The sequence below is a fragment of the Geotrypetes seraphini genome, chromosome 13, assembly GCF_902459505.1.
Source record: "Geotrypetes seraphini chromosome 13, aGeoSer1.1, whole genome shotgun sequence".
In the NCBI taxonomy this organism is placed as follows: domain Eukaryota; kingdom Metazoa; phylum Chordata; class Amphibia; order Gymnophiona; family Dermophiidae; genus Geotrypetes; species Geotrypetes seraphini.
Window position 1 is genome coordinate 64,734,320 of NC_047096.1, and position 255,656 is coordinate 64,989,975.

Sequence of the window (255,656 nt, forward strand, 5' to 3'; positions counted from 1 at the left end):
AGCTGGAGTTCGTTGGAGCTGTTGGACGAAGTTCGTAGAAGGTTTGGAAGGAGCAATCGCAAACTGTTGGATGGTGCTGCTGTAAAAGCATATAACACACGAATGAGTTTTTGTGCATATATAATTTTATAGTTATTTTTAATAGTTGTTTTATACGGGATTGTAACCTCGATACTGACATTTCAGGGCAGAAGAGTCGGCAAGGATAGTGAGCAATCGGCAGTCGCTCTTTTTTGGATCGGCAAACCCGATCGGTATTTCTTTTGGTTTGTGATTCGATCGCTGCCTACTTTTGCATGGCATTTTATTACTAATCCCCTCATTAGCATGCTCAAATCGGAGATTGGGTGAGTGCTTGGAGAAACACATCGGACGGCAATTTTGTAAATGGAGTCGGGGATCACGAACGATCGCAAAACCAGTCAAACCGGTTTAGCGATGACCGGTACAGGATCGGTAAGTTTAGTGAATCTGGCCCTAAGTACAGATAAGCACTGATGAAAACACCAAACACTAGTTTAAATTTGAAATAAAAGATAGGAGCAGCCCTAAGATTATGGTCTCTCCCACACTTCTTGTTGCTACTCAAATGCAGATTATTATATCTTGTCTTTCATTTGGTACACTCCATCATGCTATATTGAAAGTGTATGAAGTTCTTGTAAACCGTGTCGAGCTCCATTCTCATGGAGATGATGCGGTATATAAACTTAAGGTTTAGATTAGATTAGATTAGAATGCAGCGTGAAGTTTGATATCAAGCTTTTATCTCACTTGAGTCCCTAAGGCAGTTTCAACGAACAAACCCCACAGCATTGGAACTTTGTAGGGTGGAGCGTTTTGAGTCAAGCCCTTTAGCTATTTTGTGCAAACCCAATAAGTATTCTTTCAATATATTTTGAAACAGCAGCACTGGAAGAATAAAGTTTGAAGCACTAAAGTTTTGGTGTTTTACGGGTATCACTTTCATTTCTGTGCACTAAATACAGAGCATGGTTTACTTGATTTTGGTCGGATGGAACTTATCCAATAATAGACAAGATGCAGTGTACACCTGAGTTGCAGCAATACCAACAAAAAATGTATTTGTGGATGAGATCAAAATCAGAGGGCTGCTCCTATCTTTCATTTCACGTTTTTACTAGTGCTTATCTGTATTTTAGTCTTACGTTAATTTTGATCCTTGTACCCTGGTTTATTTAATTTGAGTAAATTTTTCACCAGTGGTGTTTTAAGTTTGAGGCATTTATAAAACAGGCACAGCATATGATGAACATCTCTGGGCTTCTGATCATCCCAATGTGTCTGTCCCAGAAGGAATTTAGGGCTCCTTTTTTACTAAACAGCCAGAGAGGTTTCTGCCGCGGCCTGATGGGGTAAAATGCTTTGACGCTCTTAGGAATTCTGCCAGCCTGCGGTAGAAACCTCTGCCACCATTTAGTAAAACCCAGCATTAGTAAAGGAACAATCTAGGCAAACAAAATGCAGGAGATCTATTCTTTAAAATGAAAGAAGAAATCACATTTGTAAAGAAAACATTGGTTTTATTAACATTTCTCATAACGTCTCTATTAAGGCAAGTGTTTCCCAGTTAAAAAAGAAACTCATGTGACTAAAATGAGTAGGCAGAAGATTATGACTCTAAAGGCTGGAAAGTGAAAAAGGAACCTTCTAGAGCTAAAATGTCTGGTCCAGTCTACAAGGATTTGTTCCTCTTAAATTTACCATCTGAAAATGTCCTCCAAATCAACAAGAAGCACGAATGTAACATTTGATTATACCTTGTGTCTTTTGTTCTGCACTAAAGAGAAAGGGAAAGGTATTTTATTCAGGACTAAATCTTATTCCGTATAAGCAAGCAAGATTAGTTTCTACCGTCCTCTAACACTGAATTTCATTTGGCTTCTTTCCAATTTGCTAATAACCTGGTGTCTCTGATCTGGATTGTCCCAAATTAAATTTAATTGAATGTGTGATTTTTTTCTCAGTTAGCTCTGTGTTCTCTACAATGTTCAGTGGAAACCACCAAATTAAGAACTAGCTAACTTAGAAAAATCCTTTTTTCTACAGAATTCAGAGCTTAAAAACAAACTAATGTAAATATTGCTTGTTCTGTTGCAACAGAATCCAAGAGATACCCAGGATGTAGACAGGCCACTGCCCACTCTGTGCTACAGACTGCTGTCTTCTTCCCAGATACTTCCTTGTGACAGCTAGCCTTCCTTTCATTCACAGAGAGGGAAAAACAATTTGCTTGACCATGGACAGAAAACAAAAGAACTTTAATGTAAAAAAAAGAGCCCAACTTTTCTTGTGATTTGAAAGCAGTTATATTAGTGGATCTTTTGTGGATCAGATGGTTTTTCCATTATACCACAGTGCTGATGGTAGAGGATTCCTCTGACTTCCTCTGCTTGCTGGGCAGGGATTTGAGGTACTCAAGATGCCGCCGAGCATCTTCTTGGTTCTGGCGGACATAATAGACCAGATAGGATATCACCATGGTGAACCAGCCAAACATGGTAACCAACATAGCTATGTCTGTTGTCTTTTTGTAAACATTGCAGAAGTCCACGTCCTTCACTGCCTGGAGGAAAGGCTTGCCCTCGTGCTCCTCCTGAATAGACTTGTCACACAAGATGCTACTGGATGATCCTGGGTCCAGCTCCACCAGCCGGATCATCTCCTGAAGCATGCAGTCACAGAGCCAAGGGTTGCTGGACAGATTGGTCTTGGCCTTCAGGTTGATGAAGACATCTTTGTTGACTGACACTAGTTTATTTGAAGATAAATCTAGGAAATTCAAGTGTTCTGACAGGCCCCGGAAAGCACCAGTTTCCAGCCTACTGATTGCATTATGGGAAAGGTCCAGGTCCATCAAGACAGGCAAGTTTTGGAAGGCATCATTGGGGATGTAGGTGATCTGATTATAGTCTAGGTACAGCTTGTGTGTGTTATTAGGGATGTCTTTGGGAACTTCTGTCAGCTGAGCATTGCTGCACCTGAAGGTCCTGTAACCATCCTCTTCTGCTTGGTAGCAGCCCTTTGGAAAAGTGGTGGCTGAGTGAAAGCAGAATGTCATCAGAACAAAGCTTTGGAGGAGTAGCCACATGGCAAATGAGTGGCGGAGGAACCAGTCCAGGAGTGGCATGATGGGAAATCTGCATAATCATGTGGTCTTCAGGGATTCCTCTCTCCTTTATGCAATGTCTGAGTTGGATCCCAGGTTCATAGTCACTCTAGAATGAAAGGAAACTTCTATAAGAGAACAAGTACAGCACGGGCAGAAACAATGCAAACTTCAAACACATAAATAATGCCTATGCCAGAGCAGGTACAATATAGACAATAGCAGAGTACTGGAAGCTTCTTTCTCACACATACACATCCAGGAAAAAGAACTGGGCTAAATGCTGTAATGTATTCCCTCTGAGCAACCATGACTAGTAAAGCTTCATTATATTCTCGGGCCCAAAGGTATAGCTCTTTTTTCCACTCAATGATTCTCACTCACATCACAGCTTTTTAATTACATTTTCTTTTGCTGTTTTTCTTTTGAAAAATGAACTGGATCAAATGATCATTTTTCCATAGCTAGATCAAATAAGTTGAGAGATTTAGGCCTCTTTTAGGCAGACACACCGTGGTATTAAGATTAATGAGTTAATTAATCAGCTCTATTAACTGCAGTTAAAGCTGTGCTGCAGAGACTGAGGAAAAGGTAGGGGTGGAAATTAAAAACTTTCCTCTCTCTCTCACTCTTCTTTCTCTCATACACAATGGATTTTTACGGCTTGATTTTTTATAACAGAATGCCTATAGGGGAAGTTCAAAAAGACATTTGTGTTAAATCTGTTTTAGAAAGGCAATGTAGACCATATGTGTCTGTGGTGGTGTGCGGAGAGGACTTTCAGGGGATTCAGTAAATCCCTAGCTCTACAGCCCTGCATTTTAATTTTTTGTTTACTTTTTCTTGATGCAGTTTGATTTGTTGAGTAGGCAGCCTGCTCAACCAGTGAAACTGCATCAAACAATAAGTACCCCCCCTAAAAAAAAAAAAAAAGCAGGGCTCTTGGGATGGGGATTCTCCAAACCCCCTGATGGTCCTAACAGTACTGATCTGAATTTGATTGGCTGAGCAACATCTTCCTGTTGCCTGCTTGACCAATTAAATTCAGAGCAGGGCCCTCAGGGTCTTTAGGGGTGGGGTGAATCCCCTGAAGGCCCTGACCACACACCACTGTCTATCTGCCTTTATAAAATGGACTTCCAGATCCAGCCCCAGTATTGCACATGCTAGGAAAGTGGAAATGTATACCATGCATTCTACACATATAGGACTGCATCATGTGAATGGTGCCCAAATTTGGGCACTGAAAAAATGCACACTGAGTACTATTCTATAAATGGGCAGCATTTATAGAAGAAGAAGAAGAATAACTTTATTTTGTATACCGCAATACCAGAAGCAGTTCAGAGCGGTTTACATAGGAAGAGACTGTGCACAGACAGCGATGTTACAGAGAATATTGTCAATTACATTGGTAGAGTAGTCAGAAATGCAATAAGTATGTCAGAGATACAACAAGGCAGGGAGGAATCAGAGAAATTTGTCAAAGAGATAGGTTTTGATTGATTTCCTGAAGGCTTGGTAGGAGGGTATGTTAGAAATGAGGGTGGTTAGACATTTATTCCACCTGCCAGCTTGGAATGATAGTGTTCTATCAAGGAATCTCTTGTAGATACAGCCCTTCAAGGAGGGGAAGGCAAACAGGTAGGTGTTACGTGTGCGGGAGGGGCCTGGAAATACGAAATGGTGTGACAGGTAGATCGGGGATGAACCTGTTATGGTTTTGAAGCAAAGGCAGGCAAATTTGAAGATGACCCTTGCCTCTATTGGTAACTAGTGAAGTTTTCTGTAGAACGGGCTTATATGGTCCGACTTTTTGAGACCATAAATGAGGCAGACAGCAGTATTCTGTATGATTCTCAGGCGTTTGATGGTTTTCTTAAGGGATCCCAAGTATATGATATTACAGTAGTCTAAGGTGCTTAAGATTAGTGACTGAACCAACATTTGAAAGGAGAGAAAGTCAAAATAGTGTTTGATGGTACGGAGTTTCCAGAGGGTGAAGAAGCATAAGAACATAAGAACTGCCATCTCCGGATCAGACCCATGGTCCATCGAGTCCGGCGATCCGCACACTCGGAGGCCCAGTCAGGTATACACCTGATGTAGTTTTAGTCACCCATATCCCTCTATGCCTCTCGTAAGGAGATGTGCATCCAATTTGCCTTTGAATCCTAGCACAGTGGATTCCTTAATAACCTCCTTTGGGAGAGCATTCCAGGCGTCTACCACTCGCTGCGTGAAGCAGAACTTCCTGACATTTGTCCTGGACTTGTCCCCCCTTAGCTTCAAACCATGTCCTCTTGTCCGTGTCACGTTGGACAATGTAAATAATTTATTTTCCTGCTCTGTTTTATCGATGCCTTTCAGTATTTTGAAAGTCTCGATCATGTCCCCTCGCAGCCTCCTCTTCTCAAGGGAGAACAGTCCCAGTTTCTTGAGTCGTTCCTCATATTCCAAGTTCTCCATACCTCTTATTAGCTTCATTGCTCGTCTCTGCACCCTCTCCAGCAGTTTTATATCCTTCTTTAGGTTGGGAGACCAATGTTGGACACAGTATTCCAAGTGTGGTCTGACCATTGCTCTACACAGCGGCATTATGACTTTCTTCGATCTACTCGTGATTCCTTTCTTTATCATGCCTAACATTCTGTTTGCTTTCTTTGCCGCTGCCGCGCATTGTGCCGATGGCTTCAGGGTCCTATCTATCAGTACACCCAGGTCCTTTTCTTGTTCGCTCTTACCCAGAGTTGCACTTGACATTCTATACTCGTGTTCCTTATTCTTACTACTTAAATGCATTACTTTGCATTTCTCCATTTTTTAATCTGGGCAGTGGTATTTTCTTCAAACGTCAGGCATTAGTCCAGGGTGACTCCTAGGATTCTGATGGTGGAATTGATTGGGTAAGTTAGCCCATTTAATTTCAGAGAGATATTCGTTAGCTTGTGGTTGGGACTTGCCAGGAAAAGCTTAGTTTTTTTCTGGGTTTAATTTTAGTTTGAATTGAGTGGTCCATTGTTCTACCTTGGTGAGAACAGAAGAAGTGAGTTGCTCAGTTTCTTGAGTCAGTGAGGTTATGGGGATGATGATTGTAATGTCATCTGCATAAATGTATGATTTCAGTTTTAAATCGGATAGCATATGACCCAATGATGCCATGTAGACGTTGAACAGAGAGGGAGAGAGAGGGGAGCCCTGTGGGACTCCACAGGAGTTGCTCCAGGATTGGGAAAAGGTTCCATTGCTGTGAACTTGGTAGGTGTGGTTTTTTAAGAAGCCTGTAAACCAGGTTAGCACCTGTGCCGAGATGCCAATAGAATCAAGGCATCTGATCAGAATGTCATGGTCGACAAGGTCGAAGGCACTGCTTAGGTCAAATTGAAGTACCAGTGCGCTTTTTCCCAGAGAAAACAAATGGTAGAAAACAACGCTAAGACAGTTTCCGTGCTGTAATTTGTGTGAAATCCTGACTGAGAGTCATGTAGAATGTTAAACTTCTCTAGGTGTTTCATAAGGTCAAGATTAACTAGACCTTCCATTAGTTTAAGGAAGAGAGGAATGTTGGCAATGGGTCTATAGTTGGAAGTTGAAGAGGCTGGTTCTTTGGGATTTTTGATGATAGGAGTCACAAGAATATGGCCGAGTTCCAACAGGAACAGCACATAGATTTGCACCAACTGAAACCTGCTGTAAATCCTTGCATGTAAATTAGGCATGGATCCCCCCAAATTTATAATACTGCAGGCAACTTACGTGAACACCCCTGACCCACCTATGCTCCCTCCATGGCCACCCCTCCTTTTCAGTTACACGCTAAAGGATTTGCACGTGCATCTTTATAGAATAACACTTAGCAGGATGCGCAAGCAAATCCATATTGTTGCCAATAATGCCAAAAAACTGATTGTTAGCATCCAATTATTGATGCTAATTAGCTCCTTAATTAAATTGTGCACACAACTTTTAGTGCCATATATAGAATCCAGGAGATGACACACTTAAATTATACATCACAATTCTGCCTCTGCTCTGTCCTAATTACACCCCGGAGAATGCCAACACACAGATCGCATAACAGAAGATGCACACTTCCTGTGCCAGCACTTCTTTTTATATGCTTGAGCTTTTTCTTTTTTATTGAGTTCAAAAAAATGTGAGCATAACAACCTGAGACAAAGTTTATAGAACCATAGAGAAATGCATCTATCTGTGTTAGCACTTTTTCTGAGCTTATGCAGTCATTCAATTTTATAAAAGTCTTTTACTGTTTGTAAAGGTTTTACAAGCTGAAAAAGGTTTAATAAAATTGCACATTTTTCCCAAGAATATTTAGCTCAAACTTTGGGTGCACATTATACAGAGGAACAAACTTGAGATGTTGTAATGCAAAGGTGATCACACGGGAAGACCGCAGAGGAGCTAATTGACTGCTATGGTGGTGCAATTAATTTAAAAGTTGTTGATGTACCTATATTTTTTGTTAATTTACATTTTATAATATGTACATAATATAAAATCAGATGTATCTCTATGTGTGTGTATGTATATATCAGGGGTAGGGAACTCCGGTCCTCGAGAGCTGTATTCCAGTCGGGTTTTCAGGATTCCCCCAATGAATATGCATGAGATCTATTTGCATGCACTGCTTTCAATGCATATTCATTGGGGAAATCCTGAAAATCCGACTGGAATACGACTCTCGAGGACCGGAGTTCCCTACCCCTGCAGCAATAACTCTGAAATGCATGGACAGATTTCAACCAAACTTACTATCTGGGAAAAAATACTGTGGGGGTGGGAAGGGGGTGAAGTAAAAATTATCAAAAATGACAGATATTAGTGTCTAACCCAGGGGTGGGCAACTCCAGTCCTTGAGGGCCGGAAACCAATTGGGTTTTCAGGATTTCCCCAATGAATATGCATGAGATCTATTTGCATGCACTGCTTTCAATATTCATTGGGGAAATCCTGAAAACCTGACTGGATTCCAGCCCTCGAGGACCAGAGTTGCCCACCCCTGGCCTAACCCATAGTTTTTGGGCTCGCTGAAATGAATATTGACACTCCCGATGATGTTTAAGTCCAAGTTCAGCCCCATAGAGAGGGGCATTGTTGTGGAAAGGGGATGACATGTAAAAATAATCAAAAACGACAGATATTAGTGTATGATCCATAGTTTTCGGGTTCCCTGAGATTAATACTGACACTCCCAATGATGTTTAAGTCCAAGTTCAGCCCCATATAGAGGGCCATTCTTGCTGCTAAAAATGAAGACGTCCACGGAATAAACAATCAAATACTTCCTGTTTTACTAGGCATAATCACTGAATACAAGTCTATCGATACTGGAACTGAAAGGGACTATAGCTGAACTGCTTCAACTAATAGCCAATTTGTCAATCAAATCGGGAAGGATTCCAGAAGACTGGAAGGTGGCGAATGTTACGCCGATCTTCAAAAAAAGTTTGAAGGGAGATCCAGGAAACTACAGACCGGTGAATCTGACTTCGGTACCGGGAAAGATGGTAGAGGCGCTGATAAAGGACCGCATCATTGATCACCTTGACGGACACAATCTGATGAGGACCAGTCAGCATGGCTTCAGCAAAGGACGATCTTGCCTGACGAACTTGCTGCACTTCTTCGAGGGGGTACACAGGCAGATTGACAAGGGTGACCCGGTCGACATTGTATATCTGGATTTTCAGAAGGCGTTTGACAAGGTTCCGCATGAACGACTACTTCAGTACATTTACCACAGCAGCATTGCTACTGTGGCTTTGTAAAAGACCCTCTTAGTTAGCATTGCTTCCAATCTCGTATTACACACAAGTAATTAGAGTTTTATATTTGGGTTAAACTTAAAAATCTGGATGTCTTTTATACATGAGTGTGAATTATATTCAAGATTTTATGGTAACCCCCTTACTGGTATAATTGAAGTCTCCTACAGCAGAATTCACACTCTGTTGCCTTTAATCACTGCTGAAACTGTCCTATAATTGGTACCTTCACCGGACATTGAAAGAACAAATCACAAGTGACTTCGAATAAGATCATTTGTAACCAAAAGGAAAAAAAAAAATCACAGCAGCAGCTTTTCCCTTAAGTCCTGCTCCTGCAAATTGTATTCTTGTAGCTTTGGGAATTAGTACAAATGAAGGAGCCAGGCAATTTAACATGTTGACACTAATGTAAAATCTATGACCCAATGCTTCTTTCTCTGAGAAAGAGTTAGGTGAGGGCAGAGAGGGGCAGCCAGCCTGGCAGCACATCCGAATAAACTCTTTGAGCTTTGGAGAGCCTTAAACTCAAGTTAAAAGAGGAAATACAGCCACACAGCGGCAAAACATTCTGGTAATTAGGCACATTGAATCCAAATTTGAAAGTCCATGTCTAGGCATATTTTTAAACTCAATAATACTAAACCTTCACAATGTAGCACTGCAACCAGACCAGTAGATTCAGAAAAGGGAAAACAAAGGGGTGAGGAGAGGGGATATGTAAGCACCGCAGAAGAAGGTGAAAGCAAGAACTGTGTTATTGGATAGGACATAATCAAATTCTGAGCTAAAAATAACAATTTTCCAGATTAATACAATAAGACATCTGTTTTTTTTCAGAAATGTATTGCTCCTGTTCTGATACGTTATTTTGATGGTATTCTTCATGCATTTTGGGGGAGGGGGTTAAATCTTGAATTGTAATCTGCCTTTAAACATTTTCTGGCTGAGCAGAATAAAAATAATACAATTAAATCAAATTATTATGAGAACGGAATTGTGGCTGCTGTGTTAGACCACTTTAAGATGTGGAAATAAGGGTTAACAAGCAAGCTGTATGTGAGTATTTGAACTGGACCAACAATATATTTGTGGCAAGCTTTTTGAGTTATCCTTCCTCTTTAGATAAAGCTTATCACAGACACAAAGGTATTACAGCAGGTTTATTGACTCTTATTATAACAGATTATTATAGCCAGCTTTCCATCACTTATGCAACAAGAAGAAAAATTATACTCCTGATTGGAAAATTAGAATGTCACAGATTGATGCAATGTTTGTGACTGCCCTTATGCACATCTTGAAAAATTGGAAGTCCTCTTCATTACTAAACTATACCTTCTGGTGGAATTCTTTGAGCATGTATCATAAATTTGAATCATATGCTTATGAAAAGAAAAATATAATTCGACTTTCCAAAAATTTGATACAATGTAAATCACCCTGGAAATTCCTGGACTCATATGTTCAATCTATTTCATAGACACTCCTCTCTTCTTCTTCTTCCTCTTCCTCTTCTTTTTCTTTACCCCCATGTTCTGACTTTTTTTTTTTTTTTTTTTCTTCCTTCAATTTCTCTTTCCTCTTATCTTTTCTTTTACTATTTTTTCATGAACAGTCCTAGTACTTTAGATCTTTTAAAACAATTCAATTCTACATTGCATAATGTAACTGAATATTTGTTATACTAAATGTTTTGTTTTATATTTTGATACCATGTACTTGAACTGTTTCTTATATTTTTTCAAAAAATCAATAAAAAAAATATTGAAAAAAAAAAAATGAAAAAAAAAATAAAGTGCCATGAGCCATTTGAAAAAAAAAAAAAAAAAAAAGAATGTCACAGAGTGAAAACAAGCATTGCCCAGATTTATCTTTAATGTACTTGTAATACTGTAGGAAGGTTTGTTTTATTGAGCATGTTCTGCACATAAATAATAATAATAATAATTGAATAATAATGAATGAAGTTATTGAGAACAATTAAAAATAACAGAATAAATAAAGTCATCTTCTGTGATCTGGCAGCAGTACCCTGACAGACCTGAGAATTCTGAAGGGGGTGGGGGCTAGTGTTCCTTCTCTCTATCTGAACCCAGTACTCAGTGTTCAAGAAACAGGCTATCTTTTAAAAAAAGAAGCCCCCTAATTAATAGGCAGAATTGGCGGCTGAAGGGGATTTTTCCTTCTGATAGTACTAGATCACCTAGACCTGGACTGGCTGCTGGTTGAGATAATCACAATAAACACCCCAGCCTCAGTTTTCCCTGCTGGTCACAGAGGAGCACTAGCCTTCCTCTCCTGCAGAGGGCGCAAGGTGTGACAGCAGAACATAAAACGTTTCATGTTACAAATGAGAGTTCCCCACCATACACAAACACACTCTATCAAGCTGTATAATGGTGAGAGGGATTCCCTGCTCCCCCTCCTCCCAAGGGAAACTTCCAATCCCACTCCCACACAGTCAAAGCTGTTGCAGGCATACCTCCTCCCCTGGCGTACGAACAGTTTCTCTTCGGTTCTAGATTTTGCTTGAGATAAATCAAATCAAGCTGGACATATTCTGAACATCTTTTTCACTCTCAAAGCTTGCTTAACCAATCCTACATTAGCTGAGATCATTTTCATTCACCTTTTCTGATTTTAGATGCAAATTTTCTTTAAGGCAATCGCCCTTATTTTCTGTCTAAGTCCTGTTATTCAATTTTAAACCTACATATTCCCTTATACACCGTGCTATTAAGATATCGTAATATGCATTGTGTGCCATTGTCTATTGCCCTACATCAGGGGTATCAAAGTCCCTCCTCCGGGGCCGCAATCCAGTCAGGTTTTCAGGATTTCCCCAATGAATATGCATGAGATCTATTTGCATGTACTGCTTTCATTGTATGCTAATAGATCTCATGCATATTCATTGGGGAAATCCCGAAAACCCGACTGGATTACGACCCCCGAGGAGGGACTTTGACACCCCTGCCCTACATCCACATTATTCTTGCAATATACCACCTTGGGCAAATTTCTTCAAAACAGTGGTAAATGAATCCTAATAAATAAAGCAAGTCCAGGCTTTTACAGTTGAAATGCCAAGCCCAACAGCCACATCCCTTGGAGATTGTACTTTCTGGACAGATTGATGACTTTCTGGTTCTAATACATGGGGGTTTATTATTATTATTATTTAATAGTGCATTTATAAGGGAGAAAATCTAAATTTTTTCTATTTTATTTGCATCTCAAACACTACAAGTCTTTACAGCATGAAAAGTGAAACCCAGCTCCGGTGACTCACAAAAGTATTCCTTTCTTTGTATGTCTTGTTATCTTCACACTTGTATTGACTCACCTGTCTATCACCTGCATCTTTCTGCTTGCCCTTGGTCTATGGTCCGGAGCTCCATCACCTGGCGACGGATCGCAAAAGGAGGGAGCGGCCAAGATTTATTCAAAAGCAACAGGCAGCATCTCTTCCCCTCGTTTCTTTGCCCGCTCGGATGGCCTGCCCAGTTCCGGACGATCTCTCTCCAACTTCTGTCATCGTCTTCTTAAGGGATAGCTCGGGTGTCTGTGCTCTGCTGGGTCCCAGAGGTAGAAGATCGGTGCTTCCCCTCCAGCTGGGGTTTTCTCTCTCGTAGTTCGGAGCCCGGATCCCATTCAGCTTTGCAGGCAGCAGGTGGGGATGCAGTTCTCTCTCTCTCTCTCATTGAGTGGCTCTCTGTGTTTTCCTCTTCGACAAGGATCCTCCTCCTTTGGGGGCTGAAACTCCGCCCTGGAAAGAGGAAAGGGAGGGTGATTGGAGGATCGCGGTTTCCACGCAACGCTAGCGAAAAGGCGCAGCAGCAAAGAACGAATCGATTTTGGGTCCATCGAAGCCATAACTCGCTTATGGTTAGCTTCGATTTTTCTGCCTGCTTTCTGGTTGACAGGGGATCCTGTGTGCAGGGCTGCGCCACCATATAACCCCAAGTATTTTTGGAGTGTTTAACATTTGAATAATATTTAAAGAGGCAACCCTTGTCCCCAGCCATGTGCTATCTTCTCTTCCACTTTCTTTACTGGATGCTAGGAAGAAGACTAATGATTTGCTGCCTGTATAGGGGAAATAAGTTATTTAAAACAGAACTAAGAGGTTAATGTGTAATAAATCTGACTTGATACTCTCTAAGGACTAATGGAACTGGTAGATACCAGGGTGTCATCAGAATTCAAGAAAATAAACGATAAACACAAGATCACTGAGGAAGGAGAAGGGATGGCAGAGCTAAGACGACAGTTAGAGTGGACATTTTGGATGAATCATATGGACTTTATCATATGGACCACATCCCATTTCTCCCTCTGTGTGTTTCTAATAAGTAAAGTTGTTTATGGAAAAGCAAACCTCTGTGCATCAAGAAAAATGGGCTCTTGCCCTGGAAAACTCATACCTCGATAAAACGATTATTATTTAAGGTGCCACCATTTTCTTTGTTGCTTTTTTTTTTTTATTAACTTGCATTTTCACATGCATTTTCTTATTAACTTTTCTTCCTATATGGTTATAAGAACCAGTTCACCACATAGGTGAACATCTATTGCGTTCATGAATTCAGTAAGATAATAGCTGGAGTAAGAAGCACAGACATAACCAAAGGAAACCAAGATAATTGCTACTGCTCTTTCTCCTTCAATCTAGTTGCCCTGGCACCTGTTTGTAGTGCGCTATAGTTCAGTGCCAGCCCATCTCTCTGTCCCATCGCTAGCTGAGGACTTGTCTTATCTTCTCACCGCAAGTTCTGCAGGCGCCCTCATTAGCTTGTAAAGAATCCTCTAAGGACAAGGTGTTTTTTGTGTGTGGTTTTTTTTTCCCTGAACTCGCTGCAATCCTAAATAATTCATTATGTGGGAAGTAAGCATGAGAAGCAAGTAGATATTATTTTGCAGCTAACTCTTGTTGTTCTATTCTTGCAGAAAAGGCACTGTGTAAAAGCACTTTTATTAAGCCTTTTATGGTCAATCTAATCTAATCTTCATTTTATATACCAAATCTACTCCCTAAAGAGCTTGACTCGGTTTACGGTTCGTTAAAAAATGAAACATACACGTAAAAACTATGGGCTAAAAACAGAAATTGGTTAGATTAAATGGATGGAAAAAGTTAGAAAAAAGTATGTTGAATTGCTTAAAATTACTATACGACAGCTAAAATCAAATTAACTATTGTGAAAACAACCAGGTTTTTAAACATTTTCAAAATTGAAATAATTGGTCTACCAGTCTTAGAGAATCTGGAAGTCCATTCCAAATTCTCACCAATTGTGCCCATACATAACTAGGGGATTGATCTACAGTGGCTGGTGGTCTTCAGAGACTGCTGGGCTCTTTTAGTCAAGTTGAGACTTTAGGTAAAAGCCCCTGGTCCGGGTTTCTTTTCCACTCACTCTGTTAATATAGAGCTTTGAAAATGAACCCCACAGTGCTTTCTATTTCTCGAGATGCAGGATCAGGAAGGAAAATAAACAGAAGAAAACACTGTTGAAGAGTCAAGAGCAAAACAGCTTTGGCTCACTCAATGGGGTTTCAATTTTCAGGCTGCAGGTGCGTCTGTATATTTATTCCTAAGCTGCAGCCACGTTCCTGTTGTAAACAAGGATGTCCTTGATCAAGTTTTCTGTTCAGCTCTTGTTGAGTCATAGTAGATATACTACAATGACATTTACTCCTACCACTATATTCCTATTACTTTAAGGTAGATATGTTACAGGAGTATGCGATTTTTCTGTGTCAAGAATGTCTCTGCATTTCTTTAGCTCCTCTACTGTGTGTATTTTAGCATAACAATCAACAATCATTGGGCCTCAAGTAGTAAAGGTTTTTTTTTTCCATGTGGAATTTATGAAACACTGTTTAGTACATCAATTCCATTGTTGTTTCATGGCAAAAACAATTTATCTAGGAAATTAAACTAAACTAAACTAAACCTTAGGTTTGTATACCGCATGATCTCCATATTCGTAGAGCTCGGCACGGTTTTCAGGCGATGGGATAGAAAGGAACTACAATGAAAGGTTGATTCCATATCAGATGCTATATTTTGCAAAACTCCCCCACTGGCTTTCAGTGGAGGCGCATGTTTTGTTTAAGCTGGGTTGTCTTTGTTACAAAGTTGTGTATGGTATTGCTCCAAACTATATGACCGATAGATTTCTCATAGCATTCCATAGAGAATCACATGCATTGTTTAATTTTTCATCTGCTCAAGGTTGTAAGAGCAAGAAATCCTTGGAACATACACTAGCATTTCAGGCTGCTTTCTATGACAGGGAATTTAGGCCACTGTTGTGTAGTGCTTGCTTTTACAAGCATTTTAGAACTCAATTGAAAACTCATCTCTTTTCAAAATATTTTGCGAACTAATTTAAATCATCCTTAGGTTATGTTATTTTTAATCATTTGTTCACCGCATTGAACTTACGGTTATGCAGTTTATAAGTGTTATGTTATGTTATGTTATGTTATGTTACTGGGTTCTTGCTGCTTCTTGATGGATGTGCATACAGTATTTGCAAGCCTGAAATGTCGGATTGGATTTTCAGCACCATGGACAGTAACTTCCCAAACCGCAACTGGCCAGGGCCTTTTAAGAGGATTATTGGGTCCTTTACCCCATAATCTTCTCTGGGGTTTGCAGCCAATCTCTTGCATTCCCCTCCCCAAAGTTAATTGAAATTGAGCAGCACTGTCTCTACTTTCCTGGATCCGTTCAAGATGGAAATTAATTTTAAGTTTCCTCTTTATTCTGTTCCCTCATATGGCAGAAGTTAATAAAGAACTAGAAAACTATCTTACTCAGCTCTCAGCCTCCAGTGAATTATAGAGTGAAGGTTTTAAATTCCAAGCAATAGCTCCTAAGGACCCAAAAAGATGGTAAGATAAAGCTCCCAATCTTTCAACTGACAAGCTGAGAAGGAAAATAACTTTTGCCCCTCATATTCCTCCTAGGTATGATGATAAGATGCACAGCTCTGTATGTCAGAATTGAATTTTCATAACAGGGAAAGCTAAAGAATACATTAGTGTCTCTGTCCCAATGTCTGGGTTGAGAACCCCTGCTCTGGACACCTTTTGAGTACAATTAAGCATCTCAGACACCATCCAACCCACAGAGTTAAATAATAAAAGATCCCACTCTTATCTTGGCCATCCATCTCTACTTTCTCTTCTTCCTCATCTTACACTCTGGTTTGGGGATGACAGATATATATATATATATGTGTGTGTGTGTATGTATATATATATATATATATATATATATATATATATATATATATATATATAAGGGATTGAAACTTGTATACTCAAGTTTCAAGTTTAATAATTGTTTTGATTAATCGCTTAATCGTATTTCAAAGTGATGAACAAATTAAAATTACAATTTCTGGGAGGTAATACAAAACAGAACAGTACATATTAACTAACAATATTAAAAAAATTAGGATTACAAACTAAAAACACAAGGAAAGGGGGGAGATGAAATACAAATCATTATAGGAAAGTAGAACAAAAAAGGAAAAATACAAAATGAATAACAGAAAAACAGTGTAATATAGTACAATAAAATATTCTGAGCTGCAGTAAGTTTCGCTAATTATCAAAGGCGTCTTTAAAGAGAAATGTTTTTAAGTTACTTTTGAATTTCTCAAGATTCTGCTCTTCCCTTAAATAAATTGGAAGGGCGTTCCATAACTGAGGTGCCATAACAGAAAAAATAAATTGTCGTCTTGTATTGATGACCTTAAGGGATGGAATAATTAGTAGATTCTGTTCGTTAGATCTCAGGGTTCTGATAGGAGAATATGGTATCAATAATTTGTAAATAAACGCTGGGGTTTTATTAAGAAGGGTTTTGAAGGTGAGTATACATAGCTTATATGTTATCCGGTGGGAGACTGGGAGCCAGTGCGCGTCTTTTAAAAGGGGTGTTACGTGATCAAATTTCTTAGTTTTGGTTATAAGTTTGATGGAAGCATTTTGAATGATCTGTAATCGTTTTATTTCACTTAAAGAGATTCCTTTAAAAAGGGCGTTACAATAGTCAATCCTGGAGATCACCAACGAATGAATTAGGATATTAAGTGATTTAGAACATAAAAATTTTGAGATTGATCGGATTTGTCTTAATCTGTAAAAGGTTGTTTTAATAATGTTACTAATGTGATCATGAAAATTCAGTTTGTGATCGAAGATCACCCCTAAAATTTTTGTATTAGTAACTAATTGTAGGGGAACATTTTTTTATAGAAATGGGAGCAATAAGGGGGGAGTTGTCTTTCCAGGGAAAAAGCATCACATTAGTTTTTTTTATATTGAGTGCTAATCTATTTAAGTCTAGCCAATGATAGATTTGATTGAGTTTCTCGTTGATCGCTATGATATCAGATGTTTTATTAGCGTCTAATGGATGTAGAAGCTGGATGTCGTCAGCGTAGGCAAAGACCTGGATACCCACTGATTGGCATAAAATCTTTTTATAGTTATACAATTACACTCAAAGTAGTTTACATACAGTTACTTCAAGCATTTTCCCTATTGTTCCCAGTGGGCTCACTATCTAATGTACTTGGGGCAGTGAACCCTTGCCCAGGGTCACAGGGAGCAGCATTGGGTTTGAACCCACAACCTCAGGGTGCTGAGGCTGCAGCTTTAACCACCACACTCTTCATATATTATGAAGATGTGCACACATATAATTAAACGCTGGAATTCATAGTGGTAAAAGTAGTTAGCAAGATTTAGAACAGGTTTGGACAATTTACTATAAGAAAAGTGCAAAAGCCATTATAAAGATAGACTTGGAAAATCCATTACATTACATTGTACTTATTAACCGCGTTACCAAGAAGTTCTACGTGGTTTACAAAAGATTATTAATGATAAACATGATCCATGAAATAGAATGAATTAAATAGTCAAATATTTAGTGAAAAGATAGGTTTTCAGATGTTTTCTGAAATGTTTATAAGAATCAGCTGTGAGCATCAATGAGCGAAATTCTTTTTCGTGAGAGGCTGCCTGAGATGCTAAAGAGTGATTAAGGAATTTGTTACTTTTACAATACTTTACAGAAGGAAAATCGAACAAGGCATGAGTTTTTCTACTATATTTATATGTAGCTATGGAGAAACTATCAACCAGATAGATAGGAGCTAAGCCGTATAGAACTTTATAGCAGAAACAGCCCAGCTTAAACAGTACCCGGGCCTCCACCGGCAGCCAATGGAGTTCACAATAAAACAACGTAACATGATCGTATTTCTTCAATCCATAGATCAATCTGACTGCCATGTTTTGAATTAAGAGTAATCTCGACAGTTCTTTCAGTGCTGACTTCTGGGATAAGCAGCATAAAATCTGTTTTACTCTTTTGGGATCTTGTCAGGTACTTGTGACCTGGATCAGCCACTGTGGGAAACAGGATTCTGGGTTGATGGACCTTCAGTCTGTCGCATTATGATGATGCTTATGTTCCAGCCTAAGGCAACACGCATAAAATACTGTTTTATATTCAAACGTGCTTAATGAAGGTATCTGTTTCAAATTGTTTTGTGAAGCTATTTGAGTTTCACCAGACTTCCACTGCGCTTCAGTGCTACGGTTCATCTTTAATTATAGCATCATGAAACACCATGCTAAAGATTCAGTCATGTCTGTGCCATTTTAGCATGATTTAGAGACTGCCTCAGGTATCTGCTTTCCCCTAGATACATGTGCACACACTGTATAGTATTTAATAAGAGATGCATGCATACACACATACCTTATCTTCATCAACAACTTTATTTGATATACCAGTAGAATCAGTAAAAAAAAAAAAAAAGTAAGTGGTTTACAGACAGACATTAAGGTCCCTTTTCATCATGTTGCGTTATGTTTTTTATATCACCAGCCTCTGAGTATTGGAGCTTTTACCACAGCAGCCAGCGATTAAAAAACCCTAATGTGGCTTGATAAAAAGGGGCCTAAACTAGGAAAGCACTCAAGGTAGCCTAGATTACCATCAATAGAAAGCCAATTTAAAACCTGTAATGGAAGAGGAACATGCAAGAGGAAAGTGTAGGAAGTATAAAACCACAAGAGCAAGTTTAGGGTCAAGGACCTGCCAGCAGAAATCCCACGTAGGCCCTGGTCTACAGGAAATGCCCTTGACACACAAACCCCATACAATCCACATGGTGTCTTGAAAAAAAAAAAGGGGACCCCTTATTTTGCAATTGTTTTAAAACATCTAGTATGACCTTTGGAAATACATTAGTTCAACCTTTATTAGGAAACTCTCTTAGCATACATTTTGTACCGTATGTCTTATTTTGTCACCAAAATTTTATCACAACTTTATCTTCTTCGCTAAACGCCATTTTGTTAGAATGGATCTATATGATCACTTTCTGAATGATGTCATTTTGAAAACAAGGAACATCCAGTTTTTACAGCAAACACCTGTTAATAATAGCAATATATATATATTTTTTTAAATAATACCTTTGTTTTGGGGTTATTTGGAAAAAGTATTGGGGGCCCTGTTTTTTACAGACAGTCATAATAATTCACCAGATTTTCTGCAATTTCTGGAGTTGTCTTTCAATTTTCTTCCTTCTCAAACTTAATTTTTGTCTTTCATCAGTCTTATCCTGGGGGCCTGATGTCACTGAATCTATACAGGCAACTGAGAAGATTCAACATTTCTTTGTCTGCGCCTAGAAGAAAGATGGAACAGCATGAGCAGGAAGTGTTAATACTCCAGAGAATAAAAAAAGGAATGAACAAGGTGGTAAGAAAATGGGCGACTCTAGGCCAGGGGTGGGCAACAACCCAGTCAAGGTTTCCACGATTTCCACAATGAATAGGCACGAGATCGATTTGCATACAATGGAAGCAGCACGTGCAAATCAATCTCGTGCCTATTCACTGTGGGAATCTGGAAAACCTTTGAGGACCGTGGTCGCCCACCCCTGCTGTAAGCTGATTTTTATGGACCACCCCTTTCCCTCTTTTCCTTTTGGCCGACTCATTAAAGCATGAGCAGGTGGAAGTTGGGTGTTATATGTTTCAGCACCACAGCAGTGGAAAGGTTTTAGAAACTAAAAAATAATAGAAACTGGAAAAAAAAACAGCAATGGAATTAAAACTCTTCTCTTAGAAAATGTAGAATATCAGCTTATGTTCGGTCTCTCTAGAATAAGACAAAATGTTGGCAACAGACCTAAGAAAAGAAATCAGAAATGCAGAGGGTCTGAAGGGCAGAGGCTGAGCACTATAAAGACAACAGGAGGGAACAACAATATCCAAGAATAATGGGAGGAGAGGGGCTAGAGGGCCATTTTTAATGCTGATGGGGAGGGGAATTGTGTACTGAGCCAGTGCTGATGACAGAGAAGGGACTTTGTACATGTAGCCCACCAGTGTGGTAGAATTGGAAGGTGGGGTCTTATTGTGAGGGGTATATCTGTGAGTGGTGGAGAGGTAACAGGAGCATGCCTTAATCTCAGATAGACTTGGTTTTAAAATAGTGAAAACCAATGTATTTTCTTCCAAACCAGGAGTGAGGTAGTAAGGGAACAGACAGCTAGTCTTAAGAAGAATTCAATTAGCATACAAACAAATGGACAGAATAGATTAGTAGGAAAATAAAAAAAACAGGATTGGATTGGGTGCTCCTGAATCCTTGGCATCAGATTGATACCACTGAGTAAGTGCAGCATGCTTTGAATTTGGGAGTTTGGCGACTTGAACAATAAGTCATATAAACGCAGATGTTTCCTGTGGATCTGGGTGATTGACTTCCCTCTATTCACTGGAACTTGGCTTTCCCAGTCACTGTGGAGCTCCCTCCTTGGTACTGAGGTGGGAAGGGCCCAGCAACTGGTTGGTGTAAAAGGCCAGCCTTGTTTGCTGAAGGGTTCTCAGCTGTACAACACATCCATTGTTTCTTAGCAACCCAGGAAAAGTACTCTCTAGAGGGGCTGCAGGGAGGGAAGGAAGGGGCTCCTGGATAACACAGCCAGTCTTACTTCATTTGCTACTGAAACCCTAAGTGTGAACTTCATCTGGGCATCTTAGAAATATGCAGGCAGCCAATTGGAGTGGGAGGGTGAAGGCCACAACAGCATATCTGCACATGGCAGATAAACCAATGCTTAAGAAGCTGGAATGACTTCACCAGCATTCTGTCCTGACATTAAGAAATGAGTCTGCCATCATGTTTCTATGAGTCTCACCTCTGAAAAGCTAGTCAAGCAATGTTTAAAATTAGTCCAATAAGAATGGATCGCTCCATTTTTTGAGGGGGAGGGGTGGTATGTGTTAACTTAATTTCTGCTCATCACTTAAGTCAAACTTTTAATTAATTAAACAAAGGCTTATTGTGAACTATGTGAAGAGAACTTAATTTCTGCACCATAGGCAGGGCCAGCATTAGGGGAGGGGCACACAGGGCAGCTGCCCTGGGCCCCACAGCTTCAGCTTCTGTCACCGTCTGCCAAGTGGAAACAGGAAATTGCATCAGAGGAGGCAGACTGCAGCAGAGGAACAGTGCTATGGAGACCGCAGGCAGCACTGGAGAATTGCTGCCGTACCGGTGACCCCTTGACATTTTGAAAGGTGAGGGGGAGCTGGGCTTCAGGCTGGGGTGGGGAGAAAGGAAGGACATCCTAGCCCATGGGGGAGAGATGCTGGATAGGAGGGCAATTGGGAAGTGGAAGGGAGAGATGGTGGACCCAGAGGTGGTGGGGAGAGAGAGATATTGGATGGAAGGGCATTTGGTAGGTGGGGAAATCGGGGGAGGGGGCAGGGGAAGAGGAATTGGAGGGGCCCTCTCCTTAATTTCTGATCTGGGTCCCAGCATGTCTAACACCGACCTTGACCACACAGGTACTGACAAGTTTCAAGTTTATTGCATTTGGTATACCGCCTAAATAAATCCTAAGCGGTTTACAGAGTTGTCTTATAGAGAATAGCAGAAAGAGAGGCAAGGAATAAAGAATGAGGGAGAAAGAGACTAGAAAAGCCAAACCAGGCAACCCTGTACTATACATAAAGAAACAGAAAACTCAGGAGAAGATAGACTGACAAAAAGAAGGTTTTCTGCGAGGACATGAGCTGATAATCTGTTTATCATCTCTGCAGGCTGGGAGCTCCACTGACAGCTTTCTGCCTCATTGCCTTCCACAGGCTTCCTTAATTGGTTTTCAGGGAGTCCCTTTCTTGTCAGCTGCAGCACTGGAGTGTCCTCTTAGTATCTCTTTCTGTAGACGGCAGGCTGGTGTCTTCCCAAAGGGCAGATTTAAAAGTGTAGGACAAACAGAAGAGTTCTGATCTTTCACCTCATCCTCCATTTGGTATGAGATGAATTCCCATATATTCTTGTGTCCCCCTGTGTTCTTTGGCTTCCCTATTAACAGGAATCTCCCTCTACAGCCTCTCGCTTTGATAGTTTGATTTAAGGTGATATATAAAGTGTGCCCCAGTTACCTTCCAGTGCATCCTGCTTAAAGACAGATTCCAAGAAGCAGATTACCTTGGAAAGGGAATTGAAAACCTAGTACAGGACCAAACTGCCCTGCTGACCTGGAGACCTGCCGGTAGAAATAAAATGATCTGGGATGTGCTGAGGTCAATGCCTATTTTCATAAAAACAGTCACCATATACACATGGTTGCTGAGAGTGTCAGGAGATGAGACATGGGGGAGGGGGAGAAGTGAAGAACAGTTCAAATGGGCATTATTACATTCTGTCTTTCTTTTGGTGTGTTTGCTTGCTTGAGTCTGTGCAAGGCTAAGGGTTGCCAGGGGCTCAGTCTGTTGCTAGGTGCCTGTTCCAGCGTCTGTCACTGACTGGGGACCTGGGGACATTTGGCCTCTTTTATCTCTGGTGACATTCTCCACGGCAGGCAGATCACAAAAGCCAGGCCACAAGGGCAAATTCCAGTTACAATGTGTTTCCATCACAGTGGGCAAACAAGTCATGGGAGGCTGTGGGAGCTAACGTCCCTCAGTGCGAGAGGACAAGGGGCTGAACAAGATTTATTCTACTCCCACATATTATATCAGAGACCAACGGACATACCCTCACCATAAACACTCATGCTCACCATACGCACTCACACAAGGATACCCAAAGAAAATGACACATATGCTTCAGTCACAAAAAGGGGTTGCATTAGGGGGGAGAGTGTGGCACAGTGGTCAAAGCTACAGCCTCAGCACCCTGAGGTTGTGGGTTCAAATCCACACTGTTCCCTGTGACCCTGGGAAGGTCACTTAATCCCCCCCATTGCCCCAGGTGCATTAGATAGATTGTGAGCCCAGTGGGACAGACAGGAAAAAATGCTTGCGTACCTGAATAAATTCATGTAACAAAAAAATGAAACCCGTAGGACAATGTAGTTGCCAATTTTGTCCAATATACAATTCAATCAATAGTTGGCTAACTATTTTAATCCCTCGGGGAGAGTGTTTGACCTTGGAGAATTGATAATCTATCATAAATGCTTTTCATAAATGGACATCAGTATGAGCTCTCGGAATATAAACGGGGGATTATGAGCTCGGGCAGTAACTCATAGGTGACCAGCACCAGACATAAGTCTAAATGAGAACTGCCCCATACATCATTTGTGCATACATCATAAGTGCAAACAATCCAATTCAAATCTTATGTAAATCAAGATCAATCACACTGGGGGGGGGGGGGGGGAAGAGAAAAAGTAAAAAATGAAACAATGAAAAATGGAAAAATAAACAAGTATAAGAATGTAATGAATAAACTCTCAAGAATCCACAATATCAAAATCACTAATAATTTAAGTTTATATTCCGAGAGCTCATACTCATGTCCATTTATTAAAAGCATTTATGATAGATTACCATTTCTCCAAGGTCAAACACTCTTCCCGAGGGATTAAAATAGTTAGCCAACTATTGATTAAATGTATGCAAGCCATTCTGGGTTCCTCTGGGAGAACAGTATAGAAAATTAAATGAATAAATCAGCACAAGTTTAAAACTTAGGAGCAGTAGATTCATTTCACACACTTGCCCAATATTGGATCAGAAATGACTGAGCAACTCATATAGGAAACTTTCAGGGAATTTTCTCAGCAGATGTAACATCTATAGGGGAACCAACTGAAATACACAGTCCTACAATCGCAGAGAGATGGACACAAAGTGGTTGATATTCAGAACAATCTTTGTGGGCAGAAGAGGCTCTTGCCAGCTTAAATTATGCCAGTGGGCCAGCTGCATTATTCAACAGCACTTAAGCAGGCAGTGCCACTGTATATTAGCTCTGAATGGCCATTTTTGAAGTAGGCTGGAGAAGGGGAGAGTCAGGGAGGAACCAGGAGAGTCAGGGAGGAACCATTTTTGAAGTAACATAGAAACATAGAAACATAGAAACATAGAAATAGACGGCAGATAAGGGCCACGGCCCATCCAGTCTGCCCACCGCAATGACCCTTCCCCACCTAACTCAGTGAATAGATCCCACGTATCTATCCCATTTGGCCTTAAAATCAGGCACGCTGCTGGCCTCAGTGACCTGAAGTGGAAGATTATTCCAGCGGTCAACCACTCTCTCAGTGAAAAAGAATTTCCTGGTGTCACTGTGCAGTTTCCCTCCCCTGATTTTCCACGGGTGCCCCCTGGTTGCCGTGGGACCCATGAGAAGGAAGATATCTTCTTCCACTTCGATGCGACCCGTGAGATACTTGAACGTCTCGATCATGTCTCCCCTCTCTCTGCGTTCCTCGAGTGAGTAGAGCTGTAACTTATCCAGCCTTTCCTCGTAAGGGAGATCCTTGAGACCCGCGATCATCCGGGTTGCCATTCTCTGCACCGACTCTAGTCTCAGCACATCTTTTCGGTAATGCGGCCTCCAAAATTGCACACAGTACTCCAGGTGTGGTCTCACCATGGATCTATACAATGGCATAATGACTTCAGGCTTACGGCTGACGAAACTCCTGCGTATGCAACCTATGATTTGCCTTGCTTTGGAGGAAGCTTGCTCCACTTGATTGGCAGCCTTCATGTCCTCACTGACGATCACCCCTAGGTCACGCTCTGCATTAGTTCTTGTTAGGATCTCGCCATTTAGGGTGTAAGTCTTGCATGGATTATGGCTGCCCAGGTGCATGACTTTGCATTTTTTGGCATTGAAGCTGAGTAGGCAGAGTCAGGGAGGAACCAGGAGCTCTGTGAGTGCTGGCAACATTCAGCATCAAAGCATGAATAGCTAAGCGACCAAATAGGACTATATAAAAAGCAGTCCTAACTTTGGTTGTTTAGTCATGTGGGTATTGACACTGAATATTGACCAGCTCTTCTGGGTACTGCTCTGAAGTGTGCAAATCCCCTTTCCTTCCCTCCCTCCCTCCTTCTCCTCCTGATCCCACCTTCCTCCCTCCTACCCCCTTAAACATCACAAAAGCCCTCTTTTCAATAGTATTTCCGTCTCACTCTCCCACCCTCTTGGAATATCACAAAAGCTTCTTCCCCCCCCCCCCCCAAGGATAGTGTTCTTTTGCCCAATCCATGGTGGTCTGGCTGTGAAACAGGCAGGAGTGATGCCTGTCACAGCTGCCTCTTAAATATGGCTGCCACAACTTCTAGTGGCAGCCTTGTGGCACAACCAAAGCACTATAAGGCTGTTGCTATAGACTGTGGCAGTCATTTTGAAGGAGCAGCCATGATGTGAAGAAGTGAGCAGGCATCACTCCTGCCAGTTCACCTGCTAGATCACCAGGGATTGGAGAGATCTCAAGGGAGGCTTTCATGATGTTCAGGGATGGAAAAGAGGGAGGAAGGGGGATCAGATGTTTGGGGGATTGGGGTGGGGATTGAAAGGGCCTTTCAAAATGCTCAGAGGAGAGTGAAGGAGAGGGGAATCTGAATCTTAGGGGTGGGGAGGTGTCAGGACCTAGCCATATATTCCTGTACAGGTCTCAGCCAATATTTAATTGAGACCACTTAAGTGTCTTATGTGGGTCCTGGCTGAATATCATCTGGGACCCAATAAGTTCCAGTGGCCACTGCAGTTTCAATTACCCCTGTATATTCAATGCTAGTGCCTGGACATGGTTCAATATTGAATATCTGGGACTCATTCTGCTTGTGGTGGTCAAAATTTTTTTTTTAAACCCCAAAACACTGACTACTGTGAGCTGAGTATTGACTGGAAAATTACACAGGTCAAAAAAATCATAAGAATATAAATGTTGCCATACTGGGACAGACCGAAGGTCCGTCAAACCCAGTGTTCTGTTTCCAACAGTGGCCAATCCAGGTCACAAGTACCTGGCAAGTAAAACAGATTTTATGCTGCTTATCCTAGAAATAAGCAGGTGATTTTTCCAAGTCCATCTCAATAACAGCTTATGGACTTTTCTTTTAGGAAATTATCCAAATTATCTAGAAATAAAACCCACTCGTCTAAAAAGTCCAGATATGAATGCTGTCTTCCTCCTCCATGCATGTACGCACATACAAATTCATACAGACCCACAGAAACACATACATCACACCAATGTTTTGCAAACTTAGGTGCCATCTACACATGTAAAAAATGAATTTACATCTTTAAATGATCATATAAAATTTGATTTTTAGAAAAGCTGCTATTTATACATAGGTATAAGTCTCAGCACAGATAGATTTTTTTAAGAAAGTGTGTTCTGGCATTGTTTGGATAGTCCTTCAAAATTATTCTGTTTTAGAACAATAACATATGTAATGTGTACAAGGCAAGATTAATCCTTTAGTTGGCCCCAGGCAAAGACTCGCATTGTCCCCCCCCCACTCCCCCACACACACACTTTGAGATATGTTTATATTTAAATTTCTTATGTTTATTAAATACAGTATAGAGAATGACACGGGAACAAATTTTTCCCTGTCCCCATGGGAACTCATTTTCCCGTCCCCATGAGTTATTTTTCTGTCCCTGCCCCATTCCTGCAAGCTCTGTCCTCATCTGCACAAGCCTCAAACACTTTAGAATTATAAGTGTTAGAGGCTTGTGCGGTTAAGGCAGAGCTGACAGGGACAGGGACATCATCAAAACTCGTGGGGACGGGATGGGAAAATTGAGTTCCTGAGGGGACGGGAACAAATTTGTCCCTGTGTCATTCTCTAATACAGTATACCATCTTGGCCAGACTTATGGTAGATATCCTGCAAACAGAATGGTTGGATAGACTGGAGAGAGCTTGGAACAATGCCAGGTGGACTTTATAGTCTATGACCCAGAAATATCAAAGAAGAGACAAGTTAATTTAATCATGAATTTTTAATGGAGATAACTAATGGGCAGACTGGATGGACCATTCAGGTATTTATCTGCCATCATTTACTATGTTATTATGTTTCAACATGAGACAATTGAGATGGTTAACAAATCAAATAAAAGAAACTACACCAATAATAGGAAAATAAAATGGAGGAGGGCCCATGCAGTCAACTGCTAACAAACTGTCTACCCTATTGCCTGACTCAGAGAGCAAGAGTGAAGAGGTGAATCTTAAGATAAATTCTTTTTTTTTTTTTTTTTTAATCTTTATTGATTTTTAAACTTTGACAATGCAATACAAATATCTGAATATAAATATTTCATAAAATGCATTATTAAACATACAATTTATACTTAGAGCAATCATTTTCTCCCCCCTCTTACCAAATTGCTACAATAAGAGAAATTATGTAATTATAATATTATAATTAAGTATTTTAATAAACAAAATATCTTTTCCTCCCCCCTCCCTCCCCTGGATGTGTAAGGAATTCTACCAACCTAAAAAAAAAAAAAAAAAAATGAATGGAAAAATTTAAAAAATTGTTACAGCTTGCAGATCCTTTGTTACCAGGCAGAGAAATTCTAAATTTAGGGTAGAATTGCTCAACAGAGACTAGGGAAGAAAATTTCATAAGAAAGGTGTGATATAGAAGACTGAATGTTGTGTAAATTTAAGATCAGGGGAAGAGAAAGAGTGTTCAGGGGTTGAACACAAGGAACAGGAGGGAGCGTAAAAGAGAGGAGCTATAAAAAGGGGTCCCTAAATGTAGCATCCTATGAGATAGAATCTTGGCCTGGATTGTATATATAATGGGAAGCAAGTGATGTTGGGTCAAATGTGGAGTAACATGGTTGTAATTGTGTGAATGGCAAAGAAACCTGGTTGAAATATTGCGGGAGAATGTGGTGAAATCAGTTAGCTTAGCAGGGTTTTTTAAAAGTTTGGATAATTTCCTAAAAGGGAAGTCCATAGGCCATTATTGAGATGGTTTGGAGAAATCCACTGCTTATTCCTAGGATAAACAGCATAAAATCTGTTTTACTACTTGAGATCTAGCTAGGTACTTGGGACCTGGGTTGGCCACTGTTGGAAAGGATACTAGGCTTAATGGACCTTTGGTCTGTCGTAGTATGGCAATTCTTATGTTCTTATGTGAGCCAAGTATAGGACAATCAAGCCTTTGTGACATCACTGAAATTGGCTCTTAGGTATTGGTGGAATGAGGCATTATGACATCACAATCTCAGCTCTGGAATGTTGCTACTCTTTGGGTTTCTGCCAGGTACTTGGGACCTGGGTTGGCCAATGTTGGAAACAGGATCATCAGTCTGTCTTAATGGATCATCAGTCTGTCCCAGTATGGCAATTCATATGAGAAATTATGACCGACCAACATAGAGAGGCAATAAGAGAGTAAAGAAGGGTTGCAAGCACAATATTGTCCAGGTAACTAGAAATTAATATAATGTAAGAAAGCTGGATTTGACTATTGATAAAATCTTAAGGTCAAAGGATAGTTGGGAATCCAGAATAACTCCAAGATACCTGAATGAGTTGACTGCACAATGTAGGCAAAATATGGATAGAGAGGCTGACCATAAGGCCAAAGGATTTAATAGGAGAAAATGTAAAGTTAACCATGAATCAACAGAGTTCAAGTAGACTTGGAGGTCAGAGGTCAGGACTGTATATGGTTCTCCCTTCTGCCTGTGATTCTGACTGCAGAGGAAAAGCAGCAGAGGAGGAAGCATAAGGTAAGATGTGCTGCTCACCAATGCTCTTACCAAAAGGAAGAGGACAATGCTCAGATGATAGGGAGAATAGCTAGATTTCGGAAGGCAGTTGAGGTTCCTGTCTCTTCTTCCCCCTCCCCAAGCTCTTTCTGCCAGCAGCTAACTTAGTAGGACAACAATCTACCTTAGGAATTCTGGGAGTGGCCCTTATCAACATTTGGGCCTTTGTGCAAATGCCTAATTTGTCTATGCCTTAATCCTGCCCTTAATGTACACCTGTAAACATTTTCTTGTCAGCATTTATACCTGCTTCAAGTCACATATATCCCCTGGTTAACTTCTCACCAGTGGTTGATGGGGAAATTGTGTTTTCTTCTAAGGCATTCACAACTACCTCTATTTGCAAAATATTTCAGTTTCAGAGGTTGACTTGCTAATCTGTAGGTTTATAAACCCCCAAAAAGTATACCAAGGTCACCCAACAATTACTTCCAAACTTATATACCACTTAACCCAAAGTGATCAGAACCATACAGTAGAGTGAACCACAACCGGGGCCACGCCCCTAAATGTGGCATCCTTGGTCAATCACAGCACTCAAAGGCAATTGGTTATAAGTTGTAATTTTTCTGTTTTCTTAAATCACAGTCCCAATATTTATACTGATAGTATGGTGAACAAATGCTTTTGTTAGTACCTGTACTTATAAAACCCACCATTTAGACTTGTAAATAGTGACAATTAACTACTACTAATCATTTCTATACCACTACTGGATATATGCTGAACTGTACACATTAAATACAGGTATTTTTCCTGTCACTAGTGGGTTCGCAATCCATCTGTAGGTAGCAAAACCAGCGGTGAAAGTTCAAATGAGGGGCAAAATTTTGCTGAAAGTTTCCCATGGCACTGGCTGCAGAAGTAGCAGAGAGAGGGGAGGGATACCTCTTACTGCCTAAAAGTTAGGTAAGAAAGATTGTGACAGCTAATTAACATCACTTACTGTGAAATAATTTGCTGACTGCTCTAATCAAGAATTTTTTTCCGTGCAACCAGAGGAGTGTCTCCTGCTGTCAGGTTGAAGGGGTGATTCTGTGGCTATTAGCAAGAGACTTCATCTCAGCAATGGGAGAAGTTTCTCCAGCTGCTGGAAAATAAAGCTTTTATTAGAGAGTAGTGGAGGGAGCTAGTACAAAGTATTTTAAAATCAATTATACCTCTGTGTCCATCACTACAGCGTGGGGGTCTCTGGCCTGAGTGGGCTCCTCCCCCACACTTTGCAGAGGCTGTTTGGGTGAAATTTACACCACTGGTATAAATCCCAGAGTAATGACACTCTTTTTTTTATTGGGGGGCGGGGGGTTCTTATTGAAATTTCAGATATTTTTACAAGAATTATCTTGCTCGGGTAATGAAGAAAGAAACAATTATAAGGAAAAAAAATATTAAACCTTAAAATTCCCCCCTCCCCCTCTTTTACGAAGCCGCATTAGGCTTTTTTATTGCCGGCCGGGGTGATAGTCTATGAGCGTCGAAGCTAATACCGCCGCCACGGCTGGCGATAAAAAGCCTAATGTGGCTTTGTATAAAGGGGGGGGCCTAAAGAAAAGGGTATAAGCCTCATATATCTTCATTAGACCACAATAAAGGGGGGTAGGCCTGGAAAAAGTGAAGAGAACCACTTACTATAGAAAAAAATTAGGAGTAATTGCCATTCTTATTTTTATTTTATGTGTCCTTTTATAAAATGACTTTCCATGTGTGTGGTGCCAGATAAATGTGCTTTTTGGTGGTATTATACTATTTGTAAGAAGGCTCTGTTTGTTTTCTTTTCTAGAATTCCCATACAAAGGGATTCGCTTACCGATAACTTATGCTCTGGAAATATCCTGTCCTTGAACCCCTGGGCACATAATGAAAGTTATGCCCCATTCCTGGGCAGATCCTTTCTCCTGGGCATGGCTCTTCTGCCGACATCTGCTATTTATAAACCTCAGTTCCCTCTGAAAAACAGTTACTGTGAGTCCAGCAGCTAAATATAAGCAGTGGATAACCTTGGGTGTGGCCTGATCTCTCCAGGGGGTGAGCGTGGGGGACAGGAAGTAAAGCAGTATCCTACTTCCTAATTGAAATCTCAACAGAACCCCTGAGCACAGAGAGGCGTCCAACAATCCAAAATCAGTCAAAAGCTTACTTTATTTTAATATACGTGTGTATATATTTTTAATCACTCTCAAAACTGAGCCAAGATGTGTAAAACAGATCATATAAATATCATTTATCAAAGTAAGCAGTAGACCTCAAACACTCAAACATCCATGATATAAGGGTTTCTTTACTGGGGTAATAAACATCATCATCGGTTCACATTCACTCACTGTGACTGTTTATTAGAGTATATTTAAATCCTTTTTTTTTTTAAATTGGTATTTAGTGACATAAAAAGATTGTACAAGCAAGAGCAAAAGTGGAAATGTCCAATCAGAATGGTGCACAAAAAGTGTCTTTCAACTCATCTGATAAATCCAAATGTCTTTATTCATCCAAAATAGCTCATTCATCCAAAGTAACTCAATGACTCGACATGATCATGTTTCGGCCACCAGGCCTGCATCAGGAGTCTATAAATTATATACATAAATAATAATTATTAAATAAACATAATCATGTATAAAAACAAAAACAACAAATGTTAAAAATATGAATGATATTATGTTATGTCAGGGGTTAGTATTATTCTAAAGCAGTGTATCTCAAACTGTGTGCCGAGGCTCCTGAGATTTCAAGTGTGCTGCGGCACACTGAGGAAGAAGAGAGGCGCCTGCCAGCTGACTTCCCTACGCGGTACAGCACCAGTGCTGCCCAATTTGCCAAAGGCCTGCATGTTTCCCCCCTTCTCTCTAGCGTCCTTCAGCTTCTCCCCTGGCCTCCCGGTCTCACCTTTAAAGCTAATTACAGCCGCCTGCAGAGGATCGCTGGTAGGAAAAATGATTTTATTTCCAATATAGTGATTGAAATGTGTCAGTTCTGAGAATTTATATCTGCTGTGTATATTGTGTGTATATGAAAAATTTCATTACAATTAGTAAAGGGGATGGGATCTGGGGCGGAGCTTGAGTGGGCCTAGGGAGGTCTGTGATTGGGGTACTCAGTTGATATTTGTTAGACTTAGGGGTTACTTAGCTTGAAGTAGTTGAGAAACACTGCTGTAGGCAATCAGCTGGCGCCAGTGCCCTCTTCCCTGTTGGCACCCCCTACTAGCGTCTCAGGGCCCATCTGGAGGGCCTCTGCACATGCGCGGATGTCGCGTGATGATGTCATGCATATCCGTGATGTTATCATGGCGACGTCCGCGCATTTCTGGGTGCCTCAAGCCGTGGCCACTACCTTTAGTGTGCCCCGGCTCGAGAAAGTTTGAGAGACACTGCTCTAAAGTCTCCTCCATTATTTCATTGCAGCTTCAAAGTGTCAATCAACCTTTAATGAAGCTGCAATGAAATAATGCAGGAGATTTTTCGCTACTCCTTGTGACCCTGGGCAAGTCACTTAATTCCACCCAGGTATATTAAGTAGATTGTGAGCCCACCAGGACAGACAGGGAAAATGCTTGAGTACCTGAATAAATTCATGTAAACCATTCTGAGCTCCCTGGGGAGAACAGTATAGAAAATTGAACTAATAAATAAATTTTAATTTTGAGGGTGATTGAGTTTTGCTGAGCAAGATTTTTGTTCCAATGTTCTGGGATTTATATATTTTTTAATTACAGGTCCATCGTAGAGTGATACAGCCATAGACAATTTGGGGTTGATTCAGACTGTGGGAGTTAGCCGGGATGACTCCTGTGGTCAGTGCTGAGCCCAGATATTCAATGCCGGGCCCATTTCCGGTGACCGGCATTAAATATCAGTAACTCTTAAGCAACCAGAAAGTACAGTTATCGGCATCCACCATCCCCATGGATGCCGGATAGCTGAGAGTCTACTTTATGAGGGCTATCCTGAAAACCTGACTGGACAGGGTTGGGGACCACTGATGTAGCTCCTCCAGCGCACTCTCCCCCATTTCTGTCTTTTTTAAACTATGCTTTTCACGGAGGCCATAAAATCATCTTCTGCACACTTTTCTGCATCTGCGCAGCAAAGTTAATGTTCTCATGACTATTGATTTGAATGTGCTGTGTGCTGATGTCTAACATAAGGCTCTTTTGCATCTGTGCTCCCACAAAACTGTTTCACTAAAGCTGCCCTCACCCTGCATTAGCTCTGCGCAAAGCCAAGTCCACTTTCCTGTATTGGCCCCCTTATGCCTCTGTGAATGAATAGTGTGGCAACAAATGATTTCTGCTATGATATGGTAACTGGATTAACTCCAGCTCAGCAGAGAGGGCAGGGATCTGCTCATCAAAAGCTCATGTGGTATCTCTAGTCTGACTGTTTGAATATGTTAATAGGACCGAGAATACTGAGCACCAACAGAGACTGAGAAAACCCACAAATAACAGAATATGGGAGAATGAGTGGGAAGTCTGAGACAGAGCTCTGCAGACTACTCCCCTCTCAATGTCACCCTCTGCCGTTCTACAATGTTGGATAAAATCAGAGCAATGATTCCACCTTATCAGTTCCCCCTCTAATTCCCTACATAAGCACTTGTTCTGACTTCCCCTTTGTCTGTCATATAATAGAGTGTAAGCTCTTCCGAGCAGGGACCATCTCTTACATGTACAATGCGTAGCGCTATATGCACCTGGCAGCGCTATATAAATAATAAATTGTTGTTGTAAATGCTAAATCCTCCCAGTAATGGTATACGATTAATGGTGCTGAAAGCTGATTTTTCTGCACCTTTTTTTTTGCATAAACTGCAGGTTTCTGAGACTGGGCTTTCCTAGGCAAATGCCACAGTCTCAGGATCTAACATCCATGTTTTGTCAGCACATAACTGTGTGATTGCTGAAAGACCTTTCAGAGAAGGTCTTCCCCCCCCCCCCATCCCCCCACACACGCCATCCCAACTTCTCATTCAAATGGGAAAAGCACAGAGGAAAGTAATCCCTGATGTTCTGGGTTAAAAATAGCACAGTGTGGAGTGGGGGGGGGGGGGGGGGAGATGCAGAACTGAGCAGGGCTGCTAACTTTAGCAATTCATTGACCCTGCCTGCTGGTAACAGCGACCTCCAGGGAGGAGGGGGAATGATGAAGTATTACAGCCTTGGCAGTCCATTATTCCAATGCAATCACCAGACCACAAAAGGATGATGAGGTTGATGCAGTGGAGGAGGGGAGGAATATTGAATAGACCAAAACACTGAAATCATTTATGCACAAGGGGAATTGCTATGGATGCCTTATGTAATCAAATTCTTGCAGCTCTGGAAGAAAGAGGAGGGGAGGAGGAGAGATTCTATATCATCAGATTTAAGCAGAAACACTGATGAGGAGAAAGCCCTAGCCTAGATATTCTGAGTTATTCTCCTAAAAGGCATGCAGAATAATGGGTGGTGGGCACTGCAGAATCAGAGAGCGATACAGGGATGAAATGCTATGAAAGCCACTCTCCCAAAGAGTTTATAAGATCCCAGAAGTGATAAGATATACAATGAAAGCAGTGGGGAATGTTGTACTATGGCAAAAGGGAGATGGGTTATACACAGAAGGAAAGAAAAGGAAGTTAGAGGACAGGAGTCAAACAGTTCCTTATGCATGCTGGGTGTTCCTTATGTTGAAGGCATGGTACTCGCATGCTTTCCTGACACATGTGTATTGTCCATATTCTGTAAACCAGCCCTAGGAGGTGAGACTCCAGAACTGTATTGGAAACACTTTCTCTGCATACTTAAAATCTCTGAGCAATTGGGAAAACCTATTTTTAGAGCCATGTGAAAAGAAGTGTGAGAGGAATTTTAATATTTATAGAGTTTAAAATAGCTCCAACATTAGAGCTGTCAGATCAAAAAAGAGTCACAGATTTTAATGTCAGGTCTAGTCTGAGTCAGACGGCCGTAGTCGCTCTTTGGGTTCGACCAAGTGGATAATTGGGCACATTTTGTGGTCCAACTATATGAGCGTTCCATAAACATGATGCTTTCCTAACTAACAGAACCTACTTATTGATACATATGTGTGCATCTGCATATCTATGTGTGGATCACAAAGAAAACATGTCTATTGGTAACCTCTCAGACCCCTGAAACATCTTGAGAATTTGGTGTCGGCAGAGCAGCAAAAAGAAAAGAAAGAGAGATAGGAGAGGAGGAAACTCATAATCCTTTTTCAAAATAACAAGTCATCTTCAAATGAAAGTAGTATTACATGACTTTGGGTACAATATTTTCTATGTATCTGATACATCATCATAATAGATCATGTGTCACATGGCCCTGAAGACATTAGCCTGGAGTTTTCATTTCTTTAAGAGAGTTACAACTAATCTGATCTAAAAACCCAGAGTCAGAGAATCATGCTGACTGTACTGTAGACATAATCAGGAGACAAGCGAGTTTCTAACACGTTAAACTTTCAGAAAAACTGTTTTGATGTTGGTGTCTGTCCATCTGTCAGTTTACAGGCACTGTCCAGATCATGGTGCTGAAAAGCAGAGAAGGGTGCTTTAATGCCAACCCCTTCCCAAAGGCTTATTGGTTATTTTTGAGAAAAAAATCAGTGGCTACTTTACAAATCAGCTTTTTGCAGGATGGTACGGTCCTTTTAAGGCTCCTTTATTATGAGCTACTCTTTTTATGCATTATTTACTTTCCCACAATGAGGTAAAGAACAACAAAGATAAATTATATTTTATTAGTGCCAGAGCAAAAATGGATACTGTAAAACTTATCGTCACAGAATCCAGTGAATGCATGATTTAAATGAGCTTAAATGAGCTTTCGTTCTTTTGTGGCACATCTTGTTCTTTGTTTTTGAAGCCTGAGGAATATATCTATTAACCCTCCCCCCTTTTACAAAACAGTAGTGCAGTTTTTAGTGCCAGCCACGGCGGTAACGGCGGTAACAGCTCCAACGCTCATAGGAATTCTATGAGTGTCAGAGCTGTTACTGCTGTGGCCAGCGCTAAAAACCGTGCTATGGTTTTGTAAAAGTGTGGGAGGGGGGAATGCATTAGACACAATAGATGATGGCACATAAAGCTCAATTGATCCTATCCATTCTGTCTGTCCACCAGGGCTAGCATTAGGGAGGGCAAACAGGGCAATTGTTCTGGGCAGAATGTCATAATGCCTCATTCCACCAATAAGAGCCAACCTCATCAATGATGTCACAATGGATTGATTGTCCTATATTGGCTCACTTTTATAATAATAATAATAATAACAGTTTATATACCGCAGGACCATGAAGTTCTATGTGGTTTACAATGATTAGAAAGATGCTACAAATTGAGTGGAACTTACATAGTTGGAGATTAGTGGCTAACAATTTAAGAGATCAGTTGTTATGGGAGATTGTGATGGGAGAGATTGTGCAGATCAGCTACCTAGGTACTTCAAGAACAGGTATGTTTTTAAGTGTTTCTTAAATTCACCATAGTTATTTGCGTGCGTAATTAGTTTTTCCAGGTCTTTCCCCTATAATGTTGCTTGATAAGAGAGAAGATGTTGATGGTGTCTTTTAAATTTACATCCTCTAACCGGTGGGGAGATGAACTTTAGAGAATGACACGGTGACAAGATTCATCACTGTTCCCGTCCCCGCGGATAACCGCGGGAAACCATCTTCATGTCATTCTTTAAGGAGAGAGGGAAGAATCAGAGTATAATTGGGCACAACCACTGACCTACAAGCTTTGCTTTGAAGAATGCTGGTGTAGAAGGACCGAGGTTGAAATAGACACTAGAAAATGACATGGGATTATTTCCCCCGGTTATCCGCGGGGATGGGAACGGTGATGAATTTTGTCACCGTGTCATTCTCTAATGAACTTCAGGTGTGCGCTTCTCTTATGTACAAGGGAGTGCTGAATGGTTCTCAGACCAACCAACCAACTTTCTAAATTCTGGGCGATGAAAAGAGTGATATCTTATTTAAGTGCCAACCTGCAGAAACAAAATTCTGTGTTTTGATATTGTTTCAGATCTTTGACTGAACCTTATCCACATCATTCTCTTCTTGGTTGGCCTGAGAACTTTTCAGCACCCCCCCCCCTACTACTACTACTACTACTACTACTACTACTAATATATGCAACTTAAATTGCTCCATGCTCAGCTCTAAATCCTCCCCCACCTTGGAAATCCTCTCTCTAAAGCTTCAATCAGAACTGCTATCCGATTCCCTCACTATTACTCTGACATACATCCCACCCAGAAAATGGTCAGCAGCCAAAGAAGAATTTCAGGAGTTCCTGTTAACCAATTCACTTTCGGGCCCTTACAACCTCTTATGCGGCGACCTCAACCTACATTTAGAGAATCCAGATCTACCGGAATCCATCGAATGCTGGTCCTTTCTAACCTCCCTAAGCTTCCCTCACTCCCCTCCAATATCAACCCACACAAAAGGCCACCAACTGGACATTGTATCCCTGTCTAAATCTCATTCAACAAACCCTACGATCCGATGGACATCAGCAACCTGGTCAGACTCACTTTGGTCTGACCACAAAATATGCAACTTCGAGTTGGAATGGCAAGAGACATCAACCACAACGAAAGCTAAACACAAACCCACACTATTTAAAACAAGCAGAGGCAAACTCAACCCCGTAGAATTCTGGTCTCACTATGACATTACCCACAATCACGATGAGGACCCTAACCTCTTCATGAACTCTTGGATCTCCACCAGCACCCAAATCCTAAACGTAATGGCCCCAATGAAGAAAAGAAGGTTCAGACCTAGAAACCTATCGGGCTGGTTTGACCCAGAGCTCCTTGGGATAAAGAGAGAACTTAGAAGATTAGAAAGGAAGTGGATAAAGTTAGGAACTCCAGAATCCAGAGACGCCTGGCGCCAAAAGCTAGCTAACTACAAAAACACCATCTCTAAAAAGAAAAAAACCTTCTACGCCAACATTATAGGCAACACCTCCTTAAACAGCAACAAACTATTCAAACTAGTCAAAGACCTGTTCGACACCTATCCCTACACAAACCTAGCAGAAGACTCCATGATCACAGCAGACGCCCTGGCCACTTTTTTCAACTCAAAAATATCTAATTCAAGACTCGCCCTTACAAGCTCACAAGACTCCCACTGGAACTACACCATCCTCCAGGACCATGACCCTTCCTCCAAAGCCGACATGAGCTGGCCCTACTTCAAGGAAACTGACTGGCAAACGTTTACCAAGTACTACAACAAATATGCAAAATCTTACTGCAAACTAGACCCCTGCCCCCCAAACGTGATGAAATCTGCCCCCATTATCTTCAAAACCAAACTTCTAAACTGGATTAATCTACAATTATCCGCTGGGAAATTCCCAGAAGACCTGGGCCAAATTATTATTACCCCTATAAAAAAGAACAAAAAAGAAGCAGCCAACAACATCTCCAACTACAGACCTGTTGCAAACATCCCTCTGGCTGTCAAATTAATGGAAGGCCTGGTAAATACTAACCTAAACAACTACCTAGACAAATTCAACTTACTTCATACCAACCAATCTGGTTTCAGACCCGGCTTCAGCACCGAAACTGTAATGGCCTCCCTCCTAAACTCTCTACACTCCCTCCTGAGTCAAGGCTCCAATGCTTTGATCCTCCAACTGGATCTAAGTAGTGCCTTTGACCTAGTTGACCACCCCATCATGCTGAACTGTCTGGAATCAATAGGCATCTCAGGAAACACCCTTACCTGGTTCCGGGGATTCCTTGAATTCAGATCCTATCAAGTACTCAAAGAAGATAAACTCTCCTTCAGCTGGAACAACAACTGTGGACTTCCCCAAGGCTCCCCGCTATCACCGACCCTCTTCAACATCTACCTCATCTCACTGGGTCACCTACTACATAGCTTAAACATCACCGTCGTTCTCCCACTATCCGATATCTCGCCAAATTTCATCATTCACCTAGCCAATATCCTAAACCAAATAGAACTTTGGATGAAGGCCTTCAAACACAAACTGAACACAGAAAAAACCAAATTTTTCCTAGCCTCTCCCAACGAGCAGATTAAAGACAACATGATCCACGTGAACGGCAAAAATTACGAAATTGCCCAATCTATTAAAATACTAGGGATTACCCTTGACAGACATCTAACACTAGAAAAACACACTGATCTAATGTTCAAAAAATGCATCTCTACTCTTTGGAAACTTCGCACTATCAAAAAATTCTTCGACGAGTCATCCTTTCGTCTACTAGTACAAGCCTCCATCCTGAGTACTCTGGACTACTGCAACATCATATTTTTGGGAGCTTACAAAAAGTCACTCCACAAGCTAAGACTAATCCAGAACACAGCAGTCCGCCTCATCTTCGGGCTAAAAAAATGGGAACATATCTCCCCATATCTCCAAATTCTTCATTGGCTGCCAGTAGAATCCAGAATACTTTTCAATTTCGCCTGCATCAGTTTCAAAGCGATCTTCGGAATGCTTCCAACTTACCTAGCTTCCCAAATCCTCACCAACTGCCCACAAAAGATCTCCCGCAGAGCTAACCTCTTTACTTACCCATCCTTGAAATCATGTCACTACAAGAAGTACCTAGACAGAATGCTTTCATTCCAAGCAGCCAAACTGAACACATGGCTAGCAAAACCAATACTCGAGGCCACATCATACACTGACTTCAGAAAGTCTCTGAAGACCCGTCTCTTCAACACCACCTAAGTTTCTCCCCCTCATCCAGCTATATTCCCTCCGAATGCCCACCCCTACCCTTCCTTCCCCCTCCAACACTTATGGCTGGGTTCCTCTCTTACTCACATTGTATATTTCCTCCCGTAAATCAGCGTTTAACTCTTGTATCCTGTTCAAATTGTAATATCCTGTATCTTACTATAAACATCCTGTACTGGTCCACTCTGTAATTTACTTTATTTTATGGTAAACCTCCCCGGTACCTGCTCACTTTGTATTAACCTGTATCGTATTGTAAACTTCTGTTCCTGTTCACTTTGTAATATCCTGTTCACTTTGTATTATCCTGTATCGCACTGTATCCATCTCCTGTTCCTGCTCATTTTGTAATATCCTCTTCTCACTGTAAACTTCCCCCATTATCTCATGCACATTGTAATTTCCCTGTATATTATTCATTGTAATTCCAACTTATTATGCACACTCTTCCACAAAGCTTATGTTTCTCAAATCCCTGGTTCCAATACCTAGCTTATTTCTTATTCCAAACATATGTATCTTGTTGTAAACATATGTCTCCTTCTGTAAACACTGCACCCTCTCCCGGCACGACCCTCTTTGTAAACCGCTTCAAACTTATAGTATAGCGGTATATAAGAAATAAAATTATTATGATTATTATTATTATTACATGCATTTTATACCATGTCTGTGGGGATGCAGGACTTGAGGGACTCCCAAACTAAGTGCAACCAACTCTATTCAGACATGGATGGACAGACAGACAGAAAGTACAAATCTATAAGTTACTTTCCCACTGATGCTGCCTACAATGGGCAATAAGAGAAAGATGGTAACCACAATAGGGCACAAGGAAGATTCAAAAATATACTGAAATAGGTTGAAATCCCCCAAATAACATGAATAGTAAATGAAACTGTTATCTATTTAAAATGTTTAATGGGCATTCAATATAGGCTCAAAGTGGTGTACATTTTTTAAAAATTGCTAGAAGTACAATTACATCATGCATGTTCAGAACCTATTACTACGCCATGGGGGAGGGGGGTGCTACAGAAGGAGAGGCGCCAACTGCCTACAGGATGTGCCTCTCACCACAAGAGGCACGTCCTGTAAGCAGTCAGCCAGCGCCAGTGCCTCTCCTCCTTGCCGGCATCTCGCGGCACACCCAGATAGGTAGTCAAATACAGCACAAGGTAACTTCACATGGACTTAGCTGTGCAGGAAATGTGAATCTCCTCATACACCCACCATTGGGTAGGCCAGCTATGCTATAAACTTTATAAAACACATTATTATATTTTCTTATAAAGCACATATTTTAACTGAACTCTGACATCCTCAGCCTTTCCATTCACAAAAATAGAAGGAAGAAAAGTTCCCATTTCCTGCTGTCTCATGTCCCCAGCCTATACAATATTTTTTTTCTGCAGACCCTTCAAAAGTCTGACCAAATCCTCGTTTCACTTGCATTATAAAGTACTGAGGATGCCATCTCTCCCCAATCCCAGGTCCTAAAGTCTAAGACAGTAGTGCAAACTAATGCTGCCAGATTCAGGAAAAAAAATTTCGATTCAATTCAGCCTATTGAATTGGTTTTTCAATTCGATTTTCCTGCCCAGTTGGGTGATTTTTTTCAAAACTCCTGGTGGGTTTTATAGCTTTTTCACCCCCTTTGGCTTCTCCTAACCACACTGGCGCTGTGGTGTAAATAAAATAAAGAAACAAAAAGGACTTTTCCTCTCTCTGTTAAATCCTAGCTCACGTTTGCAGTCCAACACCAGCTCTGGCAGGATACACATTTCAAATCTGACATATTATAATCACAAAACAGAAAATAAAATTAATTTTTCTACCTTTTGTTGTCTGGTTATATTTCAAATCTTGTTGGTCCAAGGCTCTGGTTTTCTTCTGATAACTTGCTTGCCAGGGTCTCCTTCTTTCTTCTTTCTGCGTGCTAACCATCCATCTGCCAACTCTGTCCTCCCTTTCCATTTCCCTCCCCTCCCCAGGAAGTCTGGTATCTTTCCTTTTTTTCATCTCCCTCCACAGATCCACCTTTTCTTAACTACCCTTTCATCCGGCATCTCTTCCTCCTTCCCCACCACCCCAGAGTCCACCATCTCTCCCTTTCTTTTCCCAATTACCCTCCTATCCAGTATCTCTATCCCTCCTCCACACCCTCCTTTGTGTCCAATTTCTCTCCCTTTCTGTTCCTTCCCTCCCTAAATCCCATGGTCCATCATCTCTCTTCCTTTCCTCTATTTTCAGATGCATTATTTCTTCCTCCCCCCCCCAAAGTTTGGCATATGCACGTCTCTTTGAACACCCCCTTCCCTCCGTGTACTTCTAAACCAGGGTCCCCCCCAAAGGCCTGTCCCCCCTTAAAGGTCTGCCTGTCCCCCCTTGAAGGCCTGCACCCCCCCTTGAAGGCCTGTCCCCCCCTTGAAGGCCTGCACCCCCTTGAAGGTCTGCACCCCCCCCGAAGTCCTGCACCCCCCCGAAGGCCTGTCCCCCACTTGTAGACCTGTCCCCCCTTGAAGGCCTGCCTGCCCCTCCTTGAAGGCCTGTCCCTCCCCCTTGAAGGTCTGCACCCCCCCCCGAAGGCCTGTCCCCCCCCTTGAAGGCCTGTCCCCCCTTGAAGGCCTGCCTGCCTGTCACCCCCCTCCCCCTTGAAAGCCTACCTGCCTGCCCACCCGCCCCACCCTGAAGGACCGCTCGGCCTCCCCGCACCACCTATGAAGCAGCACTACCTATGCTCCCAGCCTTGCCGTTCAGTCCCCCCCACCCCCCCCGAAGGACCGCTCGCCCCACTGACCTTCCTGCACCACCTATGAAGCAGCCGCAGCAGGATCGCGACGTCAGCTATCCCTGCGCTGCTTAGGCGCTGCTTCCTGCGCCGCGGTCCCGCCCCTCCTCTGACGTCAGAGGAGGGGCGGGACCGCGGCGCAGGAAGCAGCGCCCAAGCAGCTCAGGGATCGCTGACGTCGCGAACCTGCTGCGGGCTGCTTCACAGGTGGTGCAGGAAGGTCAGTGGGGCGAGCGATCCTTCGGGGGTGGGAGGGGGGACTGAACGGCAAGGCCGGGAGAACCCCCTCAGGGCTGGCACCCGGGGCAGACCGCCCCCCCCCCCCCCCCCCCCCTTGGTACGCCACTGCAAGGCCGTCAAAAAGAGCTTAAGGGGCTGATTTTATATGGGATGCCTAACTTAATTGGCAAAATGCTCTTAACAGTCTCAATAATCAATTTTTAAAAAGTTTGAGCGATAGGTGCCTATCCAATTCTATAAAAGACAGGCACTTATCGCAATGCGCTTAATGGCACCCAACACCTAGATGGACATTTCTATGGGCGGAGCGTGATTATGGTGCCCGCTAAGCGCCATTCTCCAAAAACTTAGGTGCCTGAAATGTAGGCTTTGCCAATCCTGGCCTACATTTTGGGCGCCTAAGTTTTTACATAGGTGCCACTAGCCGCGATTGACACACGACCGGCACTTTTTTAATAGGTGCTGGCTGATTTGGGCGCCATTTATAGAATCAGCCCCTTAATTTATAGACTTTAGATATGTTGGTTGGGGATGATAGAGAGGACAGCACCGTGTGCCACTAACAATACCTAATAGTCAGATTATTGGTGGAGTCTCGGTAAAGGGACCAAAAAAAAAATCAGCATTCATATAGTAAGAGATCATTTAGAGCAGTTGGGATTATTCTATCTTCCATCTGCTTCTCTTCTGGACTGGGAGGTCACATCATACTGTGGTTTATTTATTTTCTTCATGGTCGGTTCTTCCATCAATCTACTGGTTCATCTCAGTGCCCTCAACATACACGATTGTGTATGTGCCACAGGGGTCCATTCTAGAATCCTTGGTCTTTAAATCTTTCTCTCCCCACTAGCCAAATTGGAATCTGTTTGAAACCTGCTTCCTTTTCCCCATTACAGCTTAAGCGAAAGGTAGAAGGCTGTATCTTGCTCCCCTCAACTTAATACCTTTTTAAAGAAAATTACCAGTATACCGCACATAGACTGGGGTGTTACTAAAAGATTACCTAGGCAGTGTGTCTTTAGAGCCTCTTCAACATGATGAACTTTCTCGTCTGATCTATGTAAGGAGATCTTCAAAGCTCTTAAGTCCTGGATAGAAACTCTAGCCTGCTGCTGGATTTGGTTTCTCTGGGAGATGCTATGAGTTTGGTTCGTGTTGTGGTTGTGCCCTCTGCTGTCCACTCTTATGGGTTTAGAAATTCAACATGTTTTTATCAGAAAGGAAAAACTACACCGCTCTTTCTTTTTCTGTGCAGTGGGCAAAGATGAATTAGCAGCTGCTGTTAGGTAATATATGGCTTAACATTTTAAAAGGGTTCAGACTCTTCTGGATGATTATTGTTGATTGCACACCATTTGATCTATTTTTTAGCTTGTACTCCCAATCCGTCGCCTGTTGTACTTTTGTTTGGGAGGGGGAATTAAGATGTTATGGGGTGATTTCTGTACCAATCTGATGTATTATTTAAAAGCTTAATAAAGATATTTCTGATAAAAAAAGAAGAAAGCGTGAAGAGAGTGACCTTTTTGAAAGAGCATCCATCACTATGAATATCAGCTAATGCAGGCAACATTGTACTGTCTGTGTTCAAAACTCACTTGGTTACATTAAAAAAAGATATCGTGAGCAGCAGCAGACTGACCACAAGCAAAGCCATATCAGTAAGTGCAGACCTTTTAGTCCAAAAGCGTGTAAACATAACAAAACTCATTTTAGGTTTACTGGAAGACTAGAAAAGGGTGGATGTGGTCCCTCTACACAAAAATGGAAGTAAGGAAGACGTAGGGAATTACAGGCTGGTAAGTATGACTTCTGTGGTAAGCAAATTAATGGAAACGTTTTTAAAACAGAGAATGGTGAAGTTTCTGGAATCCGGTGGATTACAGGACCACAGGCAAAATGGATTCCTAGAGGTAGGTCTTGTCAGACAAATCTGATCAATTTCTTTGACTGGATGACCAGAGAATTGGATATAGGGAGTGTATTTAGATTTTAGCAAAGCCTTTGAGTGTTCCTCACAGATGTCTAATAAATAAACTGAGTGCCCTCAGGATGAGCCCCAAAGTGATGGGCTGAGTCAGAAACTGGTTGAGTGGAAGACGACAGAGGGTAGTGGTCAATGGAGATCGCTCTGAGGAAAGGGATGTTACCAGGGGTGTGCCTCAAAGTTCTTGATATAGCTTTCAATCCTTAACACACTCCTCTGCCCTACAACCCAGCCCGCTGATTCACCGTTCCTCTTAACTGTAGCCATGACATCCTGTTTGTCTGTCTTGCCTGTCTGGATTGTAAGCTCTTGCAAAGCAGGGACTGTTTTCTTACTCTTTGTGACTCTGTGCAGCGCTATGTGCATCTGGTAGCGCTATAGAAATATTTAATAGAAGTAGTAACCTGTTCTTTTTAAAAAAAATAAATTTTATTAATATCTAATAAAGCCCTAAGCCCTAAGCGTGCATGCGCACTCCCACCTGCGTGCTCCCATTTTCCGTGCGCTGTAGGGCACCACAGGTAGGAGTGCGCATGCGTGAGAATCCCCCAAGGTGGATGTCGGCCGCAGCTGTCGGCGGTTGAAGGCCCCGGAGGCTGTCGGCGGCTGCAGGCCACCGAGGCAGATGGCAGAGGGAAGGACAACAAGGGGCATGTTGGAACACAGAAGGGAGGAGGGTTGAATTTGGACAGGAAGGGAGGAAGAAGGGGTGCGTTGGCACAGGAAGGGAATGGAGAGACAGGACCTTGGTTTGTTAAGTATGAGTCTGACATAAGTCAAATGATCTTAACCCGGGGACTGCCTGTATTTGCGCTTAGATTCAAAAAGCAAGGAGGAATTTTTGTGATTCTTTAGGAAGGTGCATGATGTGCCTTACTTGGCTGTCGCTCTCACAGTGAATGGTGAGTTAGAATGCTTATGATCTCACAAGGAATGGATGACCTAAGAGGATGACAAGGAGCAGAAGCAAACACATTATGATTTAGTCTGTAAGTATAATTTTTAGGCTTGCTCCTCTCGCTCAATGAGGAACAAGTTAAAGGTTATAGAAGAACCATGCAATAGAATTTGTATCACGTTTTATGAATGTTCTCAACCGTACAGTCATTGAGCATTTTGCTCCTGAGAACACATTTCCAGATCTCTACCATGCTGACACCATTTTAGAATTAGAAAGATCAAACAGTGTAGACCATTTCCATATGTTGATAGTAAAAGAAAAAAATACAAGTTGACTTTTTATAATATTTAAGCAGGCAGTCAGCATCAGAGAAGACTAAAGCTTTTGGAGGTTTTTTTTTCCAGAGATTGCCTTTGAAATCAGTCAGGTAGGCTTTGTAGTGGGAGAGACAATTCTATTAGCTAAGCAAAAATAAAAGAAACACTATATAATAGTTTTCCTAAATCTAAATATTGTAACTTTTTATGATTTTCATGATTCTGAAAAATAAGTAATTTTTTAATAAAGTGTTCTGATCTCTTCATATTATGGCATAATTGTTGTGGCACATACCTTGAAGTAACATTTTTCTGAAGAAGTGATTGCACGCAAGTGTTTGGGATGCTGACAATTTTCTGTACTGTGTTTTACTGATTGAACAATCAAAATAGCAGGTTGTCTGTTTTAAGTGTACTGTTACCTGTTCTTTTTAACATTTTTATAAGTGATATTGCTGAAGGGCTGTCAGGTAAGATTTGCCTCTTTGTGGATGACACCAAAATCTGAAATAGACACCCCGGATGGTGTGAATAACATGAAGAAAGACCTAGCAAAGCATGAAGAATGGTCTGAAATTTGGCAGCTAAAATTTAATGCTAAGAAATGCAAGGTCATGCATTTGGGCTGCAAAAACACAAAGGAACGGTACAGTTTAGGGGGTAAGAACTTATGTGCACGACAGAAGAGCAGGACTTGGGTGTGATTGTTTGTGATGATCTTAAGGTGGGCAAACTGGTTGAAAAGGTGACGGCGAAAGCTGGAAGGATGCTAGGTTGCATGGGGAGAGGTATGGCCAGAAGGAAAAAGGAGGTATTGATGCCCCTGTATAAGACTCTGGTGAGACCTCATTTAGAATATTGTGTACAATTCTGGAGACCACACCTTCAAAAAGATATAAAAAGGATGGAGTCAGTCCAGAGGAAGACTGCTAAAATGGAGCATGGTCTTCGTCATAAGGTGTATGGGGACAGACTTAAAGATCTCACTATGTATACTTTGGAGGAAAGGCAGGAGAGTGGAGATATGATAGAGACATTTAAATATCTATGTGCCATAAATGCACGAGTCGAGCCTCTTTCATTTAAAAGGAAGCTCTGGAATGAGAGGGCATAGGATGAAGTTAAGAGGTGACAGGCTCAGGAGTAATCTAAGGAAACGCTTTTTTTACAGAAAGGGTGGTAGATGCATGGAAGTGTCTCCCAGAAGAGGTGGTGGAGACACAGATTGAGACTATGTCCGAATTCAAGAAAGCATGGGATAGGCACTGCGGATGAGTAAACTGGATGGGCCATTTGGCCTTTATCAAACATCAGGTTTCCTCAGCAGGCTCTTGCTCCTCTGCAGACTGCACCAAAACCTCATTTTCCTCTGTGTCCAATGCCTCTTAGGAAAGCCCTCCTGGGACAGAATCATGGAAACTCCTGCATTTTTCAAAGAAAAGGCCTTATCATTGCCAAAGTAAACTTGGGGAAAGCCATCTGAAGCTGCTTTATGACATCTAGCCATTGCAGCTCCTTGGGCATACAGGCTCCTTAGGCTGCTCCAGCTAAATTTGAGCCCACTGCCATCTCTATCACTCCTGTCATGGACTGGTGTGGGTTTGACCACCAAAACTCTGCACCTTGACTGCATTCTATGGAATAGCCACCCAGCACTTGCTCCTTTTATTCCCTGGTGCCTATATGAACAGCATCAGGACTTCTCATGGCTCTTCCTCAGCTCACACACACCTCTTCTCCCTAGGCTAGAGCCAACCATGCAAAGACTGACAGGCTGTCAGACTCCACAGTAAGGAGCTCCCCTTACACAGCTATTTCTTTTTCTTTGGTCTGTTGCCAGCTGCCCCAAAGTGCGCCCTAAATGTTTTCCCCTCATAACCCAAGGAAGAAAACTGACACACCCAGCACGCATCATCTTTCACACTGGCTCCTCTGTGCAAGCAAGAATATTAGATGGGAAGCACTTGGCTGACTGGGTGTAACACCCCTAATGCAGAGTTGAGGCACCGAGCCCCTGCTCTCAAACAACTCTTATTCCTCTTTATTTCTTAGTTTTAAAGCTGCTCTGGTACTGCACTAAGGGCTCAGGGCTCAGCTTCAAGTTTCAAGTTTATTAGGATTTTATATACCGCCTATCAAGGTTATCTAAGCGGTTTTTACAATCAGGTACTCAAGCATTTTCCCTCTCTGTCCCGGTGGGCTCACAATCTATCTAATGTACCTGGGGCTATGGAGGATTAAGTGACTTGCCCAGGGTCACAAGGAGCAGCACGGGGTTTGAACCCACAACCCCAGGGTGCTGAGGCCGTAGATCCAACCACTGCGCCACACACTCCTCCACACTTCCTACCTGCCCCCCCCCCCCCCGAACTATCAAGCCTACCTGGACTAGTCAAGACTGAGTAAGTTTAGCCATGGCTACTAGCTACTGGTGACTGAGAAATACTAATTAGCTCTGGTCTGCACAGAAGTTATTGGATCAAAAGTCAATAGTTCTCAGTCTTCATCTGTGGGTAGGAATACAGCAAAGACTTCCTATGCACCACATCCTAAGTTTAATAATGTATGGCTACACATAACTAGTTTCTCAAAAGTTCAAATAGCTGCATTAACGTTAGTTGAGAAGTACTTTCGACTGCAAAGGCCTAAAAAAGTTTGGGAACTCCAGATTCTGCTTTCCTAGCTGCGAGGGCTGTCCCGATTTTCCTTATGGAATATTGTTCTCTCCCCTCCTCCCCTCCACGTGGGACACTGCACTGTTCACAGATGAGCTCTTTAACTCTAGAATCTTTATTGCAGAGATTCAAGGTTTCAAGGTTTATTCAATATTTGATTAATCGCCTATCGTAACTACTAAGCGATTTACATTTACAGAAAATACATAATAAAAAATTAACAATAATATAATAAACTATTAAAATCAATTTAAAACAAACTAGACAAATTTGGACAGGAAACATTGGGAAAGAGGGGGAAGAAATTCAATTTATAATAGGAAAGGAGGGATAAGTAAGGGTAAATACACAGAATGGATGGGAAAACAAAATAAATATATAGCTGACTGAAGTAAAAGGAAGTTATACAGAGTAATTAGCAATTCAATTAAGGATTAAAAGCGTCTATAAAAAGAAAACTCTTAAGTTGGCTTTTGAATTTGTCGAGGTTTTTCTCCTCCCTTAAATAAAGTGGGAGAGAATTCCATGTTTGTGGTGCTGTGACTGAGAAAATATACTGTCTTCTGGTATTTATGATTTTGAGAGAGGGAACAACTAATAAAAGATAGATGAATCCTTCATTTCTGCCATCAAATCTATGAGGGGGAAGAGCAGGGATTAGGAAAGGTCCCAGTGGCTCTAATCCTGGAGAAAAGTAGCATCCAGCAGGATGTGATCGGGATTGTTGGCGTTCTCCAAAGACGCCATCATACATCGCCACCTTCCATCAGCCCCGCTATCACCTATCAATCACCTCCTGTGTGCCGTCAATGCAGCACTCCTTCCCGTCAACGTCTTTAGGTAATTCTCATGCGGGGCTAAGGTACGGAGTCTAGTCTTAGAGGCTTTTTTTTACCCAGGGCACCTTCAGAACGGCGGCACCGCTCCAAACTACAGTTCCCGGCAGGCTGCTGGCGGGCGCGGAATTAAGCCGTCACGGCGCCAGTGCGCTGGCGAAGTTGCTGCGCTGTCAGCTGAGAGAACGAAAACAAATCGGGGGAGGGGGGGGCAGAGAGAGAGGGGACGGGGAAACCCAGGGCTAATACTGGAGACCGGGACGGTCAGAGCGTGCAGCTGCTTCCCTCCCCCCTCTGCCGGTAAGTAGAGATCAGCCAGACAGGCGTCCAGTGCACATGTATGCACACACACACACACACATGGCATGGCATGGTATGGCGTATGTTGGCACTTGGAAAGACAAAGTAAGAATCGACCAGCCAAAGATCGCTTTTATGCTGCTTTTACGCTTATTACCACAATCACCAAAGCAGCCCGTCTAATGTTTGCAAATACATCTTTCATTCATTTTAAGAAGATTAGTCAGAAATGCCACCACCAGCCATATTTTACGTGTGAATAGCTGTCATTGTCGGCTTATAATCATCATCCGATCTGCCTTTTTTCATTTATAATAAATATTAGTAATTTTTAATAATTTTTAAATCATATTTTTAAGGTTTTAATAAAAAAAAATGCTTGTGCTGTTAGTTACAATTACTTCATGAATAAGGAAAAGAATCACTTAGCTTAAAGCCGTTGGCTTTGGGCTTGCACTTTTAGTGAATTTCTCTTCTTAGTGCTGGGAAGGGACTGGCCAACACGTTTCACCCTTAGGCTTTATCAAGATCAGCCCCCTCTTCAAATCACTGCAGACCATCCCGACTCATAAAACTTTGGAATCAAAGATATGGCTGGTGGTGGCGTTTCTGACTAATCTGCTTAAAATGAATGAAAGAGGTATTTGCAAACATTAGAAGGGCAGCTTTGGTAATTGTGGCACTTGAAAACATGCATCCATGTCCAGATGGACGCACACACAGTGACCAATCACCTCTTGTGGACTGGTGCCCTGTGTGCACAGCCTCCGGTTATTTCTGAGATTGTTGTCCCTGGCAGAATCAGGATTTGGCGTTTGCTACCGAAGTGGGACTATAGTGAGAGAGGACCGTGCAGTCCTACTACTACTTTCCCACTTATATCATCCACACGCACGGGTGCAAAGACTGCAACAGATCTGTACATGTCGACATAGGTGTTACATTGGCTCGTAGGTTGGAGCTCTGTCTGGCCTGAAACCCCACAACCAGCATCTTCACAATGAATAAGTGTGAAATTAATTTGCATATAGTGGGTATACAATGTATGGAAATATTTCAAACGTATTCATTGTGGATATCCTAAACACTCAGCTTGTCGTGGGATCTCTAGGATATGTTTGAGAAAGCCTGGGCTATTTACTTGCAGTTTTCTAACTAACTCATAGCTGAGACAAAGTACTATATAGTACTATATAGACATCAGAGGACCTGTTGCATATTGCTTCTAGTGTCTGTATTCTGAGATTCCAGATGGTATAGGGTGGAGTTTGTGAACTGAAGCAAAGAGGCACAACACAGCCCTGCCTGCTGCCCCAAAATATATTCAGTTGTATTCACTTGTAAATACATTTACAAGCGTGCACTATATTTATACAAGTATTTACAAGTGAATACAACACTTGTAAATACTTTATAAATACAGTACATGCTTATAGATGTATTCACAAAGGGAAGTGGTGATGAGGTTGCTGGGAGCACTCCCTGGTACATCCCAGTGAAGATATTTTTTTCTCCAGAGGAAGGGAAGCAGCTGAATTCCATAACAGAAGTCTGCAAGCATTTTAATTGGATTACTATGGGAAGTTTTAGGTATCAGGTGTAAGTCATAATGATAACCTAGTCTAGATCACAAATAAATGCAGTCTGTGAAGAGACCACACATAAGAATATGAATCATGAAGGAGAAATTGCAGAGCTGCCAAGTTACCATTTCAGGAGCGAGACATTTTGGCCAGTCTTGGTTTTAAACTTACATCTCAAAGCAGAACAGTATTTGTAGTCCATGATTTTATCCTATGAAATCAGTACTGCAGATCCCATAATGCACCAAGTTGAAGTTGATAGACATCCAGGCCTGGCCAAAAAAAGCCTCACTTCTGGAATGGGTAACTTGGCAGTCTGAAATTGAGGGGTTTCCTGGAGTCATAATAGACATTTCATTCCTGAAATGAGATGATTATCTCTGAATGAGTCTCCATTTTCCTATTACTCCGTCTAAATAGACTGTATGAATGCCAATAATTCTAATTTCCCCATTGCATCCCTTAAGAAAACCAAGATTACATGCCCCAGCATGTTCTGGGTAAACCCAGGACTGGATCAATTCTATCCTGCAAATCTGGATCTAGTTGGTAGCCTTAGAGTGAGTGTGTGTATATGTGCCTGTCCTGTGGTAAGGCAACTTGTGAGTTTGCATGAGGGAGCATGTCCTGTGCTTTGGTGGGGTAGTGTGTGTGTGTGTGAGAGAGAAGCTGTACTCTTCTTTTGGTGTATCTGATCCATGTTTTCATGTCTGAAATACGTACTAGAGGATCTGCTGTGTCTTCCCTTCATGTAGCATAAGTAGAGCAGTCTTGCTGATAGTCTTGCAAGATAGTGCTAACTATCTTGTTTGAATAGCTTCTGCTCCCTGTACTTTGATCTGTGGGTTCTGCATTTCAGCACATTTTAGCATTCATATCTCTGCATGCAAGATAACTTGAGCTAGCACTGAAAAGGTACGAGCTAAATCAAAATAAAGTTATATTGGGTAGCTATTTGCACCATGTCCCTGTTCCCTCTGCCCTTTCCTGGTTTTGCTGGAAATATATTTGTCCCAAACGCTATCTGTCCAACCAATTAAATATCTTTTTTTTTTTTTTTTTTGAGCCTGGTCTATAATTTTGGCACTGCGTAAAGAAAGTCCAAATGGTATTGCCTGGGACTGTAAGGATGGGAGGTCCTGGACAGGAACAGTGGGGTCTGGGAGTTGGAGAGCAGAGAGCATGCTGTGATAACACATACTTTGAATTGTTGGAGTTTTGGATGGAGTATGGGGGAATGGGAGGGGTTTAAACTTTGGACCTTGGCCTCGGTTGATTGGTTGAAACCAAATGGCACCCACTGGAACAGAGGGCACAAGCTTAATTGCCAAGCCAACCGGATGCATTTAGCAGAAGTCTGACTGCAGCATTTGGAATGGGAGACCGCATATGTGTGTGTGAGATACACTGTCAAAGTTATGTGTGTGGTGAGGGAGGAGGATCTCAAAGGATCTAACAGGAGGGAGGAGGATCTAACAGGAGGTGCTGCAATGTAGAAATGAAGTGCAGGAGCTGAGTTGTGTATGGGTGTCGGTACTAGAATAGCAGGGGTGCTGCAGTGCAGAAACGAACTACAGTAGCAGAGATGTGTGGGTGTAAGTACTGGAGTAGTAGGAGGTGCTGCAGGGCAGGAGCGAGGTGTAGATGTCCGTGGAATAGCAGGGGTGCATCAGAGCTGTGCGTACAGTGTCTCAGTGCTTAAATAGCAGTGGTGAGGTATGTTAATGGGCTTCTTTTGGTCTGGGCCAGGATCAGTACCAAGGGCTGAGGATGGTCTTGTTTTAGTGCTCTAGCTGTGACAAAAAACTGATACAGTGTTTTGTGAGGAGGGGGGGGGAATGTTAATGTTCTGTCATTAGACATTTTGGGGGAAGCAGTGTGTGAATCATGGTCAAAATGGGAGGGTGAAACTACCGTACTATTTAACCCTGTATTTGGCATTGCTGCTCAGAAGAAACGTGGTTTTTTTTTTACGGCTGTTATGGGAGATCTGCAGTTCTCCAAATGCCTGTTTACTTGGCACTGTTGCTCTCGTTCAGCATCAAGTTACATAAAGCAGCCATTTCACCATCTGCCAATTAAAGGGTTAAACCTGCACACTGTGGGTTCTGTGATCTGGTGTGATGATATGCCCTTGATATGTAATTAAGCAAGATCTCTGCTGACTCGGAGAGGAGGGCTCTTTCTGGGTAGTCTAAATAACTGGGCAATAGTGCATCAAACTGTTTTCTGAAGGGGGGAGGGAGGGGGATAGGAAGAGAAGAAGTACAGGGTTTAGAATGGCGTAACACTGCTGGCAGGCAGCCGGCAGCCTGAGAGTCAGCTGCATCTCTCTCTGCCACAAAAGCATGCTTTCCTTCCTGTGTGTCTCTACTTCTACAAGTGGAAACAGCTGTCTGGGACTCCAAAGAATCTTGGCAGAGATTCTTATAGGAAAAGGGAAGTAACACTACAGTATTTCTGAATGAGCAGAGGAGGACTGCCAAAGAAGGTGCCCTTCCTGCAGATTCATGATTAGCCTATTGGTTACAGCAGAAAACAGGAAACTAGGATTCAAATCCAGTTCCTCACACTGCACTCCATGTGACCAAGGATGCCCTTTTTAGGGTTGTCCCCCCCAAAAAAAAAGTTGCAAAAACTATGCAAATTGAAGTTTTCCCCATGAATTGGATTGTGCTTGATCAGAAAATAATTTTTTAAAAAAATGTAAAGCCCATCCTGGGGTCCCTCAAAGCCACTGATTACTTAAAGCGCAGTTTTTCTTAAAATTTGCTATTATTTTTGCTTACTGGAACAAACTTCTTGGTATTATAGCTATAACTTTTATGTTTTCACACTCTCATAGAAACATAGAAAGATGACGGCAGAAAAGGGCCAAGGCCCATCAAGTCTGCCCACTCTATAGACCCTCCCCTTAATATTAGCCAATGTTCTACCCTGATCCACTTAGGGATCCCACATGGGCGTCCCATTTATTCTTAAAATCTGGCACGCTGCTGGCCTCGATTACCTGTACTGGAAGCTTGTTCCATTGATCAATCACTCGCTCCGTGAAGAAATACTTCCTGGTGTCGCCGTGAAATTTTCCGCCCTTGAGTTTGAGCGGGTGCCCCCTTGTGGTTGAGGGGCCTCTGAGAAGGAAAATGTTATCTTCCACTTCTATACGTCCGGTGATGTATTTAAATGTCTCAATCATGTCTCCCCTCTCCCTGCGTTCCTCGAGAGTGTAGAGCTGCAAACTGTTTAGTCTTGCTTCGTACGAGAGACCTTTAAGCCCTGAGACCATTCTGGTGGCCATCCTTTGGACCGACTCGACCCTCTGCATGTCCTTGCGATAATGTGGATTCCAGAATTGCACGCAGTATTCCAGATGAGGTCTCACCATGGTCCTGTATAATGGCATTATGACTGCAGGCTTTCTGCTGACGAAACTTCTACGGATGCAACCCAGCATCTGTCTTGCCCTTGATGAAGCCTTCTCCACCTGATTGGCAGATTTCATGTCTGCGCTGATGATTACTCCTAAATCTCGTTCTGCTGAAGTCCTGGTCAAGGTCTCCCCGTTCAAGGTATAAGTTCTGCACGGGTTTCTGCTACCCAGGTGCATGACCTTACACTTTCCAGCATTGAAGCCCAGCTGCCAGGTTGAGGACCAGCTTTCCAATGTACGTAGGTCCTGCGCCATACTATCTTGTAGCTTGCCCTCGCTTACCATATTACATAGTTTGGCGTCGTCGGCGAATAATGTTACTTTACCATGAAGCCCTTGAGTCAGATCTCCTATGAATATGTTGAAGAGGAGTGGACCCAAGACCGAGCCCTGCGGCACCCCGCTGGTCACTTCCGATGTCTCAGAGAAAGTACCGTTAACCATCACCCTTTGAAGTCTGCCACTCAGCCAATCATTGACCCATGCCGTCAGAGTCTCTCCTAACCCCCTCTCAACAATGATACATTGATAAAAAGACATTCTAGGGTTATTTCCCCATACCTGTGTGCTGCTGCAGAAGGAATCCACTCCAGATTTTTCACTCTGTCTCTGTTGTACTTCACTGGGCTCTCTAGCTCCACCGTCAGTTCTTTATTTCTGCACACGTGCCTGCAGGAGCGTTTGTTCTGCTTTCCCTGTTATTAAGAAAGTGTATTTGCCTGCCTTTCAAAGTTAGACAAGTTCCTGCTGAACCAGAATGTACGCAGGTAAGGCTAGTCTCAGTTAGGACACTGGTCTTTGACCTAAGGGCTGCCGTGTAAGCAGACTACTGGGCATGATGGACCACTGGTCTGACCCAGCAGCAGCAATTCTTATGTTCTTAGGTTCCAGGACATAGAATCACTTGTTGAAGAAACTGGACATGTGCAGAGTTCTTCTGCGTTATCAGGAGGTCACCAATGAGTTTTGTCTCTTTGACCATTTGTTTGTGCTGACTCATTCAGTTAAGTGGGGTGCTCCTGCTTCCAAGGGCACGATTTTCTAATGGATCTGTAGGGCCCTATCGTCAACCTATATTCTTTTAGGGAAACAGTCTCCTGTGTCTGTCAAGGTGCATTTTACCAGGAGTGTGGCTTCTTCATGGGCTGAAACTAGATCTGTCTCTCCTGAGGAGATTTGCAGAGCAGCAACGTGGTCTTCTCGTCACACATTTGCCGTGTTCTACCCAGTGGACATGGCGGCAAGGCAGGACTCCATCTTCGGGTCCTTGGTCTTAAGCGTTGGCGCAGCAAGCCCACCCTAGCTTTTTTGGGTGGCTTCCTAGCTTTTTAGAATGTCTCACTTAGTGCACTGGAAAAAGAGATTATGTACTTACCCTGGTAAGCTCTTTTCCAGTAGATAGGTAAGACATTCTAGATTCTCGCCCTGTCTTTACTTCGGCTGCTTACAGTTTTCAGTCTGTTTATGTTTCTCCAAGATGATTCTTGGATGCCTGTCAGCCCTTGGTGGCTGGGAAGAATTTGTATATATATTTGGGGAAGGGGAAAGTGATTGGAACTTGTATACCATCTCTTTGTAGTTTTACAACCACACTCAAAGCAGTTTACATACAGGTCCTTCAAGAATTTCTCTATCTGTCCCGGTGAATTCACAGTCTATCTAATGTACCTGGGGCAGTGGAGGATTAAGTGACTTGCCCAGGGTCACAGGGAGTAGTGCGGGGTTTGAACCCACATCCTCAGGGTGCTGAGGCTGTAATTCTAGCCACTACACTACACTCTCAATTTATTGGGGAGTAGTTTATGAGCTCCTTTGAAGCCAGTATAGGTGTTACTTTTGAGCAGAACAATTTGTTTAAGCCTATTGCTAGAGGTGCCTCTACTTCACGTGTGTTGTGTGGCTCTACGTGCTTGGGTACTAACTGAAGGTGGAGTTAGAGAGCCCAGAGAAGTACAGCAGAGGAAGAGTGAAAAATCCAGAGTGGATTCCTTCTGCAGCAGACATGGCTATGGGAAAATAACCCTACTGTCTAGAACAGGGATCTCAAAGTCCCTCCTTGAGAGCTGCAATCCAGTCGGGTTTTCAGGATTCCCCCAATGAGATCTATGTGCATGCACTGCTTTCAATGCATATTCATTGGGGAAATCCTGAAAACCCGACTGGATTGCGGCCCTCAAGGAGGGACTTTGAGATCTCTGGTCTAGAATGTCTCACCTATCTCTGGAAAAGAGCTTACCAGGGTAAGTCCATAATCTCTTTTTTTATGTCAAGTTTGTTTTATTGAAAAATAACAATAAATCAGTACAGAAATAATGATACAGCATCTCTAATATACTTATTATATCAACTGGGGTCGGATTCCTTAGAACCCCACTGATACAGTGTTACAACCAGTGTTACTACAGCAGGTTTGTAATCTATCCCTAAAAACAGGCGTGATCCCGGAGGATTGGAAGATAGCTAATGTTACGCCTATCTTTAAAAAAGGATCGAGAGGTGACCCAGGGAACTATAGACCGGTAAGTCTGACTTCGGTTCCGGGGAAGATGGTGGAAGCGCTGATAAAAGACAGCATCGATAAGCATCTAGGAAAGAATAAACTGGTGAGAACAAGCCAACATGGCTTCTGTAAGGGAAGATTGTGCCTAACGAACTTATTGCACTTCTTCGAAGGAATTAACAAATAAATGGACAAAGGGGACCCCATTGACATCATATACTTGGATTTTCAAAAAGCCTTTGACAAGGTACCCCATGAACGACTACTACGGAAACTGAAGAACCATGGGGTGGAAGGAGACATACATAGATGGATCAAAAATTGGTTGGCGGGAAGAAAGCAGAGGGTAGAAGTGAAGGGCCACTACTATTCAGACTGGAGAAGTGGTAAGAGTGGAGTTCCACAGGGATCGGTGCTCAGGCTGCTGCTGTTCAATGTATTTATAAATGATCTAGAAACAGGGACAAAGTGTGAAGTTATAAAAATTGCAGATGACACCAAACTATTTAGTGGAGTTAGGACTAAAGAGGACTGCGAAGATTTACAAAGGGACCTGAACAAACTGGGAGAGTGGGCGAATAAATGGCAGATGAACTTTAACGTGGAGAAATGTAAAGTCTTGCATGTAGGAAACAGAAACCCGATGTACAGCTATACGATGGGAGGGCTGGTAATGGGTGAAAGTAGCCTAGAGAGGGACTTAGGGGTACTGGTGGACAAAATAATGAAGCCATTGGCACAATGCACAGCAGCCTCTAAGAAGGCGAATAATCAAGAAGGCTAGGTATAATCAAGAAAGGTATTACAACCAGAACGAAGGAAGTTATCCTGCCGTTGTATCGGGCGATGGTGCGCCCGCATCTGGAGTACTGCATCCAATATTGGTCGCCGTACCTTAAGAAAGATATGGCAATACTCAAGAGGGTACAGAAAAGAGCGACGAGATTGATAAAAGGTATGGAAAACCTTTCATATGCTGAAAGACTAGAGAAACTGGGGCTCTTTTCCCTAGAGAAACGGAGGCTTAGAGGGGACATGATAGAGACTTACAAGATCATGAAGAGCATAGAGAAAGTGGAGAGGGACAGATTCTTCAAACTTTCGAATACTACAAAAACGAGAGGGCATTTGGAAAAGTTAAGAGGGGACAGATTCAGAACCAATGCTAGGAAGTTCTACTTCACCCAAAGGGTGGTGGACACCTGGAACGCGCTTTCAGAGGGTGTGATAGGTCAGAGTACGATATTGGGGTTCAAGAAGGAATTAGATGATTTCCTGAAAGAAAAGGGGATAGAGGGGTATAGATAGAGGATTACTATACAGGTCCTTGACCTGATGGGCCACCACGTGAGCGGACTGCTGGGCGTGAGGGACCTTTGGTCTGACCCAGCAGAGGCACTGCTTATGTTCTTATGTTCATAAAACAATAGGTAAACATTCTCCTGTCATCAAGTAATGATAAAAAGACTTTATGCAAAAAATCTAGCAGTATTTTATTAAATTGACCTTTAATATTGGTGACGCATCAAAACTGTGGAGGACAATGGTGCACCGACAATCCTGACATTTGCATGCAAGACAAATGCATGCCGCCGCTTCTGCCGCTTTGAGGCATGCCCTTTTGTGCTCTAAGGGGGGAGAGAACCCTTCACTACACTTAGAAGTCCTCGTGCTCCCGTTGGGGTGTGTGTGGGGGTAACCCCCCCCCTCACACACACTACACTGAAAACTCCCGAAGACTGAGAACGGGAAGGAGAACGGGAGTTTTCAGTGTACTGGGGGGGTTCCCCCCTCAACGGGTGTGCGAGGATTTCCCCCCCCCCCAACGCCTCCCCTCAGAGTGTAAAACAGAAGCCCTCAAAGCAGCAGAAGCGATGGCACGCATTTCTCCTGCACTCAAATGTGGGCGTGGGATTGTTGGAGCGCCGTTGTCCTCTGCGCTTTTGACATACCTTAATATCTGCACTTTATTGTGGAAAATAACAGAAATTTAACTTACACTTCGCTAATAGCTAAACACGTCCACTTTGGTGTAGTCATATACCAATGATGTTACAATCACTCAAGCATTCAACGTCTTCTTGAGATAGGATAAAGCCTGTGATGCTGTTCAACTCCTTGTAGGCTTCATGCTACACTCATGGAAAAACTTCAGTTCACACAGTTTTTTCCAACTTTAGGTTTTTCTGGACAACCTTAGAAAAACCTTCAGCTGCACAATACCCCCATTCCCCCACCTTAGGGCAACTCATGGCCTTTTGCCCCTGTAGTCTCACTGCTCCTTCTGTACCTTACCTCCCATCATTGCTTTTTCCTCTCTCTACTCTCCCTCCCAGGTGACAGCATCTCTGCTTCCCCACCCTTCCATAAGGTGTCCAACCTTTCATCTGTTCTCTCCCCCATCACACATACACGTCCAGCATCTTCCTCCTACTGGACTTACTGTTATCACCACTCCCTTATCTTTATCCCAGCCAGAAGATACATCAGGTAACACAAAGCTGTTACCTCCTTCCCCCTTACAGGAAATGTACATCAGAGGGGATGGTAGTTCCTGAGCACAGGCTTCCAGTTGCAATAACCAAATATAGTTACATAATAAAGAAGACCTGTATGGTCCACCCAGTCTGTCCCTACACTCCTATGTGTCCTGTTTAAGATGTAAGGTTATTTAATTTTGCTTTGATTCCTTGCTCTTTCTATATATAGATCTTCTTTGTTTATCCCATGCATTTTTTTTTTATTTGGCCACTGGTTTTATCTCTACCACTTCCTCTATCCTCTCTGTGAAAGGAAAGAAGTGTACGATACATATTTTCAAAATCAAGAATGTTCTGTATTGCTGGGGTACATCTATGGAATAATTTACCTGGACATCTAAGATTGTATACGAATTGTACTAACTTTTGAAGCTTTTAAAAGATACAACTCTTTGTTGATGCCTATTTGTAATAAGGCTAATTTCATTCTAATTGCCTTGACATATTGTCACCATATAAGATGAGATATCAGAGAATGCTGGTCTTTTATGTTAATATGTTTTATAGTAAATTTTTTATGTGTGTCTGCTGCTGGGAACCGCTTAGATATTAAGCGGTCTATAAATGTTTTAAATAAATAAATAAGTCTACCACCTGCAACCTCAATTCATGACCTCCAGTTCTATGGCTTCCTCATCTCTGAATGTCTGTATCAAATTTCTCTGTCCCTCCTTTTCTATGGGATATATTCAGGCCTTCAAGTCTCTTCTCATACATCTTATAGTGCAGACTTCATGCAATTTTTGTCACCTTCCCCTGTACCACTTCAAGTCTTTTTACGTCTTTAAGAAGATATGGCCTCCAAATCTTGGCAAATAGACTAAAATCTGACTAAATGTTGAGTTCGGATTCAGCACCAAAACTGACCTGAAATCTGGGTTCTGGTTTTGGCTGAAAACGCTTGTGCATTTTCAGCAGAGCCTAAAACCATGACCCCCACCACCGCTTCAAGTCTGTTCCCTCAAGCTGGCCCCCCACTCCCCACCTATAGGTCCCCCCCCAGGCCTACCTTCTTAAAGCCCTGGTAGTCAAGTGACCTCTCTCCCTGTGCACACACTGACTCTCGCCCTATACATACTTCAGGCTCCAAGGGTCAAATTCTATAAATAGCGTCCTGATTATAGGCAGCGGTAGGCATCCTACTGCTGTCTAACTAGCCAATAGGGATGCATGTTTTTTGAAAAACACACCCCAAGGACGGTCACATACATTGTAGGCATTCTCTCGAGCCTAGGGAGGCGTGTAGGGCTGCCTAAGCTCACCCAAGGCTAGGCATGGGCGTGGTTCAGCCGGAAGTGGCCCTAGGCATCTCCCTAGGGCCCTGATAGGCGCCTGAAATGTAGGCCAGCAAAATGGTGATCTACCTTTCAAATAGACACAGCTGCTGAGCCTATCGTGGCAAGGGATACTCCTTACTGCGATCATTTTAGTGGCCGCAGCAGGGAACCTGTCCCCCCCTCCCCCCCGCAAAGACGACCAGCAGCAGGGATGCCCAGTCCCTCATGCCGGAACCCCCGAAGCCGACCCCCCTTTCCCTGAATGTCCATAGCAGAAATGCCCAATTCCTCTTGCCGCCACCCCCAAGACATTCCCTCTTGCTGGAACCCCCTCCCCCCCTAAGATCATCGGCAGGAGGGATGCCCACTCCCTCCTGCTGGAAACCCCCTGCAGGCATGCTCCCATCTAAACCCCCCCCAGCCCACATGGACCCCGCCAGTACCTTTTTTTCTTTGACTGGCCGGAGGGATGCTTACTCCGGCCAGTCAGCAGGCCCACCTCCACAGATTGGTGGGCCTTCCCCTTCCTCATACATTGTGGGATGCACTGGGAGTGGCCTAAGATTCCGATTGGTCAGATCTCTTAGGCCACCCTCTCATGGGAGTGGCCTGAGATTTGGCCAATCGGAGTCTTAGGTCACTCCCAATGCATCCCAGAATGCACTGGGAGAGAGGCCTAAGATTCCGGTTCACCCAGGTGCTTAAGGCCCCTCCTATGGGAGGGGCTTTAAGTGCCTGGGCCATTTAGGACTTTAGTCTTCTTCCTGGTGCATCCCACAATGCACCGGTAAGGGGAAGGCCTGCCATTCTGTGGAGGCGGGCCTGCCAGCCGGAGGGAGTAATCATCCCTTCAGCTGGCCAACAAAAAAAGGTACTGGTGGGCTTGGAGGGAAGGGCTGGAGGGGCATGCCTGCAGGGAGGGTTCTGGCAGGAGGGAGTGGGCATCCCTCCTGTTGGGGGATGTCTCGGGGGAGGGGAGGTTTCCAGCAGGAGTGACTCGGCCTCCCTCCTGCCAGGGGATGTCTCGGGGGGAGTGGCTGGTAGAATTGGGGCATTCCTCCTGTTGCAGACATTTGGGGGTAGGGGGCAGCTTTGGTGGTTCCTGTAGGAGGGACTGGGCATCCCTCCTGCCGGGAGATGTCTCGGGGGGGGGGTTGGGGGGCGGAATAGACAGGTTCCCTGCCGCAGCCGCTAAACTGATCATGGCAGGGAGATTCCCTTGCCGCAATCAGCTCAGCGACAACACATTTCTTTCACTGGCGCCTGTGACATGGATGCCGATTAAAGAATCATGGTGGTTAGGCGGGCTTAGGCAATTCTATATAGGACGTCTGTGTGCAATTCTCAAAAGCCGCTTAGGTGACTTCTGAGACTGGGTGTCCTATACAGAATCCAGCCCAAAGTGTCTGCTAATCCAGAGCAATTGAACTAGACACATCCCATTGTACCCTATTGCCTTAATCTTCTGTTCCTTGTTAATTTGTTATGTGTCTTGGGGAGGACTGGATATAAATCAAATTAAATAAATACAGTAAATGGATTTTATTTTTCAATAGACTGCGGGGCTAGTTGTCTTTTGTTTTTGATGGGTTGTTTTGTGTTTAAAATGGACAACAGACCTTGAACTCTTGTTTTTAAGGTAGATAACGTACCCATGTATTTTTAGTTCTGATTTTAATTCTGTGCATTTAGCGATAAAGGAGGGATTTTTTTATTGCATATGGTTGTTTATGACAGTTTTTTTATATGATTTGTTATCATTTATGTGGAAAGACATGTTTCTTGGCTGATGTAGTATTTGTTTTTCTTTGCAGGTTTGTTTGTTTTTTTACAGTGCTTTATGATTGTCAGATAACTTTCTCTCCCTTTTACAAAACCGTAGCATGGTTTTTAGCGCCGGCCATGGCTGCGGAACTCATGAGAACTGACGGCAGCCATTCAGAACGCAGCATAGGCTCAGGCAGGAGCGCGGAAAGCTTGCTCCTGCCAGTCGATACACCGCTAGACCACCAGTCTTATAAGGGGCATTTTAAAAAGTATGACAGGGGGGTCATTTTAAAAAGACCACGACTTGGTGGTGTTTTAAAAAGATACAGGGGGATTAAAAAGGTACTGGAGGAGGGTTTTTTAAAAAGGTACTGGAGGGGGTGTTTTAAAAAGATAGGGGGATTTAAAAAGGTACTGGGGATGTTTTAAAAAGATATGGTGGGATTAAAAAAGTTACAGGGGGTGTTTTAAAAAGATAGGGGGATTAAAAAAGGTACTGGGGTGTTTTAAAAAGGTATGGTGGGATTAAAAAAGTTACAGGGGGTATTTTAAAAAGATAGGGGGATTAAAAAAGGTACTGGGGTGTTTTAAAAAGGTACGGTGGGATTAAAAAAGTTACAGGGGGGGATTGAAAAAGGTACTGGGGAGGTGGGTGTTTTAAAAAGGTACGGGGGGATTTAAAAAGGTACTGAGGGTGTACAAAATTGTTAGTCGGCTGGAACGGATCGCTTCTGTCCCGGCCCACCACTAGACCACCAGATGGGGTACAGGGCAGATTGGTGGGACAGGGTACAGAGCCTGGCAAGGAGTGAGGGGGGCTGGGTGCAGAGCCTGGTATATTTTGTTAAATATATTAGTACACCGTTTGGCTCAGAATATTTTTTTTCTTGTTTTCCTCCTCTAAATCTAGGGTGCGTCTTATGGTCAGGTGCGTCTTATGGAGCGAAAAATATGATACTTCATGTTTTGGTAGGAAAGGCCTGATTTGTTCCAGACCAAAATGCGAAACTTAATTGTTACAGTCATCCCCAGTCAAAATGACAAAGCGGTTTATGATTCTGGAAGCTCCTTTCTGTGTGGTTTAACACAAAGTGGATTGTCTTTGCTTAGCTTTTAAAATTTGCTAGGTAGAATGTGTGGAAGTGGCCATCAGTGGCCCACTGGCCCAGCATTGTGCTGAGCCTGGAGAGGAGGAGTAGCCCAACAGAGCAGGAGGCTGAGAACCAGGGAAGCCAGGGTTCAAATCCCACTGCAGCAGCTTGTGATCTTGGGCAAGTCACTTAATCCTCCATTGCTTCAGGTGCAGACTTAGACTATGATCCCTCAAGGGACAGGAAAATACCCAGTGTACCTGAATGTAATTCATCTTAGAAACATAGAAAGATGACGGCAGAAAAGGGCCACAGCCCACCAAGTCTGCCCATTCTACTGACCCACCCCCTTACTAGGCCTCTGTAGGGATCCCACGTAGATGTCCCATTTATTCTTAAAGTCAAGCACGCTAGTGGCCTTGGTCACCTGCTCCGGAAGCTTGTTCCAGCGACCCACCACTCTTTCCGTGAAAAAGTACTTCCTGGCATCACCCTTAAATTTCCCTCCTCTGAGTTTGAGCGGATGCCCTCTAGTGGCCGAAGGTCCCCTGAGTAGGAAGATGTCATCTTCCACCTCGACACGACCTGTGATGTACTTAAACGTCTCTATCATGTCCCCTCTCTCCCTGCGTTCCTCCAGAGTGTAGAGCTGCAATTTGTTTAGTCTCTCTTCGTACGAGAGACTCTTGAGCCCCAAGATATTTCTAGTGGCCATCCGCTGAACCGACTCGACTCTAAGCACATCTTTGCGGTAATGTGGCCTCCAGAACTGCCCACAGTACTCCAGATGAGGTCTCACCATGGTTCTGTACAGTGGCATTATGACCTCAGGTTTCCTGCTGACGAAGCTTCTATTGATACATCCCATCATTTGTCTTGCCTTGGATGATGCTTTTTCTACCTGATTTGCAGCCTTCATGTCTGCACTGATGATCACTCCCAAGTCTCGTGAGCTACTACTGAAAAAGACACAAGCTATATCCAGAATCCCTAACCTGTCACCCAGAAGATCTGGACTGCAGTTTGCTTTGGAGCCAACTGGGGCTCTCTTAATTCCAGGAAGTGCCGAATACTGATCTGGGGACTATGGGGCAAAGAGCAACTCTGAAAGTAGCTCTGCAAGAACTTTATCTGTTCTCTAGATGAGAGGATGATGCTTTGGGGAATGGAATGAGAGTCTCTATGAGCCTTCTAATGGTACCACCACCGACAGACAGTCCTGGAGGGAGAACATCAAGTTCTATAATACTGAATTAAAAAAATCAAGAAAGAACTACTATGGCAATAAAATCTCCAGATCCAACAACCAAAGTAATACACTGTTCAACATTTGGCGTTCCATATCCTCCAAACATGATTCCGCCACACCCCTCTCCTCTCCATCTGCTGATGAACTAGCAAAATTCTTCAATGAGAAAGTCACCACCTTACGATGCTCCTTCCCTCCAACACCCTCTTATAACTCCCTTGTGCTCGCCACCCCCAACCCCAATCTAACCGATGCCAACCATATCCCAGCCGACAGATCCTGGACCACCTTCGATCTCGTCTCCGATTCCCAGGTCTCCAAACTCTGCCTCAAGTTAAAATCCTGCAACTGCACCTTGGATCCTTTCCCCTCCTACTTATACGAAAATATTCCCACACAAGCCATCTCATCTCTCACCAAACTTATAAATTCTGCTTTACTCTCAGGCCTATTTTCTGCAGAAATGGGAGTCATTGCCTTATCCCCTCTTTTGAAAAAAGCCGATCTAAAACCCTCCACACCGTCCAGCTATCGCCCAATAGCTAACATCCCTCTCCTGACCAAGATGCTGGAGTCCATCATAGCCACCCAACTCTCATCCTATCTTGAAAGATTCTCCATTCTTCTACCCTACCAACATGGCTTCAGACCCAACTTTAGCACTGAATCCCTTTTAGCCTCTTTAATTTCAAAAGTCCAACATCTTCACTCTTGCAACAAGTTCGCTGTCCTTCTTCAATTTGATCTTTCCGCAGCCTTCGACATTGTCCATCATGACATACTTATCCTTCAACTTTCTGAAATTGGCATAAACTCCACAGTCTTAGATTGGTTCTCAAAATTCCTACGTTCTCGCTCCTACTTCGTTAACATGAACGGTATCTCATCCTCCCCTTGGAAATCGATTTGCGGGGTTCCTCAGGGTTCACCCCTATCCCCGATTCTTTTCAACGTTTATATGTCCTCTCTGAAACTCCTCAAACTTTCCCCCTTTGAGACACTCTACACCTACGCCGACGACATTCTTGTCCTCCTCGAGACCGACTCCAACCTCACCAACCTCGCTGATAACATCTCTTCTTGTATAACGAACCTCCAATCCTGGGCTCTCACCGTTCAAATGAAACTCAATGAGACCAAAACAAAACTCCTTTGGCTAGGCCCAAAATTAGATCAGCTGCCCACCCTCATCCCACTATCCTCAGGCACCAACCTGCCGCTTGAACACTCAAGCAAAGTTCTGGGAATCATCTTGGACTCTACACTGTCCTTCAACGATCACCTCAACTCCTTAGTAAAAAAATGCTTTTTCAACCTTCACATGCTAAGAAAAGTCAGATCCTGCTTCCACCAACAACACTTCGCTATCCTCGTTCAATCCATTATTCTTTCTAGACTGGATTACTGCAACTCCATCTACCTAAGCCTAACAAAGAAAAGCCTTCTCAGACTCCAGCGGATTCAGAATACCGCGGCTAAATTAATTTTCGCAAAAAGCAAATTTGACCACGTCTCCCCGCTTCTATCTAAGCTTCACTGGCTCCCAGTTTTCCTCAGGGCCCACTACAAATGCGCCTGCCTAACCTTCAAGTCATTACACGGTATCCTTCCTCCCCTGTTTCCACTATCCTGGCTCTCCGCAAATCCCAACTCCACCAGATCCTCTCAGAAATTCATACTATCACTCCCCTCTTTAAAAGGCATTTCCCATACAGGTAAACTTGGAACATCCCTCCTCTTCAAGATCACCGAGCTATGGAACAGCTTATCCGCCCCTCTCCGGAGCGCGACCTCCCTCCAACACTTCAGAAAACAGTTGAAAACTTGGCTTTTCTCCAAAATGTAACCACTCCCTCCCTCTCCCCTACACCTAACCTCTTCTCTCTCCCCTTAATGCCAAGCTCTTCTTCTTTCCCATTGTAACTCCTTTCTTTTGTAACTCCTGTAAACCGTGTCGAGCTCTACTTCTGTGGAGATGATGCGGTATACAAACTTAAGGTTTAGTTTAGTTTAGTTTAGTTTACATGCAAATTTCCATTTGTGGACCTGAAGTTGCACTCCCATACAGAGCTCCAGGGCACTTGCAACAATAATAATAATAATAATTTATTTGTATGCCGCCATACTGGAGAGGTTCTAAGTGGCTCAAGGAGCTTTGGTTGAAGACTGTTTCAGCTTTCAGGGTTGTTAATTTGTTGGGGTTTTCTGATGTGTTTTAGGTGACGTGCTGAGTGGGTACTCATTAGAATCCCTGCAAATGGAGTGGGCTGGACCTCTCCCATCACTGAAACAGCCGAGGTCTTTTCTGATGCTGGACTTTGCTTCTCTTTGCTCTCACAGGCTGCACAGACACGTTGACCCAGAATGAATGTGGGCACAGCTCACAGCGAGGTGAACCCCAACACTCGTGTGATGAACAGCCGAGGTATCTGGTTGTCCTATGTTTTGGCTATTGGCCTCCTGCACGTGGTCCTCCTCAGTATCCCCTTCTTTAGTGTTCCCATCGTTTGGACCCTCACCAACATTATTCACAACATGGTAAGGAGATTTAGCCATTGTGTATTGTGTGTGTGTGTGTGAGTGTGCTGGAGAGGTAGGCCAGCTACAAGCAGCCTTCAGGGTTATCTGTGCTCTCCATGCTTCTATTACCTTACACAGCTCTAAGGCTTTAGAAGGAGACTTTGTCCATTTTTATCTTTAAAAAGATTACTGGCAGAGCTACTGCAGTTAGTGCCAGAATAGAGGAATATTGGTCTTGGGTGAATGTTGTAACTGAGTATTGGACAAGTGAAATGTCCCTGAGAGAGTAATCACTTGACCCAGAAGCAAAGGAAACATTAACCAGCCCTCACTGATAACAAGAACTGGGGCGGGGAGGGGAGGAGAGGGGGGATACATGCAAATAGAGACAGACCAATACACACACAGACATACACACCCACCCAAGTACTTGCTCAGACAGAGGCTGTATTACATATTCTGATTTTAGATGCCTTGATGCTCTACAGTTCCAGTGATCACCATTTGGCAGAACAACTCCATTTAGTAAAAAGCTTTTCAGATGATATCAGGTTGACTTTTGGCATGGATAAATGTGTTAAGACAACTTTCCTAGGAGAGAAATTAAATAAAACTGAAAACATCTCTCTGACCGATGATTGTGAAATAAAGAAACTTGATCAGGAAAGGGGTATATAAATATCTAGGAGTCATGAAAGATCAACAAGCCAGGATAAAGTACTGAGAGAAAAGACCAGTAAAGAGTATTATAGGAGATTAAAACTGATACTAGAGAGTACTCTAACATTTTTTTAAAAAACCCATACAAGCCAACAATCAGCTTGTGATTCCTATACTTTTCGTATAGCTTTGGAATTGTGGACTGGCCTCTTACATACCTTGAAAAATTGGATGTATGAACAAGAAACCTTCTCTTCATTCAAGAGGTAGTTTATAAGAATCAAAATATGCCAAGGCTGTCCATTTCTAAAGCTGGAGGAGCGGACCGCACAGAAATAGATTAACTCCTAAGCGCCACTGAGTCAATTGTCAATCATCCACTAGCCACCATTTATAGAATTGTACTTAGACACCAATAAGCATTGAAACCTTAGAGAATTACACGGCGACAGAATTTGTCACTGTGCCCACCCCATGGTTAACCGTGAGAAACCAACACCATGTCATTATTGAAGGAGAGAGGGAAGAATCTAGAGTATGAATGAGCACTGAAGAATGCTGCTGTAGAACTGAGGTTGAGATAGACACTAAGGGCCGTATTCTGTAAAGGACGCCTGGTCTCAGAAGCCACCTAAGCAGCTTTTGAGAATCGTACCCGGGCGTCCTCACGGACAGATGCCTAAGCCCGCCTAACCACCATGATTCTCTAACCGGCATCCATGTCACAAGTGCCGTTTGGAGAAACGCATTGCCGCTGAGCTGATTGCGGCAAGGGAATCTCCCTGCCATGATCAGTTTAGCAGCCACGGCAGGAAATCCATCCACCCCCAAGACATCCCCTGGAAGGAGGGATGCCCAGTCTTTCAGCCGGAACCTCCGAAGCTGCCCCCCACACTCCCGAATGTCCACGGCAGAAGGAGTGCCCAATTCCTCCTGCCACCCCCTCCCCCCACCTCCCCGAGATATCCCCCAGCAGGAGAGATGCCCAGTCCGTCCTGTTGGAAACCCATCTACCCTCTCCTAAGATCATTGGCAGGAGGGATGCCCACTCCAGAGCATCCCAAAATGCACTGAGAGAGACGCCTAAGTTTCCAGTTGGCCCAGGTGCCTAAGGCTCCTCTAATGGAAGGGGACTTAAGTGCCTGGGCCAATCAGGGCCTTAGGCCCCTCCTTGGAGCATCCCACGGTGCAACGGGAAGATGAAGGCCCACCATTCTGTGGAGGCGGGCCTGCCGGCCGGAGGGAATAAGCATCCCTCTTGCTGGCCAACAAAAAATAGGTACTGATGGGGTCCAGGTAGGATGGGGCGGCATGCCCTCAGGGGGAGTTCCAGCAGGAGGGAGTGGGCACCACTCCTGCTACTGATCTTAGCGGGAGGAGGAATTGGGTGTACCTCTTGTCAGGCGATGTCTTGGGGTGGCGGGGTATCTGTCAGCAGGCACTAGGCATCTCTCCTGCTGGGGGATGTCTCGGGGGATGGGGGGTTTTTGGTACGAGGGACTGGGCATCCCTTCTTCTGGGAGATATCTCGGGGGGAGTGGCAACAGGAAGAATTGGGCACTGCTTATATGAATATTTGAGGGTGGGTGGACGTCTTTGGGTGTTCCACCAGGAGAGACTGGACATCCCTGCCGGTCATCTTCGCTGGGAGGATGGGTTCCCTGCTGTGGCCACTAAACTGATTGCAGCAGGGAGATTCCTTTACTGAAGTTGGTTCAGTGGCCGCGTCTATTTGAAATGTAGATCAGCATTTTGCTGGCCTACATTTCAGACACCTATCGCGGCCGTAGGGGGATGGCTAGTGCCATCTAAGCTTGCCTAAGTCCACTTCCAGGTGAAACATGCCCACACCTAGCCTTGGGCAAGCTCTGGCAGCCCTAAGCGCCTCCCTAGGCTCATGAAAATGCCTACAATCTAGGTCAGTGTTCTTCAACCTTTTGACACCTATGGACCGGCAGAAATAAAATAATTATTTTGTGGACCAGCACTGGTCTGCGGACCGGCAGTTGAAGAACACTAGGCTAAGTCATGGGCCATACTCCGCCCATCTCCACCCAATCTCCGCCCCAGATCCACCCCATAAAAGTACTAATTGTAACACCATTTTTTTCCATTCATTTTTCATATATACACACACAATATAATCATATTAACAACACATAATGGTTAACCACAAAATTAAACTACACAAAGCACACTGTATGCTTCTCAATATTCATTCCTACCAGAACACAGATAACTCCATGCAAATAAGGGACCAAAAACTAAAAGTACTAATATATACAAACAAACCCTAAGATGCAAGACTCTGTATGCAGTACAACCCCAGAGGAAAAGAAACAAATGCATTTCTTCCTGAACAGACAGCAGATGTAAATCAATCACTAGATTAAAAGAATCATTCTCCCTAACATTGTTGTCTCCCTCCCTCCATACCTGCCCCCTGGTGTTATCTTTGGGCCGGCTCTCTCTTCCTCAGTGCTACAGTGCACAGAGCCATGGGCAGCGGCTCCTCGCACGTCCCGCGCCTCATCTGGAAACCTTCCCTCTGACGCTGCGACGTCAGAGAGAAGGCTTCCAGTTCAGGCGCAGGATGCGCGTAGGGAGCTGGCCTGAAGATAACGCCTCATCGATCGCACCGTGGACTGGCGGCTGAAGAGCATTATCTGGGGTCCGATGCACATGCCAGCCCTATGGACCGGCTGGAAATTTCTGCGGACCGGCACCTGTCCACAGACCGGTAGTTGAAGAACACTGATCTAGGTGACTCTCCTCGGGGTGTTTTTTTTTTTAAAAACATGTGTCCCAATTGGATGGCTAGACAACAATAGGATGCCATTTATAGAATTTGCCCCTAAAGAATGACATGGGATGGTTTCCCATGATTTTCTACGGGGATAAAGCCGAATTCTGTCCCCTTGTCATTCTCTGCCTTAGGCACACAAGGTTTTCTTGGCCTGAATGCGCCTAAATCAAACCATACCCCAAATCCACCTTGAATCTGCCGTTAACCATGCCTACTTGCTGGCAAGTGCCTCAGAATAGACACCTATCTCGAAGTGGTAGTCGCTTACCAGCTAATTAATTTTTTTAATGTTTTTTGTTTTTTTAATGGTGTTTTCAGTTATCAGTGCCGATTAAGCCATTTAAGAAAATTAAGTTAGATGCTTAGTTCAGCTAGGCATCCCAATCTAGGCACCTAACTTTAGGCATCTGGGCCATAGAGCTACCATCATAGGTCTCCAGATCCAAATGCACAAGAAATCAAAATCTACAGTAGTTCCATCATTGAACTTATCAGGTATTCCGATGAGCAGAAGGAATGAGTGAGAATCCACCTGCAAAAGCAAAAATAGAACCAACAGAATTTCCAAAGCAGGAGAAAAAGTTCTTTAAAGATGATCAGAAAATAAGGAAAAACATATGACAAATGCACAAATATAATGGAAAATATAAAGTATTGCTCCAATATGTGGATCAAGCCCAGACACAGGAATAGTTAAGAAGAGGAAAGTTGAAACCTAAGAATGAGAGATTGATAGTTGCAATCCAAGACAGTGGATTATGGTCAAGATGGTTCACAGCGAGTTGATATAGCTGACATTTTTAGATTCTGTAAGAAAAAGCTGGAAATAGTTACTCATCTTGTAGCTGCCTACACAGTGTTGATGGCAGAAAAGTTTTATATAGAAAGGCAAGTCTCATTCATCGGAAACTGTAAGCATTATAACATCAGTGGACAAATAAATGACAGATGAGCTTCAATGTAGAGAAATGTAAAGTTATGCACATAGGGAAAGGGAACCCGATGTACAACTACACAATGGGGGGGATGGTACTGGGGGAAGGCAACCTAGAAAAGGACTTGGGGGTTTTGGTAGATAGAACAATGAAACCGGCGGCACAATGCGCAGCGGCCTCAAAAAAGGCAAACAGAATGTTGGGCATTATCAAAAAAGGTATCACTACCAGAACCAAGGAAGTTATCCTCCCGCTGTATAGGGCGATGGTGCGACCGCATCTGGAGTACTGTGTTCAGTACTGGTCGCCGTACCTTAAGAAGAATATGGTGATTCTCGAGAGGGTCCAGAGGAGAGCGACAAAAATGATAAAGGGCATGGAAAACCTCTCATATGCTGAGAGGCTGGAGAAGCTGGGGCTCTTTTCCCTGGAAAAGCGGAGACTTAGAGGGAATATGATAGAAACTCATAAGATCATGAAGGGTATAGAGAAGGTAGAGAGGGACAGATTCTTCAGACTAGCAGGGGCAACAAAAACTAGAGGGCACTCAAAAAAATTGAAGGGAGATAGGTTCAGAACAAATGCTAGGAAGTTCTTCTTCACGCAGAGGGTGGTGAACACCTGGAATACGCTTCCAGAGGAGGTGGTAGAGCAGAGTACGACTTTGGGGTTCAAAAGGGGATTGGACGAGTTCATGAAGGAAAAGGGGATCCAGGGGTACAATTAGAGGGTTACTATACAGTACAGAAGGCTGTAAAGTAATAGAGTAGTAGAGTAATAGATCACTACAGGTCATTGACCTGGGGGGCCACCGCGGGAGCGGACTGCTGGGCGTGATGGACCTATGGTCTGACTCGGCAGAGGCAATGCTTATGTGCTTAAGTGTACCAGAAAAACATTAGGATCATGACTGTATGAGAATTGCGGAAAAGAAAGAGGCTATGATCTGGGACATCCCCATTCCAACAGATAAAAAAATTGGATGCAAGAAAACCAGACATAGGGCTAGATTCACTAAGCAAACCGATTGTGTACTGATCGGTTTGCGACCCGATTTTCCTCTGACCCGATTCACTAACCTCTGTGCCGATCCGATTCCGATCCGTTCATGCAAATGAGGGGAAACGGCATGAAGGACGCAATTCACTAACAAAATTCAGGCACACCGATTGGGCTGGCCGATCCAAAAACAAGCGACTGCTGAGGACCAGTTACTCGTGCAAAAACCCTGCTCTCTGCCCCGATTCTCCTTCCTTCATGCTGCCCTGCTCAGCCCTGACTCTGCCTTCATGCCCCAACTCTGCCTTCATGCCACCTTCATACCCCGACTCTGCCTTCATGCCCTGATTCGGACTCTGCCTTCTCCTTCCTTTATGCCACCCTGCTCAGCCCCGATTCTCCTACCTTCATGCCACCCCTGTACTCTCCTGTTCTGCCTCCCTTCCCGCCACCCCTATACTCTCTTGTTCTGCCTCCCTTCCCTGCAGCGTGAGCCCGTGGTTTTAACCCATGGGTTTAAACCACGGGCTCGCACTGTAGGGAAGGGCGGCAGAGAGCAGGAGAGTTGGGGCCAGTAAAAAAACAAACAAACCAGACAGCAAACACATGCGCAGACCATCTACGGGCAAAGTAGATGGTCTGCGCATGCGTCGGGATCACTACCTAGCAATCTGTGTCGTCGGATGGGGGCGTGCCTCCAATCACCCCCATTTGCATGGAAATGGTTTGTGAATTGGTCGGCCTGCCTCCAATCGCTCACGGATCGGACACGAATCTTCAGGTTAGTGAATCTAGGCCATAGTGATTAGTGCTATTCTGGTGGTGGTCTCTTTTACCATAGAGGTATCAGTCCTTAGAGATTACACTGTGAATCATGTGGAGAGAGGAAAGATTCTCAAGTACCAAGAAATGTAGTCTGAGATCAAGAAAATGTGGCAGAAGAATGTAGAAATATTTCCCATCATTTTGGGTGCCATAGTCTTGATTTCCAAACACACCTGGATAGGTTGCCTATACATGTTACATCTTACAAACTCCAGAGGAAAGCTCTCTTTTGGAACAATGCAAATTCTTTGTTGAGCGTTAGCATTAAATCTAAGAAACTGAGATCATTCTCTACATCCCTGCCACGGTATAAGCAAAATTAACCCATTTGGAGAAATCAGTATAGTAAATAACCATAACATAAATTGCCCCCTCCCTTCCCTCACACACACATACACAACATGAGATAGTAATGACAGCATGCACAGTACAAATCACAAACTAAATGCGGTCTTTGCTCCATATCTGACCTTCCAAGTCCAATGGCAGTTCAGAGTAACCATCCACGCCTCTTCATTATACTCTTATACATGCATTTCAGGCTGTGTGTTGCAGTTGGTGCAGGCACAGGGAAAGCAACTAGCCCAGAGCGCAGTATCCAAGAAGAGCAGAGATAAAAAAGCCAATAGGGCCTATTGGGTGAATGGAGAAGGACTCTGCTTCCAACATGTCCTGTGAAATTGCTGTTATTATCTTCCTTCCATCAGTCACCTTTTCTCCTGATCTGCTGCTGAGAGACTGCAGTCAGGGAGTGTCTGAGGTGAGAGTGTCAAAGAGAGAAAGTTTAAGGAAAGAAAGAGAGAGACCACAGTCATGGAACATAAGAACATAAGTGCTTCTGCTGGGTCAGACCAGAGGTCCATACTGCCCAGCAGCCCCGCTCATGCGGCGGCCCACCAGATCTAAGACTTGTATAGTAACCCTCTATCTATACCCTCCTATCCCCTTTTCCTTCAGAAAATTGTCCAATCCCTTCTTGAACTCCAATACTGTACCTTGTCCTATCACGCTCTCTGGAAGTGCATTCCAAGTGTCCACCTCCCGTTGGGTGAAAAAGAACTTCCTAGTGTTGGTTCTAAATCTGTCCTCTTTTAGTTTTGCCGAATGCCCTCTCGTTCTTTCAGATTTCGAAAGTTTGAAGAATCTGTCCCTCTCCACTCTCTCTATGCCCTTCATGATCTTGTAAGTTTTTATCATATCCCCTCTTAAGTCTCCGCTTTTCCAGGGAAAAGAGCCCCAGTTTCTCCAGTCTTTCAGCGTATGAAAGGTTTTCCATACCCTTTATCAAACGTGTCGCTCTCTTCTGGACCCTCTCGAGTATCACCATATCCTTCTTTAGGTACGGCGACCAATATTGGACGCAGTACTCCAGATGCGGGTGCACCACTGCCCGATACAACAGCAGGATAACTTCTTTTGTTCTGGTTGTAATACCCTTCTTGATTATACCTAGCATTCTATTTGCTTTCTTAGCGGCCGCTGCGCACTATACCGACGGCTTCATTGTCTTGTTGATTATTACCCCCAAGTCCCTTTCCTGGGTACTCTCACTCAGTAACAGCCCTCCCATCGTGTAGTTGTATCTCGGGTTTCTGTTTCCTACGTGCAAGACTTTGCATTTCTCTACATTGAACTTCATCTGCCATCTCGTTGCCCATTCCTCCAGTCTGTTTAGGTCCCTTTGTAAATCTTCGCATTCCTCTATAGTCCTAGCCCCACTAAATAGTTTGGTGTCGTCTGCAAATTTTATTACTTCGCACTTCGTCCCTGTTTCTAGATCATTTATAAATACATTGAATAGCAGCGGTCCAAACACCGACCCCTGCAGAACACCACTCGTGACCCTCCTCCAGTCCGAGTAGTAGCCCTTCACTCCTACCCTCTGCTTCCTACCCGCCAGCCAGTTTCTGATCCATCTGTGTATGTCTCCTTCCACCCCATGGTTCTTCAGTTTCCGAAGTAGGCGTCCATGGGGTACCTTGTCAAAGGCTTTTTGGAAGTCTAAGTATACAATGTCTATGGGGTCCCCTTTGTCCATCCGTTTGTTAATTCCTTCGAAGAAGTGCAATAAGTTCGTTAGGCACAATCTTCCCTTGCAGAAGCCATGTTGGCTTGTTTTCATAAGTTTATTCCTTTCTAGATGCTTCTCGATGCTATCTTTAATCAGCGCTTCCGCCATTTCCCCGGAACCAAGATCAGACTTACCGGTCTGTAGTTCCCCGGGTCACCTCTTGATCCCTTTTTAAAGATAGGTGTAACGTTGGCTATCTTCCAATCCTCCAGGATTATGCCTGTTTTCAGGGATAGATTACAAACTTGCTGTAGTAGTTCTGCTATTTCCTCCTTAAGCTCTTTCAGTACCCTGGGGTGGATTCCGTCCGGGCCCGGTGATTTATCAGTTTTTAGTTTTTCTAACTGCCTTTGTACGTCTTCAAGATTTACTTCCGTGGATGCTAATTTTTCTGCTTGTTCTCCTTTGAAGATTTGTTCAGGTTCCGGTATGTTGGATGTGGCCTCATTTGTAAACACTGACGAAAAGAACGTGTTTAGTCTTTCTGCCACTTCTTTCTCCTCCTTCACCACACCCTTCCTATCTCTGTCATCCAACGGTCCCACCGGCCTGCTGCTTCCCTTTAACGTATCTGAAGAACGGTTTGAAATTTCGTGCTTCCCTGGCTAGCTTCTCATATTCTCTTTTTGAGAGTGGAGTGGGAGTATCAGAGACTGCAGTCAGAGAAAAAGTGTCTAGAGCACGAGAGAATGTCTGTGGTGGGGCTGCAGTTAGGGATTAAGTGTTCTGGTAGCTGCAGTGTGTGTTGCTCTGGAGAGAAGGGGCAAATGAGAAGAAGTGAAGGATGAGGTGCTGGGGTGTAGTGGGATAAAGGGGATTAGGAATGAGGGGGATAGTTCTGAAGAGGGTGAGAATTTCTGGGGGTTGCAAGTGAGGGGTGAGAGGAGTTGCTGTAGGGGATGGGATGATTTGCTTTTGAAGGAAGATGTCAGTTGAGGATATTTTTTCTTTTTGCTCCAGAGAGTGTCAGCATACCCGGAACTATTTCCAATGCCAGCCCCTCCTTTTAGACTGGCTGATGAGGGAAACATAAGGTTTCAAGGTTCATTAAAAATTTGTTATACCACTTAATCTGAAATTCAAAGCGGTGTACAATAAAATTCATTGTCAGCATACAATGACATAAAAACAATTGATTAGAAACAGAACATAGGGACTTAGAGGAGGGAAACCAGAGAAGGACTGAGAACAGATGACAAGAAGAGAGAGAAGATGGTAGAAAACATAGGAGGCTGGGCTGAGAGGAGAAGACTGAGCTGCCAGAGATGTACAAATGGATAACCGAGAAATGAGAAGAAAAAGTTTTAAAAAAAAAACTTAAAGGAGAGAATGCGGAGATAGATAAGGCAGAGGACAAGCAGATGCAGAGGAGAGGAATCAAACTGCAGATACATAGGTTGTTTTACTTTGGGGAAGATTCTCTGCCTCTTATTGGGGAACAGGTCTGAGGCAAGGGATGCCACAGGTTGGAACAATTGGTGATTACCCTACCTATCATTTTTGGCCCATTCTGCTGTCAGTAGGGTTTTTTCTGAGGCCAGATGGGACACTACGAGTGTTAGTGAAGGGCTGACAAGCATACATTAGGCAAAAAATGGCTTTAGTAATCTCAGTGGCAGGGGTGCTACTATGGAATAATCTGACAGGGTCACTTAGAATGCTCTCTGATATTCAGAGATTTAAAAAGGTGTTAAAAACGACTTTATTTATAGAGGCCTTTTCTTGAAAGCTGCTCACTTTAATAATACTGTTGGAGAGTTATTTTTAATATTCGTTGTATTGGTTTTAAAAACTGTGTATGTATCTTGTGAATCGCTTAGGTTTAAGCGGGGTATACGTTTTTAAATAAATAAATACATCTGCAGGGCTAGGCATGGGGTGGTGAAAAATTTCTCCTTTAAAAATTGTTCTTCTTCGGCAGCTCTCCTATATGCTTGAGTAGGTTTTTGAGTGAAGTACTGAGTCTTGTGTCCTTTCCCTACTCCGTGACTTGGCAGCCGCACAGGTTATGGCTCTTCCTGTCTTTTTCCCCCTAGGGTATGTACATCTTTCTGCACACTGTGAAAGGAACACCTTTCGAAACACCGGACCAAGGCAAGGCTCGTCTGCTAACGCACTGGGAACAAATGGACTATGGCGTCCAGTTCACAGCGTCACGCAAATTCCTGACCATCACGCCCATTATATTGTGAGTGTGTCTTCAGAGAGTCCGTGTCTAGTCGCACATGTGCACAAACACATTCAAACCCATTTTAGATAAAATATAAAAATAGGAATTGATAATATGTCTAGGGTAGGGTGAGCCTTTTCTGAAATTTGTGTAGAAACGTTATATTTGATGAGCTCATCCGTAAAATATCAACATGGTGAAACAGTGGAGGCAATACGGTGACTTACACGTGTAAGTGCTGTTATCTAGATGTATATGTCTGCCATTTTAAAAACCTATACATGTAAACGCTCCTAATTAATTCAGAGGATACAACTTTGAGGGGTTAAGGAGAAGACCTCCCTTAATCTCTCCTGTAAAGGATTGCCCAAAAACAATCATCTGTAGCCAAGTTTATTTCAAGTATCAAGTATCTGAGCAGTTCACAAGGGTTCACAATCTAGTTTGATACTCTTAAGTATAGTATTTCCCCTTTCTGTCCTGGTGGGCTCACAATCTAACTGTTTCCTGTGTATGCCTGGGCCCAGCCATAAATGCCAGCATTTACATGCATTCTCTTCTGAACTGGAACCAAACTCTGCAAGACCATTCCCCCATCTGAACCTTGACCCCTTGCTACCTCTGCACATGTTACAGATTTACATGTGTATATCTCAGCTTTGTAACACTAGGCTTTCTACTGATGTTTTTCTGCTTCTTAAGGCAGTACATATGGTAAGAGCAGACTCTAGCTTAAGATCCCAGTACTGAGACCCCCACATACAGTTCTACGAAAGCATCTCACTCTCGCCATGCAGTACCCTCTGCCATTTCAGTACCCTCATACACAGCTCGCCAATGTACCTCATTCCTGCCCTGCAGCATCCTGCCATCTCAAAACCTTCACACACAACTCTGCCAACGAATCTCACTCCTGCATTGCACCCCCCATACCATTCCAGTACTGAGACCCTCGTAAACAGCATTTCCAGTGCACCTCATTCCTACACTACATCAATTCATGCCATTCCAGCACTGAGATCTTCACACATAGCTCTGCCAGTACACCTCACTCCTGCCCTGCAGCACTACCCACTAGTGCTGCCCGATTCACGATTCGAATCGGTTCATCGATTCTCTTCAGGTGAAATGATTCGAATCGATTTAAAACAAAACAAAAAAATCAGCCTCCCGATTCGGTAACTGACCCTCCTCCCTCGCCCCCTAAAGCAGGAGCGGCAGCGCTGACTCTTGCTGGCTAGCCACTGCCGCACCTGCTGTAGAGGGCAAGGGGGGAGAAGTACAGGCCTTCAGGGGGGACAGACCTTCAGGGGAGCGGGGGCCCTGGTGTAGAAGTACAGGAAGGGAGGGAAGGGGGGTTCAAAGAGACATGCATATGCCAGACATTGGGGGGAAGAAATAATATGTCTAAAAACAGAGGAAAGGAAGAGTGATGGTGGACAATGGGATTTAGGGAGGGAAGGAACAGAAAGGGAGAGAAGTTGGACACAAGGGATGGTGTGGAGGGGGGGATAGAGATACTGGATAGGAGGTGGAAAAGATAGGGAGAGATGGTGGACCCTGGGGTGGTGGGGAAGGAGGGAGAGATGCTGGATGAAAGGGTAGTTGAGAAAAGGTGGATCTGTGGATAGAGACGAAAAAAGGAAAGATGTCAGACCTCCGGGGGAGGGAAGGGAAACGGAAGGGGAGGACAGAGATAGAAGATGGATGGTTAGCACAGAGAAAGAAGAAAGGAGACCCTGGCAAACAAGTTATCAGAAGACAACCAGAGCCTGGGACCAACAAAATTAAAAAAAATAATTTTATTTTCTGTTTTGTGATTATAATATGTCAGATTTGAATGTGTATCCTGCCAGAGCTGGTGTTAGACCGTAAACGTGAGCTAGGATTTAACAGAGAGAGGAAAACTCTTTTTTGTTTATTTTGTTTACACCACAGCGCCAGTGTGGTTAGAAGGCAAAGGGGGTGAAGAGGCTATAAAAGGGGTGAAGAAGCTATAAAATAAACCCACCAGGATGTTTGAAAAAAAAAAAAACAAACACCCAGTTGGATAGGAAAATTGAATCGAAAAATCGATTCAATAGGCTGAATCAAATCAAAAAATTTTTTTTCCTGAATCGGCTAGCACTACTCCCCAACATTCCAGTATTGAGACCTTCACACACATTTCTGTCAGTGCATCTTATTCCTGTCTTTCTTATGTACCAGATGTGCCTCTCATATAAGCAGAGGCTATAACTTTATTATATCAAGTATATAGCACTTAAATCTTTGTACATGTTCCACATTCTGCTGTCAAAAAAATACAATTCAAAATGCATTAACATAGAGGTTTGTTTCACTGATTTACACAACATATCCTGCACTTTCAATGAAAGAACAATTATAGAAACATTGAAATAGTAATTAAGAATAAGAAACCAAAAAGGTGCTGACTTTGCACAGTGGGATGATGCCTTTTTTTGCCCATCTTTCTTTACAGAATAGTTCAAGATCTTTCAGGTTTAGAGATCTTTTGTGGATTACAAAAGATGGATTTTCCCTTGGATTTAGGTCTGGAATTTGACTGGGTCACTTTCTTCTTGCTGAGCCACTCCTGCTTTGTGCTTAGAATTGTTGTCCTGTTAAAAGGTGAATTTTATCTCAAGTCTCCAGATGCATGACAATCTGGAACCGAATTTCCCCCAGGATCTGCACCTGTGTTTCTCAACCTTTTTAAGCCAAGTAACCCCTAAGCCTAACAAATACCAACCGAGTACCCCCACCCAAACTCCGCCCCTGACTCCACCCCCATAATAATAGTACTAATTGTAATGCAATGTCTTCCATCCATTTTTCATATACACACAATATAATCCTATTAATACATAATGGTAACTACAAAATTATAAAAACACAAAGCACACTGTAAGCAGAGAAAATGTTAATCATTTATATTGGGATTTTTCAAAGATGTCAAGGCAGATGACTTTAAAATATGCAATGTCACCTCAGTAACAACTATAGAAAAATAGACAAATATGGTGCAAAAAGACAGCAGATATAATTCTCAAAACTGATACATTTTGATCACTAAATTGAAAATAAAATCATTTTTCCTACCTTTGTTGACTGGTGATTTCATGAGTCTCTGGTTGCACTTCCTTCTGATTGGCCTGGAACCTTCTCTCTGACGTCAGAATTGACATTGGGGAAAAGCTTGTGGGCTGGCGGCGTGCAATCACTGCATGTGCCTGGCCCTTCCTTGCCCGGAATTGCAGCGGCGGTGGGGGATGATTAGCTGTAACGTGGCAGGGGGTGGGGGTGGTGGTAGATGTAGCATATTGTGTGGCAGGGAGAGATCCTGGGCGGCGGCGGCGGCCAGCCCGCGTACCCCAGCTACAGGTTGAGAAACACTGCTTTACACCATCCATCTTTCCCTTAATTTTCCCAAGCCTCACTGTTACTGCAAAGCATCCCACCACTATGTAGGGTAGAGAGTTGCGCAAGGACAGACATCAAACCCGTCCCCGCTGGAATCCAATCAGTCCCCGCAAGTAATCTCTTCCATCCCCGCCCATCCCCATATACTTTAGAAGTAGTTATTTCATGTAATTATGCTACTGAATTAGAGGCTCAAATAAACAAAGACACTTTATTAATTTGGAAATATTAAATGGGAAGAATACATACTTTTTAAAGCTTTGGAACTCCTGAGTGCACTGTCTTTCAGCTGCTTTGATGAAACAAACTATACTTTTTATTGGATAGAGATCACACAAATAAATGCTGACACTATAATCTAGAGGTGGGAACTCTAGATCACCTTTTATTTCAATGCCATTTAATATTAATTTTTTGGAAATCCATATAGAGCAAGATAAATCTTATTCTTGAAGTTCCCATTCCATTAACATACAGAATAATTATGTTTGGAACTTCTACAATGAATAAGAACCCTCTTAAAAAACATAAGGACAAACTCATTTTGATAATGACAGGTGTGGCTCTACAAATGATAACTAGAAATTGGAAGCAATGCGATAGGTTAAATTTTCCATTCTGGTGGGAAACGCTATGTACGTACTATAGATATGAAAAAATTCTTGCAGAACATAAGGGCGCTACCCGGAAATTTAAAGAACTCAGGGGTCCATTAGATGATTTTGTAACACAAGTTCAAAGTAACTGAAGTTGTCATAAATTAATCTATTGTACCAGATCTGTTATTACAAGTTATACTTCCAGTAAAGGGAGGGAGGGTGGACGGGAGGGATTATAAGATAGAAGGTTTATTCTAATCAATATTTGTTATATATATGTGCTTCTATGAGATTAGTTTATTGTGTTTGGTTGCACTTTCTATATGTATGTTTTTCAAATCAATAAAAATAGAATTTAAAAAAAAAAAGGATTTCTGCCAGATCCTCTAATGTAAATATAAAATATAAATACTCCAGCTGATGAGGACTCTCAAGCAGCAGCAGCATCCCTAAGCCACAGATGCAGGCACCTCAGTGGCTCAAGGATGCTGCCAGCAACTGCTATGCTTGGTAGAAGGGAGTTCCAGCCACCTCTGGAGGAGGTCCTCAGCTGGCAATGCTTGGGATCCCCACCAGCTACAGCAAATACTTAAACACTGGAGAAATAAAACCAGAAAAGCATTTCCTTTCCTCTTGAACCCAATACAAAGACATCTGCTATATACATTGCCCAAAGCTAATGCATTTTAGTCAATAAATTCTCTTTTTATACCTTTGTTGTCTGATTGAACACCCTCAGCTGTATAACATCAAATTGAACATCTAGAATTTAGTAGCGTGATTTAAATAATATAACTAAAGGAGTGCAAAATGAAAGCCCTTGGTTTCAAGATAGTTTCAAGAATCGAGAGCAGGTCTTTCTTTCTAGTCTAGTTTATATATTTTAGGTACTTATTTTGTACCTGGGGCGATGGAATGTTAAGTGACTTGCCCAGAGTCACAAGGACAGGCTGGGGTTTGAATCTGCAACCTAAGAGTGCTGAGGCGGCAGCAGCTCTAACCACTGGGCTACCACCTCCACTTCAAACAGGCAGTGTTTTCCCCCCTCTGAGCCAGAAACCTCTGTGGTTCTTTGAAAATAATCTTAGGCCTTGTAGTGACCTTCCTCAGTAGTTTCTCCTTAATCTAAACTGTTTCCACTTTAAAATGCTGAACAGGACAGTGCCCTACAGGATTTTCAAACACATTGAAATGTTCTTATAACCTTCCCCAATCTGTGCCTTTGAATAACTTTATCCCAGTAGCTCCCTATTTGGAATGTTTAGACTTTTGCTTCAAATTTACTTCATGCAACAGAAACAGTTTGATTCTTTATCCAGGAGTAATCAGATCAGCTCAACTAGGAGCTAATTAGGATTTGCCACGGAAAAGTGTATGAAGATTCATACAGTCAAGATTACTTGGCTTCTTCTGAAATACCTTTTGAATATTTCTATAATTGTTCTTTCACACTGAAAATGTAGGGGATAATCATCCTGTGGCAGACGGCGTTTTGTTAATTGCTGGCTGCTGACGGTTGAATTGTACCTTATCTGGTTACTGAGTGCGCTTATTGCATTACAGCCCAACATATAGGGTATCTTATGCCAATAACACACACAGAAATAGGTATTTTCATAAAAATATTATTTATTAAATTTATATCAAATTAAACTTTGAGATTAAAATGCCAATTAATTATGCGGTCCTTTTAGTAAGGCGCGCTAATCGACTTAGCGTGTGATAACAATTAGCATGCACTAAATGCTAATGCGTCCATAGAATATAATGGGCGGAATAGCATTTAGCATGCGCTAATTGTTAGCATGCGCTAAATTGATTAGCGCGCCTTAGTAAAAGGGGGGGGGGGTATATGCATTACATGCATTTCCATAAACATAATATTTTTGTGTGGGGGAGACTTATCACACGTGAGACAAAATTGTCTGCATGTGGAGAAAAATTCTCCACTGAATCAGGGCAATGTTGTTGCTTATATACTAGTACAATGACTGGTGCCACATCACTTCAGTCTTCCAATGCTCACCTACACATTCTCTTAAAAGGCAGGACTATTTTAGACAAAGAAATTCCTTAGGTTCTGAACAGAATAAAGTTTTACAAAATATAAAACTTTAATATATATTTCTGTTACAACAATTTCTAAAACATTCTAAATATGTATTTAGGATTACATAAAATAATATCATAAGAACATAAGAAGTTGCCTCCGCTGAGGCAGACCAGAGGTCCATCTCGCCCAGCGGTCCGCTCGCGCGGTGGCCCATTGCCTGAGCAATGGTCCCTGACTAGCTCTATAGCCTATCTCTACTCCTATTCTTGTAACTTATCTCTACTCCTATCCCTACAACCCATATCTACACCTATCTATACCCCTCAATCCCTTTGTCCTCTAGGAACCTATCCAAACCTTCTTTGAAGCCCTGTACAGTGCTCCTGTCTACCACAGCCTCTGGAAGCACATTCCATGTATCCACCACCCTCTGGGTGAAAAAGAACTTCCTAGCGTTTGTTCTAAACCTGTCCCCTTTCAGTTTCTCCGAGTGCCCCCTTGTACTTGTGGTTCCCCTTAGTTTGAAAAATCTGTCCCTGTATACTTTCTCTATGCCTTTCAGGATCTTGAAGGTTTCTATCATGTCTCCCCTAAGTCTCCGCTTCTCCAGGGAGAAAAGTCCTAACTGTTTCAATCTGTCAGTATATGAGAGATTTTCCATACCCTTTATCAGCTTTGTTGCTCTTCTCTGGACTCCCTCAAGTACTGCCATGTCCTTCTTGAGGTACAGCGACCAGTACTGGACACAGTATTCCAGATGCGGCCGCACCATTGCACGATACAGTGGCAAGATGACTTCCTTCAACCTGGTCGTGATACCCTTTTTAATGATACCCAACATTTTGATAATATATATATTCTTAAAAGAACTTCTTAGCTTAGTATAATAAAGCTGACAATTTACCAAAGGCCAGGAAATATGCATTATTGTAGATAGACAATAGTTTTACCTTTAGACAAAGATATGCAAACTATTTTGCCTTTACCATTCTGCCTATTGTTTACTAAAGAAGTATAAAACATATTCTAAACAGAAATACTATTAAAGAAAGAAAGAAGGTTGGTTGTAGGTGTAAACTAGAAATCAAAGTTCTCTGCATCATGGAAAAACTGACAGTTGGTCACAATCGCAAAATTAAATAATTTCTTCCTCAATACCTTTGCTTTAAGATCACAAGTTTTTTCTCTACTAAAACCAGTTTGTGAACAGAAAATATTCTTAAATTAGGAAACCTTATATTTTAAATTTAGGGCTCCTTTTATCAAGCCGCGCTAGCGGGGTTGGCGCGTCGGATATTTCATCACGCGCTAACCCCCGCGGCCGGCTAAAAAATTAATGCCTGCTCAATGCAGGCGTTAGTGGCTAGTGCGGCAGCCACGGTATTACGCGCGTTAAACCCCTACTGCAGCTTGATAAAAGGACCCCTTAGTTTTTAAGTCATTTTACCTAACCTAGGCAGGGTCAAATAGTTCACCTATCTCCCATCCTGGGCTTCCCATCTAGTCAAAAACTGAAAATCTCCATAGCAACCTTCCCTGGACTTTCTAAAGGTTAGCTAAAGTCAAACTCCACATGTTTTCATTTGGATTTTCTTAAGTCATCCTCATAAAATATACGTTTTTAGTTAAATATCACACATACGGTCATACAGTTGGTCATCTTTCATTCTTTGGGATCCCAAATTTCACTCATACATTCATGTTTCCCATATTCAATAATTATTAAAGCACTTATAGGATATTTAATATACAGACTTCTTCCCGCTCAGGAATGTGAAATCATATATCTTCCTTATAAGACCAAAAGCCAGAGGCTCCTGTTACCAATCTCCTGAGTTTACTAGTTTAAACAAAAAACACAGAAAAAAGCCAGGCTTCATGTGGGAAAGTATCCTTTAGCTAAAGCCTGAAAACCAAAAGAGAGGGCAGGAACTCAGGATTTTCACCTCATTTTCTATAAACGTCAGTGCACTTAATCTTTCCCTAAGTCCTGCTAAACCAGCAAGTTACATATTATATATATTTATTATTTTCTTCTTCCCTCTTTCTATAAAATTTCCTGGCCTTCTGCTATTTGTGTTGTCCCCGTTAGGCAGCTCCACATCAGTACTAGCAGCTATCTAACAGTGGTAACATAGATAGATACCCAGTGAAACTAAGACAGCCTTTTTTGCTGTCCTAAACTAACCAGGACACGTCCATTGAATATTGAGCGTCCCCAGGTAGTCCCGGACCCCTCCCTGTCACTAACTGAATAGTGCTGCATTGGTCTGCCCAGATTTCAGCAGGAATTATCTAACTGTGCTGGCTGAAAATCCAAGTATGACCCAGTCAGTACCACTTAACCAAGTAGGTTAAGAACTTTTAAATATGTTCTTATATACTGCTTTCAAAACTGGAAGCTATTGAAGCTGCTATAGTAGGTATCTCCTATCCCTGGAGGGCTTTTAATCTAAATCTGTACCTGAGGCAACATAGGGTTGAGAGACTTGCCTAAGATCCCAAGAAGCAGGAGTGGGATTTGAACTGGGCTTCCTGGTTCTAACCGGTACACCTAGCTGCTCTAACCATTAAGTTACTTCTCTGCTCTGCCCAATATCACATTGGGCCCATAGAGAATATTGTGTAGACCAGTGAAACACATTTTTTTTACTGTAATGCATTTTGAATTGTGTTTTTTAGACAGCAGAATATATTGAAAATATATAAGGCTATGAAGACATTTACAAGGCTTTGTATGTAGCTGCTCTAGATTTAAGAATCATGCTCTCTCTCTTTCTTTCTCTCCTTCAGATATTTCCTGACCAGTTTCTACACAAAGTATGACTGCATCCACTTTATCATCAACACGGTTTCCCTCATGAGTGTGCTTATCCCCAAACTGCCACAGCTGCACGGAGTACGCATCTTTGGCATCAACAAATATTAAGAGCGGGTGTCGCCCCCTTCCCCCCATCCCAAGTGTGGGAAGGCCTATGACGAGCAGACCATCTGTTTTCTGATGGGAGATTTGAATGCTTACCTCAGTGCTGCCTCATTGCCTGTGCGTAGAATACGTGGTACCCTAGTGCAGACGAGGGTGTAGTCTGCACAGGGTCAAAATAGAGCAGGTTTAGATATCTTAGCTTGTTTCAGACATAGGGAGCTGTCTGTAGGATGCCAGGCTTCAAGCAGGAAAAGGAGGAGAGGGCGGGACAAGGACCACGTAAGCACTTCAACTTTTGGAGTCCTAAAGAGTTTCTCAGGGGCTAGAAAGGAATATTTTGCTAGGTTCTCCTGGCAGTTTGATGTTGGTCACTTTAATTCAGAAATTTTTCAGGAGGGAGGAGGTTGTGCTTCTGGCCAGCAATGATCAGGTCCCCGGCACGTCTCTTTTCACTTTTTTGCACTTTACCCAGGGGTTTGCAGATGAACAGTGGTAAAAACTCTTTCAGATCCCTGCCTCGTGACTACCATTGGCCTAGAATGATAAAATCAAGAAAGCGGGTCGAATCAAGAGGAAATTGACAGAAAAGAAAAAAAGATAACTAGAGCAGAGTGAGCAGAGGTTTTTCTTAACCTATACAAGTGTCTAACTCTTCCTGCCTACAGCTGGCTGGATTTCTGAGACTTACTATGGTAAGGGGTCTGCCACTTTTTCTTTTCATCTCTGCCTTTGTATAATTACTGGTGATGACTTTGATTTCTTCTTCTGATGCCTTTTAATACATTTTTGATGTTGATTTTCTCATAGCAGGGGAGCGCATTAGCAATCTTGTTTGTTTTTCAAAGTATCTGGGAGAAATAAGCTGCATGCGGGGGGGGGGGGGGAGGGGGGGGCTGAATCAGGGCTGTACAAGTGAGAGCAGGATTGTATGTGGTTGGGCAGCCATAGGAGGCTCCATCCTATGAAGTGTCAGTACCGGTATAAGACCTTGGAATACTGAATATTGAATTAGTTAAAATGTACTACTTACTACATAAGAGTCTCAACAAGCACCTTAGGTGTAAAGATGAGGGAAAGTGCATCAAGGAGTGACTTTTTTGCACAGGAAAAGCTCTGCCTATGGCTTGCCTTGCTGTAGAACAGTGGAGCAATGCAGGAATGCAGCACACCTGTTCCCTGCTTTACAAACTGCATTCTTTGAGTTTCAGCAATATACTGTACTTTCAAATAGGGTTAAAAAAATTGTTTTGTAATAGAAGTGCAATCGGTACAAACCTGTTGCCCTAAAGGGCCTTCTATCTTTTTACGTTTTAGAGGTCCTGTCTTGTTAAGGTTGTGATCCTTGTTTAATGCTCTCCTTCCCTAATCAAGTTATCAGTTGTACTTTGAAATATGTATAGAGCGCTCCCAGTCTGGCTTGCTGATGACATGCATTCTGAGCAGGAACAAACGAACCAAAACTGCAGATATGTACAACGATGTAAGCGAATTTTATTGTGACAAGCAAACTATATATTAAAACCTTTTTACCAAACGGGGGACCCAAATCGCGATTTTTACTATTTGCAGAGACTCTCGGCGTGACACATCATCTGTTTGGTTTTATATTATCTTTTTCAATATTTGTTGTGACATATGTTTTTTCCTTTATCTACCATGGACCCCTGATGAAGGTTGTCCGAAACACGGACCGTGTTGGGTCCCCCGTTTGGTAAAAAGGTTTTAATATATAGTTTGCTTGTCACAATAAAATTCGCCTACATCGTTGTACATATCTGCAGTTTTGGTTCGTTTGTTCCTGGCTGGTTTTTTTTTTACTGCAGACAAGGTTGGACCTCCCTTCTTTTGGTTCTGTTGCTCTATGCATTCTGAGCAGCCAGGGAAGCAGGAGGAACCCTCCCAAGCTGTGTTCTCATAGTATGCTGCAGAGAGGAATTAGTGGGAGTAGTTCTTTCTTTCCAGTCTAGGGCTCTACTCCTGGTGCCTGTCCCTGGGCTGTCAACCATCTCGGGGAACAGACAGTCTATGGAAAGTCCTGCCTTCATCATTAAAATGTCCCAAACTAGGGGAATGCAATTTGCTGAAATCTTGAAAATGATGCAGTATCCCGTTATGAGCAGTCTTGGGCTTGTTACAGACTTGATGTGGTGTTTATTCTCTTTGAATTTGGGAGAGTTATGACAACAGAACTGTTCTCTTCTTTGCCTTTTGGGAGCTGCTAAGCAAATTGGGCACCGAAGCTAGTTACAAAACTTTGCACACCAGAGATGGTTGCATGTGTAAGAACATAAGAACATAAGCAGTGCCTCTGCCGGGTCAGACCACAGGTCCATCCTGCCCAGCAGTCCGCTCCCGCGGCGGCCCAAACAGGTCAAGACCTGTCTGAATCATCAGAAGGGGCTCCCTTGCCACCTTGGTTTCCCATTTAAGTCCTGCCTTCCTATCGAAGTCCTAGCCCTCCGGTCTTGCACATGCATGACCTGGTTGGTTAGTACTCATTTCCTGGGTAACTTCCTATACTTGTGTTACATCCCAGCTCCTCCCTCAGTATCCCACGATCCCTTTATCCCTCAGGAATCCATCCAATCCCTTTTTGAATCCTTGTACCGTACTCTGCCTGATCACTTCTTCCGGTAGCACATTCCACGTGTCCACGACCCTTTGTGTGAAAAAAAACTTCCTTGCATTTGTTTTGAACCTGTCTAGCTGTGATATATCACATTGTAAAATGCCTGAGGGTCCTGGTGGATACCGTGTGACTGCATTGCACCAGAAAGCTAGCGAGAGAAAGAATAGTCAAGAGAACTGAGCCAGGACAGAATATCCAGGTAATCAGAGGTTAACAGCTGCAAAATGCCAGACATTAGAAATAACTGACAGATTCTGCCCAGTACAGGAATTATTTTTCTGTTCATTGCCAGCACTTGAATGTCCACAGCCATGGGAAAATTTAGGGGGAAGGGTGAGGAGGCCATCACTGGGAATCCTTACAGTCTGACCTCCTGAAGCCTAACAGATGTGAAGGGTTAACAGAGAGGAGGAGCCCATTCTTGCAGCATTTCAGCCAATGTCTCCAAATGGGTTTGATTTACACACATGCCATGACAGGACAAATCTCACTGGTAAACCAGAATATGTGGGCTATGATCTCAGTCTCTCAGATTCACTTTGTACATTGTGCCAAAGAAAGCTTTGTCCAGAGCTTTGTATAGTGTAATATGGATTCCTGCTATTACATAGCTGTATCCTGCAGAGAATTGGAAATTGGAGGGAGGGGGTGGGGGGTGTCCCAGAGAGAATGAGGAGGGTTGTGGTGGGCCCCAGACTTTAGTCAGGGTTCAATTTCAACTTTGTTTGAAACATGAGATGTACCTACTTGTCAGGGAGCTTTCAAGCACCAGGACCTTAGGTCTAGTTCATTTTTCTTCACTGAAAATCAAATGATGTTACTCTTAACCCGCACTCTGTTTTTGCTTTGTTGTTATTATTTTGGTTATTATTTGATTGGTTGAACCATACCATGAGATATTCATTAGAACAGTGCTTCTCCTATCCAGTCAGGATTTTAGGACTACCATAGTGAATTTGCATGAGAGAGATTTGCATGCAATAGGTATCCAGTATATGCAGATTTATGTTGTGTATATTCGTCGTGTTAATCCTGAAAATCTACCTGCCTAGGTGTGTCTCCAGAAGAGAGTTGAGAAGCACTGCATTATTTTAGAAGGTTGCTATTATGAACCAAGGTAGTAGGGGACTAGTTGAGCAAGGCAGCAGGAGCAGGTATTTTGCAGTTGAAACTGGCCTGAAGATGTCTCGGTATTTGAAATCCAGAGGCAAAAGTTTAGGAAAAACAAATGTCAACAAGTGGGAAGAATGGCCACCTATATCAGAGGTCTATGAGAAATTCAGTTCCTAGGAAATCTCTAACTGCAATCTGCATAGTCAACATCAGGTGGCGCTATTATTCTTCAGCTTTTCTTTTGCCTGAACGCTGTCGTGCCAGGCAAAGTGAGGGGAAGAGCTTTGCTTTCCAAATGCTGAAAAGTGAAGATGCCTTTTTTGTAACCCAATATATAGCCCCCCCTGCCCTCTGTGATCTGATTGCTGCTTCACCTGCACTTGGCATCAGCCTTACTTACATAGTAAGTGATGGCAGATAAAAACCTGAACGGTCCATCCAGTCTGTCCACTAGTTACTTTTAAGTCACCATAGAGGGTATCAGTAGATGCCCTAGTTCAGAGCTTCCAAACCACATGTTAGGACCCCAAATGGGCTCTCCAAAAGTACATAATTATTCTGCACCTCTGGGTGGGGGGGGGTCACACAATTTTATTTGGCTGCAATCATGGGGCCAAAGGCACAAAAAGATTGGTTTGTGTTGGGCAGTGGTTAACTTGTGAAGGGCAGGTTAATATTAGTAGGTATACTTTTTAAATGTTGTTTTTCCTGGTGATGCCAAGTGATTTTTCTTAACGTTTTTATTTCTAGTATGTAATGTTTTTACACATCTAAGATTCCACCCTCCAACTAATGCATAAATCTTCCATACAGGGTCTTTAGGTCATCACAGACTGCTATGATCTTGAGCTTCTTTTCTCCTTTGGGAGAAAATCTCTTTCTCAATACACTTCCCTCTCAGTATTCGCTTTGAGTGGGGATTAATACAGAAAAACCGCAAATAACTTGTTCATTGTGAATATGGTGAAACCGCGAATATCATGGTGGGAGACCTGGCCTGTTCCTGAAGGAGAGGCAAAACACGGTGAAGAAAGTGCTGGGAATCATTGATTTTCTCTGTAAACACTTGGAATCAGAGATTTCTCTATGCAAGCTGACGTAATTGGGGGGGGGGGGGGGGGGAGGAGCCAGCAAGCTAAAAACCATGAATAATCGAAATAATCGATTTCTGAAACTACGAATACAGAGGGAGAAGTGTAAATGCAGAGGGACCCGCTGCCAATACTTCGTGCAGAGGTTCTCCCCAGCTACACACTGCAGTTGGTGAAAGACACACTTTAATAATATTCATAATATAATAATAATAATTTAAGAAGGGGTTCCATAAAGCACCTCTCTGAATAAATCCTGTTAGTGGAGCTATTGATGCCCAAATTGGGATAAAAGGTTGTAATTGAAGGGCTTTACAAATGGTGACCCACTTTTGCTAAGCTGCAGTAGAACGTTTAAGCGCTCTGGCCGTGGTAGAAACCTCTATTGTAGCTTAGCAAAGAGGGGGGGAGGTGTGCAACATGCAATATCATTTATTTCTTTGCAGCGTGATATTATTTTGGTAGACAATAGAATTATTGTTTAGCTAATAAATATAATAGTTCTATGTTTAAATGACCCTGTGTGCACACAACAGCTTTTAGGGAGCTGAAGTCAGTTTGTTAGGTTCTATTCTTGCTTTGTAAATGGGAGTTATTTTTCCCTCCTGCGTAGCATTTGTCTTTTTGTGTATGTATATATGAAATTAAAAAGGTTTTTCCTCTAGTGATATGAAAAAGTGTGACTTGTATTTTTATTGTGCCTTTGTACAGTATTGAAAGAGAAATTAATAAAAGATGGATATTAATGTAACCCCGTCCTTTGCTTGTTTACTTTTTTCATGGGATTTCTGGAAGGGAAAGAGACATAAACGTGTTTATCCAAGGACAAGCAGGCAAGATATTCTCACGTGTGGGTGATATCAATCTGCAGAATCACAGCACAGACCTTTAAAAGTGCGCTGCCACTTTGTATCATCAGTACACCCTTGCTAGCCTTGCGTCAGCTCCCCCTACATCTTCCCACGTCTCGTGGGACCTTGTTTCTTTCATTCTGCTGGTGGTGGTGGCTGCAATCCTTCACATCCACAGAGTTCAGGTCACACCCTTCCTGGACGACTGGCTGTCACACCTCACCAAGCAATGCAAGCAACAGTTCATCTGTTGGAGTTTCTAGGGTTTGAGATCAACTACCAGAAATCTTATCTGGAATCCACTCAAGTCCTGGAATTAATTGAAGCCCCTGTAGATTAAAAGCGCGCCAGACTTTGGCACGCCAAAAATCCCGCGCATGTTGTATGCATGCCACTGCTCCCACCGCTTTTAAGCTGTGCTGTTAGCGCTGTGAGGGGGAGTGGGGGGGGGGTGAAGTCCTCCGCTCCCATTGGGGGAGTGTGGGGGGATCCCCCCACTACACTGAAAAACTCCCGATCACCGATAACTGAAAGGAAAGCGGAAGTTTTCAGTATACTTGGGGGATTTCCTCCCCAGCGGGAGCGTGAGAACTTGCACATATACTGGAGGGGTTCACACACACACACAGCGCTACTGGTAAGGCTTTAAAGCTGCGGGAGCGGCAGCACACATATGTCATGCGTGCAATTGTCAGGGCACCTTTGTCAGAGTGCTTTTGTCCTGCGCTCAATTGTTAAGGAACCGCTTAGACACAACCCCAACTCGGGCATTCCTACCCCAACAGAGACTCAATATCCTGATCTGGCTCTGCCAGGAGACCTTTTCTCGCCACTGCATCACAGCACATCAGAGGCTGCAGATTCTTGGCCACATGGCCTCCACAATCTATATGGGACCGTTTGCCTTCCTGCATCTCAGGGAGCTTTCCACGCAATGGTCTTCAACGACAGGGCAGCTCAACAACAGCTCAGAGTGACCTCAGCCCTCCGGACATCACTTCACTGGTGGTTGTCACCTGTCAACCTCTTCAGGGGCCTCTTGTTCTAACTGCCACCACACCAGAAGATCTTGACGACCGATGCCTCCACACTCAGCTGGGGAGCCCACCTCGATAATCTCCACACCCAAGGTATATGGAGCCATTCCAAGAGGACCCTCCACATCAACCTCCTCAAGCTGCTAATGATCTGCAAGTCTCTTTACGCTTTCCAGGACCACCTTCTCAATCAGGTTGTACCCGTTTGTACAGATAACCAAGTAGCTATCTGCTATGTGAACAACACCAGATCCTGCCGGCTCTGCCAGGAAGTGATCCAAAGCTGGTCTGGGACAATCCCCCCACCACATTTTTCTTAAGGCAGCTTACATAGCGGGAATGCAGAATCTCCTTCCGACCGATTTAGCAGACTGCTGCAACTGCACAAATGATCACTGAACCCCACCACTGTGCACCAGTTGTTTTTGAAGTGGAGAATCCCAGAAGTGGATCTCTTTGCTTCCCCCTCCAATCACAAACTCCTGCTCTTTGCTCCAGACTCTACACACCTAATCATCTGGAGTCTGATGCCTTTCTCCTCAATTGGAGCTAACACTTCCTGTATGCCTAAGGTGACCATACGTCCCGTTTTGAACGGGACAGTCCCGTTTTCGGATCCCCTGTCCCACTGTCCCCACACACAGCTTCGGGACACCAAAATGTCCCGTTTTCAGGGACAGCGTCCCGAAGCGGTGCGCGGGAACAACAGGACAGGCGATCGCTTCCTGTCCCTCCCCTGCCACACCAAAAAAAAAAAGCCTCCCTCCAGGCCCGATTTAAACTTCCCCCGATCCACCGCTGCTGCTCCTCTGTTTACCTCCCTGCCACTACTTGCACTCGGAAGCCTTCTTCCCGACGTCACCTAAGGTGGTTTCATCTTTTCATAATAATCAACCAATCATTCTTCCTACATTTTTTTGCAAATGATGAGGCAACTCCTCATGAATCGGACTGTGGTAAAGTTCTTCAAGCTTACCTTTACAGAACATTGTCGCAAAGTCATCCTTCCCAACTGTTCTTATCGTATAGTCCTTCAACTTTGGGTAAATCAATTTCCAAGACTCTGTCCAATTGGTTTGCAGATTGCAGATCATATTGTTATAGGAATCAGCCATTACATCCTAGGGCAACTGCTCATAAACTTAGAGCAAAATCTGTCACTGTTGCCTATTTAAGAAATGTACCATTACAAGATATATGTAGAGCGGCGACTTGGAGTGATTAATGCACATTTGTTATGCATTACTGTTTAGACCAACCATTCAATCAGGACTATGTGTCTGTTGTGATTACAAAAGATCAAATTTAACGTATTATGTACAATATGTTTATTTATTTATTTACTGTTTTGAAATAAATGGCTGTTATTGAATTCAGCTAGCCTCCTCCTCCATTGTATTTGGTTTCAATCCAACCCTCAGCTTGGGAATCTCCACATGTGGATGTTATCCTGCTTGTTCATGGAGAAAGCAAATGTTGCACACCTGTAACAGCTGTTCTCCTGTGGACAGCAGGATACAACAGCCACACAATGCAATGTAATGTAATGTAATTTATTGCTTATATACCGCTACATCCGTTAGGTTCTAAGCGGTTTACAGAAAATATACATTAAGATTAGAAATAGGAAAGGTACTTGAAAAATTCCCTTACTGTCCCGAAGGCTCACAATCTAACTAAAGTACCTGGAGGGTAATAGAGAAGTGAAAAGTAGAGTTAGAGGAAAAAATAAAAATAAAATAAACATTTTAACAAGACAGCATTGATCTAAATACTTTGGAAGGTAGAAGAGAGGAGAGAAAGGAATAGAAGCAGAAGGGGGAGCCGTTGAACAGTAGAATTCTGCAGCATCCACTATCTCCTCCTCTCCCTATTGGCTAAGGCTCTTAACATTTGCATATCTTCTTCCCATTGGCTAAGGCTCTTTGCCTGCATTGTGATGTCATAGAGCTTTATGGTTATAGAAACCTAGAAACATGATGGCAGATGAAGGCCAAATGGTCCATGTAATGTAATGTAATGTAATGTAATTTATTTCTTATATACCGCTACATCCGTTAGGTTCTAAGCGGTTTACAGAAAATATACATTAAGATTAGAAATAAGAAAGGTACTTGAAAAATTCCCTCCCTCCCATCCTTACCCTTGTTGAATTTATTAGTATTTATTTCAGTTTAAGCTATAGTATTTAACTGAAGATGCAGTGAGTGTTCTGTTGCTAATAACTGCCTGTGGGTAGGGAACTAGTGCATGAGCTCAGAACTTTAAAGTTCATTCTGAGCTCTTTGACAAGGGTCGCTAGGCAACGTCAGCTGTGACGTCACCCACATGTGTGGCTGTTGTATCCTGCTGTCCAAGGAGAATATCTGTTACAGGTGTGCAACATTTGCTTTCTCCAGCCTGCTGCTTGGGCTGGCTTTCCCTCTGACATCACTTCCTGGCTCCATGACCCTGAAGTGATTTCTGCAGGAGCCAGGCTAGAGCAGTTGCTTGCACTGGCAAAGATTTTAAAGAGGTACAGGGATGGGGAAGGGAGGGTGCAAGTGTGGCATGGGAGGGCGAGCGAAGAGGTGCCCCCCCCCAAGATGGTTCCCTCCCCCCCTTACTATGCCACTGACTGAACATAGTCTTTTTATGCACATTACAAAGAGAAAATGCCCTTCATCGATGCCAACATTTCAAACAGATTCCTCCCTGGTCACAAGTGAAAGAGTTTATTTTGCTCAGTATCGGGAGTGCTGGTTTCTACGCCTTATTATATAATTGCAGCAAAAGAACAGACACCATTCCATTTAATAGAAAAGCGGCTTGGGGGAAGGAAAACCTTCCACCCAGTGTGCCTAGTCGGTTTACGGCTGAGCTGTGACATCTGGACACATTTTCCCCAACGTCCTGGAAGCGAAGCTGCAAGATTTTGGAAGGACTGCAAGCAAACCCAGAACCTGTCACAAAGAGAAAGAGCTGCCACCACCTTGTTGAAATGGGGTTATAAACGAGGAAAGTCAAGCGGCACAAGAACAGTTTTGCTCTGGGATCCTCCTTACTGCAGTTGCTGAGTTTGAACAGCAGGTGGCAGCGAAGAGCTCTCCTTCACTGGGGCGAGGCAAGAGAAAGTGAAAGTCTGCAAGTGGACGTGCAAAGCAAATCAGACCCGCAGGGCTTTCTGCTCTCCTGGCTTTCTATAGATCGGGTAATAAAACACTTTTCCGTTACCTCCTCTTCTGTGCTCAGCCGAGTTTGCCGCTGTGCTGTTTGCCAGGAAACTCCTCTGAGCTGGGATGTTCCGGCATTGCACAATCTGGGAGCTTTTGTAGCTAGGCTTGCTTTGCTTCTTTGAAGTACTGTAGTTTGAGGGTTTGAATGTCGGGGTCAAGAGGTTGGCTGTGGTGACTACTGCACTTTAGGGGATGGGAGTGACATAGTAAATAGGTTTAAGGAATCGTGGAACTTCAGAAGTGACACTCATAGGACCAGGTTAGATAGTGAGTGGACTTCCACCATTTCTTTTCATTAGTTCTGTTTGTGGTGTTATATCCACTTATTTTTTTGCTTTCAAAGTGCAGTAAAGTGCATTAAAAAATATTGCAGTTTCCACAGTAGTATATAAATACTTAAAACTTTATATCAGTAACTTAGCTTTTAGTCACATCAGGGAGGGAAGATGATACAGCCTAGCGCCCTCTGAAATCACTTCTGGGTTACGGAGCCAGGAAGTGATGTCGGAGGGAAAGCCAGCGCAAGCAGCAGGCTGGAGAAGCTGCTCGCGCTGGCGGAGATGTAAAGACTCTACCCACTATTTTAAGTTCTTGTAAACCGTGTCGAGCTCCATTCTCAAGGAGATGATGCGGTATATAAACTTAAGGTTTAGATTAGATTAGATTAGATTCATTCCTCTTTCTTTGAACTCCTCTAACCCCAATTCCGCCAGATCCACCCAAAAACCGAAACTTTCCTTTCCCTCTCTAAAAGGCGTTTCCCTTGTAGGAAAACTAGGTTCTTCCCTCCCCTTCAGAATCACTCAGCTCCGGAACAACCTTACCTCCCCTCTTAGGAATCTGAGCTCCCTCCAACTCTTCCGTAAACATCTGAAAACCTAGTTATTCTCAAAAATGTAACTCCTCCTCCCTGGTTAATCAAGTCCTAAATTTTCTCTTCATTTTTCCTCTTCCCTATATTGGAGTTCCTTTCTACCCTAACTCTTGTTAACCATGTCGAGCTTTACGAATGTAGAGATGATGTGGTATACAAACCTAAGGTTTAGATTAGATTAGATTAGATTACTGGGGTGGGAAGGCCAAACATGATCGTGTCGACGGTATCATCTTCCCTCCCCGACGCGACTAAAAGCGCAGTTATTGATATAAAGTTTTAAGTATTTATATACTACTGTGGAAACTGTGCAATATTTTTTAATGCACTTTGAAAAGCAAAAAATAAGTGAAAAAGACCACCACAAATGGAACTAATGAAAGGAAATGGTGGAAGTCCACTCACTACCTACCTAAGTTCCAAGATTCCATAAACCTATTTACTATTCATTAGAATTTTACTGTATAAGCTGAAGTAAATACTATTTGGGTCTTTTAGCTTATCTTGGAAATATTTTGAAATAACTGTGCCTTTAAAGCTCTGCCTAAATTTAGGGGTTCATAGACAACCCCGCGAAAGACATAGGCGCGCGCCGACAACTGAGCGCAAGACGGAGGTGCGCGCCGAAGAAAATTACAGTTTTTAGGGGATCCGACGGGGGGTTTTGTTGGGGAGCCCCCCCAGTTTACTTAGTAGAGATCGCGCCGGCGTTGTGGAGGGTTTGGGGGGTTGTAACCCTCCACATTTTACTGTAATCTTAACTTTTTCCCTAAAAACAGGGAAAAAGTGAAGTTTTCAGAAAAATGTGGGGGGTTACAACACCCCACAACGCCCCCACAACGCGGCGCGATCTCTACTAAGTAAAGTGTGGGGGGGTTCCCCCCCACGCCCCCCCGTCGGAGCCGTGAAAACTGTAATTTCTGCGGTGCGCGCCTCCGCACTGCACTCAATTGTCTGCGCGCGCCTTTGTCCCGGCGCGCTTTTGACCTGACACCAAATTTAGGTGCCATTTCTAGAATTTCCCCCTAAGGGCCGGATTCTCTTTAGGGCGCCAATGTCGGCGGCCACCTAAAAAAGTGGCCACCGATCACATGTAAGTCATGTGATGATGCCCTCTAGAGAATCGCGCCTCTGCGAAAGATAGGCACCGGAAATGTAGGCCACTTCCAGCATTAGCCACGCCCATAGTGGCGTTAAGTGGCTTAAAGTGCCTACATAGGTGTGATTCCAGCATGTATTATGTAGACAGCTTTAACCTTGTTTTTTTTGCCACTTTAAATGGTTTTTGTTAATTAACTTAGGCCCTAATTGACTTGCCCAAGATCACAGGAGGCTGCAGTGGGATTTGAACCCTGGTTTCTCTGCCTTTCAGCTTGCTGTTCTATTAGGCTATTCTTCCAGCATGATGCAGCAAGAAAATGATTCAGATGCACTTGTAAAAAGCACTCTGTCATCTGTGTTATAAAGCGTGGACATCTCTTCACCAGGGTTCTTTGCTCTACCTCTTTTTTTCTGTGCTGGTTAAGAAATTCCTTTTCCAGCTCAGGCTCTTACATTAACTTCAGTCTCACATTTTCCTCACTTCATCCCAAGGTGCTAAGAGAATGGGCTCCGCATTTAGTACAATGGCCAAATCGGTCATCAGCGAATTGAATCCAAATGGAGACCTGATTCCTGTTTCTAGCGTGACTCATTCTGATCGGTTGAAACCCCTCTGCCTGCTGTGGAGGAGAAGGTTGACTTTGCCTCTTGCATGGAGAAAACACAAGTACCGGAATACTGGCTTTAAATTGACTGATGTGATGGAGGCTGAAAATCCTGGGGATGAGATCGGTAATGTAGCACCTTTTCTACCTCCCTGATCTTAAGTGAGCTTTGGGTGAGGGGGTACGATTAGAGCTGTTGATAATGGAGTAGATGCACTTGTGTTTACTTATTTTCTAGGCTGGTACTAAGAAATCAGGATCAAGTCACCTTCTGGTAGATTTTGTCTGTTTGTGAGTTATGGGGCATAAAGCATTTGGGGACAGAGTTAAATATCTCAATATATGTACTGTGGAAGAAAGATGGAACATATGGTAGAGATATTTAAATCAAAAAATTCAGAAGTTATATATATTACTCGCCAGAGGTGGGCTAAACACTCCCGATAAGCATTTCACATAAAAGGGTGAAGAAAAACCCTCAAAATTCAAATTAACAGCAGTCCACAATCAAAACTTGATAAACATTCAATACTGCTTCATTTCTTATCATAGGCAAAAAACTCCACCACCACTGAAATGAATTTATCAAAGGGTGAAAAAACCCATCACTGTGCACAGGAAAAGAAAAAAACAAAACAGTTTACTTAGCTTTGGAAACATGGTCGAGAACACTCCATAGATGAAAACGCCTGGCCAGAGAAAATATTGGTGGTGCTTTCACAAACCATGTCCTCTTTTAAATTCCAACAAGTCCTTGTTTCGCCTCACACGAGGCTGCGTCAGGGAATATAATGCAGCTCAAAACTCTGTTCTCATTCCGTGCACTTCGGCACTAGAATGGCCGTTGCTTAACCGTCGGAGATATTTAAATGCCCAAATGCACAGGAGGAGAGTTTCTTTAAAATGAAAGGAATCTCTGGAATGAGGGAGCAAAGGATGGAGGTGAAAGGGGACAGACTCAGAAGAACCTAAGGCAGTGTATTGCAAACTGTGTGCCTCGAGATTTCAGGTGTGCCGCGGTACACTGAGGAAGAAGAGAGATGCCGGCGCCAGCTGACTGTCTACAGGATGTGCCTCTCGCAAAGAGAAGCATGTCCTGTAAACCATTTCCCGACGCCGGCATCTCTTCTCATTACTGGCCCTTCTCTCCAGCGCAGGTCCTTCTCTTGGCGCAAGGCCCGTGTGAAGGGCCTTTGCGCATGCGCTGACGTTGGCGCACTGACATCACGCATGGGCGTGATGTCATCAAGCCGACGACAGTGCACATCCGGGTGTCTCGAGCTGGGGACACTAGGTTTAGTGTGCTCTGGCTCGAAAAAATTTGCAAGAGACTAACCTAAGGAAATACTTCTTCATGGCAAGGGTGAATCTATGTGATGGCCTCCCGGTGGAGGTGGTGATGAAAAGTATATTTGAGTTCAGGAAAGCTTGGCTTAAATATGGAGGATGTTGGAGGGAGAGTAGATGGCATGGATTGGCAGATGTAATAGGCACATCGTTGCCTGAAAGCAAAAGTATTATATGCTTGGTACAAAACAGACAATGAGTAGTAAAGTTAATATACTTATTATAAATCACCTACTGTATATTTTATTTATTCAATTTTCTATACCGTTCTCCCAGGAGAGCTCAGAATGGTTTACATGACTATATTCAGGTACTCAAGCATTTTTTCCTTTCTGTCCTGGTGGGCTCACAATCTATCTAATGTACCTGGGGCAATGGAGGGATTAAGTGACTTGCCCAGGGTCACAAGGAGCAGCGTGGGTTTGAACCCACAACCCCAGGGTCCTGAGGCTGTAGCTTTAACCACTACGCCTTTATTTATTTATTACCGTTATATCCTGCATCATCTAATTAATCCAAGTGGGTTGGAGTACAACATCCATAAATTAAAATCCACTGCAAAACACATTATAATGAAAACAATAAAAACATCAAATTAACATTCAAGATCAATCATTAAAAAGTTTATCAAAAAAGATGCCTTATAAAATTCTCTCAGGCTACTGATAAAATTTATCAGCATCACTCAAAAGCCTGGCAAAATAAACCTTTAATGTTTCCTGAAAGAGAGTAAGGAAGGCAGCTGCCGTCATCCTAAAGGAAGATTGTACCACGTAGTTAAACATATGTGAAACGAGGGATCATCCAGTAGGCATTTCCCTTGAGACCTCAATGCTCTGGATGGACAATCATGTGAAACGAGGGGTCATCCAGTAGGCATTTCCCTTGAGACCTCAATGCTCTGGATGGACAATCATGTGAAACGAGGGGTCATCCAGTAGGCATTTCCCTTGAGACCTCAATGCTCTGGATGGACAATCATGTGAAACGAGGGGTCATCCAGTAGGCATTTCCCTTGAGACCTCAATGCTCTGGATGGACAATCATGTGAAATGAGGGGCTATCCAATAGGCATTTCCCTTGAGACCTCAATGCTCTGGATGGACAATCATGTGAAACGAGAGGTCATCCATTAGGCATTTCCCTTGAGACCTCAATGCTCTGGATGGACAATCATGTGAAACGAGAGGTCATCCAGTAGGCATTTCCCTTGAGACCTCAATGCTCTGGATGGACAATCATGTGAAACGAGGGGTCATCCAGTAGGCATTTCCCTTGAGACCTCAATGCTCTGGATGGACAATCATGTGAAACGAGGGGTCATCCATTAGGCATTTCCCTTGAGACCTCAATGCTCTGGATGGACAATCATGTGAAACGAGGGGTCATCCAGTAGGCATTTCCCTTGAGACCTCAATGCTCTGGATGGACAATCATGTGAAACGAGGGGTCATCCAGTAGGCATTTCCCTTGAGACCTCAATGCTCTGGATGGACAATCATGTGAAACGAGGGGTCATCCATTAGGCATTTCCCTTGAGACCTCAATGCTCTGGATGGACAATCATGTGAAATGAGGGGTCATCCATTAGGCATTTCCCTTGAGACCTCAATGCTCTGGATGGACAATCATGTGAAACGAGGGGTCATCCAGTAGGCATTTCCCTTGAGACCTCAATGCTCTGGATGGACAATCATGTGAAACGAGGGGTCATCCAGTAGGCATTTCCCTTGAGACCTCAATGCTCTGGATGGACAATCATGTGAAACGAGGGGTCATCCATTAGGCATTTCCCTTGAGACCTCAATGCTCTGGATGGACAATCATGTGAAACGAGGGGTCATCCAGTAGGCATTTCCCTTGAGACCTCAATGCTCTGGATGGACAATCGTGAAACGAGGGGGTCATCCAGTAGGCATTTCCCTTGAGACCTCAATGCTCTGGATGGACAATCATGTGAAACGAGGGGTCATCCAGTAGGCATTTCCCTTGAGACCTCAATGCTCTGGATGGACAATCATGTGAAACGAGGGGTCATCCAGTAGGCATTTCCCTTGAGACCTCAATGCTCTGGATGGACAATCGTGAAACGAGGGGGTCATCCAGTAGGCATTTCCCTTGAGACCTCAATGCTCTGGATGGACAATCATGTGAAACGAGGGGTCATCCAGTAGGCATTTCCCTTGAGACCTCAATGCTCTGGATGGACAATCATGTGAAACGAGGAGTCATCCAGTAGGCATTTCCCTTGAGACCTCAATGCTCTGGATGGACAATCATGTGAAACGAGGGGTCATCCAGTAGGCATTTCCCTTGAGACCTCAATGCTCTGGATGGACAATCATGTGAAACGAGGAGTCATCCAGTAGGCATTTCCCTTGAGACCTCAATGCTCTGGATGGACAATCATGTGAAACGAGGGGTCATCCATTAGGCATTTCCCTTGAGACCTCAATGCTCTGGATGGACAATCATGTGAAACGAGGAGTCATCCAGTAGGCATTTCCCTTGAGACCTCAATGCTCTGGATGGACAATCATGTGAAACGAGGAGTCATCCAGTAGGCATTTCCCTTGAGACCTCAATGCTCTGGATGGACAATCATGTGAAACGAGGAGTCATCCAGTAGGCATTTCCCTTGAGACCTCAATGCTCTGGATGGACAATCATGTGAAACGAGGGGTCATCCATTAGGCATTTCCCTTGAGACCTCAATGCTCTGGATGGACAATCATGTGAAACGAGGAGTCATCCAGTAGGCATTTCCCTTGAGACCTCAATGCTCTGGATGGACAATCATGTGAAACGAGGAGTCATCCAGTAGGCATTTCCCTTGAGACCTCAATGCTCTGGATGGACAATCATGTGAAACGAGGGGTCATCCAGTAGGCATTTCCCTTGAGACCTCAATGCTCTGGATGGACAATCATGTGAAACGAGGAGTCATCCAGTAGGCATTTCCCTTGAGACCTCAATGCTCTGGATGGACAATCATGTGAAACGAGGGGTCATCCATTAGGCATTTCCCTTGAGACCTCAATGCTCTGGATGGACAATCATGTGAAACGAGGAGTCATCCAGTAGGCATTTCCCTTGAGACCTCAATGCTCTGGATGGACAATCATGTGAAACGAGGGGTCATCCAGTAGGCATTTCCCTTGAGACCTCAATGCTCTGGATGGACAATCATGTGAAACGAGGAGTCATCCAGTAGGCATTTCCCTTGAGACCTCAATGCTCTGGATGGACAATCATGTGAAACGAGGGGTCATCCAGTAGGCATTTCCCTTGAGACCTCAATGCTCTGGATGGACAATCATGTGAAACGAGAGGTCATCCATTAGGCATTTCCCTTGAGACCTCAATGCTCTGGATGGACAATCATGTGAAACGAGAGGTCATCCAGTAGGCATTTCCCTTGAGACCTCAATGCTCTGGATGGACAATCATGTGAAACGAGGGGTCATCCAGTAGGCATTTCCCTTGAGACCTCAATGCTCTGGATGGACAATCATGTGAAACGAGAGGTCATCCAGTAGGCATTTCCCTTGAGACCTCAATGCTCTGGATGGACAATCATGTGAAATGAGGGGCTATCCAATAGGCATTTCCCTTGAGACCTCAATGCTCTGGATGGCAATCCACCTTTAGGCAAGTAGAATTGCTCAAATTTGAATTATTACATAGAGTTATATTTTTGCTGAGTTACCTAATTTAAGGTTCCTTTTACTAAAGCGCTCTAGCCGTTTTAGCGCGTGCTAAACATTAACACATCCATTATATTCTACGAACACGTTAGCATTTTTTAGCACGCGCTAAAACAGCTAGCGCGCCTTAGTAAAAGGACCCCTTATTTTCTAAGTGCATAAATTAAAAAAAAAGGTTGATTTATTATATAGAGCTTTAAAAACTAATTGTAATATCTTAAATTGAATTTGCCAAATAATCAGTAACCAGTGAAGTTTTAAAAGGTGAGGGATGATATAATCTTTCTTAGATATGTAAGCTAGAGCAGTGGTTCCCAACCCTGTCCTGGAGGAACACCAGGCCAATCGGGTTTTCAGGCTAGCCCTAATGAATATGCATGAAGCAAATTTGCATGCCTATCACTTCCATCATATGCAAATCTCTCTCATGCATATTCATTAGGGCTAGCCTGAAAACCCGATTGGCCTGGTGTTCCTCCAGGACAGGGTTGGGAATCACTGAGCTAGAATATTGAGTGTTCATTTGGATAATACACCATCAATGAAATATCAAGTTAATTTGGTTAGTAGAAAATCTTTCTGTCTTTTGAGGAAACTAGGAACTGTTTGCAGATATTTTGAGGAATCTACTTTTACTGTTGCACAATCAATTATACTGTCTCAGCTTGATTATTGCAACATAAATTATGTAGGTTGCACTAAGGGATTACGAAAAAGATTGCAAACAGTACAAAGGACTGCAATCGGATTTTATCACTTTCTAAAAATAATCATATAACAACATATATTATGAAGTTGAATTGGTTACCAGTGCAAGCTAGAGTATATTTAAACTTTGTATTTTGATTTATAAGATCATATATGATCTGAACCCTCGGTATTTAATGAATTTAATTACTTTATTAACAGGCAGATCAGGTCACAAGCCTCATAGATAATGTTACCTTTTGTTTTCCATCTCTAAAATCAACTAAGTTGTTTAATCAATGGAATACTTCCTTTGATCGTCCTCTTTTTTTGAGATCAGAATTCAATTTCATGACATTTAGGAAGCTTTTAAAAACATATCTTTTCAGGAAGTTTATTATTCTAAAATAACGGCGGTATTTTTTGATTTTAGCAGAATTAATAAGTTTAGATGATGTCATAAATGTTTAACTGGAATTGTTCCAGTAGTTCATATTTTTATTGTAATCCACTTTGAACTCTTTTGGGTATAGGCCAGGGGTGTCAAAGTCCCTCCTCGAGGGCCGCAATCCCGTCGGGATTTCAGGATTTCCTCAGTGAATATGCATGAGATCTATTAGCATACAATGAAAGCAGTGCATGCAAATAGATCTCGTGCATATTCATTGGGGAAATCCTGACAACCCGACTGGATTGCGGCCCTCGAGGAGGAACTTTGACACCCCTGGCATAGGCGGACTGTAAATTAGAATGTAATGTAATCTTCCCTCAGTTATGCAAGCAGCAAAGTTTTGAACCACTTGCAAGGCTTGGAAAGATGTCGGGGGCAAACTAAGAAAGAAAGCATTACAGTAATCTATGTGTGATATTAAGGCTAAAATTCAGAAGACTTACAGCAGTGTGCTGAAATATATGTCTAACTCATTTAAGGCAAAAATTGTACATACAAATTTTTGCTTTCAGGGAGCAATATGCTCTTTTCTATGATCCCAACAGGGCTGGATTTAGGCTCCTTTTACCAAGTTTCCAAGTTTATTAATAAATTTGATAAATCGCTTATTTGAATTACTAAGCGATGTACATAGTCAAAATATAATATAGTAAAAAGAAACAAAGAATTTAACAATACAATTTCATATAAAACAGACATGAATCGGGAGGGAAGGAATAAAAATTACAATTTTCAGTTTATGGTGGAAAGTGGAAAAAAACAATACGAAGGTGCGCTAGCGTTTTTAGTGCACGCACCGGATTAGCGTAAGCTATAGCGTGCCCTAGCCAAAAAACTACCACCTGCTCAAGAGGAGGCGGTAACGGCTAGTGCGCACGGCCCTTTAGCAAGCGCTATTCCGCGCATTAAGCCCCTAACGCGCCTTCGTAAAAGGAGCCCTTAGATTTGGTAAGGCCCTAAGCTATATAATAATAATAATAACTTTATTCTTGTATACCGCCATACCCAGGGAGTTCTAGGCAGTTCACATCAATTAAACAAAGTTTAATAAGAAATTACAATAAACTAGAATTACAAGTAATGTAGATATTCAGGTGAGCATGAGGAGGGGAGTTTTCACAACAGATAAACAAAATTTAACAAGAACTTACAATTGATCATAATTACAAGCAATGAGGTGGTTAAGGTGAACATGAGAGGGGGGGATTGTACAGGTCATTGGAGGTAGTGAGATGGGGGAATCAAAAAAGGGGGGGGACCGGGAGAGTTGGGTCGTTTGAGGGAGGGGTGAGAGAAGTGGAAGAGAGGGGATTAGGGATTTTGAGGAATAAGTGAGTTTTGAGTATTTTTCGGAAATCCAGGTAGGAGTGAGCAGAATTTGGGCTAGCCAAGGGTTCTGTTTGGCTGCCTGGAAGGCGAAGGTTTTGTCGAAGAACCTTTTGAGGTGACATAGTTTTAGGGAGGGGAAGGTGAAAAGATTGATCCTGCGGGAGTTCTTGCTAATAAATTACACCATATTGTATATCTTAGAAACAAGTAAATTGAATTTTTAAAATAATTTTAGCATACATTGATATATATAATGCTGACAAAATTCTTAATTTGGATCACTTTTATTAGTATAAGTAATAATGAACTTGTTTGCAAAATCAGAAAACTAATAAGCCTGAAGCAAAAAAATTATGCTTAAAATATTATCTAAATTTTTTGTGTATGAAGCCATTTTAAAAGTACTGATGAAAGTAATTCCACCTCTCAAACATTTAAGTTTGATAAAAAGCCACATAAAATTTTCAGAGACCCCCCCCAAAAAAAATTCTGAACTTTTGTGAGACTCCTGTAGACTGTGAGGCCCTAAACTGTAGCTTATAGGTAAATCTGGCACTGGGGCCCAATATTCAAAGGGTTTTCACCAGGCAGAAAAGGCTCCTACCTAATGAAACCCCACTGAGCTGAACTCTGTGCCCATCGCAGCAGAGCATTCAGCGCACTGGCTGGTGCTAAAATAAATATTGCCTGTGATCACCCAATTGCTGTCCAGTTAGTACCAGGGCAGTTGGGGGTGGAGCTTGTGTGGATCCAGCACTTAGCTGGTTAGTTGTGGTATTTAGTTTGCTAATTGGCTAAGTAAGGGAATAAAGTTAGGACAGTCACTGATAAAGACCGCATCATTGATCACCTTGATGGACACGGGCTGATGAGGACCAGTCAGCATGGTTTTAGCAAAGGCAGATCGTGTTTGACAAACTTGCTGCACTTCTTTGAGAGAGTAAGCAGACAGATAGACAAGGGCGACCCGGTTGACACTGTATATCTGGATTTTCAGAAGGCGTTGACAAGGTTCCGCATAAACGACTACTTCAGAAAATTGCAAGCCATGGAATCGATGGTGAAATACTCACATGGATTAAAAACTGGCTGGATCATAGGAAACAGAGAGTGGGGGGATGGACAATACTCGGACTGGAAAAGTGTCACCAGTGGGGTGCCGCAGGGCTCGGTGTTTGGACCTGTGCTCTTCAACATCTTTATAAATGATCTGCACATTGGTACGACGAGTGAGGTGATTAAATTTGCAGACAATACAAAGTTATTCAGAGTAGGGAAGATGCAGGGGGAATGCGAAGATCTGCAACGCAACATAATCAAGCTCGAGGAAGGGGCATCAACATGGCAGATGAGGTTCAACGTGGATAAGTGTAAAGTGATGCATGTAGGTAACAAAAATCTCATGCACGAATACAGGATGTCCAGGGTGGTACTTGGAGAGACCTCCCAGGAAAGAAACTTGGGAGTTCTGATCGACAAGTTGATGAAGCTGTTTGCGCAATGTGCAGCGGCAGCGAAAATGGCAAACAGAATGCTAGGAGTGATAAAGAAGGAGATCACGAACAGATTGGAGAGGGTTATCATACTACTGTACCGGGCCATGGTGCGCCCTCACCTGGAGTACTTCATCCAGCACTGGTCACCGTAAATGAAGAAGGACACGGTACTACTTGAAAGGGTCCAGAGAAGAGCGACTAAGATGGTTAAGGGGCTGGAAGAGTTGCCGTAGAGCGAAAGATTAGAGAAACTGGGCCTCTTCTCCCTCAAACAGAGGAGATTGAGAGGAGACATGATCAAAACATTCAAGGTACTGAAGGGAATAGACTTAGTAGATAAGGACAGGTTGTTCACCCTCTCCAAGGTAGGGAGAATGAGAGGGCACTCTCTAAAATTGAAAGGGGATAGATTCCATACGAACATAAGGAAGTTCTTCTTCACCCAGAGAGTGGTAGAGAACTGTGCTTGTCAGAATGGTGAGATAGGAATAGCACTATAACTAATACTTATTCCTGATAAAGAACTAACAGGTAAACCACATGCCATAGGTCCTAACTCATACTTGGAACTTAGCAATGGGGGACGCCGAGGAAGGATGAGTTAAAGGTGCTGAATCTGCAGGGGGAGGGAAGGTGTGAGGAGGGAGAAAGCAAGAGAGGAGTGCTACATTACATCTGCAGGGGGAGGGAAGGTGTGAGGAGGGAGAAAGCAAGAGAGGAGTGCTACATTACATTAACAGAAAGCAAAAGCAGCTGTGTGTGCCCCAGCTCTGCGCCACACCAGTTGAGAACTGCTGCTCTATGGGAAAGTAACAAGGAAGGTTCCAGAAGATAACAAAACTTAACCGTTCAGGACTCTGCTTTGAGCCACTGAAGTAAAGGCACTGGGCACTGGTCTAACTATCAGCTGGAGCCCAATTAATTTCAGGTGACTGCACATACCTGGATATTCACTCCAGGCGCCCAGATGTTGTTGCCCAGCATTCCTACAGTTGCAAGTGGTTTAAAAATCATTGACTGCTGCAGGCTGACTATTAAAATTTCCTGTTGTGTTCACCTTATAAATCCAGTACTGAATTGGTAAATTGAGAGGGTGATTCTGAAAGTTTCCTTACCACCTGTAAAGAACAGTGTTTCCCAAGTCAGTCCTGGAATACCCCCTTGCCAGTCAGGTTTTTAGGATATCTGCAATGAATATGCAAGAAAGAGATTTGCATACAGTAGAGATTGATTTGTATGAACTATCTCATGCATATTCAATGTGGGTATCTTGAAAACCTGACTGGCAAGGGAATACTCCAGAACTGACTTGGGAAACTCCAGCAAGGTTTTGTGGACATCGCACTTTACACTTCCCATCCTGACTGAGTTCTGGGGTTATCCTATCTCCTGTGTTCGTAACTCTGATCTGTGTCTCTCTCCTATGCAGAAATCCTGCATTCAGAACCATACAAAATCACAGACACAGTTGATGGGATGGTGGCTGCCAGTGTGGCTGTTCCAGGCCAGCCCATAGATATAGAGATTAAAGGTTCTGCTGAGATCTCAAGAAGTAGATCCATGGTTGTGAATAAGAACTATGTGACCCAGACTACCCTGGAATCACTTAAGGACAAAAGGTGAGACTCAGAAGTATTGAAGCCTAGCCTGCACCACAAGGGGACCAGAGATTACAGGGATGATCTGAACCCTGCTGGGACCTGTATAATTCAGGGGTTAGCACCAACTATACAATATTACCCCACCGAGCAGAGTACACAAACTGGGAACATTAAATCTCACATAAAAAAACACCATGAACATGAAAAACAGGTGACAGCTAGAAATCCAAAGCCTAAACCCCCAGGGAACTACCTGGAAACTACTAGCTCATAAACCAGGAAATCATAACCTGTGCTTATGACTTAGGGCCAGGCTCTGTATCCCTGTGCTCATCTCCTGAGCCCTGCAGTCCTAAAAATGAAAAATATTGTGTCCCTGTGCTCATCCATCCATATATTCCCTCAGCTCTCCAATCCTAGATGTGAAAGGTCTTGTATTCCTATGTCCATCCCTCTATCCCCTCCACTACTGGAAATGAAAAGTTTTCTCTTTCCCTGTGCCCATCCCGCTATACCCTTCAGTGGTAGAGGTGACAGGCTCTATATCCCCCCTGAGCCCTCCACTTTTGGAGGTGAAAGATCCTGTGTCCCTCTGCCCAGCCCTCCATACCTGCCAGTCCCAGGGGTGGCATGCTCAAAAAGAAATAAAAACCCTTCTTTTCTTTTTTTTATTATTTAATATTTATTGAATTTTTCAATATAATCAAGCATAAAACTTGTACAGAAAGGAAATTCAGCATGAAATTAATACAATTGAAAACATATATAAAGAAATATCAAATATAAGCATAAATTTCTACTCAAGTCCTCAATAAGATCCAAGAGGGGAAATAGGCGAATCAAAGTAATTATATATAAACCAAGTAATAACTAGTTGAATGAGATTAAAGCACCCTTCTTAAACTAAGCACTTTCTTTCTCCAGAGATGCAGTTGAAAGAAAGGTTGTCAGTTGAGATGGCTAAAACCCTTCTTTTCATAAAACCAAACTAACACTGGCATCATCTGCAACTACTACATATGAACTTCTAATATCATGACAACTCAGATGGAATCCTTAACAACTCAAAGAAATGTACAAACTACTCCCTAAACACTTCTAATATCCGGATAAACCATTTGTAATCCACCTTGAACCGCAAGGTAATGGCAGAATAGACATCCCTAATGTAATGTAATTCCTGTGCCCTCTTAATTCTAGAAGTGGTAGGCTCCATATCCCTGCATCCATTCTGAGCTATCCTATGCCATCCTGAATCTCTATGGTCACCAGCTTCTATCTCTGCAAGTCTTTACTATTGATTTTATGTTTTTGTTAATTCTCATTTATTAGAAGAATTAATATGAGTCATACATTGATAAAAGAGCTGAAGGAGAGTGAACAGAATGTGTATGTGATTACGGAGACAATTGAAGCAGAACAGGAGGGCACCATCAACATTTCCGGCTCCTTAGAGGGAAGTCTCAGCTGCTTCTTCTCTAAAGTGGGAATAAAGGTTTGTCCATCACCATCACTGTAAAAAACGATCTGGACCTGGAGTTGCTCCATTACATTCAGACAGTGTGTAATTAAACTCTGGAATTCATTGCCGGAGAATGTGATGAAATCAGTTAGCTTAGCAGGGTTTAAAAAGGTTTGGATAATTCCTAAAAAAGACGACCATAGGCCATTATTGAGATGGCTTGGGGAAATCCTCTGCTTATTCTTAGGATAAGCAGCACAAAATCTGTTTTACTACTTGGGGGTCTAGCTAGGTACTTGGGACCTGGGTTGGCCACTGTTGGAAACAGGATTCTAGGCTTGATGGATCTTTGGTCTATCCCAGTACGTCATTTCTTATGTTCTTAAATGTTATACTGCCCACTAACTTCTAACTTTGTTAGTTCTACTCAATTTGTAGCATTTTTAATCATTGTAAACCGCATAGAACTTCACAGTCCTGCGGTATATAAACTGTTATTATTATTATTATATTTGAAAAAAAGTTAATTGTTTTTTCATATCACATTCTGGGCTTCCTTAACTTCTTTTTTACAATATAGATACGTGTGTATTTCAGAGTAAAGAAGATAAGAAAAAGAGCATAAGTATCCCTAAAGGAAGCGTCTTGGGGTTTGGAGTGCTACTTCTGAAGATTCAGAATGGGAAATGGGGTAAGAGGATGACCAGGCAACGCCAGCTGAGGGTGTTAGGAGTTGTCTTACTCTTGCAAGCCTGGAACATTTTAATGGAAAAGCAGGGAAGAGATAACTGTGACTGTAGATGTGGGGAGGGTCCACCCAACACTTGCATGAGACAGATGTTTCAGGAGCAGGCAAAGGCAGGGCCAGGGTTATGCTAAGTTTGTTGACTTTTTTTGTGCTCACACATTTTCTTTATACCTTTCTAGCTGTTTCCTATGTACCAAAGGCAAAAGAAAAAACATTTCAACCTGACGGTAAGTACAGCATATAATATTTAGTCTTTTTTTTTTTTTCCTTTGGTTTTCATAGTGCAGCAAACTGTCCTGTATCTGAAGCAACTCTTCCATTTTTGGGGTGAAAAACTGACCAATTTTTTTTTTTCTTTTCTGCATTGCAAGTACATTAATGGGTTCTTGTGAATGTCTATGGGGGGCCATAAGACACCTTCCTCATTCCTCTATGCTCTGACATCTACAAAATCATTTGATCCCCACTGAGCACCCAGTTTTTTTCCCTACAATGGACTAGATACACTTTGCCAATTCTCTGGCCGATTCCCCAACAGCGATCGACACACTATCAAGTTTGCATGCAAACGATTTGCATAGAGGTGGCCAATCAGGGACTTTCTTAGGCTCCTTCCTAAGGAAGTCACTGATTGGCTCAGATGCCTCAAGCGCAGTGTCGTAGTCGGAGGGAGCAGGAGTAGGAGGTGTTCTCTGTACCTCCTGCTCCCAACTATTAACAGGTACAGGCAGGGAGGCCTGGAGGTGGCAGGAGGGAGTGGGCATCCCTTCTGCCTTTTTTTGGTGGGGGGGAAGGGAGTGGCTTCATGACAGGAGGGAGTAGATATCCCTTCTGCCTTTTTTTCGGGATGCATGTGTAATACATGCAAAATATCTGTGCCATTAAAAAAAACAAAAAAACCAAAAACAGGCAAACTTGTAGGTAACACACAGGTCTAGAGCAATCAGTTTTTAGGATCATTAAACCCGATGCTAAATTGCCAAGCGATGTTAGTGCATCAGTCAATTGGCTATTTTGCATGGGGTTTTACTAATTTGGCATGGATCTGATCAGAAAACACGCGGTGGGCAGTTTTGTGCATCAGGGAAATCCGATCCAATCGATCGCTAAACTGGTTTAGCAATGATTGGGACATGATCGGTAAGTTTTGTGCATTCCCCAGAATTACTGTTAGAATTTTGTTCCCGAAAGACTTGACAAGGTGAGAGACTGATAATTTCCCTATGAATGTTTTTCAGATGCAAAAATGCCTGGAACCTCCCAAGAGGGTAAGTAATAACACATGGCAGGGAGAATTAGTAACCCACCTAAAGAGGGAATCGGCATTGTAGAACAAGAAATTAGGCACCAGCAGTGAGGGCTGAGACTGAAAGGCAGGGAATGACATCTAATGATTAGTGCGATCTATCCTGGCCTTAATTATTATAGAGAAAAGATCTTTTCTTCTGAGTGGAGCAGTATATGAACTATAGTCAGCAGTTGCCACACTCCCTTTCAACATTCAGACTAAAAAAATGATTTAATGTATTCCTTTTCAGTCTTCGTTTTTAATCATCTTCTTCAAACCACAATAAGGAGACACACAGCAAGAAAAAAAAAAAAAAAAACCCCCAGGGAGGCAGACATACACAGAAAAAAACCCCACCCATATAGCAGCCAAAGATACAAACAACAAAACAAACACAGACAGAGAGACCACAAGTAAGAAATACAGACATCAGCCAAAGATATAGACAGAAAGTGACAGTCAAAAAACCACACAGAAGACCAGGGGTCTAAAGAGACAGATTTAAAGAAAAAACAAGTAGAGAGAGACAACAAACAGGTAAAAAAAGACACACATAGAAGGACAGGGGGCTACAGAGACAGATTCAAAGAGACAGACACCAAAACAAAGACATATATTCTATTCTAGCACCCGTTAATATAACGGGCTTAAAAACTAGTAAATAAATATTTAAATTGACTTCAGCAGCTACACTCAAACATCATATTTCATGTAAAGCTAGAGCAATACAGTAGCCAGCCTCCTCACTGGTCACAATATTTATATTTTCACAATTGATCCTATTTTATAAACTTTGAAGCCTAGATTAACTTATCTTAACGATATAGTAATTGGGGCTCCGACGTGAATTCAGCGTTTTGCCAAGAAGCTGTTTCAAGGAGCATCCCCTATAGTGATAAAACACATAATAAATAAATCATGCAAATTTATTTTAAATAATCACAATACTATACTAAAACCTGCTTAAACTATTAGTTAAACTAGTAAAAACTTCTCACCGTTTAAGCCATCACACCACTTTCTCCGCTCTGGTCTAAATATGGCGTCATCGTCTTTATTCCTGCTTTTAAACATACTCACTAAGAAATTAACCAATCACCAAGCTGCTACACAAACCACACCTACTTTCATACTAACGTCATCCACTCAAGTTCGGCATTCAACCCACACGGGTTAACGGAGTTTAATTCATAAATCCATTTTTGTTCTCTGTAATTAAGAAATGCCTTTCTTTTAAACTGAGTTGCCTTAGCAACATCCGGAAAAACCAGAACATTGTCCCCACAGAACTTCTTATTTTTATTTTGAAAATAAGTTTTTAAAATCAGTGTTTTGTCAGACTCATTAGAACATTTTACCAATAATGTAACTCTAGTCAAAATAATATCTTGTGAGTCTTCCAAGAAGCCAGTAAGATCAAATTCTGTGGGGACAAGTTCTTCTAATCTAAGAAGAAGGGGAAAGCCGACCAAGCGTCGATGATTCAGAAGATACCGAGGGGAAAAGAGGCTGGGAAGAAAAAATGGACAAATTACAGGAGTCGACTAACCCAGAAGAGGAGGTTAGAAGGATTGTAACAAAAGAGAAGAAACTAAAGACCGAAGCACTGGGAAAGGAAATGAAGACAAGAAAATACCAAGATCTAAGTTGCATATATACTAAGAAACAAAATGGGGGAATTAGAAGCCATGGCCAATGCAGAGGACATAGACATCATTGGAGTCTCTGAAACGTGATGGAATGAAGAAAACAAATGGGATACAGCACTGCCGGGGTACAAGCTCTATCGCCAGGACAGGTCAGGACAGAAAGGAGGTGGAATAGCCCTAAACATAAAAGAAAGCATACAATCCACAAAAATGGACACAGCAGAGACGGCCAACAAGCTGGAATCGCTATGGGTTAAAATAAAGATGGGCCTATACTATCGTCCACCCGGGCAAACTGGAGATATCGATGAAGAAATGGAAGCCGAGATGAAGCGAGAATGCAAAAGCGGTAACACGGTTATTATGGGAGACTTCAACTACCCCAGGATAGACTGGAGTCTTGGAAGCTCAAAATGCACTAGGGAGACAGAATTCCTGGAGTCTATACAAGATTGTTTCATGGAGCAGCTTGTTAGAGAACCAACGAGAGGAAATGCCACTCTGGATCTAATCCTAAATGGGTTAAGGGGACCTGCAAAGGAAGTAGAGGTAGTGGGACCGTTGGGAAACAGCGATCATAACATGATCAAGTTCAAGTTCTTATGTTCTTATGACTGCAGAGAAGGGGACCCAGGCCCATATGCCACCCTAACTAGTACACTTCTAGTGGAAAGTGTGAGCCCACCAAAAACTCAATGTACTGCCAGATAGGTAATACCTGCAGGTACAAGGGCTATTGGGGTGGTAGACAGGAAGGTACAGTATATTTGGGGGAATTTTGGAGGGCTTGCCATATAATGTACAGAGGTTATGGTAAGATGTGCACATGGTACCCCACTGCTCTGCTGGCATGTCTGTGTGTCCGGTCCATTAAAAATGCTGGTCCCTCCTACATACGAATGGCTTGATTTTGATATTTTTAATTTGGATGGGGTTTAAAAAAAAAAAAGGCAAAAAATAATATTAATAATTAGACATATAACTGGACAAAATGTCTAACTGGGCCATTTTTGAAAAAAAAGATAGACTTCTTGTGGGTTCAAAAATGGACATTTCTTCCCGATATTTGGACATCTTGCAGGGAACGTCCAAAGTCGGACTTAGACATTCTATTGAAAATGGCCCTCCACACCTTTTTGGCTTTGAAGTCTTTAGGAGCTACTTTAAAAAAAAAAAAAAAATTTCCATGTAATGTATTTATTGACCTTTCAAAGTAAAGATTAAGGGGGTCTTTTACTAAAGATTAGTGTAAGTTATCTGCAGCAGGACCCATAGGAATAAAATGGATCCCATGGCAGATAACTTGTACTAACCTTTAGTAAAAGATCCCCTTTGTTTTTTACGATAAACTACAAATAATAATTTCTTAAAGCTCATGAGAAATGATTATTTAAAGTAGTAATTACAATAATTCCGTGCTATTAGTGGTTAGATTAATGTATCCTATTTTTATCTTATTATTTCTTATTGATAATTTGTGGCATCTTCCTTCCGCGAAATTACTGATTTTTATTTATGACTTTATTATATAGTTACTGTTGATTTTTCTTTTCCTTGCATTTCTCTTTGTAGATATGTAATGTCACGAAAATGCAAATTTTTAAAAAAATGGAAAATTGGCCATTTCACTGCTGCAGTAAAAATGGCCTTAGTGCATGGGAAAAACCCATGTAAGGCCATGCTAAGGCCTCTTTATCAAAGCTTAGTAAAAGGACTCCACAATGCTCTCTGCTGGCATGTTCTGTAAATGAAGAAAAGAGCAGGAGGAAGAGTATGGCTCGAAACATTTTTTATTATTAAAATCTAAAAGGAGTGTGGTCCCGGGTATATCTGTATCCAGACATCAAGATCAAATTTTACACAACACCCAACATGTTTCGGTGACACAGCACCTGCATTGGGCAAGAGTGAAATAACTGAATATGAGTCCGATACTTATACACTTCTCCCTCCGTATTCGCTGTGATAGGGGATTAACAGAACCGCAAATACAGAAAAACCGTTAATAACTTTTTCACATGTTATTCGCTGTTTTCTATTAAAAACCATCGTGAATATGGTGAAACCGCGAACAACATGGTGGGAGACCTAGCCTGTCCCTGAAGGAGAGGCAAAACACGAGGAAGAAAGTGCTGGGAATCAGCGATTTTCTCTGTAAACGCTTGGAATCAACGATTTCTCTATGCAAGCTGATGTAATTTGGGGGGGGGAGGAGCCATTAAGCTAAAACTGTGAATAATCGAAACCGCAATTGCTGAAACCGCAAGTACGGAGGGAGAAGTGTATACCCACCTTTCAAAATGTACTACTTCACGTAAGAATACAAAGAGCCTTGTACAACACAGTAAACCAGCAGAATCAGCTTCTCAAAGTATAGATGCAGATACACCCGGGACCACTCTCCTTTTGGATTTTTAAAAATAAAAATGATTTTGAGCCATATTCTTCCTTTTTATTCTTTTGCATTTGATCTGCAGTTTGGATTATTGCCTCTTTTGTAGTTCAACAAAAGGCAGATGAAGATATCTGATGACCAACACCCGATGTGATCACATTTTGTCTTCAGGCTGCGTCAGGGGTGGAAACTGCAGGGGACAAATATACACAACCTCTGTTAGCACTTCCAATCTTCAAAGCAAAGCAATTTGTCTTCACTCGAGCAAACAGCACTTCCTGTTCTAAGAGCAAGTAGTGTGGTTACCCCTGATGCAGCCTGAGGACAAAATATGGCATTGTCGGGTGATTGTCATTAATAAATCAGACTTCTTCATCTTGGACTGTTCTGCCTTTTGATTTTTTGCTGTATATGTTGTGGTAGTTCCTTGCCTCTATTTTGTGTGTTCTCCTTTCCATTTGGTAATTTCTGTATATGATACATGTATTAGATTTATAATAAGCAGAAGCAAAAGGAAAATCCAACGAGTCTGCAGTAATCAAGTGAAGCGGAAAGCAAAAAATGACTTCAAATTAAAATGTGCAAGTCACAGGAATTTATTTAAAAATCAATAAAATATAATCCAAAAACTGGCTCTCATATGCATAGGGACCAGACCCAACACGGTCCGTGTTTCGGAGAAACACTCCTTCCTCGGGGGTCCTATTGAAAGATAAGCAGGGAATGAGATTTGTCTACAGAGTGTGTACCACCTATGCATGGTGAGCTAACGGTGGAAAATGACCAATAGGGTGGGATGGTGAGAAATACTGTGAGTGATAAATGGATCCCAAAGTAATGAAGAGATAGAGAAATCTGAATTGGTGTGTGGAAAAATAACTATAAAAGTGAATACTGATTATATGCCAAATTTGTTTAAGTGTGTGGGATAGAAAATTAATGTGAAGTGAAAGTTGTTTAAAAGGAAACAAAACTAAAACAGAAGATTAATAGTAAGGGCAGTGAAATGAAAATGTTTACAAAAAGATAAAACTAGATCAGAGGGTAGATGATAGGATTGTGGACATACCAAGTGGTTAAAGCTACAGCCTCAGCACCCTGGAGTTGTGGGTTCAAACCCACGCTGCTCCTTGTGACCCTGGGCAAGTCACTTAATTCCCCATTGCCCCAGGTACATTAGATAGATTGTGAGCCCACCAGGACAGGAAGGGAAAAATGCTTGAGTACCTGAATAATCTCATGTAAACTGTTCTGAGCTCTCCTGGAAGAATGGTATAGAAAATTGAATAAATAAATAAATATTTGAGAACCTTGTAGCTTTCAATGGTATTGAATCCTTAAAATATGTTAAAGGAGTTAAAGTTAATTTTTATCTAGTCATTATGTTTTTAATTAACTTTAACTCCTTTAATGTATTTTAAGGATTCAATACATTGCTAGCTACAAGGTTCTCAAATAGTGCGGCATAGGACTACTTGGTATGTGCACGATCCTACTATCTACCCTCTGATCTAGGAGGAAAGAGTTTAAGGGGCTGAGAATGCAGTAACATCATTGAAGGATGAGATTGGGACTTACAAAGACGTAACAGTGCTGACGGACAGGATGTCAGATGTTACATGATTCTTGTGTTTTTCAGATTTCTCACTTGTGAAGGCAGAAATTCAGAAGCAAAGCTCTGATTTGGATTTGCTCTCTCCAGTAGAAGCAGAGGACTTCTTAAAGGCCTTCATCTTCCTTATGAAAGATCCTAAAACTTTAACAAAGGTGGAAGCCAGGGTATGTTCATCTTTTCTATTAATGAAATTAATAAGATGAGGTGAGGGAGATTGGTTTAGAGGATGGCTAAGAAATGAACAAAGTTTAATTTGTGCTGGAATGGGATGGAATGTTGTACCGGCACTTCTTGTGGTTCTGGAAGTAATGCCACTGCCTCCACTGTTCTCACACCTGCTGACTTCCCCCCTGCGGTGCAGCTTCTCTCCTTCCTGACCCCTCTCCATCCGGCAATCCAGCATATCTCCTTGTCTCTTAATCCCTCCCCTCCCCCCTTCCCTGGACAACCTTTAAAAAGTTGTCTTCTCTTCTAGAGGTCAGTGGCACTGAGTAGTGATTCACACATTCTGTTTTCACCAAACCCAGAGCCTATGTGGAAGCAGGAAGTTGGGTCAGAGAGAAGGTTCTGGGGTTGGCATGTGTGTGAATTGCTATTCATTGCCATTGACTTCTAGGGGCTCCTTTTACAAAACCGCACTAGCGATTTTATCGCATGCATCGGATTAGTGTGCGGTAGCTCGAAATCTACTACATGCTCAAAAGGAGGGGGTAACGGCTAGCGCAGTTGGCAATTTAGTGCACGCTAAGGCCCTAGCGCGGCTTTGTAAAAGGAGCCCTAGATGAGAAGACAACTTGTAAAAAGGTACGGCGGGGGTGGGGGATGTTGGATTGCCGGCTCGGGAGAATACAGGAAGGAGAGATGCTGGTCCATTGGGGGTAGGGGAGAGAAGGAGAAATGTTGGATCATTGATTGGGAGGTGGTCTAGAAATGGGAATAACAAGTGAAGTAATTAAATTTGCTGATAACACAAAGTTGTTAAATCACATGAGGATTTTGAAAAATTGCAGAAAGATCTTGCAGAACTGGGAGACTGAGCATCAAAATGGCAGATAAGGCTAGTCTCAGGGCACTAGTCTTTGACCTATGGGCCGCCGCGTGAACGGACTGCTGGGCACAATGGACCATTGGTCTGACCCAGCAGCGGCAATTCTTATGTTCTTAATGTGAGCAAGTGCAATGTGATGCATGTGGGGAAAGGATCCTGTATAGCTATGTGAAGCAAGGTTCCATATTAGGAGTCACCACCCAGGAATTCTGGAGGCCACATTACCAAAAAGATGTGCTGAAGGTTGAGTCGGTTCAACGAATGGCCACCAGGATGGTCTCGGGACTCAAAGAGGAAAGGCTGAATAAGTTGCAGCTATACTCGCTCGAGGAACGTAGAGAGAGAGGAGACATGATAGAGACGTTTAAATATATCACGGGCCGTATTGAGGTGGAGGATGCTATCTTCTTTCTTAAGGGTCCCTCGGCCACAAGGGGGCATCCGCTGAAAATCAGAGGTGGGAAATTTCATGGCAACACCAGGAAGTTCTTCTTCACCGAAAGAGTGGTCGATCGTTGGAATGAACTTCCACTTCAGGTGATTCAGGCCAGCAGCGTGAAGGATTTTAAAAGGAAATGGGATACACATGTGGGATCTCTAGGGGGTAAAAATGGAAATGGGATACACATGTGGTATCTCTAGGGGGGTAAATTCAAGGGGGTGGGGTCATTAGAGTTGGCAGACTTGATGGGCTATATCCCTTTTCTGCCGTCATCTTCTATGTTTCTATGAAGAGGATCTAGGTGTATGAACATTTTGTAAAAAACGAACTTCTGATAACCAGCCAACATGGTTTCTGCAGGGGGAGATCGTGCCTGACTAACTTATTGCACTTCTTCGAGGGAATTAACAAACAGATGGACAGAGGAGACCCCATAGACATCATATACCTAGATTTCCAGAAAGCCTTTGACAAGGTGCCTCATGAACGTCTACTCCGGAAACTGAAGAACCATGGGGTGGACGGAGACATGCATAGATGGATCAGAAACTGGTTAGGGGGTAGGAAACAGAGGGTAGGGGTGAAGGGCCACTACTCAGACTGGAGAAAGGTCACGAGTGGTGTTCCGCAGGGCTCGGTGCTTGGGCCGCTGCTTTTTAACATATTCATAAATGATCTAGAAACAGGGACGAAGTGTGAGATAATAAAATTTGCGGATGACACCAAACTATTTAGTGGAGCTCGGACAAAGGAGGACTGCGAAGAATTGCAAAGGGACTTGGACAAACTAGGGGAATGGGCGACGAGATGGCAGATGAAGTTCAACGTTGAGAAGTATTGCATGTGGGAATCAGGTACAATTACATGATGGGAGTGATGTTATTGAATGAGAGTACCCAAGAAAGGGACTTGGGGGTAATGGTGGACATGACAATGAAGCCGATGGCACAGTGCGCAGCGGCCGCTAAGAGAGCGAATAGAGTGCTAGGTATAATCAAGAAGGGTATTACAACCAGAACGAAAGAAGTTATCCTGCCGCTGTATCGGGCGATGGTGCGTCCGCATCTTGAGTACTGCGTCCAATACTGGTCGCCGTACCTTAAGAAGGATATGGCGTTACTCGAGAGAGTTCATAGGAGAGTGACACGTCTGATTAAAGGGATGGAAAACCTTTCATACGCTGAGAGATTGGAGAAACTGGGTCTCTTTTCCCTGGAGAAGCGGAGACTTAGAGGGGTTATGATAGAGACTTACAAGATCATGAAGGGCATAGAGAGAATAGAGAGGGACAGATTCTTCGAACTTTCAAATAATAAAAGAACAAGAGGGCATTCAGAGAAGTTGAAAGGGGACAGATTCAAAACGAATGCTAGGAAGTTCTTCTTTACCCAACGTGTGGTGGACACCTGGAATGCGCTTCCAGAGGATGTAATAAGGCAGAGTATGGTACCAGGGTTTAAGCAAGGATTGGACAATTTCCTGCTGAAAAAGGGGATAGAAGGGTATAGATAGAGGATTACTGCACAGGTCCTGGACCAGTTGGGCCGCCGCGTGAGCTTGCTGCTGGGCACGATGGACCCCCAGGCCTGACCCAGCGGAGGCATTGCTTATGTTCTTATGTCCTTGACCTCTGCTTCAAGAAAAGTGAGGTCTGAACTGTTACATAGAAACATAGAAAATGATGGCAGAAAAGGGCCATAGCCCATCAAGTCTGCCCACTCTAATGACCCACCCCCTCGACTTTACCCCCCTAGAGATCCCACATGCGTATCCCATTTACTTTTACAATCTGGCACGCTGCTGGCCACAATCGCCTGCAGTGAAAGTTCGTTCCAATGATCAACCACCCTTTCAGTGAAGAAATACTTCCTGGTGTCGCCATGAAATTTCCCTCCTCTGATTTTTAGCAGATGCCCTCTTGTGGCCGAGGGTCCTTTAAGAAAGGACCCTCGATACGGCCTGTGATATATTTAAATGTCTCAATCATGTCTCCTCTCTCTCTACGTTCCTCAAGTGAGTACAGCTGCAATTTATTCAGCCTTTCCTCATACGGGAGATCCCTAAGCCCCGAGACCATCTTGGTGGCCATTCTTTGAACTGTTGAATGTTTTAGAAATATTGAACAAGCAAAAACCCAAAAAAAACAAAAAAAAGACCCCAAAATCTCCACAGAGAAGACAATCCAGAAGAAACCAAAAGAAACTCTGTGGAATGACATTTTCAAATAAAGTCCATTTAGGAACATCGTCATTCCACAGAGTTTTTTTTGGTTTCTTTTAGAAATATTGAAAGCAACGCTTGCTGGTTTTTGTTTTCATACAAGATGTGAATGCTGTTATGAAGATGCTCTTTAGGAATAAACAATCTCTTTTCTGTGAAAAAAAAAAAGTTTGGATATATCCAGATGTGACTAGACAAATACAGGAATAGAGGAAATTATTTCTGGCTTTAAGGAAGGACATTCTAGCATCAGGAGCTACCTTTCTCTTGGCATATCCTTGTATGTGTTTAGTGAAATATCTAGGTGTGAAATATACATTTTTTTTTCTTTCTGACCAACTAAAGGCCTTTATTGATTTAAAAAAGATTGTCGTCTGCGGAACCTTGTGAAATCTCTTTTATCAAGCTGCGTTAGGGTTTTTTTTTTATCGCTTGCCACTGCGGTAAAGCTCCAGCGCTCAAAGGAATTCTATGAGCGTCGAGCTTTTACCACTGTGGCCAGCGATAAAAAAAAAAATCCCTAATGCGGCTTGATAAATGGGGGCCTTAATTGTTGGTGGATGATAAATGAGGGATTGGGGTTTATTTACGCAAGTGCTATGCCTTTATAATTGTTTCCTTTGTGATTTTCCCTTTATTTTTCTTTCCCCTCTTCCTCTTGTTTATGGTGGTCTAAGGAAGATTAGATGTAGTTTCCTATTTTTTGAAATGTTTTCCACACATATTTTGTTAATATTTTGTCTGTTTTTCTTGTACAGGTAGGCAAATTGTTAATGATTCTTATGATTGTAAAAAAAACAAAAAAAACCAATACGCAAAATATCTGGTTAGTGATAGCTAAGGAAGCAAAGAGAAAGTTAAGGCATTATCAGGAAAGATGAGAATGTTATGATGGCTTTGCATCGCTTTTTGTATTAGAGTGGAGGAATAGCCCACTGGACAGTGCAGGGATCTGCGAACCAGGTTCTGTTCTAACTGCAGCTCTTTGTGTTCTGGGCAAATCCCTCCATTGCCCCAGGTGCAAAGAAAATACCTGTATATAATATGTAAATCACTTTCTGGAAACGTCAATCGCTCCTCCTAAACTTACTTGCTCCACTTCATCACTGACGCTGAAACCGTGGATTGAAGACAAAGTTTTATTTTATTTTTCTTTCCAGCTTATGATTTATCTTTAATCTTATCTATTGTTTTGCCTTTTGTCTTTGTTTTGTTCTATTTCTATCATTTAAATTTCTCCAGAATTCTACTGTTCAACGGCTCCCCCTTCTGCTTCTATTCCTTTCTCTCCTCTCTTCTACCTTCCAAAGTATTTAGATCAATGCTGTCTTGTTAAAATGTTTATTTTTCCTCTATCTCTACTTTTCACTTCTCTATTACCCTCCAGGTACTTTAGTTAGATTGTGAGCCTTCGGGACAGTAAGGGAATTTTTCAAGTACCTTTCTTATTTCTAATCTTAATGTATATTTTCTGTAAACCGCTTAGAACCTAACGGATGTAGCGGTATATAAGAAATAAATTACATTACATTACATTACATTACATGGACCATTTGGCCTTCATCTGCCATCATGTTTCTAGGTTTCTATAACCATAAAGCTCTATGACATCACAATGCAGGCAAAGAGCCTTAGCCAATGGGAAGAAGATATGCAAATGTTAAGAGCCTTAGCCAATAGGGAGAGGAGGAGATAGTGGATGCTGCAGAATTCTACTGTTCAATGGCTCCCCCTTCTGCTTCTATTCCTTTCTCTCCTCTCTTCTACCTTCCAAAGTATTTAGATCAATGCTGTCTTGTTAAAATGTTTATTTTATTTTTATTTTTCCTCTAACTCTATTTTTCACTTCTCTATTACCCTCCAGGTACTTTAGTTAGATTGTGAGCCTTCGGGACAGTAAGGGAATTTTTCAAGTACCTTTCTTATTTCTAATCTTAATGTATATTTTCTGTAAACCGCTTAGAACCTAACGGATGTAGCGGTATATAAGAAATAAATTACATTACATTACATTACATGGACCATTTGGCCTTCATCTGCCATCATGTTTCTAGGTTTCTATAACCATAAAGCTCTATGACATCACAATGCAGGCAAAGAGCCTTAGCCAATGGGAAGAAGATATGCAAATGTTAAGAGCCTTAGCCAATAGGGAGAGGAGGAGATAGTGGATGCTGCAGAATTCTACTGTTCAACGGCTCCCCCTTCTGCTTCTATTCCTTTCTCTCCTCTCTTCTACCTTCCAAAGTATTTAGATCAATGCTGTCTTGTTAAAATGTTTATTTTATTTTTATTTTTCCTCTAACTCTACTTTTCACTTCTCTATTACCCTCCAGGTACTTTAGTTAGATTGTGAGCCTTCGGGACAGTAAGGGAATTTTTCAAGTACCTTTCTTATTTCTAATCTTAATGTATATTTTCTGTAAACCGCTTAGAACCTAACGGATGTAGCGGTATATAAGAAATAAATTACATTACATTACATTACTTTGATTGTAACCACAAAAAGGCATATCAAATCCTATCCCCTTACCCTCCATGGAATTTAAATCATCTCAGAAAAGACAGAGCGGAATTAGAAAAGGTAGCAAGAAGGGCATGTTCTTACGTGAGAATTTAGAGTAGGTGTGTTCAAGGGTGGAGTGTGGGAGGAGTCACGATTTACACTTTTATCATTAGAAATACTCCCAAGCCAGTGTACAGTGTCTTCAGTCTAATGCTATATCTGTAGGATTTTATAAAGACACCCAGGCGCCTATAGGACCAAAGCTAGATGCGGGTGTTATAAATTCCCCTCCACCAGCCCAGCATTTTGCAGCTGATGAGTTGTGATGTCGGTTGAGGTTGCGTGGGAGTGAGCTGCTCTTTGCTCATTTGTGGGGCTCTAGTGAAGAGCCCTCATCCATCTCCTCACTGGGAGAATGCTAGGTAGGTGCAGGCCCAGGGAGGTCATTGAGATTCAGCTTCTGTAAGGATGACCCTGCCTTCTCCGAGTAAATTGGTCAAGCATGCCCTTATCCATGTTCCAGGCAGCCCTTTATAATTAGACTGACTTAGAAGCAGCACAGTGTTTCGATACCTTTAAGCTATTTTTTCCCCTCTTGTTCCTTGTAGCTGGAAAAATCTCTTTATGGCAGTGCCGGTGAGAGCAGTGCACTCCTGGAGCCCTCCATCTCAAAGCTGCTGGACTATTTGGGCATCTTGAGCACACCGATGAAAACTTGCAAAGGGCTAATCCACACAGTTCTCCTCTTCCTGGATGCTTTGAATGGTAAGGATGGGTTCTGGGAGTTCTGAGCAGGTAAAAACACCACAGCATCTAGATCTAGTGGCATAGTAAGGGAGGGGGGGGGGGTGGTCTTCCTAAGGGCATGATGGCACCCCTTCTCCTCTCCTTGCTGTGCGCGTGCCCCTTGCCTTCCCCCGTATCTTTTTTTTACATCCCTGGTGCAAGGTTGCTGCCCGCGTTGTCATTGGCGCTCTCTCTGATGTCACTTCCAGGCCCTGCACCTAGGAGGTGGCATCAAAGGGTGAACCAACACCAATATGGGCAGCATGCTGCTCAAACCGGAGAAGTTAAAAAGGTACGGGGAAAGAGAAGGAGGGGGGCGGGAAAGAGGGCAGGGGTAGGGCGCTGCTCCCCCGTACTATGCCACTGTCTAGATCCCCACAGGTCCAGGTTCTAGTGCTTGACATTTCCTTGGAGCTACTGCACTGGCATTTAATTTAAGAAAAAAGACTATGGGGCCACTTTATTAAGTTATGTTAAGCAGCTAAAATGGCATTTAGTGCACAGTAGCACTGACCCACACTACTGTCTCCTGTACTAAAAATGGCAGTAGGTATGATAAAAATACACAGGTGTGAGTGGGATCTGGGTGTGATACAGGTGGGCAGAAGTGTAGCCACTAAGACAGGTCATTCACTAGCTTTCAGGATTGTCGATAGCACAGCAGAGCTCACTGGTTACCTCAAGAGGAGACTGTAAGTGCATCTATACAGGAGGAGTGTGTGGTGCAGTGGTTGACGCTACAGCCTCAGCACCCTGGGGTTGTGGGTTCAAACCCCATGCTGCTCCTTGTGACCCTGGGCAAGTCACTTAATCCTCCATAGTCCCAGGTACGTTAGATAGATTGTGAGCCCACCGGGACAGATAGGGAAAATGTTTGAGTACCTGATCGTAAAACCGCTTAGATAACCTTGATAGGCGGTATATAAAATCCTAATGAAACTTGAAAAATTTGCTACCGGCAGTTCAGTAATGCAACATATCCCCTGCCCCCAAATCTGACTCCCAAACCACCCTGACCCCTCTGACACAAGCACTAGCCCCTCTCCAACAAACACCACTGACCTCCCCAAAGCAAATCGCATGAACCCTCCCCTCAGGCACTTCAACCCCCCTAAAAGCAAGTCACTCAAACCTTCCAGTGCAGTCATCCAATATGCACCAGTGAATGCGCTGTCTGCCGACCAACAAGCCCTACCCCCATGCCCTTTCCTCCTCCAGAACACGAATGTCCATCACACATGTTTTCAAACAGGAAATCCTGACATTTTTCATGTTGTAAAATACATGTGAGATGTCTGTTTTGAGCATTATGAGCTAGACTTCTTTATTCTGACTTGGAAGGAAGTCCTTTCAAAAATGCCCCTACATCTCAACAAAACATATAATAGATCTCAAAAAGGTCAGGAGAAAAGCAAACAAAATGATAAGAGGGCATGGAACAGTTTCCCTATGAAGAAAAGCTAAACAGGTTGCAAAAGAAACAGTTGAGAAGGAGATATGACAGAAGTCTCAATATCATGAGTGCGGTGGAAAAGGTGAACAGGGAAAGGTTATTTTACACTGAGACTAAAGGGGCACTCCATGAAGCTAACAGGAAGCGGAATTAAGTTGGAGACAATGGGGCTCATAATCAAAACAGAAAAACATCTAAAATCCGGCCTAAATCGGCACTTGGACGATCAGTAACAAAAAACATCCAAGTGTCATAACGGGGTTTTAGACGTACAGTGGAACCTCGGTTTGCGAGTAACCCGGTTTGCGAGTGTTTTGCAAGACGAGCAAAACACTCAGCAAACTTTTGTCTCGCAAAACAAGTGTTGACTCGCTACACGAGCTCTCACTATGGTGGCCCAGGGGTGGGTACCTGCCTATGGGTGCTGCAGCCCTAGCAGCGTGGTGGCTTCCTTTCCTCGGGGTCCCCGTGCGGCTCTCCTCCCTCTTCGGCCAATCCTCCCGGCTTCCGATTCAAGCCGGCCAGACGCATGCGCAGGACCTCTGAACTCCCCCGTCAAGCCGGCGCCGCTCCAACTATGTACAAGCATGCAGGACGTCCTGCGTGCTTGTACGTGGTGCGCGTGTTGTTGGAACAGCGCCGGCTTGACGGGGGAGTTCAGAGGTCCTGCGCATGTGTCTGGAGGATGACGAAGAGGGAGGAGAGTCGCGTGGGGATCCCGGGGAAAGGAAACCACCACGCTGCAAGGGCTGCAGCACCCACAGGCAGGTACCTACCCCCTGGGCCACCATAGTAAACCTTGGTTGTGGAACAAATTGTTTCAGTTGACATTGTGGCCTATGGGGACATGTGCTTTGATATACGAGTACTTTGGATTACGAGCATGCTTCTGGAATGAATTATGCTCGTAAACCAAGGTACCACTGTATTTAAAAATGACTTAGGCCTTCACAGTGCTGCTGAACGACCAGAACTAAAAGGGGTGTTTTAGGAGAAGTGGTGAAGGCGGGATTTGGGCGGGCCGTGGGCCATCCTTGACTTAGTTGTGCTGCATGTATATTGTATAACCGAAGGTTTTACAACACTGCCTAGACAGAACTTGGATGTTGTGACTTAGGCCATCTAAAACCAGGTCTAAGTCCACAAAAAATATCCAAAGTGGCCAGATAAGCACTGCAGACACAAAGTACAGACCCCCACACACAGCCCCAGTGATCATTGACTCCCACCCCCATAAAAAAACATAATAACAACTTTACATATGTGCCTCCAGAACATCAGCACCTGGCAGCCTGGCATAGGAAAGCCTAGTAGAGCTGTACAGAGGTGGCTTAAGTGGTCTTGGGGGTGGGTTAGTGAACCATGAAGAGGAGGTCCCAGGCCCATAAGCCACTTAATCACTGCATTCATGGAGAGACATGTGCACCCCCAAAAAAAAACCCCTCAAACCCTTTTATACTCCATATAAGTGGCTCCTGCAGCCATAAGGGCTATTGGGGTGGTAAATAGGTGGGTCTAGTAGATTCTAGAGGTGTTTTCGGGGGCTCATCATGACCTATAAGGGAGCTGTTGTGAGATGTTTATGTGGCACCCTTTTTGTGAAGTTCACAGCAGTGCCCTGTAAGGTGCCCCACTAATCTGTTGCCATGTCTGGGTGTCCAGTCCCTTACTTTTCTGGCCCCTCCCACGTCCAAAAGGCCTTTTTCTAGGTGTTTTTGAGTTGGATGAATTTTTAGACGAGAAGAGGGTATAAAGATGGACGACTTAGCGGTCTGGACAATCAGACGTCTGGACGTACACTTGGATGATTTTCAAAAAAAAAATATGCTGGATGTATTTTTTGAAAATAGACCTTTTCTCATGTCCGACATTGGACGACTTGTGAGTTAGGCCAAAACGGACTTAGACGTTTCTTTTGATTATGCCCCTCAATATTTCTTGAGACCATAAACAATCCAGCAGTAGGATTTGTTGCTGGAGGAATTGGTAAAAGCAGTTGGTTTAGCCGAGTATAAAAAAGATTTGGACTGTTTGCTGGAGGAAAGGTCCTTAATTAGCCAGGCAGGTGTTAGGGAAGCCACTGCTGTTCCCTGGAAGAGAGAACAAGGAATGGGTCTCTGGAACCTACTGGTGCTTTCTGGGAGCCTGAACTTGGTGGATCCTCAGTCTTAACCAGCAAAACACTATTTTTTATTTTTATTTTTTTTTTGCAACTGGGGGGGGGGGATGAAGAAGGGAGAGACAGATGAACTAATAATGATTCAGAGAGTCTGTTTGACTTTTCCAGAGCTGGATGAGGATGGGATATCTATGCTGGTGGAGTCTGCGGAGAAGCAGAATACAGAGCAGCATCTGACCCAGGTGAGTTGTATACTTAGGCACAAGGCAGCTTAGGTTATCCCTGGGGTTTGACACTTAGTCCACAGAATACTAGAGCTGCAAATGGAGGGACAGTGGTGTACTGTTTACTGATGGGTGGAGATGGGAAAGGTTCCTGTCCTACAGTTACCTCTCAGACATGTTGGGAAGTATATGATCGAGTGACTTGTAGGATAATGTTTACTCACCACACTCTATGTAGATGGCACTGTGCTGCTGAAGGCATTTGCTTTCTGGGTTTGACATTTACCAGCTGCAGTTTTTCGGTAGAAAGGTCACGTTCAGAAGAGGTTCATTATGTGGTCTGTGTATTCAGAAGTCAGCTCCCTCCATTTCAAACTCCCCTTTATAATATGAAAGAGGTTGCATACTCTCGGCTCCCACTGCTCTTTCAGTGAATGATTAGTGCATGTGGAAAGTCTAAGGCAGCTATAAAGGGGGGGGGGGCAGAGAGGGAGAAAGTTCTAGAAAAACTACAGTTTACAAGTTGCAGCCTTGATCGAAGCCCTTGGCCTGACTGCTTGCTCTTATTTTATGAAGGTGGAGACACTGTTAGCAGAGAATTTCATTTCCAGCCAAGTCCATGATGCCGCCCAGATAAGCCCTAAAGGGGATGGATCTAGGCAGATTCTTGAAGCACACGGAAGAGTGCCTGAATCCTGGAACCTGGTGGTACAGACCTGTGCTGTGGCTCTCTATGCTGCATTATACGTGTTACACAGACTGAGCTCTTTTCACTAGGCCAAAGAAGTAGCAACTTCTTGTTCCTGCCTAGCAAGTTACAAATGTTTTTATCCAAGCTTGAATTTAAACAGGTGGTGCAAGCTACTATCTTTGCGGGCTTAGACTACTGTAACATCGTGCTGTCTCTGTACCCTGCAGATTGTTCAGAATTCAATTGTTCATCTATTGTATGGGATTTGTAGACATATAACATAAACGCCCAAGTTTATACATAAAAACAATCACTTAAATGGTTTCAGATCAAGTTCCATGTTCAACCCACTAGGAGTCACTGTATGGAAGTTATGTATATACTTCCCCCTCCCCATTCGTGGTTTCGGCAATCGCGATTTCACATATTTGCGATTTTTTTGGGGAGGGGGAAAAAAGAAAAAAAAAAACATCGTTAAGTCTTCCCCCCGGCATCCCGGCCTTACCTGGTGGTCTAGCGGGCTTTCGGGGCAGGAGCGATCTTCCTACGCTCCTGCCCCGTGCAGATCGCCATTAGGAAATAGCTATAGGGAGTTCCTGTCGTAGTCTCGAGTTATTTTCTAATGGCGATCTGCACGGGGCAGGAGCGTAGGAAGATCGCTCCAGCCCCGATAGCCTGCTAGACCACCAGGTAAGGCCGGGAAGGCAGGAGGGAGACGGGGGAGGGTCAGAGCCGGATATTCACGGTTTTTCGCTATTCGCGGTCCGGCTCTGCCCCTATCCCCCGCGAATCCGGAGGGAGAAGTGAGCGCTGTTCCTCCTTCTTAAGTAAAGAATCTGGATCACCTCCCCTCCATTTTGTTTTGATAACTTTCAAAACAAAAAACTTAAGATCTTCAATAGAATGACCCTTTTCATACCAATGTTCCACTATTGGTTCAGACTGTATATTTCTACTGATACAACTTCTATGCTCAATCATCCTAGTTTTAATCATACGTTTGGTTTTACCAATATACCACTTCGAACATAGACATATAATCGCATAAATTACCTGGGTGGTGTTGCAGTCACTTTGCTCCCTTAGTGTGACACTAATGCCAGTAACAGGGTGTACAAAATTTGAAATGGTCATACTATGTTTACATATTGAGCAATGTCCACAGGGTGTGTGTGCAAATGGACCAACATGATTCATTGTTGGATCCGGAAGTGTTGAAGGTACTAACATATCCCTGAGGTTCCTATTCCTAGAAAATGCAACCACTGGTGTAATCTTTCTAAAACATTCATGGGTGCCCAAAATATGCCAATTCTTCTTGATTATATTTTGAATATCATGAGAAAGATGAGAGAATCTGAGTGTGCACACTAAGTCAGGTGTGGGTATAACCATCATCGGATTTAGCAACTCCTCTCTGTTTTGTTTATGCCCTTTCAAGGCACATTTGTACGCAATCCTCTGGATAGCCTCTTGCTAAAAAAATTTTCATCATCATAGGTCCCTTTCGTTCAAATTCATCATAATCAGTACACAATCTATGTAATCTTAAAAACTGTGAATATGGAAGATTGTTTTTCAAACTTTTGTTATGAAAACTAGTAAAATGAAGATAAGTATTCCTATCGGTATCTTTCCTATGGATTGAAGTCTTGAAACCATATTTTGTCTTATAAATATGGATATCCAAAAAAGAGATGGACTGGTCATCATATTCCATCTTAAATTTCAAATTGGCATCACATTTATTAAGCCACTGGTGGAAAGCAGCCAATTTCTCACTACCGCCTTTCCATAAAATAAACACATCGTCAATATATCATTCATAAAGTGAAATATTCTCTTGAAAAGGATATGATTCCAAAAACTTCTCCTCAAAGTCAGCTACATAAAGATTAGCGATATCTGGAGCCATCGAGGAACCCATTGCGGTGCCCTTAATCTATTGAAAAAATTTTCCTTGAAAACAAAAATAATTGTTAGTCGAGGCTATATTCGCCAACGTCAAAATAAAGTGATTGGGAACCCTTCTGTGTGTTTCCCTTCTTTTAAGTGTTTTCTCTATAACTTCCAATGCTGATAATTGTGGAATATTCGTGTACAATGACTCAATGTCCATAGTAACTAATATAATATCAGTAAGTACTCCTTCGTATTGTTCAATAATATTTATCATATAAGAGGAATCTCTAATATATGATTTAATGCAAGGAACAAAGGGTCTTAGAAAAAAATCAATTGCACTCTGCAGGTCACTTTGACCTAGTAATTCCATCAATTTGAAAAAGTATTTTTTCTTGTGCGGGACCCGTGAAGTAGAATAACTTCCAGTGTATGTTCGACAGCACAAAGACTTGGACCAATTTAAGAAACCATTGAAGCGGTGTCTTTTTTTATCAGATGAAATAAGCCTCCTGATGTGATGGACTTTTATGGCGTTGACTGATATTAAGATCAGCTTCCGCTAGGCGCTCTTCTGTGATGAGTCTTCTGTGATGTGTCATCGATTGCTTTTTAACAATTTTGTATGCCGTTTGTTTTTGTATTTTATTATATATGTAATGTTGCGATCAACCTTGTATAAAGGTAGAATGCAAATACTGTAATAAACTATAAGCTATAATTTGTTAAATAAATAATACCTATTGTGGTGCTGCCTTTTCCAAAGTTGGTCTTTGTTGTGTGACTTGTGGTAGTTCCTGCTATTATGGTATGCTGCAATTGCTCTTGAGTGACATATGTAGCGTTTTGTATTAGTTCACATTATGCCTTGTATTGGATTTATGCCAAACCTTTCTCAGTTATAGCTCAAGGCTTGTTACATTCAGGTATAGTAGGAATTTTTCTGTCCCTGGAGGGCTTACAATTTAGGTTTTGCATCTGAGACAATGGAGGGTTGTCCAAGATGTCAAGGAGCATCGGTAGGAATTTAACCCCGGCTTCCCTGATTCTCAGCCTGCTGCTCTAACCATTAGCTAATACGGATAATACCTAATATTTGGTAACTCAGCAGAAAATTAAAGGCTAGCGAGCTGAAGCTTGATGGCCATTTGGCAACATACCTAAAACATTGATAGGTAAATTTTACGGTTGCCAGTAACCTCAGAATTTCTGTTACAGAACTGCTGAACATTACTGTTCATATGGCCAATAGGATGATGCTGGACGGGGACAGGGACGGGGGGAATCTAGGGCTGACTGAAAGCCAAGTGTTAAAATACCTGCTTATATTTCCAGAATACTGTAAATACTATTCTATTTGATATGTTGTATCTTTTTGCTGTGCTTTATTTTATGTGTGTGTGATATTCTAACGGCTGTTCTTGATATGTTTTGCATTTGAATAATTAGGACTAAAATTTATTGTCTGGACTAAAATATCACTGGTATTGAGCTGATGTTTGGCTTTCTGTGCATAATGCAGAACCCAGTATGCCTCACACGTTGTACTTTTATTGATGGTCTTTCAATCAAAATAAAAATTAGAAAAAAAACCCTCCCCATTATAGGCTTAAAATGTTTATTTGCAATGCCTTAGGCCCATAAAATTGCATAAAATCTTCTTTCTGTTCTGAGTTGGGGAGATGTGGGGAAGAAAATTAGGACTGCAGGGATGGTGAAATGACGGGGATGAATCTTTGTCCCTGCGTCACTTTCTACTCCATTTATTAACCATTATCAGCCACGGTTAGTCTAGGACAGTTCATCATGGCCAATTCATCGCTGTCATTTAATTACTGAATCGTCCACAGCAGTACCTGACCTCTTATGGCTATACCCCCCCAAAGTAGGAGCGCACCCCTCCCACCCCCCCAGAGTAGGTGTGCCCCTCCCACCCCCTCAAAGTAGGAACACCCCCCTCCCACCCTGCATACATCTTGAAAAGTTTGCCAGTGCATGCAGCATCTTTCACCTCCTGCTCGCACCAGCCTCGGCTCCCCTCTGACATCATGTCCTGGTTCCGCAACTAGGGAGTGACGTCAGAAGGGAGCCAAGGCCAGCCAAGCAGGGGGTGAAAGAAGCTGCTTGTGCGGTGAACTTTTCAAGAGGTATGCAGGGGGGGGAGCACAGAAGAGAAGATGCAGGGGGAAGAAATGGAGAAGAGGAGAGGGACTGGCAGGGAGGGGGGGAGAGGTGTAGAGAGGTAAATTTGTGAGTTGTCATTATAGAGATGGTGCTGAAAGCCATGGGAGGAGATTAGAGTGCCAAAAGAAGAAGTGTAGAGGGAAAAAAGAAGAGGTCCCAGGACAGAACCTGAGGTATACTGATTGATAGAAAAATGAAGCATTTGCTAAAAGTGAGATGGAAAAAATAGGAAGAGAACCATGAGAAAATGGAACCCAAGCCCTGGAATCGAAGAGAGGACATTATATGGATGAATAGGCGGTGATCTACAGAGTCAGTGCCACAGACAGATCATGGAGGATGAGGACAGAGTTGGATTGGCCAGGAGCAGGTCATTGGAGACTTTAGCAAGGGCGGTTTCCATAGAATGCAGAGGACGAAAGCCTGATTGAAGAGGGGTCGAGAATAGCTCGAGACTAATGAAAATCAAGACAATGGCATTGGACCGCACGTTCAAGTAGTTTGACAGTAGGAGAGATGGTGATCAGTAGATGGGTGGGGATGGGATCAGATGAACAGATAGTGTGTTTGGAAGAGGAGAGAAGATGTGCAGATTCCTCCTCGTGATTTCTGAGAAAGGATGGTAGGGGTCGATGGAGGGAGAAGGGAGAGGCTGTGGCAATTCGGTCGAGAACTCAAGGTTAATCTAGAGAACTTTGTTTTGGAAGTACTCAGCCATAGTCTGGGAAGAAAGTGAAGGAGGAGTCGAAAGTGAGGGCACTTTGAGTAGAACATTAAGTGTGGTAAAGAGAATCAGTCAAACGGGTGTAGTCTTGTTTTGCATGTGAAAGGGTGAATAGGAAGGAGGTCAGCAGGAATTTGACGTGAACAAAGTCAGTGTGAATGCGGGATTTCATCCAGTGATGATGCACAGGAACATAAGTAGTGGATCTTAGAGGTCAGACAGGGTTGGGGTTTGGCACGCCTTCGCAGGGATCTCAAAGTCCCTCCTTGAGGGCCGCAATCCAGTTGGGTTTTCAGGATTTCCTCAATGAATATGCATTGAAAGCAGTGCGTGCACATAGATTTCATGCATATTCATTGGGGAAATCCTGAAAACCCGACTGGATTGCGGCCCTCTAGGAGGGACTTTGAGACCCCTCCCTTACAGGATGTGACATAGACAGAGCAAGGATGTCACCTTCCTTCCTACCCGTCCCTATGTACTTGCTTTCCCTTCCCCCTCCTTTTTTTCCCTGCTCTAACTCTTCCTCCTCTTGCAATCAGTATATTTCCCTTTCTTTTTGCACTCACTCCTCCCTTCCCTTTTGACCTCCCCCCTTGAACTAATTTGTCCACCACTCCTTCCCCTTCCTCTCACCTTTTCGTGGTACCTAGCTCCTGAAGTACTGCAGTCATGTCCTTGTCAGCCAAAGTCAAAGAATGGATCCCTGTCATCCTGCTGTTGTCTGTTCCCAGGAAACTTCTCTCTACTCCTCAGCCACTGAGGTTTGGTCCCTTTGGGCCTACTCCTGTGTGTGCTGTGGACAAGGAACCTTTTTCCTCTCTCCAGCTGGTTGGAGTTGCATCTTCACTAGCATCATGGAGAGGGAGGAGAAGCTGCTTTTTCAGGTGCCACAAAGTTTGGGGTTTCCTGGAGCACCGACTTGTCTATTGAACCCCAGATACCTTCAGGTAGCAGAGCTGCATCTCTGTGCCCATACCTTTGATGCTCTCCCCCTGTCTGTGGGTATGCATGGGATTGTTTGTGAATACACAAATAAACCCACACATATGCAGTGGTGTAGCGAGGGTGAGAGGCATCCCTCCCCTGCCTTCATCTCCATACCCCCTCACTCCATCCCCAATCCCCCCTGCCACATTCGCCCCCCTTCCCTTCCCCGTACCTCTAGTTGAAGTTGATGCTTGCAATGGTCAACCACATCTTCCTTGCGACCCTGTTGGCTCTCCCTCTGATGTCACTTCTAATGCGTGGCACCCAGAAGTGATGTCAGCAGGAGAGTGGACGGGGTCGCAAGGAGCACATGGTTGACTACCACCAGCAACAACTTCAACTAGACATACAGGGGAAGGGAAGGGGGTGCGCGCATGGCAAGGGAAGGAATGGGATTGAGGTGGGGGGGGGGGCAGAGAGGAGGTTGGGTGCTGGCGCCTCCACCAATTTGGAGCCTGGGGTGGACTGCCCCCTTCACCCCCTCTTTCTACACCACTGTGCATATGTACAAATAGACAGACTCACCCTAATAGGTGCTATTACTTTAGAAAATCAGGCCTAAAAAGTCACTAATCACTATTCATTCAGCAGTGGTAAGCATTTCTGAACCACTGGCTGAATTAGTCCTGGATATTCAGGACTGGCCCCTATCCAGGCGCTGGCACTGAATATCCTGGTGTTTGGCAATGTCTGGAAGTTACCCAGGTAAAACTGATAGTGCCGTACTGGATAATTAACCAGGTACAGTTAGGACTGCATTATTTGCAGGAAACAAAACAGCAAGCTCACCAATGATTCTGACATCCTTTATTGTAAACAGCAAAAAGTATCCAGCATGCTGTCACGTTTCGCCCTGCGGCTACTTCAGGGGCACAACACAACACAACTAAAAATGCTAAATCTGCAGACAAAAATAAATCATAAGAACAGCCTACTGGGTCAGACCAAAGATCCTTCTAGCCCAGTTTCTTGTTTTCAACAGTGGCCAATCCAGGCCATAATACCTGGAAGAACCCAAATAATAGCAACATTCCATGTTGGACCTGTTTTAAATAGGACTTTAATTGATTTTGATATGGTGTACCTTTAGCCAGAATTCAGTTTAGTGAAACTGGTGGAAGCTGTTTTGGGAGATAGCTTCTAAGATTTTTATACTTTGTCCTGATTCTTGTAGAGAAAGAGCTGTTTTAAGAAAAGCCTGGGCGAAGGTTGCAGCTTTGTTTGGAAGTGCTGGGTGTAAACTGGCTATGCTGCAAAGGCTGAATGAACAGCAGTGCTGTGCCCGAGACTGGCAGAGCTCTGAATGCTGGCCTGGGAAAGGGGTTGGAAACCCTAGACAGAGAAATTTCTTATGTTTTGTTTATTTTTCCTGGGGTTAGTTAATGACATCTAGGTTCAAGCAGAAGGTTGCATAAAAGTTGCATCACAATTTAGCAAAGAAAAGCAGTAGGTGTACTTACCTAATCCTGGTTCCTATTATCCTGATCCAGTGGTGAGGAGGCTAGCCAATGCAAGTAGGGTTACTATATGGTTCTTCAGGCTCCAGAAAAAAAGAGACTGATTGAGATATCCGGGTTTTACTTCCATTGAGAGCAATGGACGTAAGGAGGATGGATAGACACATCTGGGTTTTACTTTCCTTGAAAGCAATGGAAGTAAAACCAGATGTCTCAATCCGTCCTCCTTTTTCTGGAGCCATATGGTAACCCTAAACACAAGCGTGCAGCAAAGCCAGAAGAAAGTTTTCTTTTGCTAATTGTATGCACACTTTTTTTTATTATTATTATTTATTCGATTTTCAATTTTTTTTAAACAAGCACATTAATACGTGAGGACAGATTTAGAATGAAAATCAAAAAAAATTAATAAACCTGACATTACTTGCAACAGCAATGTAAGGGAAAGAAGAAATAATACATTATTTAGTCCACAAATTTAGGAAATAAGGATCCAAGAATTAGAATAAGTATAACAAAATATATATATATCAATTACAAGAGTGGCCCTGGAGACATTGATATAAATCCCCCAACAGCCTGTAATTTAAACTGCGGAAAGAGCTAACGGACCAATCACCATTCCCCCCCTCCCCCCTTCCTTGGCCGAAATAAATTCCAACAATTGCTTTGGTTCGAAAAATAGAAAATTTTTCCCTTGGAGTGAAACACAGCATTTGGCCAGAAATTTTAATATAAAGGGAAGCACCCAGGGCCAAAACTAAACTAAACTAAACCTTAAGTTTGTATACCGCATCATCTCCACAGAAGTGGAGCTCGACACGGTTTACAGGAATTAATATAGAAAGGAACTCCAATGGAAAGAAGACGGGCTTAGTAAAAAAATGAAAGAAAGAGGGGACTTAGTATAATGGAGAGGGAGGGAGTAGTTACATTTTAGAGAAAAGCCAAGTTTTCAAATGTTTTCGGAAGCGTTGGAGGGAGGTTGAACTCCGAAGAGGGGCAATAAAGCTGTTCCACAGCTCGGTGATCCTGAAGAGGAGGGATGTCCCAAGTTTTCCTGTATGGGATATGCCTTTTAAAGAGGGGAAGGATAGTTTGAATTTTTGAGTGGATCTGGTGGAGTTAGGATTCAGGGAGAGCCAAGATAGTGGAAAAAGGGGAGGAAGGATGCCGTGTAGAGATTTGAAGGCTAGACAGGCACATTTGTAGTGAACCCTAAGGATAACGGAGCCAGTGAAGCTTAGACAGAAGCGGGGAGACATGGTCGAATTTGCTTTTTGCGAAGATTAGTTTAGCCGCGGTATTCTGAATCCACTGAAGTCTGAGAAGACTTTTCTTTGTTAGGCTTAAGTAGATGGAGTTGCAGTAATCCAGTCTGGATAGAATAATGGATTGAACGAAGACAGCGAAGTGTTGTTGGTGGAAGCAGGATCTTACTTCCTTAACATGTGAAGATTGAAAAAGCATTTTTTTACCAAGGAGTTGAGGTGATCGTTGAAAGACAGTGTAGAGCCAATGATGATTCCCAGAACTTTGCTTGAGTGCTCAAGCTGCAGTTTGGTGCCAGAGGATAGTGGGATCAGGGTGGGTAGCTGATCTAATTTTGGGCCGAGACAAAGTAGTTTTGTTTTGGTCTCGTTTAGTTTCATTTGAACGGTGTGAGCCCAGGATTGGAGCTCTGGGTTTATAAAGCAGAAATTATTTTCGCCTCTTCTGTGTCACTTGAGCAATATCTGGGAAAATCTGAATTGCCGAGCCAAAGAACTTATTCATATGTCTGAAGTAAAGTTTAAAAACTAAGGGCTCCTTTTACTAAGGTGCGTTAGGGCCTTAATGCGCGGAATAGCGTGCGCTAGACCTTAACGCCAGCATTGAGCTGGCGTTATTCTAGAAGCGTACCGTGCAGTTTAGTGTGTGGTAATTTTGTGTGTGCGCTAAAAATGCTAGTGCACCTTAGTAAAAGGAGCCCTATGTCTCTGTCATGCTCCAAGACAAATTTCACCAAAAGAGCAATCCTTTCCGTGACTACTTCCAGGGAAAGTCTGTAAAGTCTGTCCTGTTTCTTCCCTGAAGATATAGATTGAGCCGCGGTGATAGGTGGTAAATTATCTTCTGGAATCATTAAAATATCTTTCAAATATTTACGTACCATCTCAAGTGGAGATAATACTGGAGATTTAGGAAAATTTAGTAATCTTAGGTTATTTCTTCTCTGTTTATTTTCCATATATTCAAGTTTGTTTGGTTTTTAAATAAAAGATCTTTCTTTAATAATCTCCAATTCTACCTTTTTTATTTGAACAATTTGCTCTTCATGTTTTTTTTTATTTCATCTCCCTGTTCTTTTAACGTTTTCTCATGGGCCCCAACCTGTGAAATGACAGAAACACAATCTGCCTGTACCTTAGTCATCACCTTTTGGAGGTTAGAGTCCATGATTTCAATAGCCCTCCACAGCTCCTCTAAATTCACTACTGCTGGCTTTGTCAACTGTCCAAACTGAAAGTTACTCACAGAAGTTGAATTGTTTCCTGCCTCTGTTTAAAAAAAGCCGATGTCTGGGCTCCAGTAGGGTTTTCTTTCACCACTCCTCCTCCCACAGCTCCTCTGGGGCTAGACAGCAAACCAGCTTCCTGGGTAGGCTGGTTAGCCATGTTCGCTGCAGGGCTTCTTCCGGGTTGGGCAGGACTTCGCCTCTGGATCAGGCTAAGGGAAACCCGATCATTACTGAGGTTCGCCGAAGTCGGCATTCCTCCCAGAGTCGGGGGAGTCTCCTTCAACTGGGGTGCAAGTCTTCCATCCAGCGTCTTCTGCACAAGAGTCTAAGGGGTCCCAGTCGCCGGAGGAGTCGACCGGGTTGCACCCTTCCTCTTCCCCATGAATCATGGGTCTCATTCTGCGCCTGATCCAACAGGGCCCACGAGAAAGAAAGAACTAGTTCAGATGACGACAGAAAGAAAAACAGCTGCCGGCGATATCCTAATACCATGCGGGCAAGACGCACTCAAGGTAAGAAGAAAGGGGAATCTCCCATATGTGCAGCAGCGCTAGTGTGGAGCTCACCACCCAGCGTCTGCTCTAAACGCCATCTTGGATCCACATTTTGTTTTTGGGTGAAGCTGAGTACTCAGACTAAGCTTTATGTTTCTGACATATCTGGAAAGACAAAAGGTATAAAGAAGATTTTACCACAAAGCAACTAGATTCTAAAGTAACTTTACAACCGTAAGGTTTGGGTAAAAATAAAATAATACTTATCTGATAAGTCACATTTGTGGATGTGGTTCTGGGTACAGGCTGAGCTGGGTTGGTTGGGCTTGGTATAAGAGTAAACACATGTAGCTCACCACACGGATGAATATTTTAAAATGGTTTTAATGTGCTTTTTTAATTGCTCTGCACCTTAACTTGCTTGACAACATTACATATATCTCAGCACTTCAATGTTCTATTGTGCAATAAATGCTTATTAACTTTCAAATGAAGCTCGTGTGGACTCTCTTCCTCTCTGGTTCTCACAGGATTCACTGCACACCCAGATTATAGCCCTGTTTTTTAAACACCTGTAGTATATGAAGGTGGAAGCGTGCCTTGACTCAGGGAAACCATTTTACCATCAGGCACTGTGTGTAACCAGTAGTTATTCCACTGCTGATCTGAGTTAAGGTAATGCTGAAGCCATGGAGTGCTGCAAAAGCAAGCGGTTGAAGATAGACCACCCTCTTCAGTGATTTTAGAAAGGAAACAAAGAGTAGAGACAGGATGAAAATGACAACTAATCCCAAGGTGAGACTGTGAGAAACAAGAGCAAGTGCCAAGTAAAGTGAAAGTTTCACGTTTTATTTATATTTGATTCATCGCTTAATTAAAATTGTTTCTAAGCGAATTACAATATATAAAAGTGACATATAATTAAACATAATATTAAAATAAGAAATAACATATAAGATACTATAAAACTAGCAATTTATACAATGAATACAATTTAAAAAAAAAAAAAAAGAGGGATTTACATAGCAAGTATATATAATGGGCTAATAAATTTATACAATAATGAAAAAGATATCAACATAAAAAAGGAAGAATTAGGAAAAAAAGCGTGGAAAAGAAGAAGAAAGGGAAAGAGGAAGAGCTCAAAAGTAATTTATAAGTTAAAAGCATCCTTAAATAAAAAGCATTTTAAATTCTTTTTAAAATCGCTTAAGTTATTTTCATCTCTTAACTGTAATGGTAATGAATTCCAGAGTTGCGGCGCTGATACAGAGAACATATCTTGTCGGTGGGTTCCAATAATTTTAAGGAGGGAATCGCATAAGTTATCTGTATCTAGAATGGAAAAGAGCTAAGGAGAGCCGAGAGGACAGTTTCAGTAGAGGGGTGTGTCGCAAAATTTTTAAGGTGCATCACACTCATTTCATGGCCCTGGCTGGAGGGCACCCAGAAATGCAACTTCATACTGAAAAGAAAGTCTTTGGTAGCCTTAACTCATGGCAAACATTTTTCAAGTCCTTTTATACCCCTTTTCTTTTTTTATTTCTTTATTGATATTTTGAACTTGACAATGAATACATTTGAAAAATCGAAAAAAAAAACAAACAACTATATGAAAATACACTATTAACATCAGAAATATTACAATAAAAATTTTAAATCCCTTCTTAACCTATAAAAGTAATGATATTAGATTATACTCATCAATATTATAGAATATTATGAAATTTATACCTCTAAATAAATAATACACCCCCCCCACCCACCCTGGATGTGCAAAGGAATCTAACATAAAGAAAAAGGAATCACTTTAATTATAATGTGACAAAATTAGTTAATGGACCCCAAATCCCCTTAAAGGATTTAACAAACCCTAAACGCTCTGCCATAATCTTTTCATATTTATATGTTGCACATACAGTTGCCCACCAAAAACTAAAATTAATCCTATCATGATTTTTCCAATTAGATGTGATCATTTGAACCCCTATTAAGCAGAAGAATCACAGTTTTGGTGCAGTTCAACTGTCCAGCATGCCAAACAGATTGCAGCTATATTTCCTTCCCTGTTGTCATGTTTTTACATATTTGTAATATGAAAAGGTTACAGCAACCATCAGTGGACAACACGCGACAGAACAAACGATGGCAGCGCTCCCCTATGTCCAAGGAATAACAGATCGCATAGGAAAACTGCTACAGAAAAATAACATGAAAGCCCACAGTGCACCACAAAAACTTGCATCTGCACTGGTTATTTCTGCTCCAAACTAGAGAGCTGTACTGGAGCGGGTTCCCTCTGGGTCCATGGAGATCTCCCAGGGATGGAGGCACCTCGAGCGGGCCCTGCAAATCATGAAGCCCTAAGCTGTAGCTTATTTAGCTTATATAATAGGTAAATCCAGCACTGCCAAGAGGTCTTGGAGGACCGCCATTGCTTCATGGGCTTTGCATTGAAGACTACTGTTCTATGTCATCTCCAATGTTTTGGTGGGTTTGTTTTTTTTTTTTTTAGGGATCCATCTCAGACATGCCAGAAACATTTTGGGTGGTGACAGAAAGCTAAAGATGGGTTTGGTTGTTACTGTGGTGGGAGGAGCGATGGGTAGGAATGGTGCATTGATGATGGATGTGCTGTAGTGCTATGTACCTGCATAGACCATCTGTTTTCTGCTTAACACTGACAAGTACCCCCCTCCCCCCAATTTTTTTTTTTTTTTTTAATTAGGAAACAGGAAAACCCAGTAGATTCCCTATTGAGACAGTAGAAGCACAGAGAGGACCAAAAATCAGTGGATCAACTGGAAAAAAAAAACAGCACTGGCAACACTGCTCACACACTTCCAACTTTTAGATGATTTCAGTAGCCACACCCCTGCAAACTCCGTACTAGCAACACCAACACACCTCTAATTGGGAAAACAAAACAGGATTTGCCTCACAGAGACTGCATGTCTGCAAATTAACTAGCTTTGATCATATATATTCAGGACTTGGACAGAGCTTCGCCCGATACAAGGTAAGTGACCACAAATTAGAAATTGGCATGTACATAGAGAAAAATTGAACTAGAAACCCCCAAAAAGCCAAATCCATGTTTTGGGATCTTCTCTTCTCTCTCTTCCCTTTCCGTCCCTAGGCATCAGAATCTCTTCCTCGTACTTTCCCTCCCTGTCCAACCCTTCTTGTTTCCTCCTCAATCCGTTTCTAGTATTTCTCCTCTATCCTCCCATGCCGATGTCCAGCACCTGCCTTATCTCTCTTCCCAACCTATCTTCCATGTCAGGCACCTTTCCTTCGAGTGGAGTAGCCTAATGCAGTGAGATGAGAATCTGGCAGTTCTTGTGACCTTGGGCAAGTCACTTAACCCTCCATTGTCCCAACAGTGAGCCCACTAGGGAAAGAGCAAGTATTCAATTTTTTCCTCCTCTTCCACCTCTCCCCCTGTGTCCAGAATCTCCTCATCTCTTCCTTTGCCTCATCCATTATCTCCAGTTTATTCCCCCCATACTACTCCTTTTCTTTTTTCCTTTGGTCCAGTTTTCTCCTTCACTTCCCTTTCCAGCATCTGCTCCTGCTGCCACTGTTGTTCTCCCAGGTCTCAGACAGAAAGGGAAAGTAAAGAGCAGCCTGAGGCCCCACGCAATGGCATAGTGGTCCGCCCTGGGCGCTGTCTTGCTCGTGGCACCAGCACCCCTCTGCGGGCAGCATGTTGCAGATGCTGCTCATGCCGGGAAAGCTAAAGAGAAACAGGGAAAGGGATGGGGCGGGCATGCGCATTACAAGGGGGGGGGGCAGGGAAGGAGCAGGGGTATGGAGAAGAGGGCGGGGGGGGGGGGGGCGCCTTCAACCCTCGCTACACCAGTGCTCAGAATTAATCTCAGAAAATAACTTTTCCATGGAAAACTGGGGAATGCATGAAATGGCATCCCGGTGGATGTGATGGAGATGATAAATGTATCTGAATTCAAGAAAGCTTGGGACAAGTATATTAGATCTCTAAGGAAGAGGAAGGGATAGTAGATGGCATGGACAGGTCGACTAGATAGGCCATATGGTCTTTATCTACTACTAATCTTTTTTTTTTATATATCTGCTTTCATTCTTCTAAGTTTCAGAAAGGAACTCACTCCCACAGCTGAGCCTTTCACTCTGAAAATCCAGTGGGCTTGTGGGACCTGGCTGGACTCCCCGTGATGGACCAGCCAAGGAAGGGCAGCTCTTTGCTGGGGATTTGGTTCCTAACCAGTTTATTAGGATTAGTTCTTCTATTTACTTAGACCCAGTGAATTTCTCCTGATCTTTGTACTTCCAACTAAGTCAGAATCAGAAATGGAGTCTGATGCCTGATCCTGTACAAAAAATGTCCTTTCATTTCTTTTATTGATGTCTTTCCAAGTTTCCAAGTTTATTATAAGATTTGATTAATCGCCTATTCCAAATTCTAAGCGATGTACAGCTAAAAATTACAAAGTTAGGGGAAACATACATGACTAACAAAATTATCACTAAACATATTAAAATATCATAAAATACATAACATAATATAACATGACTAAACATAACTAACAAGACTATTTTTACATACAAGATCAAGTAATGGGAAAGTTACAGGAAGAAATACAATTGAATAAAAGAAACAATTAAGGTTAATAACACATTGGGAAAAGGGGAAGAAATTTATTGTAATTTAAGGAGAGATTAGAAACATAAAGAATTCAGTTAATCACTGAAAGCGTCTTTAAAAAGGAAGCCCTTAAGTTTGCTCTTAAATTTGTCTAGAATTCTTTCCTCTCTTGGGCATTCCAAGCTTGGGGAGCCATAACCGAGAAAATAGAGTGACGTCGTGTACTAATAACTTTTAAAGAAGGAACGACCAATAGATGTTGTTCTGTTGACCGTAATACTTTCTTACAAATACATCATCTATTACATATAATTACTAAAAACAAGCATACAAGCATAAAGTGCAAAGCGCAATCATGTGCTGAATCTAACTGTGCTACGGCAATAAACGCTGGGGTAAACTCTAATGTTACCTCATTGGATTGTAAACACTTTTCCTAAATTGACCATAATTTCAATAGTTCAGTGATTCATCTGCTTAAATGTTATCAGCCAAATGAATAGTTCAATCAGAAATTCAATCCAGAAGAACATAAGAACATAAGAAGTTGCCTCCGCTGAGGCAGACCAGAGGTCCATCTTGCCCAGCGGTCTGCTCCCAAGGAGGCCCATCAGGCCTAATTGCCTGAACAGTGTCCCTGACTGATTTGTTAACTGCCTCTAATTCTCTAATCCTATCCCTATAACCTACCTCTACTCCTATCTGTACCCCTCAATCCCTTTGTCTTCCAGGTACCTATCCAAACCTTCTTTGAAGTCCTGTAGCGTGCTCCTGCTTATCACATCCTCCGGTAGCGCGTTCCATGTATCCACCATCCTCTGGGTGAAAAAGAACTTCCTGGCATTTGTTCTAAACCTTCCCCCTTTCAATTTCTCTGAGTGCCCCCTTGTACTTGTGGTTCCCCATAATTTGAAAAATCTGTCCCTGTCTACTCTTTCTATGCCCTTCATTAGCACTTATCTCGATCTTTTCACCCGATGAAAGCTTCTTTGATACTGCCGTGACTAGATAAGATAACTCAATAAGTGATTCAAAGTGTCCAATAATCTACAACAGTGTTCTTCAACCACCGGTCCATGGACCAGTGCCGGTCCACAGAAATTTCCTGCCGGTCCACAGGGCCAGCACGTGCATCACGCCCAAAACAGTGTTCTTCAACCGCCCGTCCATGGTGTGATCGATGCGGCGTTATCTTCAAGCCAGCTCCCTCTTCCTAACTGATTCAGTGCACAAAGCCACGGGCAGTGGCTCCTACGGGCATCCTGTGCCTGAACCGGAAGCCTTCTCTCTGACGTTGCAAGGCTTCCAGATGAGGCACGTGACGTGTAAGGTGCAATTAGTACTATTATGGGGGCGGGGTCTGGGGTGGAGATTGAGTAGAGATGGGCGGGGTCAGGCCCATGACTTAGCCCAGTGTTCTTCAGCTGCTGGTTCACAGACCGATGCTGGTCCACAGAATAATTCTTTTATTTCTGCCGGTCCATAGGTGTAAAAAGGTTGAAAAACACTGATCTACTAAATAAAACCTTGTTGTGTTCACTTCGTCAAGCGAACCCCATCTTCTGCTACCAATAGCCTCCAACTCCAGCCGAGTTTTAGTTTATTCATTATCAGGGAGGTTTGAATCGTCAATACTAAAAACAATTATAACATTCATAAACTTACTAGTCTTCCAATTGCACTTCAATAATTCACCTCATGAAATACATTTATAGTAGTCATACTACATTTACATATAAGAACATAAGCAATGCCTCCTCTGGGTCAGACCTGAGGTCCATCACGCCCAGCAGTCCGCTCACGCGGCGGCCCAACAGGTCCAGGACCTGTGCAGTAATCCTCTATCTATACCCCTCTATCCCCTTTTCCAGAAGGAAATTGTCCATTCCTTTCTTGAACCTCAGTACCATACTCTGCTTAAACCATAGAGGAAAAATGCAGAAAACTTTACAATCCAAAATTACCCTCTCTGGAAAAAAACAGCCGTGGAAAACATCCAATAGACTCACATTTGTTTCAAGCCACTTCCATTTGTTCTGGCCAAATCTCAGCTGTAGCATTGCTGTCTTCCCATATCCTATCCTCACTCAGCTCTGAGGAACAGACTCCTGAAGGAAGGTTTCCTTCACCTTGCTTATCTCTCTTTTCTGGGGTAAGCTCAGTCCTGTTCTGAGCTTCCTGTCTCTCCTTCCCCCCCCTCTCTCTGCTGAGACTCGCTTTAAGCGGAGGGGAAAAAAACACACCCCGTTGGCTTCAGTGGGGAGAAGGGCTTTCCTTCCTCAGCCTGGGCCGTTTCTCTGAGGGAAAACTGTCTGTCTGTTTTCTGCCTTACAGGAACTGGATAATAGTAGGGCAGAGATTTCCTGCTTTGCTTTGGCACTGCCTTAGGTAAGGAAACCCTTTCCTGTTCTGTCTCAGTCTCATCTTCACTGTACATAGGGTAGTCAGCTAAATTACTGTCATGGGCTCTGACCTGGTCTGCCCTTCTGCACTGGGGTTTTTTATGATTACCTATCATTCCCTGTGATAAACCTTGAGATTGCTGTAGGTATGGGGGAGGGTCTGGAAGGGAGGTGTCACCGGTTAGTGGGGGGGGGGGTTAGGAAGTTATGGGGGGTGGTGACAGGAGAGAGTGGGCATCCCTCCTGCCTGGCTACTTTGGGAAGGGTTCGGTCGCAGGAGGGAGTGGGCATCCTTCTTGCTCAGATGCTTTGGGAGGGGTTTGGGGGTTCAATGGCAGGATGGAATGGGCATCCCTCCTGCCGGGGAACTTCACGGAGGGATCCCTGCCGCACTCAGCTGATTGCGGCAAGGGGATTCCCTTGCCATGATTAGCTGATGGCAAGGGATCAGGCGTGATTCTCTAACTGGCACCTGTCACATGGTGGTTAGGCGGGGTTAGGTGTCTGCCCATTAGGGCAGACACAATTCCGTATAGGACGCCAGTATGCGATTCTCAGCCGCTTCTTAGGCGGTGGTTGAGACCAGCATCCTATACAGAATTTTCCCCTTTGTGTCCATGCTATAAAGCAGGGGTGTCCAACCTTTTCACTTCCCTGGGCCGCATTGGCCAAAAAAATGTTTCTAGGGCCGCACAAATGCGCAAACACTGCAGCAAAACAGAGGAGGGAGCCGGCAATACGGTAAACACCTGGGGGCAGCAGAGGAAAACACTGCATCGCCCTCGACCAGGGCCGCACAAAATACTTCACGGGGCCGCAGGTTGGACACCCCTGCTATAAAGCCTGGATTTCTCTTCAGCAAAGTTCTTTTACTCTGGGCACTGCTTCTTAAGACATTGTTTTGCTCTGCACCAGAGGGGAGCTCAAGCTCTTCTATTCCGTTTCAATTTCTCATTTTCTTCATTAAACCCAAGGTGCTGAGAGAATGGGCTCTGCAGTTAGTGCAATGACCAAATCGATCCTCAGTGAATTGGATCCAGATGGAGCCCTGATTCCAGTTTCCAGTGTAATTGAGTCTGGAAGATACAAACCTCTTTGCCTGTTGATGAGGAAGAATTTGAATTGGAATCCTGTCTTGGAAAAATACCAGTATGTGACAACTGGCTTTAACCTGACAGATGTGATGGAGGCTGGAGATCCTGGAGATGAGATAGGTAATGTGGCACCTCTTCCTGGATATTTTCACACTCCCCCAACACCATTTTCATTTCCCTCTAGACTTAAATGAGATTAAGGTAAGAAGATACAATTAAAGTTACCCTATGAGTTACCCTATAAGTTACCCTATGAGAGACTGGCAACCAGTGGGCCTCTGCTTCAAAAGGCCCACTGGTTGCCAGTCTCTCATAGGGTAACTTATAAAATCGCACTTCTGGCATTTAAAACAACACAGACCAACACACCAGCTTTTATAGATAGACTTCTGATTCCTTACGACCCCCCAAGAACCTTAAGATCCATCTCTCAATACAACCTTAACGTTCCCTCTTTAAAAATCATTGGCACGCGTCGCACCTCTACGTTTTCCGTTACAGCCCCTACAATTTGGAACGCTCTCCCTTTGTATATAAAAATGGAAAAAAACTTAAAAAATTTTAAAAGCAACTTAAAGTGCTTTCTTTTTAATGATGCTTTTAATTGAACTTCTTTTTCTTAACTATTAATTTTACTGCTCCCCAGTTCCTAAGTGTTCTTCCCTTATATGTTTCTCACTTTTCTATTTCAAGTGTATTTCTTCCCCCTTTTCCTTACGTTTAATGGCCTAAGGGTCAACATTTACCCAGTTTGTACGGTCTGTTGTCTTGTATTTTTACTATAAGAAAGTATGTTTAATTGTCATTTTAGATAAATGTAAATACTTTTCGTCATTTTTGTTAAATGTAAATATTTTTTATTCTGTACAACGCTTTGTAGTAACGAAAAGGCGTTTAATCAAAAATTGAATAAACTATAAACTATAAACTATAAAAATGAACATTCAGCTCATGATTGTGTTATAAACACACTAGAATTTACTTTGATTTTCCAGACTGGAATCAGGACCAAGACTCCTTCTGATGGATTTTACTCAGTGGCGTAGCAAGGGTGAATAGCGCCCCTCCCCCTTCTCCGCCCCCTTTTCATCCTGACACCCCCCCCCCCAGCCACGTGCTTGTGCCCCTTCCTCCACACTTTTTAAATTTTCCCTGCGTGAGCAGCATTACAAACGTGCTGCCTGCTTCATGTTGGCTATTCTTCTGATGTCACTTCCTAGGCCCAGGGCAGGGGCGGGCAGCAAGTTCATAATGCTGCTTGCGTAGGGAAAATTAAAGAGGGAATGGGCGCATGCATATGGCAAGGGGGTCGGGAAGGAGCGGGGGGGTGGGGCGGAGAGGAGGATGGATGCCGGTGACCTTATCAAGACCGCGCCCAAGGCAGACTGCCCCCCCCCCCCCCCCTTTACCACACCATTGATATTTCTACTACTGTTATTTCTATAGCGTTGTCTATATGTGAGGTGTAGGGCAGAGAGGGAGTTGGTTCAAAGGGAAGCTACTAAAATGTTCAGTGGTCTTCATCATAGAGAATATGGGGACAGACTAAAAAGATCTCAATATGTATTCTCTGAATGAATGGCAAGTGAGGGGAGATATGGTAGATATTTAAATACCTCTGTGGGATAAATGCACAGGAAGTGAGTCACAATTGAAAGGAAGCTCTGGAATGAAGGGGCATAGGATGAAGGTGAAAAGGGACAGACCCAGGAGTAATCTAAGGAAATACGTGGTGGATGTGTGGAACAGTCTCCTAGTGGAGGTGGTGGAGAAGGAGACTGTATCTGAATTCAGGAAAGCTTACGGTAAGTCAGGTACGGATCTCTGAGGAAAAGGAAGGGACATTAGATGGTATGAACAGGCAGATTGAATAGGCCATATCATGTTTATCTGCTGCCATGCTTCTGTGGTTTGAAATTTAACAATGAACATTTCCTAATTTCCAAGGTTTTTTTGGATTTAATATCCCTTTTAGCCAGGCACTCAGCCCGGCTAATTTAGATGACTGCCCGGCTGCCATCTATCGCGAATCCTGCCGCTGCCGCAGCTGCTCAACATTAAAAAAAATAAAATAAACCACCTCCCACCAGCTTGGAGATTTCCCGCCTTAGCCCATAGCGAACTCATGCTTCGGAGCTCTAAGGTGTGCATGCCGGCTTCCCTTCTCTTCCCTCTGAAACCGGAAGTTACATCCCGGGGGGGAGGAGAAGAGAAGGGAAGCCAGCATGCACACCTTAGAGCCCCGAAACATGAGTTTGCTACGGGCTAAGGCAAGAGACAGGTCAACAACGATGGGAAGCTTACAACTTGCTGCTTTTACTTGCTTCGGGCCTTCCTCGCTGCCGGGTCCTACCTACTTTCTGTTTCCGCGAAGGCAGGACCCGGCAACGAGGAAGGCCTGAAGCAAGAAAGAGCAACAAGTTGTATGCTTCCCTCCATCGCTGACCTATCTTCCATAGGGAAGCTTGTGACTCTGCTGATGGGAGGGATGGGATATTAAATCCATCTATTTATGGGATATTTAATATCCCATACGTCTAGGCAGCTCTTGAGAGAGAGAGGGAACAGTAAACTAGACTTGACTGTAAGAGAGAAAGGGTAGAACTACAGTCTTTGATAAGAAATATGGATGGGATAGTACAAGCAGAGGACTTTGTTTGCAGTTGGTCCACTCCGCTACCGTCATAAGCTAAAAAGACAAGAATGGAAGGATCAGGTAAATGCATCGGGGTGAGAGTGTAGTGCAGTGGTTAAATCTACAGCCTCAGTACCCTCAGATTGTGGGTTCAAACCCACACTGCTCCTTGTGACCCTGGGCAAGTCACTTAACCCCCCTATTGCCCCAGGTACATTAGAAAGATTGTGAGCCCACCAGGACAGACAGGGAAAATGCTTGAATACCTGAATAAATTCATGGAAATCATTCTGAGCTCCCCAGGGAGAATGGTACAGTATAGAAAATTTAATAAATAAAACAAACAGCTCTTATTCAAGCTGCCAAGCTATACATTACAAGGAAAAGGCTGAAAACATTCTTGTTTAATAAATTCCTTACTACTCAGTGACTCAGCCGCCCTTCAATGCTAAGAGCCATTTGTAATTGTTACCTCTTCAATGTTTATACTAGAGAATGACATGGGGACAAATTTGTCCCCTTCCCCGCAGGAACTCAATTTCCCCTTCCCGTCCCCGTGAGTTTAGTCACTGTCCCTGTCCCTGTCCCATTCCTGTAAGCTCTGCCTTAACTGCACAAGCCTCCAACACTTATGATTTTAAAGTTTTGAGGCTTGTGCAGATGAGGACAGAGCTTAAGCATTGGTGGAATGAGGCATTATGACATCACAATCTGAGCTCTAGAATGTTGCTACTTAGGATTTGAAAGTGTTTGAGGCTTGTGCAGATGAGGACAGAGCTTAGGGACTGGTGGAATGAGGCATTATGACATCACAATCTGAGCTCTAGAATGTTGTGACTTATGATTTTAAAGTGTTTGAGGCTTGTGCAAATGAGGACAGAGCTTAGGCATTGGTGGAATGAGGCATTATGACATCACAATCTGAGCTCTAGAATGTTGCTACTTAGGATTTGAAAGTGTTTGAGGCTTGTGCAGATGAGGACAGAGCTTAGGGACTGGTGGAATGAGGCATTATGACATCACAATCTGAGCTCTAGAATGTTGCTACTTAGGATTTGAAAGTGTTTGAGGCTTGTGCAGATGAGGACAGAGCTTAGGGACTGGTGGAATGAGGCATTATGACATCACAATCTGAGCTCTAGAATGTTGTGACTTATGATTTTAAAGTGTTTGAGGCTTGTGCAGATGAGGACAGAGCTTAGGCATTGGTGGAATGAGGCATTATGACATCACAATCTGAGCTCTAGAATGTTGCTACTTAGGATTTGAAAGTGTTTGAGGCTTGTGCAGATGAGGATAGAGCTTGCAGGAATGGGGCAGAGATAGGAAAAGAACTCATCAGGATGGGACTGGAAAATTAGTTCCCGCGGGGACGGGGAAAAATTTGTCCCCCTGTCATTCTCTATCCCTATTTACATTTGTAATCCTGTGACTGCCTTCTCCTCCCTTCTATGCGGAGTTACCCTCTCCCCGCATCCCTATCTACTTGCAACATTGCATTATTCTCATTGGTGTGATGCATCCACTATTCCCCATGCTTTGTTATGGGCTTCTTAACTTATAAATTGCCTTGAACATGTATTGGATAAGTGCGATACAGAAATTCAGATTAGATTAATATTAATGAGATCCTTCTAATGCATTTGCATAGGATTTGGATCCATCTCTAAAAGCTACTTCCCCCACCACCTCCCGCCCCCACTTTATGCATTGGAGGCTGAGCTTCCTTGCATGTAAAACTGGTACAGCCAGTCTTATTTCCAGGGTAAGCATTTTAGCATCCTGCCCTGAGTTCTGACATTATCCTATCCCTTATGATAATAACTCTGATCTGGATCCCTCTCTTGTGCAGAAATCCTGCAATCCGAATCATACAATATCACGGAGGCAGTTGATAGGATGTTGGCTGCGAATGTGGCTATTCCAGGCCAGCCCACAGATATGGAGATTAAAGGTGGTGCTGCGACCTCACACAGCAGCTCCCTCACTGTGAATAAGAGATATGTGCCTCAGACTTCCCTCGAATCACTGAAGAATAAAAGGTGAGACTGAGAGGTGTTAATCCCAGCCCTAGAAGATGATCAGAGATGGACTGAACTCTGCTGGGACCTATGTAATACAGGGATTAGTATCCAGCTCACACAATGCTACCCCACCATACAGAGGACACAACCTGGGAATATTCATGTAAAAACATGAAAATTAAAATCAGAATTTCAGCCAGCAAAGGTCCAAAACTTTAACCTCAGAATCTAGAAACCATCAGCAGAAAGACCTGGAAATCTCAACCTGACAAGACCAGGCTCTGTATCCCCAGGTGAAAGATCCAGTCAGTGTTCCTCTGGCCAGCCCTCCACACCCTCTAGTCCTAGAGGTGACAGGCTCTGTATCTCTGGGCAAGACTGTCCTGAGCTGGAAACATGCCCTGTGCAACTCACCTTCTAGAGCTCCCATCCCATCCACTGCATCATAGCCAAGCAGGGAAGACAATAAATAAGACACAAATTTAGAGACCCCAGCCTCCCTTGTGCCCTATGTAGTCACACTGCTTGCACATAGGTTGCTATGTCCCTGTCCCTGTGCCTTCTAATCCTAGGGTTGGTAGGCTCCATTTCCCTGCACCCATCCTGAGCTATCTCTTCATAAGTTTCTATGGTCACCAGCCGTTATCTCTGAAACTTTACTGTTGTTTTTATGTTTATTTTTAATTTTCATTCATTAGAAAAATTGATATGAGCCAGACACTGATACAAGATATGAAGAAGAATGATGAGAATGTGTACCTGATAACAGAGACCATTGAAACAGAGCAGGAGGCCACCATTAATGCTACTGATTCCTTTCAGGCCAGTTTCAGCCTCTTCTTCTCTAAAGTGGGAATAAAGGTTTGTCCATCATCATCAAATCCAAGAATACACCATTCCCTACTCTTCTCAGATATACAGAGTATGCTTATGTTATCAATCAGAGGCTCTTAATACTTGCTCACTGCAGAAAGCCATCTGGACCTGGTGCTGCTCCATTGCAGCTGCTAGTAATACAGTCTGAGTGATTATAAATGTTCTACCACATTATTTGAAATAGGGCTGATCTTCATATCATGTTTGGGCTTCCATATCTTCTTTACAAAACAGATGCATGTGTGTTTCAGAGCACGGGAACTAAGAAGAAGAGCATACGTCTTCCCAAAGGCAGTGTCATGGGGTTCAGAGCGCAGCTTCTGACGATTGATAATGGAAAGTGGGGTAAGACAATGTTGGCTGAGGGTATTATGACCTTTTTCATTTTTGCAGGCCTGAAACTAGAAAAGCAGGGAAGAGACAGCTGTGTCTGTAAGAGTTGGGAGGGTCTGTCACATACAGCACTTGCGTGACACGGGCATTTCTAGAGCAGGAAAAGGAAGAGCCTGTTAAGCTACTTGGCATTTCTATGCTCATACCTTTTCTTTATACCTTTCCAGCTGTTTCTTATGTGCCAGGAGCAAAAGAACAAACATTTCAAAATAAAAGTAAGTACAGTGTATGGTTTTCACTTATTTTATTTCGTTTTTCTTAGCACAGCAAACTGTCCTGCATCTGATGCAACTCCTCACTTTCGGGGGGGTTTCCTGTTTTCGATTGCAAGTATATTAATGGGTTTTTATGAATATGGTCTTTGGGGCCATATTGCACCTTCTTCATTCCTCCGTGCACTCAGTCCTTCTACAAAATCATTTGACCCCCCCCCCCCCCCCGGACACCCTGCTGTTCCCCCTATAATCACTTACTGTTAGAATTCTGCTCCCAAAAGACTTGACAAGGCCGCAGTCTGATTATTACACTGTGGCTGTGTTTTTCAGATCTACACATGTCTGAAAACACAGGGCAAGGAGTCTCAGTAACACACCCAAAGAGGGAAGCAGCACTATAGGACATGGAATTAGGCGTAGACTAAATGACAGGGGTTGACACCCACTAATCAATGTAGGCCTGCCTTTGAAACACTGGTCATGGATTCGGCATAAGAGAAAGGCCTATCCTGTTGAATCTTACAGGTTACCTTGGTGTGGTCTCACTTTATGATCTACTGAGGGTTTCTTTTACGAAGCCGCATTAGCAGTGGAACACGCGTAATAGTGCGCGGTAATTTGCCGGCTGCGCTGGCCTCTTCTTGAGCAGGCGGTAGTTTTTCAGCTAGCGCAGGGATTAGCGCATACTTAAAATGTGCGTGTGATAAATAGGAGCCCTGAGTGTTTTGTGTTTCTGGGGGAGGGGGGGGTTGGTTTTTTAAAAATTCTTTATTGATTTTCAAACTACAAGTGTGCAATAAATGAATCACATATATGTATATTAATAATAAGCGCAACAAAACTTACAAATATTACTGCAACAAAGAAATTTCCCCCTCCCATCCAATAAACAAATAAATCAAAACCTTCATTAAACCATTCACAAAATCCTTGAACCAATTCCATTCCCTTCCCTTCCCCCCCCCAGGATGTGTATGTTTACTTGTCTATACAATAATTTTTTTTTTTTAAATATTGTTTGTTTAATTTGACAGAGAAGAGAATGCTTCCTAAGGCATGCCTCCAATCAGAAACATACACCCTAACAGGTAATCAGCAGGACTGCATATATTACTCTTTTCCTTCCCACCCATTAGTTACCATGACTAAAAATTCACAGGGTACCTGATCTATGAACACGATGTTCTTAAAATTTCCAGTACTTATTCCAAACTTTATTATCATGCATTTTCTGAAGAAGGACATGGTACTACTCGAAAGGGTCCAGCGAAAAGCAACTAAAATGGTTAAGGGGCTGGAGGAGTTGCCGTACAGTGAGAGATTAGAGAAACTGGGCCTCTTCTCCCTTGAAAAGAGGGGACATGATCGAAACATTCAAGATACTGAAGGGAATAGACTTAGTAGATAAAGACAGGTTGTTCACCCTCTCCAAGGTAGGGAGAACGAGAGGGCACTCTCTAAAGTTAAAAGGGGATAGATTCCATACAAACGTAAGGAAGTTCTTCTTCACCCAGAGAGTGGTAGAAAACTGGAATGCTCTTCCGGAGGCGGTTATAAGGGAAAACACCCTCCAAGGATTTAAGACCAAGTTGGACAAGTTCCTGCTGAACCAGAACAAATGCAGATTGGGCTGGTCTCGGTTAGGGCACTGTTTTTTGTCCTGGGGGGCCACCGCATGAGTGGACTGCTGTGCGCGATGGACCACTGGTCTGACCTAGCAGCGGCTGTTCTTAAGTTCTTATGCTTATAAGTGTAGGACAGGTTGTCAAAACGAAAACAATTTCCATTACTTGGGGTACCCCCATCCCTCACACATTGATTCTCTCTTCAAAAGCTTAGAAAGAATGTGTTTGGCAGCATGAGCGATACTATGGAGCTCATTTTCAAAAGACATACAAATCCAAAAAATGGTATAAAGTGGCACTTGGATGTTTTATTTGCAATAACATCCAAATCGCCATTTTCAAAGCCTATTTTCTAGATGTTGTTCTATGTTATTTTTCAGTAGTTTGTTTAAATTCCAAGGGGGTATGTTAGAGGCATGCAGGACTAAGGTGGGTTTATGATCTGTAAGTTTTGAATCAAACATTTTCCAAAATGGCCAGGGCACAGTTTGGATGTTTGGGGCTAGACCTGTTTTAATAATGAATAAATGCTAACAAGGTGCCCAAAATGACCAGATGACCTCTGAAGGGATGAAGCAATAACCCACACACACACACACCCCAGTGGTCACTGACCTCTCTCCCACCCCCAAAGACGTGATTGAAGCAGTACATACCTGCCTATATGACAGCTGCAGATGTTATGGCCAGTTCTATTAGAGCAGTAAGCAGGTGTCTTGAGTAGCCTGGTGGTCAGTGCAGTGGACTGCAGAGAAGACCCAGGCCTATATCTCACCCTAACTAGTAGAAACTGAGGATTAGTGGCTCGTGGCCAGTAGGGGGTGATGTCTATGGGACGGTAATGGAATGGACGTCAGGACATGATAGTGCAGCATTAAGCGCCAGTTTTTCATATGATTCTGGGTAAGTCTAGTTAGATACAAGCATATGTGTTAGTTAAGGCCACACCCAATAGAAGCGTACGAAAAATTGGTGAATAAAAATCTGAATATGGATGTAGCCAAGGCCAGAAAAACACACTACAGATTAATATTAAGGAAAAGCATAATAATATTCTTTTTATGTACTTTGCTATTAGGCTAGATCATAAAGGAAATCAGGATATACATGGACTCCATTTTGTTCTCTGTTTTTCTGTATCTTCTGTTTGGCTGAACTCCATTTTGTGTTCAGCCTATATCCCTAGTCTTTGTTTAGTTTTCCAGCTTCTAGCATCGTGGTTCTAATTGATACCAGATGTGCCTTAGGCTGGTTAGGAAAAGCATATTGGATTACGTATCCCAACCTGAAATACATATAAATGGTTGAATTATGAATGAAATACCTGGTATGAATGAAATTATGAATGTTTGGGGCCCCAAGTATGAATGGTTATGAAAGAATCTGTATTTAAAATGAAATGATTTATAAAAAGAACACTAAGGAAAAATCCTGAGCACAACATCTGGAAATAATTAGAGTCAGAGACCTATAGCAGTCTCAAGCATAGGAAGGGGGGGCATTGAAAGCCCACGTTTAGCACTGTGTAGGTGTAACATGAAGCTGTTAGGTTTCAGGGAGAGGGGGAAACAGCCCCTCCTTCTCCTTGACTGCCTTCTCCTTTTTTCTCTAAGGCTGAGAATTTTTCAGCACCCTTTTTAACAAATGCAGATTCTCTTGAATATTGGATATGTTATAAAATGTTAATGTATATTCAGAAATGAATGTAAACAAACAAATATGATTTCTGAAACTTTTAAACATATAGAGGAATTTTTTTTGTCTAAATTTAAGTACAGCCTCTGTTAGTTTTTATTGGCCCATGACCAAAGATGTCATACTGAACTAAAGGTATATAATGGGGAGCTTCGAAGTATCGGGTTGAGCTCGTTATCAGAAGGCCAGCATTTTGGCAACTTTAACGACCTCCCGCTAACGCATCTAGTCTTTTGAGTTTCATGATGGAAAAATAAAAACAATAAATAAAAATTATATTTTGGTGAACCTTGCGTTATGCGTTCATTTTCCATATTTTTGTTATTTTTCACACCTTGAGTGGAAGCTAGCAGCTTAATTGGCAACTGCAGCTCTATGAGTGTGCTAGCGTCCAATACCCATGCTCAAAACATAGAAACATGATGGCAGATAAAGGCCCATCTAATCTGCCCATCCACAGTAACCATTATCTTTTTCTCTCTCCGAGAGATCCCACATCCCTCAGGCCCTCTTGAATTCAGACACAGTCTCTGTTTCCACCACCTCTTCTGGGAGACTGTTCTACGCATCTACTACCCTTTCCGTAAAAAAGTACATTTATGATGGAAAATGTGAGCCCACCGAAACCCTCCTGTACTGACATATAGGTGACATCTGCAGCCATAAGGGCTATTGGGGTGGTATACAGTGGGGTAACTTTTGGATAGGGTTATCATATGGCTTCAGAAAAAGGAGGACAGATTGAGATATCCGGGTTTTACTTCTACTGAAAGCAATGGAAGGAAGGAGGACAGATGGAAATTTATTTCCATTGAAAACAATGGAATTAAAACCCGGATGTCTCAATCCGTCCTCCTTTTTCTGGAACTATATGGTAACTCTAGTTTTGGAGGGCTTATCATGTACTGTAAGAGAGTTGTGGTGAGATGTTTACCTGGCACTCTTTATGTGAAGTTCACTGCAGTGCCCCATAGGGTATCCACTGCTCTGATGAGAAGTGTGTGGACTGTCTACTAAAAATGTGGCCCCTCCTATGTCCCAATAGCTTGTTATGTTTTGTTTTTTGAAAATAGTAAAAAAAAACTATAGACATACTAAAGGTGTTCGCATCTAGAAAGCTCACTGAAAAAAAAAAGATAGACATTTTGCAGTTTCATAAATTGCCATTTCCTCCACCCGATATTTGAACACACTTCCGAAAACGTCTAAACTTGGACTTAGACATATCAAAAATGTCCCCCCACATATTTTTAAGGCCTTTCCAGGGTTAGAATCTAACTACTTGATGCGATGCTTAAGAATTGTACTCCAGAGTGCCATGTATGATCTGGTACAGAATTCTTGCTGTGAATTCTGTATATCAAAGTGTGCTGGTTAACTCATATGTGAACATGGCCTTCTCACATGCAGGTCCTGCCCTCTCCAAGGATCTCTGTCATGAACAGGAATATTTGAAATTTAGGTGGCATGTGAAGGTTTACTTATTTATTTAGGAAAACTTTCAAATACACCAGAGAAGGCGTCTTGTTCAAGAAGATCTGAATCTACCGTAAGTTGCATTGATGCTGGTGAAGGCCTTTCTGTTAGGGGAAAGCCTTAAATTCAAGCTTGGGGGTTATTGCATAAGAGATTTGGTACTTAGGGCGAGCTGCTCTGTTGGCATATCTGGGACTTTTATATGATACATATATGTGGTTTTACATGTATTAGATTTAAAATATAAAAATGGAACTTGTCAGCTCTTAAGTGCATATATTCTGTTTTGTTTGTTGTTTTTAAATATATGAATGTAATAATACATAAGTGGATGTTATATAGAATTTATAGTGGCTATGTTTAAATAATCTATTTTTGTACATCACTTTGAGGCTGTGGGAGGTGGGAAGGGTGATTTCCCAAATTCAAAGAAAGAACAGCATGGAAGGTTAGGAATACGGTAACAGCACTGAGAACTGGACAGTGGAGCCAGGAATTAGGTAACAGTGTTGATGCCTGGGAGTGAAAGGGCAGGGGAGGAGGTGAGAATTTAAGGGGATGAGACTGTAGTAATTTCACTGAAGGACTAGGAATGAGTTAACAAGATGAGGGCCAGGCATAGAAGATGGGGAATTGAGGGCTTGGAATAAAATAACAGTGCTGAAATGCTAGGAATAAGGTAACAGACAGCACTGAAATAATCCTGTGTGTTTCTACTTCATCCCTTACTTTTCAGGTTTTCCTCATGTGAAAGCAGAGATTCAGAATGAATGTTCTTCTTTGGATGTTCTCCCCCCAGAGGTAGCAGAGGACTTTCTAAAGGTCTTTATCGTCATTCTGAAAGATCCTAAAACTTTAACAAAAGCCAAGGTAGGTTCATCTTTTGTATTAATGAAATATGCAGGTCACTTAAAAATGAGGTGGGGGATATTGGCTCTCTGTATGGCTGAGGAATAAGAGAATCCAAAATCCCTGCTGGACTTAGAGAAGGTCATTTATACAGGATTTTTTTGTGTTTATATATCTCTTATAAACTGAAATGTGTGTAAAAAGCATACATGGTTCGATTAGTCATTGACTTATGTGAGACTTTAGAGTAGGCATGTTCAGGGGAGGAGTTTGGGTGGAGTGAGGAGTCGTCACAATCTTCTTGTGAATTTTACATGCTAATATTTATCAAATGCTCTCAAGTTGATGGAATCCTCTGTGGCTTTAATCTAGCTGGTGCTGCTGTTTAATAAATCACGCAGGCACCTGTGTGACTTTATAGAATTGACTAAACCTAGGTGCTGGTGTGGCCTTTACACTTAATGACTACAACAACAACAACAATTTATTATTTCTATAGAAACATAGAAAGATGACGGCAGAAAAGGGCTATAGCCCATCAAGTCTGCCCACTCTACTGTCCCACCCCATTAAGTCAGAGTGCTGCTCGACCCGCGTAGAGATCCCACGTGGATGTCCCATTTATTCTTAAAGTCGAGCACGCTAGTGGCCTTGATCACCTGCACCGATAGTTTGTTCCAGTGATCCACCACCCTTTCTGTAAAGAAATACTTCATAGAAACATAGAAAGTGTCACATAGCTGCACATTGTACATGTAAGAGATGGTCCCTGCTCAGAAGAGCTTACAATCTAATTATAACAGACACACAGGACAAAAAAAGGAGTCAGAACAAGTTCTCATGTAGGGAATTAGAGGGGGGGGGGTTCTGATAAGGTGGAATCACAGAGGCCAAAGGGGAGTCTGAACTTAGTGCTCAAGAAGGAAATTGGAGGGGGCTGAAGAGGTGGTAAGGGTCCACAGAGGGGAAGAGTGTGGCGCAGTGATTAAAGCTACAGCCTTAGCACCCTGGGGTTGTGGATTTAAACCTACGCTGCTCTTTGTGACCCTGGGCAAGTCACTTAATCCCTCCCCTTTGCCCCAGGTACATTAGATAGATTGTGAGCCCACCGGGACAGACAGGGAAAAATGTTTGAAATTCATGTAACTGTTTTGAGCTCCCCTGGGAGAGCGGTATAGAAAAATGAAGAAATAAAATACATGAAAGACAGATATATTGGTAGGGTTAGGATTTAAATGCAGCTTCAAATAAGTGGGCTTTCAAATATAATGCTACTTTCTAGGCATACAGAGCACTGTGCACATTGCATGCGGGTACTTTCTCTGACCCTATTGGGCTCACAATCTAAGTTTGTTGTACCTGGGGCAATAGAGGCTTAAGTGACTTGCCCAGGGTCACAAGGATCTGCAATGGGAGCTGAACCCAGTTCAATAGGAAAGCACAGAAATATAGACAAACAAATCAAATGTGATCAGTGGAGTGCCGCAGGGCTCGGTCCTGGGCCCGATTCTATTCAACTTATTCATAAGAGATATGACGCGGGGACGACGCCAAACTTTTCAACATAGTAGGCAGAAGCTTGTTACCTGATGATATGACACACGACCTACTGCTTCTGGAACAATGGTCGACTACTTGGCAGCTAGGCTTCAATGCTAAAAAATGCAAGATAATGCACCTGGGTAAGAGAAACCCGCGCAGAACCTATGTACTAAATGGTGAGACCTTGGTTAGGACCACGGCGGAACGCGATCTAGGAGTGATCATTAGTGAGGACATGAAGGTTGCCAATCAAGTGGAGAAGGCTTCCTCCAGGGCAAGACAAATGATGGGGTGTATCCGCAGAGGTTTCGTCAGCAGGAGACCTGAAGTTATGATGCCGTTGTACAGAGCCATGGTGAGGCCTCACTTGGAGTACTGTGTTCAGTTTTGGAGACCACACTACCGAAAGGACGTGCTGAGGATCGAGTCGGTTCAGCGAACGGCCACCAGGATGGTCTTGGGGCTCAAGGATCTCACGTATGAAGAAAGACTAAAGAAATTGCGGTTGTACTCACTTGAGGAAAGAAGAGAACGGGGAGATATGATTGAAACGTATAAGTACATCACGGGACGCATCGAGACAGAAGAGGATATCTTCTGGCTCATGGGACCCTCGACCACCAGAGGGCATCCACTGAAAGTCAGGGGAGGGAAGTTTCATGGCGACTCCAGGAAGTACTTCTTCACCGAAAGAGTGGTGGATCATTGGAACAGACTCCCACTCCAGGTGATAGAGGCCAGCAACGTGACGGATTTTAAGAGAAAATGGGATACTCATGTGGGATCGTTAAGGGAGTAAACTCAGGGAGGAGGGATACTTGGAATGGGCAGACTTGGTGGGCTATAGCCCTTTTCTGCCGCTTTTTTCTATGTTTCTATGTTTCTATCATAAAAGGAGAAAAAGACCTCCGGTCATTTCTCAATAACTGGTCAAAAAACGCCCAGCAAATGCATTTCTATATGTGATAAATTCTTCAACATAGAAAAGCTACACTCATAGAGAAGCTGCACAGTGTCTCATTGCATGTTTAATCTATTTCTGTCTTCCTGCTCCTATAGGTGGATCAGGCTCTTTACAGCAGTGCACAAGAGTCCTCCATTTCAGAGCTGCTGGAATATTTAGATGCCCCCCAAATACCAAAGTCATTTTATAAAATGTTGATCGATAAAGCTTTCTTCTTTCTGAATGCTTTGAATGGTAAGAATGGGCCCTGGAAACTTTGAGCATGGGTGTTCGGTGCAACCAATAGGGAAGAGTAAGTGACAACATTATGCTGTATGTTTATGTTTATTAGTAATTATATACCGCTCTTTGGTTACAACATCAGTGCAGTTTACAACAACATAAAAAGAACACTATTCAACAAACAGAATAGGAAAAGAGAGAGAGAGAAAAAAATCTAGTAGTTGCAACGTAGTCTGTTACTCAACAGCAATAACAATTAAAATTAAAAATCACATAAAAACTACAATTACTAAATTAAGAAAAAGCCAATCCAAAGAGGTAGTCTTTAATAAAGTTCTAAATTTTGAATATGTAGGCTCGATGCGTAACTCATTAGGGGAGGGAGTTCCATAAATTTGGGACAGATGGAAAAAAGGCAGAGTTACCAGTTGACTTTAATCTAACAAGATGAATGGAGCAACATGGTCATATCTTGAGCATTTGTAATAACTCTGACAGTGGTATTTGGAACTGTTTGCAGTTTCTTATTAGAAAACCTGAGTTAGTCCTGTGTAAATGATGTTATAAAATCCAGTTTTGAGGTAACTAGACAAGAGATTCATAGCGAGGAGTATCTATATATGGGCGTATCAATCTAATTTTGCGCAAAGAATAAAAACAGGATCTTACTACAGAGGCCAATTGTGGCTGAAATGTCAATGCAGAGTCTAAGTGAATTCCTAAATACGTCATAGAATTATGAAGTTGTATGGATTGAAATCATAATACTGGTGATGCCGTCGGAGGTTTAGGAGAACCGTAATCACGTTTAGTTGCCCGTTCAGTGTGCTGCCCGGGCTCATGCTGCTGTGGTTTAGGACTTCAGTTCTCCCTCCCTGGCAGGGAGAGCTGAAATCCTAAGCCACAGCAGCGTGAACTTGGCAGCATACTGAATGGCAACGATAAGAGCTATTTCCCGCTGATTTTTCAAACCCTTTCTTAAGTGTGCAGCACAAGTTTGAGGTCATCAATGAATGTTAAACTGTAGTGATTTTGAACGGGTCATAACTTATATAGTGGGGATGTGACAACTAACAGGGGTCCTTCTGAGCCTGTGAAGTGATTTCCCTTTCAAGCCTTCTGCAAGATTCGTTCTGGCGGGAAAGTGGGGATCTGAGGCTTTTTCCCCTTTCATGAAAGCATGTCGGGTATGTGCAGTCTAAAGTTAAGTGAATTTATAAATTGTTTTTGAATAGTGTAACATAGCAAGGGGTATAGTGGTAAAGCGATAATATAGATCCCTGAGGAACTCCACAGGAGAGATGGTAAGATGATGAACAAGAGGAACCAAATGAAACTTTAAATGTTCTATCGACTAGGAATCGCTACCAAAAGTAAAGCTTTACTTTTGGTAGCAATTCTTGCCGAACTACAACACACAGGCATTTGTTGTTCACCTTTATTTTTTTGTGGTATACTTTAAACCTTATTTACCATGGACCCCTGACGAAGGTTTGGTCCCGAAACAACGGACCGGTGTCGGGTCCCTTGGTTGATAAAAAGGTTTTATATTACTGCATTTTAACTTTGGTACAATAAATTTTGCCTGCATCTTGTACATAAGTCTGCAGTTTTTGTTTGTTTTTCCTGGTTTGGTGGTTTCAACTGCAGATTTGTTGGATCTCTTTTTTTGTTGCAATTTTTATTACAAACACATTAAAAAAATACCTGCAATCACAATAGAGAAATAAAAATGAGAAACAGCACTGGTAATGCAAGCGTCTGAGATAAACAACCCTTCCAAGGTCACACAATAATAACTAGCAGCAACAGTGGTGCTAGCCTAAAGGGTTACAGGTCTGTATTGAGAAATTTCCCTCCAACATTACTCATTACCTACTGGCAAAGCAATAAATCGTTGAAGTAAAATTGTGATAGAAGAAAACTAAGAACAGTTCTGGAATCAGCATAAAAAAGTGAGGTGATATCACATATTAGTTTTCAGTCATCCGAAATCATGCAGATTAGTGATTAGACACTTGTGCTGAATCTAATGAATGATTTTTGAGTTCAGGATAAATAATGGCAGTTTTCCATTCTGATGGTGTCTCTCCAGAAGACAAGCTGTTATTGATCATAGTTAGAATTATAGGAGATAAACCGTGTTTATTATCAGTGATCCAAGTTGATGGTATTGTGTGTAGGGGACAGGTAGTCGTTTTCACAGAATTTATAGTTTTCTCTAGAGTAGTTAAAGAACATAAGATTTGCCGCTGCTGGGTCAGACCAGTGGTCCATCATGCCCAGTAGTCCGCTCAAACGGCGGCCCTTAGGTCAAAGACCAGTTCCCTATTTGAGTCTAGCCATTACCTGCGTATGTTCTGGTTCCAGTAGGAACTTATCCAACATTTTCTTGAATCCCTGGAGGGGTGTTTTGCCCCTATAACAGCCTCTGGAAGAACGTTCCAGATTTCTACCACTTTCTGGGTGAAGAACTTCCTTACATTTGTAATGAGTCTTTACCCTTCTAACTTTAGTGAGTGTCCTCTCGTTCTTTTCACCTTGGTGAGGGTGAACAATCTCTCTTTCTCTACTAAGTCAATTTCCTTCAATATCTTGAACGTTTCTATCATGTCTTCTCTCAGTCTCCTCTTTTAAAGGAAGAAGAGGCCCAGTTTCTCTAGCCTCTCGTTGTACGGCAACTCCCCCAGTCCCTTAACCATTTTTGTCGCTCTTCTCTGGACCCTTTCGAGTCGTACTATGTACTTTTTCATGTATGGCGATCAGTGTTGGACGCAGTATTCCAGGTGGGGGCATACCATGGCATGATAACCTTCTCAGATCTGTTTGTGATCCTCTTCTTAATCATTCCTAGCATTCTGTTTGCCCTTTTCGCCGCCACCACACATTGTGTGGACGGTTTCATTGACTTATCTACAAGTACTCCCAAGTCTCTTTCCTGGGGGCTCTCTCCGAGTATAGCACCGGAATCCTGTATTTGTGCATATGATTTTTGTTACCGACATGCATCACCTTGCACTTATCCATGTTTAACCTCATTTGCAATTTTGTGGCCCATTCCTTGAGCGTATTTATATCTTTTTGTAGGTCTTCGCAATCCTTCTGTGTCCTCACTGCTCTGAAGGTGGATTAAAAGATTTTGTTGAAGATACCTTTGATGGGGATCCAGTAGCTGTAGGGTTATTAGTCTGGGTTCCAGAAATTGAAGTGTAAGAAGTTGTAAACAAATTTTGCAGAGAAGAAATTTTATTCATGAAATGATCAATTCATTCCTCAGCAGTTAAGTTTCAGGTTTGAAATAGTACAGGTTTATTAGTTAAAAGTTGTTAAATGAAGCAAACAATTTTAGGTCTGATACGGTGCCTGTTTAATTTGATTTATATAATAAGAACGATGAACAGATCTTACTTGTGAATGATATTTGATGTAAAAGAAACAATATTCCTTGAGATCCGCAGCATCCCATGATTTAAGCCACCTGTGCGCAAGAGTTCTTAAGGGTCTCTTATAGGACTGATACTCCTTGGAGAACCAAGGTTTTTTCCGAGTACTAGTACAAACCTTTTTGACAGGAACTTTTGATTTGACAGCATCTTCTAGGGAAAAGTTCCATAGCTGAGATTTGAGATGGTGCTCTGGCTAACTTGACGGAGAATAGAAAAGCCAGGTCTTGGCATATGTCCACTATTCTCCAGGTATACTAGATAGAAAAGTGCTAATTGGAACAGTTAGGGAAAAACACCCTGAATCATGGGTCTCAAACTCAAACACTTTGCAGGGCCACATTTTGGATTTGAAGGTACTTGCTGGGCCTCAGAAAAAATAGTGCATGTCTTATTAAAGAAATGACAATTTTGAATGAGGTGAAACTTTATCGTTTATAAATCTTTCCTTTTGGCTAAGTCTTAATAATAATATTGTAATTTATAGCTAAAGAGACATATGATCAAGAAACTGTTTTATTTTTCTTTTGTGATTATGATAAACATACCGAGGGCCTCAAAATAGTACCTGGTGGGCCACAAGTTTGAGACCACTGACCTGAATGGAGTATGTGACTTATGCAAAAACTGCCCTGGGACAAAAAAAGAAACTTCAGTAAATAAGAAAAGTATTGTTAACAAAGGACTAGGAAGATTATACTAGAGAGAGAGAGAGAAACAGTGAGACGAAATAGCCAGTGTGATTTATGTCACTCAGTTGTGTCACACACAGGGTGGAGCAACGGACCCAGATGGTAAGGGGAAGGGCTTCAGCAGCATGGCAACTAAAAGAACATAATGATTGAAACATTCAAGGTACTGAAAGGGATAGACTTAGTAGATAAGGACACGTTGTTCACCCTCTCCAAGGTAGGGAGAACGAGAGGTACAGATCAATTGGATAATAAAGCTACTGACCTGATATACAAAATAGACAATCTTGAAATTTAGGGCAGGTAAAAGAATTTCCATTTCAAAGGGTACCGGACAGAGGCAATTAAGAGGACCTAGCGATTGCCCCTTTGCCACTCCTTGCTTAACAGAGATTGCAGTAGAATGAGTGCATTGGTGGCTTCCCCAAACCATAAACCCATGGGACATTCTAGTGAAGTTTATCAGCTATGACGTGGACAAGAAGCACTTATTTTGCCAAGCTCACCAGACCCTGTCACTGGGGCTCTGATCCAAAATCGTAAGGCTGTGAAGTTAGTGTTGGCCATCTTTGTTAAAGGAAAAAAATCTATGAAGCTAACAGGAAGCAGAATTAAGTTGGAGACAATATATCTTGAGACCATAAACAATCCAGCAGTAGGATTTGTTGCTGGAGCAACTGGTAAAAGCAGATGGATTAGCCAGGTATAAAAAGGGTTTGGACTGTTTGCTGGAGGAAAGGTCCTTAATTAGCCAGGCAGATGTTAGGGAAGCCACTGCTGGTCCCTGCAAGAGCGAACAAGGAATGGGTTTCTGGAACCTACTGGTGCTTTCTGGGAGCCTGAACTGGAGAAAGGATCATTACCTTGGTAGATCCTCAGTCTAAACCAGCAAAACACATCTATTATCATGTGTGTTTGTAACTGTAGGTGGGGGGGGGGGGGGGGGGTGGGAGTGGGATGAATTAAAAATGAGGGGTCTTGATTCAGAGGGTTTGATTGATTTTTTCCAGAGCTGGATGAGAATGGAGTTTCTATGCTGGTTGAGTCTGTGGAGAAGCAGAACACAGAGCAGCAGCTGACCCAGGTGAATTTTACGCTTAGGCATCCCAGGGTACATGGGGCAGCTTAGATATGTCCTGGGGTTTAATACCCAGCCAACCGAATTCTGGGATCCTGTTAAGAATTTAAAGCCATAAGTGAGGGGAGGATTACACTCTTTTACTAATAGGTGGAGATGGATCTTCCACTCCTAGTTATATTTCAAATAAGTTGGGACGATTGAAACTAAGCATCATCTGCTCTTTAGGATATGTAATTGTACGTAGGATACTATACACTGCACTGTTGGAAAATAGAGCAAATGCCTCCAGCAGTAAAATGCTCTGTGCATGACATTTACCAGCTGCAGTTTTTTGGTAGAAAGCAGTTCATTATGTCACCTGAGTACGTGAGCTAGGACTGTCAGGTAACCAGCTCACTTCATTCCAAATTCTACTTTGTAATATGCAAGAAGTTGAGTGCTTTTGGCTCCTGCTGCTGTTTTCCAGGCTGGGGCGGGTGATCCATGCAGGTGAAGACCTAAGGGAGGGAGGGACCAGAGAGTGAAAAACAAGTTCCAAAGAAACTGCACCTTATCTGAATGTTAAAGCCTTGTTCAAAGTCCTCTCCCTGACTCTTTGTTCTTATTTATTAAGGTGGAGACACTCTTGGCAGAGAACTTCATTTCCAGTGAAGAACCTGATGACTGTCAGCTAAACCCTAGACAGGCTAGACCCAGGTCAATCCTGGAAGCACATAGAGGAGCGTCTGAATCATGGAACCTGGTTGTGCAATCATATGCCATAGCTCTCTATGCTGCACTGTATGTGTTACACAGCCTGAGCTCCAAAGCTAAATCCTGCCTACAGTAAATGTTTTCAGGTGTTCTCATAATTGAGCTTTGGATGGTTTAGGCACACACTGCAAATCACATTCAAAAGGAACCACATCCCAAAAGTAACATCAGACTACAGCAATTTGTATTGTCTCCCAAGCTCTCTCTCTCTCCAAATGAAGCAACCTCAATCAGATTACATTGCTTGCTCATGGCACCACTACCACTCGGGGGCTCCAGATCTCCTTGCATTTGTTCAAATAGTTCTTAAGAACATACAGAGCTCCTCCATCACTGCCACATCAGCTACCGTTACCTTCCACAATTGGTCAGGCCTGCACTGGAAGGATGCATGATGGCAGTATATGAAAGAAGTGTAATTAAACTCTGGAATTCATTGCTGGAGAAGGTGGTGAGATCAGCTCAGCAGGGGTTTAAGAAAGGTTTGAATAATTTCCTAAAAGAGAAGTCCATAGGCTATTATTGAGATGGCTTGGGGTAATCTGCTTATTCCTAGGATAAGCAGCATAAAATCTGCTTTACTGCTTGGGAGCTGTGATGGCCACTGTTGGAAACAGGATGCTGGTCTTGATGGACGTTTGGTCTGTCTCAGTATGCAATTGTTAATAACCTAATAGTTAATGGAGTAGGCTGAGAAGCAGAGGAATAGGGTTCAATTCACACAGATGCTCCTTGTGATCTTCCTGGGCAAATCATTTAACCCTAGGATTAGTAGACATCTGGGAAAACCCAGACATGCCCTCTTTTTAGAGGACTGTCCGGGTTCCTGGATGGATTTTCCAAAATCCAGCAGTTTGTTCAGGTTTTGGAAAGCCCTGACGAGCTCTGGGTGCATCTGGAGGGCCTCTGAGCATGCACAAATGACATCACACATATCTGTGCATGTTCCAGGCCCTCCAGACACAGTTGGAGCTCGTTGGGGAAGAGGAAGCTATGTGGTGGAATGGGGTGGGGCTGGAGGCTGAACTGGGCAGGGCTTGTGTGGAACAGGGCAGGGCTGGAGGCAGAAGAACATAAGAAGTTGCCTCCGCTGGGGCAGACCAGAGGTCCATCTCGCCCAGCGGTCCGCTCCCGCGGCGACCCATCAGGCCCACTGCCTGAGCGGTGGTCTCTGACTAATTTTATAACTTACCTCTAATCCTATCCCTCTAACCTTACCTCTACTCTTATCTGTACCCCTCAATCCCTTTGTCCTCCAGGTACCTGTCCAGACCTTCTTTGAAGCCCTGTAGCGTGCTTCTGCTTATCACATCCTCCGGTAGCGGGTTCCATGTATCCACCACCCTCTGGGTGAAAAAGAACTTCCTGGCGTTTGTTCTTAACCTCTCCCCTTTCAATTTCTCCTAGTGTCCCCTTGTGCTTGTGGTTCCCCATAGTTTGAAAAATCTGTCCCTATCCACTTTTTCTATGCCCTTCATGATCTTGAAGGTTTCTATCATGTCTCCTCTAAGTCGTCGCTTTTCCAGCAGAACAAGGTGGGGTCATATGTCCCGGGTTTTGTCGAAGAAAATATGGTAACCCTACTTAACCTTCCATTGACCCAGACACAAAACATAGATTGTGAGCCCTTTAGGGACAGACAAAGTATATGAATGCAATATGTAAACCATTTTGATTGTACCACAGAACGATAGTGTCTAAATACATTTGAAACTTGAAACTAGACATCTGCAGTCTTCCATATACCAAGAAGGTGATGTTGTGATATAAATTCAGAAGAAAGCTCCATTAGTCTCCAAAACATAGAAACATGATGGCAGATAAAGGCCAAATGGCCCATCTAGTCTGCCCTTCCGTAGTAACCATTATCTCTTTCTTTCTCTGAGAGATCCCACGCCCTTTTGAATTGACAGTCTGTCTATACCACCTCTTCTGTGAGACTGTTTCAAGCATCTACCACCCTTTCTGTAAAAAAGGATGGTAGATGCATGGAAATCCTGCCCAGCATACAGTATGTTAAAAAATAAAAATTACCTGAATGCCACCTACCTTCCTACATAGAAAACTAGCACTGCTAAATCACAAAAAATATTTAGTAACTGTGAAAACCCCTCACAGGCACGTCCTAGGTTTCCGTCAATCCACCTCTTCTAATACTAAGGACAGGTCAGAGTTCAATCTGTTCACAACAGCCGAGCTAGTAACCAATCCTGATCTTTATCAAGTAGTAATTTATATATCTGAAAGATTAATCTTTCCAGATCGTGGCAGCAATGTCATGATTTTTTCCAGTCCATTTCTTCTCAATTCTCCCCCCCCTCCCCCCGCATCTTATATCTGAAGAAATAAGTACTGTATGAGTGAGGACATCAAACTCCTCTTGCAGCTTTGTAAAAGATTTAATTTCAGCCCTTCCTGATCTATCTCAGTCCTATCTTTCTCAATATCTGTCTCTCTGGTGAAAATGTGCCTTTGAACAGTATAGGATGCCCTGCAGTGGGGCCATAGGAGTAAATTCCTCTGCAGTGGGGCCATAGGTATAAATAGCTCTTTCATCTCAAGCTCCATATATTAACCATATGAGCCAGAGTTGGGTTCTCCCAACATTCCTTTACTTAGCTTCCTTTCTACTGGCTGGTACAGCAATAATGTGTTCAGCTCCCACACTATTCATCTGTGCTCTCTCCAATGGTACCACCACTGCACCCAGTGGCGTCTGGACAGGGCCTTCAGGGGATTCGCCCCACCCCCTAAAGGCACTGAGGGCACTGCTCTGAATTGTATTGGTTGCACAGGCAACAGGCAGATGCTGCTCAGTCAGTCAAATTCAGATCAGTACTGTCAGGGCCTTTAGTGGGGTTCAGAGAATTCCTAGGCTGCCTACTCAACAAATCAAACTGCATCAAGCAAAAAGTAAACAAACAGAAAAATCAGGGTTGTAGAGCTGGGGATTTACTGAATCCTCTGAAAGCCCTCACCACACACCACCACTGACTGCATCTGATCCTTTGCCTTGCTTTTAATTTCCTAAATCACAATGGTAGACCTTCGAAAGAGAAGTGAAAGACAGCCCATAACTTCTAAAGCATGGGACTTTTTCTTTGCAACAAAATTGGTCATGGGAACATTATATTTTGATGTAATAAAAAAAATAAAGAGATGCTTACCAGATTTAGGGGCCCTTTACTAAAGTTTAGCATGCACTAAATACTAAAGCCCAGTTTATACTGTTCATGTCAGGCTGGGAGACTTGAACAGAGGGGCCAAAAGAATTGTTAGAATGGTCTCCCTTTCCCAATACGATTGGGCAAGGAATCCCATTCTGTAAATTCAAATAATGCAGACATGGAAGTTGTGCAAATTCAAATTTATTATGCCTTTCATGTCTGGGGAGAGGCATGCACGTTACCCATTTTTCTTCCTCTCCAACGGAGAAATACAAGACAAAGACATTTATACCAATGGTGACATCATTGTAATAATTACTATGTCAGAATACAATGGCACAGTTGATCACATGACTTCCTTCCCAGGAATACATTACGTAAATGTACATTTAAATCTTAAATTTGCCAATGTTAAGCCCAGTATTAATCTCAGCAGGTGGCAGTATTTCACTTTTCCTATCCTTATAACTTCTGCATGAACTTTGCTAATTAGCTTGTGTGTGGTAATCTATGTGGAACAGACTTCCTCTTTGGTTCTCTCTGTAAAGGCCTGTTTTTCTGGGAAAACTATACTTTGCCTTTTCCATTTTCTGAAAGTTCTTAACACAAGCTCTTTCTTTGTCTTAACTTTGTGCATGTCTGCATGTTTTTCCTCTTTAACTCTGGGCTATTTTTCCTTTCTGAGAACTTCAGCTTACAAAACTTTAATATTTTTTTTCCATTTGATTAATCATTCAGATTGTTCCATAATTCACCTGTCTCATTTACCCCACATAATTTCAAAGTTAATCACCTTGCATGCTTTTATTTTCCAGTTTTAATTATTAATACTGTAACAGCTGGGCACGCCCATGGTGTTCACATACCTTCAATATTCCCCTCTCAAATCTTAAAAGATTTGCTAGTAAGTTTTGTTCCCTGACTCACAGATCATGGTATATTGTATAGTAGAGGGAGAACAATAAGATCAGCAGAGAAGTTGGGGTTTCTTCTGGTAGCTGCGGCAGATCATGAAGTGTCAGAATAACTCACCAAGTATAACAGGAAGAATGGTTAAGATGAAACAAGGTATAATGCCAAATGTAAATCTTGGCTAGCCGAATATGACCAGGACCCCATATGTGGAACAGTGCAGCAAAGGGTTTAAATAACTTAAGAATATAAACACTCGTACAAATATCTATGCTATGGGTCATCAGAGTTAGGGGACTATAGTTGGCAATAAAACTTCACAATAAGGACATTACATTACTCTACAATATTTGATTCCCTCACTTTAAGTGAAGTAGTTCCTTATTCAGACATCCTACAATGCTGTTCTTATACATATGCACATTTTAAGGATACTATAGGGTTTCATCCTGCCATGAGCTTACTGCTCCTAAGGAGACAAGTTAACAAAGCACTTCAAGAAACTCTGTTCCTGTGCACTCCTAAGAAAGCTGTGACCAGTAGACTTGATCACCCTGGATATCTTCAAGTTGTGGTCATATGTCCAGCATTGCCCTTTCTGGATCATGAAGCGGAATCTGTTCTAGAAGCTGCGATCCCATTTCCTATCAGTAGTATCTTCATTCTCTTCACTGTACTGTCAGGACTCCTCATAAGGAAAGAATCTCTTGAAGTGAGCGAAAATAAAGGACAGATAAAAGATTCCAGACAGGATGAAAATGCATACAATCTTCTAGAATTGCATCCAATGAAACACATAAATTCTTTCAATTGGCCTATTACTGTCTCATAATTTCATGGGCTTAGTACTTACTTCCAGACAATTATAACTATGGGTGGCTTAGCATTTAGCGCACGCTAATTCCATTAGCATGCTAAGCTTCAGTAAAATGACCCCTTAATTTTGCCTTTTGATCAAATAAATTACAGTTTTATATGTAATGTTTGAATATGCCTTGAATATGCTCAATGCAACCCCAGGCAATAGGATGACAGACTCCACTCCATTAAGAATCAGAGGAATCCACAAAGTAATCATAAGGGACATAAACATAATTGTATAGATTCAGTATTGGGCCAGAAAAAAATTTGAAATATGTAGACAAAAATGAAACTGAAATCCCAGGCACTGCAATAACAAAGGAAGAGGCAGATACAGTAGAACGCTAATTATCTGGATTGCTTTGGGGGTCTCAGTTTATATATGACTTCCCTCCGAAGTACCATTCCTATCACCCTCCCTCCCACTAGTGTTCCTTCTCTGCTTCTGCTGCCACTGCCAACAGCCCAGTACCCCTGCAAAACTAGGAGACTTTCTCCCCGTTAGTATGCCCCCTACAAGAGTGTTTTCCCTTCCTCCCTGAACAGACACCATCACCCCCCCCCCCCCACACACACACACACACACACACCTTGGACCTAGAGGAAAGACACCAAGACTACTTCGTTTCCCTGGTGGTCTAGCGGCACGATAGGGCAGGAGCGATTCCCACTTGCTCCTGACCATGCTTTTTCAGCGACGAAAATAGCTGCTGAGACTATTATTAACACTGGGGTGGCCACAAGTGTCCAATATCAAAAGTGCCACATACCTCAAGCTGAATTCTGAGTCTGATTTCTTTCCCTCATCCTACATCTCCTGAAATGAGTCCACAGGTAAGTGAAAGGAAATCGGCAGGGCTGTGAAGGCTTGAGTCACCTTGGTATTTGGACACAGAGGGCTCCTTTTACAAAGATGCGCTAGCGTTTTTAGTTGACGCACCGGATTAGTGCACGCTATCCAAAAAACCACCACCTGCTCAAGAGGAGGCAGTAGCGGCTAGCGCGTGCTATTCCATGCATTAAGGCTCTAACACACCTTTGTAAAAGGAGCCCAGAGAGTCAGGATATCCCTATGTGCTAGTACTATTGTTCCTAGCTATCAAATCACTCTTTACTTTGTCCAATTCTAACTGCATTGTATGTCTATCCTGCTCCCATTTAATTTTCTCTTTTTCTAATTCTTCTTTCTGTGCCCTGAGCTCATGGAAAGGAATGTAAGTAGAAGAATTTCTTTAATTACCCCAGCCATGCCCTCTTCAGGGTGCCTGTCCTCTATTTACTGTGTGTGGTTTTTGTGTATTGGGGAGATCCCTCAGCACACCACCTACTGGCTCCTGATACTGAAATAATTTGAGCTGGCTGGGTCTTCCACACAGACTCAATCCTGAGCAGTAAAGTGTCAAAAGGGGTTGCTTTAGGGTCATCAGAAAACAATAGGTGTTTAGTAATCTTTGGGGATAATAATTCTAATAGAAATTCTTTATGCTCTCTGACCATAATCTGCTAAACTGGGCCAGTATGCGTGCTCTTTAAGTACAGCATCGATTAGTCACACCCTATATGCAAACTGCTCTAGTGTATCAGTTGCAGGAGTGAAAGAGTTCTAAGAACTAGCAGAGAGGTGCAGCAAAATAGTTGTTCAATGCCTATCTTTACAAACTGGTATGGGTGAGTGAGAGACCCAAAATTTATAATAATGTGGTCCCAGGGCTAGGCGCATAAGTTTATCAAAATCTGCAGTTCCTTTTATATTTCCCTAGACCCCAGTGAACCAGTGTATCAGTAGCCCATTTGCACCATTCATTTATGTTAGGGCCCACTTTCTCCACTATTCTTTCAATGTCACTCTCTTTCATATGTCCCTGCAGCACTACTGTTACTGGTGCTGTGTCACTTATAGGGGTTACTCTATCCTCCTTGTCACTTGGTATTGCTCTGGCATGGTAGTGAATTTTCCTCACCTTCATTTATCTGTTCTTCACCTACAGCTGGTTTACCTTTTTTCTGGCCTGCTACAAAAACTGTGTTCTGTTTCTCTATAAATTGACTACAAGGATTATATGGTGAAGGTGGCACAGGTGCCGAAGGCAAAATCTGTGAGGAGACAGCATTAACCTGTCCCTGTGAGGCACATTTTTACTTTAAATATTTTAATTCTGCTTTAGCTTCTTCTAATTGTTCATTTACAGCTAAAAAGGAATTTGTAGCTTCAACAATTTGGGTTTGTAGCATGGATATATTAATTTGTGCCTCATCTAAGTCCTTGGACAACTAAAGGCACTGAGGGGCTCATAATCAAAAGAAAAAAACCATCTATAAAGTGGCCTAAATGGCTACTTGGACAAACAAAAAGCCTGATCGTCCAAGTACCCATAATCAAAGCACAACCCGGCCCATGTGCTTAAGGCCCCGCCCACAGGAGGAGCCTAAGGTTCCCCGGCCTATTCTGGTTGGCCCAGGCACCTCAGGCCCTACCTGTGGGCGGGGTTTTAGCCACCCGGGCCAATCCGGCCCCATTCCAGAGCCGGCTGGCCTGCTGGATGGGCGGGCTTAGCACCCGTCCGTCCATCCGTTTTGAGGTACGGAGAAGGGGGGTGAGGTGTCAGCAAGGGGGGTCGCGGGTCAGCCGATCGGGGGCGGTCGTTGGGGGGGGTTTGTGTCGAGGGCAGGAGGGCCTGGGATCCCTCCTGCCCATATTGTAGTGGGGGTAGGGGGTCCACCTGGGCAGGAGGGGTTGGGCTCCCTTCTGCCCGATCTTGTAGGGGCTGGGGGGCGAGAGGCAGGAGGGCTTGGGCTCCCTCCTGCCCCGAACGTAATAGGGGGGGCCACGGGGCAGGAGGGCTTGGGCTCCCTCCTATCCCGAATGTAATCAGAGGGGTTGGGGATCGCGGAGCAGGAGGGCTTGGGCTCCCTCCTGCCCTGAACATAATGGGGGGGGGCCGCGGGGCAGGAGGGCTTGGGCTCCCTCCTGCCCCGATCATAATCGGGAGGGTAGGGGATCGCAGGGCAGGAGGGCTTGGGCTCCCTCCTGTCCTGAATGTAATCGGGGGGGGCCATGGGGCAGGAGGGCTTGAGCTCTCTCCTGCCCCGAACGTAATCGGGGGGGGGGGGTTTTGAGGATCATGGGGTAGGAGGGCTTGGGCTCCCTCCTGCCCCGATGTCGTTGGGGGGGGGGTGTTTGGAGTCCACTGAGGAACCCGAAGATGCAACCGGCGTGACGTGAACGGTGGAGGCCATGTGTCCCAGGAGAATCATCATCTGCCGGGCCGAGACCAAATCCCGCTGAGACACCAGCTGACTCAGCCGCAGGAGGACAGCCTGTCGAGGTGGGGGCAGAAACGACCGGAGGCGAACCGTATCGAGCACAGCCTCAATAAACTGCAGGGACTGAGAGGGGCACAACTGAGACTTGGGGAAGTTGACCTCGAACCCAGCCGCTGAAGGAAGATAATAGTCTGACGGGTCGCTGAAATAACCCTCTCCCTCGACGGGGCTTTGATAAGCCAATCGTCGAGGAATGGGAAAACCTGAAGGCCCTGCGGCCACCACGAGGCACTTCGTGAAGACCCGTGGAGACGAAGGAAGCCTGAATGGGAGGATTCGATACGGCAAGTGGAGGCTTCCCACCTGAAAGCGGAGAAACCGCCGAGAAGCCGGATGTATCGTGATGTGAGTGTAGGCTTCCTTCAGGTCCAGGGAACACAACCTTGTCCATCAAGGGATACAAAATGGGAAGTGAAAGCATGCGGAACTTCTCCCGAACCAGGAACTTGTTCAGGTTTCGCAGATCCAGAATGGGACGAAGGTCCCCGGTCTTTTTGGGTACCAGGAAGTACCGAGAATAAACTCCGGAGCCCCGTTGGCAAGGGGGAACCTCTTCTACAGCCCGCAGGCGAAGGAGGGCCCGCGCTTCCAAAAGAAGTAGAGGAAGTTGCGCCCTGTCGGAAAAAGACACTCCGGGAGGTCTGTCGGGAGGCAAAGCCCGGAAGTTGAGGGAGAACCCCTCCCGAATGACGGAGAGGACCCAAGAGTCCACAGTGATCTCTGCCCAACGTTGATAAAAGACGCGAAGACGTCCCCCAATGGGTAAAGGGGGAACCCCCAAGGCGGAAGGGGCTAGCCCCCTCCCGCCGGGCCAAAAGGACAGCTGCGTCTTAGGCGCAGCGGGGGTCTGAGGCTTAGGAGGAGCCCTCTGCTGCTGAGGACGCCGAGGCGGAGGGCGGGAAAACGCCGGCGTGGACTTCTGCGGATACCGCCAAGGGGGTAGCCGGTAAGTCTTGGGCGGAGCGGGTTTTGCCTTAGACCGGACCAAGGAAGCAAAAGAGCGTTCGTGTTCGGAGAGGCGCTTTGTAGCCGCTTCGATGGAATCATCAAACAGCTCATTCCCCAAGCACGGAAGATTGGCCAACCGGTCTTGCAGGTTGGGGTTCATGTCGACAATGCGGAGCCACGCCAGACGACGCATGGCCACCGCGAAGGCCGAGACCCTAGACGATAGCTCAAATGCATCATAGGAGGTCTGGAACATGTACAGCCGAAGCTGCAACAGTATATCTACTAGCCGGCGAAACTCCGCATGGCGCGCCGAAGGCAAGGCGTCCTCGAAAGATGGCAGGGACTTAATGCACCACTTGAGATAAGATGTAAAAGTAAAGTTATAATTCAGGACTCGGTTCGCCATCATGGAGTTCTGATACAGGCGCCGGCTGAACTTATCCATAGTCCTGCCCTCCCGGCCAGGCGGGACAGCGGCATAGACCTTGGATGGGTGGGACTTTTTAAGGGTAGACTCCACTACCAAGGACTGGTGAGAGAGCTGCACCTTCTCAAACCCTTTGCATGGCACCGTCTGGTACTGAGACTCCATTTTGGAGAGAATAGCCGGAATAGCATAGGGCGTCTCCAGATTGCGAAACAAGGTCTGCTGCAAGACCGGATTCAGAGGCAGCTGCAGGGATTCCCTAGGAGGGTAAGGGAGCTCCATCTCCTCCAAAAAACTCCTTGGTATACCTGGAATCAGACTGAAGGTCCAGGTGCAAGGCCTTCCCCATATCCTGCACAAATCTAGTGAAGGAAGAGGGCCTGCTCTCAGAGTGCTCCCCAGGGGGAGTGGTGGAACGAGACCGCAGGGCAGCCGAAAAGGAGGGGGAAGACTCCCTAGAATAGTGCGGGGGAACTTCCGTATCCACCAGCATGGACGCTGAGGAAGCCCTGCTGAAAGAATGAGGAGGCATCGACGAGAGCTTGCGCCTCGAAGTCCCCAGAGGGGAGGATCGCGAGGCAAGGACCATTGCGGTCCGAGGACGGCACCCCGGAGAACCCCGGCCCGAATTCAAGCCTCGGGAAACCGAGGCCGGGTCTCCCGAGGTAGGCTCCTCCCAGATCAAGGAGTCCAACCGGATCAGTGACCTCAATAAACTCGGGTTGGACAGAGTGAGGTCCGAGGTCTTAATGGAGCCGATAGTGCGAGGACCCGGGGACCCTGCCCCTCCTCGGGGGGGGGGGGGGGGGTCCCACTGACGTTTCGCAAGATGCCTCGACCGAGGCAGGCTCGAGGGAGAAACATGCCTCGATGGAAGAGGCGAGGAATCAGACGAGGACAGACGCCGAGATCGACGTGCCTTGCCCCGAGAAGTCTCGACGCGACGCTCAGGCTGGTCCACCGCTTGTGAGGTCGAGGCCGGAGCAAGCTGTGCCAACGCCGAGGAGAGCTCCGAGGAGATGATTGCCTTCAGCACCTCCTCAAACATCGGCACCGTGACCATATTCGGCCGGGTAGGTGCAGCAGTGCGTTCCACTGAGGGTGACCTCGAGGATGAGTATTTCCGTGTGGTGGAAGCACGCTTGGAGGGTTTAGAGGATGGTCTCGTTGAGGCCAGCGGGACTACACTCACCGGCTGGATGGCCAGAGACTCCGAGGAAGGCTTCTTCGGTAGCGGAGCTAAACCTGAAGGAGGAAGAGGGGACTTACCCGGAGCCGAGGTATTCGAGGTCGAGGTCCCCGAGGCCTTCGAGGTCGAGGGAGACTTGCCCGGGGCCGAGGTCTTCGAGGCTGACGTTGAGACCGAGGCAGAGGTTGAGGCCGAGACCGGGGTCAAGCAGGAGCAGCTTCCATGGTGAAAAGCTCCGCAATCCTGGCCCTACGCCGCCGAAGAGCCCGAGGTTGAAGCGTGGCGCAGCGAGGACAGGAATCCGTCGGGTGATCAGCACTCAGGCACAGGATACACCAGCGGTGTGGGTCAGTGATGGAGATAACCCGACCGAACTGAGAGCACTTCTTAAACCCGGTGAGAGGCCAGGAAATAAGGTTAGACGGCCGCAGCCACTCGAGGCCAAGCGGCCACGGCGAACCGGGAGCCCCTGGTCGCCGAACCGAAAAAACAAAAAATGAAAAGTAAAGAAAAGAAGCAAGATCAACGCGCACAGCGACTCCCGTAGGAAAACAAGAAAGCCGCGGTGCTAGAAAAGGCACTTAGAGATCGCAGAGAAGAGAGACAGGTTTGCTGGTTCCACGGAAAACTAAGAACTGAAGACCACGAGGAGGGGATGCGCCCTCTAGTGGAGCAGGAAGGCACGCATGCGTGGGCAGCACTAGCAAACTTTGAGATCTTCAATCAAGTTTGCTTGAAAAGCTGTCCACGATGCGACGGGGCTCCGTGGATGACGTCACCCACATGTAGAGAATATGCTGCCTGCTTGTCCTGGGATAACTCCATGTTTGTTTCCCACCTCCCCCTCAAAAAAAAAAACAAAAAAAAACCCAACAAAAACAAACTAGAAACAGATGCAGCTGGACTCTGCAACCTGCTTGTACTCTTTGTGTAGGCCCAAGAACAAGATATAGGGCGTATAGGAATTAACATACAGGCACCAAAAACAAACTGCAAGAGCACAGGCCTTGGGCCTACACTGAGGTCAATGGAGTGGCAGTAGTTATGCCAGTTAAACAGATAATAACGCAATAAACAGCTTATACCCCATATACCTTTTGTACTGCCAGGCCTAGACCCTTCCATGCTGTTCCCCAAATAACTTGTTTTATAACCATTTACAGGTACAATTTCAGTTCAGTTTTGACTCCCATATGAGAACCACAAGTTAAGTGAATTACATTTTATTAAAATAGCACCGCTAGGTTATTTTCATTAATTTGGCCTTTATCTGCCATCATGTTTCAAAAATTTAACACTATGCAAAACAGGCACAATGGGTTCATTGTGGCAACAAAACTACAAATTCGTCAGGAGAAGTACTCTTCTATCAGCTTGCGTCGCACTGCGTTTCCCTTTGCAACATCTGATCCTGAAGCAGGTGGGCTGATGTCCAATTCACTGGGTGCCACATTGACAGCAATTTCTACCTGATGTCTCAGTGCAATATTATGTAGCATGCAGCACACTGTCACAATGTCTGACACTTTCTGAGCTCTATACTGCAAGGATCCACCAGAAGGATGCAAGCAGTTGAAGCGGCTCTTCAACACCCCTAAAGTGCGTTCGATGGTACACCTGGTTGAGATGTGTGCCTCGTTGTAGCGTTTCTCTGCCTCTGAGCGGGGTGCCAGTAGTGGAGTCATGAGCCAAGGTTTACATCCATAGCCGCTATCCCCTATAAGAAGACATGTCTCGTGAGGTAAAAATTATCCTTTTGAGTTAGAAATTATAAATGTGTCCAACCACCCCCAAAACAAACTCCCCTCGTTATGTTCCAAAATGGGATAGTTGTACAATGGCCCATTCTCCCCCCTCCAAGCATCCTTCTTCATCGTTTGCCACCTCCCATCCACCACACACACAGTCCAGACTACATGTGACACTTGACAATCAATCACACTTACCCAGTAGCCACCCCTGGCCAAATTTTCCCTCTGCAAGTTTTTTCCCAAAGGTAGAGTTGGCTAGGATATCCGAATCATGGCAGCTCCCGGGGAACTCAGACGCAACATCAAGGATCCTCAGGTTTGAATCGCAGACCACTTGGACATTCAAGGAGTATCCCATCTTGTGGTTGAGGTACATCAACTCTTCATCCGATGGGGGAGTAAATAGAACATGGGTACAGTCAATGGCACCCAATACACTAGGCATACCAGCAATCTGGGAAAAGTCCTGTTTAATCTCCTGCTGCTGTTCTTCCCCCTCTGGAAAGTTAATGTAGTGCTTGGCACGTTTTTTCAGAGCTCGCAATACCTGGCTCAAATGTCTAGACACAGAAGACTGGTTCACTCCACTGCTACACCCAATCACACGCTGAAAAGTGCCTGTACCAAGGAACCGCAGAACAGTCAGCAGCTTCACCAACCCGGGCACTGCATGGGACCGAGCTGTTGATGGATCAATATCAGCTCTAATCTCCTCATATAGATCTAAAATCGCTGTCCTGGTTAGACGATAATCATTCACTATCTTTTGGTCTGACATCTCTTGCAAGGCCACCCGCACACGAAACACACGGGGCTGGTGGCCATGTACCAGCATCCTCTGTGGCCGCTCTACCCTCCTTTCACCATCATCCCCTCTTCCCATTGCTGCCTGCAGAAAGCGGGGTAAAAAAGCTCCATCCATAATGTTGTCTGTTGTAGCACAAAGCACACTGGATCATCAACGCATTACAATCCCAGCATGTTTTGCAATTTGTTCTTGCCCTAAAGCGAGTCACTGCTCACTGCAGACAAATGTCTTATAGGTGCGTCCACTGATGCCATTGTTTGGGGCAAGGGGGCTGGAGAACGGCCAATAAAGCATGCAAAAGTGAAAATGCAAGATATATATGCTTTTTTTTTTTTTACATTGCTTCATATCCCTATAAAAGAATGATGAATGTATCCTACTCATACACATTTTTTAAATGCATATTTTTTTTCACTTTCCCCTGTGGCATCTCATGCTATCGTCAGCGTATATGCTTTTAATGAATGCACATGGGGCGCAAAATTAACGCACGTGTATATTGTATTCAACACTACCGGCACCCCCTGGAAATTTTGGAGCGTTAATTTCAGAGCTTCATTTTGTGCAAGGTCTGGGCATCACCTCGGAGTGCTCATTTTATTTTATTTAACCTTGAGCTCACTGTCATACATTCCCATCGTATTCTCGGAGGCTGCTACCGTCCAAAGCACAGCGCCATTTTGTGGGCACGGAAGCTGAAATGCTCGTAACGCTACGCCAGCTATAATTCGTTTGGCCTCACATGAGCACCGGGGCCTTTGTAAGCTTGGGACGCCGACGCCGAGCGAGACCAAGGTCCATCGAGTCGGCGAGCCGGGCCGGGCCGAACGGTTTCGCAGCTCGTTTGAAGGAATTCTTAGAACGCGCAAAACGCAGCGACGCGGTGCGCGCGGACAGCGCAGTTCGCAGCGTCGGCTCGGCGCTGCCGCTCGGTTGCTCTCCTCTGGCTCTGCTAGTCGCGTCTGGTTCGCCCACAATGCTCAGCGGGGGGGGGCAGCGGCAGGTCTCCGCTTCGGGGTGTTGTTGGCCGTCGTCGCGAGCGGCGGGATGAAGGACGGAGCCGACCGACGAGGGGCTTCAGCCCGAGCCGCAAGACGTGGAGCCGCAGACAAAGAGAGCCGGGGGACAAGCCACAGTGGGAGGTGGACGCCATCACCCTGGAGGGTGAGGAGGAGGGGGGGGGGGCTGAGAGGATAGAGAGCGTTTCAGTACCACCAACCACTGCCTCCTGGGAGGGGGGGGGGGCAGATTCGCAGAATCAGATGGGAGGAGGAGGGGGATTTAGAGGCCTTGGCCATAAGCAATGGAGTATACCGGGAAAAGTTCAGGTTGTGTGACACAGTAGATACACTGGCACCCCCTTCCTTCTTACAGACAAATAGGTTCAGGATCACTTACTACTCCCCCCCCCCCTCGCCCTGACTTTCCATTTTATATCAGATTTACATTACTATGCTGGGTGTCAAAGTCCCTCCTCGAGGGCCGGAATCCAGTCGGGTTTTCTGGATTTCCCCAATGAATATGCATTGAAAGCAGTGCATGCAAATAGATCTCATGCAGATTCATTGGGGAAATCCTGAAAACCCGACTGGATTCTGGCCCTCGAGGACCGACTTTGACACCTGTGCTTGTGGGTGGTTCAATGTACCACTGACCACCTGAGCCCCCCCCCTGTTTGTTCTCTGCACACCTGTACGTTCTGATGCTGCTTTGGCTCCTGTAATTTTTGTTGGAAGTCTTTCCCAGATGCCTCACTTATTTATTGAATTTAGCTTGTGCCTTTTCAGGGTGAATTAAATATTTTCCTTCCAAGAAGAGTTTGCAATCTCATTTTGTATCTTGAGGCAATGGAAGGTTCAACAGTTTGCTCAAAGGCACAGGGAGCATTAGTGGGATTTGAATACTGGGTGATATTATGGTTACGCTTCTTAACAGCGTAACCATGAGTTCTTTGTGGTTTACAAAAGATTATAAACTAAAAACAATTTAAGAATGACAAAAAGAAATTATTTGACCAAGTATTTTGAAAAGAGATAAGTTTTCAGTTGAGTTCTGAAATATAAGAACAAGCTCCAAGCAATAACAATCGAAATTCTCTGTCGTGTATGGTCCAGAAATTTCTTACTTTTACAACCCTGTACTGCCAGAAAGGTGAATAGGGCATGAGACTTTTGACTTTTGTTATATGATGCTAGAGAGAATCAACCATATAAAATGGAGCAGTACCATACGTAACCTTATGGCAAAAGCAACCCAACTTAAACAAAAACACGAGCCTCCCATTAGCAGCCAATGCAATTCACAATAAAATGGAGTCACATGATCATATTTTTTTTAAGACCGTAGATAATTCTAACCGCTGTATTTTGAATCGGTACAAGTTGAACCATGTCTTTCTTGGGAATTGTTAAATACACAATATTACAATAATCCAAAAGACTCAATAATAAAGATTGCACCAGAAGTTTAAAAGCAGAAAACTCAAAAAAAGGTTAATGGGATGCAGTTTCCCTAGTGTGTAATAACCTTTATATACCACAGCATCTATTTGTTTTTTCATAGTCGGATGCTGGTCCAAAATAACTCCCAATATTTTAATTGTTGGTTGAATTGTATACAGAGAAACAGCAAACTGTTTTTATTCATGGAGCAATAATGGGGGCATCATTGTGTCACAGAAAAGGGTCAATGATCTCATCACAAATTTTGTTATTGGGGACGTGCAAGCCTTCTCAGTGATCGAGTCACCAGCATTCATTCAGTTTGTTACTGGTCTTCAACTAGGCAAAACTGTATTGACTCGTAAGACTCTTACTGGACACGTTGAGGACCAGTATCATAAGATGACAGATGATCTACAGAATAAGCTGTCACATGACTGAAGTCTGCACAACAGCTGGCATATGGAAACCCCCCCCCCCAACAGCAGAAACTTTTTGGGAGTTACATTGGATCAAGATCAGCACATTGGAACAAAAATCTGCACCATTGGCATGTTCATGTTTGCGAGGATGACATACTTTCAACCTGATTGCATCCACACTCGAGAAGATCGACTCCAAATTTTGTATCACTGATAAAAGTTCTCTGCACAGTTACTGACTATGGATCAAACTTTGTTAAGGCATTCAAGGCATTCTCAGAGACAGAAACAACAGTCATAGAACTAACACAAGTTGTGCCCTCACAAATTGACAACAGAGAGGTGACTTTCACAAACATTGCAGACATCCTAGACCAGTGTTCTTCAACCACCGGTCCATGGACCAGTGCTGGTCCACAGAAATTTCCTGCCGGTCCACAGGGCCGGCACGTGCATCGGGCCCAAGACAGTGTTCTTTAGCCGCCGGTCCACAGTGCAATCGATGCGGCGTTGTCTTTAGGCCGGCTCCCTCTTCCTCAGTGCTACAGTGCACAAAAACATGGGCAGCAGCTCCTACATGCTTTCCGTGCCTGAACCAGAAGCCTTCTCTCTGGAGTCGCAATGTCAGAGAGAAGGCTTCCGAATGAGGCGTGGAACACACGAGGAGCCGCTGCCTGTGTCTTTGTGTACTGCAGCACTGAGGAAGAGGGAGCCAGCCCAAAGACAACACTGGGGGTGGCATAAAATGGCCAGGCAGGAGCAGGCCAGAAGTTAAGGCACAGCATGGAGGGAGGGAGACAACAAAGGTAGGGGGAATGATTTTAGTTTTCAATTTATTGAATGATTTACATCTGCTGTCTGTTCAGGAAGAAATGCATTTGTTTCTTTTCCTCTGGGGTTGTACTACAAGCAGAGTCTTGCATCTTAGGGTTTGTTTGTATGTATTAGTACTTTTAGTTTTTGGTCCCATATTTGCATGGGGTTATCTGTGTTCTGATAGGAATGAATATTGAGAAGCATACAGTGTGCTTTGTGTTGTTTAATTTTGTGGGTTAATCATTATGTGTTAATATGATTATATTGTGTGTGAAAAATGAATGGAAAAATGGTGTTACAATTAGTACAATTATGGGGGCGGGGTCTGGGGTGGAGATGGGCGGGGTCTGGCCCACAACTTAGCTCATTGTTCTTCAATTGCCGGTCCACGGACTGGTGCCGGTCCATAAAATAATTATTTTATTTCCGCCAGTCCACAGGTGTCAAAAGGTTGAAGAACACTATCCTAGACAACCAAATAGGTGCAGAAGCAATAGAGTTTGCACTTCCATCTCACCATCGTAGTACCCACACAATGAACTTTATTGCTGTGTCTGATTCAGAAGGGGCCAATGAAGATGCAAATTACAAGAAGTTAAGCCATAGAACCTTGACAATATGCAGTTCCCTCTGGAACAAGTGCAATAAAAATCCATAGGCAGCTGAAATAGTGTGCAAAACTTCAGAAACCACACATGCTGTACCAAATGTTACTAGATGGAATTCGTTATATTATGCTGTTTTGGCAAAGTGTATTTTGTTGTGGAAAAGAAGTCTGAAACTGTGCTTAATGACATCTGTGAGAAGCTTTCCCTAACAGCTTTCCGCTCAAATGAAATTGCTTTCATGGCAGAGTATATTAAGGTGATGAAACTGATTGCTATGGCACTGGACACACTGCAGGCTGAAGACCAGTGTTTCATGGGAGTTTCCCTGCATGCACATCTTACCTCTATCAGGGCTTCGCTCAAATTTGCCTGCCCACTTGTTGATGCTCTAATGAATGGCATCATTAAGCACTTTGGTCCACTTGAAGCTAGTAGCAAGTTTTTCACATCCACAATTCAAGCTGTGCTGGATCCAGTCAGATGCTGCCAGAGCTCGTGCCAAATCCTTGCTGATGCAAGCAATGCAGGCTCAGGCTGACACTGCAAACATAGTGAAGACACCAGCTTCTTCTACTTCTATGAATCAAATAAAGGGGACAAAGATGTGCAGTCGTAACTAGACCTCTTCTTGAATGCTGCTGCACATGATATATCCAGGCTCCAGCGCTATCTAACTGTGAAAGAAGTGTTTATTCTGACGAATACAAGCCTTCCATCAAGCGCACAAGTGGAGAGACTCTTCAGAATCAGTGAACAGATTCTTGCATCACACAGGAACCGTTTAACCGACGAGCATTTTGAAATGCTTTTAATGCTCAGAGCCATTAAGAAACTCATTTGAAAATAAAGTACTCATTGTTGCAATGTTCATATAGTTATAATAAACAAAGAACTATTAACTATCTAGTTAATTTTTTTAGTACCTACAGTTAGTGAAAAGTAACTGAAATCAGTAACTGGTGTAGTTACTTTTTATCTCATGCAACTAGTGATGGTAAGTAGTTACTTTTTTTAAGTAACTAGCATAGCACTACCACCATCTCTATCAGCCAACCAATTTTCAATCCAGTTCACCACTTTCTAAGTTCAGGTTATTCAAGAATCTTCTGTGAGGAGCTTTATTAAAGACTTTGTTGAAATCCAAGTATTTTATTTATTCAATATTATAGCCAGGCTACAAATCAGCTATTAAGTAGCTATCTGTCCTGGCAGGCTAACTATCTAATGTTCCCTGGGCAGTGGAGGATTAAGTGACTTGCTCCGGGTCACAGGGCATAGTGTGGGGATAGAATCCACAACCTCAGGGTGCTGAGGCTGTAGCTCTAAGCACTATGCCACTCTCTCCTGCTTATTTTTAAAGTGCTTAGACTTAAAGTTCCATAGAAACATATGGAACTTAGTAAGTCTATTTGCTTTGAAAATGAACCCCTATATCATGGCTATGCCCATAGCATCAAAATATGTTTTTGGTGTGGACGCTGGCATCCTCTTCAGTAAAGAACTGATTTAGTGTTTCTGCTGTGATCTTTTCCTTTCTGAGTACCCTTTTACTTCTTGCTCATCTAGTGATCCATCAGACTCCTGCACTGGTACTTCAAAACGTACTTCAAAAAGGTACTTCAAAACGTTTCCTTAGTCACTCAATTTTGATGTAAGCAGATATTCAGATTTCTACTTGACTAACCAATACTCCCTCCCCCCCCCCCCTTTTTTTAATAGAAATAAGATAAATTTTACAGGTAAGGTTTCCTACCTTTTTATATAACAGACTTGTAGAAATCCAAAGGAATCTATACACGAGCTAAAGGAAATTAAAAAACCTGTGTAACTTCTAATATCTGAAGGCACATGGGGTTCATTTATTTCATCTTGATTGTCTTCTGTATATGTAAAACACAAACTGAAGTTTTAATATGTCCTGTATCAACCTTGAAAAGGAATCGTAGGGTACTAAGGGAGTTTTTGCCCCCCCCCCCCCCCCCCCCCCCCCACATACAAGCCCTAGACACACAGGGCAATTCAGTAAACATGTATCTTGTAAGTGTAAATGGTGTCTTACTTGGCACTTGGGGCCATTAAGGTAATGTGTAAGTGCTGTAGCATGGAACCTGAAGGGGGCGGAGCATGAGTAGGCTATGGGCATGTCATAGACACAACTAATAGGATACTATCAGTTACTTTGCATAGCACACTTAGATATGCCAACCTATGCCACCCATTGACCTAGTGTAAGTTGCTGCACTTAAGAGCACACTTAGATATGCCAACCTATGCCACCAATTGACCTAGTGTAAGTTGCTGCACTTAAGAGCACACTTAGATATGCCAACCTATGCCACCCATTGACCTAGTGTAAGTTGCTGCACTTAAGATTTGGTGCATGAAACCAACTTTACGATTATATTCTATATTGGCTTAGGCACTCCCAGATGCCAAGGTGCCAAGTTATAGAATTTCCACCTTAAATTTTAATCGCATAAGTGTAGGACACGTGAAAACATTTCCTTGATAATCTTAGCTCATTTCCTCAATCATTGTAATAGAATATTTAAAAGGCATGTTCAAGAGAACCTGGTGTTGAGATATTGTTTAACCTCTTATGGCCAGCAGGTGGGGCCCTTGCTCTATCGATGCTATTTTGTGTCTTATGCCCTGTAGGCAGAGACCTGGAGTGCCTCTCTGTCCTGCTAAGGACAAGAGAAGATTTACTTTATGCTGCCCAAGCCTGGCTCTGGCCTTTCTGTTTCATTTGAGCTGCTGAACCTATAATTGTGTGTTACCAGCTACAGGGAAGTTTTAAGTACCTTTATTTTATTGTAACCGCTTAGATCTGTAATATTCTTAAATGGTATATCAAATATTAATAAACATACACAATATTTATTTATTGGGATTTATTAACTACCTTTATGAAGAGGGATGGTGTGAACTGACTTTGTAATATGGATTACTTCTCCTAGAAAGCCTGAAAAACAGACCTTCAGCATGTTGTACACTTATTCTTAGATTCACAGATACAATATTTATATAGTACTGTATATTCAAAGTCTGCAGACTAGAAAAGAAAGGTGTGAAAATAATTAACCTGTAAGGTCCACAGAATGAGCTGGAACACCAAAGAATTTTATTCAATGAAATCTACAGAGACTATGGGGCTCATTTTCAAAAAAAAGATAGATGTCCAAAAGACAGCATAAACTTGCACTTGGATGTCTTACTAGTCAAAACGTCCAAGTGGGCAATTTCAAAATTGACTTTCTAGACGTCTAGCGGGATTGGCCAAACCTCTGTGCAAGTCATTTGCATGCAAAAAAGATAGTGAATCAATCGTTTTAAAATCGGCCAACAGCGATAGACTCCCTATCTTTAGTGAATTTGGGCCTAAGTGCCAAAAGGTTTACCCAAACTGACCAGATGACCACTGGAGGGATTAGGTGCCCCCCCCCCCCCCCAAATCTGAATGAAACAGTACATACCTGGCTCTAGAACAGCAGCACTTGGTATGGGAAAGTCTAATGTGTAATAAAAGTCTAATATATAATAAAAGAATGTGCTTTTATTAACTTATTATATGATATATATTTGTGTATTGCACTTTTGAAGTTTAGAAAATCAATAAAGAATTTAAATAACAAAAAAAATTGAGGAGGATGTCCAGCATTTTCAAAAATGGACCCTTCCAATTTTAGACGTTTTGAGGGAAAATGCTCCACTATAGAAATACGTGCTGAAGGAATGAAACTGGAAAAAATGAGTAGGTAGAAGGAAAGTAATCAACATCCAGAAAATGTTTAGCTAAAATAGAAAAGAAGAATTAAAAATGCTAAAAGTGCCTAGAAAGCATTTATTGGGAGAAGCTTGGCATGTGGCAATCTGCTTTAGAATTACATGTTGTCAGTGCAAGGATCCACATATGAAACATGGACTTTGTGGGGTAACTATATAGTGTTCCCCCGGTTGTTGGCGGTCCCGGTCATTTGTGGTATTTTCCGACCGTGAACCACCGACAAGGAGAGGGTAGCGCCGCGGGAGAGGCAGTCCGCAGCCGGAGCGCCGGCGAGTGCAGGAAATCATTCACTGTATGCTCCGACCACCTCTTCCTGCACTAAGTCGGGCCTTATCCAATCAGGAGCTGCTTTGACACACAGCTCCTGGTTGTTAAGGCCCGACTTAGTGCAGGAAGAGGCAGTTGGAGCATACAGTAAATGATTTCCTGCACTCACCAGTGCTCCGGCTGCTCTCTCCTGCCTCTCCCGCTGCCCTCTCCAGTCTCCTCCATTGAAAAACCGTATTTGCTGTTTTTCACGATTCACGGGGGTTCCTGGAACGGAACCCCCGTGAATATCGGAGTACTGTATAATGCTTCTTCCAAATGTAAAGGAAATTTTTATACATGGAATGTGGCTTTAAAATTATGCAAGGATACATATGTGTAAAGAGCTTATGGTAAGTAAGACTAAGAATATTATAAAGTCTGCATCGCTCCATGGTGTGTCCTCACCTTGAGTATTGTGCACAGTTCTGGTCGCTGTATCTCAAAAAAGATATAGTGGAATTAGAAAAGATTCCGAGAAGAGTGACCAAAATAATAAAAGGGATGAAACTCCTCTTATATGAAGAAAGAGAAAAGATCGGGGCTCTTCAGCTTAGAAAAGAGATAGCTGAGGGGAAATATGATTGAGGTGTACAAAATCCTGAGTGGTGAATCGATTTTTCCCCCTTTCAAAAAGTACAAAAACCAGGGGACACTCAATGAAATTACACGGGATGCTTTTAAAACAAATAGGAGGAAATTTTTTTTTTTACTCAAAAAATAGTTAAGTTCTGGAACTCATTACCAGAGGATGTGATTACAGCGTACAGGTAAAGTTCATAGTCTGCTGTTGAGACAGATTTGGGGGTAAACCACTGCATGCTGGGTTTCTGCCAGATACTGTGACCTGGATTGACAGCTGTTAGAAACAGGAAACTGGGCTAGATGGACCCTTGTTCTGACCAGTATAACTGTTCTTATGTCATGAGTGAGGTCCGTTTTGGGTCCAAAAGGCTGAAGGAGAGCCAACAAATATCTTCCTACTTAGGGCCATGATGTCAATAGAAGGAGAAAATGGTTCTTGGCAACAATATTTGTACTGGAAAAACAGTATATTCACGGGCAATGCCCCAGAACCAGACAGTGATAATACAACATTCCATACCAATAAAAGGATGGGGGAGAAAGAAGAGAGGAGAAATAAACAGATCATGAGACTTATACACTAGTAATGATGTGACACCTGTATACAATCAATCAAAAAGAACATACCACATCTGAGTACAATAACCACCAGAAGGGAGAGCTAGAGGTAGAGTTGTCATCGATAAATAGCAAGTATTAATGTCAGGAGGGGTATTAGAATGTTACTAACACAAGGTATGAGAGCTCAGATCAATTGACAAATGGCGAATCAGCATACTGAAGCAATGGACCCCAGAGTCTGTTGAATTTAGACATTGAGCTTGATCTTTCTGCCGCAATTTTCTCATATTTAATTATCAGGCAAGTGGTATTCCACCAAGAATCATAACTCACAGATTCAAGATTTTTCCAGTTTGAGAGTATAGTCTTGATCGCTATAAGGAGAAGTATATGAATGAGACAATCTTCATCTTTAGTACAGTTTTCCAGTGAATCAATGCTACCCAAAATGATGGTTCTATATGATAGTGGAATGGATGTTGCCAAGAACCTCTGCTATATATTTGTATTCCTTTCTCCTTTTGTTATGTAAAATTTTCAATAAAAATTTTCTGAACTTAAAAAAGAAGGAGAAAATGGTTGTTGCAGATGGACAGACTGGATGGGCCATTTGGCCTTTATCTGCCATAATGTCTCTGTTAATAGCACTTTTCGACATTCAATCTACTGCTACTACTATTAATTATTTCTAAAGCACTACTAGATGTACGCAGCGCTTTACAGAGTCACAAAGAAGACAGTCCCTGCTCAAAAGAGCTTACAATCTAAACAGACAAACAGAATGTCATGGATACTGTTAAGGGGAACAGTTAATCTGCTTGCTGGGTTGGCTGGCCTTGGTCACACAATGAACCCTATGCAAATACAGGAGCACAAACTAAAAGTCCTAATATACACAAACGAAACCCATGATGCCAGATTCTACATGCGGTACACCACCAGAGAAATGCATTTCTTTCAAAGTGCAAACTATAGATAGCAGATGTAAATTCTCAAAACTGACATTTCAATCACTAAATTGAAAATAAAATAATGTTTCTACTTTTGTCATCTGATGATTTTATTTTTCTAAATATCTTTCCCCAGGCTCTGGCTGCCCTTCCTTCTGTGCTCTTAACTGTTTCCAGGTCCTTCTTATCCATTTGCTGTTTTCCTCTCCTTCACTTTCTGCCCTACATCCATCTTTGCCATTAACTTTTAACACTCATCTTTCTTACATTTTTCTGCATCTTTCTCAATCTGTCTACTTTTCTCTGTCTTTCTCTCTTCTCCATTCATATGCACCATATCCTTCCTCTGCCCTTTCCCCCTGCTCCCCATCTTTCTTGCCATAGAGGTCTGGCATCTTCTTCCCTTTTCCCACTCCTCCCCCCCCCCACCCTTCCTGTCCAGATCCAGCACTTTTTGTTACCAGCACTGCAGTCCTGCACTCTGGGCCATGGGCGGCATGAATGAAGTAAACACGCTGCCTTTGGCAGCCCTGGAAGCTTTCCCTCTGTTACAGCTTCCTGTCCCTGCAGTAGCAAAGGGCTTCCAGGGCCACTGAAGGCAGCATGATTATTTCGTTCACGTTGCCCATGGCCCAAAGAGTGCAGGACTGCAGTGCTGTAAACAAAAAGTGCCAGATCCCGACCCGGGAGGAGGAAAGGTTGATGATATTCTGGACAGGCTCTGCGGTTTGCCACAAAGGTCTCGGAGGGCCTCAACCATTGTCACGTGGGCCTTGCAATGAAGATGACTAGCTTATGTTACCTTTGTAAAATAGCTGCTATTAAATTATTCCTGCAGTGCAGAGATCATGAATAATTTCAATAGATTTGAAATGTGTTCTGTAGATTAGGTGGAAGGGTGTGATCTCAGGAATGCAGGAAGTGATAGGTGGTAGAAGAATATTGGCAGAAGACCCAGCTGGAAGAAAAGAGATTTTTCTAGTGGTAAATGGAGAGAGAGAGAGAGAGACGCCCAGCCTTATTCATTAGAACAAAGATTAGAGACCGAGGGAAACACAATGGTTCATATCATAGATGTTGGCTCTGTGCCTACATGAGCACCCTAGTATTGAGCAAATCCCTTCACTTAGTTCAAGGAGAGGTAATTTGAGATCAGTTTAGCCAGGGCTGTGGCGCCCTGGGCTAATTTTTGGTTTTGCACCCCCACCTGCACGTCCCTTCCCTTGCAGTCTAACATTTCTCCTTCCCCCACTAACATGACATGTCCCTTTATCTCTCTACCCCCATAGTCTGACATGTCCTCCTCTTTTCAGTCCTAGCCCCTCTCTCCACCTCCAGGGGTCTTACATTCCTGCTCCCCTATTCCCGCACCCAAGGGCTGGCATCTCTGTTGTCCCCCTCGTCCTCACATGTCCAAAGCCTCTTCCCCCCCCCCAAACCTGTGAGTCCAGCACCTCATATTCGACTTCCTTCACTATCCCCGGTCCAGCAAATCTTTCTTTGTTAGTGTCTGTTCCTTGGCCTCCCAGCAAACTTCTTCTTCACTGGCAGCAGCAGTGGCAACACACTGCCCAAGTCAAGCTGGCGTCTTCCCTATGCAGCATCCCAACTGCGTGTAAACAGGAAGTTATGTCAGAGGGGCAGGATGCTGCTGAGGGAAGAAGCCAGCACAACTCGGGCAGTGTGTTACCACTGCTGCTGCCAAGTGCTAAGGGAGGCCAAGGAAGAGGCGCTGGACTTGATGCAGGAGGAGAGAAAGAGGTTTTGGATCAGCTGCAAGAGGAGACGGGAAAGAACAGCTGGCTTAACCTATAGGGCCAGTGACATCAATGGACCAGGTATTTAGTGCCCTTTTTCACTGGCACACTGGATCAGAGCCTCACCTGGTCCATAGGTTAAGCTGGCCCTGAGTTTAGCACCCCCCCAATTATTCTGAAAAGTTGGCTTTTGTGGTTCAAATTATATTTCCTCTATTGCAAGCACTAGGGCTAGAGCAATGAATGGAGACCCAAGGAAAATGGAATTCAAATCCTACCCCATGCTCTTGCTAGCCTTCTTCATTAGAACAATGGGTAGAGACCCAGGGTAACAGGGTTTAAATCCTACTTTCCCCAGTGTTAGCCATATTCATTAGAATAATGGGTAGAAATCAGGATTCGAATCCTGCTTCCTCCACTGGCACTTCTTGTGATCATGGTATCTACAACCTTCCCAGTGTATTTTACACACTGAGCTGAGGGTTTCAATGTATCCTCAATGATGACACCTAGATCCTAACATGGAACCCTGCATCACATAGCTATAATTCAGGTTCTTCTTTCCCACGTGCAACACTTTGCACTTGTTCACATTAAATGTCATCCGTCATTTTAATGCTAGTCTTCCAGTTTCGCAAGGTCCTCATGCAAATTTTTACAATCCTCTTGCGATTTAACAATTTTGCGTCATCAGCAAATTTAATGATCTCACTAGTTATTCCCATCTCTAGATCATTGAAAAATATGTTAAAAAGCAGCGGCCCAAGCACAGACCCCCCAGGGAACCCCACTATTCACCCTTCTCCACTGAGAATATTGACCATTTAAACCCACTCTCTGTCTTCTGTCTTTCAACCAGTTCTCAGTCCATAAAAGGACTATAACCTTCTATCCCATGACTTTCTAATTTTCTCAAAGTATTTCATGAGGTACTTTGTCAAATGCCTTATGAATATCCAAATATACAACATCGATCAGCTCACCTTTATCCGCAGGTTTAGTCACCACTTTGATGAAATGTAGTAGATTGGTGGGGCAAAATTTCCCTTGACTAAATCTATGTTGGCTTTGTCTCATTAATTCATGTGAAGTTTTTCTCATGGGCCTCAGCGAAAAACCAGTTCTGGCAGATGCACTTTCCAAAAACAAATTCTAATCAATAAATAGAAAATAAAATGTTTTTCTTTGTTACCTTTGTTTTTTGGTCCCAGTCTCTAGTTTCTGCTTTCCTCTTTTTTCTCTAGTGACATTGGTGTTGGTGTTGGTGTTGGTGGGGGAGTGTATGGCGCAGTGGTTAAAAAGTTACAGCCTCAGCAACCTGGGGTTGTGGGTTCAAATCCACACTGTTCCCTGTGACCCTGGGAAGGTCACTTAATCCCCCCATTGCCCCAGGTACATTAGATAGATTGTGAACCCACTGGGACAGACAGGGAAAAATGCTTGAGTACCTGAATAAATTCATGTAAACCGTTTTGAGCTCCCTTGGGAGAATGGTATAGAAAATAGAATAGAATTTTATATATGTTCTGTAGTTTTGTTCTTTATAATAGTCTCTACTATTTTGCCCAGCACTAACTTCAGACTCACCACTCTATGAGGGGCCGCAGAAAGGTTCTCAGCTCAACCAACAAAGCTGGGGCAGTCTCCAGTCCAGGGTGGGTCAGGCCATTCCAAATATTTAGGTGCAACTAGAGCTCTACCAAACAGCTTTTTATTTCTATTTGGCCGAATACAAATAATGAAAGAAGCAATGTGAAATTAGAGATCAAGTGTTTATTTCAATAGGATTTAGCAAAGTAGAGCCCTGGATTATTCATATTCTAATTGAAATCACTGTTTGGCGGACTATGAATAATTATTTGGGTCACTATTTGAGGCTGAATCAAATTGATTGCAAATATTTGGTAGAACCCTAAAAGTATACTGGGGTTATAGAATACTGGGGTTACAGGCCCAACTTGTGTACCAGGATTTACAGCAGGTGAAGTGGTGTTAAATCTTATAATTCCCTCTGTAATTGCCTCACCTGAGCACAGTGTATTGGTGCAACTTCTTGTCTGTCTTGACTAGATTTGAGCAGGGCCTGTCTCTTCTGTGTTTTGATGTACAGCACTGTGTATGTTTAGTAGAGCTATAGAAATGATTAGTAGTAGTAGAACGCTCAGTGACATCACAATGCATCTGGGTCATACCCAGAATTCTTGATGACATCATAATGCAGCTGTATAAGGTATATGGTTCCCCCAGCCGAGCACAGAGTATTGAGGCACCTTCTTGTCTGTCTTGACTAGATTTGAGCAGGGCCTGTCTCTTCTGTGTTTTGATGTACAGCACTGCGTATGTCTAGTAGAACTATAGAAATGATTAGTAGTAGTAGAAGTTGTCTGAACGCTCAGTGACATCACAATGCATCTGGGTCATACCCAGAATTCTTGATGACATCATAATGCAGCTGTATAAGGTATATGGTTCCCTCAGCCGAGCACAGTGTATTGAGGCGCCTTCTTGTCCAGTTTGTCTGTTTTGACTAGATTGTATGTCTAGTTGTGCTATAGAAACGATTAGTAGTAAGTCCTCACACCCAAAATTGGGAATGAGAATCTTCCGTAAGCATTATTCTATAAAAAGTGCTCCGCCTGCAGTGTCCTTTTTAGACTCAGCATAACGCCCCACTGAAACTGGAATCAGAACTGAGAATCCTGGGGATTATAGTCGACAAAAACGTATCCCGGGAGGCACAAACGCAAATATTAAGCAAGAAACTATTCACAACACTGAGAAAGCTGAGACGAATCTGGTATTTCTTCACCAGAGAAAACTTTCAGATCCTGGTTCGGTCACTGGTACTATCTCAACTATTTTATTGCAATGTCCTTTATATAGAATGGAAAGAAAATATAGTATATGGAAAAACCATTCAAACCATTCAAAATGTAGCAGCCAAATAAGATGAAGTAACACCACTGGACCTTGAGCTACACTGGCTCCCCTTCGAAGCAAGGTATATTTTTAAACTGAATCACAATCTCCAGAATCATATTAATATGACCCCAAATAGAACGCTAGAAGGTAATTATTAGCGGACAATAAAAGAGCAGATGATCCAGTGTCCCAATATTAAGATGACAGTGCCAGCAGCTATTTGATTTAGAACTATCCAATTTCTGAAAAGGGGTCCAAAAACTTCTATGTAACAAAAAACAAACAAACCCATGTTTGTCTTATAGATGCTGACGCTGTACATCTCATCCTCCAAGACCAAGTAGCAGAAATCTGTTGCTTAATCGCAATGCTCCAAATATCCCGAAGGCTCGTTTTTGGTTTCTTGTTCATTCTTATTTATTTCTACACTATGTACACGGATCTTTCTAATCTTCCATGGTGAAACACCAAGCTACAGTTTCAGACATTCAAGTACTTGAAAGGTATTAACGTCGAACAAAATATTTTCAAGAGAAAGGAAAATGGTAAAACCAGAGGGCATCATTTGAGGCTGAGGGGTGGAGACTCAAGAGCAATGTAAGGAAATTCTTCTTTACGGAGAAGGTGGTGGATGCCTGGAATGCGCGGCTCCCCACGCTAGAAACTGCTAGCGCACTTTAATAGAAGAGGTCCATAGTCTCTTTCTCTACCACTTCTTCTGTAAAAAAGTATTTCCTTAGATTACTCCGGAGTCTATCACCTCATAACTTCATCCCGTGCCCTCTCATTCCAGAGCGTCCTTTCAAATGAAAGAGACTCGATTCATGTGCATTTATGCCACATGGGTATTTAAACATCTCTATCATATCTCACCACCTTCCTGAAGCAGCCGGTGAGGCAAAACACAGCATTACGTTGAAGGCTTGCTGCACGGATATGTGAAGTGCTGGAAGTTTAATGAATATATCATGAGAAGATAAGTACTTACTTTTGTTTATAAAAGAAAGAAAAATACCTGGTTGAAATTAAGGAATTACGAAAAAGAAAAAAAATGGACCAATGAAGAGGTATGTAGGACTCATGCTAACTAGCGTTTGTTATCGGAAGATTTAAAATATCTGAAGGTCTCAAAAAAAAACAAGCCCACTATTGCTATTGAAAACTCTAGTGCGAAGCTATATAAATGTGAAATTTTTATCTCAGCATTCAGCAGCAGTGAAATTATTTGTAAAGCAACAGAGAAAACTATAATGCCTCTGCAGATCCATGGTGCAAATATACACTGAGACTAAAAAAAAAGAGAGAATCAGGAAAGGTACAGAGAAGGGCAACCAAAATGATGAAGGGGTACAAAGGTTCCCTTATGAAGGAAGGCTATATAGATTAGGCTCTTCAGTTTGGAGAAGAAACAACTGAGAGAGGGATATGATAGAGGTCTGTAAAATCATGAGTGGAGTGGAACAAGTGAGCAGGGAAGGGATCTTCTGTTTGGGATATACTGACAATTTTTGGAGGCAGGATGCTGGGCTTGATGGACTTTTGGTTTGACCTAGCATGGCATTATCATATGTTCTTAGTATTACATTAGTGATTTCTATTCTGCCATTACCTTGCGGTTCAAGTCGGATTACAAAAAGAGTTATCCGGCCATTTCCAGAGGAATTGAAGAGTAGATATAGCGGTATAGCGGTATATAAGAAATAAAATCAAAAATCAAAATCAATATATTAGTGAAAGGAGGAAGATGAAAAATGGAATTGCTAAACTAAAAGATGCTGGGAACTGATATGTGGAGAGTGATGAGGAAAAAACAAACGTGCTAAACCAATACCTCTGTTCTGGGTTCACGGAAGAAAATCCCGGAGAAGGACCGAGATTGTTTGGCCAAGTAACACGAGAAAATAGAGTAAATTCTGCACCGTTCACAGAAGAGAGTGTGTATGAGCAACTTGAAAAACTGAAGGTTGACAAAGGGATGGGGCCAGATGGGATCCATCCCAAGATGCTGAGGGAGCTCAGAGAGGTTCTGGTCGGTCCCATTAAAGATAAATCACTGGAGACGGGAGTGGTTCATGGGGATTGGAGAAGAGCGGATGTGGTCCCTATTCACAAAAGTGGCCACAGAGAGGAAGCGGGGAAACTACAGGCCGGTAAGCCCTCACTTCGGTTGTTGGAAAAATAATGGAAGTGTCACTGAAAGAAAGGATAGTGAACTTCCTAGAATCTAATGGGTTACAGGATCTGAGGCAACATGGCTTTACTAAGAAAGCGATCAGAGACAAGAAGACTTCATTTAAGGAATGGAAAAGGACAAAAACGGACAAAAACTGGAAAAAACACAAACACCATCAAAGCAAGTGCCATAAGGCGGTAAGAGACTACGAGGAAAAAATAGCTAGAGGCAAAAAATTTTAAGCTGTTCTTTCGATATAGAAAGGGAAAATGACCTGCGAAGGAAGCAGCGGGGCCGTTGGATATACAAGGGATCTTCAAAAAGTTTCAGCGCTATTATTTTTTTCAACATTATTTAGCACATTACATCACTACCTGCAAGGTGAGCTGGCCTGCCTGACTAGTCACATGACATTCTAAGACACGCCCTCTTGCTGCTTCTTCTGTCCCAACCATTTCCCACAAAAATATGAAAGTGCAGAAACATTTTAAAGAATCCTCAAATACTATATATATATATATATATATACTGTAGAGAGAGAGAGAGAATCCTATTTCACAACTGAATTAGACTTCTGTTATCTTTCAGTTGTGCTTTGTTCTTATTTAACCTATATTTCTAATTGTTCTTTTCTGAAGAAGGAGTGTGAAAGTTATAAAAGTCATTTTTATATTTATCACATAAAGGAAACAACTGTTCTAGCAGAGCAGGACATATTGGAAGCTCCCACAAAGTGCAATGTTTAGGCATCACAAAACTGATGTCATGCTGTTGTGGTTTTCCTGTGATGCCATCAGGGCCCCCTTAAAGAATGAATTTACAGGAAATGAATTTCTTGGCAATGATCATAAAAGAAAAAAAGAAAGCACAGCTATGCTTAATCACTTTTAATCTCAAACAATTGACAGAGAGCTTGGGCTTAGAGCCAATAGTTATGCATCCTAAACCAGGGAAGGACCTCATGCTCCTGGAATCATATGGACCAATCTCCCTGCTAAATGTTGAAACTACAAGGGACCGCTGAAAAGTTCTCAACCCAACCAACAAAGTTGGGGCAGTCTCCATCGAGGGCTATACAGTTCGTCCAGCGATTTTCCACTTTTTTCATTTCATCAGAAAAATACAGAATGAAAAAAGTGGATAATCGCTGGACTAACTGTATAGCCCTCGATGGAGACTGTCTCGATGGAGACTGTCCCAACTTTGTTGGTTGGGGTGAGAACTTTTCAGCGGCCCATCGTAAGCTACTGCTAAATTAATGGCTAATTGACTGACTTGAGTTCTTCCCACGTTAATACTTGAATCCCAGGTGGGGTTAAAAATATTTGTCAAATTCTAGCTTCATTCGAAGTTTTGATACAGAGAAAACTTTTGATTGTGTTCGATGGGACTTCATGTATGCAGTCTTATCCAAATATGGGTTTCTAGGCCATGTCGTAGATGAATTTTGCAAAACAAAGAGAAATCCAACAAATCTGCAGTAATGGGAAAGCACCAAAAACAACAACAAAAAAATGTAGAGGAATGTACAAGGTGCAGGAACTTTTATTGAAAATCAGTAAAATATTATAATCCCCAAAAAATGGCTTTCATGTACATGGAAACTGGACACGTGGAGGGGCATAATCGAAAGGAACATCTAAGTCCATTTTCATCTAAGTTACAAGTCGTCCAAAGTAAAAAACAGCCTAGGACACATTTTTGAAAAATACGTCCAAAATTTTTTTTCTTTCAAAAATCGTCTAATTATCTGATTATCCAAGTCGCTAAATCATCCATCTTTATACCACATTTTTATCCAACTTTTCGTCCAAATCAAAAATGCCCTGTTGGACGTGTGAGGGGTCTGCAAAGTGATAGACTGAACACCCACACATGGCACTTAAATAGTGGGGTACCTTACAGGACACTGCTGTGAACTTCACAAAAAGGGTGCCATGTCTTCTCACTACAGCTCCCTTATAGGTCATGGTGAGCCCCTCCAAAGCCATCTCCAGAATCCCCTAGACCCACTTATCTACCACCCTAATAGCCCTTATGGCTGCAGGAGCCACTTATATGCCAGAAGTATTGGTTTAGCACGTTTGTTTTTTCCTCATCACTCTCCACATATCTGTTCCCAGCATCTTTTAGTTTAGCAATTCCATTTTTCATCTTCCTCCTTTCACTAATATATCTACTCTTCAATTCCTCTGGAAATGGCCGGATAACTCTTTTTGTAATCCGCCTTGAACCGCAAGGTAATGGCAGAATAGAAATCACTAATGTAAAAAGGGTTTTGGGGGTGTATAGGGGAGTGCACATGTTTAAGTATGAATGCAGTGATTACAGGGGCTTATGGGCATGGGTCTTCCTCTCCATGAGTCCCTAACCCACCCCCAAGATGGCTTAAGCCGCCTCTGTGTTGGACGACTAGGCTTTCCTATGTCAGGCTGCCAGGTGATGATGGTCTGGAGGCTGAATTTTAAAGGTGTGATTACAATTTTTATGGGGTTGGGGGGGGGTTGGTGATCACTGGGGTAGTATGTGGGGGTCTGTTTTATGTGTTTGCAGTGCTTATCTGGTGATTTTAGGTAGGTTTTTATGACTTAGACCATGTTTTAAATGGTCTAAGTCACAACGTCCAAGTTCCATCGATCCTGGGCTGTACGACTAACTCTAAGCTGTATTTTGCCTTTAATTTGGTCACCCACTTTTTTATGGCAAAGCCTTAGTCCTACCCATCTTATCTGTCTATATGTCTCAACTGTACTTGCCCCCTGGGCTGTCTAGTTAGATGTGTTATTGTATGGAACTGGCATTGTGAGCATCTTATCTATGCCATTTCAATCATTCGTATTGTGCTGACATTTATCATATTGCTGTTATCTGATTGTTCTACTGTGCCTGATACTGTATCATGTCATTGGTACTACTAGGTTTTAATTTGCCACCTCCACATTTCTTCATTATATTTTATACTTACATTCAGGGCCGGATTAAAGGGTAGGCCATGTAGGCACGAGCCTCGGGCCCAGAATTCTTGCCGGTGTGCTGCTCTGATAATGAGGACTGTCCCATCTGTCAGGGTGTATGGACATTTTTTTAAAATTTAAATGGAGTCTGTCTGGGTTTGACAGGCCTGGCATACACCCCTGGATCGCCTGACTCCCCTACCTACCTCCTCCCTGGCTGCTGCAATTGAATCTTCAGGCAGCTAGCAAAAGCCTAATGCCTTTGGCCTGCCCCAAAAGCCCCCTTTCTGTAGGCGGGACACTGCAGAGAAGGCCGACAGCAGCAGGCTCACCTCACTGCCTCTGTTGACTACCCGAAGATTCAATTGCAGCGCTGGAGAAGGTAGATGGGGGAGTAGGGAGTGCCACACTGTTTAGCATCAGTGGCCTGGACCCAACTGTGGTTTGCACTAATATGGGCAGTTTTGATTATTGCCCTGAAGATTAACCACTTTGGACATCAGAAGAGATGCATTGTAAGAACATCAAGCCCAGTAACCCATTATCATGTTGGCCAATCCAGGTCACTAGTACCTGGCCAAAACCCAAAGAGTAGCAACATTTCATGCTACCAATTCAGGGCAAGCAGAGGCTTCCCCCATGTCTTAATAATAGACTATGGACTTTTCCTCCAGGAATTTGTGCAAACCTTTCTTAAAACCAGCTATGGGGGGCGCTGTTGAGCCCGACTGGGATGGTCGCTTGAACAACTAGCTCCAGCAACCTTTCTTTACTTTTTGCTCTTTTGCTGCAATATTTTCATTTTTCACCCCTCTAATTACCACCTTCAGCTGTATGAACTATGGCTTCAACTACTAAGGGCAAGAGACACAAGCCAGACCCACCTTCTCCGGCGAAAAACTCCAATTCAGAGACTTCTGATACTGCTGCATCTCCCTCCATGTCTGACTTGTGGGAAGCAATTAAAACAGTTCAAGAACTTATGACAGACACCAAAGATGCAATATCGGAGCTTAAAGAAGATCTGGCAGTGATTCACACTGATTTGTCTTCATTTAAATCCAAATTGGCTGATTTAGAAATCAAATCGGCAACTACGGAGGCTAATGTTAAAGCACTTCAGGGCCATGTGAAACGCACGCTGGCCCTGGAGAAAGATATGGAAGATGCGAGTAATCGTTCTCGCCGGAACAATTTGCGTCTTTTGGGGGTCCCGGAAGGGCAGGAAGGAAACAATATGGTCACCTTCCTCGAAGCGTTCATCCCCAAACTGCTGGATCTTTCATTCACCCACGACTTCGAGATTGAGCGAGCCCACCGGTCACCATCTTCCAGGCTCCCACGCGACCGTCGACCGCGACCCATCGTGATGAAAATCCTGAGATACCCTCAAGTTATTGCTATACAACAAAAAGCAAGATCTATGGCTCCCATTACTTATGAGGGTAACCGGATTCTTATTCTCCCGGATCTTCATAAGAACACAGTCAAAACCCGGCAGCAACTCCTAGCATTCCGTCCCCAGCTAAAGAAGATGGGCGCCCGCTTTGGCCTCTTTTATCCGGCGCGGATGCGGGTGACATATTTAAACCAAACAAAAGACTTCACCGATCCGGAGCTCTTGGCCACCTACATAGAAGAAACTTCGCCCACCCCGATTGACAATGTGTGAGTCTGATCTGCCCTGCTCTGCTTGCAGAAGCATGGCTGTGCTTTAAAGAGTGACTCTCTACTTCAGAGTACCGGAATTTTCCTCACCACGATGCATTACTTCCTTTTGTAATTATGGCTCAAGTTTTTTTCTTTTTGCACAATGTCTGCCTACTCTCCTTACCTCTACTGCACTCCTCTGCACCACGAGCTGACAATGTGCTCTCTGTTTGTTTCCTTTCCCGCCTTGGGCCTCGGCACCATTAGATTTAATGCTGCCTGCATCTGTTTCGGCTCTCTCTCTCTAGCTTCTCACTGTGTGCGGCTGCCTTCTGCTTTCTCCTCGGTCACTCTGACACCTTGTTTTCACTCACAGCGTGCTCCTGTATCTGTTCAGCCCTGTTAGTTCTGCTTCAACTGTTTTTGCTACCTGGATTGTTATGACTGGTTATCTTTCAATTAGCCTAATAGGTCAGTTGTTTACTCAAGGTTTTACTGCTTGAACTTGCTGATATCCTGTTTTTGTTTTCCTGCAGCAAGAGCTCCTGTTTTCACAGTCTTTGTCAATAGGTTTGCTGGTGTGTGCTGTCCTTCGGCCTGGGCCTTGGCTTTGGCTTCTCAGCCCACCCATATTTTATGGCCTGCTGCTATTTAGCAGGGGGCTTTCTCACCTTTTCCAGTATATTTTATTGCTCTTTACTTCTTTCTCTCTTTATTGGTATTTCACTGATATTTATCACTCCTGTTCTATTTACTACAGATATGTATGCAGTTTCTGATGGGTATTTCATTCCTTATGTTTTATATGCAGACAATTATCAGATTCTTTTTATTATCTTCAAATGTCATTATCAATAACATCTTTGAATGTCAAGGGTCTTAATAATGTAATAAAACAACGGAAGTTAATGTCATATTTGGATGATATTAAATCTGATGTTATTCTGCTACAGGAAACTCATCTTAATTCTGCTGACTCTGCCAAGTTTACCAAACGTGGTTTTCTTCCTCCCCTTTGCTCCCCTGCTGAGGATGGTAAGAATGGTGTCATTACTCTGGTAAGACAACATCCCTCCATTTCCACACTTTTTAGCTCTCATGATACACATGGTAGATGGGTAAGTGCTAAGCTTTCTATTTCCAATCATGCATTGCGAATCATTAACATCTATGCACCTAATATTGATTCTCCAGATTTCTTTCATAATATCGCCAACCATATATTGCAGGATCCAGATACTCCCGTAATAATAGGGGGGGATTTTAACCTCATTTTGGACCCTAGTAGGGACCGGAAATCGCACGCCCCCTATAAAAAATCAAAATCATGGTATGCATTGCATGATATTATGACTCAGTTACAACTAACAGATCCTTGGAGAATCCACCATAGGGATGATGAACAATTTACATTCTTTTCTGCCCCCCATGCCACATACTCCAGGATTGATTATTTCCTTGTCAGCACATCTATCTTAACACACATTCTTTCATCTGACATTCACTCCATAACTGTTTCAGATCATGCTGCCATTACAATAAATTGCACACATTTCTCCCTAGAACCTCGCAGTAAGCAATGGCGGTTTAATTCTTCACTCCTTGCTGAGGACCATTTTTCGGATTGCATTAGTGCTGCCATTGAAGAATTTTTCAAATTCAACATTCCCACACATACTAATTGGATTGTTACCTGGGACGCCTTTAAGGCATTTATTCGTGGCACTATTATTCAATTCTCAGCCAAACTTCATTCTTCTCAGAAAACTGCACAACGGGATCTGGAATCCCGCATTCGTTTGGCTGAGTCCATCCATATCTCTGATACATCTAATATACAAGCTCTAACTGATCTTCGCAATCTTAAATTGCAATACAACTCTCTTTTAAGCTCCTCTGCTGCCAACTCTGTTTTTGTTCAAGCATCCACATATTACGCCGACAATAATAAACCGGGTCATCTACTTGCAAACTATCTGAAAAAATCTCAAGATAAGATTACCATATCTTCTATTAAAGATGTATCTGGGCAGTTATCTACAGACTATTCCTCCATCTCTTCTGCCTTCCATGATTTTTATCAACAACTATATTCATCAGAAACCTCCCCCTCTATTCCTCAGATTACCTCATTTTTATCTTTTCCCCATCCTTCACTCTTACCTACCGAGACGTCTCCTCTCTCCTCTTCTTTCTCTGCTCAGGAACTCCAGAACGCCATTAACTCTCTAAATTCGAATAAATCACCAGGCCCCGATGGCATTACTGTTGAGTTTTACAAGGCCTTTCTTCCTACTCTGCTTCCACATTTGCTATCTTTCTTTCAGTTTCTCTGCAATCAGGGCGATTCTTCAGGCTCCTTTACAGAGGCTACCCTTATTGTGTTTCCCAAACCCGGCAAAGACCCCCAAGATGTCAAAAACTATAGACCTATCTCTCTAATTAATGTGGATGCTAAAATCTTTGCTAAAATTCTTGCTACCCGGCTCCAATCTGTTCTTCCATCTCTTATCTCCCCTGATCAATCTGGCTTTATCCATAACCGATACTCCTCCAATAATACCCGCCTTTTGTCACATATCATCCACCACACTACATCTCATCCAGACAGACTCTTGATTATGGCCCTCGATGCTGAAAAGGCCTTTGATCGCCTAGAATGGCACTTTCTTTTTCATATTCTCCGTTGGTATGGATTCCCAGATCCTTTTATTGATATGATCAAAGTTCTATATTCCCACCCGACGACTCGGATTATGATTAATGGCCGTACCTCGCAACCTTTCTATCCATCCCGTGGCACCAGACAAGGATGTCCCCTATCCCCATTACTTTTTAATCTCGCTCTGGAGCCGTTATTAGCGGCTATCAGACACGACCATAGAATTAATGGCTTCCAGTCTGACCAATTTTCAGTTAAACTCTCGGCCTATGCAGACGATATCCTGCTCTACATCACCCCGGACTCTCTTTCTCCTGTTCTTGAACAAATTAGACAGTACTCAGCCATATCTGGCTATAAGCTAAACATAACTAAATCAGAAATACTTCCGCTAAATTGCATCGATGTCCAAACTGATGCAATTAACTCTGGCTTCATATGGTCCCCTACCAAAATTAAATACCTTGGTTTATTCTTTGGTCCTACTCTCGAATCCACATTGAAACTTAATTCTGATTTCATCTTCTCTATCATTCACACTTGTACTTCCAAATGGTCCCCCCTCAACCTCTCCTGGTGGGGCAGACTTTCTACAATACGAATGATGATAACTCCCAAAATAAATTATGTTCTCAGTATGCTTCCATGTCTTTTTTCTCCCTCCGTCTATTCTCGTATTGAGCGTCTCCTTTCTTCCTTCTTGTGGCACAACAAACAGCCCCGGATTGCCTTGCGTAAATTAAAGTGTCCTCGGGACCAGGGAGGTGTCAACTTCCCTAGCTTTCGGGAATACCATTATGCTTTTCTATTATCTCAAGGCTCCCTATGGTCTAATCTTTTCCTCATAAGCACACCGCCCACGTGGTTATCCTTAGAGCATTCTTTACTCGATCCGTACATCATGCAACATGCACCTGCCATTCCTCTGCCTTCAGTGGCCAAACGCAATCCGATTTTACATAGTACTTGGCAAACACTTAACCATATTGACTCCATCTCAGAGAACAAATTAGCTGATTCATTAGCGGCACCTATTTGGCATAATCCCAAACTTAAAATTGACAATTCCGTGGTACTTTGGAAATCTTGGCAACAGCAAGGTCTCTGTACTATTGCGCATCTTATCAACGCGAATAAATGGATTACCTTCTCGGACATTATGGCAAAATTCCATATCCCTCCCACCCAATATTTTAATTGGATTCAGCTGCATCATTGTCTTACTGCGAGGTTCTCATCTCCCGCATCCTTGCATACTACTCCTGACCTCCACTCAAAGATACAACTTTTCTCTGCTTCCAAAGGTCAATCTTCAAATTGGTACAAGTATATGCAGGCAAAATCATATCCTTTCCTCGTCGAATCCATCTCTAAATGGGATCCGATGTTGCAATCCCCTATTACCGAGCAATTATGGTTGGCGTTATGGCCCAGATTATTTAAATCCCTTCACTCAGCCTCTCATAGACAAACAGCTCTTTTCCTCTATCATAGAGCCTTCTGGACTCCTATTAAATCAGCCAAAATAATGAAGTCCTCAGTTAACTCTTGCTGGTCTTGCAAAGCATCTGAAGGCTCCTTGCGGCATATGCTCTATGATTGCCCCCATTTGCAGATTTTCTGGAATTCGATCTGGCACACGATTTCTAAAATTTTCTCTATCACTGATCCTTTCTCATTTGATATTTTGATTCTGGGTTCCTCGGCACTCACTGCCCATCTATCTGTGTATCATGACCGCCTTTTTACCCTTTTATTAATTCTAGCCATTCAACTTATTTTACATAATTGGAAAGATTTTACAAAATTAGATTATAACCAATGGTGGAATTCAATGTGCCTCCACAATAAATTTGAACGACATATGGCTGACCGCCATAAATCTAGAGCGACTTTTGATAAAACTTGGTCGATTCTGGCAAACATCAGCACTTAGACCCTTGACCATAAACCGGATCATTTACCTATAATATTCTGGTTTGATCTTTCCTTTATTTTCTCTTTATTTTATTTCATACTATTTTGTCATTGTCTGCTGACGATATACAGTCACATGTGTACTGTTTTAGCGTGGACTATATTGTATCTTATCTCTCTCGATTTACTCCCTTCACTATCCCATACGAAGCTTGTTCCTTGTTCTTATAGGCTTTTATGATGTGCATACTAACATGATTGATATACTGTTTACTGTTCATTTATCTTGTTATTGCCACTTCTTATTATGTAATTGAATATACTGGATGGGTGTCATCACCCGGTTTATAACCTGTGCTTCCTTGGAAGCTCTTCTTTTTGTACTTCAGTTTTTTTTTTTTTTTATGTTTTCCAAAAACCAATAAAAATTTTTTTGAACTAAAAAAAAAAAAAAAAAAACCAGCTATGCTATCCGCTTTTACCACAACCTCTAGCAAAGCGTTCCAGAGTTTAACTAGTCTCTGAGTGAAAAAATATTTCCTCCTATTTGTTTAAAAAAGTATTTCCCTGCAGTTTCATCAAGTATCCCCTAGTCTTTGTAATTTTTGACGGAGTGAAAAATCGATCCACTTGTACCCATTTTACTCCACTCAAGATTTTGTAGACTTCAATCATATCTCCCCTCGGCCGTCTCTTTTCCAACCTGAAGAGCCCTAACCTTTTTAGTCTTTCCTCATACGAGAGGAGTTCCATCCCCTTTGCCATCTTGGTCGCTCTTCTTTGAACCTTTTCTAGTGTAGACCTGTTCTGCTTTACATTTGTGACTGATCCTGTCACAGATGTAATGGAGACTGCTGGAGGATCTATCCCTCTCTGCTGTCTTGAAAAAAAAAAAAAAAGAGTTTTCCAGGCTGTATGTGACTAGTTTCTGCTTTCAACAAATAAGGCTTAGAGAATGACACGAGGACAAAATTTTATGCGTCTCTGTGGGGACTCATTTTCCTGTCCCGTCCCAGCGAGTTCTTTTCCTGTCCCTGCCCCATTCCTGCCAGCTCTGTCCTCATCTGCACAAGCCTCAAACACTTTAAAATCATAAGTGTTTGAGGCTTGTGCGGTTAAGGCAGAGCTTACAGGGACAGCGACAAAACTCGTGGGGATGAGGAAATTGAGTTCCTGCAGGGACGGGAAATAATTTGTCCCTGTGTCATTCTCTAATAAGACTCTCATAGAGACTCGACAGTACCCTTTTCATAGTGATGAGGCTGGAAAGGTCCATCGAGAGAATATAGAATTTATCTAGAAGTTTCTACAACTCCAGAATAGTTAAAGCTTGTTAACAGTTTTCTAGAATATTCCCACTCAGTAATTCTTGTCTGTCACAATCTGCTTGTCATAAGAAGATAATGTCTCAATATGAGGAGCTGTGCTGGTTGGAGATGGGGCAAGACTGAGTCAGTGAGAGAAAGGAGCTGTAACACCATGAGCTCCTTTTACTGCATCGCCACACGCGCTAACCCTGCGCTACGCGCCAAGAACTAACGCCAGCTCAATGCTGCTGTTAGCGTCTAGCGCACGCTAAAACCGCTAGCTCAGCTTAGAAAAAAGGAGCCTTCAGGGCTCTTCTTTCAGAAGGGTTATTTGCCAGTGGTCAGGACAAGGGCGGTGGATACCACTGTTCCCTCTACGCTAAGCGGGAGACTTCTACCAACAGTCCCGCCAGTGGCAGTCACTGCTTCACAATCACATTTTCAATAGTAAGGGGACAGGCAAGCTCTGCTGGTCTCCTGGGAAACATGCCCGTCCCTAGCTATTGAGAAATTAGTTGGAAGCACCACCCTCTCACTGGCAAAAACACCGTTGGAGGACACTTTTGTATACCTATGGAAAGAGTTCAGAGTTTTAAGTTCTGGGCAGGGAAGGAAGGGGGGACTTGTTCAGAGGGGAGAGTGTGGCACAGCGGTTAAAAGCTATAGCCTCAGCACCCTGAGGTTGTCGGTTCAAATCCACACTACTCCTGACCCTGGGCAAGTCACCCAATCCCCCCCCCCCTTTGCCCCAGGTACATTAGATAGAATATGAGTCCACTGGGACAGACAGGAAAAAATGCTTGAGCACCTGACTAAATTCATGTAAACCGTTCTGAGCTCCCTGGGAGAACAGTATAGAAAATTGAATAAATAAAGGAATGTTTGGTGGGTATCTTATTGTTGCATGGAAGAAAAACTGTACACTGGCACTGATACGATAATCTTTGTTTTGAATTTTAAAATAAAAGAAAAAGAAAGAAATCAAGTGGAAATGAACAAGGAAGTAAATAAGCAAGCAAACTGATAAATAAATAGAAATGTGGGCAAGCCAGGGGCCCCAGTGTGCCTATGGCCCATCGAAGGAATAATCCTGCCCTGCTTACATTTGGACTTTTTACGATTATTAGGCTTTTAGCACGATTTAAATTGTTGGCCTCAAGCTGTTCCTATTGCATGTGCCTTGGGCGATCTCATCACAAAATGCAGTTAATAAACTGCAAATAAAGAAATAAAAATACTCTTTTGAGATCTGCCAATTGACCACTGTTGGAAACAAGATACTGGCAATTTCTTGTGTTCTACACGATGTCAGTTTTTCCAGTTATAAAAAAAAAACATACCTCCTCTTCTACGAAACTGCGCTAGCAGTTTCTAGCGCGGGGAGCCGTGCTGAATGTCCTGCTTTGCTCCCGATGCTCTTAGGAACTCTATGAGTATTGGGAGCAGCGCGGGACATTCAGCGCAGCTCTCTGTGCTAAAACCCGCTAGCACGGTTTTGTAGAAGAGGGGGAATATTAACCTAGTAATACAGCAGATAAAAACCTGAACGGTCCATCCAGTCTATCCACTATTTATATGCCTTATAAATTCATGATTAAATTAAATTGTCCTTTTTCTTTTCTATTTCTGGTCCATAGACCATAAAGTCCACCCGGAATTGTTCTTAGGTTTCAGCTACTAGAGCTGCCCTAGAAACTCACTCCAGACCAATCCAACAGTCTCGTTGTTTGCGCGATATATACCGTAAAGTCCGCCCAGCAATGTTCTCATGTTCCAAGTTAGTGGAGTTCCCGTCGCTGCCCTCCCTAGCCCATCCTACACCAAATCGCTATCTACATGGGTGTTGTCTACAGACCTCCAACTCAAGAGCAGCAAATTGATGAAGATCTTGTTGCAGATATCCAAAAGCTGAAGTACTGTTTCTGGATGATTTCAACCTGCCGGATGCAGATTGGAAAGTTCCATCTGCGGAATCGGAAAGAAATAGAGAGATAGTGGATGTCCTTCAAGGAGCTCTGATCACACAAATGGTGAAAGAACCGATGAGGGAAAAAGCGAAACTGGATCTGGTGCTCACAAATAGGGAAAGTATCTCTAATGTCCGAGAGGGTGCCCACCTGGGCAATAGTGACCATCAAATGGTTTGGTTTTATATAACAACTAAAGTGGAGGGCGGGCACACAAAAATCAAAATCCTGGATTTCAAACGTGGACTTTAGTAAAATGGAGGAGAATCTAAAGAAAGAGCTAATAAGATGTGAAGGCATACGGTAAGTGGAAAAACAGTGGTCCAAGCTGAAAGGAGCAAGAAAAATGGCTACCGACCTTTATGTGAGGAAAATAAATAAAACCAAGAGAAAAAGGAAACCGATATGATTCTCAAAACTAGTGGCAGAGAAAATAAAGGCAAAAGAGTTTGTGTTTGTGAAATATAAAAATATTCAAGAAGATAAGCACAAAAAGAAATACTGGATGAAAATAAAAGCAAAAGAATAGCCTTACTGGGTCAGACCAATGGTCCATCTAGCCCAGTATCCCATCTTCACAGAGGCCAATCCAAGTCACAAGTACCTGGCAAAAATAAAAATAGTAGTAGCATTCCATGCCACCGATCCAGGGCAAGCAGTGGCTTTTCCCATGTCTGTCTCAACAGCAGACTATGGACTTTTCCTCCAGGAACTTGTCCAAACCTTTTTTAAAACCAGCTACAGTAACCACTCTCACCACATCCTCTGGGTACTAAAAGAACATGAAATTGCTGATCTGCTATTAGTGATCTATAACCTGCCGCTAAAATTGTCTGTAGTACCAGAAGATTGGACGGTGGCCATAGACCGTGTAAGATTGTCTCATTTCTTCAGTTTATGCCATTCATTTTCTAATTAGAGATCCTGTGTGTTCATCCCGTGCTTTTTGGAATTCCGTCACCGTTTTCCTTTCCAGCACCTCCCTCGGGAGGGCATTCCTGACATCAACCACCTTCTCCATGAAAATTAATTTTCTAACATTACTCCTAAGTCTGCCTCCCTGCAATTTCAATGTATGCCCTCCAGCTATACCATTTTTCCCTTTTCTGGAAAAGAGTTGGTTCTATATTAATACCTTTCAAGTATTTAAATGTCTGTATCATATCTCCCCTGTCCCTCCTCTCCTCCAGAGAAAATACAAAAGTGAATCCCCCTTCCCCAGCTGCAAACTATCCTGTCCTCCGAGGGATGCTCTTTCCTCTCTTCTGGGAGTCCCCGTGCCAATTTGGGATTTATAAAGATGTCATCCAACTTTACTTTTGGGAACTAGAAGGAAGTGGCTGCTTCCCACAGCATTGCCTAAAGTACCCTGGCATGAAAGGGAAATTATAAGGTGTAGAGTAAAAATGAATCAATTTGTTCCATTGGTTATAATATTATCTACTGTATATTTAAAGGATGTTAGCTGTCCTGGATCATGATCTCAACTTACTTGCACTGATCCACATGACACATGACTGGAAAAGATTATTTTACGATTTTTGAGAAAAGCTGAAACAAGTGGAAAGGGAATTGACTCGTTTCTTTGAGCTCATGACAGAGTGACAGGTATATCATCATCAATACAATGGAAGATATCCTCGTTTAAGCATTCTTACATCACTAGGGATATTCCCAAAGTCAGGTATATAACCCCTCAGGCTCTCACCGGTGCAGCAGAAGCTCAGAAAGGCAGCGAGCACTCACTCGGATCCCCAGAGAAGACACCAAGTTCCCTCGGCATGAAAACGGCAAGAGGTGGGCAAAGGCTGCTACTGACTCTCTCTTATCAATCCAGAGCTCTTTGGAGATAACATTCTCTAGGGCAGGCAGATGTTCACTTCATTCTACCTCTTCCTCCTTTCTCTTCCAGATGTGGAGCAGCTGCTTATCTGCCTGGTTGTGATGTGCTCGCAGAAGCTGTGGGCAGCCCCCCTGCCTGAGTTCTCAGGGGAGTACGGCTATTTAGCCGGAGATCAGGGATTCCAGCAGTTCCTCAGCAACAACTTGGAGTTCAGCCTGAAGATCAAAACCAACGCGCAACAACTGCGGGAGGTTTTTGTAAGTAGGAGGAGATGGGAGCGCTAGAGAAATGCAATAGTAGGGCTTTAACTCCCTGCATCACCCCCATCCTTTGCTCTTCAAAGTGCAGGTCTAGGGTCAGGAGGCTTAAATCCAGCCCTAAAAAAGCACCCTTTCTGACCTTAACTCTTACCATGCCAGGGTTTCAGAGCAGCCAGGGAAGCTACTAGGGCTGGCTCCCGGTGAGGAGGCTCTCAGAAGAGAACCGGGTGAGCAGGGTTTCATTAGGGGGAATGGGCTGGATTGGAACTTAGTCTCCTGCTACTTCTTTTCATATTACAGAGCTACAGATGCACTGAGTTTCGGCTTCTGCCTTTTCCCAACTGCTGCAGAGGAGGGAAGGGGATGAGACTGGGGCAGAGCAGAAACAGTCTCTCTGCTCCCTGATCCAGCCCCTCCAAATTTTCTTGCTCCTTGTCCCTTGCCCGCCCACCCTTCCCCCACTCCTTGGTTCCACTTCTTTTCTGTCTTCAAATTAGTCTATGCGAGGAAGGAGGAAGAAGGTAACAGCTGACAAAACCACTAATTAAAGTCCAAAAGTCCCATTCTTGAAAGCATGCTCAGCGGTGGCTGGCGTTTTTCCTTTAAGTGACCTGGGTGGCAGAGATTTCTGCCCAGTTGAAGCTTCATATCTCCATCTGCCAAGGCTCCCGATGGTGTTCGGATGCCGAGATCCTTTGCTCTGATGTGCACCGAGCTCTCAGGAATGCTTGGGGTGCTGCCCGGGCACAGACAGGGTGTGCTTCTTGCATGTGCCAGTCTCTGCCAGTGGGAGAGGAAGTTTTTAGATGGACAGCGTGTGTGTGAGACAGATTATGGCAGCCTTGGTTCAGCAACTTTTCCTGATCTGGGAACTGCAGGGAGCATGCTTCCAGGAATCTGGCTTCCGAAGTTTCCACTGCATTGAATGCCAGGAAGAGTCTGTTACTGCCAATTTATTTCAGGGTGTGAGATGTTCTCGCAGGGGACATCTTTGTACCTTGACCTCAGAAGGTCATAGAAGCAGTGCTGAGGTTTCAGGTTTATTTAAAATTTGATAATATCGCTTATAATACTTCTAAGTGATGCACATTTTAAAAACCAGCGTCAAATATTACAAGAATTAGAACTTAAACCAAATCAGTTACTGACTAATATGATACAGAAGGATCAAAGGATTGAGGTAATTTATAAAATTAGTCAGAGACCACTGTTCAGGCAGTGGGCCTGATGGGCTGTCGCGGGAGCGGACCGCTGGGCGAGATGGACCTCTGGTCTGCCTCAGCGGAGGCAACTTCTTATGTTCTTTTGTTCTAACTACAATAATTATAGGAAAGAAACAAATATGGGCAGAAAAAATTGGTTATTAGGGGGAATGTCTGGAGCCTCCTATGGTTGTTGCTTCTTTAAAAAGAAGCATTATTCAATTAAAGGTTTAATTTTGAAAAGCGTCTTTATATAGAAAAGACTTCAGGGAGCTCTTAAACCTATCTCCTTCCCTTTGGATGTTATGTCTGTCGATGGGGATGGTTGAACTCAGCAGCCTGGCCATGATGTCCAGTCTAACTCTGATTTTTTCTCTCTCTCTCTCTCTTTCTCTGTACATTAGTGTCAAGACTACAAGCTGTGTAATGAACAGGAGCTGAACCTGGTGAGAAGGCAACTGAAGATCTCACAGGCACCCCTGGATCAGTGCCAGAGTACGAGCTTTAACCTGGTGAGTGATGGGTCCAGCCTAGCCCCCGGGTGCCCACAGCAGAGGTGGAAGAGCACTGGGAGGATATTTTGTGCCCCCCACCCAGCAGAATTACTGCAGGAATCCCACTGCTCCAGAGGTAGCTGAAGAAGAAGTTTCCGGCTAGATTTATGCCTCAAGTGAAAGTTTTATTGACTTTCTTTATCCCTCCCCGCCAAATTTGAAACTATACAGGGATCATCTGGGCTTATTATTCCTTTTAAATAAGTGCATTTCAAATGTTTTACTATTTCATGCACCTGCTATTTCCAGCACTGCAATGGTGACTCCTGTTCCATTAGCCAAGATGTTCTCTCTCTCTTTTTCTATTTTACCAACGGGACTGTACATTTATAAACTTTATAGTCGTCTGTCATGTTCAACTAGCTAGCATCTTGGTATCCCCCGTTCTTTTTGTTATTGAGGCCACCTTGATCCAGAGCCCTGTAAGCTCGACACATTCTAAGACTGAGAGTAGTACTAAGGGGCCCATTTGGGTTTCACAGTGTAGTGATAATATGTCTCACTTAATAGCTTCTGCTGCACCTCCTGCAATCTGAGCTTGTAGCTATGTTGGCAAATACCTTCTCTGTACCTGTTGTCGGCAGCTCCTTTGCCCCATCCTTGGCCTGTGCCAATGCATGGGATGTAAGGCTATTCTTATGTTCTTATGTTTTCCACACTTTTAAATGTTTTGAGTCCTATTGCTAAGTTTTTAGAGCACGGGGTATGGAAATAAGATCTCCATCCAGTTTGTTCTCTAGATTATGGTCTATTTTCATCTTGTAAGGGCTAGATATTAAATAAATTCCAATTGCACCTCCTTTAGTTCCACAGCTTTTTTGCTTTCCATATTCGGAAATGTTATCTCTGTGTACCTGGAGGACAGTACGGCTGGTACATAATGTGCCTTGCTTCTTATTTTCTAACCAAAATACATATGTTGTGTTTATTGCTCCCAGGGTGATCCTCTTATCAGGCTGCCAGTGTGCTGTGTACTAGAGAATGACACGGGGGCAAATGTGTCTCATCCCTGCAGGATCCATCTCCGTCCCCATGAGTTCTGTCCCATCCCTGCAAGCTCTGTCCTCATCTGTCCAAGCCTCGAACACTGATTTTAAAGTGTTTGAGACTTGTGCAGCTGAGGACAGAGCTTTCAAGGATGGGGCAGGGACAGGGACAGAATTCATGGGGACGGGGATGGAGACAGATCTCACAGGGACAGGGACACTGTCTCTACTGTGTACTTTAGGAGGTGAAAAACGGCCTAGTGGTAGATCTGCTGCCTCGGCACCCTGAGGTTGTGGGATCAATTCCCAGCACTGCTCCTTGTCATCCTGGGCAAGTCACTCAATCCTCCATTGCGTCTTTTACAAAATAAGTACCTGAATGCATATAAACCACTTTGAATGCGTAACCACAAAAAGGCAGTATCCCCGGCCTTAAACATTGTTCAAGTGCTTTACCCAACTGCAGAAGCCCTTGGCCTTTCTGTGCTTTTAAATCATATTTAGTTGTCTGCCAGTGTGATTCACTAATGTCTCAGAGCAGGCTTTTCCCAGCCCCCCCCCCCCTCCCTATTAGAAGATTAAGGAAATGGTAAAAGGGCTGGAACACTGCCCATACGCCGAGAGGTTGGATAGGCTGGGGCTCTTCTCTCTGGAAAAAAGGAGGCTCAGGGGAGATATGATAGAGACCTTCAAGATCATGAGGGGCATAGAGAGGGTGGATAGGGACAGATTCTTCAGACTGAAGGGGACAACAGGTACGAGGGGGCATTCGGAGAAACTGAAGGGAGATAGGTTCAAAACAAACGCAAGGAAGTTTTTTTTCACCCAGAGGGTCGTGGACACTTGGAATGCGCTACCGGAGGAAGTGATCAGGCAGAGTACGGTACAGGGATTCAAACAGGGATTGGACGGATTCCTGAGGGATAAAGGGATCGTGGGATACTGAGAGAGGTGCTGGGATGTAACACAGGTATAGAAAGCTAATCAGGTAATGAGTATAGAAACCAAACCAGGTCGTGCATGTGAAAGACCGGAGGGTTAGGACTACGATGGGAAGATAGGACTTCAATGAGAAACCAAGGTGGCAAGAGAGCCTCTTCTGGTGATGCAGACAGGTCGTGACCTGTTTGGGCCGCCGCGGGAGCGGACTGCTGGGCAGGATGGACCTGTGGTCTGACCCGGCAGAGGCACTGCTTATGTTCTTATGTTCTTATGTTCTTAATGTTTCTGAACTCCCACTTTTTCTTCTTCCAGGACACCTGCTTTACTCAGATAAGGAACGGGCTCCAAACATATCACGCTGATCTTTCTACCATTCAAAAGCACCTCTCTGCTAACTCTGTGGCCATCGACAGGCTGAAGCTGGATATTTCTGACATCACTAGTAACTTCCAGCAGCAGGTAAGATGATCGTTGACCTCTCGGCTTCTTAAAGATTCCCAGGCAGGACCTAGCCTGGTCATCTGAGGGCAGTTACCTCCAGGCGGTAACCCTTGACCTTTGTCAGTTGTGTCAGCAGTAAGCTATGTCTTGAAGGGAAATGTTCAAATGCCTTCTCTTCATTTCAGGCCTTGCATATTATTCTGTACTTAAAATATAGGCCTTGCATATGAAAGCACGCCACACAGAGAACTAGAGCTTCTGATTCATATTGGGAGAATGGGGGTGGGGGGTGGAGAGAGAGGCAGCATGATGGGTGACAAAGGATTCTGGGAAGATTGGAGCAGGTGGTTTTTCTCTTCAATTCATTAAATATTTTATGGTTTATTTTATTTAATATACCACCCTTCCTTATGCAATAACAGAATGGTCACAAAATTTATAAAACATACAGTAAAAATAAATACCATGTTTCCTCGAAAATAAGACAGCGTCATATTCATTTGGGGCCCAAAAAAGGCACTAGGTCTTATTTTCAGGATATGTACATGATCATCTCTCCCTCCCTCTCCTCCACCTCAATTCTTCCTCTTTCCTTTCTCTCCCCCACATGTGCAGCATCTTTCCTCCCCTCCCTCCTATCCCCCTGTGCAGCAGAATTTTGCCCAGCTTCTATCCTTCCCTCCCTCCCATCCCTTATGCAGCAGAGCCCTTGAGCTCCCCCCGCCCCCACCACGCAGCCGAACCCTTGTTGACGTCATAAGTAATGCAGCAGAGTGAAATCCCTGACGGACAAGGCCAAGCAGCCTGTTTAGAGTGCTGCCGGCCCGACGCTGCTTTGTTGAAGGTAGGGCTCGCTTGCGGTCGGCAGGGAGGGAAATATGGAGGGTCAGCAGAGGTTTGGCTGTGCATTGCGGGGGGAGGGAGGGGGGGGGGTTTGAAGAGTTTCTGGCGAATCCCAGGACTAGGGCTTATTTTCGGGTAAACACAGTATGTTCCAAAAAGGAAAAGAAATAAAATTATATAGAACTAAAAACTATTACAAATTAAAAAGAAGAAGAAAAAAAATCAGTTGTATCTGAGGAAGTGTTCACTGATACTTACATGGATTTCTTGACTTCTTTAGATGGAGACCATGAGTATTGCTGTGGTGAACTTCCCAGACTCAGCAGGGCAGACTCTGAACTTTCCAACCACCTTCCATGAGCAAGCCGGAGGGTACCTCGTCCTCTGCAATCTCCAGCACTTTTTGGAAACTGTGTACAGAGCCCTGCGCTTTCTCCAGAAGCAGTAACCTGTGCTGCTTTTCTGCCAGCTCGCCCCACCCAACCCTTTTTGAATTCGCTTGGCTATGACCAGGTACCTTGTTTTCGTTTTATTTTAAGAAAATTACCACTTGCAACAACCCTGTCATCCCTGGTTACAAAGAAGTGATAAGAAAGACAGAGAATGGCTGGATTCTGTGTCAGCACACCAGGAAGCAAATACACACAGAACGCTGCTGGATATAAGACTTCCCTGTGCAGCCGAGAGGGGTGGGGAATCCTTCTCTGATGCCACTGTTCAAAGCACTTGCACAGCAAAACCTTTGCCACCAATTTGATACCGGGGATGGCAACAGCAGCAAGTTACTGAGTCTGATGCCAGTGACAACATGATGGTCCTCCAGCTTGGTGCCCAGTTACAGCAAGAGCCTTGGCTACAGATGAGCTCTCATAGAAGTCTTTCATGTCAGGGTGTGACGTGGGAGCTGCTTTCATCCTCACGGAGTTTTTCAACGCAAGTCTAGGCCCCATTCTTGGCTCTGCCTGCATGTGGACCACGTACTTCTCAAGCAACATTTTAGTCACTGTTATTTTGTTTATTATTTAGATCAGATATTCTATTTTTATCACTTCTAGAGTCTGTGGTTATCAGGGCCATCAACACTAGGATCCCCTACTGCAAATCACCAGGTCCTGGTGGGCACAGTCTGTGATCCCATGTGGTCCTGATTGGCACAGCTAGATTACTGTTTAATATTTAAACAACAGAGATACAGATATCTGGGCCATCCAGATGAAAGTAAACTACAATTCATATTTATAGCTTTACGTGACAGTGGTCACCGATTGGTAAATTCTGAGCGGAGGACAAATTACTGATTACTGCACTGAACACAAATCAGGTGAAGTTTTGGAATGTGTGTTTAAATCCTCCTCTCCCGCTGCCTCTCTCCTTGATCTGCAAATAGGGCCTCTCTCCCACGAAATCATCGCAGAATGGCAGCTGGGATCACTCCAGTTAATTTTATAAAACCTGAGGTACACAGGAGTGTGGCGCAGTGATTAGAGCTACAGCCTCAGCACCTTGAGGTTGTGGGATCAAATCCCACATTGCTCCTTGTGACCCTGGGCAAGTCACTTAATCTTCCACTGCCCCAGGTACATTAGACAGATTGTGAGCCCATTGGGACAGATAGGGAGAATGCTTGAACTACCTGTATGTAAAGTGCTTTGAGTGTGGTTGTAAAAACTACAAAAAGACAGTATACAAGTTCCAATCCCTATCCTATCATTCAAACCAAAGGATAGGCAGCTAGAAAATAGAGACAGCTATGTTTAATCGACAGAGCTAGTGTTGTTATGAACCCGTTGTTTAATATTTAAACTCCAAAGTATAACTCTAGTGTGTATTTATTATCTAGTTTATAAGCAATTTAATGTGATGGTTGTGTTTTCTATAAGTTCTATACCTTGTCTTTCTGTCTTGACAAGATTGTAAGCTCTATTGAGAAGGGACTCTCTTATGTGTATCTCTAAAGTGCTATATTGCACTTACTAGAGCTGTGGAAATTAGTAGTGCTAGACAGTGCCTGCCCCTGTGAGCTTCCTAGAACACTTCTATAGATGCTATTCTTCACCCTTTCAAAGCCAAACAGCAAGATGCATTCAGGCTAGATGGTTCATTTGTATGACAGGCCATAAAATTCAAACCAGCCTAATTGATCCATCTGGCAGAGAAATCTGAAAATCCTGCCTCTTCTGCAGATGTTCAGGTGGACAGGGACAGGGATAGGGAATATTTCTTACCAGAGCAGCTTTGGGAGCTGATGTTCGATGACTTGAAAACATCTGGTTAATATTTCAGCCCTGCTCTATCAAGGCTCCTCCCCAAAGACACAGAAGGTAAAAATACCTTGATGAAACAAACCCTAAATATTAAACAGAAGAACACTATTCCCTTATAGTCAGAGTATTATTTTGGCTTCTGCAGGTGTGAGAATTTAAATTTAGACACAAAGAATATTCTCTGAATTTTAGGACTGAATATGGAAAGGAATTTCTGAGTTCATTCCTAGCACCCATTCCACCTATCATTTGGTTTGTTTGCAAAAGATACAGGGTGTATTGTCCATCTGTACTTAAACAGCACATTATAGCTATCATGTTATGATTTTGTTTTGGTATGGTTAAGTTTCATCTCTTGTATATCAAAAGATGTGGAGGGTCATTTTCAAAGCACAAAGGGCCCCATTTACAAAGTCGCAGTAGCGATTCCCCTGAGGCAAATGTCCTGAAGCCCATTCAGTTCCTACCGCGGCTTTGTAAAAGGGGCCTAAAGTGACTTATGTTACTATGGGGTCCTTTTATTAAGGTGCACATGCTAAATGCTAAGATGCCCATAGGAATATAATGGATGTCGTGTGCGTTAAATCGGTTAGCACCTTAATTAAAGGACCCCTATGTAACTTTGTAAGTCTATGTGCTTTGAAAATGAGCACCTTAATATTCTAAAAAGAGGAAAAAAAGAAAGTATGTATCCTTGAAAAAAAATTAAGCAATTTATTATGAATATGTTAACATATATTTATTAATCTGAAAGATTTTTAATCATGTCCACTTTTCCATTTTGATGTATTTTTTAAAATGAAATATTTATTTTGTCTGCGCACTTTTTAATAGCTGTTTCAGTAAGTGCTATAGGACTGTTTTATTTTCCTGAGCCAGTGTCTATCTGTGTCCCTTTTTTGTGTCTGGACAAGGATAAACTTATGCACATAACTTTCTTGTCAAGGGAAATTTATGTGGATAATTTTCAAACACAGACAAGAGCTGGAGGGCAAGAAAGTGCAGCTGGTTGGATTGTCCATGATTTTCAACATTTATAGTTCTTTGCACTCTTGACGATAAACATCCATTAGTGGATTTTTACCTCAGGCTTCCCGTACCCACAGACAGCAAGCTTTTCACCCCACCCTCACCCCAAGTCATGGCCAGCCCCTGTGTTGACACTTCCTCTTCCAATCCATCATGTTGTAGGGGCAATGTATCTGCCATTTAGGCTGGCCATCTGTAGACAGTTACCTGTTCTACCAGTTGGGAAGTTCATCCCTGCAAATACTCCTCTATTCCATTATAACCCAACCATGTGGCTCCAGAAAAAAAAAAAAGAGAGATTGAGATAGTCAGGTTTTACTTCCATTGAAAGCAATGGAAGTAAGAAGGATGGATTGAGACATCTGGGTTTTACGTCCGTTGAAAGCAATGGAAGTAAAACCCAGATGTCTCAATCTGTTCTCCTTTTTCTGGAGCCATATGGTAACCCTACTCAGGCAGCATCATCTTAAACATGTCTCGTGCTGACCTGATAAAGAACATTGAACGCTCTAAAGCTTTGTAAAAGGGGCTCATAGTGAGAAGTTCACCTATCTCCTACCACTGCAACCAACCAAGAACAGAACAGAATTGGAAATTACTTGAATTTATTCCTATTATTGTTATATTATTATTATAATAATTGTTATTATTAATTTTAAAATTATTTATTGATTCAGTTTTGTATACATACGATATAATTTATGAAATAATTTCTACTTTCTAATTGTGAGTTTTATGATATTTATATGATATTTATACTTTTTTGAATGTGGATTTTACAATATTTTTATTTTCATGTGAGTTATCATATGATTTCATGTTAACAAGTTTTTGTTAATTTATTACCCTATATATGTGTTGGTCTGTGCCTTGAGCTGCAGGTTATGAATAAAATTGATTTGATTTCATTTGATGGTCAAGCCCTGTGCATTGATCAAGCACTGGCTATAACTGGAGCTAAGTTATATTTCAAATTATTTATGTTAGACATTATTTATTGAATTTGTCAGCCATTTGTTAAGGAATTTTCTTGCTATGAAGAGACTTTTAATAAACTCCATATTTCCTTCACCTGTCCTCCCAGAGTGCTTTAATTGGCTTGCAAAGTTTCATTCTTCTCTACCTGCATCATCCTTACTTTCACCTCTGGCAGGAGAAATGACCATTAATACATCCAAAGAGGCATCTGGGAATGAGGGATGTGATTTCAGTCAGACTCTGGGGACTCATTATAAAGAGATGAAACCATTTTCCTACCAACACACTACACTTTGACAGAAAATGTCCAATGCTATCACTCTCCTAACTGTCATTCACCGCTATAAACTTCAATGACAGTCTGGGTGGGAAGGCCACAAACTTAAATATGTCTAAAAACCCGCCCAAGTAGGCACTTGGACAATCTAAAAGATAGGTCGTCCAAGTGCCGATAATCAAAACGGCTTTTTGGACATATCCAGGGACTTTTTAGGGCTCTGAATGCTGCTGTGCGCCCAGAGCTAAAAGGAGCATATCTGGAGGAGTGGTTAGGATGGGATGTGGGCCGACCTAGACTTTGTCATCCTGTAGGGATAATGGAAGGTTTTACCAGACTTCCTGGACGAAACTTATACATTGTAACTTAGATGATGTAAAAACAGATATAAGTGCCCTAAATATATCCAAAGTGACCAGATAACCACTGCAGAGACAAAGTAAAGACCCCCACACACTCCCCCAGTATTCACTGACACCCTCACACCTCTGCAAAGATCAGAATAAAAATGTACATACCTGTCTGCAGAACATCAGCACCTAGTATAGGAAAACTAGTAGAGCTGCACACAGGTGTCTTAAGTAGCCTGGGAGGACCATAGAGAGGAGGACCCAGGCCCATAAACCATTGTAACCATTACATTTATGGTGGAACATGTTTGCCCACCAAAACCCTCCAAAATCCTACTGTACTGCCACATAGGTGGGTATAGTGGGTTGGGGGGCTCACCATAATCTATAAGGGAGTTCTGGTGAGATGTTTGTGGCATCCTTTTTGTGAAGTTCACAGCAGTGCCCTGTAAGGTGCCCCACTGCTCTGTTGCCATGTCTGGGTGACCAGTCCATCACAATACTGGCCCCTCCCACATCCAAAAGGTCTTGTTCTGGGCATTTGGGAGCTGGATTAATTTTTGGTCGAGAATAAAGATAGATGTAGTGGCAATCTGGACGATCAAACGCCTGGATATACAGATAGATGATTTTCAAAAAATGGAATAGTTTAGACGTACGTTTTGAAAACAGACATTTTACCGGTGCAAACTTTGGGCGATTAGCGCCTTACATCCAAATTGGATTTAGACGTTTCTTTTGATTATGGCCCTCAATGTGTTTTGCTTCTTACTTTACAAGCAAAATACATGTGTTGTGTTTATTGCTCCCAGGGTGTTTCTCTAATTATCAGGATGTTCATAGGATGATCTACAACCTTAGGCTGCTAGAGTGTGCTAGAGAATGACACAGGGACAAATTTGTCCCATGAACTCCAGTGGTATTTCACCAACAAAGACTTCATTGGTATCACCTTTTCAACTACATCACTTACCTCCTGAGACCCCAGTGATAGACTGCAATGCTATCACCCTCCTACCTGCATTGTTCTTCTCCATAAACTTCAGCGGCATCCCCAATCTAGCCATGTCATTCAACTGGAGTTAGAGGAGTGACATCTAAGTTTAGATGTTTTTGGAAGTGCTCTAAACCTCAGGTAGAGAAAATGGCCATTACTGAAACAGCAAAATGTCTTCTTTTCTTTTTTAGACCATTTCTAGTTGCGTTTGCCCATAGTACATCTATCTTTTTTGACCATTTTTGAAAGAAAAACATCCAAAAGAAAACCACACAAAACAAGCCATTGGGATTTAGGAGGGGGGGGGGGCAGCATTTTTCGTAGACTGGCTATATAGACATCCCAGCAGAGCAATGGGACACCTTAGGAGGCACTGAAGTGAACGTCACATGAAAGGTCCCAAGTACACACCTCACCATAACTCCCATATGTTGTATGGTAAGCCCTCCAAAACCCACAAAAACCTACTGGAACCAACTGTACACCACACCAATAGCTCTTATGTCCGCAGATGTCACCTATATTTGGGTGGGTTTTGGAAGGCTCACATATTCCACCATAAGTGAGTCAGAGTGGGGTATGGGCCTGCGTTCCCATCTCTACGGTTGACTACACTGCCCACTAGGCTATTCCAGGAACCTGCTTGTTGCTCGACTAGGGCTGGCCATACTATCTGAAGCTATCATCCAGACAGCTATTTCATTCATATCTTTGGAGGTGGGAACTGGAGGAGGGTGTGGGGGGCATTCTTACATCCCTCCAGTGGCCATCTGCTCAGTTATGGCACCTTTTTTGACACTTATTCATGATTAAAACAGATGTCCAAATCGTGCCCATTTGATTATGGCAGAAAAGTGTCCAAATCATAAGCCTGCCCTAGTCCTGCCCACACCATGCCTCCAACACGTCCCCTTGAGATCTAGACAAACTTCAGATGAACAGCATAGAAATCCATCTAGAAAATATGTTTTGAAAATACTAAATTGGAAGGGTTTGGGGAGGAAAACATCAGTCTGCCCCTTTTTGCCACTTTTTGGATGGTTTTCTCTTTTGAAAATGAGCCCCACAGTCTACCAACCAAAGATATGTTCTGTCCCTGGTTCCAGAACATCACATGGCCTCTGCTCTTAGCATCTTTTGGAGACTAAAAACACCTGCGCTGACTCTTAACCATGCATGAGCTCCTTTCCAAGCATGTGCAGTAGTATGCTTTAAGCTGATATCGGGATTGTCTCCAGCTTACCTTTTTCCTCATTTTGTGTTGCATAGACCATCAAGAGAAACTAGAAACTTCTACTTATTTGCTTATCCAAAAATTAATGGGTGTAGATATAAGACCTTCTTAGATAGGACCCTACCATTTCAAGCTGGTAGGCAACAATCTTGGTTAGGTAAATGTATTCAGCAAGCTATGTTATCCTATTGGTGTTTTCAGAAATTAATTAAGACCACTTTGTTCGATAAGTTTATTACTTAATGAGAGTTTTATTATTGAAATTATATTTTACAAATATTTGTATTTTATACTGTATTATTGTATTTTACTGATTGTCCAGCTCTTTGTAGTGTAGACTGCCTAGAACTTTTGGTTATGCAGTATAAAAGAATAAAGTTATTATTATTATTATTCTCCCTAGACACAGCAAGAGCACCAGAGCATGAGAATTAACAGGCAGCATGAAAAAGCAAGGACAGACGGCCCCTGCTTTGTGCAGCATCCACTTTTCCCACATCACCTACTTCTTATCTGCCTTCTGAGTATCCTCTTTTGAGCCCTACCAACCTCTGGTGCTGTTTCAGGTGTTTCTCTAGCTTTCTGTGTCCATAATAACACTTTCACTTAGTCACACAGCCTGCTCTGTGGAGATCGGTGTGCCACACAACATCTTGAAAAATGTGATTACGAGTAGGTCTGAAAAGGATGGCAAAAAATTGCTATAGAATGACAGAAATATTTTATCTTAACTACTGAGTGTATATATTTCTTCTTCATTGACTCAACCAGCTGAGATGTACATTGTATGGCTTGAGAAAGAGAGACATTCCTCAAATGCTCACTGCCTTTTCTCTTCATACCCACCCAAACAGAAGCATTGCACTGCCTAGGCCACTTTCCTCCTCTTATCACATGATATTTTCCATATTAATAATCAGTTGATAAGTGCCATGAGAGATGGAAGATCTTGTCAGATGCAGTCACAGTCCACGTAAGAGAATTCCTGAGTATTTCTTGAAGCAAGAATGTGTTGTTCCTTCCATCACCCACATTATCAGAATCTCTGGAAAAGAGATCACTACTGAGTGTTCCATGAACACGCAGTCAGAAACTGCATGTTTTCCCGAAAAGTCTCCAGAAAAGTCTGTGGCTTAATTCCTAAAGCAGAACTATCAAAGTAGCTGTGCCTGGAACTGTGCGCTATAGAAGACAGTGAAAACTATAGTGAAAGTCTCTGTCTGTCTCTCTATCCCAGGGCAAGTCCGGTCCTTGAGTCGGAGCCAGGTCAGGTTTTCAGGATATCCACAATGAATATGTATGAGATGGATTTGCATGCACTACCTCCTTGAGATGCAAATTTATTTCATGCATATTTATTGAGGATATCCTGAAAACCTGACCTAGCTCCAACTCTCGAGGACTGGAATTGCCTACCCCTGCTCTATCCTATCAGCTAGTTTGCAACCACGCAGAGGCAGAGGAATGCAATGAGGGAGAAGGTACCCAAGAATGAGATAGAGCAGGGGTAGGGAACTCCGGTCCTCAAGAACCGTATTCCAGTCAGGTTTTCAGGATTTCCCCAATGAATATGCATGAGATCTATTTGCATGCATTGCTTTCAATGCATATTCATTGGGGAAATCCTGAAAACCTGACTGGAATACGGCTCTCGAGGTCCGGAGTTCCCTACCCCTGAGATAGAGGGTTGTTGTCAGTTCTAGCCTATCTCTAGGACAATATGAATATGATCACAGAGACGTTTAAATACCTACGTGGTGTAAATGCACATGAGTCGAGTCTCTTTCATTTGAAAGGAAGCTATGGAATGAGATGGCATAGGATGAAGTTAAGAGGTGATAGGCACATGAGTAATCTTTTTTTTTTTAATTCTTTATTCATTTTTATAACTTACATCAAGTGCATTAAAAAGTAATTACATTTGAACTTAAATACATCACTTGAAATTCTACAATTCTTCATATTAAATGTAATTTATCCCTTTCCTTCCCTTCTCTTCAATATTTCATAACACATATATCATATAATAAACCCCCTCCCCCCACCCCATTCTTTCATTTGTACTAATCAGGGAAAATAATACCTATCCATTGCAATAATTTGTTAACGGCCCCCCACACATCTTGAAATTTATTAACCTTCCCTTTCTGAATAGCTAATGATCTTTCCATTTTATAAATATGACATACTGAATTCCAACAGGAGTAATCTAATGAAATACTTTTTTACAGAAAGGGTGGTAGATGCATGGAACAGTCTCCCGGAAGAAATGGAGACAGAGACTGTGTCTGAATTCAAGAAAGCCTGGGATAGGCATGTGGGATCTCTTGACTTACAGAGAGGAAGAGATCATGGTTAATGCGTATGGGCAGACTAGATGGGTCATTTGGCATTTATCTACCATCATGTTTCGAATGCATTACATTCACCCTACAACATCCTGCAGGAATAATCCATGCATCCTGAGTGTCGAGATAAATTGGCTGCCAAGCTCCCTCCTAGCACCCCGTCTCTCACCAGTATCTTTAATAGGACAGAGAGAAGTGGGACAGGGTGGAAAAGGAGATCTCAGGACCTCTCTGCCCCACTGATCTAAACAAACTACAGACAGGATGTGCCTGCTGTAGGGAGTGCAATAGAGGAAAGTTTTCCAAAAGGATTCTTAAGAAAAGTCATTGTCCTTGGTTCCTAGTCAGATATCACAGAAAACTGGTAGCATGCTGCAGGCTGGACTTCAAGCAACAGAAAAGAGTTGTAACAGATCATGACAAAATGCAGTGAGATTGCAATACCACTGGAGGGTAACTGCCACCCATCACCTGCTGCTTCTGGAAGCACAAGTGGTGGGAATCATTGATACGAATCTAATTCACTCCAAGTATCCATGTGCCAATATACATAGCCCACTGTCCTAACTACTATTCTAAATACCAAAACACAGACCTCTCCTTTTCTAACTCACCCCAATGATCCTGAAGGTTTTCAGAATGTCTTCTATGAATATTCATAAAATAGATTTACCACTAGGCAGTGAGATAGGATGAGCCACTGGGGTATGGCCCAACCAATGGTTTCCCTAAAACAGCATCAGCATCTAGAAAGCTTGAGGTGGGGGCAGAGATTGATTTATTTGGCCCCTACAACAAAAATAGGCCCCCTGGATTTTCATATAGTAGTGGCTACTCCAGGATCAGCTTGAGAAACACTGAGCTAAAGTGCAGGCCCCTGACCCCCATCCCACTTACCTGCAGGCCCCAAGTAATTTTCTGATAGGTCCCTAGGGTAATCCGTAGTAAATTTATCTTCTTACTTAGGGTTACCGTATGGCTCCAGAGAAAGGAGGATGTCTTGAGACATCTAGGTCTTTGCTGATCTGAGGAAGAAGGGGTTACCTTCGAAAGCTAAGTTAGTCCAAAAAAAAGGTATTCTTTTCCATTATGTTTTTGTTCTATTTCTACATTTTACCTTGAAGAGTGGACTAATGCTGCCCCCACACCATTTCATTTCAACGGAAATAAAACCCAGGTATCTCAATCTATCCTCCTTTTTTCTGGAGATATATGGCAACCCTATTCATACTCAAGTGCCCTCAAATGTTTTTTGAAACAAGGTGTAATTTGAAACTGAAGTTTGGCAAATATTCAGTTCTGCAGATTAAATTGCATGCACGAATAAGCAGCTGAGCTGATTCTCAACCACCCCACCCCACTTGACTCTTCCTCTCCTCCCCTCCACCCAACACTTGGGACGCAGGGATTTGTGAACTAAGCATCAATAGTGCACAGTAAGTATTTGGTTTGTAATAAAATACATTATTATACAAATTGTTTCCTTATTTCACAAGACCTAGTCCAACCACAGACTCAATTTCTTACCCAGCTCACATGGCTGTGAAGGAAAATGTGAGGTCACTCTACAAGGGAATTAAGACACACCCTCCTAAGCTAACAGGTGTCTGACAGCTGACTGGAAGTGTTCTGATGTCACTCCCTGACCTTTACAATTAAATATATTCTTAGAGGAAAGGTCCATAAACCATTCCCCTTCAAGAAAGTCACTGCTTATCCCTTGGGAGAAACAATGCAGAATATTCTAGCTACATTTTAAGGACCTTCCAGTAGTTGTGACCTGAATTGGCCAATACCAGAAACAATAGTATTTTCTACTCTTCTATTTTTATTATTAACAGGATGAAATAAACTCACTTTATACTTAATAACTAAAGAAATGCATATACAAATATATGAGGGGCTGTTGAAAGTTCTCACCCCAACCAACAAAGTTGGGGCAGTCTTCATCGAGGGCTATATACACTTAGTCCAGTGATTTTTTCATTTTTTTGTTCCGTCGGAAAAATATGGATCAAAAACAGTGGAAAATTGCTGGACCGGGAAGGGGAAGGTCTGGCATTCTGTGGAGGCGGGCATGCCAGCTGGAGGGAGTAATCAAATATAGTCGGGGCTGGATAAATTCCTCTTATATCCTCAATACTCCTTGATTTTATAGGAAGCCTCAGCCCCACCACTCCACCGCTGTATTATCAGTGGCGGGGCTGAGGCTTCCTATAAAATCAAGGAGTGGTGGGGCTGAGGCTTCCTATAAAATCAAGGAGTATTGAGGATATAAGAGGAATTTATCCAGCCCCGACTATATTTGATTATTATACTGAACATACAGTGACTGGAAGAGCATACACTGTTGCCATAGATTGTTATGCTTTAAGCTGGAGGGAGTAAGCACCCCTCCAGTTGGCCAACGAAAACAAGGTACTGGTGGGGTCCAGTTGGACTTGGGGGTCAGGAGGCATGCAGTGGGGGTTCTGGCAGGAGGGAGTGGGCATCCCTCCTAATGATATTAGAAGGGGGTGGGGCTTCCAGCAGAAGGGACTGGGCATCCCTCCTGCCAGGAGATATCTCAGGGGAAGTGGGGGCAGGAGGAATTGGGTACTCCTCCTGTCGTGGATATTTGTGGGTAGGGGGGTGGTTTTGGGGGTTCCAGCATGAGGGACTGAGCATCCCTTCTGCCGGTCATCTGCAGGTTCCCTGCCGCAGCTGCTAAACTAATCACAGCAGGGAAATTCCCTTGCCGTGATCAGCTCCTAATTCCTAGAAATAACTAGCAGAATCTACTGTAATCTGCATTAAACTGTACCACTCATTTGAGGAATGTAAGCTGTGTATTTTTTATTTGAAGGAGAGATTCTGTAACTTGGGGGAAGATTAGGGAAGGAGATATGCTGGACATCTGGGAATGAAGAGTAGGGGAGATGCTGGATACGGGAAGGGGAGATGCTGGACCCAGGAAAGAAGTTAGGAAAGGAGAGATGCTAGACTAAGGGGGGAGGGAAGGGGAGATGCTGGGCACAGGAAGGAGGGTAGGTAAGGGGAGATGCTGGACTATGGGTGAGGGTGCACATGGCTGAAGGTTTGCCTGGGATATTAGATGCACTTGGGCTGACCCTAGATATTGGGCTTGATGGACCTGTGGTCTAAGCTAGTATGTTCTAATATAATATTTAAATTTCCTCATGCATGATTGAAAGGACATTAGACATTTTAATACTGCCTTGTATGCCCAAATCAGCTGATGAGCAGTGACATTCACCCGTAGGCTCTGATATTTTTCATAGCACCAACACAAAAATGTCATAGACTTACAGTATGAACCTTACAGAGACCATTTACAGTTCTCCCCTTTAGTTCTCTCAAAGTTTAAGAGACTTCTGACAATATTCAAAGAGGTATGAGGGAAGGGAAGGGGTGCAGCAGGGGGGGGGGAGCTGAGAGGAGGACAGATGCCTGCTCCCTTTACAAAGACCGGGCCCATGTTGGACTGTTCCCCCCCCCACCCCCGGATCCCCCCTACTACACCAGTGATCAGTGGCTGATTACTACTACTTCTACTATGTACTTTACTAAACAATCACCTCCGTATTTAAACAACCTCTAAATAATCTACTTACTCATCCAATTTCAGTAAAAAAAAAAACCTCCCAAGATTAAAGAACTTCATTAATACCATCTGAAAAATTACTTATTATGCACTGCAACAGTGTTTTAAAGCCATTATATCAGGTAATCATGGTCCCCTGGCTATGACATCATCATTACTATGCCCCTTATGATGACCTCACTAACCACATTTCTTTTCTATACATAAATTAAAACTTTCTTTACAGTTGATGCCATTCTACCTCACTTTTCATCCCTGTCGGCTCTACCATATTCCAAGTATATATGAATCGCTGTTCATTCTGCAATAAAGGCCGAAAGGCAACGTTATTTGATTCATTACATAACTTTATTCTTCTATACCACCATAACCAACTGATTTCTAGGCAGTTTACTCCAAAGAAGACTGGACAATCAGTAAAATACAATACTATATATTTAAGTTCACTCACACAATGTCCCTTTTCCATCCAATGAGGCGTTAAAGGGGCTTCCTTTCTCTGAGTTCTAACATTACTATGTTCTCCTCTCTGAACTTTAATGCTTCTCTTAGTTTGCCCTAGATAATATAGGCAACATGGGCAAATAATGTATTAATTAACACCAAAGGTATTGCAATTTGTGAATTGCTGCAAATAATAATATCTCCCTATATTGGGTATTTTGATTCTGTTAGTTTCAATGACCACATTTATAGTGACCCTTAGAATCACTAGAATCATTCCACTGTCTATTTATTGGAGATAATATTTCCCCTATATTTCTACTCCTCGTATAAGCAAATTTATCCACAATGAACATGCATGAGAGAGATTTGCATACCAAGAAGGCAGTGCAGGCAAATCTTTCTCATGCATATTCATTGTGGATATCCAGAAAACATGGCCTCAAAGACCAGACTTGGGCAGCCCTGGCTTAGAGAATAGACAGTATATACATTTTTAAAGAAATAAATTGTCAGGGTTCAGGCTGTACAAATGTCTGCCCTGCAATGGCCCTACTTTCTCAGCTACTGAGGGGCCCTCAAAACCTACTCCATCCTCTCCTGATCTTGGACATTTCTGCAGCTTTTGAAACCATTTACTTATACTATCCTGTATTAACATCTTCTGGTTTTTCTGGACAAGTATGGGATTGGTTTCAGTCTTTATTTAATCTAATACAGTGGAACATTCAAATTAGTCATCAACTCTGTAAGATCTCATGCAATGCAAGTTATGAGCAGAGTAATTCAATGATCAGTACTCTCTGCACCATTGTTTAACATCTTCCTGGTTCCACTCTGTAAATTGTTGCGGTGTCTTGATGTTTTATTTCAGATATATGTCGATGATATTCAGTTTTTGATCAGAATCAAACATAATGTCTATGGAACCCTTGAGGATAGAAAAACATAGAAACATAGAAAGATGACGGCAGAAAAGGGCTGTAGCCCATCAAATCTGCCCACTCTACTGTCCCACCCCATTAAGTCAGAGTGCTTCTCGACCCACGTAGAGATCCCACGTGGATGTCCCATTTATTCTTAAAGTCGAACACGCTAGTGGCCTTGATCACCTGCACCGGTAGTTTGTTCCAGTGATCCACCACCCTTTCTGTAAAGAAATACTTCCTGGTGTCACCACCAAATCTCCCTCCTCTGAGTTTGAGCGGGTGCCCCCTTGTGACTGAAGGTCCCTTAGGAAAGAATATGTCGTTTTCCACCTCGACACGACATGTGACGTACTTAAATGTCTCAATCATGTCACCCCTTTCCCTGCGCTCCTCTAGAGAGTAGAGCTGCAACTTGCCCAGTCTTTCCTCGTATGAGAGACCCTTGAGTCCGGAGACCATCCTAGTGGCCATTCGCTGGACCGACTCAACTCGAAGTACATCTTTACGGTAATGTGGCCTCCAGAATTGCACACAGTACTCCAGATGAGGTCTCACCATGGCTCTGTACAGTGGCATTATGACTTCAGGTTTACGGCTGACGAAGCTTCTATTGATACATCCCATCATCCGCCTTGCCTTGGATGAGGCCTTCTCTACCTGTTTGGCAGCCTTCATGTCTGTACTGATGATTACTCCCAAGTCCCGTTCTTCTGAGGTCGTAGCTAGTGTTTCTCCATTCAAGGTGTATGTTCTGCATGGATTTCTGCTGCCAAGATGCATCACCTTACACTTCTTTGCGTTGAAGCCCAGCTGCCATGTTGAGGACCAGTTTTCCAACTTGATCAGATCCTGCGCCATACCATCCATGAGATTGCTTTCACCTACTATATTACACAGTTTGGTGTCGTCGGCAAACAGCACTATTTTTCCCTGAAGCCCTCAGGTCAAGTCCCTTATGAATATGTTAAAAAGGGATGGTCCCAGGACTGAGCCCTGTGGCACTCCGCTAGTCACTTCCGATGTCTCAGAGAGGGTGCCATTGACCACCACTCTCTGAAGTCTTCCACTTAGCCAATCGTTGACCCATGCAGTTAGTTTCTCACCTAACCCCATCGATTTCATCTTGTTTAATAGTCTACGGTGTGGGACACTGTCAAAAGCTTTACTGAAATCCAAGTATACTATGTCCAGAGACTCTCCCGAGTCTAGCTTTCCTGTCACCCAATCAAAGAAGCTGATGAGATTGGACTGGCATGACCTGCCCCTAGTGAATCCATGTTGACAGGGATCCCTCAGATTCCCCTCATCCAATATCATGTCTAATTTCCCTTTAAGTAGAGTTTCCATGAGTTTACACACTATTGATGTGAGACTTACTGGTCTGTAATTCGCAGCCTCCGCTCTGCAACCCTTTTTGTGCAGAGGAACAACATTGGCAGTTTTCCAGTCCAGGGGGACCCTCCCCGAACTTAGGGAGAGATTGAAGAGCATGGCTAACGGTTCCGCCAAAACATCGCATAGCTCTCTGAGCACTCTTGGGTGCAGATTGTCCGGTCCCATGGCTTTGTTCACCTTGAGTCTTGACAGTTCTCTGTAAACATCAGCTGGTGTGAACTCAAACTCCTGAAATGGGTCATCCATGCTTTGCTTTGCATCCAGCCGAGGCCCGTGCCCTGGTGCCTCACAGGTAAAGACTGAACAGAAGTAATCATTCAGTAGTTTGGCTTTATCGGAGTCAGTTTCCACATAATTCCCTTCTGGCGTTCTAAGGCGTACTATCCCGTTTGTGTTCTTTTTCCTGTCGCTAACGTATCTGAAGAAGGATTTGTCCCCTTTCTTCAGATATGTTAGCGACAGGAAAAAGAACACAAACGGGATAGTACGCCTTAGTACGCCTTAGAACGCCTTAGATCTACAATATTATTTTAGTGATCCAATTTCTGATATAATTAGAAAAGGTTTTGTGACATTGAGGATGCTGCATTCAATTAGGACTTTTTTTGATGAACAATCTTTTCATATACTTATTCATTATTTATGATGAAATTGAACTACTGCAATTCATTTTATGCAGTTTGCCAAAAATCAGAATTGCAGAGATTACAGACAATACAAAATGTGGCATTAAAGTTACTAGGAAATAATAGAAAATATGACCAAGTTAAATATAGGATTGATTTTGATATTACAGCTTTGGCGCATAAAGTTTATTATGTAGTAAATCCTGGATATCTACAGTATATGATATTCGTTATTCACTGGGTAGAGTTTTAAGATCACTGAGGATGTTAGACTTGTTACACCTATTTTAAAAAGAGCAAAATCGGCTGAGATGAGAAAGAAAGCCTTTTTCTGGCTAGCGCCCTTATTGTGTAATAATCTTCCATCAACAGTAAGGAAGGAGAAAAGCTTGCCAAAATTTAAAACAGGATTAAAAACATTATTTTTAGAAAGGCTTTTAATAAGGACATTGCAGAACAGACGAAGGTGTTATTAGGTTAGCTCCAGTATACAGTATATAGAGCAGAGGGAGATTTAAGAGTGAAATCTTTTTTTTAATTATTTTATGGGCATGATGGTGATCTTGTGTGAATGGCTGAGGCCTTCCTTTGGTTTATTGGAGTTCTTTTCATCTTTCTTAATGATTTTTTTATTTTTGCAAACTTTGTTAACCGCTGAATACTAAAAATGGTGAAGCGATACAATAAATGTTCATGGTCATTGGTTTCAAGGTAATTACATGAATCTTACCCTCCCTCCTTTTGCGAAGCTGCATTTGGCTTTTTTTAATCGCCGGCCGCAGCGGTATTAACTCCGATGCTCACAGGAATTCTATGAGTGTCAGAGCTAATACCACCGCAGCCAGTGATAAAAAAAGCCAAATGCAGCTTCAAAAAAGGGGGGAGGAGTTAGTGTAGGAAAGACCAATGTTCTTTTATTATCTGATTATATTTCTTCAGATATAGCAGAATTTATCATGGTTGATAATATACCTTTACCTATCTTGAGTAAAAATGCTAATCTGGGGGGGGTCATGCCTGATATCACATTGTCGAAATGTCAAGTGCAGAAAATTCTTTCCTTTTTTTTCCCCCTAGGTGGAAAATGATTAGACATCTTTGTGATCTTTTGACATTTTAAAATTTTTGCCTTATTGTCCGTGCATTGATATTTCCATGCTTTGATTATTATAATGTTTTATTGCTGGGTTTGCCTAAAAATGTATTGTGATCACTTCAAATAGCTCAAAATGCAAAAGCTAGAGTTTTAACTAATACTGCAAAGCATGCTCATACTACACCCGTATTTATTTCACTCCCTTGGTTACCTCTGCAGCAAAGGCTCATGGTCAAAATTCTATGTATTGCTTTTAAAGCCCTTAAAGGTCTAGTTTCTCCTGCAACTGTAAAAAAATGTGATGCCAACGAGCATAAAAAATTCTGATCACTGCTCTTTTCTATCTATATGTAACAAAACCAATCCAAATTTGAGTTGACCCTTTCAAATTCTACTCTGAGCTGTTAAATGTGGCTTTCTTCTGTGTATGTATACCTGTAACCCGTGTTGCTTTTATATTATGTATGTTAACCTGTAACCCGTTCTGAGCTCATTTGGAAGAATAGGATAGAAAACAAATTTTTTAAAATAAACCTTTATTCATTTTTAAAAGCCAACATAAAGTGCAACAATTTACCAACAATTAGTACAATAAATAGCACTCAATACAATCAAATGATATAATAAGTACATAACACCCCCTTCCCTCACCCTCCCACCCACCCTTCCTGGATGTATACTATATAGTACTCATTCAGAAATCAAAGGGAACTACAAAAGATCAATTCTTACAAAAGTTTGTCAATGGACCCCAAATCTCTTTGAATTTATTATAGTGTCCCAATTGTAACAAATTCATACATTCAAACTTATAAATTTGGCATAAGGTTTCCCACCAAAAACTATAATTTAGGTTATCCCAATTTTCCGTGATTAGCTGCATAGCAACTCCTGTCATGATGAGAAGTAATCTATTTTTGTTGGCATTGATTGGACTCTTGGGCATTAATAATGTTCCAAACAACACTACATCATACAACAATGACAATGGAGCTTCCAATCTCATATTGATTTGACCCCCATAAGGATCTCCAAAATTTAAGTATCAAGGGACAATAGAACAGTAAATGATCCAGTGTCCCTATGACAGTGCCAGCACCTATTAGACTTAGAACTATCTAACTTTTGCAAACAAACAGGGGTCCAGAAAATTCTATATAACAGAAAAAAACAAGTCTGTCTCATAGATGCTGACGCTGTACAACTCATCCTCCAAGACCAAATCCGAGTCTTGCTGCGTCTGGTAAGGTAGAACTGATGTTTCAGCCATCATGCTGTTACTTTCTTCAGGGTATGCTGTAAGGTCTGCAGTTTGTCTTTATATATAGTAGGTCCTCAAATCCAATTGGTTGGAGCTTGAGTATCTGATTGTAAACCACTTTGGTAGGCAGTATATAAATACCTAAAAATAGAAATAGAGATGAATGAGGCAGGAAAGTCCATTGGTCACCAATCTGAATTTTGGTGGAAAAATCAGTTGGCATCATGCTTGTTGCAGTTTTCTGAGTTTTGCCATGTCTGGTAGGGTAGAACTGACATTTTGGCCATCATGCACTGGCTTTCTGAGGACACTGAGCATGGGAAAACTGGCTACAAATGGATGGAGTTGGGACACAGGGCATCTAGCAGCCATGCACTCTTAGTGCAGTTGGTGGGAATCCCCAACCTCCATCAACTAAAAACCTCCTTAAACATTTCCAGTAGTTTCTAAAAATGCAGCTCCATAGTTGATGGCATCTCTTCTTAGCTGCCTGACACCAGCGCCTGTCCCATGCTCAGTTTTCCCACATATGCACAAAAACTGAGCTTTCAATGGAAGTAAATCCATCCTCCTTTTTCTGGAGCCACATGGTAACCCTGTTACTAAGGAGAGCTGCTGCTGATTGTAAAGCTGTGTTTTAAGAAAGTCCTGGCCAGGTTTAAGGAGGCTTTCAGTAGGTGGGGGCTTGCCGCTGCAGTAAGAGTGCACTGCCACTAGGTGATCCCCTTCCCAGCCAGGCTACACTACTGGCTAGAACCAAGGATTCCAAATACCATGCTGCATTAGGGATATACATTCAAAACCAGGACTGACCAAAAAGTCTCTTTCTTGAACTGGGCAACTTGACAGTCTGCAATTACAGGAAACATTTGCTGAAAGGGTTTTTTTTTTGGCTTGATGTTTAGGAAAGGACTGCCTTATAGCAACACAATGACTCACACAAAATACAGTGGGTGTGGTAAATAAGGGGGGTGGGGAGGGAGGACGCAAAATTATATCTCAATTCTGTCTTAACTTTCCTGCCAGTAATAGTGAACAGAAGCCAGTGTGTGCAGTTAGCACCCAAAAAGAATTCATTTTACTTCTTTGTGTGTGGTTGCATTATTAAGTCAACCATTCTCCCAAAGGCAGGGCTGCTCATTGCCTAAGGCTGATCTAATCTTGGCTTTACCTTCTACCCAAAGGCATTGATTATCCCTATAAAGCCACAAAACTACATCTCCCTGCATGCAACACGGTAAAACATACTGGCTCACTTGTTCATTCTGTCTGAAATCATCTTAAGCTAGGATGCCTATTGTACACCATAAAACACTGTGACAATCTACTCAAGAAGACAATTGTCCGCTCAGTGGTATAAATTAATATCTGGATTTTTGAATAAGAAACCAAAGACTGGTCTGCGTGACATTTGGAGCATTGAGATAAAGCATCAAATTGTGTCTCGATGGCCACGAATTTGGGCTTGGAGGATGAGATGTACGGCGAAGGCATCTATGAGACAAACTTGGGTTTTTTTGTTACATAGAGCAGTTTGGACCCCAGTTCGTTTACAGAAATTAGATAGCTCTAAGTCTAATAGATGCTGGCACTGTCATCTCGATGTTGGGACATTAGATCATTTACTATTCTATTGTCCATTGATACTTAGTTTTTGGAAATATATCTGGGGCCAAGTGAATAATCTACTGGAAAATCCAGTTATCATTTGACACCGTGTTATTTGGTACTTCCATGAGAGCCAAGAGTCAAATCTCTTCTAATAATAATAAACTTTTGCTCATTATGACAGGGGTTGCCATACAGCAAATTATGAAAAATTGGGATCGGCTGAATTATAATTTTTGGTGGAATTCATTATGCCAAATCTTTAAAATGGAACAGGTAATAGCCATACAGCAGGGGCATTTTTAAAAAATTTAGGGATGTTTGAGAGCCATTAACAAAATATTATACAGAATGAATATTTTTTTCCCCTTTGTTCATACACGTCCAGGATGGGGAGGGAGGGAATATTTTATGAATTATTATGCTTAAGTACAATTGTTGAGTATAAGGGGGGGGGGGAAGGATATTTGATGTGAGTTAAACTTTGATAGTATATTAAGTGATGTTAAAGTGTAAAATGATTGTATATTATGTTACACTTGTTAAAAATTTTAAAAATGAATAAAGACTTAAAAAAAAGACAATTGTATTCTAATAGCAATTAGGAAGGTTGGGGGCTGAACTACCAGAATTCGAGTTCGGACACTGGATGGAATGTTACGTGTAATCTGGCGGCGAGAGTTCAAACATTCTAAACAGGTGGATTTGTTTCTCATATTCAATCCAGAGCCATCATATGATCTGGGCTACAGGGAGACATTTTTGGCTAGACTTTAGTTCTGAACATATATTCCAGTGGAGTATGGTAGTTGTATTCTTGCTTTGTCTGCTCGAATTTGCACATTTCCCAGAATACACTTCAGGGACTGAAGGGGCCTCATGAAGCCAGGCCTAGCCTAAGGTCTTTGTCCAGGAACCTCTGAGAAATGAGCTTGCTGCAAGTGGAGCTTGATGGGGGGTCATCAGGGTAAATTTAGGGTACTAGACTCAGGGTGCCAAATCCCAAGGGCAACAGAAGCTTGCCTTCACAGCGGTGAAACCACTTTACTTTGCCACAGTCCCTTGAGCCAGCTCTGGGTTTCATCAATGGCAGGAGCATGCTGTTGGAGTGATAAGCCAATACCTGCTGGGTCACGCATCAAGACTTAGGGGTCCTTTTATCAAGCCGCGCTAGCGGGGTGAGCGCGTCGGACATTTCATCACGTGCTAACCCCTGTGGCCGGCTAAAAATCTAACGCCTGCTCAATGCAGGTGTTAGCGGCTAGCGCAGCAAGCGGTTTAACGTGTGGTATTACGCACGTTAAACCCCTACCACAGCTTGATAAAAGGACCCCATAGTAATCCAGCCAGGGTTTATTTAAGTCATTGTAATTCCCAGGTAAATAAATATCACATATTGTTTTCAGTTGGTGCTTCCTGCTTTTGATTGTTAAAACCTTTAGATGCAGAACAATTTTTGCCCTGGTATAATTAACATTCCTCTCATGCTTGGCTCGGCTGCCAACCTCCCAGGTCTGGGTTTCTGATGCTTGTGCCAACTCTCAGTGTAGAAACACAGCATGTGTTGCCCTCTTCTTATCATTTTACCTGCTCTCCTGGCTCTCTCCTGGCCCTCCCTGCTGCCTGCAGCTGTGGAGGGAGGCACTAGTCAGGCTGGCAGGGGCTGTAACCAAACAAATGCAGAAGGCACAGTCCAAAATTAGATTCCAGCTAACAGCTTTCCTATTTGATACCTTGTAGACTTGTGGCCCCCCCAAAGCATTAACGCATTTTACTGGATTTGAAGAGCATTTTAGCCAACTGTTTGAGGGCCTCAGTGGAGGGCCTCCACTGAGGCCCTCAAACAGTTGGCTGAAATGCTCTTCAAATCCTGTAAAATGCGTTAATTTCAAGCTTGCCCACTTGATAATAGTATCTGCAATCTCTTGTGTGTTACCTAAGTGTCTCATTAATGGAATTTGCTGTCGACAATCCAAAATAAAGTGAGGTTTTAAAATATAGCATTACTGTGCTGTAATTTTTAATGTTTAATACCCAGTCTGAACAAGCAGGTCAAGCTGGTTTACAAAATTAGCAGTATGTGTAAGGTTACTGTAATTTTGACGACTATACAAAGTTGGAGGTCTAGATGTAAACAAACTAAATGCTGAAAAAAACAAAGTTTTTCTTGGCTAGTCCAAATGAAACTATTTCAGATAGGCAAATTTTAATTAATAATCAATCTTTTGAACTTGTCTCCTCTATTAGGGTTTTGGGAGTTATATTAGATAGACATTTAGCATTTGAAGAGCATACGGACCTTATGATTAAGAAATGTTTTCAGACTCTTTGGAAATTACAAGCTATTAAAAAATACTTTGATTTTGATTCTTTTAGACTTTTAGTACAGTCTTTAATTCTGTCAATTCTTTTTTTTTTTTTTTATAATTCTTTATCAATTTCCAAACTTACAATAAGTGTATCAATATGTTAAAACAAATTATCCATAAATATATCACTTAGAAATCATCAATAGTACAAATAATATACTGTTATCTCCCACCCTTCCCACCCCTTTTTATTATATAATCAAATGCCTTGTACAATATATAATAATAAAATTAACCCCCTCCCTCCTCATAATTGAACCTATAAATTAAGGGAAAAAATGTCATCTAATCAGTACATTATTTTGTTAATGGCTCCCACACATCTTGAAATTTCTTAAAACACCCTCGCTGTATTGCCATAAATCGTTCCATTTTATAAATTTGACTTAAGGAATTCCACCAAAAATTATAATTTAATCTACTCCAGTTTTTCCAATTATACATAATTTGTTTATTGGCAACACCAGTCATTATAAGTAATAATTTATTATTATTTGAAGAAATCTGACTTTTTTCTCTCATTGCCATACCAAACAGCACAGTATCATATGACAATGCCACTGGATTGTCTAATAAACAATTAATTTGGTCCCAAATTGATTTCCAAAAAGTCATAATAAATGGACAATAGAATAATAAATGATCTAAAGTCCCTGTTTCGAGATGACAGTGCCAACATCTATTAGACTTAGAGCTATCCAATTTTTGTAACCGAACAGGGGTCCATAATGCTCTATGTAACAGAAAAAAACATGTTTGTCTCATAGATGCCGACACTGTACATCTCATCCTCCAAGACCAAATTCGTGGCCATTGAGATGCAGAAATTTGATGCTTGATCTCAGGGCTCCAAATGTCTCTCAGACCAGTGTTTGGTTTCTTTTTAGTAAGTCCAGTCAGCAATTTATACCACTGGGCAGCCTGGTGACCCAGGAAGTCCACCTGAAAGCATAAGAAGGTTTCAAGGTTTATTAATATTTGATTTATCGCTGAATCTGTTTACAAAGCGATGTACATAAATAAAAAATAAAATATAAAGTTACAAAATTAAAACTCAGTAACAACAGTTTTTAAGACAAGACAAACTTGAATTGGGAGGCAAAATGGGGGAAAGATTACATCTGTTATATATAGAAAAACAAATACGGGAAAAAAACATAAGGGAACAGGGATAAGTAAAAGATTAAAAATTAAAAAATTTTTAATAATGAGTATTAAAAACATCTTTAAAAAGGTGAGTTTTCAAAATTTTTTTAAAAGAATGAAGATCTCTTTCATTTGTGATATGTTGTGGTAAAGAGTTCCACCATTGTGGACCCATAACAGAAAACATATCTGCTCTTCTTGTTCCTATTGTTTTAAGAGAAGGTATAACTAATACGTTTTCAGAAGATGATCTAAGTAAGCGAACGGGGATATAAGGAATTAACATCCTTGATATAAACAGAGGCTCGTTATGAACTAGGGTTTTAAAAATGAGCAACATAACCTTATATAGAATACGGTGGCTAATAGGAAGCCAGTGAGCGTCAATAAATAGAGGCATAACGTGATCAAATTTCTTTGCATTATAAATCAATTTAATGGCAGTATTTTGGATAATTTGAAGACGTCGCTTTTCTTTTTGGGAGATGTTAAGTAATAGAGAGTTACAATAATCTAACTTGGCTATGACTAGTGAGTGAAACAGAATATTGTGTGATTTGGGCTCCAAAAATTTGGCGATTGATCTTATTAGCCGCAGTTTATAGAAACAAGATTTGACTATATTATTAATATGCTCGTGGAAAATCAATTTATCATCAATTATAACTCCTAGAATTTTTAGATTGTGGACTATTTCTAAAGTATTGTTATTAAGGGTGAATGGTTTTTTAAGAATTATGTCATTTTTCCAGTTAAAAATCATGAATTTTGTTTTCTTAATATTTAACGCTAATTTATTTGTGTTAAGCCAATTATGCACTAGATCAAGTTTTTTATTTATAGATAAAATGTCTTCCTGGTTTTCCGGGTCAAAAGGATGTATTTGTTGGATATCATCGGCATAAGAAAAAGAGGTAAACCCAACTGATTGACAGAGACTCAATAACGGTGAAAGAAAAATGTTAAATAAAAGAGGCGATAAAATTGATCCTTGAGGTATTCCAAAGGATGTAGAGTAAGAATTCGAGTATTCATTATTGAATCTAACTAAAGAAGTACGATTGGTAAGATAAGAGGTGAACCAGCTAAGAACTTGATCACAAATGCCTATTGATTCAAGTCGTCTAAGTAGGAGATCATGATCAACTGTATCAAATGCAGCGGAGATATCTAGCGAGAAAAGAGCAACTGATTTGTGATGGTCTAAAAAGTAATGGATATTGTTAGTTAGACCAATCATGGAATATTCGGTGTTATGGCATTTACGGAAGCCTGTTTGGTTAGGATGCAAGACATTTGTTGATTCGATAAAATCAGATACCTGGTTAAATATTAGTTTCTCAGTTAATTTGGCTAAAAAGGGGATATTTGCTATTGGTCGGTAATTTGTGGGATCATTATTACTGATTTTATGATCTTTAAGTAGAGGAGTAATAAAAGCAGTTTTCCACGATGTAGGAACTGAAGAGGTAAGTAAGCTTTTTAATACAATTGAATGGATGATGGGTCCTAGTTGTTGGAAAAATTTTTTTAGATAAAAAGGAGGAAGAATGTCAGATCCAGAGCTTTTTAAGTTAATTTGTGAGAAAAGGGTTTCAATATCATTAAGAGAGGGAAGTTTAAAATTTGAACATTTAGCTATGGGGACAAGCTCAGTATGGTGAATACTAGTGGCGGTGTTTGTTGTACTAGGAAGAAATGTGTTTTGAATATTTTTGATTTTTTGATTGAATGCGTTCAATGAATTTGTCTGAGGAGATGTCATATTTTTATTTTTATTCTGTGGTGAGATGGATTTTAGAATATTATACAAAATAGCAGGGTTTCTTGCTTTATTGATTATTAAGGTTTTTCCACTCAGGGAACCCCGCCTGAATGGCCTGCTTCAGTTGCAACCATCTAAAACTTTCTGATTTATTCAGGCCATATCTATATTGCAACTGTGAAAACTCAAGCATTTTACCATTAGAGATAACATCATCCAATAAACATATTCCTACTATCATCCAATTCTTCCAGGCGACCTTTTCTCCGCCAATTTGAATCTTGGAGTTCAGCCATATAGATTGATTTGTAGATTTGTGAATTGGAATAGTTGTTAAATTACTTACATATTGCAATGTTTTCCATGTATCAACTAATAGTCTGTTATCTTTACAGTACCTAGGCATTTTGATACTGAGAACATGGCATAGACACATAGAAGAAATGAGTTGCCATTCTAACCACAACCAATCTGGGAGTTTTTCCATGAGCTCTGGGAGGACCCAATACATACCCTGGTGCAAAATATAGGATTGATGGTACCTATAAAAATTGGGAAAATTTACCCCTCCCTCTGAAATTGATTTTTGTAAAGATACCAAAGCAGCTCTAGGAGTTTTACCCAGCCAAATAAATTTTGTAAGAATGCTATTTAATTTTTTATAAAAGGACCCTTGAAAAAAACCCGGCAATATACCCAACTGATAACAAACCACAGGCAAAATCATCATTTTAATAGTTTGGACTCTTCCCCCACCACGAAAGATGTAAAGGATTCCATTGCTCACACATTTCTGTAACCTTCTGTAATAACGATTTTTCATTTATTTTCATTGTTTCTTCCATTGTATTTTTAATCCAAATGCCTAAATACTTTATTCTATCCTCCTTCCAAAGAAAGGGAAATGAATCAAACAAACCTTTTGTACAGTGGACATTAAGCGGAAGAATTTCTGATTTACTCCAATTTATCTTATATCCTGAAAATTTTCCAAATTTCTCAATCATTTCACGTAAGCAAGGAATGGTTGTCTCAGGGTTTCTCAAATAGAGCAATATATCATCCGCATAAGCAGAGACCTTATATTCCCGATCTCTATGAGGAATACCCTGAATCTCCTTTGCTTGCTGAATAGCTAATAACAAGGGTTCTAATACAATATCAAAAAGCAGAGGAGATAAGGGACAGCATTGTCTAACCCCCCTCTGCAACCTAAATCCTTCTGAAAAATTATTATTAATGTATAATTTAGCAACAGGGGAGCTATACAATGTTTGAACCATTTGTATAAATCCTGAACTAATACCAAACCACTCCAACGTTTGATACATGAAGGTCCATTCAACGCGATCAAAAGCCTCCTCTGCATCAAGGGATACAGAAAAAGCCGGATCATTTAAGGCTTTTGACAAATTCAACATATGTAAAGTCAGCCTAGAGTGAACGTCGTCATACAGGCAGAATTCTGTCAATTCTTGATTATTGCAATATTATTTACCTTGCATCTTGCAAAAAAAAAATTTACAGCATATTCGTTTAATACAACAACTACATTGGTTGCCTTTTGAGGCATGGGTCCTTTTTAAATTTGGATGTTTTTGTTTTAAGACTCTCTTTGGTTTGGCCCCAAAATATTTATCTTCTCATTTCAAATTTTATAGCTTAGTAAAAAATACTCATAATGAATTCATGTTTATGTATCCTACTATTAAGTCATGTTGTTTTAATAGTTTTCTTAGCAAAACAATTGCCTTTCAATTAGGCAAACAGAATTCCTGGTTGAGTCCTTTGATTTTTCAAAATCATTTGTATATTGCTTTTAGAAAGGTTTTAAAAACATATTTGTTTGATAAATTCATTACATAATCATTTTTTTATTAACTTAACCGTATTACCTTTTTAATGCTATTTTGTAAAATCTCATTGTTTTAATGCTAATGTATAATCTTATTTTATGTAAACATCACTGATTGTTCAGTTCTTCTTCTTTGTGAACCACCTGTATACAAGAATAAAAGTTATGTTATGATATCTTTTCATAGCCCTGAGCTTTCTCATATTCACACTGCAGCCCTTTACATGAAAAAGGTTGGAGACCAGTGTTGTATTCCATAAGGTGGAGATGAGGTCTAGAGCACTGGTTCCCAACCTTGTCCTGGAGGACCACCAGGCCAATCGGGTTTTCAGGCTAGCTCTAATGAATATGCATGAGAGAGATTTGCATATAATGGAAGTGAGAGGCATGCAAATCTGCTCCATGCATATTCATTAGGGCTATCCTGAAAACCTGATTGGCCTGGTGGTCCTCCAGGACAGGGTTGGGAACCACTGGTCTAGAGCGTAGTATGTAATAACAAGAAAAGGAGAGGGGTTCCAACCCTTGACCAGTAAGTGATCCTGTTATATGGGGTCTACATTGTATTTGCAGTGTTGGCTGTGTATACAGAAGTACACAAAATGGATTGTACAGGGCAAGTCCCTGCCTCTTTAGTTCATGGATTTGCAATGGGAGAAAACCTCTGACAAGGAGCAGGTGCTGCCTCTTTTGTGGCTAAATGATCAAATTGGAATGACTGGGCCCATGGCTTTGGAATGAGCTGCCAAGTTATATTCATTTCAGCTCTTCACTGCAGAAGTTCAAGAAAGCCTTGACAACCTTTCTGTTCCTGCAAGCTGTAAGGATTAGCCCCCCAAATGTAAGGTTTTGGAGGGGTAATGTTGAAACAAAGGCGGCCTTACAATCTGCAGGTCCCTAGTTTGAAACATTCAAGGTACTGAAGGGGATAGACTTAGTAGATAAGGACAGGTTGTTCACCCTCTCCAAGGTAGGGAGAACGAGAGGGCACTCTCTAAAGTTGAAAAGGGATAGATTCTGTACAAATATAAGGAAGTTCTTCTTCACCCAGAGAGTGGTAGAAAACTGGAACGCTCTTCTGGAGGCTGTTATAGGGGAAAACACCCTCCAGGGATTCAAGACAAAGTTAGACAAGTTCCTGCTGAACAAGAACATGCGCTAGTAGGGCTAATCTTGGTTAGGGTGCTGGTCTTTGACCAGAGGGCCGCCGTGTGAGCGGACTGCTGGACATGATGGACCACTGGTCTGACCCAGCAGTGGCAATTCTTATGTTCTTATGATACGCTCGTTGAAGATTCAATAGGCAGTAAAATTACTGACAAAGACAGCTAAGAGTGATTGCATAAAGAATATATATTGTGCAGAAATAGGCTTAAGAAAGAATATTCTGGGTTACAATTGTACAGACAGAAATAGAAATAAGCTTCACATCTCAATGGCCACTAATTTGGTCTTGGAGAATGAGATGTACAGTGTCAGCATCTATGAGACAAACTTGGTTTTTTTTATTACATAGAGCTTTTTGGACCCCTACACGTTTGCAAAAATTAGATAGTTCCAAGTCCAATAGATGCTGGCACTGTAATCTGGAACCAGGGACGTTAGATCACTTACTGTATCATTGTCCCTATATTAAAAGTTTTTGGAATGCAATTTGGCCACAAATTAATAAATTGATGGAAAATCATATAGCAATATCATATGATACAGTATTATTTGGAATGATGATGAGAAAAAAAAGTCAAATTTCACCAGAAAATAACAAGCTTTTATTAGTCATGACAGGGGTTGCCATTCAGCATATAACCAACAATTGGAAGAATTATAATAACCTAAATTATACATTTTGGTGGAATACAATATGTCATATATACAAAATGGAAAGAGCAATAGCAATACAAAGAGGGACATATATTAAATTTATAAAAATATGGGGGCCATTGACAAAATATTGCAATGAATAAATAGTAGGATTTCTCTTCTTCTTTTCAATATCTTCTTTATGACACACATGTAGGGGAGGGTAGTAAAAATAATTTTTACATAATATGATATAATATGATATACAATATGATTGGAAAGTACTAGAAGGGTGGGGGGAGGGAGAGGGGATAAAAATATATTTAAAATTTGATGTATTAGATATAAAAGTGATATTGTGTATTCATCAATTGTATTTTAATATTTTGTACACTTTATGTAAAATTTGAAAATGAATAAAAATTATAAACTCAAAAAAAAAAAAGAAATAAGCTTTACAAATACAGAGACTGCTTCTGTGCTCTTGTGAATGAGAGAGAAAAGACAGTTTACCTGCCTTACAGAGTCCAGAGGAAAGAGAGAGAGAGGGGGGGGGGGGGGAGAGGATGGTTCCAGAGAGAGGGGTGTTGCAGAGAAGAGGCTTTTATAAGTTGGAATCTTATTCTAAATATAGAAACTATTGTATTTCCCAGTGTCTTTCTATTTATAATTTGTAAACTGTTTGAAACAATGGTTAGTTTAATTGCTAAGGAAGGTATAACACTTTCAGGAATGGTAGATGGGATTAGTCTCTGGCTTCTTTGTCCCATTCAAGTAGCCTATCTTCTTCATAAACAATCCAGTCTGGCTGGATGTTTAATGTATGTGAATTCTGTGCTGGAGCATTTAGGGTCTATCTGCATCAACATTTCATCATCAGATTGATATAATGTCCCATAGGCCAACTGAAAATGCTGACTGCTAGCAATGCCAGGCTGACACAAGCGTTCTCCAGTGGATGATTCATTTGTGTTGGACTTTAAGTGGGGCAATGATTTGACAACTGCATTGTTTGATTGGTGTTATTGATTTCTATTATGCTATGTTCTGTATATGCTTTGTTATAAACTGCTTTGGTTAAGACGGTATATAAATGTTGTAAATAAATAAATAGATGCCTCTTCAATGGTAATCTTGTCCTAGGGTGCCTAGGCAGCAAAGACACAAAAATGTTCATGTGCCCATTTTATAAAAGGTAATGTCTTTCTGTGCCTTTATGCAGGAGCTACCACTATTAATTTCTAAAGGGCTATAATGTGTACACAGAGAGTACCAGCAGCAGGGCACTGACCTTTAGGCTCCAGCTGACATCCTTCTGACCCAAGCTAACAGAACCGCCAATCTCTTGGAGAAAGCTGCTTGTCAAATACAGAGGTTTCCTTTACAACTACAATCCCTCCAACATTTTGAAGCTGCTCTAAATCCCATATAACTATGCACAAGTGGGGTTAAATATGATTGGCACACTGATTAAACTGACTGTGCCAAAGGTGGCAAATGAACACTTATTATTTAACCCACGACCTGTGCCTATACCACAAGGCAAATTGTATAGTCAAAATTTTCTGTAACAATACACAGGATACTGTTAGAAGATGATCTACTAAATTGTTTTATTTGCACTTTTGCTTGGAAAATTTGACTAAAACACATAAAAAAAAAAAAATCAGCAGCTTGAAAGCAGTAAGCAGGGTGAATATAAAGAACTACCGCACCCCTGGGAGACCACCAGGCCAACCTCTGCAGTAACCAGAAAAACAAACAGCAGCACTTTACTCTTAGACTAAACCACCTCTCCCTCCAATACAGACTGGTGAGCATGGGCAGTATGCCCTTTTACAAGCTTACAAATCCCCCTTGCAGGCTCACTTCTGCACTGCACTCCTTCCTCTGGCACATAGATCACTTTCAGCAATCAGCTCCTGAAACTGCAAAGTCAGTGATGAAGTCACAAAGGCAACATCAAGGAACATGTGATTTAGGCAGCCGTTCTGGTTTCCTGCTAGTGAACAAGCTGGTGTATTGGGATGTGGCGGCCACTTTCTCCTGTAGCACTTTTCCAGAAGTGCTGAAGCATATCCGGCTGAGTGTCATCATATGTGGGGAGGGATGAGAAGACAGAGGAACCCTATAATCCCACCTCAGGAGTGCAAGCAAAGGGTAAAAGAATGGGAGCAGATCTTAGGCTCTTAGGGTACAGTAGCAAATATGGGGCTATTTAAACATCTCTTAGATGCTGCATCATATATATTAATACTATAAACTCCTCAACGTTTGCCAAAAGGTGCTTAAAAAGATACAAAAAGAGAGGCAAAAATGTCAATAAGGACTCTATGAGTGGGTCTATCAGCCAATCACTTCCAGCAAACCATACCACACTAATAACAAATGTCAATTTAGAAATAGGGACGCTCTCAGTGTGAGGTTATTAGCGACGGGAGAACAAACTCCAGCGCTTCCACTTACAAAGGCGAAGGTGAGTCACCCCACCTGCACACCATCATCGGGCGTCCCTAGTGTGCAAAATCACTAGTTTAGAATTAATATAATAAATAAGTCACAAACTGTGAACTAGTGAGAGAGTGAACAAACTGAAAACCCACTCATAAAGTCCTCCCCAGCCTGATCCCCAAGATATAAAATGAAACCACAGCCAACTTAGCTTTTAAAGCGAGCCAAATGAAGTTAATGAAAATTGCAGGAGACCAGAATAGTCATTGGATCCTTATTGACATTTTTGCCTCTCTTTTTGTATCTTTTTAAGCATCATATATATTAGCACTATGGTCCCTGTCTGCCCGTCACACTACTTTGATAGCTTTCAGGCTTCCAAGTGGTATATAAGAAATGAAAATAGAAACATAGAAAGTGACGGCAGATAAGGGCCAAGGCCCATCAAGTCTGCCCACACCAATGACCCTCCCCTACCTCCCTTTGTGAAGAGATCCCACCTTTCGATCCCATTTAGCTTTAAAATAAACAATTGTGGTCTTATCTCTCCTGTCCACTCTGTGATTGCTGCAAGTCTGTTTCAGATGTTCATACTCTTCTTTGTGAAAAGTCTATTTGCCATCTCTACAGGGCTCAAACTTTCTCCAACAAGCAAGGTGGGGTGGAAGGCACTTTTGATTTCTGGAAAGTGCATTGAGAGTGGAGTGAAAGCTTCCTTCTGCTTCAGTGCTATGGATACATATTGTTCTGAGTAGCCCTGGCTACAGCGTCACTCAGAAAACATATTACATGAAGATAGAACAAGACAGCTGTAGACATTTCCTATGAGATATAACTGCTGAGAAACAGCATGGAGGTGGCCTGGTGCTAAACTTCGAAGTAGCAGCCAAGCGCCCTATTAGTCCTAGAAAACACTGGAGTCTTTGTTGGTTCTAATACTTTTCACATCTGGAAAAGGGACATAAGAACGCCTCATTTGTCCAACAAAGCTACAAGCTACAGAGACACCCAAGACCACTGCTAAAAACGGCCCTGTATGCATTCAAGTTTTCTTCACGCCTACAGGCTCTAAGATCATGAACACTCTCAGCTTGATATTCAAAAGCATTCATGAAGCTGATGGCAGTATTGACCACATAGTAAATGAAGGCAGATAAAGACCTTAATGGTTCATCCAGCCTGCCCAAACATACACTCTCTATAATCTAATTTAAATTGTTCTTTTTCTTAGATATTTCTGGGCCAGAAACCCACAGCTCTGCCTGGTATTGTGCATCTACTGGAGTCTCCGTCAAAGCTCACTCCAGCACATCTACACCATCCCAGCCCATCCTCAATTGAATGGCCATATATGTGACACAGACCGTGCAAGTCTGCCCAGTACTGGCCTTAGTTCTTCAATATACAGTATACCATTATTTTCTAATTAGAGATCCTATGTTCATCCCATGCTCTTTTGAACTCTGTCACCGTTTTCCTCTCCATCACCTCCCTCGGGAGCGCATTCCAGGCATCAACCACCCTCTCTGTAAAGAAGAATTTCCTACCATTACTCTTGATTCTACCACCCCTCAACCTCAGATTTTACCATTTCCCTTTCTTTGGAAAAGATTTTGTTCTACGTTGATACCATAAATCAATTTTTTAAAAAAATCTGTAGCATTTACACTCTTAACTAAGGGAGATAAAGACAGTTACAACCAAGATTAATTTTGTGCCTCACCCCGAGCACCAGCATCCCGCAGATTCTCTGGATAACAAAGGGGAAATGATTTCAAGTGAAAGGCCACCAATCCCACACATAGGTAAATGGCCTCTTCTAAAATACCGAGTAGCACAAGAGTATAGCAGGTACTTTGCTGGTGGGTGTGTACAGGGGTGGAATTTGGGCATAGCATAGGCGGAGCTTTCAAGTATTGTGTAGTCGAGACAATATGCAAGATACAAACCCTGACACCTGCTCTCTAACAGATTAAAGTTTGCCGCTGAAAGGTAGGTGCAGTTTCTGTCATTTATACCAGTATATCACACAGACGCAGAGATGCCTATTTATCTTTATAAAATAGCACTACTTCCTTTCTTAAACCAAGTTCCTCTTATAAAATTACCTCCATATGTTCAAAGTTATACATTAAAGTCAGGACAGGATTTGGGCTACCCCCCATTCAAAGGTACTCAGCGCAAGAAGTTGTTTGACAACCTACTAGCGACGCAAGTAGTGAAACTTGACCACTCCATCTCTAACTTGCTGACAACAACGAGCGACTTCAAATCATTTCAAAAAGAAATCAGAACCCTGCTATTCAAAAAATGTATCCAGATATCTTAATTCTTCCCTTGTCCTTCCCCTCCCTTGTAAATTCCCCCTCAAAGTCTCTTCCTCTCTTGCAATTTTTCTCTTCAAAGTATCAAACATGTAAACAGCTCCCTAAATTGTAAATCTCCTGGAAATGTCCAGTTATCTTTTTTGTAATCCTAAATCCTAAATTGTAATTTTCCTGGAAATGTCCAGTTAGCTTCTTTTGTAATCCGCCTAGAACTGCAAGGTATGGGCGGAATAGAAATCACTAATGTAATGTAATAAAAAAAATGTATCCAAAGAACAATAATATTCAGATATGTGTCACATTAGGATAAAAACTTACACTGATAAATCTTGCACTGTAACTATGTCAAATTTATCTTGTAAACTGCGTACTGTACTTCAACTGTATGTTGGTATGTTATCCCTAAAATGCGTCAAATAAGGATAAAATTTGTATTGAAAAAAAAATCTTACCCTGGAACGATGGCAAATTGTAATCTATAAATTGTATATTATGTATGTCAATCTGTAACCCGTTCTGTGCTCTTTGAGGGGAATGGGATAGAAAACAAATTAAATAAATAAATGGTGCACACACTTTCCTGACATTGTGCATATGTATGCTTGCACTATTGGAAAAGAGCGAGCATTCTTTCCCATAGTGCACAGTCTTGACATTCATTCTGGACGTACATCCCATCCCTAAAGTACATAAGCTATACAAGTGCTAATGCCTGAACAAGACGTGAAATTTTATACGCATTACTTACGCAGACAGAGCTGAAGGTTAATATTCAGTGTTACACAGATGTTATGTTGCTGTCAGCCTCCATCTACTCCATCTACCGTTCCCCCCAAAGAGCACATCCGAGGGTCATCAAGGAACTAAAAGGGACCATAGCTGAACTGCTTCAACTAATAGCCAATCTGTTGATCAATACAGGAAAGATCCCAGAGGACTGGAAAGTGGCGAATATTACGCTGATCTTCATAAAAGATTTGAGGGGAGAGCTGGGAAACTACAGACTGGTGAGTCTGACCTTGGTACCGGGAAAGATGGTAGAGGCGCTGATAAAGGATTGCATCACTGAACACCTTGACGGACACGGTCTGATGAGGACCAGCCAGCACGGTTTCAGCAAAGGAAGATCTTGTTTGACGAACTTGCTGCACTTCTTTGAGGGAGTAAACAGACAGATAGACAAGGGTGACCCGGTCGACATTGTATATCTGGACTTTCAGAAGGCGTTCAACAAGGTTCCGCATGAACGACTTCTTCAGAAAATTGCGAGCCATGGAATCGAGGGTGAAATACTCACGTGGATTAAAAACTGGCAGGAGCATAGGAAACAGAGAGTGGGGGTAAAAGGACA

The 255,656-nt window shown here is 42.7% G+C and overlaps 6 protein-coding genes across 14 annotated transcripts; 4 read left to right on the forward strand and 2 right to left on the reverse strand.

Annotated features, from left to right (window-relative positions):
* Window positions 1–1,627: 1,627 nt before the first annotated feature.
* On the reverse strand, window positions 1,628–216,142 carry LRRC3C (leucine rich repeat containing 3C). Of its 6 annotated transcripts, XM_033918488.1 has the most exons (5): window positions 214,790–216,142; window positions 154,840–154,924; window positions 19,507–19,652; window positions 12,266–12,688; window positions 1,628–3,239 (listed from the first exon to the last, which is right to left on the reverse strand). In XM_033918488.1, the coding sequence occupies exon 5, from the start codon at window positions 3,149–3,151 to the stop codon at window positions 2,369–2,371; it is 783 nt and encodes a 260-aa protein (XP_033774379.1). In that variant the 5' UTR covers window positions 3,152–3,239; window positions 12,266–12,688; window positions 19,507–19,652; window positions 154,840–154,924; window positions 214,790–216,142; the 3' UTR covers window positions 1,628–2,368. The 6 variants fall into 6 exon arrangements, 3 of the variants coding, with proteins under 3 accessions (XP_033774379.1, XP_033774380.1, XP_033774381.1); XR_004536802.1 differs by lacking the exons at window positions 1,628–3,239; window positions 12,266–12,688; window positions 19,507–19,652 and adding an exon at window positions 114,226–114,786; XR_004536801.1 differs by lacking the exons at window positions 1,628–3,239; window positions 12,266–12,688; window positions 19,507–19,652 and adding an exon at window positions 149,468–149,606.
* Window positions 49,719–88,968, forward strand: ORMDL3 (ORMDL sphingolipid biosynthesis regulator 3). Of its 2 annotated transcripts, none has more exons than XM_033918493.1 (4): window positions 49,719–49,843; window positions 67,621–67,818; window positions 78,133–78,284; window positions 87,135–88,968. In XM_033918493.1, exons 2-4 carry the CDS (start codon window positions 67,645–67,647, stop codon window positions 87,268–87,270), a joined length of 462 nt encoding a protein of 153 aa, XP_033774384.1. In that variant the 5' UTR covers window positions 49,719–49,843; window positions 67,621–67,644; the 3' UTR covers window positions 87,271–88,968. The 2 variants fall into 2 exon arrangements, with proteins under 2 accessions (XP_033774384.1, XP_033774385.1); XM_033918494.1 differs by lacking the exon at window positions 49,719–49,843 and adding an exon at window positions 52,920–53,021.
* Window positions 96,453–131,516, forward strand: LOC117347480 (gasdermin-A3-like). 3 transcript variants are annotated; one of them, XM_033918486.1, is made up of 11 exons: window positions 96,453–97,178; window positions 99,671–99,910; window positions 110,230–110,419; window positions 111,734–111,896; window positions 112,461–112,554; window positions 112,791–112,838; window positions 113,850–113,879; window positions 119,646–119,722; window positions 126,383–126,539; window positions 130,301–130,374; window positions 130,933–131,516. In XM_033918486.1, exons 2-11 carry the CDS (start codon window positions 99,682–99,684, stop codon window positions 131,131–131,133), a joined length of 1,263 nt encoding a protein of 420 aa, XP_033774377.1. In that variant the 5' UTR covers window positions 96,453–97,178; window positions 99,671–99,681; the 3' UTR covers window positions 131,134–131,516. The 3 variants fall into 3 exon arrangements, with proteins under 3 accessions (XP_033774377.1, XP_033774376.1, XP_033774374.1); XM_033918483.1 differs by having other exon boundaries at window positions 96,455–97,178; window positions 119,583–119,722; XM_033918485.1 differs by lacking the exon at window positions 113,850–113,879 and having other exon boundaries at window positions 96,454–97,178; window positions 119,583–119,722.
* Window positions 143,572–170,751, forward strand: LOC117347479 (gasdermin-A3-like). The gene is made up of 11 exons (XM_033918482.1): window positions 143,572–144,317; window positions 149,302–149,541; window positions 153,909–154,098; window positions 154,779–154,941; window positions 155,208–155,301; window positions 155,517–155,564; window positions 156,599–156,652; window positions 161,097–161,230; window positions 163,811–163,949; window positions 169,083–169,156; window positions 169,767–170,751. The coding sequence occupies exons 2-11, from the start codon at window positions 149,313–149,315 to the stop codon at window positions 169,980–169,982; spliced, it is 1,341 nt and encodes a 446-aa protein (XP_033774373.1). The 5' UTR covers window positions 143,572–144,317; window positions 149,302–149,312; the 3' UTR covers window positions 169,983–170,751.
* LOC117347481 (putative nuclease HARBI1) lies at window positions 181,678–183,858 on the reverse strand. The gene is made up of 2 exons (XM_033918487.1): window positions 182,684–183,858; window positions 181,678–182,454 (listed from the first exon to the last, which is right to left on the reverse strand). The coding sequence occupies exons 1-2, from the start codon at window positions 183,408–183,410 to the stop codon at window positions 182,087–182,089; spliced, it is 1,095 nt and encodes a 364-aa protein (XP_033774378.1). The 5' UTR covers window positions 183,411–183,858; the 3' UTR covers window positions 181,678–182,086.
* On the forward strand, window positions 214,761–222,978 carry CSF3 (colony stimulating factor 3). Its single transcript, XM_033918491.1, has 5 exons — window positions 214,761–214,878; window positions 214,994–215,181; window positions 216,791–216,898; window positions 219,181–219,327; window positions 220,433–222,978. The coding sequence occupies exons 1-5, from the start codon at window positions 214,863–214,865 to the stop codon at window positions 220,598–220,600; spliced, it is 627 nt and encodes a 208-aa protein (XP_033774382.1). The 5' UTR covers window positions 214,761–214,862; the 3' UTR covers window positions 220,601–222,978.
* Window positions 222,979–255,656: the final 32,678 nt, after the last annotated feature.

Bases quoted from the DNA above. Each gene is read 5' to 3' on its own strand.
- LRRC3C (XM_033918489.1), bottom strand. From the start codon at position 3,151: ATGCCACTCCTGGACTGGTTCCTCCGCCACTCATTTGCCATGTGGCTA.
- ORMDL3 (XM_033918493.1), top strand. From the start codon at position 67,645: ATGAATGTGGGCACAGCTCACAGCGAGGTGAACCCCAACACTCGTGTG. The intron at 67,819-78,132 runs GTAAGGAGATTT...TTTTCCCCCTAG, and splicing joins CCAACATTATTCACAACATG to GGTATGTACATCTTTCTGCA. The intron at 78,285-87,134 runs GTGAGTGTGTCT...TCTCTCCTTCAG, and splicing joins ACCATCACGCCCATTATATT to ATATTTCCTGACCAGTTTCT.
- LOC117347480 (XM_033918483.1), top strand. From the start codon at position 99,682: ATGGGCTCCGCATTTAGTACAATGGCCAAATCGGTCATCAGCGAATTG. The intron at 110,420-111,733 runs GTGAGACTCAGA...CTCATTTATTAG, and splicing joins GAATCACTTAAGGACAAAAG to AAGAATTAATATGAGTCATA. The intron at 112,839-113,849 runs GTAAGTACAGCA...AATGTTTTTCAG, and splicing joins AAAAACATTTCAACCTGACG to ATGCAAAAATGCCTGGAACC.
- LOC117347479 (XM_033918482.1), top strand. From the start codon at position 149,313: ATGGGCTCTGCAGTTAGTGCAATGACCAAATCGATCCTCAGTGAATTG. The intron at 149,542-153,908 runs GTAATGTGGCAC...TCTCTTGTGCAG, and splicing joins AGATCCTGGAGATGAGATAG to AAATCCTGCAATCCGAATCA. The intron at 154,099-154,778 runs GTGAGACTGAGA...TTCATTCATTAG, and splicing joins GAATCACTGAAGAATAAAAG to AAAAATTGATATGAGCCAGA.
- LOC117347481 (XM_033918487.1), bottom strand. From the start codon at position 183,410: ATGGATGGAGCTTTTTTACCCCGCTTTCTGCAGGCAGCAATGGGAAGA. The intron at 182,455-182,683 runs GTAAGTGTGATT...GTCTTCTTATAG, and splicing joins TGGCCAGGGGTGGCTACTGG to GGGATAGCGGCTATGGATGT.
- CSF3 (XM_033918491.1), top strand. The intron at 216,899-219,180 runs GTGAGTGATGGG...TTCTTCTTCCAG, and splicing joins AGAGTACGAGCTTTAACCTG to GACACCTGCTTTACTCAGAT. The intron at 219,328-220,432 runs GTAAGATGATCG...TGACTTCTTTAG, and splicing joins CTAGTAACTTCCAGCAGCAG to ATGGAGACCATGAGTATTGC.